Below are 241,423 nucleotides of genomic sequence, written 5' to 3' on the forward strand. Positions count from 1 at the left end.
GTTTAATCTATAAAAAATGCAAAAGATAAGACAGTTTGACAGGCAATTACCTTGCTGCTATTTTTCCACCAACAAGGTAATTCCCAAAGTGCTATAAGCATAAGCATCTCAACATGATGCGCAGTTTGTCCTTAAAAAATTTGAGGAAACTGGACAAGTGGAGGGAAAAAGAAGGAGGAGCAGCCCTAAAAGAAAACTATCTGTAGCTGATGAACAACATCTGAAAGTCACGAAGAGGAAAAAATCAGACACAGGACCTGACAGATGCATCTGAATGCTCTACTGATACACCTACTGTTCACTAAAGCCTCACCAGAAATGGTCTCAGTAGAAGGTTGGCTGTAAAGAAGCCATTATTATGGAAGGAAGCAGAGAGGAAAGGCTGAGGCATGCCACATTAGAGAAGAACTGGAAATCAGTGGCAACAGGTCAGATGGAGTGATGAGTCAAAATTTCTAATATTTGTTTCAAATATTTATCAGTATCTACAACAGAGATCAGCAGAGAGGTAAAACAATAAGCATCGAAAGCCATCTTTAAAAGGCAGTGGAGGCTTTGTCATGGTTTGGGGCTGCATTCCAACCAAAAGTACCATCTGATTTAGATTCACCGTGCAATACTATTGCATCTGATGGCAACACCGTCATTTTTCATCATGACAATGATCCCAAACACCCTCGGAATGGATACCTGGATAGAAAAACACACAATGGAACACTATTGTCTGTTCCTCGACACAAAGTTTGACCACCACAACCACAAGTTGACAATAGTGAGGTCATCATCTGGCCTCCTAAGAGCCCGGACCTCAACATTTTTGAAGCAGTGTGGGATCATCTTGAAAGACAACAGAACAAAGGCAGCCAACATCTAAAGAAGAGCTTTGAATGTCCTTCACCAGGTCTGGAGAACTATTCCTGAACACTACTTTAAGAAATTATAAGAAATCTGCCAAAGAGAGTTCAGGCAGTGCTGAAGAATAAAGGTGGTCAAACCAATTGTTGAAGAGCTTATTAGAATTGTACAGCAATGTTTTGCCTTGTATACTGTATTTCCATATGTGTTAGCATAGTTTTCAATAATTCACCTTCACCTATTTCCCATTTTCCCAGGTAAATATAAAAAATCAGACATGACTCAAGAGTGATGCATAGAACTGTATTTCAGCATGGAGTTTCATTACTTTCCTTCACAGCAGTCCTTCAGACAGATATCTCCCATGTTATTATGCTGGCTGAGTTGGCACAAGGATGAAGGTAACAGCTCAAAGCTTTTTAGTTGAGTGAGCTAATGTTTTGTTCCTGTCAAACGCTGTAAAGCAGCACCAGAACGGAGACTTCCATAATAGTGCTTTGTTATACAGCACTTACCAAATATACTTTCAGATCCCCACAGCAATACATTTACGACATATTGAGAATCTTCGCCAGCACAATATATCTTTTTTTTTCTTTTTTTTTTGCCTGTCCCATTTGGTTCTTTAGCCGTCAGAATTGTTGTCTGAAGACCAACAAGGATACCCAATGGATTTATTTTGCCAAATGGATCATCATGGCATTGCCGTATTGGTACATTTGATCGACCTTTGTTTTTATTATTTATTTTATTTTATTTTCAGTTGTTACAGACGGGACAAACATGAGTGAGGGATAGGAAAGGGAGAAAGAAAGAGGAAGGAAAAGAAAAACAGAAGGGGAGAGGGACAGTGAGAAAGGGAAAAAAAAATCTCCTGGATCACCTGTTGAGAGAAAAAGAATAGAAAACAAAGCAACATACTAAACACAACACCATCGCATTAATCTAGCTAAGTGTAAACAGCAGTAAATACTAAATATTGAATGTTGTTGTGCAGCACGCAGGACAGACAGCGCACAATGTGCTTTGAAGTAGCAGCCAAGAAAGGTGTGATTTAAGTCTACGAACAGTGAACACCCATGTGCACACCTGTGTGGATCAGCGCGCTTGTATTCAAATGGTTTCCCCATGTAATGGTCTGCAAGAGGATGTAGAGAGCCATAGCCCCGTCCCCCAGGGCATGAAGCAGGCATGAAGGAGATCCAGGCCCCAGACATCCAGAGGCCCCAGAGTGCGAGAGCCCAAGGAGGACCACTGGAGGGGCATCCGTGCCACCTTCATGGGAAGGGCTGAGGATCCCCAGACGAGGGGTCACCCAGTAGCCACCGAGCAGAAGCTAGAGGGGGCTGCACCGGCGTGCCCGCCGGCTCCACTGGCAGCCAGCTGTGCCAGAGTGAACCGAGCCGCAAGCCCAGAGGCTGGAGGCCCGAGGGCCAGCCGCGCCCCGGAAGAGGCCAGCACAATATATCAATGTCTGATCAATTTTGAGATTTGGGAGATTTCTGGCACAACTTCAACTACAAAGTTCTTGGAGTATCGACTAAAATCTAAAGAGGTGCGATCTCCAGTGGCAATTTTAACATGTATATAATACATTTCAGCTTGTGGGTTTCATAAAGCTCATTATAAGCTATTACAGAAAAAAATAGGTTAAATGTAGAGTAGAAAAAACTAAATGATTAATAATAGCTGTCTGATATACTGATCACAAATGAGACATTATTGGATAATAGACAGTCATGCTTCCCTGGCAATAGATGAATGAACTGGAGAAGTGCGACCTTTATGACAACCCCAATGAGGCCACAAGCTGAGGTCAGTCAAACAATAAACTTGTTCTATATACTTTTATACTTTTTGCTGAAGCTTTATTCTCTTTAATTTGGCCAATTGTTGATACTTTTCACCAAACCTTATTCTTCAAATCACCCAGGCACTCTTACCTCTATGAGGCCCAATGGTGATTTGAAAATCTGTCACTAAAACATTCATCCTGGTTGTTCCTTTGTTCGAATGGTCAAGAGCTATGACTTCTTCAAGAACTACTCTGAGATCTGTTATGTTTATTAATGTTTTTTAATCCACAGATTATCACCTGCAATTATCTGGAACAACAAGAGATAGTCCTCTGTGTGGGAGATTCACAATTCTCTTTGCTGGTTTTCATCTCAGTGTTTACAACTGATATCAGGACACACACTTTAAAAAGTTTGACTCAGATATAAAGCAATGTAAACATATTTAGTCTTAATAATAAGTCTTAATCTTGCACTTACATTGCTTATACATATACATTAGTGTCGAGCAGAGTTAAACAGTTTGTGCATGTAGATAGACTCTTTGTGACAGGAAACAATTGCACACACAAAACACACAAGCACATGCAGCAGAGCAGGATTAGCCCTGGCAGCATTTTGGTTGGAGCCTTATCTGAAGTAATGGTGGATGAGAGTCTTGATTCATTTTCCCCTCTCCTGTCACACTGAGGAGTTCTTTGCCTGAGGACAACACTTCTCGCATAATAACACCCTCAGTATCAAGAACACACTTGGGAGTCATCCTGCATGTTTAACACAAATATGCAGATTCTCACTAGTTATGATCTTATCATTTACAAATCCACATGCTTTATCATGTGTTTTCATCTTCAGCTTGCTCGTTGTTTTTGAAGCACATGCAATAATATATATATATATATATATATCTTACATAATGCAAACATGACAAGTACCATCGGCTCCTTGTAATGCTAACTGACAGATGAGAATAGAGCGCTTAGTTTTTTTCACCTTGAAAGGGCTCTCTTTTAATGTCATGTCATATTAGTTGATGTCACCTGGGACAGGGCGTTAATAATGGAGATGAATGGAACTGTCAGTGGAAGGGAACAGGTGTTTTATACTGACACGCAGGCACAGAGAGGAGAAGACAGTCGCGCTGAAGGAAAGGGATAAAGGCAACATGAACGGCTGCAGGCAAGTATACTGTATACACTTTAATTAGGCACTGGGAGAAAACAGATCATCTTGGGAAAGAGATACACGGCTACGTATTTACCAAGAGGAGTGTACCACTACACTCTCCTGCTGAATGTCAAAACCACAACTGAAGACCCTTCAGTTTGCTAGATGGAAATACAAAATTGGTTAAAAAAAAATCCACTAGAAACTAGCATTTTTTGGCATATTTTGGCAGCAATATTGGAAACAATTACAATGTACTTTAACCTACTTTGATGCTCCATTTTCTTTTTGCGGTAGTGGTCCAACAGGGCAAGCAGTGCTTGTCCAGTGAAATCCAAACCAGAAATTTCAATAAGGAGAAATTCATTGGAAAACATTGACTAGATTTATTGAAGTACAAAGCTTTTATCATATTATATTGATATAATTATATCCTATTTGGCAACTGGACTCTATGCTGAGGTAGCAGAGCAGAGCAGAGGAGGAAGCGGGAGAAGACCTGTGCAATCTAGATGCTTGTGGTAGTAGAAATGGAACAAGTGGAAGATTGATCTCTGATTGACGCAGTGGAGATGGGGAAGAGCTGTAGAAGAAGAATTGATTTTGACAGCATGGGAATAAGTGATTAAAATAATAGACTAAAACCCAAATAGCTTTGGATACAGGCAGGCAAGTGCATACAGATCTTTGTTGTTGAAAGTACGCACAAGTTTATCAATTTGAAAGTTCAAGCTTGTCAAGCTGAGAGGACAGCAGCTGTTTCTGGTTGTTGCACATGTGCATTGCAGATAAATCTCTCGTCTTTCACGGGAAATTTATGGAACAGTAGTGAACTAGACAAGCTACTGTTTGCTTTGCTTTCACTGCACTGAGATCAGTTGCTATTCTTTGCAATGTGTAGAAACAGAGCCAGTGTTAGCAAGTAAATGTGTTATCATCAAAGCCTGGAGGATAGAGATGGGACATCAAATGCAAATCCACTCTTCTGCAAAAGTCATCACATGCCATGGCTCTGGCTGTAACTTGAGCAAAAGCCACATAAACAGCTTGTCCTCGCTTGATTTTAAAGCAGTTTATAGATGAAAAGCTGCCCTTTTCCTTCTCCTTCTCCTCCTTTTGTGATAGCTATTATAGTTTTGCTTTTTTTAATTTCTATTTATTTTTATTTAATTTTACATTTTCAGTGCAGTTTAGTTTAAAGTCTAGGTTATACTCTGTTGTGAACACAGACACAGACAGATAGACCTCTGATAGTGGAATAGTCATTTTTATACTTCTTTGACATCCACTCGAGGTCTGCCGTCTGGGGACCAGGTCTAGTTGGTGCCCAAAAACAGGCAGGTGCACGAACATCCGCACGAACCATTATGCTAACCATCTGATAATGTAATTTTTATGTCACTGGGTCCTGAGTGGACCCTAGCAGACTCATAGACATGGAAAGCATAATCCCTGCTTAGTTCATTTTTATGATTCAAAAATGTATTACATGTAATAGTCATTAGTCATTAGTTTAGTTTTTCTCAAAGTAAACATTATCTTTTAAGTGAATTTATTCGCATTATCTAAGGTGAGGGTTTGGTATCTTTCCATGATTACTTTTCGATTTTTGGTTACTTTCCTAATCCAAACTCCAAATAAACTCTGTCAAACATTGTGAGCAGAAAAAGAGGAAATAAAAGTCAGACAGCTGGACAGAAAGGCAAAAAAAATAAATAAAAATAAAACTGACAAAAAATGATGACGGGCACATGGAGTGGCAGCAGCTGTTGAGATGTTGGATGTATCACTGACACCACACTGAGCTCAGATCAGAAGTGCAAAGTGAGAGGAATTTGGTGAGGAGAACGCGTGTGCGTGTATTTGTGTTCGGATGCGCCTGCTTGTGTCTATCAACGGCTGAGTGACTGAGTACAGCAACAGCTGTGACAGACCTCTCGAGCACAGCTTCACTGATATACGACACACATGAAGGCATGCACACACGACTTAGTCAGTCCTGTAGCAACAGCAAATCCAGGAGACGCTCTTCTAAAGCACAGTATTGGAGTTTGCATTCGTCTACTCTCTCTTTTTAAAAAAAAAAAAAAAAACCTCTTTTAAGGATTTTCTTCTAGACACTCTCTCTTTTGTTTTTGCTGAATCTAATCAAGGAGTTCTTCAAAAGAAGTGGTTGGAAATGGCTGTTTTGATGAGAACAAATCTCTTTTGATCATGACTGACACCAGAAATGTTGCAGAGTTCTTCTTCTTTCACTTTTCTCTACTTTGAAGGATATTCCTTCATTTCAGTCACAACAATGGTCTCCCAGAGCTTGACTCTTTAAGCGGATTGCTTTGTTTTGGGGGGATTTCAAGGCTGCAGAAATCCAGCACCTGGACTAAACTGATGTCCACAATTGGCTGTCGTTCCTATTGTGGTGTTTTTGTGGATGACTCACTCAGGTGTAATTTTCCAGTTTGCTAACGCTCGCCATGCTGGAGCACCCTCCATGTGTCCGGATTGACCCTGCCCCTTTCAGGCCTCAGCCAATCAGATGCAACATGGATAAGCCAGATATGCGTTTTGAGTTAGAGCGCCAAGCCTGTCAGAGTCTCAGACAAGGTGAGATACCTGTTTCTAGTCACGTTTCCAGTTCACGTACAGCACATGAACATTTTTAGAGCTGCACTCACACAACACATGAGGATTTGAAAATGTGTGTAGCTCAGTTTGATTGTATTAGTAGTTCTTTTTAAGTAAAGCAATTTTGTGAAAATGTACACTGAATATTTGTAGATATTACATCAACTGTTTTAAAAGTTTAGGCTTTCCAATCAAAGAATAGAGGTTTATTTTCTGGGCCGAGGTGTTAAAGGGATCAAATATTCTGCTAGTGGCTTGGTTACAGTTGGGGCACAGCCAGCCTGGGCACAGCACACGTCGCCTTGAGCAGATGAACCGAGCAACCTGTTGGCTGGAGGTCCCTGGGCCTTGAACCAAAGTATCTGGACAGAGAGGAGTGTGGACCAATTTAGACAAGGACAAACTCCAAGAGGCTTTAGTTTCTTTTCATTAAAAATTTAAAGGCATGTTATGGTGCATTGCCACAGTTTCAGTTATTGAAAAATATGCAATAACTAATAAATAGCAAAATAACAGCCGCAGCTATGCCTAGCAGAGACTGCCCATGCATCCTTTCACCACATCGCTTCTCACGTTTTCCCATCAGACCGAGTGTGCACAACCTTTTAAGCTGTCCTTACACTTTATGTACTTGTGTGCGAGTTGGCAGTTTACAGTAATGTTCCTCTTAATTCACAGGGCGGCCTAGAGGGATTGGGTTTCGAGTGGTTACAGCATGGTCGGAAATAGAAAACTTGTGGGGCGGAGGAGAGAGGGGAGACACAGAGGCAGACCACAGGTTGGGGGCAGACAAGACAATCTGAACTGCCCACTACATCATGTTTACCATATAGAAGACTCCTTAGGAAACAAGAAAAGACTGATGGATAAATACACACTGTAACTGACTGTCTCTCCACAACTTTGAAATAGAAAAGGTGGTCCACAAATCCATGCACATTCAATTTAATGTAGAAAGCACTCTGAGTGAACTGTTCACACAGAAGTGAACCAGATGTGATACATCGGCTAGTCATTATCACTGTCACACATGCAAAGCGGTCATATATGTGAAAATAATTGTATTATTGTTATACATATTTGACAACCTCCTGTACTTGTACCTCTGTGTCCTTAATGAGTGTTTTGGACACCTCATCATGCATCAATTAAGATGTGAATTGATGATCATTAAACAGGTTCTGTCAGGGAGGAGTTGGATCCAAGATGCAGGATTCAAAGGACAGAAAGTAAAAGCAGCTTTAATGCTGAGCCTGAACAAAGCACACAATATCAAAGACCAGAAACGAGGAAACCAAAGCTACAAATCATCTAAGAACCCACACTGGCAGGGAGGACACAGCCATGAGGAAGAATGTGACAAGGGTTAAGGATATACTGAGACAATATATATAAACACAGAGGATAATGAGGGAACAGCCAACAGCTGAAACTAATTACAGGTTACAAGACAGGGGAAATTGAGCTAAATACAAAGCAGAAGAGATGTGAGACCGCCAAAATAAAACAGGAAATAACAGTGCACGGGAACTGAAACACAGATAAGACAGAAGGGTAAACAACCACAGAGACAGACTGTCTTTACAAAAATGCATGGGGAGCACAGGAGGAGTATGATTACAGAAAAAACATAGAATACAAGCAAAGTAGAACCAAGAGAACAAAACTAAGAAGACGTGAAGATACAAATAGTAAAAAACAAAAGAATTACAGCTATAATGAGAACCAAAACCTGGAATAACCATCTCAAACTCAGTATATTCAATAAATAAGAATTCAAAAGTCCAAACACAGAAGATACCGGGTCAAAGACCTAGGATCATGACCACTTCTGAGTTTTTCCAAGGATACCCTAGTAAGCTGTACAGGAGATCAGCCTCACAAATTTCTGATAAACACTCAGTCTTATTGTTCTGGAAGAAGAGGTTTGTGACAGATGAAAATAAGTTGTAGCATATGAAAGGTCTTGTTTTACCTACATTTTGATACCAGGCTCGTCTTCTAGCAGTGATGCCTTCTGTGTAAAAACGTTTTTTTTTAATATGCTCACGTAACTGGCTTATGGAGTGGCTATGAAATGGAGAAATAACACTGGTGTTCATATTATGTTGCTCAAACAACTTTAAGTCATGAAGAAATCTCTTAGGCTCAGTGCAGTCTTTGCAATTTGTTGCTTCATTGCCTGTTCAGCTTGTGACAATTTTAGTTTCGGATAATGCAATTCAATTCACCAAAAAACAGTCGCCTGAATGCTTTGTATTGTAAGGTAAAGACCCTACAATAAAACAGAGAAAACCTCAACAGTCTAATAACCCCCTTTGACATAGATCCCATGTTTCATTTTACTCAATGAGCTCAATGGGCTCTTTTGCATGGTCAAATTGCACAAAGTGCTGTGTGCATAAACTGTTTATGACTAGGCTAAAGCGAGACTTCCTCTTATTCCAAACATAGATTCTTTCTCAATACATACAGTAGCATCACTTTGCAAATGTAAGTGTTTGTCAATGTGTGTGTTTATGTGTTGATGTGTGATTACACTATGCCACCATAAGTGGAGATTAAAATGTGCATTTGCACTGCAATGTATGTTTGCGTGCGTATGCAAATATTATGCATGCTTGTAATGAGTATCTGTGTTAGTGTTTGCTTAGTGTGGCTGCCCATGTTTCCCTGCAGGAGCCAGTTAAATCTTTCCTGCTGCCAAGGGGAGAAACTGCACCATCCATGTCAGCCAAGTCCTCATCACAGAAATCAAAGTGATATGAATGTTTTTGTAGGTCGCTCATAAGGACTATCTGTAGATTCTAATGGGCCACAGTAACACAGCATGGTCCCATTTTTTCCAACTCAGGGAAGAAAATGTAGGCCACACTCAAATTTCTGAAAACATTCAGCTTGTCCTTATTAAGTAAGACTTTTACAGGTATAAAGACAGAAGACATGAACCTGAAAACCTGAAAATGTATAAGGAAGACCGGAGATTTAAGAGATAGATGTGGAAGTTTCGATTCGGGTTTAGAAAAGACTTGAAATCTGATAATATCCAAATCTTGTTCATTACAGTACATACAGTGCAAAAATCTTGACTCGCCCCTCATTTCTTTATATATTGTTTCCAGTGAATTTCTTGTCATTTTGTCATTGTGCAAGTGGTCTTTAGTAATAGTTCTATAGGTTTTCTGAAAGTCTTTCAAAGTTTTTCTTTGAACATTGGCAGTGTGGGATCACTTTGACAGAGAATGGAACAAAGGCAGCCAACATCCAAAGACCTGTGAATGTCCTTCAAGAAGCCTGGAGAACTATTCATGAGGAATTCTTAAAGAAATGACAAGAAAGTTACCTAAGACATTGTTGAAGAACAAAGGTGGTTGTACAAAATATTGACTTTCTGGCTTGTTAAAATTGTACAAACTTTTGCCTTATGTGCCATATTTCCAGTTTGTACATGTTTTAAAAAAGTAGCTTAACCTAATTGAAATGAGGGGTAGATGTTTGCATAGTACTGTATTACAATTAGTGGTTTCAGTGTTTTCTGTGCAGCATTTCATCTATTTTAACCTATTAAGCCCCAACGCCCCGGATACGAGGGCAAAAGGCAGGAGATCGCATTTGGGGTTAGGCGTTGGGGCTTAAGAGGTTAACCTGATTTCAGTTCTCTAACAAACTGGGCAATAATATGTCTATTATTTATCATATGGAAGCAATTAACTCATACTCCTAAGGTTTTGAATGTAGTTTTCTGAAATTATGGGCCCTTTGTTAGTCATTGGTGCTACTTTCGGTCATTACACAAATGTACTGTTTATAAAGTGGGGGAAACCTGCAGTCAGGTGAGACTGAAGAAGTCACTTGGATGAGAAAGGAAAAGTTTCTTCCTCTATAAACACTATGACCAGATGAACCAACTTTCTGTGACCCCCACTATTATTTGGTTAAATGTCCCTTGGCAAGTTTCACTTCGGCCAGCTTCTTTTGGTTGCCACCAAAAAGCTTCTGGCTTGAGACTGTCTGGATATTTGACCATTCCTCGTGAAGAAATTGGTAGTTGAAGTTAGTGTAAATTGGATGGTCTCTTTGCATGGACCTGGCTTTTAAAGAATAGTGCACAAATTTTAATAGGTTTGAACTTGGGGATTTCGGAAACCTATTCCAGAAAATGGAATGGTCAGTCTAAATGTTAGCCTGCTTTATTCAATAATCTTTATGGTCAGACGGGTCACAGTTGAATGCCCCAACAGGATAAAGATCCCAAAGATTCAGCAAAACTGGTTTTGGAATAGCTGAAGGGTAACATTAAGCTTCTGAAACTGGCTTCTGAAAGCTCCACCCTTAAGTCTTTTGAAAATTTGTTGCCCATCATTCAAAAATAAATCTTAACCAGGAAACCAACCAATTTAAATGAACTAACTATTTTGTCAAGAAAAAGTGGTACGATGTCCAGCCCAAAGTTTATTGATGGCTACCATAGGGTTCTGGTTGAAGTGGTACATGCTGAGGGACATTTAACCAAATATTAATGGTGGTGCATGTACATTTGAGTCTATATGTATACTTTTGACCCCGTGTAGAGAAAATCCATAATAAATTCAAACTTTTTTTATACCCAATTCTTGTTTTTTAACATCGTGTCCATAGTCAGTTCCCCCCTGGAAAAAACAGTTCGAAGACAGCCCAAAATTATCACGACATTTAACCAAACTGTATTTCTGCATTAGTTTATTTCTTTTACTTGTCTAAAATTGACGAAGTGCTGATCAAGCATACCCACATGGGGTCTTAGCCCATGGTGGAGGAATACTCTGATGAGGAAAGATGAGCTACAGTTTCAATGTCACTGGGGTGATCAGCTTCAGCCCAGAAAGTACAGCAGTAAATTTTCACTTTATGGATATGTCCTTTCAAACTACTGATCAGACATTATGGCTCAGCACTGAGTACTGGATTTGTACTTACTGTAGAAGGTTAAATTTAAACATTTAATAGAACCTATTTAGGAAAATGAGAACAAAATGTGACCAGGCAAAAAACAAAAAGAAAGAATATTATAACACAACTATTCTGTTGTGCATTTCCTCACTTTGTCATAAGATTTTCCCCAAAAACTATCAAAAGCATATGCACGCGCTTCATTTGTGTTAAAAGAAACAAGCTAAACATAAATGTCTGGCTTTGCTACATGGGAACCAAAACCTGCAGCTGAGACCAAAAGTTATTTATTAATCCCACTCAATCACCACATCACATTGTCATATTGCCTGATCTGCTCTGAAAAGACCTGTGATTGTAGGTGAAGTTATTTCTTATTGGAAGTCACAACTTATAACACACTGTGCAACACCTCAGCCACACTTCTATGTGGCAACTGTGTGTACTAATACTGTGGATGCAGAAAGTCAGAGTGCGTGAAAAAGACCTTCACACTCAAAACGTTTCCAGGTACTGCATTTTACTGCAACTCACTGCTCAGATCAAAGTGCTGAGGTACAGAAAATCCTTTCCTGCCAGTCCATATTTTCATATCATCTTGAAGTTCAGCCCTCAAAATGTTTTGCAGATATAAATAAAGTTGTGTGAACAAATCAATAATTTATAAAATACAATCAAACAAGCATCAAGTTCAATCCAGGCGCTCTCAAAATGAGCAGTCTGCTGTCTTTTTTTTCTCACACTCTGTGGGATCTTGTAATGTCACGAATGTGCGACTGTGGGCTGCCATTTCATCAAAAACGTGAAACAGGAAACTGCCAGTACGTGTGTTCATGTGTGTGTCTGACTTCCCTTTGTAGTGTGTTACATAACCTTTGTGCATCCGATCATAAAAGATCACAATTTTTGTAGCAGCTAATAGTGTAGACAGAAAAGTCCTCATAGAGTAACTTGGATATATCACGGCAGCATAACTGCTTCAATCTACTGCTTTCATTTTGCTCGTGGGCATTTGCTTAGTAATGTCTCTACCTTTGTGGCGTTCGGTGGGTGAGAACTGAGATAAACATGCATACACACTCAGTCTGATGATGTTTTCCATTCATTCTGCCGCTACTGACTTGCATCTTGGTGTTCAGTTCTTCAGCTGAAGTTGCAGCAGAGAAGGAGCAGAGAGGAGCTCGTCAGCCAGGGGATCATGCCACGTAAGTTACAACAAAACACTTTTAAGAAATATTTTGATATGAACTGTAAATAAACTCTTACAATAACCTTGCTAGTAGATACAACCGGCACATCTAGTACTGCGCCAAAGTTTTGGGTCCCACCGTATGGTTTTTTATATTTTGCTGCCAAAGAGCCAGACTTTGTTGTATTTTTTTTATTTGTCCTTTTGAAAGCTCAAAGTTTTTCTTTGGACACTGGCTGCTTTTTCACAGATTTTCAGTCCATTCCCTGTATCTCGCCATTTTCAGTAGAATGCTTTTTGCTTGTTTGCTTGTTTGCTTGTTTGTTAAGCCACTAAACACTGACCAAGCACTTAACTTAATAGATAAACCAGAGTTGTGTCTACACATAAGGGGCAACTTATCAAAGAAGTCATTTTAACTTAAATAGACTGTTTGTTACTGGCAGACTATCACAAGAACATCTATTTTGTTCCCATTTTTTCAGTTGAATTTATCCAAAATGTCAAACGTAGCAAATTTTGATACAAATAAAACTGAATTTCACATCAAAAAAGGCAATTCTGAAAGAGTTATTTGTTAGTTATTTGTCATGACATATAACAGCATGATGTACAGAGTCTGAACAGTATCTGAATGTCATCTCCTAAGAAATAGGAAAAACTCCAGTAACACAGGACCTTTAAAATTTTCTGAAATTGTCATCAACACATACTGATGAGGTCAGGAGAGAAGTACAACCATGAGTATCTACAGCCGTCTGTACAACACTCTGTCATGGTTTGGGGATGCATTTTAGTGAGTGTTGTTGTGGATCTTGTCAAAATTGATGGAATTATGTACACAGAATTATGATTAGATTTTGACTGACCATGCAACACCATCTGGAATGATGAAAAAGATGAAAAAGATCCCAAACACACTACCAATGCAGTAAAAGGATAGAAAAAGAGACTTGCACAGCCAGATTGGGTAGCTGGACCACAAAGGTGCAAAAGTAAGAAGAGAAAACAATATACAACAAGGGTGGAAATATATATATAAGTGAAAAACACACAGTGGAACACTATCAGTCATGGATTGGCCTTCCCTGGACCTCAACATTATTGAAGCACTGTGGGGTCTTCTTGACAGAGATCAGCACAAACAGCAGAACCACCCAAAGCTTTGAAGTCTGGGGAACTATTCCTGAAGGCTACTTAAAGAAATGACAAGAAAGCTGCCTAAGAGAGATCAGAGTGAAGACTAAAGGTGGTCATACCAAATATTGACTTTCAAGCTTTTTAGAATTGTACAAACTCTATCTTACCTTATTGCCCACTTTATTTCCATGTATGTGTGCATGTTTCAGTAAACTGCTGCGCCTCTTTGCCATTTCCCTATTAAAATATAAAGACGTGATTCAAGACTTCTGCATGGTATTACACTCATTTATTCATTGGTCCATTAGATTCACTAAAGGTATGACATAACATTTAAGCGTGTAGCAGATATTATTTTATCTGAAAGGTCATTTATTAAATTTAAAAAAAAAAAAGGGATTTAAATTTTTGTTAAAAAATTAATTAATGGCAAATCACGAAAAATAAAGAAAATTATGTGTTTTTTGCTACAAAAGAAGGACTAGTTTTGTCTATAAGATGACGCAAAAGGAATCAGAATCAAATTATCTTTATTAAGTGGAGTCCCTGCGGTGTCAGGAGAAAAAGGTTTTAAAATAATTACAAAAGAATAGTATAAAAAAAGAGGAATAAAATAGTTTTTCAGTTATAATGAAAAGAATCTTATTGCACATAAACACTATTGCAAAGGATGTTACAGGCTGTCATCCATTGCACAGTATTCGTCAGGTTGTATTGGAAGTGATTACTTGTAATTCAAAGCCCTAACAACTATAGGGGAGAACTGCAATGTTCCAAAAAATAGTAATGTCAAAGTATCTTACTGTATATTTTACAGTTTTGTACTGTCTTTCTAGAATATCATTAAATTTACATAAGTAGACTGTGATTTTACATGTCCAAGGTAAAATAACATAACATCACTGTAAATATAATAAAACACAATTTACTTGTTTTTTAAATATATTTTTTTGTACATATGCATATTTAGATTGTAAAAATACATTCAGAAATGTATCATGATTTCACAAATATTTGTCTGTTATTTGAAAGATCGGACTGTTGAATTCAAATGTAATGCTATGGAAAAGTATAGCCCCGGCTCGGACACTCTCGGTATTGTGTCCGTGGTCAAGACTCTTCACCTAGTGGTGATGGCCAGAGGGGCTGATGGTGCGATATGGCAGCCTCGCCTCTGTCAGTCTGTCCCAGGGCATGCAATCCATTATTATTTAAACCAACTGTTAACTGTATATTTCTGTACATTTACGTATTATGATTCATATTGCCACATTCATTGACCTTGTTTATAGGTAATTTCATTGTTTGATCAAGTTAAAATGTTCCTAATTTAATGTCTAAAAGCACTTGGAAAAGGCAGAATCCCATGTAACATTAGCGCAACAAACTTTATTGTCATTACTGGAAATAACTGTATTTTTATGAGGAAGTTATTTTCTGTTATGTTACGGTAGTATTTTGGTGCCCCAGCTGCCGGAATATTACCGTTTTTTAAAGATGTTTTTTTTAACAGTGTGGCTATTGCTGATGGCAGCAGTTTGTAGAGATTATGAGCAGGGTGTGGGGAGTCTTTTATGATATTTCCTGCTTTCCTGAGACAATGAGAGCAGTGCAGTTCATCTAGAGGGGGTAAAAAACAGAAAGTGATCCCTTGGGCAATCTTTACAATCACACACAGAGGCGGTAGCATAGGATGCTCTCTATTGAGCAATGATAGAAGTCCCTGCACCACACTGTCAGTCGCTCCACTTTGTCCCTGTAGGCAGACTCATCCCCCCCATATGTTATAAAAAGCTTGTGCCATGTGTTGCAGTTTGCTTCTTTTTCAAATGCTTATGTTTGAGGATTGCATATAGGCTCATACAAAAAACATGAAAGCAGCACAAGAACCTTTAACATATAAGTCAAGTAACACGCAACATTGAACAGAGAAAGATGCATTTCATTAGTTGATGCAAGTTAGTAATGAAATGAAAACAGAAGCATCTGAGTGCAGTCTGCCGTGCCATTTTAGGTTTATTCTAAAGAGATTTAGATTGCAGTTAAAAGGTGTCATTGTCTCCTTTCAGTCTTTACAGTGAGCTACTCAAGATCATACTGCAGCTGCCATCATGCATATCCGTAGCTGCTTCTTATCAGATTGTGAGAGTTCCCCATCTGCCATCCAAGTTAGCTGCAACTTTTGGCTCGGTTTTTAAAAACAGGCACTTCTTTTCTGTTTGGTTTGTAGAGTCTTCATTATTCTGTTAAATGGACAATTTCCCTTTAATGCTACTTTAGGGAGCATAATATGTTGTTCAGCGCATGCATTAATGCAAGTATGTAATGCACAAAGTTCTGAATGCTTTACAAACTGGTACTATTAATGGTGTTTTTTTTATGCTCAGTGTGGCTAACTTTAGCTTTCCCCACATTTTATTTTCTTCAGAAAATGAGGCTCAGTCTTCCTCTGACAATGAGTCTCACAGTAGGTCTATAAGCAGTCTGACACAGGAAGTGTGAGACAGTGTGTTGTGTGTCTTATCTGCTAATGATTCTAATATTTACCTTCTCATTTGGTAGATGTTTAAACTGGGAGCCTGAAAACTATTCATATGGACTCTGTATGCAAGCGCTTTACTGCTGCTGAATGTATTCGCCATCACAAATATGCATTTACTATTTTCATTATTATATTATCCATTTCATTTATTGGCAGCACTTCGTCCGCACTACGCTCGTCGTGGTCATGTTAAGTGTGACCACAGGAGTCATCACAGTTCTTATCTGCTTCCACTTTCCTGCCGAATGTTTGAAAAAAAAAAACTGACATGGACATCAAAGATGAATGTTATGTGCATATGTTTTAATTCAGTTATCCCATGTCTCTCTTTGCTTCTTAACAAAAGGTGTGTAGCTTTGTTAGTTTTTTGCAGAAGTATTCAGGAACGTTGCAGTTGAGCCAGGGTATAGACCGATTAACCCTGCACAAAATCAACTAGTTCTTTGTTTGAGAAAGCACCTGAAAGTTAGTTTTGTCACGTAAAAGCTGTATTGCAGCGCTCTTGAACTCTGTGGTGTGCTTGCTGTTGTCATGTTCTAATTGACTAGATTTATGTGGTGCCTGGGAACAACCTTTAAGAGAAAAAGAAACTCATAAGTCAGCCATGTTTTGCAATAATGAGCATGCAAAACAGCATTGCATCTGCTTAATATGATGTGGTTACATATGTCATTTATTGTTCCTACATGTTAGTGACTTCATGACCGCAAGATGAGTATATATAGAGAGCCAGTACAACAGACCAGTCTTTCTCCCTGGACCATTCGGCCCAGTATGCACTGCACTTCGCTTTAAGCCTCTTTCTAACCTTAGTAAGGTAAAAACCATGCTACAGCCATGTTGTTCTTGTGGGGAAACTTGACACAGCACTCAGTGTGATACCTCACCTAGTTTGTAATTTTTACACTTCTCAGAAAAAACACTAAAAATAGTTTGTGAGTTCACACTAACCTACATGTGATCAGGCTGAGTTAAACAAAGGAGGCGGGGACCTTATTTATTTCTAAAGAATTGTTAACACAGTCAATATAATGAGCAAAAACACAAGAAAGAGACTGAAAGCATTAATTAGTAAACCTGCCCTAGTTGCACGGAATTGCAATATTTACTTTTGCAGATGCTCCTCCACTGATTATGAGCTCTGTAAATATCTGAGTATTGCATGTATACTTGGTGCAGTATTTGAAAATGTATCAAACTTTACACAGCTGACCTGCAGGACAGCTAAAGACATTAAAGAGGAAGTGCTAGACAGCAGGAGACTGAACAGTTGCTGTCAGAGGAAGTGATGTTGTTCAATGTTAAAATGTTTAAAGATTGTTGCTTAGCTCTAGCAGGGTGGTAAGGAACCACTCGTGCACATAATTTCTCTCTGACCCCATCTCAGCACTCTGTGTTTCCTCCTCGTCTTTTGCCCTTTGGTCTGTTGTTCCATTTTTCTTCCAGCTGCCTCCTCTCATTTGTCATCTCTCCCCATCTTCTCTACATCTGTTTCATGATTCTTCATCTTCCTTAAATCTATTTTATCCTCTTCACTTTCACTCACACTTTTAACCCCCCCTCCCCCCAACTGCTCATCCAGCCATCCTTCCCTCGATCCCATCACTCATTTTCAATGTAGCTGACTGACAGGCAGGTTTATACACCCTCAAGGTGGACACATAACCTCCTTGTGGATGGGTGAGAGGTCTAAGAGGGCTGATGTCTCCAGGGTGTGTGAGAGTGAGTGCATACCGGCAGTGTGACAGTGCTCAGTGACGTGAACTGAGGCTTAGGTACCAGCAGTTCTGCCCCAGGTTTGATAATGCAGCCATACTGTGTGTGTGTGAAGTACAGTACAGTAAGACATTTTTTTTGTTGTGCTAGCTTTGCCGCATGAGATTTGAAACTATATTGTGACTAGAAAATGACATACAGCCCTCATCGTAGACACTGACAACTCCATACTTGGTTTAAGACACAAGTGATGTAAACACATTGGGCTAAAGTTGAGTCTAAGACTTTGAGTGCAAATAACTCCAGTGTCCTCACATACATGTAGTATGGATATGGGGACACTATATAATAAATGTGCTGCCTGTATGGTGGCCCTGAGAGGTCAAACACACTGCAACTTAAAAAAAAACAACCCACCAGCAAATAGAAATATTTTACTGAGTGCATCTTTTTGTGAACCAGATAAGATGGCATGTAGTCCTACACAGTACTGTGATAGATTGAATTCTGGATAAATTGCAATCACTAGCAGTGAAGCTCCCCCAACACCATCGCCCACCAGTCCATGCTTGATGGTATCTACACATGAAAAGATCACAGACTGAATCATTAATCATACATTTTTGATCAAAGTCCAAATTTTCAAGTCAATGCAATACATGTGACTACTTGGTCATCCACAGTGGTGTTTTTCTTTGCAGCAATTTAAACACCAAGGCCTAAATTTACTGACAGTTAATGTGAGAGTCCGATTGCCAAGAACATGACCAAACTAGAGTAATGGTGTCAGTGTTGAGTCTAATAGTGTGGGGAAGAGGAAGTGATGTAAAGCATAGACTAGCAGCCTGAACATCCAGGAAAACAGGAAGATTAGTGGTTACAGATCTTCCTCATTGAGCTTTAACATAAGCTTTACTTGGCCAATTTGGAAATTTGACACCTGGACCATTGTATTTAAAGAGAAGGTAAAATAATAATTGTGCCACTTGGAGGAATTTTACAGACAGTTCCCAAAAACAAAGTCAGATTTTGGTTATTTTTGAAACACATTAGAGTTGGCTGGTTTTGCAGGTATATCTGGAAATCCGCTTGTTCTTAAAAGTTTCAAACATTTATTAGAATATTTAAACAAAATTCTTTGTCTGCTGCTAAATAATTTGGTTCTCACATGTAGAATATTTATTAGGTCAAGATTTAGATCCTCTTTTTTGTCTTAGACTGCTTAGAAGCAAAGCTATATTGTAATGGTTGAGCTGTTGCATTTAACTCAGTATCATGGTGTCATGATTACCTCGAAGGTTTCCATTACCACTAATCCCGAGGCTTTGCATAATCACAAACCTGCACAAGTCTTACTTAAGTCATCTTTGAATACTGAACAGTTTCCAGGAAATCCACTGCTGTAGAGAAGCTCATTGGGTCGAAGCAGTCAGACTTCATCCCTTTACATTTCTCCTTTGACTTTGTGATTTTTTTAAGCTTTTTACAGCAGCTGTTGTTGGGGACCAGTATCCCAGCCATCATTGTACTTTATGCACTACATTGAACTGGTATTCAAGAAAAAGCTTTGGCTGAGACCATCAATAGACTTGATATTGAACTAAAGAGGCAAAGATCCATGAAAAGCTCTTTTGCTAACCCCCCACCCCCACTAGCATCAATACACAAACCACCATGTTAACACCCTATCTCTTTTTGCCTGATTTTTTTTTTTCCTTTACTATGCTCTCTCTTTTTATCCTCTTAGCACTGAAAACTTCAGCTGCCTTCCATGAACAGAGAAGGAGTTTGGAACGGGCTCGGGTGAGTATGCCATCCTCAAATCAGTCACTGATGTCAAAACTGATGCAATTTAAGCTTTGAGAGGTTTTAAAACACGTATCATTACAGAAGCATTCTGATTTGTCTTTTCCTGCTTTAACGTAAGCCAAAAAAAGAGTTGGGATAAGACCATTGGCTCAGACAAATAGACTTAGACTTGTATAGAGCAATGCAAAACTATCCACCAAATCAGTGCTTGCCCCAAGGGCAACATCATCGGCAGTTGTGAGTGAGTACATGGGAAGATGGATGAGTAGGTTAAAGTAATTCTCCATTAGTAACTAGCTAAAATGATAAGATAAACACAGGCCCTTTAGTTAGCTTAGGAAAGCACGGTCTACATTGTTAAGAGAAGGGTTTATGTAACTACACCTAAAGAAGGAGAGGAACCACAATGTTTAACAGTGTACAATAAAGGATTTGTGAGTGCAAAACTGAGAGATTTTCCACTCCTTCTTCTTCTTGTCTCTTGGTCTCTCTCCAGACGGAAGACTATCTCAAGAGAAAGATCAGGAGTCGACCAGAGAAATCTGAACTGATCAGGATGCACATCTTGGAGGGTAAACACTACACAGAGCCACATACCTCTGGAACTTTGGTCAATCTAAGGAAAAAGACACATTAGATCCATGCACACTCGTAAAGAATTTCCATGCCCGGTTTGTGTGTCTATGCAGAGCCGTTCCTTCAGGTCAAGCAGCTGAAGAAAGCATGCCTCGCTGTTGATTTGAATGATAAGATTGCCCAGAGGCCAGGGCCCATGGAGCTGATCCATAAAAACATTCTACCCGTTCACTCCAGTATTAAACAAGCCTTCATAGGTAAGTGAGAACTATTTTTAGGCAACAGTTTCAGTATGAATAAACAGGACTCAACTTGCCCTTTACATCATGTTTTTGCAATTTCACCAAATTGTTTATTGGGTTGCTGCCATCTTCAGCTGGATCACCGTAGACCCCTCTCAGGATTACTTCTGCTGAGTGGAGGAAATTATTATCTTAAATGTTATAAGTGCAGAGTTATTTATGGTTGATTGCAATAAGCTGACCACAGAGAAAAAACCCACAAACAAAGCGTTGAGACCAGATATAATGATCTTAAGCAGATAGATGCAGTTATTGCAGACAACTTGTGTAAGCCTTTCAAGAGCTTATCCGTAAGTCTCTATTTTCCAGCCATCAATACACAAACACACAGTCTCGATATGTAGGGCTGTTGCACAATAACACATTAGTCATGCCAACTTTAGAAGGCCTTACTTTGCAAATTTTGTTTTATTATTTCTGCCCCCTCAACAATCAACAAGTGTACTATTGCTATATAATTTCCTGCACACAGCCTGTGTGGAGGAAGGAAGTGTGATATAGATTTTCATCAAAACACACCCACACTGTGAGGCTCCTGACAGAAGATCCCTCCTGGCCCCTTCCTCCACCTATCATGAATCTACTGATGCTTCCTCCCAGATCCCAGATGCTTCAGTTGTCCTCACCACATACTCACACAGGCACCCATACATGTCAACAAGAACCACCTAACATACAAATTTTTCACAAACAGCGCACTGACAGCCAAACACTTCAATTGATCAATTCTATGAGTTTGGAAAGGTTGGAGGGGGGTAATTGTAAATGATGCATGACCTCTGATTCCCATTTTAACAGACAAGAGACGAAGATACTGCTTACTTCTCTGTTCTCGGTTGGTTTTAAACAATCACAGTGCCTGTTAATAGAGAATCACTTGCTAATTGAAGAGGTGACATTTTAAAATAATGGGGACCTATTAAGCTTAATTCAATTGCATATTAATATTTTCAGAATAGATCACTAAAAAAATAATCCTTAGTTGTTTCACACTGGCCATTAATGAAGCTTCCTCCGTTCATCTATAGTCTGAAATGAGCGCTTTTATAGCTCTTTTACAGTAATTTTTTGAGGTAATTTAATAGAAAAAAAGAATGCTGTATTCATAAATATACATTGATTAGTGCGCAACTACATCTTCCAACAAATAGATGCATTGTCATAAACTTAGAATTAACCCATTAAAAATACACAGCAACGAACGCAAATTTTGATTTGTGTCTTTAGCTATGTTAGCAATATTTTATCATCTGAAAAGGGGTCCACTTTACCAAAGATGCAAAAATGTGAGTCAGAGCTGTAACACATGAAAAAGTCCATAAACATGCTTTTTTATTCTAATATTGTTGCAATTACTTATTGTCAGCAGATCAGATATACCACCCTTCCATCTCTGGACAGCTGACAATGAAGCAACTAAACAACACAGTTAGCTGGTTATATGCTAATGTTGTGTCAAGTAATGTGAGACTCGAGTGTTTTAACAGTCACATTTCCCCTCTGAGAAACAGTTTGATAACTTTCTCACATCATATGAGAGTTTTTGAGACCAACAATGTTAGATCCACTTCAACAAAAGTTTCACTTGTGCGGGCTAACAGCGGCAAAAATACTGGAGTCTATTTGCTTACTGACATAAAAGGATATCCTCAGCAAAAGAAGTGACTTTCACTTACTCATTGACTCGTGTTCAAGTCCTGTCACAAAGTTTTACAGTCTCCTCCAGAGTAAATAGACTCCAATATTTTTGCTATGGCTGTTATGGGGTCCGGTGTAAATGCAATGTTTTGATCTCTCTTGGCTATCTTGAACATGTTTGTCCTACAATGGCCACGGTAGCTAGGATTATGAACTTAAATTAGGAGAATTAAGAAAACAGAGTTCAGTTGACTGCAGTCTACTGACATATAGCAGTGAGATTTTACCCACCAAGGTCATTTTCTATATGTTTGGTTGCCCATTGTAGTCAAGAGATAATGATGACTTTTCACGTCCCGAGGCGTTCTATGGTGACCTTCCGCGTTCCTATGCTACACGGCGGATTGTGGATGAAATTGAATAGAGGGAAGCTCCCGTGTTAACATCTGTTCCAGCCCTGTATTCCAGCCCTAGGTGTTTTCAAAGCGATTTAAGTAAAATAAACGTACATGTGTAGATTTATTCCAAACAGTTCTCATGTTTCCTCATTTTTCAGAACTCGTAATATAGGGACCTGTTGGGTGGCCAAAAGCGTAATATACCGATGATTTGTCACCTAGCCTTAAATGTTACACTTTGGGAGTGAGAATGTGTTGTCTGCTCTCACTGGTATCATACAGCTCCAAGAATAAAAGAAACTTCCTGAAATAAGGATGAAGATCGTCTAAGTGGGATTTGTATATAGAACACTTTTTTTTTTCTTTGTACTGTGGGAGCAAGGAATCGGTGGGTCCAGCTGCTTGATTGATGTGTAGAGGAAGAAGGTTGAGATTTAATAACAGACTGTGTCAGTGGAATATCCATCTCTGTCACTGCTACACAATAAACACAATTACATTACCGCCACTTTTGGTAGGAGCACCAGGAACTAGCTAGATGAGGTTGACATATGAGCATACAAAGCATGATGCACTCCCACACCCACACACAGCACAGCTGTAAGCGAGTCATTACATTATTAAATCAGCCCCGTGTTGTCTTTTCATCATTACCTGCTGATGGTAAATTAATGGACAGCAGTGTGTTCTAAATAGCAGTGGGCTACTGCCCGTTAGCACCTCCTGTAATTTAATAACTCAGTTCTATTATTAAAAAAAATGGCTCTACAGCAGTCCTGGGGATCCTAGCGGGTACTTTTATTCCTTAAATCCCTGTGAAGACTCATAAGTCTGCATAATAATGAAATGATTATATGATATGGCGAATGGGAAAGCTGGCAGGCTTGGATTAAAGCTATGCTGTAAGATGTCTTAACCTTCCTGTGGCTGGCTAATAAGGAAACTTTGGGCATGTGGTTGACAATTTTCTTTTCAGTTTTTTACATTGCTGTATCAGATTTACTATTATATCACGCTCAGCTGCATTTATCTGTTGCATACGAAACATATTTTAAAGATATTTTAAAGAGAATATTATTAGTATAGCAGGCATAAACAGGGAAAGCCGTCACATAAACAGTTCAAATACTCATCGCATAAATTACACAGACGATCCTTCAGAATCCTCAGCACAACGTCATCCTTAGAGAGACGCCATCTGTTACATAAAAACTGTTATAAAAGCCTCGTTTGGCTGTGTGGGAAATGAACATAGATGAATGAAAAGCAAAATGCTTGACAAAAACCTGACTGATCACAGGTGCATCTAGGACTGGCTCTGGTGGACATGATATGACTACAGAAAAGTGTTTAAGTAGTTTAGACAGCTCTCTCGCTCTCTGTGTCAGTTGTTGACGGGACACTGGGGACGAGTGTCTTGTGTGCATTTTTGTAGGATATTGAACATTAACAAATGCAAGCCTCTGATGAGTCACCAATACTTGTGGAGGAGGCACAGGTGATAATTTGTCTGACTTTGGAGGTGCCCACAAGGTGTTAGAGTCACAAGCAGAAGTCCAGTGGCTCAGCTCCTGTTAATGCAAGTGATAGTGTTACACAGGCACACAGACTTGGGCAAGGACGTAAAATCACTGGGTAGTACATTTATTTTATGGTTTAATTTAACTAGATAATGTTTATTTCCTTCCCTCGTCTCCCCCACAATGCTTCTCCTCTCAGAGACGCAGTTTCAAAGAGCCTCGGGAGAGAACTCTTCATTTGATGAGGACACTAATGACAGTCTGTCTCCAGAGCAGTCCACGTCTGTCAGTGAGGAGGGTTGTTCGTTGGGCCTGGGACCTCTGCCCACTCCAAAGGAAACACAGACAGGCCATGGCATCCCGTCTCCTACACAGGTAGGATCACTGCAGAGAGTGGGACTAAGATGCTGTGCAGAATGTATGCAAGACTGTAAATCTACAGCTTTGTAGAGGCTGTGAATTAGTGCATTTGTCTGTGTATATGTGACGTGCATCAGATTTACCACTGGTGGTGGTGTAGCACAGTGTGGGAGAGTTTATAGTGGGTGCAGTTGTCACAGAGGGGATAACCGGGCTGTCGTGAGGCGAAAATAACAACATTTTGAGCACCCACTCACTCACACACTAGCAAGTTTAGCATTTCGCTACATCAACCATCTGATGCACGGAAAAGTACTGTTTTGTATCATTTAATTACTGAATAAAAAGCAGTGAAAACTACCTGGAGATTTATTCACTGAATAAATTAAAATCCAGTTCTTCCCTCATTGACGTGCATCAACAACAGTACTTCCAAACCAAGCTAAGAGGCTATAGTCGTGTTACATACTGCAGATTTTTGGTATTGATCCCATACCAAGTAAATACATGACCAATGTTGCTAATGCCAGTACCGATACAGATACTTCCAACTTACAAAGGCAGCTTACGTAGGGGAGAGCGGTGTGTAATGACTCACTGGATTGTAAATGTTCCTGCCTCTAAAGCACTTTGGATCTTCTGTTGTTTAAATGAGCTATAAATAATATACTTGTCACAGTCAACATATAGGGACAAATTGAGCATTTGTGAACATGGTGCGTTTTGTATGTAAACCTTTTCTGCTATGTAATTTTACATTTACCACAATCTTCGATGTTCACTACTTTAAAAAAAAAAATGAAGACCTTTTCAAATGGGATGATTCTTTTTGACGCCTTGCAGTTTAGCCATGAATGATCAGCCAGTGTTTCCATTCAACCAATCAGGTCCCACCTACAGCTCCTTCTCTCCTACCAACCTCTGGGTCACCCATTTCACTCAAGCTGACCAATGAGACAGGGGCGTCATCTCTCCTGAGGACAGGTGCCAACAAGGTAACATCTGTCAGTTCAGCTCTGTTAGTTGTTAGACACGCATACATTAGACTGGACCGCTTCAGTCCTGTCACAATGACGACTAAATTATGAGCTTTCGTAAATGATTATTTTAGCTTTTAGTGTTAATTGCTAAAATTATTATTGAGAGCTGTTCCGAACTGCAGATGATGAAGTGAACACGGTCTCCATAGATCACCTCTGGTGGCAACAGGAAATCTCGCATGTGTTGTGGGTTTCTCATTTTGCTTCCCTCATATTGTGGTTTTTAAGTTTCATTTTACTCTCATTAAAATTACTCATCTTTTTTTTTTTTTTTAGCCACAACCCAAACCAAACTGTGACCGCTCTGGCCTGAGACACAAGAAAACCAAGGACAAACCAAAGGTAGAAACTTTTCCTTCTCTGAGGAAACTATTCCAGTGCTGGCATTCCAAATAGCCAGTGTAGCTACAGCTAAGAGGAGGCAAATATTTGTCTGAAATGCTGTGCTGTAGTGCTGAAATAATGACTTGCTGTTAATCTGGGTGCTTTCCAGATAAAAAAGTTAAAGTACCATCAGTACATCCCTCCTGATCAGAAGGGAGATAAAGAGCCTCCTCCTCATCTGGATTCATCCTATGCCAAGATCCTCCAGCAGCAGCAGCTCTTCTTGCAGCTCCAGATCCTCAGTCAGCAGCAGCAGCGCTACCACACCATCCTCCCTGCACCAACTAAGTAAGTCCAGATGCATGCTCTTCTGTGGAGTGTGAAGGATTGCACGTTCAAAGGCTGGAAGGAACATGGGACATAAACATCTGTTTTCAGAACTCAAGAGCACCTGTTAAGATTTACTTTTGTGTCACTGTATTTTTGCCCAGCAGATCCCAGACAGCTCAGCAGCCATCTTCCTCCTCTAAGTCCATGCACACCTCCTCCTCCCCACCTCGACCTGCTGGTGCACCTTTAGACTTCTCTAAACATTTGGTCCACACCTGTCTAAGTTCTGTCCCGCTAGGTGGAACCAAACCAGTGTCTCTGCCTCCAAACCTCGATGAAATGAAGGTAAATTGCACAGCGACACGCACATCCCAGAGAAACCTTTCCTACCTTATGTGTCATTTTTATAATATGAGTAACATGCATGACTGCATACTAAGCATAGTATAGTGCAGTAAAGAATTAAAAGTCTAAATAAATATCTGTCTGTGCTATGACTTGTCAGAACCAAGCTAGGTTTATAGCAGGAACGGACGATTTATCAATAAAGGCTGGAGTTAAGCGATGTATTAAAAGTGTGTAGTAATGGTAGGGCTAAGTGGGTAGCTGTGGCCAGGTGGGAGCCACAGCAGCAATATGTTCAGGGAATCCAGAGATTTCTCTTGAAAAATATAGTGGCAGGGGGGCTGGAGGAGAGGCTGGAGCTGGAGGAGAGGTAGGGTTAAACAAGCAGATTTGCAGATTAATTCAAAAGGCTGGAATGAGACTAACTGGCTGTAGTAGCTGATTCTACAATCTGGAGTTGTAGTGGAGTTGAAGTTGAAGGTGATTGGTCCATTCAAATGGTACAACTCAAACCACTCCTGAACTGAGACTAATGTAAAGAGAAGAGGGAGGCTGGAGCAGCTGGCCTGACATTCGTACCCTTTAGATGGAGTAAATGGGAGATGTGATGTGATGCATGGCAAAAAAATCCTCAAGGTTTCTTTCATTCGATGGAGCCAACCAGCTCAGTGAAGTTAAACAATGAGACAGTGATGGATTACTTCTTCTTCTTGTTCTCGTTTTGATTTCCCTTTCAAATTTATCCTAATCTCTTTGCTTTCCCCGTCTCTCTTTCGTCTATCTCAATTCTTTTTTTAATGCTGTCTTTACATCAGGTTGCGGAACTGAAGTCCGAATTAAAGCTGCGTAACTTGCCCGTCTCCGGCACCAAAAACGACCTCATTGAGAGGCTGAGGACATATCAGGAATTAAGCCGAGGCAGTGACACTACCTCGTCTCCAACAGCAGGGTGTACCACAGGGCCAGGGGCTGAAGGAGCAGGAAAATCATCCAAGAGCGCTGCAATCATCATCACCAGTAACAATACACGCATAGAGGTGATCCTAGAAAGAGTATATAAACTTTCTGTTAACTGTCTAATACCAGTCTTTCTGGACATTTTTGTGTAGCTGAAGCGGGCAGCAGTGGGAGCCTAAATGCAGCAAAACCTCAACAGTTCATGACCTGCAATGGGAGCCTTGCCTCTTCAGCTGTCTCCTTCATTCCCTCACCGACTGCCATGAGTCCAGAAGACACCAGTTTTAACAGTGACCTCTTAGGGGAGCTGGTAATACCTTTTTGTTGCTATAATAAACCTTAGAGGACTTCAGAAATTTACTGAAGAAAGCCGTGCATTACACATATTTAAGCGTCACAGTGATAAATTCACTTCCTCTCAGAACTTCCTTGTTTGAAAAGTTCAAGATAAAAGCTAAAACACCACAAAGTGTTGATAATGAGACACTTATATTGCTAATGAAGTTGAAAAGCGGAAGATGATAGATTTTATTAAATTAAATAATATGGTAAAAAAAACAAAGTGAAACATTCCTCAGAGATTTTGGTCCACATTGACATGACAGCGTCACACAGTTTTTCTGGATGCACATCCATGATGTGAATCTCACGTTCCACCATAAAAAATGAATGAACATGAAGTACATTTGTATGACAAATTAAAGGAAAACCCAATTTACATGTCTTTGTGAGGTATTAAACCAGCAGTCCCCAAAAATGTTTGCGCCATGGATCAGTTTATATTTGACAATATTTTCACAGACCGGCCTTTAAGGTGTCGCAGATAAATACAACAAAATAAAACCAGTACCGGTACCGAAAAAAAAGATTTATTCATAACACACAGGAAAAGACCCAGGGAAACAGAGTTAATGATAAAAACGCTAAAAAAAAATAATGATAAAAACCCTGAAAACTAAAAATTTCACACCCAAGCCTCAACTCTCGCAGCCTGACGACTCACGGAACGGTTCCGGTCTGAGGCCCGGGGGTTGGGGACCGCTATGTTAAACCATGACATGTCACCAAAATTAGTTCAATTCTGCAAAAATCCTACTTCACATGATTCCTCTTATTTTCGTACTCATCAACTGTTCATCTGCCCCTCTGACACTATCAGCCTGGAAGAGTCCCCATGCATTAGGCAGAAATGTTTAATGACAGAATAAAGGTGATCGCTCAGATCCCACACTGTAACAGAGGCACTGGACCATTGGTATTCAAGTTTTTCCTTTAATTTGTCAGCTCCTTGTATATTGTAAGGTGAACCATTATATAATTAAAACTGCAGACACACAGTTTGCTTTACACTTATAGATTACCTATTTCTTCTCTCAATAGATGAGTTCACCTCTCAACCAATTGAGCCTCCAGCCATCTTCAGTTGCTCAGCTCTCCACAAACGTTAAAGAGGAGCCTCGATGCTCGACTCCCACTCCTTGTCAATACTCTTTAAAGTCTGCCTCTCTTCAAAGACGCTCCTCAGTATCTTCAGGTGTCCCAGCCACTACGAGCACAGCTCCTGTACTGAGTGTTGATAAAGACAGATTGCTGCAGGAGAAAGATAAGCAGATAGAGGCACTGACCAGGATGTTGTGGCAGAAACAGAGATTGGTGGAGGTGCTAAAAATGCAGCTGGAAAATGGAGACAGAGGAAAGGCTCCAGAGCCAATCAGTCCTCTCGGGGTAAAAGAAGAACCTCTCGATGAGCCCGATGTTGCCTTCTCAATGGACTTTGATCGATTTCCCTCGCAAAAATCACCTATTTCACAAGAGATGGATATTACCAAGGTAATTGTGAAACAGGAAGTAATCGAGGAAGAAGAAGTTAAACCTGAGAAAACTTTCCAATCCCCAATCACTCATGGATTGCCGCAGTCCTCAACCCAAACACAGGAGGAGCATCTGGCTCAACAACACATCATACAGAAAGTCCTGCTACAGCAGCAGCAGCACAACATCCAGAATCAGACGCTGGAGAATCAGCACGACCTGCAGAAACTTTGTCAGCAGAGAAAGAAAAAATCTCAAAACCAGCAAAAGCAGCTCCTGCTGCAGTCACAACAGCAGCATCAGCAGTCAAAGCACGTGCAACAGATGCAGCTGAAGCAACAGCTTCTGCTGAAGCAACAAAAGTCGCATATGTTGCCACAGCAAATGAAGACTAAACAACAGACTAAACAACTACAGCAAATTCAGATTCAGACCAAAATACAGCTGAAGCAGCAACAGGTGCCCAAACAGCAGATGAAGCAGCAGCAGCAGCCATCGAAGGTTAGGACTGGCTTTTATCTATAGTGTGTGGGGTTGGAGTTTTATTTAACTGCATTGCTTGTAAAGTTCTGCTCTTAAGAAGGATCCTGAACAATCAGCTCTGGTAAGAATTTAGAATAAAGAGAATAATTATAACAATCATATCTAGCAAGCACTGAATATGATGAATCAAAACGGAAGTTAATTTGTTGCCATGCTGGTATGCAGTGAAGTGTAGACTAGACTGTGTCGGTTCTTCCCATAAAAGTTCTCTTTTCTGTTGAACAGGTGCCTCAAGCATACCTGAAACAGCAGTCAGGCTCAAGTGCCTCTTTCTCACTTGACTCCACCCCAACCCTGGTCACTGACACCAACGGTAACCATTTTCTGATCGCGCTGACCAATCACCTTACTGGAAACAAAATAAAGGACCCTGCTGAGGGAAAAGCAACCAATCACATTACACTGCAGGTACGTGAACTTGCAATCTTGTTGCTTTTTGAGCTACAGAATTACAATTATAGTTAAATGTAAAGAATATCAAACAGTACTGCAATACCCAACATAATGTTTAAGAAGATTAATTTTACTAAGATTTACAATGATAGCATTAGTGTTACAATGTAGAAAGACTGACTCACAAAAGCTTTGTCAGTCATATTTACATAGATTAATTTATTATATAAATATATAATGCGATATAGTCTATACAGCATTAATGTTCGCCACACAGGCACTGATCTCTGCATTTCCTGCAAAAAAGTATCAAGCTCAACTCAGCAACTCAGGGCAAAGCTGTATTCAGATCCTACAGGTGGATGTTGCACTTAAGGCTGGCCTTTTGGTCGAAGCATCAGGAAGCCGAGTAGCTTTTCGGTTGGTGGTGTACAAAGGCAGACCAAAAACGGATAAGCAGATCATTGTTAATTGAGCTGGACTGCATTAAATTTGTTTCATTGCTTTGCTGTCCGTTCACTTCTTACATTGATAACTACCTCATTTGTTCCTATAGCGACTCCAGTCTACTCCAGCCAAACATCCAGGCCACAACCCTGTTAAGCTGACCAGAGCTGATAGTAAAGCTCAGCAAAGCATGCAAGTGAAGTTTGTGAAAAAGCACACTAAGGTGAGGATTAAAACAAGACATTTCTGATATGACTTTGTTGCCCAAACCTAGGTAGTGTATACAATGGGAGAAATGATTCTTTGATTCCCTGCTGAATTCATAAGTTTGCTTATGTACATAGAAATGGAAAGCGTCTAAATTTTATGGTAGTTTAATTTTAACAGAGAGACAGAATATCAACCAAAACTCTAGAAAAAACACATTACATAAAATTTTGAACTGAATTGCATGTCATTGAGAAAAATAAGTATTCGATCCCCTACAAATCAGCCAGAATTCTGGCTTCCACATATGTGCTATGTGCCCACGTGGAACAAAGATCGATCAATTGGTCAATCGATCGGTCAATCGATCGATCAATCAATCGATCAATCAATCAAAGATCTCAACTCGTTATGTGCATAAAACACACCTGTCCACAGCATCCCTTTATTCCATTCTAACCTTTTACAATTTGATTTATATAGAGCAAAATCACAACAACAGTTTCCACTTTATATTCCAAGCTAAAGGCCCTAAAATACTACAGAAAAAAAACAGAGGAAACTATGAACAATCATGAGAAGACAAAACTCCCTTTTAACAGGACAAAACCTCCAGCAGAACCAGGTTCAGGGAGGGGCAGGCATCTGCCACGATTGGTTGGGGTGAAGGGACACACTGTGGAAGAGAGCCAGAAATTAATAGTAACTAATAATTACATGCAGAGAGGTGTATAAACACATAGTGAGTCAAAAAGGTGACAGAAGAAGAAACACTCAGGTCATGATGGGAACCCCCCAGCAACCTAAACCTTCTGCAGCATGTCTAAGGGAGAATTCAGGGTCACCTGATCCAGCCCTAACTCTATGTTTTATCAAAACAGAAAGTGTTAGGCCTAATCTTTAAAAGTAGAGAGGCTATCTGTCTCTCTCCACCTCTCCACCACCATAGGCCAAGAGTTGTCAAACAATGTCAATCTGCACAAGGCTGGAATCGATTACAAGACTTGATGAGAAGGTAAGGATCTGTTGAGGCGCCATGGAAGAAATCTAAAACGACCATCAATCCCTCTTGGTCTGCCACTCCATGTAAGATCTTGCCTCATGGGGTGAGAATAATCATGAGAAAGGTGGTGGATCTGCCCAAATCTACACAGTCCTCCTGTGTAGATTTTGGCAGATCTACTGCTTGTTAATGGTCCAAAGGCAGTTGGGACCACAGTCACCAAGAACACCACTGGTCACATGCTACACTGTAATAGATTGAAATCTTGCAGCACCCAAAAGGATCCCCTGCTCAAGAAGCCACATGTACAGGCCCATCTTAAATTTGAAGGCTTGGGAAGAAGTGCTGTGGTCAAAAGAAACCAAAATCAAGCTATTTGGCATCAGTTTAACTCACCATATTTGGAGTAAGAGAAATGCTGAGTATGAACACCAATGCTACAGTCAAGCACGGAGGTGGAAACATTCTGCACTGGAGCTGTTTTTCTGCTGAGGGCACATGATGACTTCAATGAGGGGCCAATTGACAGGGCCATGTACAGTAAAATCTTGGATGACAATCTCCTTCCGTCAGCCAGTACACTGAAGGTGGATCATGAAAGGGTCTTCAAGCATGACAGTGACACAAAACACCGCCAAGGCAACAAAAGAGTGACCAAAGATGCACATTAAGGTCATGGAGTACCCTAGGCAGTCTTCGGACTTCAGTCTTATAGAAAATCTGTGGAGAGAGCTGAAGCTCTGAGTTGCCAAGAGCCATCGAAGAAACCAAAAGGATTTTAAGATTTCTTTAAAAATGGGGGGTCACCTGTGATGTGTGCAAACCTGGTGACCTTCTACAAGAAATACCTTACTGCTGAGCTAACCAACAACAGTTTCTCTACTTTGGGATCAAGTACTTATTTCGGTCATTAACATAAAAATCAATGTATATTTCTGGATTTTTGGTTTATATTCTGTCTCTCTCCATTAACACAAAACTACCATAAAAATTAGAGACTCTTCAACAGGGGGTCAACTATTTTTTACCCCACTGTAACTATATTGAAAAACTTAAAGTGTTACATTTCACAGCTCTTACAGTAGATCAGCATGATCAATATGCCACTATGAGTGGGTTTTAGCTCAGAGCATATTTCTTTCGTAGCAAAATTTTGTGATAAAAATTGTTGACTCTGAGGTATATAGATTATCTGTCATATCAAGGATCTCAAAAGGCACATCATCTTCAAGGCTTTAAGCAATTGTATTTTTAAATATCATTTATCTCTATTAGACTACAGTGAGAGGAGAAAAACCAAAATCCTTGGGATCTTTTTATTTGCTATCCATGAAGTTTCCGTATAAAAGATCTGAAGTAATTTTCTTAAATATTTGTACCATTTCTTTTTATATTTGATGAGTTATACAGTTTAATCTCAATGAAAACCACACACCCCCTGAGCCATCTCCAGTGCTGAAGTCTGTTAATGCGCCACAAAGAGATAGAGAAACATGAGAGTGCACTCTAGTGAGTGCAATCGCATCGAAAATTAATGATGTATGCTGTTTGAGACAATGACAGCGGTCCTTGATAAGTCTCTGACACTAGCCCGATGCTGATTATTATTGCTTTGCTAATTACTCCTACGACATCCTCCATTACGATGATTTACGGTGTTAATGGAGGAAGAACAAAGACTCTATTGCATTTTGGCTAATTGAGATGCACAGTATATCCTGCCGAGTGCAGGTGTGCTGGAGCGCGTGGTCACTGGGCCAAGGCCTGCCTCAAACACCTCAGGATTTAGTGGAACACTGTATCCTGATTAGCAATTTTTCCGTGTCTCGTTTTGCCTTCTGTGACACTTGATTTAGAACTTGTCTACATCTTATGAATAAATTTACTGGTAACTACATCAGTACTGCTGACTTTTATTACTTTTACGGTGCTTACAGTCCTTTCCAATTTTGTTCTTTAATTGAAAACACAGAATGGACTACTTCAAGTGTCTGTAGAAAAACCACACCAGGGCACAGCTCAGTGTTTGTCAGCACCACCCAGTCTACAGCCATTCTTCAGGGACCAAGAGCCTGCTCCCTCAGGAAAAACCACCCCTTCATCTCCTTCTCAGGGTGTAAGTAATCCAGCCTTGATGTGAATAATTTGTCATGGTGGGCCTGGAACAGGACTTGGAACTTTTTAGTTCTTCATTCATTTTCGCTCACTTCCACTTATCTCTACCAGGAGGTGTGCCTAAATCTGGACGACTTGTTTAGTCCTGTATCTCCGGCTTCTGTTCAGACAGCAGCCTCATCTCCCGATGATAAAGTATGATGATTAAAGTTAAACTATGTTTTTGATCATGGGCTTTCACATGAGGCATTTGTATCATATAGTAACACTATATGTAGTTTAAAACATAACATGTTGTTTCTCATCAGGACACAGATCATGAAGATGATTTCATTGACATCATCTTGCAGAGAGGAGGTAAGATCTCAAGATCTCTAGATCTCTAGATCTCTAGATCGATAGATAGATCATTTTCAACTCAATCTGGAGAGTAGCAGGGGCACTGAAAAAGCTCAAGAGGTCCAAAGTTGTCTTTTTTCCTCATTGGCTTTTTGTCATCACATTTTCATCACATCTTATTTAAATGTCCAGCAATTCCATTATGGAGTCATGGATTGGTAGTTATCAGCAAATAGCGTATATCAGCCAGTAATATTGGCCCGCTGATTGGTCAAGCTCTAAGCTATAATTAGTTACTCTGTAGGTTTCTGACTTAATCAGTGTTTTGATTTGTTGTCACTAATACCTGCTGGGTTCTGTGTGGGGGTCGTGCTGTTGGTTTCACTGCCTTAAGCCTTCCCTGGAGATTTGCTCCAGAACAGAGCAAGCCACTAAATATAAATTACTGCAGATGGAAATAGAGAGAGATGTAAATAATCTTCTTTTGCCCCTAATACTTGGTTTAGAGTTCTTTCTATTTTTGTTGTTTTAATGTTATCTTTGTGTTTCCTTTCAGAAACTTCCTGTAAGCCTCCACCAGACCTCTCTCTGAACCGCCTTAATCGAGACTCCTCTGCTTGTTCACTTCCTCCCTCGCCACTTCAGGTATTGCTGCCCCTGTCTCCCCCCTTTCCCCCAAGCTGTGGCACTCCACACCCTGACCCCTCTTTGCAGCCTGAGCTTCAAACTGTGGCCGACACCACAGGACAGAAACAACACCTTAGTCATGCTGAAAGTGGGCGCCTTGAGGACTTCCTCGAAAGCACCACTGGAAGGCCTCTTCTCGGGGTGGAGCCCGGAGGTCTACTTAGCTTGATTGATGACCTTCACAACCAAATGCTGTGCACTTCCAGCATTCTGAACCACCCCCTTTCTCCCATGGATACCTCAGACACGGCGTCATGGGAGCAAGGGCTAGACAGTATGGACTGGTTGAATCTTACCACAGAAAGAGATAGAGAAGAGGAAAGTCCATCACTGGCTCTCCAAACTCCACCTAGTGTCTTTTCCACAGACTTCCTGGATAGTTCTGACCTGCACATACATTCGGAATTCTCCCTATAGCCTAGAGCAACTGGAAAACTGATATCCTATGTAGATGGGTGCAGTTACTCATTATCCAGTCACTTATACATAAAAACATGCAACTGATTGCTGAGGTTTCAGTATTTGATTAGGGCACTTAGTCTCTATGTTCTCATACATTTGGAAATTGGATCTTCAAGAGCTTTGACCTTTGTTTATTTGTTTATATTTTGCTGCACTGATTTTGATGCTCTTATTAGGCAGGTCCTATATCTGTTAGTGCATCTTTAGCAAAGGTCTTGTTGACACTTTTGTGCTTTTAACTCCAACATAATCCCCAAAAATATAAATTACTCTTATCTTGTCTTACCATAGACACAGTGTTCAAGTAAAGAGGTATGAAAACTTACTTGATATTTGTCTAATGACAATGCAATCTCCTTGCTTGTAATTTAAATAGTAATCAATAACCAAAGTTAAAGGAGAAACTTTTAAGATCGATACCAATATTGGGTGAATTTAAAAATGAGATATTCTGATATATCGGCTGATATTTTTTCTCCTTTCAGGCACAGAAAACACAAACAGATTTCCTCGATAGTTGCTATGTGTAGTTATTTATTTACTTGTTTGTACATTGCCCAACTCTGCTTGGACTAGTTGGACATCAATGCAACACTGATGTTGCAAACACATTTACTGCCAAAAGGGAAGTTGCAAGCGCCCTTTGTTGGGCAAACTATGCAAATTCAAACCCACATAACATGGTCGAAGGGTGTTTCTCCCTTCTCTTCTTTACTTTCAAATTTTTCAGTCATCAGCCAATAAATGTAGATACCAATAGATCATCAAATATCTAATGCTGGCTAATAATAGTGGGATTTACAATGACTGTAGCTCCATGTTATGGAAATAACTTTGGATATTTTGCAGGCTACAGCCATGAAAGTGTTACTACTGTATTTAGTGCTAGTCAAACTTACACACATTATGTATGTGCTACTGCTCTGGAACTTTTCTCTGGATTTTTCAAGGATTCATTCCCATGAAAAATCAAACTGTTGATATTTTACAAGCATTTTCATGCTAATATTTTATAAGTGTTGCGGTACAGGATACATGTATCTCCAGAATTAAGTACAAAAATCATCCAAGCATAACATCAAAACTTAGGTACACATTTAGCTTATGCAAAATGTTTGGAACAATCATGACTTATTACATCAAAATCAACAGTGTTACAATAAAGGGAGTTTAAAGGCTGCATTTGGCTTAAGTCCCACAGTATAGTGGAGAAAAAAACAGTGACAGTGTTGGTATTAAATGTTGGTTTTAAAAACCTAGACTGCACAGCACTGTTTGCATTTGAATTTATAAAACTATGCAAAAAAAAAAAGAAAATAGAAAATTGATTGTGACAGGAGAGTTATGGAAGGAAACTACTGAAAATTGTTGATAGTTTCACTCACAGCCCAGCTTCTCCTAAAGAAATATTATATACATTATATTAGGGGTGGGCGATATAAACGATATACGATAGAAACGATATAAATTTGGCCAACGATAGAGATTTTAACTATACCGCTCTATTGCGATAGCGCTTGTTGATGATGTCATCAAGCTGCGCCTGTTTTGGTCGAAAGCATCGCAGCGGCTAAAACCATTATCATCTGCAAATTATGGCGGGCGACAGTCATAGCAAAAAGATGAAGCACTTTTGAAATATGGGGAAAGCCAAAAACTGCGCTTCCTCCACTTCCGTAACATTGATTCATTAATGTTGAATTCTCTCGCAGCTGTTCTATTCCCATGTTGTTGCAGTATATTAATAACTAACCTGGTATTGTGGATGAATAATCTCAGTTGTTCTCCTGACTGAAGTTTGGCCCGTGTATAGCATCCTGCTATGCGATTGCATTTGTCCTTAACCACCAGAATCCCTCACGTTAACGTTTATCGAGTGGGAAAAAAGTTGGCGTTCATCCTCCAGCTTCACTGTGCTAATGTTATGCTAACATAGCTGTGTCGCTAGCAATCACGTAGCACAACATTATATACCAGGTAGTCCAACTTCAGTAACCCTACAAACGCCACTGCTGTTTAGTTTTCTGTCTTCATTTATGTTGGAAGTGGTAGCAGAGCTGTACGTTTTAATTTGTTTCAAAAATCTCTCAGTCAGAACATGGTATGTCATGTTTAGGTGGAAACTAGCGAGCTAACTTCTTGTTAACTTCTAACTCCGTTAAATTTAATAAATTCTATTTTCATGGATGCCTGGATGTTAAACTTAATTGTTACACCTGCTAAAGCAGCAACGCTGATGATTTTATTAAAGATGAAAGAATTTAGGCCGTTTTTAACTCTCAGTGTTCGTTTGACTTTGGGACCTGAATAGGACGCAGTTTTGGACCCAGATTACTCTGCGAAGCTCCTGGCTACAGCAGCTGTAATGCTCTGACAATCCATCAAAACATTTTTTAACAGATTTCTGCACACCAAAATTCGTTCGAGGTCAGTAAGCACAACCAGAATTCATAATACATAAGGCACACTCGATTTTTGAGAAAATTAAAGGATTTTAAGTGTGCCTTATAGTGTGGAAAATACGTTATACAGAAGAAAAGAATATATCGCGATATATATCGTTACCACATGTGATTCAGATTATATCGCGATATGGCTTTTGGGCCATATCGCCCAGCCCTACATTATATAGAAGATTAACTGTATGCCAAAGACAAATCCCTGGTTTTGTCAGTTTTGAATGTATATGGAATGTGAAAACTGATATGTGAGCTGCTGGTTCTTGAAAATAATGAGGAAATAAACAATATAATAACAATGCCCCAATTTATTTGGCACTTTTTCAAAAGAAAATGTTGAACTGATCAGTGTTTTTGACAATATAAAGTGTGATGCCCAGTGTTTTACTGTTTTGTTTGGGTTTATTTTAGAGTTCCAAAATTATATAAATGTAAATACATGAAACATTATTTTAAAAAACTCTGAGCATTTTATATTTCTGTTTAATGTGTGAATCTGTTGGTATGATATGCTCACAGTGCTTCATGTTTATATACTGTTTGGTATTTATGGTATATTAGTGATCCCCAAAAGGATTGGAAATTGCCTGTATTCAGCCGCCTTTATGTTTGCTCTTGTTATAAATGATCAATGCACACGCGATGATGAAAGAGAATAAGATATGATATAAAAGGAGAAACTCTTGATGTCTGATTCACTTTTTTTTAATTCAATTATTCTTAAAGGATTTTTGCAGTTATTTTGTTTTTTACTTGTTTAGTTGTCCTGTACTGTATCAGTACTCCTACTGATATTGAGAGCTTTTAGTGCTGTCATTTCACATTTCAGACACTGAACACTTACCTTTTTAAAGCACATTTGTTTCTAATTTTCTTCTTGTGTAATTCAGGTTTCGTGGTGCTGTTTGATCACAAATTAATTTGTCTTGAGAATAACAACAACAACAAAACATTTGAAGGCAATGTAGACAACTATGACGATATCCATGAACACATACATTACCATGCACATGCAATATACACGTCATTACATTTTTCAGTGCGTTACTATTTATATTATACTACATGTGTAATGTTCTGGCTCCTATGAAAGAGCTGCTACTGCATTTTGAATTTGTTTTACACAATACTAATATTTTATAAGTGTTGTGGAAACTGTCATAAGACCATGTTTCCCCTGTGGAAAAAAAATATTTCAGGGACTCTGTTGTAGGTGGAAGAAATATTTATTGCATCTTAGTGCCAAAGAAAGGACAGTCCCAAAGGCTACTCTTTTCTTTTTTAACTATTCATATGTTGCTCTTTGTTTACTATTCTTTTCAGATGAAGAACTCGCTTCGTCTGTGCTTCGTTTCAGCTTGTCTAATCTTCAGGTTTCTACTATGGAAGGAGAGTAGAAAGTGGACAGTGGTCCTAAGGTCACACATACAGTCAGGTGATGGTGATGCAAAGACCCTTTAGACCAGCGGTCCCCAACCTTTTTGCACCACGGACTGGTTTATGTCTGACAATATTTTCACGGACCGGCCTTTAAGGTGTCGCAGATAAAAACAGCAAAATAAAACCACTACCAGTACAAAAAAGGAAGATTTATTCATAACACATGGAAAAAGACCCAGGGAAACTGAGTTAATGGGAAAAACGTTAAAAAGAAATAACGATAAAAACCGATAGAAACCCTGAAAACCATAAATTTCACACCCGAGCCTCAACTCTCGTGGCCCGGTACCAAACAATTCCCCGGGGACTTGGGGACCGCTGCTTTAGACCACACCATATGAGGTGTAGTGCTGGGATTGTTACGCAAAAAAAATATGTAATACACATTAATTACTCCCTGGAGAATGTAATATGTTACACTACTTATTACATTTCTTTTGCATTAGTTAGCAACATGTCCTGAAATACATTGTCAAGTTAACAATAAGAAGCTTTGGTTATAGTCCCACACACTGACACAAATCCCTATCCTAAAGAGGACACCAACAAAAACCATCTTTCTTTGGTGTTTGAATGCAAAAGCTACAACACAAAGAAAAGTTGGAAACCTGCCCAAAGACATTCACCACTATCACCACTGCACTCTTTTTGTGTACAGTGCTGTGTGACTATGTCTTATTAAATAAGCTTACTTATTATCAGTGTTGGGCAAGTTCCTTTGCAAAAGTAATTAATTGTAGTTACTAGTTACTTCTTCAAAAAAGTAACTGCGTTAGTAACTGAGTTTCAAGATTCTAAAAGTAATTAATTACTTGAAAAGTAACTATTGCGTTACTTTAAAAAAATTTTAACCCTCTGGGGTCCAGGGTATAATTGGCCATTTTTAACCACTTTTGATGTTTCCTCCACATTTCACCTTTAAAAACGATTTACTTTGCCTTGTTTGGTATCATCCTTTTCAGCACAACGTCACGTGTCTGAATTTACAGTTATGTTTTCATTTTTACATACTGTATTAACACAATAGATCTAAAATCAGACAAAAAACATAAAATCCGAGTAGAAAGTTATATTTTTTACTGTAATAACCACAAACATGTTTATTGAATCATATTTCATAATTTTAAATGCAAATATAAATTGTCAATTTTAAACTCCTATGCACAAGTTTTGCAAACAAAGTTATTTGCAGCCATTTACCTTTTACCCTTTTTTATAACCATTTCAAATTATTTACAGAACAATCAGGTGTTCTGCATTCAATAAGATGCCACAAATTATTTGCGCCACTCCAAAAAAGTAATTTCTGTCCACTATAAAGGAGAACATCACAGCCTGATACCTGCAGGTGTGACAGCAGCAGGTGTATCACTCCTCCTGTTTCTACCCGTAGTCAGCAGTCACCTCATTGTTCTGACACACAACACAAAACTATCCACAACACTACACACTAACTACACAAGACAACACATTAACTACACACTCTAAACACGCTAAATGTCACAAATCTCTCACATCTCAAAACTCCCTCTCCCTGTTTTTCTGCTGTCTTTCTCTCTCTCTCTTTCGCTGTCACTCCTAAAACTGCCCCCTCTTCCTAAACAACCAAATGTCATGCCGCCATATCATTTTTTGATTGGTTGACATGGTGCATTTTTCCACCAAAACGAACGGGCTGTTTTTTGTTTTGTTTTTTTATTTTTTGGTCATAAGCTGAAAGTGCTTGCTAGCGCTGTCCTTAGACAGTAAACGTAGCGAAACTATTCAGGAAAAACACACTTATATATTATTTATCATGACTCTTGTTTTACTTGGTCTATTTACACAATTTGTAGATTGTTTTGCCCCCTTAGCTCCAGGTGTTGTGCCAGAAAGGGGCGATCGTGGCTCAAGAGTTGGGAGTTCGCCTTGTAAGTTCGCCTTGTAATCAGAAGGTTGCCGGTTCGAGCCCCGGCTCGGACAGTCTCGGTCGTTGTGTCCTTGGGCAAGACACTTCACCTACCGCCTACTGGTGTTGGCCAGAAGGGCCGATGGCGCGATATGGCAGCCTCGCTTGTCAGTCTGCCCCAGGGCAGCTGTGGCTACAACTGTAGCTTGCCTCCACCAGTGTGTGAATGTGAGAGTGAATGGGTGGATGACTGGACGTGTAAAAGCGCTTTGGGGTCCCTAGGCGGGACTAATAAAAGCGCTATACAAATACAGGCCATTTACCATTTACCATTTTACCAAAGTGATCGTTTACCAGAAAGTGATTGCCGTCCGCGGGAGCGCGCGCAGCTGCTTAAAGCTGTAGCGCCCAGATTACTTACAGCTACTTCCATGCAACTGATATAAAATGCGGTAACCTGAACACAGCTTCAACCGTCTGTTTGTTGAAAAATAGTAACGCGACCGCACCGCATTTTCTTGTTAGCAACGATAGGAATCGTAATTAGTTAGATTAGTCGTTAATGACAAAAGTAATGCCGTTAGCAACGCCATTACTTGTAACGTCGTTATTCCCATCAGTGCTTATAATTAACTACGTACTTACTTAAACATGTCAGTCATGGTACTGATACTGGCCATTGTGGACCTAGCATGAGTCTATTTTTATATAACTTTAACAACGTGGAAATAATTTGTTATATGTGGATCTTGAAATTCATAAAATAATTAAATAATCATATTTGTACCCACTATAATACATATGCTATAATAATATTAATGTAAAAGTAGACATGTTACAGTACATTTAATAAACCTTGAACTGTTCTCTTGCACATACGGATTGACTTCTTAAGATAATCGCTACAGCACACTCACACACACTCAGCAGCAGAAGCTTTGATTCTACAAGCCAGAATAAAACAGTTTTTCAGTGAATTCATTCTTTGATTAGTTCCGGTTTGCTTGTTTGTTCCTTGATATTCGGATGTTAGCAAAGCCGATGATACTGAAGATAATTGCAGGCTTATCTTCACACCCACAAGCTTGCTGTTTATTTTCAAAGATGCATAGAATCTCAGAAATAGAAATTCATAGAGACCTACAGGAGAGCGAGGAATGTAATCCAGTGTTCATGCAAAGCAGTACACATATACACTAGTGTGTGTCTCCTCAATGCATTTCAGTACTTGAACAGGGGGTGAATTATATGTTGTCACATCACTGATAACACAGATCACATATGAAACGTAACATAGATGAATACACACAGACTCTCACCATGAGGGAGATGGAGGTTTATTTGAAAATGATAACATACTCTATAGTCTAATGCAGGGGAGCGGGCACTCCACAGTGGGGGTCCATTGCCTTTCACTCAAACCCATAACATGGTGGCTGGTCTCCACCTTCATCATTCGTCCTTTTTTCCTTCTTTTCATCCTAGAAAAAAAGTAAATATTACAGCTGGGTGTGCTCTTGAGGTAGTTGAGAAAAATGCTGAAAATTTAAAGCTCTGAAGCAATTATGCAAATTATCACTAGGTAGCTTAAACTATACATGCACTGGCAGTTTTTCACATTTGCGCCTCTTTATAGTATATCATTGTTAACTTTTTTAAAAATTCACTTAAGGAAAAGTGGAGATGTGGTTCAAGTTTTGATCTTGACTGACGTCAGTGCAATCAAGCAGCTTGGGTTGTCACACCAGACAACTTCTTAACTTCTGGAGATGTCCTTAAAGCTTCCATCCCGGCAAACTGCCCCATTATATCGCTTTCCCTGACTGCAGAGCTTCACCTTTGGCATATGAGCCACAGCAGGGGGTTTGATATTAGACAGTCTGAAGTGATTCTGCAGATGCTTTGATGCATCTCAGTATTACAGCAGGGGGTCCGCTTGTGATGTGGAAGTATGTTAGCATTTCCAAACACAGACAGCAACACATGCATCCACAAATATACACAATACCTACATTTACAACACGTGGACTTCCAAGTACACAATGGTTGTTTTATAACACTCCTACAGGAGCACAAACTTATATTTTGAGAAGATTCAGAGCAATGTATGATTACAACATTGTGGTGGTAACAAAGGTCTATACTTTGCTAGGAAACTGATACAGTGATAGTAGAGTCTGTTCCTTATCCTTCTTGAGCAACAGCTCTCCAGGTTTTCTAAAGGGGATTTTTTTGGACATTGGCTTCTTTTTCATCCATTTTTAGTTGTTTAATAGACACAATAGACACATTAGCTAATAACCTATTCAAAATTGTATTTTTAGGCACAGTATCTAGCAGCCTGTCGTACAAATGTATAATTTGCTCCTGTTTCATTAGCTGAATGATCCCCTCTGAACTTAACCAGACATTTCACATTTGCATTCTTCAGTCCATTAGACCCGTTGCCACTGATTTTCAGCCCAGTTCTTGTGTAATTAGGCACAACAGCCTTTTGTCCCTGTTTCTGTTCATTAACGATGGCTTTTTGACTGCCAACCTTCCACTGGATCCATTTCTCGTGAGGGTTCAGTGAACAGTTGGATCAACTGAGGTACAGATGCATCTTATGTCTGATTTTTTTCTTGTTCTTGGATGGTTTTCAGGCCTGACACTTCTTCTTTAACCTCTTCCTGTCCAGCTTCATCAATTTTATTTAGGACATGCTGCCCACCATGCTGAGGTATGGCAAGTTTTCCTCCAATAACTCTTTGGGAATCAGCCTGTTTGTGCGAAAATACAATTTTAAAGCAATTCACTAGCTGGGCCCATGTCCTCATTTTAGGTTTGACAGCATTTTAGAAGGTAAAGGTGAACGGCTTGGACATGAATTGAGCAGCGGTTTGGGGAAGGCCTTGAAGGGGACTGGCAGTGGCTCCCGGGCCTGGCAGATAAAAGTGAAGAAGTTAAAGAATTAAAACAGGAGGGAGGGGAGGGCACTTTATCTCTAATTAGAAACTTTAACACAGTACTACACTATGAGATACAGTTGAAGACTTCCTGAACCTTTCAGTCTTTGAAAATCAGGAAGGAGCACATAGAGACTACTTGATAACACAATAAATAGTTTTGGTTTATTCAGGAAGAAAATTCCTCAAAAAAAACAAACAAAAAACGTGGTGGAGATGAATATAGGGTTGAAGCCAACACAAAAGTGATGCAATTGGTTGTGTAGATGTCGGCCGCAAACATCGAACATGACAATCACTGGTAGCAAGTGAACATGAAGATTAAACAAGGCATATCAAACACTATTTCATCTGCAGACTGTTAACACCCACGGGCTCAAACTGGATCAGACTCAGTCCATCTCCATCCGATGAGTCGCTACTATTGGCTTAACAGTCTGTGTGTGTGACTCCAGTTTAAGAGAACAAAAGCACTGATGTGATGACCTTGTGACAAGCTGCTGTTGTTGTAGAGGACATTTGACAGTCCTTTGAAAGCTGAGGTTATTTCAGAGCCAACACCATGACTCCTCTGTGGTGGATGGAAGGGGTGAAATTAATTTAGGTTTAACAGATTGGGGTGAATATATGACAGATGACAAATAATATGCAAAATGTGGACCAGTCTGGAAACCATCAGTGATGACATGTTTAGTGACATACAAAGAGACACATTTATACTAAAGTGGCAGATTTCAGCTCCAGCTGCATGTGTAGATAAAAATGCTGACACGGGCTGTCAGATACACATGTGAATGGGTAAGACATGCCTGCAAGTACATGGACACACATATAAACACGCCAGCATTCACACACAGAAGTAATGCACTTCAGTTCAGTTTTATTTTTGTAGCTCCACCTTACATCAGCAGCCATCTTAAGGGCTTTACGTTGTTAAGACCATGCAACTTCAGAGTTTACTCCCTCTGTCTGATCTGTACCCCTAAAGTTTGGTTAAAGACTGATTGCTGAGTACCACGCCCTGTTTGGAGAGCATGTAATGCAAATACCTCCTCAGACATCTATATCAAGCAGTTAACAGATCTACGTGAGTGGACAGTGTGTAATTGCTTTGCAAATGGCCCCAATTAAGCCACTAAATGCATAAAACCATCAGCCTCACTGTGCTCTGCAAGAGTGCTTTTTGCGCGAGTTTACTCTTCAGGAGGTTATCCAGGCTATACAATCATTCCCTAATGGCAAAACAGTGGGACCTGATGGTTTTTGTCCAGAGTTCTATAAGACATTTTGCGACATTCTTGCACCACTTGTGCTTAGGATGCTGCGCAACTCAAAAGAAGAAGGAAAATTGCCTAAAACTTTATGTCAAGCCAATATTACTCTCATTTTGAAAAAGGGAAAAGATATGACTGACCCTACTAATTTTAGGCCGATAGCACATTACAATCCTGACCGTAAGATAGTTACAAAAATCCTGGCTACTAGATTGAACAAACACTTGGCATCCATTATTCATCCTGATCAGACGGGGTTTATCCCTGGTAGACTTTCCTTTTTTAATGTTAGGCGATAACTCAATATCATCTATTCTGACTATAAAAATTCTAAGGGAGCCTCTGTTTTGGCCTTGGATGCAAATAAAGCTTTTGACCAGGTCGAGCGGCCTTACATGTTTGAGTCACTGCGCAGATTTGGGTTTGGTGAATCTTTCATTTCTTGGGTGAAACTGATTTACACAGAACCAATGTGCTCTGTTTTGACAAATAACAACCAATCTGCCCCATTCCTTCTGCAGCGCTCGGTGCAGCAGGGCTGTCCACTATCCCCAGCACTCTTTGCCATTGTTTTGGAGCCTCTTGCTGTGGCTATAAGAGTACATCCAGATATCAAGGGGCTCCAGCCTGGAGGTGTTGAATCACTAATTAGCTTGTATGCTGATGATGTGATACTGTACTTGCAGGATGCTGAACAATCTGTTCCTCTGCTCCTCAGCCTGATTGCAGCTTTTGGTAAATTATCAGGATATACCATTAATTGGTCAAAGAGTGAGTTTATGCCTCTTTCCAACAACAGCTCGCCAGAATTTCTGCAGCAAGTTCCATTCAAAGTAGTTGAATCATCAAAGAATCATCTACACTATCTCGGCTTGATTATATCTAGAGATCCCAAATTAATATTTAAATTGAATTTCACTAAATATCTGTCAGGTCTAAAGCAAAGCATTGACTACTGGAAAACACTACCTCTGTCAATGATTGGACGCATTAATTCAATTAAGATGATTTCTCTTCCCAAGTTTTTATATCTATGTCAAAATCTCCCCACTTATCTTACAGCAGCCTTTTTCAAACATTTGGACTCATTCAGTCCTATATTTGGAATGGTAAAAGGGCTAGAATCTCTAAAGTGCATTTGAAGAAAACCAAGAGAGAAGGAGGGCTGGGTCTGCCAGTTTTTAAACATTACTACTGGGCTGTTAATATCAGAGCATTAGTGTTCTGGCAGCAGGACTCCCCAGATAACCAGGCATCGACGCACCCATTGTGGGTTAGACTGGAAGCTGAATCAGTGAACAATTCCTCTCTGTCGGCTATGTTATTTACCAAGTTTGGAAAATTAGACTCTTATAAATGTCTGGGTTTTGTATTAAAACAAACCATTAGAATCTTGAATCAGATTAGAAGATTTTTGGCATTGCTAGACACATCTGTACCTACGCCAATATGTTTTTATCATGATTTTATGCCTCCTTGGCAAGACAAGACTTATCATGACTGGAGAGACAAGGGTTTAGTGTCTATTAAAGATATGTATATTGATAATAAATTCTCGTCATTTGGTCAACTAAAACGGAAATATAATCTGCCGCATTTACACTTTTATAGATATTTGCAGGTCAGGCATTACATTCAAACTAAGTTTAAAGACTTTGCAACTTTACATTCGGAGCACGAGATCTATGAAATACACCAACCTGATTCCACACATCTTATCAAAAAAATTGTACAATTATTTGTCGACTCTATTATAGTGCATACCGTTGAGATTAGGCAGTCTTGGGAGAAAGAATCGGGGATGAGGGTGCCCGAATCTATGTGGAGTAAGTGTCTGTCCAAAATCCATTCCTGCTCTACAGTGGACATCAATTAATTCAATTTAAAATCCTCCACCGGTTACACTATTCTAAGGTCAGACTGCACAAGATTGATCCTTCTATCTCTCCAATGTGTGACAGGTGCAGACGGGCAGAAGGTACGTTGTTTCATGCCTTTTGGTCTTGTCCCTCATTAAGAGGCTTTTGGTACATTACTTTTTGACTGGTACTCCAAGGCATATATGAAACCTTTACAGCCTGAACCTGAACTTGTCATTTTTGGATGTTCTCTGACGTCAGAGCTACTCCCGGTTAAACTGCAGGGGCCACTGGAACTAGGATTGTTGCCAAGAGACTAATACTGAGGGAATGGAAGTCCCCCACCCCTCCTTCCTTTCAGTTGTGGGTAACAGACATGATGTCGATAATACAAATGGAAAGGTTCAGTAAATACTCAAAAGACTCTCCTGAATGTCTGGAACCCCTTTTTGGAACACTTTGCAAAAGCCAGATTGGGCTAAACTAGATTTGTAAACTTTCATCAACTTCAGCTTTTTGTCTATATGTGTATGTATGTGTATGTATATATATATGTAAATATATGTATGTGTGTGTATGAATGTGTGTATATATATATATATATTATAAAGTGCGAGTTTGTTTGAATTAACAGTTTTTTCTGTAACGCATCTGAGCCTGTTTGTGTCTCTTTTTGTTTTGGGTTTGTTTTTGTGTTATATTTTGAAAATTTTAAATAAAATTATCAAAAAAAAGAGTGCTTTTTGTGAGTATGTGTGTGCATGAAAAAGAGAGCGTGTGAGTGCAAAAGAGAAGAAGTGTACTTGGTGCCGTGTGAATGCAGGCCAGTGGGGAAGTGGAACAATTGTGCTTGGGCGCAAGAACAAGGCAGCCATGCCCAGTGTGAGTGAACCCTTAGAGGCAGAACCTCACCACTCTGCTATGATCCTGAAATGGATCTCTGATTTTTGGAAAGCAACAGTAGGGCTGGAGAACTCTTTTTAAACAAGAAAACATGTGAAAAAGATGTTCATAGAGGTTTATGGGTTTGTTTATGAACAGCTCTCGCCACAGCATTTTAGTCAGTTTGCAATTTTGTGTGGTTGACATGACGTGTTTGTGCTGATGTGCTGCATTAGGTTGTTTCTTAGGTGTCCACCACCTGTGATGCTATGCATTATTGCCAAACATCTCCACTTTGGTCTCGTCTGTCCAAAGGACATTGCTGCAGAAGTTTTATGCTTTGTTCAGATGCAACTTTGCAAACCTAAGCCATGCTGCTATATTCTTCATACAGGGAAGTGGCTTTTCTCTCAGGAACTTCTCCAAATGAGCTGAACTGTTCAGTCTTTTTCTAATTGTGCTGTTGTTAGCTTTAAAATTCACCATACTAACTGAGGCCTGTAGAGCCTGACATGTAGCTCCTGAGTTTTTTGCAGTTTCTCTGAACATTGCACAGTCTGACCTTGGGGTGAATTGGCTCGGATGTCCACTCCTGGGACGATGTCCACACACACCTGAATGCTCCAGGCTTGCTAACTGCCAAAACCTGCACTTTTTTAGAGACACTCACGCTCACTGATGACCAATTAATCAACTGCACTCCATAAGCAGCCCCTTGCTGCTAGTTACCCCTTAATTCCTGTGGAAGCAGCAAAGATGTATCTCATTTTTTTAGTGGAGTGCAGAGAATCCTGAGAAATCACTCTTTATCACATGACTGTACAAGCATACACATACGCTTGTATTTATTGCACTATTGTTTGAACTAAGGTGAAGGTTTAGAAAATGAGGTCTGGCAGTCGTGAGTTGTGTGGCCGCCATCAGATGAAAGTCACATTCAAGGGCAAACGCAGAAATGACTGATTCGATCTATTAGTGCTTAGCTTCTGCCCAGTGACTCGTGTTGCGTCTCACCTTAAAAAACCTGCAATGATACAACTATAAGAAATGAGAAGCTGAAATTAAATTCTGTTTATAACGAGTGGCCCTTATATTTAGGCTTCATTTAATACATTTGCTGATTAACTAAAACGGCACATCTCAGTATTGACACAAACTTGTGTGACAAAAGGATCATCGAAATCTACAAATGCATTAGGCAGCAAACTCCATTTAGTTTTTAATAACTTCACTGGTTCCTTTTTATAACATCAATCAATAATTTTACATAGTGAAGGGGTTCTCTCATAACGCTGAACTCAACTGGAGAATTTCACACCAACCTTCATCCCTGTCAGCTCTGTCGACACTTCATCATCATTTACATTTTAAAGTTTTTATGGCTCACAACTTTACTGATTAATTCTCTTCTCAAACTTTGCTCTAAAATAACATCATATGCACCTGTGTAGCACCAAACAACAGGCAGACACATTTAGAGACCAGCTGGTGAACACAGCGGAACATTTAGCAGCTAAAGAGCCAGATACAGATGCCTCAGGAGACCACAGCAGCTAAGTGAGTGTTTAGTTCGGTGGACAGACGCATCGCTGCTGATGTCACTCACTTGCCCAGCAAAAAGTTGAGAAGATATAACGAAAACAAAACTTTCCACCTTTTTTTACTTACCAACCAACTTTAAATGTCTTTTTAAAGGTCTGTGGACGTTTGGTGGTTAGAGGGGCTGCGTCTGCCTCATCTGTAAACTCTTGACTAACACATTCACCACATCAGCTTTGCAAGGTGACAGCACGCAAGTGCTGAATGTACTGTTTACTTCCCTGCAAGAGTAAGGGAAAAATCTATTTGCCAAAAGTTTTAACATGAAGTACAATATTTATGTATTTTTTTATAGGTTTTCTCCTTTTGGTGGGACTTATTCTAAGAAATCTGGTGAAGTTTAGTTTACAGAACTGCCTGCAAGCCCCCTATTAAAGGCTATGACATCACTTTAATAGACTCTCATGTACTAAAGTGCTTTTTTTTTTTAACACTGTGTATCTCAGTTGCCATCTTTGCCCCTTTGCCAAACTGTGAAAATGAGTGCTGCTGTTGGAAATAGTTGCAATCTCTATTTATATCTATAGAGACAACACCAGAACAGACAAAGGGAACAAAGAAAGTGCAGTTTCGAAAGGTGAGAGAAAGAGCGATATGGTGTGAGAGACTCCAGGAAGAGGTGAAGGGGGAGAGATAAGAAAAGGGTGTGTGTAAGGACTCAGACATGCATCTGTTGGAGTGTGTGCACTAGAACATTTCGGTCCCACCTGGACCAGAGGTGAGTGTTTGGCAGTGAAAAATAAAAAGATATGAGCTAGTGAGAGAGACGGAGGGAGAAGACAGAGAGCTCAGGAGCAGGAGGGTGGAGAACAGAAATAGCTCCGGCCCATTATCATCACCTCTACCTGTCTGGCTGTCACACCTTTAATTACTGCTGCCACATTGCTGCAAATAGCACTGAGTGAGGGAGGTGTGTGTGTGTGAATGTGTGCGTAGGTATATTTGCGTACATAATATCTATATGTAAAATATGGCTTCCGCCCTATTTTTGTGCTTTTACACGACATGTCAAGTCTCTATGTCTCAGTGCCTGCTTTGTTACTGCGTGTGCCTCTGTGTGTGTCTGCGCACACGACTGTTTGTGTGTACGCGTACGGCGATTATGCCTCTCCAGTTAACCACCTGACGAGACGCTGCCTGGTGACAGAAGCTTAATCTAATCTTTAATATGACAGCAGCATTTCTGCGAAGCTACCGGCGTCACTAAACTGTTGATCTTCAGTGTGTGCATGTCTGTTTAAACAGACTACAGTCACACACACACACACACACACACACACACACACACACACACACACACACACACACACACACACGCAAACATGCTCTTGAAAGCAGATATTTTTCAGAGAGATACAGTAAGTGTGACTTCATGTGTCGTCTTAAGCACACTGTAAGCAGCCGATGTAGGTCAGGCGTATTGCAAACTGTGTCTGTGACTGTTCTCTGACTTATGCTTGAAACCAAATTTTACCAGAGGGATTATACAGAGACAGGCCACCCACCAACCCACAAACACACACACACAAAACATGTGCATCATCATATGAACACATAAAGGGGCCTTTTAAATCTAGGTCAGCCAACTGGTGGAGACAGTACTGACCTTTACCACAAACAACACACATTACCTGGAAAAAACTACAGGTGAAGTAACAACACAGCAAACAATAAAGGAAGTCAAGTCTCACAATTATTTGAGACTTTCACTGTACTGTTAATTTGTCTGCCTAATAATATCTAAATCCTCACATGTTGCCAAAAAACGTCTGACCCATCAGGGCACGAACCTTTGGCGGTGTCCTGTGGGCTCTGGCACAGGGACATGGATCAGGCTTGTTTAGGCTCCTCCCACGGAGGCTCAATACGCTCTCTTGTGTGTATGTGTGTTTCTTTCTTTTTTTTAATATAATATTATGTTTTGGAGGAATGATGGAGTACATTGTCTAGTTTTAAAGCTGTTGCTTACCTCCACCTTTAACCCTGTGTTTCACATTCACTTATCTGTAGGAGAACCCTTTTATGTCTCTGTGTCCTTGCCATCAATCTCAAGGTCTGTCTCTGTGTGTAAACTGCAGAGGCAGCATCATATGGCCACTGACAGCTTCCATACTTTCCCCCTCTGCTCAATAAAACTGCTGAACCCTTGCCAGAGCCTGAGAGCAGAGAGAGAGAGAGCCTGGTAGCTCTGCATCCAGGGCTCCCATCTGTTTACAGCAGTGTGCAGTTTTTCTTGTCAGCGTCTCTGTCAGGTTTATATGTTTGCTCTCAAAAGCCTTCATGTCCTTCCTTCCTCTGGTTGTGGAGTGAGCGCCTTCAGACATAAGGTGTGCTGTGTACTGTATATGACTGGTGTTTGTATGTAGCTACTGTATGTAAGTATACATCTAGTCTATAGCATGTACGTTTGTGTTTATACTACACTTTAATGGAAGATAAATTTAAGCATTTGTTTTAATGTAATCATCTGATATGATAATGTGCAGTATGTAGCCTGTGCTCTCTGTCCTATGAACAGATGGCAGCTGAACTTTTTGCTGTCTTCTCAACAGCTACTCACAAACTTAACTCATCTCACTCATCATTTTCACTCATGTTGATTTGACAATGTCTGGCATCAATCCTCAAAAGCCCAAAATCTTGACTCAGATTTGTTCTACAGAGTTTATATTACTTTCATTATTTTTGCCGTGCCTATAACGAGTCACTTCCTCCACACATGTTACAGCCTGCAGTTGTTGAATCCCCATCGCTTTTTGTATTCGTTACTCACGCAGTTGAGTAATGAATTAGATTTGACACATAAACATACATTAAACGCCTTACTATTACAAACTGATGGGATTTTATACAGTTTAAAAAGCAATTATTAAAAAACCCAGTCCATGCTGCCTAAACAACCCCTGCAAAGCTCGATGATAATAACTCATTGTGATGGCTGCACTTACAGCCACACAGTGGTAATATCACCATATTAGTGTAGAGGCTTTTACATAACATTGCATTCACATTTGTCTTTAAGTATAGGAATTAATTTACAGGACAAATAACTGGTTCAGAATTAATTCACATATCCACGTAACACTGCATTCTAAAATAGGTGTGCACATTTTAGTTTACACTGTTATGTATGATTCATCTTTTGTTTTCTGAGTTACCTTAGTTGCAGCTGCTCCAGTCCCTTGATTGAGGAGTCAAGAGGTGGAAAAGGGGCGGAGCAAGCTTTAAAGGAAGACTGCAAATTGGTTCATTCCATAACTCTGGACCATGGGGGGGAATTGGAGTTCATTATGTTAGTTTTAGTTAGGTTTTGTGTGTTTTACCCCTTTGTATTTTTGTGGGCTGATCAGCCACTATTTAAGTTTCCTCTTTGTCTTGTTAAGTTTGGTCAGTTTGTTTGAGTTATCAGTAGTTTTGTCAACTTTGAGTAGAGTTCTGTTATTTTGACCTTTTTTATGGGCCCAAGATTTTGATTCTTTTTGCATGATTTAACCAATTGTGTTTTTGGGTTAAATAAAAAATCTTTTTTTGGGACTTTAACCTGTGCCTAAGTTTCTTTCGCTGCTCGGTCCATCACACTCATACATGATAAAGTGGCCAACTGTTTGAAGATCTTACCATCCAGCTAATATTGAGTGTTTGAGCAAGTAGGTCCTTGGTCAGAGAGGACTGCAAAGTCCTTTGCAGCGACGGAAGAAACTGTCAAAAGATAACTATTTGAGCTTCTCACTGTCAACCAGGTCTTTATGTTAGTGCATCTCGGCCCGAGGTATTCCATTGAAGTTTACCATATTATATTCAAAGAGCACTCAAGACACTATGGAAACCATTCTCTAATGTGAAGAGTCAAAAACTGAAATATCTGAGCAGAACTCCAGGAGTCATACTCATCAAACACAGAACAATGCTCATTATGTGGCTACAACCACAGATACAGCGAAGCATCACGAGAAAGAAAACTTTAGCCAAATTAATTAACTATTGGGGACCAGAGCAGCTAATTTCAAATAAAAACAATGATTTACAAATATGTTTGTAACAAAGACAATGATAAAAATTATATTGCAATTTCTACAAATGTACAAATAATGCAAAATCCAACTTGTGTGCTTTTCAGTTGTCTTTGATGTATCAATACTCGTAAAATATGTTACGTCATGTTTTTGATTCGCGGCCCGTCAAACATGCATTTATCACCAGTGCTGAGACAAACAGAGGGCCGAACGATCTCACCCTTTTATCTTTTTCAGAAGCAGTCTTTTCCTTCCACGCTATCTGTCATGTGAGTTGCAAGATGCACGACTGTGGTGCAGGTGTTGCCTGACCTACTTTAAGTGAATCACATGCACCCCCGCAATTAGAAAAAAAAAGATGAGAACAGCAGAAGAAAACAGGGGGAAATACTACCATCTTACTACAACGGGCAGTGCTGTGGATACTTACACTCTCGTGTGTTACCTAAACACCAGTCTGCAACTTTCTAATCACCTACTGTTTTTCCAAAGATCCCTTCCACTGTTGTAAGTATATATTTAATTGCTAAGAATCAGCTAATTACAAGCTGAGACTTTGCTGACCCAGCCAAATGTGTTTTTCCTGTTTTGTTTTTTTTAAATCCTTAATTGCTTTAAGACAATGATAAAATTCTGCAGAGAAGAAGCCATTCAGGTCGAAGCGATACACAAGCTTGTTGGCAGGATAAACGTGTTCTTGATTTCAGTCTATTATCTCCCTGTCCAGATTTCCACAGTGTGCACCATCTTAAATGAACACAGAAGCAAAACCACAGAATGATGGGAGTCTCTACTTTACCCCGGGCCCGCTCACGCTCTCTGAAAACCTTCTGGCATGATCAATGAGTCAGTTGCGCTCCCTTGTACTCTCAGTCAAGGATATTAGAAGGCGTTTGTGATATTCCCAAAGAGTAAAGATCAAGGCAGAGAGCTTATCCTCCTCCTGTTCTGCAAATTCACATTTCCCCTGACAACAGCTTAAAGGTGGAGTTTGAATCTTATTATTTTTCCTCTGATCTCTTCTTTCTCCTCATGTCCAAAGTTTTATGTCATAACCACCGAGTTTCTGGTTCTGGTTTTCTGTTGAGCTATTATAGTTTCTTGCATTTTCAGCTGCTTCTTTTATGCAGAAATATCAACTGTGCAAGTATTATATTGTTTAAATACTATGCGTGGCTTCACAGGTATTGGATTAACATTACAGTAGCATAAAAATGATTTGGGGAATTAGATATGCTGGTAATTTAGGGCAGCTGTGACATAAACCCTACCCTTGCTGGTGGTCTAATAAATTTGTTACACACTGCACATACAGATGTCTGTGTGTATTTGTCTGTGACTGATCATTTATCAGACCTCCTCACTGGGGAAGGAAAAGGTTAAATTGCAAGGAAGTGAGGTGAACACACGTGAATGACTGCAAATAGAAATGTGCTGATGTCGGCACTCCCACAAATATCCTCATTTCATGTCTTCCTCCATCTGAGGTCAAACTTACACTATGCATCAGACCCTCAGGCTCTTTGCTCATTCTCACAATCTCTCCTCTTTACTCGTATTCCTCACTCGTTCCTCAAATTTCAAACATCTCCTCAGTTTCCTCCGCCCCTTTCCTCTGTCTGATACTGAGTCCAGACTTAAACCTGTTTCCACACAGGAGGAGGTGCTGCTAAAAGATTAGATGCTGTGACTAACACAAATAGCAATCCCACAGAGCACGCCTCACTACACAACTTGCTCTAAGCTACAATTAACCTACCCGGTACCTATAACACTGTACAGTGAAATGGATAATTACAGAATTACTGGTCCATAGTTATTTATACACAGATATATACTGTGTACCAAACTCTAACCAGGAGGAATTTACTTAACCTACCTAAAAATAGCCAGAGATGCACCGCTGTCCATTTTGCACCATAAAGCTGCACTGATGTTCCAATATTTTATGCAATACTGGGTGAGGCATTTCTGACCTCACTCTTAAAACTGGTCTGCATGAATTAGCATTACTCTGATAATGTTGTTAGACCCATAATGGCCTGAAAAAACAAACAAGCAGAAAAGGATCAATATCAGAGCAGGAGAGGCAGAGCTTTTTTCTTTTCTTTTTATTCTCAACTCGTGGTCGTCATTTCCCGCACAACAGACAGTCCAGCCCAGTGTATGGATGTGTTAGTTTAGTGCTTATGTCACTTACTTCAACTGGAGCTAAAGAAGCTCTAGAACCCTTGAAACTCACTGCGTCCACCTAGAGTACAAGATAAAAACCACAGCGCTGTGATTTTTCCCTTTCTTTCATCCTGACGTGTTCATTCTTGCTGCACTTTGCTAAAACAGGACTTACATAAATTCAGTGCAAATCAAATTTCACCCTTATCTGAACACAACATGAACTCAATCTATACTTAACTTTGCCCATTTTTACCAAACGATCCAGACACCTCTCCATAATTATTTTAACACTTTATTCATGTCCTCCAATTATAACTTTCTTCTTTTATAATTTAAAAACCTTATCTTTGCAAATACCATTCTGGATATTGTTCTTCCTCCCGTCCCAGTCTCTACCGTCTCATGTGGCTTCTTTCACCCTCTCTACGCAACATCATTTTGCATTTTACTTATTCACAGATAACACCTGCCACTTCTAACACTGTAAACAAAAATACAATGAGGGGATTTTATGTATCTGTGAAATACAACAAATAAGGAAATGGGTATAAGCTGCGGTGATGAGAAAATGACATCTTGAGGATCCATCTTTCTAATTTGAGGTGAAATATGTGTGCGCGCACACATACAGACACATAGGAAAGCTTTGCATTTTATAAACCACTCATGGCTTTGCATAAAATGACACTGAATACTCTGTCAGCACATGAAAAACCCAAAGACACTGAAGGTATGTGTTCTTACACTGAATTCAAATGGCAATGCGGTTAGATATGCAAGTCTATAACTGGTCCATTTCTTATCTATGGTACAGGTGTAGCACATGAACACAGAGCATGATCAAATGTCCTCTTCCATGCAGACTCTTTGGCATGCAGCCCGTGCAGTACTTTTGTTGGAGATAAGACAGAAGGTGGTCTGGGATGAAAACAGCTGGTTTAATTAAGGAAGACGTGTTATTGAATCCAACCAAGCGGGGTCAGTGTTATGAAGGAGGGAGAATTAAAATGGAAATGTACTTTCACTAACAGGCACCACATCCTGAAATTAGACAGTGTTTCTTGAAAGACAATGGTGGATGGAACAAAAAATGGATCTAGGGTTGAGACTGTGGTTTGGGGAAGGCCTCAGTGAGGACTGGGCTGAACCGATCCTCAGAGGTGTGACAACTGAGAATTAAAGTAAAACAAATAGGCTGCGCTGCAGAAAGTCATATATACTCTCAGAGCCAGAGGGGAAGTGTGTGAGGTGAGGTGTGCTCCCGACCATGAAATTCTGATAAATTATCTTCAATTATTGGGAAAGAGAAATGAAAAAGAATGATCTAATTAGATAACGGTGAACAAATAAAGGTATACTCTGCCTCCAAAAACATCTCGTACACACATAAGCAGTCATTGATTTTTTTGTGCTGTTTTTCTTTAACGTTCTGCTGGTAAGTAATAAACCTATCCTTACACTAAGTCATAATGGGATCACAGCCCCACAGGGTATGACTGAAGACCTTAAGGCATATGACCTGTGTCAGGCCTCCTGGCTGGGGTCAAAAGTCCCAAGTATTCCCAGAGAGAAAACACAGTCCTTCGGTAGCTTTGGCACCAAGTAGAAGTGGATCCAGTCCCAAAAGGCATTCAGTTTTCCATGTACATCACCCCCATGCACCCTAATACAGTTTTGCTGCCTCAGGTGGTTGCTTATATTTCCCAGGTGATCACAAAAAATGTTTACAGCACTTGCCACTTTTCCATTACACCTCCTCCAGACTTCTGCAGGTCAGTCAGCTATAGGTTCACCTACTGAGTGGCTCATATGTTCACCTGCTTATTGGGCAAAGAGAACTGTTGCCATGGGTTACCAATTGCAGGTCCAGGGCAGAGCACCTCATTTCCTCTCAGAAGTAAACCCTGCTTTAGGGGACATAATAGCAGCAATAGCTATCGAGGGAGGAAATAAACAAGCTGCTTAAGAGGAGACAAAGAAGAGGTGATTTAAAAGTCACTCTGTGAAACTCAACAGTTTCTGAGGTTTGGACTAAATGATACAACTTAACAAATTTTGGGCCTGTCACTCAACCCCTGCTGCAGGGCTCAGGCACCAGCACAGCTCTCCCTAATCCTGACACACTGCGCTTTCCAGTGAACGCTCATAAAAGCATGCTAACTCTCTGAGCGGTGTTATTGTGTCTCATTTTAAACCTTTGACTAAATCACCGCATGCATTAAATAGAGGTAATATCTTTGCTGTAATTTTGGCTACATTTGCAGGTAAAGAGATTTCTGCAGGAGAGAGTTAGAAGCCACAGAAGGTCTGTGCAACTCTGCTCTCCATCACTCTCTGAATCTTCGCTGCTCGCTCACCCCATGAACACTGCAGGGAGAGAGAGAGAGCTGTTTTCCTGCACCAAGAGAGCAAGACATCATTGCAAATCAGTAGTCCTCTGTGCACAGATAATTCACTGCCTTTTGAAAAAGAAAAACGAATGCTAAAGAGAAAAGTGGCTAATTATAGCAATAATGAACAAAACTGAAGCACAATGATCACTTCTGTGAGTGGGAGGGATGTCAGATAAACAAGAGACAAAAACAAATATCCGAAGTCCGAAATTGAAAATCAGATAAATGAACAAACATCCAAGCAGTAGAATATTTAAGTATAGCTTTACTAAACAAGCTAAGATCTCTCATTGTGCTGTGATTAGAGGTTACCTTCAGCTTCCAGCAGCAGAAGCCTGCTGCAGCTTTTATGCATTTAGCGTATTAGGCATGATTGGCATCTCACATTGTGAGATACCTTCGCTCCAGCTGGTTAGTTTTCGTCACCCAATTTTGTCTGCTTTTTCACATTTTGGATTTGACAGCCTCGTCTGTCCTTTCTTTTTGGTTTACAGAGCACAGGAGGCATGGAGGGTTTGTAAATGAATTTTTGCCACCAAACCCGTCTAGGTGTGTGGTGACAATTCTGGAAGACATGAATATATGATAAATGGTAAATAGATTGGTAACCTACCCCTCACCCTAACCGATCGCGGCAGATGGATGCCCCTCCGTCAGCCTGGTTCTGCTGGAGGTTTCTTCCTGTTAAAAGGGACTTTTTCTTTCCCACTGTTTCCAAAGCGCCTGCTTGTTGGGGTTTTCTCTCCTATATAAAGCACCTTGGATTTGGCACTATATAAATACAATTGAATTGAATTGAATTAAATAGCACCTTTCTAGTCAGCTTCTACTGCAAGTCTCATTCATCCAGTCGCACACACATTCATGCAACATTTACACACACTCTCACACACTCCAATAGATGCATCTGGGCTTGTTTCTGGGCAGTTTCTGTCATTTGTGCTCCATGAAGAAGAGGAAGGAGTTTTAATATCTGGTTTGCCCCATTGTACAGCTGGGCTCTGTGAATAGTAGCTATCAAACTGAGGGAACAGCCCACAGTATTCATACAGTCAGCATGAATACTGTGGGCCATTTAGCTTGAATATTCCCTTTAAACTTTTAAGCAGTATATTTTAAACCCAAATTTGGTCTAAAATAAGCATTCTGTAGTTTCATAAAAGACAAGCAAAAGTAAGGCAATGGTGTCAAATGTACACAGGAAAATGGATCAGGTTTGGCTGATCATGTTTCATGGATCTTATTTATTTTTGCCTGATTTTCTTGCATATTCTATGCCAACAAAAAAAAGGGAATAACAATTTTTGATTTCCATCAACATTTAAAACATTTAACACTCACTTATTATTTATTTTGACAAGAATTTAGACTGGGCTTTCTTTAGCATAGCAATGGTATTTACCTCTTTAGCACATAAGGCAAAACAGGGACATCGGAAAGCCCCTCTCCAGTGCTGCATGGCTTGCCTGCGCAGAATTGATTTCCAATACATGCTTCAGCAGGCAGGGTGATTTGTGTCTGGCAGCATACTATTTAACTTGTGATCACAGTGTCAGGCCTGCCAGATAACTGCAGCAGAGCATGTAAATACAGAGGCTGCAGTGATGCTGGAAGTAAACAATGTTTTGGTATTTTCTGTAAAAATGCCGAGCCCCGTGTCACCACTTTCTTTGGGAATTCTTATAATATGAGGGTTATTCTCTAAATAACCATCTTCTATGATCATCAGCTGTCACAGAACGTGCTTTTCCAAGCAACAAACATTTTTTGCCTCAGAAGATTGTTCTCCACTCTTTCTGTTTCCTCTCTCATCTTCTTGTTATCCTGATATAACCGCAGCATCAAAATATTGCAAATAGTAGCTGGGAATATCCTGCTGTACAGCAAAGTAAGAAAGGAATGAGACAAAATTGGATAAATACAGATAACTTGATAACCAATATCAATCCATGATGATATTTTTCTCTTTTACAAACCCTCTCAGAAAGGAACTAATTGACCCACATATTGTCAGTAACCCACCGAACAATCACGCTGAAACCTGAAGCCACTCCAGAAGATTATGATAACATTGAGAAAAATGAAATTATAAGAAGAATAATGAAATACAGGCACAAGGAATTATTGTATGCCATCACTTGGAAGAGTTATCAGCGGGCGCTTTCTTTTTTTTTTAAAGAAAAAAAAAATTCAAAGAAAAGAAAAGAGATCAAGTCCTCGGGCCATGAAAGAAAAGGCTGAGTGTGGATTCCAACGGTTCCATAAAGGGAGAATACAACTTCAAGCATTAATGTGATGGAAAAAGCCGTAATATCTCTCTCTCTTTAAGCGAGACCAGTTGAATTGCCTGTCACACTGTAAAATGACAATTAAATATTCATGATGGCATAAAGAGCTTTAAACAAAATGGTACAAAAAGAGATCAAAGAGCCTTTTATCTTCATGCGGGAATAAAACACGTGTCATCTCAGCAACCAGCTTGCTGATTGTGCTTTTTTGTAAAAATATCATCTAGAACACAATCAGACGAGAACAGCGAGACCTGCACTAGGACTCTCTTTCTGATCCATTTGAATAAAATGTGTCCATTACCCGAGCCTTTAGCTTCTTGCATGCAGGAAATCTATCTATCTAAATGTTACTACGTAACATATTGAAAACACACACACACTTACAATGCTATAGACGATACAGATTTCCAGTTGGTGTTACCATTTGCCTCAGTTGCCAGTCCCATCTATACCAGTCATTTATGTATTGGAGAAGACAGAAGGAGCATGTCAGCATGGGTAGCGACACCTTGGCCTTATGTTTCCATTGTGGAGGTAAGCACAGACGACACGGGAGCTCCCAGTTCTCACTTCAGCTTTATTCTCCACCTCACATCAACTGAACACATAGCGCCACAAAACTCAGCAACACAGTTCCTCAACACTGGGTGTGAGTGGAGCCCTCTAGTGGTCCACCACACCATCACTATATATCTTTGGCCTTTAGTGAAACATATCTGTCCCGTGTCTTTAACTGATTTGTGGCGTTCAATATATCCAATACCCTACTGTTAATACTGGAGGTCACACATTTCAACTATCAAGCCAAACATTCTGTGTTTCAAGTGTCCATCACATGTTCACTGCTTCACTGCCGCAAGTCAAGCTTGTCTATGAGTGGTTGCAGACAAGCCAGCATCTTCCATGCAAAAAAAAAAAGAAAAAAAAAAGGTGACAGCAGCAACCAGCTAGCAACCAAAGCAATCACAAGGAGGTTTTTCGGTGCAGCACTGTATACCTCTCTATGAGCAATTTAGCAACTAGAAACTATCAGCAACATCCTGCAACCAGTGGCAACCTTTTTGCCTTTCTTGACTGGTGGTTGCCCGGTGGTTGCTAGGCTCTAGGTTTTTGTTACTGAGGCCTTATACAGCTCAAAAAATAAAGATAAAAACAATTCCATATTTGGAAAATCCTTTTGTTATAGCAATTTAAATGATGTTCACAGTCCAGTTTGCAGCCAATCACAGAGCCAGCCTTCCTGATCAGTTTATTCAATCAGGTTGTTTTCACTGCTAGTCTCAATGTGTTTTTCTTTTAAGCTTTTTAACTGATTTCATGTTTTTTTAATATAATAAATTAGGACTTATTGGCCTTTATCGTAACCAGGCTATGCCAGTGATGTTCCTATTTACCACACCTGAGTCTTCCTCGGCCCTGTCCCTGTAGGTTCATCTTTTGTTGATCATTCATTCTCAAAATGAAATAAATGTAGCCAGTCAAGTGAGCCTCTCAGTCTTGCTAAACTTCTCAAAGTACAGAAAACTTTGAAACTGAATTAAGCTCCCCAGGCAAATCCCAGGGCAGCAAATAAGGAACAGTCAAGAAACAGTGGAGACGTGATGAATACCTCACTGAAGGCAGGATTTTCTGGTCGAGTGCATTAAATCCGATCACTGGCAAACAGGTGCAGTCAAACCAAAAGCTTCTTCTAGGAATTTTCCTCATTGTCTCCTGCGTTATTTACTTGGGTTATTGTTTGTAATTTCCTCTTCTTACTCTGTACCAGTTGCAAAAGGTTTTTATTTTGCTGTTTTGTTTGTTTGTTTTATTTTGAGATTTTCTTTGCTGTACTGTTTTAAGTGTAATACTTTCCTCTAAGGACTTTTAGTAATACACAAAATTATTCACACAAACAAATATTTTTATAGTCACAAGCTATAATTTGAAATTCTTTCATTTTGGTTCCTAGACTTGAGTTTCACAAATGAAGAGCACAAAAATTCAAGAATATTAAAAATATATTATTTATATAATATTAAGTGCACCGTATTACATTTAATTACAAGTTTATATAAAAGCTCCTCTGTCTGAGCTCATTTGGTGTGATGCAAAAAGACAGTAAATAGGCTGCTTAGACTGGCTTACAGGTAATATCATCCTATTACCTAACCTTAAGTAACCTTAAGTGAGAGCTTTAACATATTAATTTCAATTACAAACTGCAGCAGCAGCAACATGCTCATCAGCTCTCACCACAGATAGGTGTGTACATTAAAATTAAAATTGGTAGCACTTTTTGCATGTGCTTCATGTCACGTAGTCAGTACTGAGACAAACATTTAAAGATATTTGACAGACACACACAGCAAAATGCAAATGACATGCAGCTGAATCAGTTTGCATCGACAAGCAATCAAACTGAACACGCTTCCACCTGTGCTTTCTCTGACACACACAAAAAGCTGACACAGCGTGTGCTGGGGGGAAGCCTGGTAATGGGGGCAGTGGGGTCGATAATAGAGCAACAAAAAAAACATGCATTAAAGCCGTTCGCATCAGTGTGACCCTATTGCATTAGAAAGCTGAGCTCACAGCTCAGCAATAGTATACAGAGGGTCAGGACATATCAGGACACACACAGTCAGTGAGACAGAAGAAGTTAGCGTGCTAGTAATTTGATTGTAATACACTAGCATGGCTATAGCGTGTGTCAATGCATGAGGTCAAGCACTTGGCAAAATGTACAATACAGTATAAAGCAGCCATAATCTATTTTTAAATGATAATGTATGACAACTTGACAGCAATATGTGCTGTGGGAGGTCAGCTGGTCTGACTACCCCTAGTACAGTTAGCAGCTAGCTAGGGAACAGAGCCATCTCCTGTATAATGCTTAAATGTTAGCAGAAAGAAAATTAAATTAATATTTCACTCATTCCTCTCTAAATCCTAAAAACAAGCAAATGTTTGCTAACATTGTTTGTCTTATGCTAATTTTATGCAAACAGCTTGTTCCCATAGACAGTATGGGAACAAGCAAAACACTCCAGGTTATAAAAACGAAGCCAGCGCAGAAGTGCCTTAAATTTGGATTCCATCTGACTGCCACCAGGGGGCGATAGCTGTGGTTGTAAAAATACTTCTCTCATTGCTGTAAACAGTTTTCCGAGGAGTCTTGGGCCCAGTCACTTATATTGAGTAATATTTATTAAAAAATGGAATTTGTTTTGTAAATCTTGGTCATACTGTTTCAAAATAGAGGATGTGGTGTGTGGTATGAAACACACACTCACTGGCTAAAACTTGAGACTGACAAGTTGTTAGCTAGTGAGTATGCAGTTTCACAGTCAGTTTCCTGCCTCTTCCTGTAAATCCGAGTTTTTTACAATCAACTTAGCAACTGCAGAAATACTCAGTTTGTGGCTTCAGAAAAACTTCTCAAACCAGTGGGTGACAAGGGTCTGTCTTCTATGGTTATATGTCTGTGTAGGTTCTCAGTTATCCACGTCATCATAGTAATCTAAGAAGCTTGAAAAGAAAAGCAACACACACAGAGATGAGTACCAGTACTCTTTGACTCCCACAACCCTCTGACACACAAACTTGGAGCAATCAGGATCCTGCAACACCGGGCAGAAAACATTCCCTCTAAGCCAGAAGCGAAAGAAAAGGAACACACATATGTAAAGAAAGCTCTTAAAACATGTGGTTATCCAAACTGGGCTTTCATCAAATCAGCAAAAATGCCTAGTAAAGAAGGTCAGACACCAACTAGGGAGTAACAGTAGGACAAACGGAAAAGCATTGTATTGCATCCCAGTGCACTTCAGACCCAGCCACACATTCTGACAAAAAACAGTTCATCCCAAAGGCAAAACTCCCAAACACAAGAGGAGTGAACAAAGTCATCTATGTTCACTGTGAACGACCATCTTTAAACAGAGACACCAACTGTCTGCCACCTACAATCCAGTTTTGAGGTCCCTTCCCAGACGCCTTAACGCCCACTCACATCTCGCATCAGTTGATCTCTATAAGTCACATGATAGAGTGAGGCAAGGTCTTGCACAAGTGCGTACACTAAATTGGATTATGATACACAGAAGATTGACCCACACCCTTTTTCACACCTTAGCTCATGTGATGAGGCAAATGATCAAAAATGGGTCAGCCATCTTCTTAAGGGACAACTCCCGCTATGGATTAAATACCTGGGAGTTTCCATGATTTGGATGAGAGGTGAGACGTCTTTCAGAAACTTAAAGAAGTCCAATTACTTTTTTTCCAAGCTCCTTATACTATGGCTGTTCCCCAACTGTTGCATTTGTATGTAATGTAATTGAGAATTCAAGGACAGTGAATGTTTATCATGGCCTCATAAAACGTCCTCAATCATATGATTATAAATTAACTATTAAAAATGACTCTTGATTATTTTAATAAGTAGTACTTTTTGAGGGTTTTAGTTATGAACTACAGTAGAATGTAAGAGAGAAGACAAGTCAGTGAATCACCACAGTCATCTGGATTGATCCCCATGTGACCGCAGAAGTCGAAACAAATTTCACAGCAATCCTAAAGGATCAAAGTGTTGGATTCAAACCGAGCGTCCCTGGAGCCATGCCTCCAGAAAAGCTAAAAGGATGTGAGATTGCAAGGAGGATGGATTGTGTTATATGTTAGAGAGATAAGAGAGTGTTAGAGAGAGGTGGGATGAAGAGAGAAAGAAGGGCGAGGTAAATTGCAGACGTTCTATATTTAGCAGAGGAGCTATTGTTTTCTGGCTACGGGGGCTGGGAAAGGCGGATGCCTTGCCAAACTGAGCTTTCTCACTAAACCTTTTTGCAGCGCACTGTTGCTCACATATAAATCCAACACATACAAACACCTACAACACATATACAAATGTCCCATACGCGCTGTGTAACAGCTCCACTCCAACAATTTTAGTCTCCAAAGGAAATGTCCACGGGCTCTGTCTCGTGGCTGGAACTCATTATTATGAACATTATTCAGATGCTGACCTTATCAGAGTGTGATTTATTGCTGACTCCAGTACAGTATTATTATCATCCCCTCCAATCTTACAGATTTGGTGGCCTGGCCTCTCTGCATCTCATCAAAATCTTCTAATGAGGATTCCATATTTCCATATTACTCCATATTACCCTTGCATGAAGATATGTTGTTTGTTTTTTATATAACTTTGTCAGGTATTTTCAGGACAAACAACTGTGGCTGGAACGATATAACCACTGATGGGTTTTTTTTCCAACCCTTGTGAAAAAGCCAGTAGTCTTGCTTCAGTCTACTGTAGCTCATATCAATCTACTCGATGCTACTGTGAGTATGTTTACCTTTAAATCAAGATTTGTAGTTGCCACTGGCAACTTCTGAGTGACTTCTGGGTGACGATTGATAGAATTAGGAATAAGGAATGCAGAAAAATACCATCAGATTTTGATCCACAATGCAATACCATCTGGAAAGCTTCAGATTGGCAACAGCTTCATTTTTTAGTATGAAAATGACCACAAATGCATTGCCAATGGATACATGGATAGAAAACCACACAATGGAACACTGTCAGTCATGGATTGGCCTCCCCAAGGCCCGGACGTCAACATTATTGAAGCAGCGTGGGATCATGTTGACAGAGAACAGAACAAAAGGCAGAAACATCCAATGAAGAGCTTTGAATGTCCTACAAGAAGCCTGGAGAACTATTCCTGAAGACTACTTTAAGAAATTAGCAAAGCTAGCCCAAGAAATTTCAGACTGTGTTGAAGAATAAAATGTTCCCATATTTTTCAGTAAATCACCTGGTTGCTACGTTCCTGGCAAAACTTAAAGAAACGAGGGGTGGATCAAAACCTTTGCACACCAACACATTTAAATATACAACATACTGTATAGTGGTTGTGCAAAAGTTGTATCATGATTCATACGTAGTGTCATTAACATTGATCAGCAGCTGCAGTAGTCAATGGCCTGGTGGCAGTGGTGTGAGACTTCACAGCAGTCAGAGGAATCAATGGTCAGCCACAGCCTGATGCTACACAACCAGGCAGAGCTGTAGCAAGTACTCAGTGTTATCACTGGAGGGCTTTTATGTAATAGTGTTGTGTCTTAAAGCAGCACGTCTGATTTTGTTGACGAACCAATTAATGCCAACGGAGTCTCATTAACTCTGCTGTATCTTTCCATTTGACAGAGCAACCGAAACCAGCTGCTTTGTTGACAAGCTAGACGAACGTATGAGAGAAAGCCTGCTGACATTTTACAAATGTATCGCAAATGAGAAAAATTAACAAAAGCCACCTGCTTTCGACTGTTTTTGACTCCCAAATCATCAGTGAGTTGCCAGACTTGAAAGCAACAATACCGCAACTTTATGCCTTGAGGCAGAAATGCATCCCTAACATCCTGCTTAGTTAGCTCACTTCACCATTTCCCTCTCATCTTGGAGCTGTCTACAACAAGACGGCATGTAGCCTGAGGCTGAGGTGAGCTGCATGTTGGGGAGCTGTTGCTTTGCTTTCCTCTTTTTTAATAACAATAATGATTTGAAGAGTGTTTGGAACAGGTGGCTCCTATAAATATACTTTTTCCATCTCTATCTTTTTGCTTAAATATTTTTTGGAAGCTATTTATACGGAAATAACATAAAGGGAAACATTCAAGTCAAAGGTTTCACGTATCATCTTATTTGTAATCAGTGCATGTTACAAAAAACAAAAGACTAAAGCTGGACAACACATCTTCTTTCTTTTTTCTATTGTCTTGGTTTCCGTGGTTACCTGAAGGCCACCAATCACATCTTGGCCTGGAGGGCAGAGGGTGCACTGCTTCCTCAGATTGAGTCAGGAAGAGAGATGACAGATTCAGCTCACTGACCCAAACATGGAAGATACTTCAGCTGCGGTTTGCTCTGCAGAGCCACCTGGCAAAACTAACGGCATTCCCATCAGGATCGTCTGTACTTTCTTAAATAACACAAACACTTCTTAAATATCAACCTCACATGTTAGCATTGCTACAGTCATGTTGGTATTTAGCCAGAGACAATAATCTTGAATAGGAAAAAAGAATTACATAATGGCAAAGATGGCAATAATCTGTCTATTCCCCAAAACAGTCAAAACCAGAAAGCAGATCTTGTCCACAGGAGCAGGTTGTGGTGGTTTTTCTCTCTTACTCTGCGAGGATCATTTTTGCTCATTTGTGACGATGAGAGCACTTGATTGTGTCGACTTTTGGGATTAAGCCATTGATAAAGCCATATTGTCATGTAAGCCACAGAGGGAAGATCTTTCTCCATCCAACCCTTCCAAATAAGCCACAATGTTCAGTCTTTTTCTAATTGTGCTGTCATGAACGTTAACATTTAACATGCTAACCGAGGCCTGTAGAGGCTACAGATTGCTGCTGATCACTCAATCAAGCGCATTTGATTGGAAATCCCCTGGCTGAGAGATTATAGAGAGAGGGACATGAGTTTTTTTTATCCATTTTAAATATTCGTATTGAAATATTTTTATGTGGGCAATCTTTTAAATATTGAATGCTATGTCATAAACAAGAGAGAGAAGAAGAAATTGATAGGTGATACAAAGCCTACAAAACTCCCACTCTACTACTTCTATGAGACATGCCTATCAGTGTGGAGAGCCCCATGATCCTCCTTCAGTTCAATGAATCACATAAAACGATATGACTGAATTGAGTCCTCAGCATCAGTGCATTCGACACTGGGGTTCTTAATCTTTTTTTTTTCCAGAAAAGCAAAGCAGTAACCATTTTCTGAACCAGCCAATTCATTGTGCACTGACCCATTCATCTATATCAACCTGGTTATGCTGGCTGTAAAGCAGTCAGCAGAAAGTACCAGAGTGAGAGCACGGGGAATGAGATAGCTTTTAAAAATCAATGAGGATGTCAAGCAATATTCTGTTTCTTCGTCTTTTTCATTCCGGGTTTAATCTCGAGACAGAAATACTTAGAAAAAACCTTTGCAGCCTTGTTGGTCCTTAGAATGTCCTTAGGGGGGATAATTTGGGTGGATGCACAAAGAAGAGACATAAAACAGGATCCGTTAATAGCACAAATGGGCAACACAGTTCAATTACAAAATGTCTCTATCAATATCTATATCAAATTTCTTTTTCTTAGGTGCAATAAAGACAAAGCGCGGGCAAAAATTACAGAGAAAACACAGACAGAAATTGAGGGAAAGAAGGGTGCTAGAAGCATTTAATTGCTAATTAATAGGATAATGTTTGGGTTGCAACAAACTGTGAAGTCTTGTGGGACCTCTACAGTGGCTCCTTATGGCACTGCCTTTAAACTGCCAGTGGAACACTAATTAATTCACATCCTGCTGCTAATTAATTTGGCAACACTAATTAAACTGAAAGGCACCTTCTTTTCACCCAGTCCTTCCTCATCCCATAGCGCCTCTGTTCTTTTCTGTTTTCTCATCTCCGTGCCTTAGCCTCCATTGATTCAAGAGCTCTTCCACCAAGCTGAAAGCTTGCTTTCCCCCACAGTGTCTTCACGGCTGACAGCTGATGCTATTATTGTGTTATATGCCCCCAGCTTAAAGTGAAACATCTTGCTATTTGTACCTTTAAATGCTTTCACCACCAGGGGAATTGTTAGCAGGATGTCAAATACAATCACTCTCTACGTCCCAACACCACACTCAGCTTATAGGATTCAGCCTCTTGTCTCCCACACTGACACTCAGCAGCAACGCATGTGGGGAATGGCTCTCACAATTATGCAATTATACAAGACTTGTTTTGCCCTAATGATGAGAAATGCTGCTAATTGCTATGCCAGAAACAAAGCTGTTTAACAGAAATGTCTTCTCACGTCTTGTGACTTTTATGGGAATGAAAACCTTTACTTTTTGAGCCTGTAATTATTTTGTTGGGCACCATCTCTGTAGTTAGCTGCAGCACACTGTGGTTCAACTGCAGACACCGAATGAAAGAAACCTCCTGACAACAGCAGTCTTCAGTTTTGCACAAGAAAACCTAGATGCACGGTTGCTGATTTGTGAGAGTGCTGACTGGTGAGTCAGAAGACAGATGTAAGGGGATCGTCTGTGTTTCTGTGTGTGTTCACATTTTGGCTTCATGACTGCTGCATAGTTTCTCTTAAAAAGGTACAGTCCGCTGTTTTTTGCTGTTATTTAATTTTTTAATTTTAGAGAGAACTTTGTACTCATAAATATAGATTGGTTTATGAGTAACTACATTTTCCAACAAACTGGTATTTCATAAACTTTTAATCCATTAAAAATACATAAGAGCAAGTATGGGTTTGTGGAAGCCATATGTTGCCCCCTTTTGAATAAGGTATCTGAGATGGCCATTGCCATTCTGCCCAATTGGGTTTATGTATGTGGCTAAAGACTGGACACATGCATAGTACATCTTATAAGTTATGTTATAAGATCACAGATGGCTCCTTCCAACGTTATATAACTATTGAACATTTCTACTTGGATATTTTCATCCTCTGTTTCTCATTATGTCTTTCTCCTCCTCCTCTTCAAAACTACACTCTCTCCTCCCTCATTTCTTGCTCATCCTCTTCCTCCTCACCCCAAGCATCAAGTCCTGAACTGAAGTCAGGGCTCTAACACATGGAAGCATGCACAAACATGTATATTCATATTGCCACAATTAGATATTGTCAGGAGATTAGACATGTGACCCTCCAGTGTTCCTCAGATAACCAGTTTGATTACATTATCACATTGTATGACAGTTCAGTGTGTCCAACATGATATCCACTTCAAAGAAAGTTATACTAACTTGTGCTAACAGCTGCTAATAGTGGCAAAAGCAGCAGCACTTACTAACATAGAAGTTCAGCATGTGTCAAAAACTCAGCTCAGTTGCATAGTCATTAAACAAAAGTGAACACAGTCAATGTGGGAGACAAGAAGTTACAGGGTAAGGAATGTACTGTACACACTGTAACTTGAATAGAAATGTACTGAATGCAAATTTGTACTGAATGCAAATTTGACTCATGTCCTATATTACACCCATCTATAGAAGTTCTCCCGGGCAAAACTTTTCTGTTTCAATATGAACTCAGACAAACTAAACCAAACTTGTCCATGTTTTAAAGATGTGCTTGTACATTTGGGTGGCTGGAACTCAAGAGGTAGAGCATGGCACCTAGGTTGGTGATTTGATCCCTCGCTGCTCCAGTCTGCATGCCAAATACCCTTCAGTAAGATACTAACCCCAAGTTGCTCTATGGTGCATCTATTGGAGTATGAATGTTGGACAGAAAGCACTTGCATTGAAAAGGATACAAAAAGGTGGTGGTTGTGTCAATTGGTGAAAGAGGCAAGTGGTTTAAAGCACTTTAAGTGCTCAGGTAGAGTAGAAAATAACTACAACTAGTTTACAACAACAAAAATATTTTAGAATAATGGGTTGAATGTACAGGGTGGGCCATTTATATGGATACACCGTAATAAAATGGGAATGGTTGGTGATATTAAAGTCCTGTTTGTGGAACATTAGTATATGTGAGGGGGCAAACTCCTCAAGATGGGTGGTGACCATGGTGGCCATTTAGAAGTCGGCCATCTTGGATACAACTTTTGTTTTTTCAATAGGAAGAGGGCCATGTGACACATCAAACTTATTGGTAATGTCACAAGAAAAACAATGGTGTGCTTGGTTTCAACGTAACTTTATTCTTTCATGAGTTATTTACAAGTTTCTGACCACTTATAAAATGTGTTCAATGTGCTGCCCATTGTGTTGGATTGTCAATGCAACCCTCTTCTCCCACTCTTCACACACTGATAGCAACACCGCAGGAGAAATGCCAGCACAGGCATCCAGTATCCGTAGTTTCAGGTGCTGCACATCTCGTATCGTCACACCATAGACAATTGCCTTCAGATGACCCCAAAAATAAAAGTCTAAGGGGGTCAGATTGGGAGCTTCAGTGCATAAAGAGGGAAACACATCATCATGTAGCAATTTCAAATATCCAGTGGCCTTGAGGTTTCCATTGATGAAGAATGGACCCACTATCGTTGTACCCCATATACCACACCAAACCATCACTTTTGTTGTTCCAACAGTCTTGGAGGGATCCATCCAATGTGGGTTAGTGTCAGACCAATAGCGGTGGTTTTGCTTGTTAACTTCACCATTTACATAAAAGTTTGCCTCATCACTGAACAAAATCTTCTGCGTGAACTGAGGGTCCTGTTCCAATTTTTGTTTTGCCCATTCATCCTCGTTGAGATGCTGCAGTAGCTGGAGTTTGTAAGGGTGCCATTTGTGAGTAGCTAATATCCGCCGAAGGGATGTTCGACTAATGCCACTCTCCAGTGACAAGGAGAATGCTCCGTTCTGTTGATGTTGGACCTGACCTCCGCCTTTGATACTGTGGACCATCATATTCTGCTAGATAGGCTGAGACACTGGGTGGGTATATCAGGGGCTGCTTTGGACTGGTTTGAATCCTATTTGCATGAATGATCCTTTTCTGTGGCTACCTCTAAGTACAGTTCCTCTTCTACTTTTCTTGCTTATGGTGTGCCACAAGGTTCAGTTTTGGGACCTTTATTGTTCTTACCGTATTTACTTCCTCTTCAACACTTATTGAGCACTTTTAAGGACATTTCGTATCACTGCTATGCAGATGATATTCAGTTATATATCTCCTTTAAGCCCCATGATGTTTCCAAGCTACAGATTTTGCATAAGTGCATAGACTCCATTAGATGTTGGATGGCTGGAAACTTTCTTCAACTAAATGAGGAGAAGACTGAAGTTCTTGTTTGTGCTCCTAAAAATGTTGTACCTAGTGTTATGGAAAACTTGGGTCCACTTGCTACATTTGCAAAACCGTCTATCAGGAGCCTTGGTGTTAGTATTGACTCAGCTCTGACTTTGGATGCCCATGTAAAATCTTTGGTTCACTCCTGTTTTTATCACTTGAGAAACATTGCTAAGCTGAGTCCCATTGTATCGTGCTCCGAATTAGAAATTGTTATTCATGCATTTGTTTCATCTCGTCTGGACTATTGTAACTCTTTGTTTACTTGTTTATGTAAAGCCTCTTTGGAGCGTCTGCAAGTCGTTCAGAACACTGCTGCAAAGCTTCTGACCAAGTCCTCCAAATTTTCCCATGTCACCCCCCTGCTGATTCAGCTGCACTGGCTCCCCGTTAAATTCAGAATCCAGTTTAAGGTTTTGACCTTGACTTTCAGGGCTCTGCATGGACAAGCACCAACATATATAAGTGAACTTTTACATCCATACATTCCCAGCAGGTCCCTGAGGTCATGTGACCAGGGCTTGCTTGCTGTCCAACACACGAGGCTGAAAACAAAAGGTTTTGGAACTGTGGCCCCCAGACTGTGGAACTCTCTCCCTTTGAGCCTGAGATCTGTGGACTCAGTGGTCGCTTTTAAAAAACAGCTAAAAACTCATCTTTTTAAACTTGCTTTTGGTTGATTTTTATTTTTAGGTTTTAGCTTCTGTGAAGCACTTTGTGATTTTTATCTTGAAAGGTGCTATATAAATAAAGTTTTACTTACTTACTTTACTTACTTACTTACATGCGACGAGTGCTACGCTGTGGGCTCTTGCTGAATGAAGCTAGGACAGCCACTGATGTTTCTCTATTAGTGACAGTTTTCTTGCGTCCACATTTTGGCAAATCCAACACTGAACCAGTTTCACTAAACTTAGCGAGCAGTTTGCTAACTGTAGCATGGGAGATGGGTGGTCTCGTAGCGTGTCTTGCATTGAAATCTGCTGCAATGACCCGGTTACTGCGTTCACCAGATATCAACACAATTTCGATCCACTCCTCATGTGTTAACCTCTTCAACATGTCAATGGCTGTGAACAAAGAGAAACTTGTAAATAACTTATAAAAGAATAAAGTTAGATTGAAACCAAGCACACCATTGTTTTTCTTGTGACATTACCAATAAGTTTGATGTGTCACATGGGCCTCTTCCTATTAGAAAAACAAAAGTTGTATCCAAGAAGACCGACTTCTAAATGGCTACTATGGTCACCACCCATCTTGAGGAGTTTGCCCCCTCACATATACTGCAAGCAGGGTCTGCAACTATGAGGTTAGTGAAGTGAAAATATGATTCAGGACAGGATGCAGGGAACACAGGAGGCTGAAAATCAGCGCAGTTCAACATCTGATGGGTCGTAGCATTCTGGAACAGGTCAGATGTTGGTTGGGAAGGCAGATTCTGGTCGTGTCCAAATTCATGGGCTGCATCCTCCTGAGGCTGCATTTGTAGACCGATTACGTCACAGCGACGCGCCAAAGGCTGTCCAAATTCGTAGACTCCTCTGAATGCAGCCGACAAATGCGTCCTCCTTTTCCCCGAATTTGAAGGATGGGTCAGGTGTGTCCTTCGTGGCCTACCATATCCCAGAATTCATAGCGCGGCCCAGCCAAACTCCAGTTTCCAACAATGGCGGCCGCTACTAAGTTTTAAAATTACTCTTACTAATCTTTCTGGGTCACAAAATAAACTTTTAACATATTTTCAGGCGAGAAAGTAGCTGTGTAAACATCAAATATCTGCTCGGTTTATCAAGATATCGCATATTTGCAAAAGTGCTTTGACGTTTTCGGAGACGTCTGCTACCCACCAACTCGATAGCTAGCCGGGAGCTCGAGGGTCACTGAAGCCGCCGAGAATGGCACAACTCCCGGCACATCATTTTCAGATCACTGCGGACTTTCGCTACTCGGGTTAAACGTAATATATAAGTCACTTAGACAACCTAAAAATGTTATTGTTGGGCTTTTTTCAGTGTTTTGTTTGTTCGTGAGTAAATCGGTTTGGCTGAGATTAAAGTTATTAGATTAGATTAGATAAAATAAAACTTTATTAATCCCCCGGGTGGGTTCCTCCTTGGTTTTTACACAGCTGACTAAACGTCAAACAGAAAACTGATTAAACAGAAGTGTGAGACGGTCGAGAATTTACGCCAGTGTCCTGTTATATTTTAGATAGCAAGGAGCAGACGGCTGAGTTTATTAAACTCCACCGAGACAGCGGTGACGCTAATCAGAAGGCTAGACCGTCCAATTTCCCCAGCCATTTACTTCCGGCCTACCCGACCTTCTGAGGACCACGTAGACCTCAGGAGGATGCAGCCCATGAATTTGGACACGACCTCTAAATACTTGGAGGTCAGCTAACTCAGCTACAAGATTACTAACTCTTGGAAGTAATTTGTTGAAATCATCCAGCTCAATGGCAAGCTTGGTCAACTCTTGGGTATGGGGGACAGCAAAATCAGTCACTCATGGCTTTGGTGAGCTAGAAAGTTCACTGGCAGATGAGGATGCTGATAGTTAGTCTCAGACTTTTGTCAGAAAACTGCAGAGAGTTACCTCTAAGTTACCTCAGTGGGTTACCTCTGATGACCCGTAATTGTCATAAATGAGCTTTGATGATAATTGTCACTTGACTTAAGGCACACGTGTCCAGCTTGTGCTCAGTGTCCTTAAATTTTTTTAAATTCCAGTAAAACAGGTCTCTACAGCAAGTTTCTTTTACAACTTTTTTCTTTTAGAATATCCAAAGTTTTGAATAATCAAGCTGTCCAGTTCAAACCTACTGAAATAGGTTTATTTCACACATAAAATCCAGAAAGCACTTATAGCCATGTCAGGTTTAATCTTTATATAAGACACCAGCAGAGTCTGTTCAGTACTGTAATTGGAATATTACAGTTTTCACAACGTATCCTCCCACCAAATGATCTTCCAGAAGACGAGTGCTGCGCTGTGCTTTAAATATCCATCCACTCACATCAATAACAATTACGATGATGATTATGATGATAAAGGATTGTGCTACAGTCCTCTCGGGCTATCGTGTGATTACATTAGCAATGACAAAGATAATGAAATTCATACACAATTGATTATATTTCCGATAAACCTTTATGGTGATGATGTCAAATTCAGATCATTATTCTGTATGAGAGAAAGTTTATGTGTGCTTTGGCTGACTGCGTCTCTGCATCAAGTGTCACTACAGATATAACAATGGCCCGCTAAGGACTAATAATGATTGTATAAGTTAAGGGCTCGCAGCATGCAAAACGAGCTCTTCGTTTGTGCATGCATCTGCTTATTTAATGCATTTTGAACTTCCTGTTAACGAAAGCTGGTGAAATATGACACATCCCATTCACAGCATTACACCAGCATCATACTGTACACTGTACAGACATGACATATGGTGGAAGCGTCTCTGTGTGAAGCTGTGTTTGGGTGTGAAAACTACCAGAAGTATGTGTGATAGGAATAATGAGAATTGCTATTTAAAGATGTCTCAAGTATAAAGTCAAGCAAATATTATTGTAAAGAAATACTATTTTTCATGTTCAGTTACATTCAGCCCTTTATGATGTGTCTGCACTGAGCCCGCTGGGAGATGTTAAGTCTGCATATAAAAAAAAGCATCTGCCTTTCTATCGCAGATGTGGCCTGGATAATTTTTCTCTGTCTTCATTTTCAAAACACTGCAATCCTTTGGGGAGGCCTCATTAGCAATCTCACAAAAAATATCCTCAAAAGTTAAATAAGTGTCATCTGTGTTAAACATTTCTTTCACACACTCAGTTCAGATGTTATGAGACAACAATTGTTCTTCATAATTTGGTCTCAGTTTCATACATGTCAGGGGTAGATTGAGATATAACCAGTCGGCTGCAATCATCCATTGTAATCAGTAATAAACACATCCCGAGCCAGATGATGCTGTTGTGTTACATGTCTTATCAGGCAATCGTGGCCCAAGAGTTGGGAGTTTGTCTTGTAATCGGAAGGTTGCCGGTTCGAGCCCCTGCTTGGACAGTCTTGGTCGTTGTGTCCTTGGGCAAGACACTTCACCCGTTGCCTACTGGTGGTGGTCAGAGGGCCTGGTAGTGCCGGCAGCCTCACCTCTGTCAGTGCTCCCCAGGGTGGCTGTGGCTACAATGTAGCTTGCCATCACCAGTGTGTGAATGGTTGGATGACTGGATATGTAAAGCACTTTGGGGTCCTTAGGGACTAGTAAAGTGCTATACAAATACAGGCCATTTACCTTTTATTAGGGTAGCAAATACTTCTTTGAAACATGCTTTTTACATTTAACATTTTGAATTTTAGCCTATGATCTTTAAACCTCACCTAGTTCCTTTAGAGCCTAATGACCCGTTCACTCTAGAGTAAAAGTAAAATAGGTGATTGCACTCAATTTATTATTTGTGATTGGCAAATGTTTGCAAGTAGTTACAGCAGCTATGTTGTCCAGAGATTGAGCGTTCAACACCTTCAACTCTGGGTGACCATGTTTGATTACGAAGCAATCGTACAGGTCACCTGGTGGGAGGCTACCTGTCTCTAAACATTTGGACTCAGTTTAATAATTCTCTGACAGATTGGTGAGGGTTTTCAAATAATCACTAACTTGCAAATGCAGACAGATTGCCAGGATGTTGCAATCTCTCAATGTGTCTCTTTGCAACTGGGGATTCAACTCAACTGGTTTTATTCTGGTTGTAATTCTATTTAAAAGTAAGATTGTTGAGCAACTATGATACAGTAAAATGTTAAATGGCCTGTATTTGTATAGCGCTTTACTTGGTCCCTAAAGACCCCAAAGCGCTTTACACATTCAGTCATCCACCCATTCACACAGTGGTGATGGCAAGCTATATTGTAGCCACAGCCACCCTGGGGCGCACTGACAGAGGCGAGGCTGCCAGACACTGGCGCCACCGGGCGCTCTGACCACCACCAGTAGGCAATGGGTGAAGTGTCACACAAAAGCCAAGACTGTCGGAGCCGGGGCTCGAACCGGCAACCTTCCAATTACAAGACGAACTGCCAACTCTTGAGCCACAATCGCCCACGTAATTCAATTATCATGCCTATAAGGGTTTGAGATAAAATAGTAGTTGTTGTTGCAGTTGCCTCAGAAGCCGTTCAATAAACAACACTTTTGAGATATGGGAGATGTTTACAGACACTGAAATGAAGAGGACTAACACTGAAGTCTGTTTATTCTTGATTGCGTCATTGCTTTGCTGTTTTGGTGCACATTGTTGGTCTGTGTCTTTGGCTGGCTTTTCCTGTGCTTCATAACAAACATCCTTTAAATTTTCTTCAGTTTTATTTATATAGCACCAAATCACAACGACAGCCACCCCAACGTGCTTTATACTGTCAGATAAAGATGCTACAGTATTAAAGAGAAAACCCCAGCAATGAGATGACCCCCTATGAGCAAGCACTAGGTAACGGTGGGAAGAAAGAACTTCCTTATAACAAGGAACCTTGCTGAGAACCATTCCAATGGACAGTCAGGCATCTGACTGTCCATTGATCGGGCTGGGGTGTGAAAGAAAGAAGGAAAAAGAAGCGCTTTGTCAACCTGTGCATCACTGGTGACCTTTTATTTTTATAAATCTGGGTTTATCTGTCTATTCTCTATCTGCAACAATAAACTGATTGACTAATACAACCTGATATGCTGTCACCCTACTACCAGATAAATGGACTTGTGCACTGCTAACATAAATGACTCCAACTCAGGGCTAAACTGAAGTGTCAGTAGTACAGCTGAAGCAAGCGTCTGTGGTGAAATTTGCAGCTGCAATCTCAGGAAAAATTCATGTGGGTCATTTTAAGTGTTTCACAGTTATTCAGCTTGTTTAAGGAATAACTGTAACGGTCAGTAAACCTATTCCAGCATATTTACAGGGAATTAAACTGAAATGTAATAATGATGCAATTTTTTCTCCCTTAGCTGCGATTCAGATATTCCTGTTCGCTACACATGAGGACATAATTTTGATTCAGATTTTTATGCTAGGTCGAGATAGTTCTTGCGATGAACCCATTACAGAACAGCTTTGAAACTTGAGTGGGATAATGAGGTCACTGCAGCAGGCTTTGATGACGACAGAGAAAACCTTTCTGTCGCTGTTTCTAGCTCTGAAGGCTAATGAGTTTGCAATATGAAACACCAAAAGAAGACTTCACCTTGTAGGACTTTAATCCACTTTGACACAAGCTGGTTTGACTGTAGCCTAACTGTTTTCAAAGCTTTCCATCTGTCGGGAAAATGTGTTGTCAACATCAGGGGTTTATCAGAACTATGGTTCCAAGAAAGCTCTGATGCACTCAATGTGCTGCCAGACTGTTGGTAAAAAAAATCCCACAAAAAAAAAATCTTTTTAAGGAAATGAATAAAACTCTTGGTTAAGTAGCTGTATTTGCTTCTCTTTATCATTTGAGAGCAATAAGAAGCAGACATGCTTCAACTCCTACTGCTAACTGACATCAGATGTATGCAAAATATGTTGCCTAGTACTGTTAATTACACATATATCGTGATTAAATCGGGTCTGTCTCATTGAATTATATATGTTGGACCTCTCTGAATGAATATTTGAATGGATACATTAAATTATTTGGGGGTAATTTTGAATATTCCAGTGTACAGCTCAACCATTAAGCATCCTCTGATCTAACCTCTCTTACGGAGAAGGGGAAAAAAGTAACTCAGGCATTGCCATGAGCCTACTTCACTCTAGTTTCCCTTTGAAGAAGTTTAAAGAAGAGGAAGCCCTGACTTTGATAGTGCTATCTCAGCATGAACATTTTAGATTAGATCAGGAAAAATATCCCCTCAGAGGCAATTTGTTTTCCAATATGCTACATATTTACACACTATATGGGATTTGGTCTGGTTTACCCTTCTTCATGAAAGCTTCCAGGTGCTCATGTGCTGTTTATGGCATGTATGTAACAGACTGCACAAGAGCGGGAATGCGTTTCTGGAAGTGTGGCGAGATGATAAATATAGAGTTGGATAAACAGCTCTGAGGAGAAGCGCTGTGAGATGCATGGTGATGTCATAAGCGGTTCTTTTAGTTTAGGAGCCTGGGTGATGAAAACATCAGCCCTAAACTAGGCTAATCCACTGAAAGCCACAAATTCACTCACATACAAAGCACAGACGTTCTCTAAAATCAAATGAGTGCCTGCACAGATCCTTTCAAATTCGTTAGAGAATTTTTTTTCACATGTGCTAATGCATGTGATTTACAGTCCTGACACTGCATAGCTTATCAAACATGCTAATTTAATGACTTTACACCTCCAGCCATGTGCGTGTGCGTGCACACATCACTAAGCTGCAATGAAAGTCTAGTGGATTTCACAAATCCGCTTTGTGTCACAAAAGTTTAACAGAAACAGAGAGCCGAGGAGCAGGGAGAGCAAGTCGGGGAGCGTCGGGGAGCGTCGACATTAGCTCCATCCAAAACGAAAAGATTCAAAATAAATGCGAGGGCGTTACGAAGACATGAAAAACGACCACAAAGAAATGCAAAATGACATGGGTGGATGTAGAAAGCACACACGCACACAAACCCTGGGGGTCTTTTATGAGATGCATAATGAAAACGAAGACACATAAAATGACAACGTGCACAAAATAAGAGACTAAATTATCTTGAAGAAAAGCACATTAAAACATTAACACATAGGTGGAAATCAATTTCACTCAAAGTCTAAAAACTCTGAACCTGATTAAGATGGATGGAAGTCTAATGAACTATTTAAAGTCTGTTGGGGGTCTTTTCTGACATTTGTGCATCAACTCTTCTTTATTTCAGCCTCTCCTGCCTTATTAGTTTCCTTAACGTCTTTGTTCATCTGTAGGTGACCTTATTATCTTTTTCACGCACACACACACACACACACACACACACACACACACACACATACAGATTCTTTCAACACCCCTCTTTACTCTAACCCCTTTCTGAGGCACAAGCGAAGACAGATCACATCTCTGACTGGGTGATTGAGTTACTGTGTTTGTCCCCATTGACACATACACAAACACACACAAACACACACACACACACACACAGGATGTGTGTGTGTGTGTGTGTGTGGATGGCTGTCCGGGGGATTCAGACTGCATTAGGAGGAAACAGAGGCAGACAGCTAATAATGACTTAGACCTCCTGTAGCGACGCAGCAGGATAATCCTCTCTGTACTGGCTGACTTTACAACTAGCTCTCGACCCTCGGTGCTCATGTTGGATGATTAGGAGTTCTCAGTTCGTTCATTATTGATCACTGAGCAGCCGTCCAGTCATCCATTATCAACTGGAAGAGTCCAACTCACGAGGCATTCTTGCTGTGAAGGGCCAGTGCACGCTCAATACTTATGCTTTCAATCATTACTTTTGTAGTTATTGCAGAAACAAGCAAATTTCAAGTTGCTGCTGCTCAGTCAAGAGTTAAGCTTGTATATTGCATCCGGTTTGAGTGAATGTAGAGTGGTGTTCAGTTATTAGCAGAACACCGGATCATTGATTATCAGCTATGACAGCCAAATTTAGTTAATGCTACCACAAATAGTCAGAAAGTGATCTTTTATTATGGAGTTCACCATAGTTCTCATAACTCCACGCTACTAGTTAACTGCATTGCAGCCAAGCATTCATGTTTTATTTGAGCTTGTTGTTGTCTCCATATTTGCCAGTAATATCTTTTGCCTTGTTCACTGTACATCCAGTGACTTTTAGGTTCAGAGGTCTTGATGCAGCTGTTTTGGTCTGTTAATGAATTAGAGTTTGAATGAAAGGGATTAAACACCACAAGTGTGAAAACACTGTAAGAGTAAGAAATCTTGTTAGGACGTTGAAACATAAAGCACTTATGCAAATATGTGATGTCTTGATGAATCGAGCAGGTATTTGAAGTTTACACAGCACCATTCTCGCATGAAAATAACTTAAAAGTTTATTCTGTGACCCAGAAAGAGTAATATTTCAAACTCTGCCACTCTGTGTCCCTCCGACACTGCCTCATTTGAGTTTTGGACGAAATGGATTCTGGGATATTGCATTTCGTCATTTCAAGCTGATTGGAGACCAAAACAGCCAATCAGATTTTTTTTGCATCTAAGTCTGTGATTCGCTGGTTTTGTGGCACAAATATAACGGTGTACAGAAAGAGTTGAGCGCGCACAGGCAGAAATGTTGAGAGCGCGAGCAACACATTGCGAGCAAGCGCAAATGCAAAAACTGAGCGAGAGGGGCTGCTGTTGTGTGTGTGTGGATAATAGCAAACACTGATATACATTTTTTGCACACAGCAATGAATTTTGTTCACTCAAATTTAGCTTTTCTTCGCTCAAAATAAATTTCTCCTCAAAATGCAACACTTGCACCTGCATTTTTTTTTTGTTACGTGCGCTCAATTTTTTTTTTACGTGCGCTCAGAATAGTGGCACAAAAATAACGCCATAAAAGACTGCCCCACTCCAGTCGAACTCCGTGTAGCTACTTGGCTCGTTGAAGCTACCCGGGTGTTAGCTGGTCTAAAAAGTTCCCTCCTCTCACTTTCCACCGTGCTGTGGGTAACACTGGGTGCAGTTAAGCCCGTCCCATCTCGATCAAGTGACGAGGACAACGATGTGACCGTTTCAGGAGATGATATAATATTTCTTAACACCCCGATAGCTTGCTGAAGAACTCAAGTTTCTTCTCCCCCCCACCGCCCCCCATGCTGTCAGACACTTGAAAGTGACCCGCACGTGCTTCTCAGCCAATCACAGCGTAGTACAGTACAGACACCCAGCCTTACGTTTCCACTATACTCTTTCATTCACATACATTATTCTCTTGCATACATATACTTTCTTCAGACATGTATGCATTCTCTTCTTACTTACATATATTATTTGTGAGATTAAATGCATATTGAATGCATGTAAAGAGAGCAAAATGCAGGAATGCATAAAAGAAAATGCATGTATGTTAGAGTGAAAATTTGTACATATGTACATTAAAATACATGTATAAGAGAGTACAATATTGCAATGTGTGTGTTAAATATGTGTAAACATGAGAATAAAAATATCTAAATATAAAAATTAAAATAAAACTATGTGAGAGTGAAAGAATGAATTTTGGCTTGTACGGCCCCTCATAGTCAGGCAGTCAGTGTCGATACCTCTATAGTTAGCATGTTGTTAGACAATGCTTTTATAGTTGTGGGATGATGTTTATACAAAACTTATAGTTTAATAGATGAAACATCTGTTTATTGCCATTTCTAAAAAAGTGCTGTTAACTAGAACCTTGTTGGCCCGAAGGATGAATGTGGTTTTTGCTGGAAGCCAGACAGGATGATGTTAATCTGCAAATCATACAAAAACTGAACTGCATCAAAAGGTAAATATACGGAAGAAGATAAGACTTAATGCATACATGAAACTGGGTCAGAGTGTATATTTTTCTGTGCTGGTTCAAAATGTTTTGCATTTCTCGAAAAAAAAATCATCAAATATAGCATATACTCTGTGTGCGTGTATGTGTGTGTGTGTGTGTGTGTGTGTGTGTGTGAGAAACTGAAACTGATCCACATTGTTACTGTGAGTTTAGCACAGGGCTCTCCTTACAGCGCAGACAGACAGGGCGAGCTCTCCACACAAACAGTGATCACAGTATGAAAAGGGCCACAGCTGGGAATTAGACCCAGCTGGTCCACGTAGGGGATTCTTCAACTAAAAAAAAAAGAAGAAAAAAAAAAACTTTCGGCTGCTCTCTTATTCACGAGGAGTCGCCACAGTGGGTAATTCCGTATATTTGATTTGGCAGATTTTTACATCGGATTCCCTTCCTGATGCAACCCCCAGAGGGATCTGAGACGTATTCTGCAAATAAAAATTTTATTCAAAGAGAACTGCAATGATGAGAGCAGAGAAAGACATTTAAACCTCCAGCGAGACAGTCTAAAATGTCTTATTTTTGATATTAAAAACTGTAAAACAAAACAAACAAACAAAAAAAAACAGTAGAAAACTAGCTGTAATAGTAAACTGAAGTAAACTGAGTTTGTTAGCTCAGGCCGAATAACTGCTTATGGTGGTTTCAATTTGTGTAACTTGGAGTATCTGTTTTTCCGTACATCCTCTCATGGCCTGGCCTGACTTGCTGTCATGTATCTCCATCCATTTACTCTGCCCTGAAATAATCCTTTGGGAGTGACAGTCAGTGACAGTGAGAGACTAAAGGAAGGATGCCTAGCTATAGCAAGCAAAAGAGGAGTGACACGGTGCCGGAAGAATGCTACATTACAAGGAAAAACAGAGTGGAACTGACAGGAGTGGCGTGGTGCTGCACATGCACTGGAATCTGAGAGACACGGGAGACAGTTTGATGAGAGGATAAGAAAGAAAGTGAGGTGAGAGATGGAGACAGACTCAGGAAAGGACAAAGTAAAAGTAAAGAGGAGACGTGGTTTGAAGTGGCAGCGGAGATGGCAGGTGACAGAGATGAAAACCGAGGTTAGCTTTGAGGAAACGCTTCTATCCTTCTTAAATTTGAAATGAAATTTTGCAAAGGGTGAAGAAAAGGGAAGGAAGAGAAAGTAAAGAACGGAAGTGAATGATGAGGAACGTAAGGGAGAAAAAGAGGAGGATGAAAAGATAGAGGCAAAGAGAAAAGTGAGAAGAGATGACATTTCTGCTGTCTTTGAAAATGATCCTTCTGATGGACTTAGGTTCATTTTATTTCACTATAGCAGCAGTTCCTGTTTATACAATGCAAACCGGAGCTACCAGTAACAAAAAAACTTTGAACCAGATGTTATGAATTCTTTCAAAAATATGTGACTTTCATGTCTAATTTTATTGACCACCAACAAACAAGCCGACAAACAAATGAGCATTCTGGAGCAATAATGAAAATATGTGCTCTGCTGATTAAAACCAAAAATAAAAGCAAATCAAGTGCTCCCTAAACCAGGACCTGCCACCAGAGATGGGCAGTAACGTGTTACGCGTTACTGTAATCTGATTACTTTTTTAAAGTAACCAGTAAAGTAAGGGATTACTATCGCAAAAACGGTAATTAGATTACCGTTACTTTCCTGTAGGAACTCTGCGTTACTGCATTACTAAAACTGTGATTTTCTGCAAGAATGTCTCATGCATTGACTGTAGAAAACATGGACGACGCGACAGCTCCCCAAGAATGAAGCCAAAATGTCTCTATCGCCCCCTGGTGTCTGGCTGCAGTATAGGTCATAAACCCCGCCTCCTCCATGTTAGCGGATGGGACTGGGGTCAGACTAAAATAAATTAATTCTCCTTAGATAATTTTTTTCCAAAGATTCTTTCTTTTGTTATCAATAGTTCTCATCATGCTGATTGATGTCCAAGGGGTCTCCTTTCCCATAAGTTTGATTCTAATTCCTACCGCGGTGATGTTAAATTGGGGTGAAACGTCATCATAACAGCTTTGACCTACAGCTGCAGTCACGGAGAAACTTGCGTATCTCTGTTCGCGAATAGCAGATAGAGCGTAGGCTCTGAGAGGAGGAACAGCGTTTACGCTACGAAAACACGACCGAGTGTTTTAACCTGACAGCCTGAGGTGTTCTTCGGTAAACTGGACTACCCGACAGAAGGACCCGAGGCCCTGCTGCACTTTTTCGGTAAGTTAAACGTGTTTGTAAGCTAATCCGTAACTACCGTCCTTAGCTAGCTCCTGAGACCTAGCTAGCTAAAATGAGCACTCGGCTGTCAGGGTTCGTTTAGCTGTGCAGGGGAATGAATTTACTAAAGAAATCAAGAGAAATGCCCCGGGCTGCTCAGTCACTAATTACTGTTACTGTACTTTTATTACAAGTATTATACTGTAAAAGCAACAGGCTGCACCCTGCTTCAGCTCTTGTGCAGAGCTGAATATTAAATATGTGCAAACAACAGCATGTTTTCAGTCTCTTGCCACATCGGGAAAGAGAGTAACAATTTTTTTTAAAAGCTTGTACTCCAGTAACTCCTCATTAATCAGGAACTATGGATTAAAATACTGTAGTGTACTGTAATACTGAAAAAAATGTAAGAGAAGAACTTCAGATCTTGAGTGTGTGAGGACAGAAGAATCAGCTTTATTTCAATATTGAGGGATAAAATTTATATCTGAGTTTGATGGTTCTGTTGTCTTTGTGATTACAGGAGCTGCCCTCAGATTCAGACCTCAGCACCACCCAGTGACAGCAGACAGATCATCCAACATGTTCACATGTTAACTGCAAAATGGACTGATGAAAACAGTACAAAGGTTAAAATACCACACGTGCTGTAGTGAAAGCTGCAGCTGTTTTATTGATAAAGTTAAAGACAAAAAAACAAAATGATTAATCACTCATGTAACTGTGTCACTATATATCAGCATTAACAGGACCTCAGTTTGGTGTTTCATAAAGCTGCCGATCTCAGACCTGCACAGCTTCCGTTTTAAACACTTGATGCATGAAGAGCATATGAGATTTTCTCTAACATAATTAAATAAAACTTGATGAAGGTCAAAGGTCGTCACTTGTATGTTGAACTACAAACTTGTCATCTGGAATTTTGTCACAGTTTTTTTTACACATAGTGTGTTATTTACCATAAAGTGATTCAGAGTTATTCATACCAGAGTAACCAGAGAGGATCACATATTTTTAAATATATAACTTTCTACAGGACTGAATATAATATCTTTATGTAAAAGTCCAGAGCCTCTGGGGAGTATCTGATTATTTATTACATTACACAAACCAAAGGTCTCATCACAGTGTTGATGAAATGCTGGGTTTATCCATCTCCTGGGGCGGGCCTATGGAGGAGTGCTGAAGATTTCCCGGTGAGGGAGCTGCTGGTGAAGATCATGAGTCCTGCTTGATCAATGCAATGAGCTTTAGTCCTCCTGGTGTTTCTTAAATGATGCCTCTTACAGTGGGTCAACAGAACTTCTGGCACAGGACAGCTGTGATGAAAGAAAGGGAAGAAGTTTCTCCAAACCTCTGGACCCAGGAAACCCAGCTTGGTCCTGATGGTCTCCCTCACTAGTTTCTCTCCAGGGTGAATGTAGCTGTTGATATAATATGGACTCTATTATTAAATGAAAATAACAAATTAGACTACACTACTGAAACGTTCTGCTGATGTTTTTAAAGTCTCCATGTTACCAGGCTCTGAAGATTCAAACAGTTTTAGATCCATTACACTCACAGTCTTGTGTTAAAATCTCAAAGGACAGCATTATATTTTTGATATTAACAGTAACTCTGGGCCTCTGTAGAGTGTGCAGCTGATCTCATCGCTGTCTTAAAATGAATAAAAAAAAAACATAAGTGTTGAAGACTATTAGAGTAGCAGGTGTGTAGCATCGCTAACTAGCTAGCAACAAGCCTCCAACACAGTGCATACGCTAGCGGCTAATCTAACTAACGAATTAACAACAGAGTGATTTTAGAACTATAAGATGATAAGCTGTGTGTCTTTTTTATAACAGTGACATGGTTGTATTTACCTTAATTAAACGAGTCGTCAGTCACGGTAAACCAGCAAAAAAGCTCGAGCAGCCGGGCTACATAAAAAGTGTAGGGGGGCTGTTTGCCGTCACGTCCAGCGGGTGTGTGGGCGGGAGCGTTACACGGTCGCTCCACCTCAAGTCACTACTGCGCAGACTCTGGCTCCAAATTTGCAAGATGGCAGCCTCCACAAGCGGGATATTTTGGCTTTATTTTTGCACAATGGAAGGAGGCGGGGTCGCGTTGTCCATGTTTTCTACAGTCAATGGTCTCATGACAGTGACGTAAGCGAATGCGACGTTCCTGACAACAGCTGTGTGCAGATCAACAATGGATAATATATCGAGCGTGCAGCGTTTAAAGCGTGGAAGTACTGACCTTATTTTGAGCTTGATTCCATAAAAAGTGACAAAAACATTAGTGTCCGTTGTGCGTGGGAAGAAAACTTATTTTTACAGCGAAAAAAAAAAACCCCAAACAAGCACCGAGTGCGCAACGACATAATGGGAAATTCACAGAGAAACTGCCGTATCCTTCCACTGACCGCTGCGGCACACCTGCACCAGGACAAACCTCCGCCTACCCCACTCCTGCTTTACAGGTGAAAATAGAGCAACAGGACCGCTAGTCTTTGACTTTATTTATTTTCTGCTGTGTTTTACTTGCAGCTATTTGAAAGACTGAGTGTAAACACAAAAAATATTTTATTTTATGTGCTGGAATGTGCAGAAAATAAGTTTAAATGTTAAACTAATTTCTTCAAGTCAGAGAATGTTGCATATAATTTAATTTTTACTTGATGCATAAAGTTAAAAGATTAAAACTGTTAAAACAAGTTTTAAAAAAGAGACCTTTCCATTTGATTACATTTTGTATGATGGATTATGCAGAAAAGGTAGAATTGGGCTGAAAGATCTATTGCTTTATTACCTATTCAAGTTGTAAATCGTGTTTTTAAAAAGTAACTAAGTAATTAATTACCTTTGAAAATAAGTAATCAGTAAAGTAACGGGATTACTTTTTAGGGGAAATAATCAGTATTTAGTTACTGATGACTTTTTTCAAGTAACTTGACCAACACTGCCTGCCACATGCCTGCATGTTCCGGTCACAGCTCTTCTCTACACTGTGCAGCCTTAAGTTTCCTGGAATTTTCTGGATAAGTAACACTATGCAAAAAGGCAGACATGCAACAAAAATCAAACGCCTGACACAACAGAAGGTGAAGCGCTTGTCGCTCGAAGCGGATCATCATCTGTTGTCTGCAAATACTTTGGATTTAGCACAAATGAGGTTCACTAAGAAGAAATCATCTGCAAAGAGTGCTGCATGTGTGCTGCAGTGACATCGACTCAGACGCCCATGAAAGCGAGCCTGTACAGCATGTCAGCGTATTCATCCAGCTCACAAAGACGCACCGACAGCTGTTGATTATTTTGCTTCCAGTTTCAATCACATCCATCGTGCAGACACACTGAAATGAGTGAAAGACTTTATATTATTTGTCTGCAAAGACTATTTTACAAATTTTGCAAAGAGCATTTTAAGGAATTTAAGATACAAAGTAAAGGTGACAGAAGACTGAAGACGCTGCATTCTTTTTGGTAGCACTTTATATTATGTCACACTTTTAAGCATTAGTAAGGTACTAGTAAATGTGGAGGGCGTGGTCTGCAGCGCGGCTGCGGGGGAGGTGGACGCACCTGAACGGCATCCACAATCACACCTCGCTGGCTTAAAGCAAGAATGAAGGTCTTGTGTTGTTGCTGATGTGTGCGCGGCTGGCGACTCTGTACAACTGGCTTGGGATTGAAAGTGTTCGCTCTGAGCTTGTGGGTGTTGCACTATCAACCAGTTAGTCCCACTCTCTCTTAACTCCTTCCAATTAAGAAAAACCAACACAATCACTGGGCAACCTTTGTTTCCACTAATCACAAGGACATTGCCATCCTGTTTCTACTCTAGTGTAACTGAACTAAGTAGCTTATTTGTACGATTGGAAACAATCAGGCTGCAAATTTTCCTAAGGTCTGACAGGTTTGCATTAAGCTAACTGTCTCCAATCAAAAGCTGATTTCCATGTTTTACACAAACTGCCCTGATTACTGTTCGCTGTGAAACAGTGCAAACAAAAAGAGCTGTTGGTTGGAAGGGAAAGAGAGGTTTCAAGCAGTGAGCAATGAGTGAGTTTGCATGAATGAATAAGGTTAAGTGATTAAATGAAAATTGCTGTTATTTGACTAAATCACTGTGCTTACTTTCACAGAATAAAACATCGTGCTACATTAAAAGAATGGAACTTTTTTAATCAGCACGGTGAACTTAGTTTACATACACTGCTAGATCTAATTAATGCTAAGGAGATTTTTAGTTCACAGACCTGAACTGATGGTCTGTCCACTTAACACACATCTGTATGGTAGTTGATAATTAAACCCAAAAGTCCATGCGGTTACAAAAAATTGGCATCTTCAGCAGAGATGTGTTCAAGTTGTTCAATCAACACATTCATGCTGTTGACTTTCGTGCCATGTAACTTTCTGTAAATCAAATGTCTTTTGTAGAGCACTTAATTCTGAAAAACAGTTCTTGTCCTGTAGCAAATGTGTGCGCTGGCATTCTCAGTATCTGACACAAAGGTCCTTAAATGTTACTGTAAGGCTGTCCTTGTTAAGGGAGAAAATAATACATGCGTATGCATCCTAGGTAACGTCACCAAAGAGCAAAACTATGCGATGCAGAAATGGGAGTCTGCGTGTTGTCAGACCATAGCCATGCAGAAAAGGAGAGAGAAAGTGAAGTGATTTAAGATCTCCCATTCAATCTGTTCTCTGCCCTCCATCGTTCCCCTGGGGCCATCTTTGTACCTCTTCATCCATTTTCATCCCTCTTTGCCTCCTGATCTGTTCTTCAGCCAACACGCTGTGCACCTATGTCTCACTGCCTTTCTGACCACTGAAAAGCAGCATCTTGCCTATCTGAAAGCAGACCAAGCTTTCAATCACATTGACTTTTAATTTTTTTTCTTTCCTTTTAATTAATGACCTTCTTTAAATGAGAGAAAATATGCTGAGGACACTGCCAGACAGGAGGACGGAGGAGGAGGATTAGCTGATTTGTGCCACGTAGCGGTGGTGTGAAGTCACCGGAGCGTGCGTGTCGGCATGAATGTTTTCGTGTACCTTTGAAGTATGCACATGTGTGTTTCTTTGACATAACTCCTGACGCGCTTTGCCAGAGATTTTAAGCGAATTTAGGCCGAGAGGGTTGGACAGAGTACACACAGCAAGAGAACATGAGCCTTGGGCTTACAGGGGCAAAAAAAAGAGAAAAAAAACAAAAGATAGTGTGACTCAAACACAAGAGTCTGTAGTGAATGTGTGAGAGAGGGGAAAAGAAAATGGATGATAAGAAGATAAACAAAGATAAAATAGAGAGGGGGTGAGAAGGAAATTATAGGAAAGCTTTAAAGCTTTTATGCAAAAATGATGATGCTTGGCCCCTTCAAAGCCAGACCCAAAGGCACTACTTCTTTTACTTCTTTAAAAATCTGGCTCACATTCCGCATTAAATCTGTAAGTATTCAAAATTCATAATCATCTGCTTCGCCATCTCTCTTCGGTTCATCCTGGAAATTTTCTTGGAGACTGTCCATCCCTGTTCCTCTCCTGCCTTTCCTGTTTCTTTCTCTCCACGCCCAATGTCACCTTCCCTTGAGATGGTTTTCCTCCTACCTGTCTGCTCCCTTCCTATGTATATCTTTCGTTCCCTCCCTCACTCCTACTATCCCTCTGTCAGTTCCTATTCCACTAGCTTTCTCCGTGTTTCTTAATCCCCCTCCCTTTCCTATGATAATTCCTCTTCTCTTTCCCTCCCCCTGCTCTATTCTGTCAAGCCACCCTCTTTCTTTGGCAGCCGCTGTCCTCTTCTCTCCTCCCCTCTTTTCTCTCTCTTCCTGCCTCCTCCTTCTCCTTCCTCTCTGTTTATCTAAGTCTTGTTTCCTCTTCCTTCCTTCCTTCCTTCCTTTCTTCCTTACTTCTCTTGCTCACTTCAACCACCGCTCGCTCTTTCCCTAAATCAGCCCTAATAGACTGCAGTGCCACGCATGGTCCAAACATGCTCACACAAAGACGAACTGTGCAGAGGTATTAGCGCAGTAATTACGCTGAGGCACAAACACGCGCACATTGCAGATGAACACACCAGCATTCCTGCACATTACAACCTGCTGCTCAGTCAGCATCAATTCTTCCTATATGTTGAACTGTGGCATTTTGGAAAAAGGAAAACAGCACAGAGGAGGGAGAACCATGGAAAAATGGGCAAAGAGAGTGGATAAAGCATAGGAACAATGGAAGAATGAGAACCGGACATAGATAAAAGAAACTGAAAAGGTTAGAAAGACAAAAGGCAAACGGAGATGAAAAAGGACAGAAATAGAGGTAACCTGAAACAAAAGGGACAAAGAGTGAGTGTTGACGAGGCCGAGACAAAAACACAGGAAAAACCAGGAGGAGGGAAAAAGAGAGAGGGAGAGAGTGTCAGTGACACATAATGAGGGAGGGAGGAGGAGAGTGAAAGGGAGAGTCAGCAAGCGGGAGTTGTGTTCATTTGCGCACAAAAGATATGAGTGAGTATGGATGTGTGTGTGTGCATGTGTGTGTGTATGAGAGAGAGAGAGAGAGAGAGAGAAAGATGCTGAGAAGGAGGGGAGGAGTGAGCGAAAGAGGGAGGAGTGACTTGGGAGAGGGAGGAGTGAGAGAGAGAGTGCGCGGGATATTGTCATCCGGTCCTGCCAGAGCAGCAGCAGCAGCAGCATTGCGAGCATCACCAGTGGACGGGATACACGCGCTGCAAGCAGAGTGAGGCAACGAGGAAATGATGGAATACACGCTGATGAGGAAGCAGCAGCAACAAGAACAACAACAACAACGGGGAAACATGGAATAAAAAGAGCATTTATAGCGTCTCCTTTGCTCTTCACTTCTGTTTGGAGCATCCCACAAGCAGATCACCAGTGAAAACACATACATATGATATATATATAAAATTCCTATACATATATATCAAATTATGCCTGTTTTCAAAGAAGCTGCAGCCGGACAAAGGACTTAATTGACAGCAAAATGCATGAAAATTGGGGGATAATGTGCAACATTTGCTTAAAAACTGTTGCATATTAATGCTTTAAGCTTTTTTTGTAATTCATTCTTTTTTTTTTTTGTTCTCAGTGGGGAAAAAAGACAAATTAAAAAAATATATATATACATTGATGCTAACGGAAAAATTGAAAAACCTGCCAACTGAATAGTTGAACCAGCAAGAGCGAAGCTCTTCTGCTGCACGCAGCTCTATATTTCCAAAAGGGGGCTTCTTTTGAAAACAGGATATTTTTCTGATCTGCCCTCGGTGCCACTCTGCTGTTTGGCTGTCGCATCTCCACTTGTCTTTGTCATCCAGCTGGGCTGCGGGAATATTTATTCCAGCAAGGCTCGTGCAAGTGCGCTGGCTGAAAGTGCAAAGGGCAGTCCACGGGCTCTCTGACCTCACAGTGATATTTCCTCAGCAACAACAAACAGCCCTACTTAGAGGCTGTGGGGAAACAGTAAGGTAAGTTGTGGAAGAGACAGAAAGAGGGAAAACGATAAAATAGAGAAGATAGAGAGAGATCAGAGCGTAAAGAAAGAAAAGAAAAGACTGAGCCAAACACAGGAGCAGACACAGCCATTAAAGAACAAACCACTCCACTCCTGGTCAAGTATTTCCGACAGGTTTATCTTTCTCACGGCTTCTCCAGAGTCTCGGCTGCAGCAGCACCAAGACATTAAGATCACAACATCAGCCCTCCCCTTTCTCCCACCCCCCCTCTCTCTCATCTCTCCTCGCCTAAGCACTTGAAGGGCAGGACTGAGCGGGCTGATAGACAGAGTACCCAGCTGGTGTCCTGGGTCTGTTAGAGACCCTGGGATCCACGGAGAGGAGGGGTTTCAGTGGAGCACACACAGAGCAGCAGCAACAGGAGCCCGGTGCCCGCAGAGCACGAAAAACCACTGGACTCTTGTGGGTCGCTTAAAAGAGACTGACACTGACAGTGTGCTATCACCAGGGGGATTGGAGCTGTATGTGTTCACAAAGTGAATGTGAGATTACGTGTACCCGAAAACACGCCTCAGGTGCAAGAGGGACGCTTTTGGACTGTAATCACCACAGGATTTTAGCTTGACGAGAGCCTGGAGTACTTTCCCCCAAAAAACAGAACAGCTGTTGTTACCTGTTGGCTCTGACTGGAAATAGAAAGGAACTATTCAATACTGTCTTTAGTCATAAAAGCTGAATATTTAACATCACAAAAACTTCAGTGGATGAAAGACTGGAGCTGCACTTCTAGGAGAGGAAGTAAACACCCACCAAAGTGGACTCAGGTGACAGCAAAAAGATGCCCACTACAAAAATAAAAAAGCTTTCTGTGAGCGCTGACGGTGAGAGTAAGAGGATGATGGATGCAAGTTAAATCTCAAGAGGGAGTAGTGGGTGACGAAGACAACTTAAGTGAAAAACTATTGATCAGAGGTTTTTTTTATTCCCTTTTCTTTCTTTTTAATGATATCGCAACTGATTTGGCTCCATTGCTGAGCATTAGAGTTTTTTTCCCACACCGGAATATGAGTCCATCTTTGGAGTGAAAAGTTTTCCACGTGGGAACCCATGACTGCCTGCAGGTTTCAGAGATATCTGCCTTTACAGCTAGCAACATCAGGACCCCAGACTTCCCACTTTTTGCGGATTATTCGTTCACTCTGCGGGGGAGCTTACTGTCAGAAATGCCAGAGGCGAGTTCATCCGTAGGTAACGCGGCCTCCTAAACTGGATTCCCTCCAAGCCACCAGCTTTGGATTTGTCTACAACCGCCTCTGCTGTCTGCTGATGACATATGGCTTTGTAAAAGGTGACAGAAAATTTAGAATGCGCTTTGACACACACACCTACACACATTTAACTGCCGAGGACTATCATGTGTCTCTGCATGTGAGTTTCCGCTCACAAGGGCCCATGTTTACTTTAGCTAGGAGCATGTTAAAATGGGAGATTCTTTTTCCTCACTTGTTCTGCTCCCACGGTGACAGTTTAGTTAAATCGGAATTTTAATAACTAGTTAATGAATGCTTTTTTTTTTAATGCTTCTTCAGATTATCACTCTGGGAAAAAACTCTTGATCTCTCCTCTTCAGCTTCCTGCTTCACTGATACTGTATCTCATTAAGTTGCACTGCTTGCACAGCAAAAAGATTCATTTATTTGCTGTAACTAAAAGCTCTGGGCAAGGAGGATATTTAACTCTATTTCTTTTATTTCTAACACCTAGGTGCTTCCAGTTGGAACTGTCATTAACTCTTACACATCAGGACTAACATCACAAGATACTGGAGTAAGACCAAGATGGCTGCCATCATTCATCCACTCTTGGTGAACTTATCTTTAGCCGTCCTCCTGGGTTTGATCTCTCTGGGAGGTCTGAACTTTCAGCCGTCAGGTCAGGCTTTGGCGCAGTTCTCTTCCAACAACCAGACAACAGAACCATCTACGTCACCAGAAGCAGCGCTAATAACCCCGACACCAGAAACAGAGGAGCAAGCAGGTCCGACTGGGGATAACCGCTGTTGGGGTTACTATGATGTGATGGGCCAGTGGGACCCACCTTTTAACTGTAACGCAGGTATCTACCTGTTCTGTTGCGGTTCCTGCTTCTACCGCTTCTGCTGCCAGTTCAAAATCCACAGTTTGGATCAGACATCCTGTTCAAATTATGACACACCTGTGTGGGCAAACACAGGACGACCGGCGGCACCTGTTACAGAAGCCCAGGAAGAACCGGACCGGGATCGGACCCACATGATTGTGTATATTATCTGTGGAGTGGTGGCCATCATGGTGCTGGTGGGGATTTTCACCAAACTTGGGCTGGAGAAGAGTCAAGGAGGGCAGACCGACATGACCAACTCTAGGTAGGTACTGAGAAAAGTAAAACAATGAATGAAGTGATATGCAATAGATGAATGATACTGGGCATCGACTAAAGAGTTAAGTGAAAATATTTTTGAGGAAATTAAGTTTTTTGCCAAATGAGAGATAAATGTCTTTAAAGTTGCTAAAGCTAGCAGCCAGTTAACAAAGCTGCTTTTCTGGGTAGTATTCTCTATGTGAAGCTAAGCTAACCTTCTATTGGCCACACCTACATATTCATACAATAAGTTGGTTCTGATTTTAGCAGACTATAGGGCTAGCATGCAACTCCAACAGAACCAAAGTAGCAGTGCAACCAAATTTTATTAGACTCATTTTGGTAATTTCCAGCTCTACATTTTATCCACTAAATCTACTAGCATATCTTTGCATGACTGGGTATTTGTGCAACTCCCTACCTAGTATCCTCTCTCTCTTTTAGACAACACTCCCTTTAAGACAGCTTTTTCCTGATTGGTTGCTTCTTGCAAACAAAGATTTTGATGATGGGTGGGGTTCCTGTGCTCTCAGCCAGAGAGAAATGTCAAACTATGGAGTTGTATCACAGAAAAAGTTTATTTTCTGTGAGAATAACCCTGCTCATTTGCAAACATGTCTTTGAAACTCATTTCAATTCACAGCCATAACATCCCATCTCCGTGTTCAAGTCATTCTCTGAATGTTCAAGTATTTATTCTCAACATATGTGAAATGGGAAAACACATGGCTGAGAAGGTCACCAGTTCGGTAATGAATAAAGTGAGTGAATCACAGTGAGGTGATAATGGGTGTGAAGTTTGCAACCACGAGGGAGCAATGGATATGGTGATAGGGTGGGAAAGAGTGAAAGACCACAGGATGGAGGTCAGGCAGCAGGATGGAGATTCCAAAGGACAGATGATTTTGGAGGAAATGACAGTGAGGTTGCGTTGTGTTTTCTCTGCATCAGTGTAGCTGTTTCACATTGATGGGTGATTGATTGCTGTGACACAACTATGACTGTGGCAATGTGTGGCCTCCAGAGAGCAATGAGAAGAGAGAGGGTTGGGTTTTTTTTTGGAAGGGTGGAATATTGAGCGGATCTGACTGGAATGCAGCCAGTGGCTAATTCTAGTGCATAGAACGGGTGGGGGTGTGGGTGGGTGTAGTGCGTGGATGTGTGGGTGTGTGAGAGAGAGGGAATAAGATAGAGAGAGAGAGGGAGTGCTTGGTTTGACCGGATAGCCTGTTGGGTGTTAAGAGTAAGAGCTTCTTTAAAATCCTGTCATCGCCGCATTTCCTCTCAACCTCCCCAAAGCATGATGAAGAGGAGAAGAGGAGGAGGAGAAGGAAGAAGCAGTAGACATCAGCACTTGTTAATGTTAAACTGCACCATGCCACCAACAACACAATGAAAGATGGCATCGCTTGGCACATTTTATTCCCCGAATCAAACAACTGCGTGAATTTGAATTCTTTAGTCCAAGGATTATTTGAGAAATCCTTCAGAAATCTGGTTGACTGTCTTCACCACATTCAGGTCATAATGTGAAAATAAATGTTCAGAAATGTTGCCTTTAATCGGCAGAATAGAAGTGACATAGGTTGATCGCATGGTATTTAACTGTCCATCCTATAATAAAGCAAACAACTTCATGGTAATAGTGCAAATTTTTCATGTAATGCAAAATTTATTTTAAAAAAAATGAAGTCAATTTTCTAAGTCCAAGCAAATATCACCCCAGATTAAAATACTTAATATTCATTTTCAGCATTTTTATTAAAAAACAAATAAAACCACTTACTCCCTCCAAAATCAGAGAAGTGCCAATTAGATTGTTCATTATTGTAGGCTCATTATAAAATAAAATATCTCATTTTGTTAGTTTAGGGTTTTGTTTTCTATGTTATGCCAGGAGATGGAAACATACTCATTATAAAAGTAATTTAACTGTTTTAAAGTATTTCTACTTTTCGTCACATTTTTGCCAGACATAAATCAACGCAGCAGATAAACATCATCCACTGCTTTCTGTTAGGCTGATACCAGTAAACAAAGCTAATATCAGCCAAGACCAGTACTGCATACAGTATATACGTATTGTCATATAGACAACCAACAGAAGATTTTTAGATACTACAGCAACATCACATTATCTCCTCTAATGCTTCAGTCCCTTTAAGAGTAAACATAGGATAACCTCCTTGCCAGTAATTGCTGTGAATTGTTTTGCACTCGCCAACCCATTTGGAGTAGTTATGGTGACCAACTGTACATTTGCAAAGGCAAAGCCATTGCCCAGGTTGTCTAGTCTGACCAATCACGTTTTGACTTGGAGTGACTGGAATCACTCTCACACCGATTGCCAACATGGTGCAATAAATCTGAGTCAGTCTGTGTGGATGAGCTCAATGTGTTTCTATGCGGTCCCCAACCCCCAGGCCATCAACCGGTACCGGTCTGTGAGTTGTTTGATACCAAGTTATGAGAGTTGAGGCTCGGCTGTGAAATTTGGGGGTGGGGGTTTTATCGGTTTTTATCGTTAATTCGGTTTCCTTGGGTCTTTTCCCTTGTGTTATGAATAAATCTTGTCTTATTTCTGATTAATGTGAATTTATGTTTATGTGGATGGCCACAGATTTGCAACAGAAAGCAACAGATCTGTAGTTTTTGCATATTTATCACAGTTAATAGCTGTATCATAGCAAATACTGATACTGTTGATACTGTCAGGCTATCAGGTTGTTTCTATGATGAGATATATCGTTTTCATGTCATATCTTCTTCTTTTATCAGATATTTTATATGACATATTGTATTTATTTATCTTAGAGACAATACTGTATACCTTTTTCTTAAATATATTTTTTATGTCATAATATACATTTTCCGAACCGAATAATAATTATCCAATATTTTGCCTGTGTACTTCAACTTATCATCCTTATATTGAAATAGAAAGGTTCAGGAAAACAAAATTTAATCAAGTATCCTATTAAGCTATTGTAGTGAGACAGTGTGCACAGTACTGAAGAAGATCTAAATGTAACTGTAATAAACTTTGTTGTTTTTTTGTTATGATGTTTGCTGTAGGCCCATGTTACTTGCATCTTTGCATTTTGGAATGGGGGCTTGTTGTTTGGTTGTAACTTTATGCTCAGAATGTAAAACTTTCAAGGGTTGTAAATGATCATAGAGACAACTGAAAAAGACAGGAAAAGATATTCTTGTGTTTAAATGTCACATGAGTCTGACAGTCAGCGAGGAGGTAAAATTTCCATAATAGCGACACATGGTGAACATTTGATTTGCTTTCTTTAACAGATTCAATAGTTTTAAAGTTTCACACTATTGTAAAAACAAATCTGTCTTCATGCGTTTTTTGAAGCACCTGTTCATTCACCTTGAACATGCTTGCCTTTAATGGAAGTACAAAATGAATGCAGACGTCATGGATTCAAGCAAAGGTCTCCAAGCAAGCTTGTTATTAACTCAAAGGATGGGAAAAAGGTCAGAGACAGAGTGATGACCACTGCAGGAGAGGGACAAAACCAGGAGTGAGAAGATATCCAGAGGGAACAGAGGGATGATATTAAGTCACACCGGGGACTCGCTCATTTTACTATCCCATTGTTAAACACAGCTGTTTACCTCATATCTGCCAAAGTATGTGTGTGAGTGTGTGTTGGTATAAGAGAAAGAGGAGAACCCGAGATATGATACATGAACTAACCACTTCACTGGTGTGACCAAAGACCAGTAATGAAAGGACAGTCTGTAGTAGCATTATTATGGGGTGGATGGAAGGATGAGAGGAACAAGCCATGAGAAAGGAAGCTTTTCCAATGAGTGAATGATTAATCCAGAGGGATTCCAAGACATTTTCACTCACAATGTGCCACAGAGAAACACCATATTTTAACACACAGGTACTTCTTTAATTGTTATTAAAGCCATCTATGTCCACTGTGAGCGACCATCTTTGAACAGAGGCGGTGGTTTACGACACCAACTCTCTGCCATCTATAATCCAGTTTTGAGATCCCTTCCCAGACGCCTTAACGCCCACTCACACCCTGGGCCATCTGACCTCAGGAATTCGCATGATAAGGTGGGGCCAGGTTTCACAATGAACTCACCCGAAACTCTGGCTGATTGGGACCCACACCCAGTTCCACACCTTGGCTCAGGCGATTAGAGGATCATCAGGGGGTCCTTTTGTCCCTCTGTGGGGGGACACTCCCACCAGGTTTATATCTGGGACTCTCCACCATTTGACCTTAGAACTGAAGAAGCCTCTCGGATGAGAGGTGAAACGTCTTCAAGTAACTTAAAGAAGTCCAGACGCTTTTCTTTGCAAGCTCCTTTGACTACGATGACCTGGATGACTGAGAACCTTCACAGACATACTTCTTTAATATTGACGTCCAGCGTGAGGTGGCATCTCCTACAATTTCACAAACCTACCATTCTTTTTCAGTTCTATAATTTCTATCACTGTTTGCTTTTCTGACATTAACTTGTTTACCATGACACTCTTTGGTTAGCGCTCCCTTATTGATGACACCAGCAGACCACTTTCCCCTGCGGTCAGATGTTAAGGGACTCCTATCGAACCCTATTGGAAAATGACACTGAAAGGGAACTCACTGTGTTACAATGTAAAGGCAACAGATCCTGACCAGGGTTCAGTATGTGATAGTTTGGGAGTGTGAACAGGCTATGAGTCCTGCTGACAGTAGTAGCCACTATAGTATACCTTGCTAGCATCATGTTGGACTGTCATTTGCCTTTTAAGCTAATGACGTATTCAACAAGGCGCTGGAAACATTCCTCAGAGATTTCAGCCTGTGTTGACATGATCCCATCACACGGTTGCTGCAGGTTTGTTAGCTGCACATCAATGTCAATCTCCCGTTCCACCACAAGGTGCTCTAATGGAGTGTGCTGAGGCCATTTGAGTACAGTGAACTCAGGTTCAAGAAACCAGTTTAAAAATTATTGGAGCTTTATGACATGACGTTATCCTGCAGGAAGCAGCCATAAGAAGATGGGTACACTGTGGTCATAAAAAGGATGGACATATTCAGCAAAAATGTTTAGGCAGACTGCGGCATTAAACCGCTGCCACAAGGCAGTGCCAGATTCTGACCTTATCATCTGAATGTTGAGACCATACAACATTTTTCCAATCTTCTATTGTCCAATTGTTGACCATTCTGTTGCTCGTCTGTTAGCACAAAGCTCTCTGGCTTCTGACCTTGGGCATCAGCAAGGTGTTTCTGCCTGATAAACTAGAACTACTTACTGGGCCATTCTCTGTAAACCCTAGAGATGGTCATGCAGGAAAATCCCAGTAGATCAGCAGTTTCTGAAATACTCAGCCCAGTCCATTTGGCATCAACAACAATGTCACATTTAAAGGCACTTAAATCACGTCTCTTCCACATTCTTACACTCAATTTAAACTTCAGGTTGTGTCGAACATGTCTACAAGCCTAAATGCATGTAGAGATAGTTATTGGCTGATTAGATATCTGCATTAATTGCACTTGAACACTTGTACCCAATGAAGTAGCCAGTGAGTGTAGTGTCTGTTTTGTCTGTAAAAAACACTTTTCTGCCAGGAAAGGCTGCGCCTCTGTGAAACTGTTTATCACATCGATTGCATGTCCATCAACAACTGAAAATTCATATTCAGCCTGCATACATTTGACCGAGAGACACCTTCACCTGGTTGCGGGCGACAAATCTATGCGTGTATGTGAGTTTGGGTGCATGTGTGTGTGCAGTCAACGAATAAATCCAGCCACAAAGCTGTTAAGGTGGTAATGCGCTGAAACCCTGGGTCAAGCAATCACAACAGCCAGTGGTGCAATGATAGAGCAGAAGACACACATGTGCACCTGGGCATGCACACGCACACACACAAACCTCTCATTGAGACACTACAGTGAGCCCTCTCCCCCTCCTCTTTTGCATAGCTTCTCGCCTCCCCAGTGGTTCTTGGTATTTTTGTTTTGCCCTCAGTCTGTCTGTGTCTGCACCTGTTGTGTGGGAACTGCTGCAAAGCAAAATTAAAAATGAATTGTATCTTTTGATACGTGATTCATCTGAGGGAATTAAAATACCACAAGCTCAGCTTGTGATTTTGTGGACTGCAGCAGCACTGAAGGCGCTGGAGGAAAATAAGTAGCTGTAGATAAGGGCCATTCATGGACCTGTACAAGATCACATTACCAAAAAAAAAAAAAAAAAAAACGCCTAAAGATATGTCTCCAAATAATCTATGCAGAAAGCACATTGGCTAACATGCTGATAGTGCCAAAAATTAGAAGGCACTTGTATTGGCAATGCCTTGTTGTAAGCCCACCTCGCACACTATAGTCAGTTTATTTGTACAGCATTAATCAAAACACAGTGGCGCATTAAGCAATTATCATAAAACAATACTTAACAAGCAACAGCATTAATAATCCGAGTGCATGTTGTGAATTAATGGCAGAGTTAGCAGGATAAGCACAGCATGAAAACAGGTCAAATAAAGTGCATTCAAACTCATAGACTCTCTCAACAATTAATACTGTTTCACATATTTTTTTTTATACATATCAAGTTTGCTGGGACATTTATACTGGCACCACTGTTTCTGCCAATTGATACAACCTCACTGGTCTAGTAGTACAATTTTTCTTTTACTTTTAAATTAAGATTTACTGAAACATGCTCCTGCTTCCTGTTCGGTAGCTTTTCTGCCAGTGCTGATTGGATGCAACGAAAAACCATTTTTAACATTTCTGTGCCAATTTCGGTGAATGCTGGAAACAAACCAAAATAGAACTATTCTTATAACCTTTCTATAAAGTCCAAGTTGTAGTTGCATTAAGTAAGTGGGCTCTGGTCTGAATATCATTTAATGTTAATTTTAGCGAATATTAGAAATAAAATGAATCAATTGGTGTCTCATGTCATATGGTTATAAAGTTACAGGCACAAGAGTACGTGAAGTGCACACATGACATTTGTAAGGATGATAGATGTACATACACACACACACACACACAGGGCACAATGCACCACTTATCGGAAATTGTTCCACTGGAGGGTTGCGTGTTCAAGGTTACAGGTGATTGAATGACACACTGGGGATCTAAACAACCGTTTCCGTCGGCCATTCTCCTCCTTTACAGTATTGTGTTTCATCAACAGTGCTTTCAATTTCAGTTATTGTTCAGGCACAGTGCCACTTTTTATCATTGCCTGACAGGTGTTTAGAGCCACTGGATAAATATGTGCACACAGCTCCAATTTGTTTTTCTGCTTTTCCTGAAATAGTTAAAGCAATAACCTGATGAAACGACACTTAGTGGGTTGTGGAGTGCAATTAGTGTAATTGGTTTGTTTCTTAGACTGTAGGGTGATGATGAGACGTAAATTTGTTAAAATAACAAGATATATATTTTATTTATCCCAAACTTAGGGCACTACAGTGTTACAGCAGCCAAAACATGAACTTTCATGGAAAAAAGCTCAAAAAGGTTAAAAAAAAAAAAAGAGAGAGAGAGAGAGAGATTAATGAATACAAACCTAAATATAATATAATAAGGGGATCTTAAATCTCAAATTAATGCAGTTTTTGTTGTATGAGATGGTGAAGCTTGTGTGTATCTGTCCTTGTCAAAGCACTGCTGTCTTCATCCCCTCACCAACAGCCAGTCATAGCAGATGGCTGCTCTTCTATTGTAGGGTGACTGTTGTTGGCGCCATAGACGTAAAACTGAATTGAACTGAATACTGGAGAAAGTGATCAGCTGCACATCCAGTAATTAGAATAGGGGGTAGTCAGGTGGATAAGCCACTAATCATGGCTACAGTCAGTTTGATGATTGCTGCATCAGCTGATGGAGGAATCCAAACCATGTGTTTACTCAAAGATGTGTCCTGTGTGGAGAAACTAGTTGCATGCATTGCTCAGGTTTAATTTTGGCTTCAAATCCTGAAGGTTCCTTCTGGGACAAGTTTTAGTTCTGCCCATAGATTTTCAATTGGATTCAGTTCAGGTGATTGGCTGGGTCACTCTAGCAGCTTCTTTTTCTTTCTCTGAAACCACTTGAGAGTTTCCTTGGCTGTGTTTGGGATTATTGTCTTGCTGAAATGTCTTCCCTGGTTTCATCTTCGTCATCCTGGTACATGGGAGCAGATATTTATCAAGAAAGTCTGGGTACATTTTTCCATTAATCCGTCATTCAATTAGATGAAGCGCGCCAATGCTGTATGTTTAAAAACAGCCCCGCACCATGATGTTCCTGCCTCCAAACTTCACTAGGTTTGGGGTTATATGTGCCATTTGAACTCCAAACATGGTGTGTATTCTGGCATCCAAAGAGTTCAATCTTGGTCTAATCTGGCAGACTATATTCTCACAGTATTTCCTAGGTTTGTCTAAATGTTGTTCAGCAAACTTTAAACACACTTTTTTAAGATTTTTACTTACTGATTCCACCTGGTCGATTTATAGTGAAATAATGTTCTTTCCACTTCTGGGTTATGACCCCAACAGTGCCATAATCCAGAACCTGCAGTAGTTTTAAATTCTTCTCTAATCAATGCCATCAGTATGTTTCACAACAACACAGTTTCGAATGTCTTGGTTTTAACCATCATGAGCGGTTTCTTGTGTGACACCTTGGTAATAAGACACGTTTTTATAGGCCATCAGTTGGGACTGAACCAGCTAATAGGCACCTCCCTTTCTTCATGTGTTCAATACTGTTTCCCTGTGTGATTTCTCATTATTGTACATGAATTTATTTATGGGCATCTATAGCTTGATTTCTTTGGATGTGTGGATTGGATGTGTTGTTACCGAGAGCTGGTGAGAATGTCATGTCAATAGCACCTTTAGAAATATACTTATTTAGAAAATTGGTGACGTGTTCAATACTAATTTTACTCACTGTATGTCTGGAATAACACCACTTTTCAATCACAACCGCTGCATTCCCTCCATATTTCTTTTTAGATTAACATCCCTGTCTTTCCAAAAGGTCCTGAAGCTATGTAAGGTCACACTGTGGTCTGAGAAGTGTGAATGTGACAATGTCTCGCCACGATGCTCTATGACACTTCATGAAGCTCCATGATAAAGTCATTATCAATAAAACAACCACAATGGAAGCTGCTGCAACAGGCAGAACAACACCAGGAAAAAACAACCTGATAACAAAATAATGTGTAAAGTAGTTACCATGAAGATGTTTAGTGACGAAACCTGACAAACAAAGGGAATGCCTTAAAACCAGGTCCTTCCAATTGACGTGTCTGTAACTCATCACTGATGTAAAGCATGCAGCAGTGCTAATATCGCCTTTGTTGTCAGTGCTGTTGTTATTCTCACCTTTCATTAGCATAAGCGTGTTTTGGCTTCTATCTCGAAAACGCAGCAAGGCTCAGTTAGCTCATTAAATGCACGTCTCCCTCAAAGCTTAATCTGAAAATAAATTCTTTGATGCTGTTGCGGTATGAAAAATAGACTTTGCCTTTCCCAAAGAGCACAGCTAACTCAAACCAGCAAGGAATTATTGTTTATCCGTTTTATCGGCTTCTTTAAGGAGATGCTTACGGTTGTGAATATTTTCTACCTCAGTCTTGTTTGTGCCATCAAAGTCCATTACTGACTTCACTTTATGTTTCTGTTCCTGACTTTGCCACTAAATCCACAGTTTAAAACACATAACAATGCCAAAGTTATCACCAGCAGCTCAACTCTAAAAGCGGTGAGAATATGCAAACATAAAAAGCACTAAAGCACACATTTTGCTTTTAGCTGACTCTGACTTTTATGTGCCAGCCTTAAAATTTTCTTTCATGTGTTTCAGTTATTGAAATGCTGCTCTGGAGGATATCAGGTCCATGTGTTTTATCCACAAACTAGACTGACACATTCAGTTTTCTGGATATCACTTCTTTATGTGCTTATATTTCCATAAACATATGTATGAATATCTTTTACTTGTAATAGATAACTGTTTTGTTTTAATCATTGCTACTCTTGGTTGATGCATCCTTCTGGAAATGCTTATCAATACTTTGCATTTCTGCTTATACGGTGTGAATTTTTTACCTATTAGAGGCGGCTGTATCAGTTGCGTTGTGATTGTAACTCCACACCACACCTCAGTGCAGCAGTGAGACAGACTGCTGCAGAGCCCTGAAGTTCTTAAGCTCAACTGTTGCTGCAGTGGCTGTGAACCACATCAGCCGATCGCCAGACTTTCTCCGAATCTTAAACGTCCCCCTGCCTTTCTCTTTCACTATTTCTAATTTCCTGTTTGTCTTCCCATTTTTTTTCCTGTATTTCCTCCCTCTGCTTGGTTCCCCTCTCACGTTTCATGCACAACATCAACACTCTTTGTGCCAAAAACTGGGCAGTAAAATGTGCATGATAATTGATATACAGTACTGGTGTGTACATTATGCACACTGTTAAAATACACTGTTAAAATACTAAAATACACTGTTAAAATACTGGAAACTGTTGTTAAGAAACGTATTTAATTGATTAGCACCAAAATATGTGAGATAATAAGATGATATGCAAAATCTGTACATCTTCAAAGCTATAATTTCCACATTTTACTTTAGGTTGATCTTCATGCATCTTAAGTTTCAAGATGATACAATCTTTGTATACTAATTTCTGTTGCAGTTATTTATGCCCTTTCTCCCTGGGTGTCGAGTTTTAGATTGTGTACAGACTGCTCTTTCTGATTGGTCAAGGTTTCTGGTAGATTAAAACAAAAACGCTTTATCTATGTATGTTTCAGCAAACACCTATATCAAAAAACATCGATCCTACAGACTTATTTTCATTTAAATACGCGCACCAACATTACGGGAGTTTACAGCACGTTTACCATAAAGAGCTAAAGCACCACAGTTCACTGTCTGTTCAAAGAGAAACCACAATACAGATAAATGGAGTGTGATCGCTTCATAATGAGAGGTTTATTTTTGAGCCTAGCTGTGGGCTGTTAACAACAATCTGTGTCACTTTTGACTTTGCAATTTGGCGGCTCTGTAGGAGGTTTGTGAAGGCACAATTGCAAGTGGATATACTTACGTCTATATTTTCTCTGAAAGTACTTCAGTTAAACTCCGCTGACTGTGTGAGTCGCATTGTGTGTCTCTGAGCTTCTTTGTGACTGTATATTTGTGTGGGTATAAGTCTGTGTACAGTCTACATGGAGTTGGGAACATGCCGTCCAGCATGGGCTCTATTTTCACTCCAGTGATCCTAGTAATGGTCTTGTCCCACTGTAGACTGACGCTGGCTACAAGTCAACCTGACAGAATATCAACTGCTTACATGTAGCTGTTTGCTGAAGCGCACACAATAGAAAGCATTATCACTGCACCCTGTGCTCTATCTATCTATCTATCTATCTGGGTTTATAGAATATTTACGAACTAACTACGGCATTTACAAGCATATTGCAACATGTATTTTTCAACGAAATAAATATGTGTGTTATCCGCAGTCTCATATTTCCCTCTTCGGCTGCTTCAAACAAATGTAACAGTACAAACAGCTTAATTAAAAGCTCCTTCCACTTGGCCAGCTATGATATTTAACTTCAACACTTAAGGTTTCAAATAGTCGAAAATTGCAAAAGCCCAAATGCTGTCAATTTAAAATAATAAATAAGTATTTGTCTTTGCTTCGATTATGCACTTTTTTCAGCTTTCTGCAGGGCAAATCTCCATAAAGGGAAGGAAGCAACTCTGTTACATCGACTGAACTCAGCAGCAGACCCTTTCAAACTCTAATAGTTCTACAGCATCTTGGACCTCAGTTTTAAATACTAGCTGCACAATAACTGGCAATGCCCTTCATAACTGTAGGATGTCACAAAACACAGCCCAGGCATTTACCTGCAATTTAACAAATTGAAGGAAGAGGCTTCACAGCCTGAATGCAGTTAATTTCTTTTTTATTTAGTTAATGGTAGTTTCAACTGAAACAGCTGTTCATGGTGGTTTAATGAAAAGTTGGAAAGGAAGGCATCTGGATCCTTTGTGATAAATACTGCTACTAAACCACATATGGTGATATTTAGGTCACTTTAGCTAACAGAAAAAAAAACAGCCATTCATTTCTAAATGGTTAAAGGACAAAATCTGTATCATCCAGTTATCTTTCTTCATGGGAGCTCTGTATTCGCAACTAGCTCACTACTGTGAAGATAGCCAGCTGTAAACAGATCAAATTTGAGTTGAAAATTTAAGCTCATCAAATGTTTACCAGTTGATGAGGCCCGCATAGATGATTAATTAGCATATTATAATGTCCTTGTTATAGGGCTGTGCAATATGACCAAAATCTCATATCCTGATATATATCGTCGTTATCAGATGATATATCCCGATATATCATCTGATAACAATATAAATCACAAAAATGTAACATTTTCTGTAAATTCTGTGAATCTCGGGCAGCTCGACTTGCGTGAAGTGTTTCCAGCTGGGCGTCGTGTAGCTGGAGTCGAGTGTTTTAACCAATGCATGAAACGATCCATTTTTTAGACATAAGTTGTAACGGCCGCTGTTTTCTTTGTGAGTATTTATTACACGGCGTGCTGCGGGGAAAAGCCTGTTCTAACGTTTGAGTCTAAGGTTTATTTTTTAGCACCTGACGGGCCTTTTTTGCTTCCCATCCGTAAACACTGCATACTCTTTCACGTGATTCAGTTTATTTTGAAAAGCCTCAACAGGATCTTGAGCTTTATTGTGAACGGTTTATGTGGAAAATAAACAAGCGGACACGCGATGGTTTTACCGTTGTTGCTGCTAACGACAACGCATAAAAACAGGCGCTTGTCCGTCTGTAGTGTGGTTATATTAAATATAAGAGAAAGAGAGAACTTTAAGAAATGAATATAGCCACTACAGTGACCATCAAAACGATGAAAAAAATATTGCCGTAAACAGTTTATCTTGCAACACCATGAAACAAACGATAGCATAAAATGAAACAATAGACGTTTTTATATCGTCATCCGATATATATCGTTATATCGAACAGCCCTACCTTGTTACTACCTTATGCTACACAATTATTTCATTCAAGGTGTTGTACTCTAATACAAACTTTAATTTTCTTTACTTTTCCGTTATAAATTGTGAGATCCCAGCCACTATTTGGTGTTTGGGATGTTCCAAGTGTTTTTCCCGTTCTTTTATCCATCTTTCGATTTCTTCCATGGCCCTTGTCCTTCTCAGTAGTCACCTTTCAGCTCTTATCTTACAGCCACTATCAAGCTTACACATCACAGAGGATAAAATAATCGAGAAGGACCTGTTCTCTGTGAAATTTATCGTTTCCCCTTCATCATTCTCCCACATAAACTTCCCACTGTTCCATTTCTATCTGTCCGTTTGCTTTATAGTCCCAAAAATACCTTCCTTCAAATCTTTGTGCAGTTTCAACATTGTGCAGGAACAGAGATGAAATAAAGAGGAAGATGAGTGGCACGGAGGGGAACCACAAAAGGAGGAATGGGATAACACAGCAGGGAGGAATTCACTTCTTTGCTTTGCTATCTACATTCATCCCCTTCTTGTTCAGCTTCCATTTGCTTTTCTTTTGTGTGCTCGTCTCATTCCATTGTCCTCTCTTCGTCTCAATCTTTATCCTTTTCACTTTTGACTTTCTTTCTTCCGCTCATTCCCATTTATTCTTATTGCAAATAAAGACACCAATGCAATCATCATCTACTAGTGATTCTCTTAGCATTGTAGCAGGATCAAAAGACACAAATTAGTCCCATCTAACTGGCACGCCTCGCTTTAGAGAGCAGTATTATATTGCTGCCATCTGTATTATACATGTGTTTTTTACACAAGTTAATGAATGTGCTTTATCGTAACCGTGTTTGTTTCTTGTCAGCAGTAGCAAACACTTACATACTCACCCATTCCTAACCTTTATAACGTTGTTATATATTTAATGCAGACAAAGTGAGCATGCAAATCGATTAATTTCCCCACAGCATGAGTTATGCAAGTGCACCTGCCTGCACAACAACACACAAATATATTGTTAGAGACCATAGAGTCAAGCACCTATATATGTTCTGACCAATCTATCCAGTAGTTTCTCACATTTTTGACTGAAAAGCTGGGTTGTCCATCTTCCTCCCACAGAAGCTCAAATTCAGAGAAAGAGAGAGAGAGTGCGAGAAAGGGGGAGGGAAAAGAGGAAAGTTCCTACATTTTTCCAGTGCGGCAGTTTTCCTGGTATTTACTGCAGCTCAAGAAAACATGGTGTAACTATCAGTAAGATATGAATAAATCTGTGTAATATCCGCTTCAGACTGCTTCATTGCTGTAATCAGAAACAAAACACTGCGGCTGCCTAAATCACGGAGAACTGACCTAGAATGCAGAAATGAATGAACTGAAAGTGCTGACTGAGACTGTGTCTCACAGAAAATAATGACACGCCTCAGTCTGATTTTTAAAGTACATTTTGTGCGAGATGCCAAATGCGGGTGCACTTTTGATTGTCATTATGAGTTTGTGCAAAGCTAGATGGTTGGATATCTTTATAAAAAAAGGACAGCATCATCTTTAACCTCCTAAGACCTGGCATCAACATATGTGGACATCACATTGCTTTTGCTCTACAGGAGCTTGATATCCACCTACCAGAACATTATACTGCCACTGTTCTATCAAAATTTAAAACGAATGTCCTCATTTGTGGATCTCATTTTTCTCAGAAACAGAAATCTGGTAAAAAAAACAAAAAAGAAAAAGAAAAACAGGTAATTCTTTGTTTTTACATCCTTCAGGTCCAAATTAGCCCAAATAACAAAGAGAAATTGTAAATCTATTCCATGAAAGAGTTCAGATCTTAGGAGGTTGAAAAGAGAAAAATGTTAATCAAAATACTCTAAGAAAGAAGTCTCTTCGCCTGGAAGCCATGTTGGCAACAGAGCTTTGCAGTTATTCCAACAGTTAAGGAGAGAGCCATTAGATTAATTGGTCACGCAAAGACAATGTAGAACCACCAGATATGATTGTGATGTCTCTTTCTTAAAATATCTTTTAAAAAACATCACCAAAACATTTAAATGTTGTGAAAACCTTAGAGATGATACAAAATTGAAAGAAAGGAAACTAAACAGGGAACTGCAGGTGACCTGTCTGCCCCCTGAGATCCTCTGCGGCTCTTACAATATATCAGAATATTTTCAGCTCCCCCGAAACAGGAAGCCTTGTTAGTGCTGATCCTAAAGGAAAGCTCTTCCTGCTTTGTCTATTAATAAAGCCTAAACCTTGCCACAGCAACACCTGCGCCCCGATATTCTTACTTTAAAAAGGAGTGCTTAGGGGGTTGAGATCAGCTCGACTCTGCTCAGGCTGAGGGAGAGTAAAATGTATGAATACAAAATGAGCTACATACATAAATACATATCATACAGAATAATCAGTGCATTAATCAGACACTTAATCACTTCTACGTCAAGCAAAGGTTATGAATCTGTTCAATTACTGTTAAGCAGCTTAATAAGAATTCAGCTAGAGGTTACTGGTGTGTTAAATAGCCATTCAGTGATGCAATGGAACTAAAAGAGATACAGTGTGAGATCAGAATCATGTGAGAGCTGTTCAGGCTGGTTTTTCTTCCTACGGCGTGTTATTTTTCTGTGCTTTACTCTGTATATCAGAGGCGCAACATGCCGTATGATCGATGAGTCCGCAGAGTTTCGGGGCTTACAGTCGATACCACTCCTATATCATTTCTGTCTTTGGCTCCACTCCCTTTAACCTCTCCCTTCTTCCTCACACCCATTCACACTCATAAGGAAACAGCAGCGATCTACAGTAGCACAGACAGCACAGAGCTGTGTTTACCATTTGCACACTTGCCGTCTCCAAATAGAAGTTTCCTGTTTTACTAAAGGCAGCACTTTGTTCCTAAAAAAAAGGAAAGAAAGAAAGCAGACTGGAAGAATACAAGCTGTCTTCCAGGGAATTGATGCCTTTGCAAACTAGCAAACATGTATCTGATTAGCACACACACTCAACCTTACTTTCTCGCTCTCTCTGCCTCTCTAACAAACACACACGCGCACAAACACACAAGTATGCTCAGCCTTTAAAAATGCCTTGAAAACGAATTTGTTTTTAAAAAAAGCCCAGATATAACATCTACCCCCGCCTCTTATTGTTTGTCACGCCCCACTTCTGTCACACATGCATACACAAACGCACCAAAGCACAAATCCCAAGAAAACACTGGTTCAGTTTATGCTGAATTTTCATACAAAAATTAAAAAATGTACAAAAGTCTTCCACCAGACTTCAGCCAGCTTTTTTTTTTACAAGACGTCAAAAACACCTTAGAAACAAACAAGTGTGAGAAAGCGTCGCTGCCCTGCCCTGACCGGGGCTGCATGTTTTTTGCACTCAGGAACAATAACATTGTGTCTGCGCTATAATGAAAATCAATCAGGACCGTGCCCTGCAGTTACAGCACATGACGACACTGTCATAATCCGCAAGAGCCCCTGTGAGCAGGAGCTGCCGTGTCTCTTGCTCCGGCTAATGAGCCAAGTATTAAATTCAGTATGTTACCTGGCTATTTGGAAGTCTCCCATCATCTCTGGAGACATGCCCAGTTCTCTAAAACGCTGTCATCTCTCCCTCAGTTTTTACTTCTATTTTGGTAGGCTAATGATAGCCAAGCTTGCAAAAAGCACAAGTGTGATAAATTTATCCCTTAAGCGAACGACTACCTCGAAAAGTATCGCATAAAAATTGCTGTTGACTTAATATGACTGTTCTGCAGATGTGAAAAAGCATACAATCGCACAGTCATATTTGGCAGCGGTGAAACGATTGATATACGTGTTCTAATTATACTGATGTTGTATCAACATTTCAATGTCAGCATGACGCAACACTGGTGCTGCCGGCCAAGGGAAACCTGGCACTGTGGGTAGAGCTGGGAGTGGAGTACAGTGGGAGACACAGAGAGTGAGAGAGAAAGTGCATATTGGCATTTAAATAGACAAGGGAAGAATGAGAGAGGAAAAGAGATTATGATGTCTTGCCCTTGAGCTGGAGTGAAAACAATATAATACTCCCCATGGGCAACAGTGAAATAACACAAAGTCAATGGAAAATGACAGGGGAACTGAGAATTGTCGTCCCTACACGACAGCCCTGATGGTCAAAATATAATTCACCTTATCCATCCGCTGAACTCGTTCTCCAGTCATCTCTTTTTCCATTCATCACCTTCTTCCACGTTTTATGCTTCTTCGTTCCCTCCTTTCCTCCCCGCCTCCTCTGTTATCTTTCTCATAAACTGTCTGGCCCTCTCAGGTGTCTGAGCCTGTATTACTTGCTAAAATGTCAACATTGAACTCGCACGATGATCGGTAATCTTTAAATCTACAGCTGCAGCTGTGCCTCCGAGTCAGTGGCCATCCCGTGTCCGTGTGTTTTAACACGTTTTCGTCTTAGACGCCTGAATAAAGAGGATTTTTCACAGACTTTACTTAAAAATACGCAGATCAACACATTCTAAAGTCAAATACATAACTAAATGCACTTAATACACAAACATTTAGCCTTGAGTTTAGCCACAGGAGCACAGACTGTAAAGTCATCCATCTGTTCAGGACTCTCAGTTGTGGTGGCCTGTTGACAACTTAATTATGAGTTTCTTCCTTAACCCTAAGCCTTGTTCTTACCCATAGACTGACAACATCGCACATCCACAAGAATCAGAATTGAAACATTAATGAGTCGCTGCACTCTCTCATGTCAAATTTATCCATACTCAGAAAACCTAAGTAGTTGTTAGGTGAAACAAGTATGCAGGCAAAAGTGCAGGTGATTCAGACTAAGCAGGCTGAGTTTAAATGTTTAAATTAATGGCATTAATTTAATGTAACTAAGGGCAATATTTGCATTTACACCCTTTCAACGTTATATTAAGTACACCTTGCTAAGTACTGTGGAGGACCCCCTTAATGCTTGTGATGGAAATTTTAGTCCATATTTATACGACAGCATCACACACTGGCTGCAGATTTTTATGGATGCACATCCATGATGTGACTGTCTCTGTACCATAGCTGCTCTATTGGACTGAGCTCTAGTGACTGTGGAGGCCATTAAAGTACAGAGAAGTCACCGTCATGTTCAAGAAGCCAGCTTAAGATGATCTGAGATTTGTGACGTGCTGCTGGAAGCACCCACCTGAAGATGTCTACACTGTGGTCATAAAGGGAGCGACATGGTCAGAAACAATACTCGGTTAGACTAATGTGTGGAAGTAATGCATGATTACTTAGTGTTAAAGGCCTCTCTGCATTTAACCCATTCACTCAGTGAAGCAGTGGGCAGCCATTGGGCGCCCGGGGAGCAATGTGTGTGGACAGTACCTTGCTCAGGGGTACCTCAGGGTAGCTGTTCAGGGGAATCAAACCCCCGACCTTCCGATCATGGGGCCACCACTCTACCTACTGAGCTATCCCTGCCCCTAAGGTCCCTAAAGTTCTGTCTGTTCAGAGATGTTCTTCTGCAAATACCTCGGTTGGTTACTGCTGCCTCTCTCTCAGCTCAAAGAAGTCAGACCATTCTCATCCTCTGAAATCAACAAGTCATTGTCAGTTAAAGAACTGCTGCAGACCACTACAGATGGTCGTGTGTGCTGATCCCAGCAGATTAGCAATTCCTAAAATACCCAGGTGAGCCTGTCTGGCACTAACAACCATGTTAAAGACAGTTAAATTACCTCTCTTCTCCATTCTGACACACATTTTGAACTTCAGCATCTCACAAGATGCTGATACCTAAATGTATTGCATTCCTGCCATATGGTTGGCCAATTAGACGTTTGCGTTAACAAGCAACTGAACAGGCTTACCTAACAAAGTGGCAGTTAAAAGTGTATATTGCAGCTGTATATAGCTAACTAAAATTGGAGCCCGCTGAGTAGAAAAAACACTTTTACCAGATCATTAACAAGCATTACTGGGCGCAGGCTCTCTGGCAGGCTCTGCTGAGGGCTGGAAACACAGATTTGAAATGCTTTCTCTGTTCCAGGTTCTGGTAACATCCAAAAACGCTGGAGGACAGAATGAGGTGCATACGCCTAAAAAGCATGTCTGGGACATACTCAGGCTGCTGTGTGTTAAGCCATTTGAAAGGAATTGGCAAGCAGAGAGGAAAATATTTGTCCAGATAGGGGATGCTATTTCTAATAATAAGAAGAATTTTTTTAATGAAATTTTCTACATGATGGATCCAAAAATACTAAAATTGGCACAACTGTGTGTTTGAGAAATAATTAACAGTTTGCTCTCCATTTTATTTTCCATTTACTATGAGTAAAATAAAGCCCAACAGTGCGTCACAACTATTATATCACTCTACTGTGATGGGAATCTTGGCAGGCGCTACACAAAATCCACAAAGGTATGATATCTACGAAAAAAGCCCTTAATGTTATGACTGTCTTCTGGGTTTTGCAGAAACTAATGTGTGAAAAGCACTCTTGAGTGCAACTGCAATTCTCCAGCAAACAAAGACACTTCATCCAGCCTGCTTTGTCTTCAGGGAACAAATAAATACAGCTAAAGAAAGCTGCTAGACCCATAACCAATAAACCCTCCCCTCATTCCCAGTATTTAGCTTCACTGTTAAAACATACAGGGTCTTTATTATCTTGGTGGAAGTGGAGCACGAAGGCGAAGAAATACAGTTACATAACCCAGGACAGCCGACAGGGTGTAAGAGAGTGAGAGACTTTGGGGAAAACACAAACAGGAGGGTTTATAAGGAATAGAGAGATCAGCCACAGAGCAATGAGATCAGTGGGAGGAGAATGTAGGAACTGATTTACTGATTAGTAGAAGTGGCAGAGACCATTTTGGTAAGGATCTGATATCTAGTAAATACAGGGCTGGTGTTACCGATATCCAGGGTAGTACTTGCGTATTTATTTTTCGGACACCTTTTTTATTTCACACAAATACCTGTACTTTCTACAACTTCCATTTTCAAAACAGGCTCGTTCAAACATCAAACTTAATTTGAGCCTAAACAGTGAAAAATGAAAGTCAGTCCTAATGCTGAATCACCAGAGTTATCAAGGTTTTCTAAGTAGCAGGTCAAACACACAAATGGTTTGTGTGCAGTCTGCAACACACTGTGTCTGCTAGCTAAAGGTCCAGCTGCAAAAAAGAGAGCTAACCTCACACTGAGATAGAGAAAGATAAGACAGGAGAGGAAGAAAAGAGGTTATATTGAAAGATAAGGACTGCTCAGTGGCATTTGGTGAAGTGCGTGTATGAAATTTGCCCAAAAAAACATTGATTTGCCAAATTGTGTCTTTTGTTATACTGTAACTATCAAACATGGCCTGTCCAGCCTTTTTTTGACAAGAGGCACGGTACATCCTGCACAGCTTGTTAGTCAACAAAATGCAAGTGGACGCAGGGTGCATGTTGCTCAGGAAGATGAGCGAGTCATCTACTAATCGGAAAGCAAGATACTGAATCCCAAACTGCACCATCAGGGTGTGAGTGTGAGTGTGTGCATGATAGAGCTTAAAGGGACAGAATAAATTGTTATGAATGGACAAATGAGGTTGTAGTAAAAAGTCCTTTGAGGTCTCTGTTAGAGTACAAAAATATTGGCAGCAGCAAATGCTACCCCTCAGCCTCCTAGTAGATCCACTTATGGCATTAATCAAAATCCTAGATCAACCTGGTTCTCAAGTTGTTGCAGTCAGGACACTTGACCTCTGACCTTGACCTTGAGGTCACTGATTCTGGCATCAGTCCACTAGTCATCCAACATGCTACAAGTTAAATAAGAAGCTTTTTGAAATCATAAATGATTATAAATCATAAATCATAAAAAAATCATAAAATCGTCAATAAAAATGAACAGGCCACCTGAAGTGACTCTTTCTACACCCCCCTCTTTCAGAGCTTTTTCTCCTCTGCTCACCTTTTTTGCACATCTTCCGTTCACTCCCTCGGTTACTCCGTGTTTGTCAGTGGGAAATGTGTTGAGACATTGACATTCCACTTACGTTCCCACTCCTCTTCACTTTGGGACAAATGAATGCGATAAATCTTAAGAGAGAGGAGGAGTGATATGTGTGCTGCATATGTAAAAAAAGGTATTAGAAAGCTTTGTTTTACTTCCCGTAGGAAACAAAAATGAAAAACTGGAACCTTCATTGGGTCAAAGGATGCATACATATCCTCTCAGTGTTCTCTCTGTTGAGACTCTAAATACAAGACTGGGTTAAATTATCTTGAATCAATGTTTTTTCTTCGATATTTGCTGTTAGTTTTAAGTGTTTGAGTCGTGGATTAAAAAAAAGGTGCCCAGTCACTTGCCTTGCTCGCTGCATGTAAAAACTGATATTTGACTTGAACATTGTTAATGGGAAATGTCTGAAATGACTCACTGAATGCAACTGTCACCTCTCTGCCTCCCTGACTTGCCTTTTCCTCTTCCATCTCCAAGATACTTTCAAAAGGCACGTCCACCCTGTTGACAAACCTCCAATGCTTCTAAGAGCTTGAAGATGAAAAGAGCAGGCCAGCCAGCAAGATGCACGACACTCAAAACATTATAAATTGTCAGTGCAAGAAAAAAAAACAAACACAACAAATGTCCAAAGCCATAATTACTCAGGGATTTGCAATTTTAAAACACATTTAACCACAGTATGTTGGTGCATTGCTATAAACATTTTTCTACACCTCTAGCTCAGTGGAGACATCCACTACATCGGGTACGCCCCCTCACCTGCCTGCTAACATCAAAAAATCTAATCAGCTGATCACAGCAACACAATGCAATTAGATGTGTAGACATGGCAGGGAGGAAAGGGGATTATAGTGACTTGGAAAGTTTAATGACTACTGGAATTTTCCCACACAGCCATCTCTGTGCTTTACAAAAATGGTCAGAAAAAGAGAGAGAGAGAGAGATAAGATAAAACTTTATTAATCCCTCGGGTAGGTTCCTCTGGGAAATTTGTTTTTCCAAAAAGCACAGCACCGACAGAAGTTACAGAGTTAAAAGAATATTATATATATATATATATATATATATATATATATATATATATATATACACACATATATAAATACAAAGACATATATAGATAAAATATACAAAGGGGATAAATAGAATAAATAGGAATAAAAATAAAAATAAAAATAAAAAATACAAGTGAAGAAACTATGCAGGGAGAGGCAGCTCTTTCAGTTAAGATACCTGGTTGTTATCCTGTCAGAGGACAGGAATGGCCAGTCAATAACTCAAATAACCAACCAAGGTATGCAGAAGAGCATTGAGGGACTGACCTTAACTGAGGCAAGTGATGGCTGCAGCTCTTTACATGTTGTTTTGGGTTTTCTTGTGCCCTTCTTCATGAGTTGTCATTGCACTCTTGGTGTCATTTTAGTATGTTCTTTAGGACGCCAATCCTGGGAAGGTGCACTAATGCTCCACGTTTTCTCCATTTCTGTATTAAAGTACTGAAAATTTTGGTTTTAAACAGATACCAAGTAAATACAGGACCGACAACAAAATCGATACCAACACTTGTAACGTCTTGATGCATTCTCAATCATCCAGGAAAATAAATCTCCAAAAGTTGATTCTGTTCATCTGGACGTAGCCCACTGAAAGAACAATGGGCTGTGAGGTCAGTTCCTTAATCATAATTATGCAAAAATGGACCTCACAGCCCATTGTTCTTTCAGTGGGCTGGTTTCAGTCATTATGCAAATGTACTGTTTATAAGATTGGGGAAACCTGCAGTCAGCTGAGACTGAAGAAGTCACTTGGATGAGTGACGAAACGTTTCTCCCAGAAAACGCTACGTCCAGATGAACAGAATCAACTTTTGGAGACAACACTTGTAACCTGTCAAGGCTCTCGTCCTTATAAATGGGGAGACCAATGGGTCATGACTTATGAGATGAATCATCATTCATTGTGTACAATAAATCTGTGATTTTTATTTTCCAACATAACTACTTACACAACAAAATAAACTTCCAGCTTTTGATGTTTTTTTTCTTGGATACTGACCGTAAATGTGCCTGCGTCTTTAAAGGACTTTAAAGCTCAACTTCGGTTATGGGCTATAAATATGTGATAGACATGGCAGTCAATGCAAAAAGGGTCAGATGTTTTTCATAGTGCATGTTTGAGGTATATTTTTTCATTATAAAACATTAATAATTTAACATAATTCAGCGAGCTACATACTAAACTTGGAGCTTAGAAACAAAGTACCTATTGCGCTACTATCAATCCTATACCAATACCAGCATTGGTATCGATACTATCAGTATTTAGATTGTCCTCCAATGATCTTTTAGGACCAGGTAGGCTTGCAGAGTTTTTTTCCCTAATAAAACAAATCATCATTTATACTTTAAAATTTGTTTTTCACAGCACTGCAGTTGCTGGCTGATGTCATGGTTGGAAAAATTCACATTATGTTAATAAGTGTCCTCATAAAGGCGTTTCTCTGTCTATCAAATCTATCTTCCTTCACTCATCTCTACTTCTGTATAAGAGATAAGCATTTCAGACAGTTAGCTCATGCTAAAAGCTTCAGCCATTAAGGGGATTTATATCCGTCCTTTGCTCTGCCAGCTATAGGAACTTTACTACTACTCCTAATCAATCCATTTCCCCTGCATATACGGCATGTAGGCTGTTTTGAGAGAAGAGCAACCATTAATGGGGTGAGCACAGCACAATCCCACATACACCCAGAAATGCTGACTTGACTCACTACAATATAAATTGTTTAATTAAATAAATGATTTCTTTTAATGAACACAATGATTAAATAAATGGAAATTGTTCCAAAGACTGAACAAAGGATCTGAAAGATTTTTGTAATATGAACAAAGACAGAGGAGATTAAAAGGAGAGGAAAAAAGATTAATAAATGAGTTGTGATGGTGTGTGAAGCTGTAAAACAGACAAACAAGCTCCAGGACACTCACTCAGAACACAAGAATATGTAACATCAGCGCACTATATGAAGTCTGCTTATAGCGACACAGCTGTACAACGGTACTACAAGAGCACTTCTTTCAATTTAGTGTTTCAGGGGCAGTAACCTCAAATTTCTCAAGAGTAATTCATAAAGCAGATTCTAAAGGTGCCACTAGAAGTAGGCTGGAAATTGTGCGTCCCTGTATTATTGTGTGTATGTGTGTTTATCTGTGCATCATCAAATAAACGCAGGGAGCGAGAGGTGGTTAGGTCAGAGTTTGAGTCTGAGAAGACGCTGCATGCGTGTGCGCTTATATGCTCGTGTCTGTGTGTGCATCTGTGTGTTTGTATAAGTGAATCAGAGGGCAGTTTGTCATGTTGCTGCTCCAGAGCCTTGATCCGAGCTGACAGGTGAAGCTAAGCGCAGAGAGAGAGAGAGAGGCAGCAGGAAAGTCCAACAAGCAAATAAATGGAGAATTGGACAGAGAGTGTGGGAGATGAGGAAAGAGGGATGACAATAAAGTAAGTGTGAGAAACAGAGGGATAGTCATCAGGGTTAGAGAGCCAGAAAAAAACGAAGAAGTGGGAGATGGAGAGTGAACTGGGGCAGAAGAGAAAACTTGGAAGGAAAAGGCTGGAACTGAGATTAACTGGTGAAAGAGATTGGTTAATTGGCATTTCATCAAAAGAAAGAGCTGGGCGAGTTAATTTTTCATCCCCTCGCTCCATTAATCTGGCTCCCTACCTCTCCTTTTGAATGTTTTCCTTCTTTCCTCTCCTCTATTGTAAATGTAGGAGCAGATTCATTAAATGGTAAGCGTTAATGTGATTTTTAATCAGCATTTCTTTATATGAAAAAGAAAATGAGACACTCATAAATAAGTCCAGAGGAGCTTTGACCATGCAATGCAGGTTACAAAATGTTTTAAGGTTAGAAAAATGTTTGTTTTTTTTTAAACCAGGAGAAGTGAGGTAGAGTGGTCTTCCAGGTTATCTTCCATAGTATGAGAGAGGGGAGAATTGGTAAATAAGGTGTAAGGGCAGAAGCAGCTTTAGTGAAATGGAGCACCTCAATGAAATTGTGAGACAAAGACGGGTTGGGTACAGAGGTACGCAGAGAAAGCAAGAAAGGGAGATGTGTGTGGATGGAATTAAAAGCAGTCAAGCTGGACAGGTTGATAGATTAGACTCATTGATGTGACCCACCCTGCAGGACGGCACTCAGTCATGTGAAGGGAAAAGTCAAGATCATACTCACAGACATGTTTGTGTCTATGCGTGTATGTGTGTGTGAGTGAGTGAGTGTTTGATTAATGACGAATTAGGGGCAAGTACTGGCTGTGAGAGCTGCTAATCCATTAGTATATTATACAACACTGTCAGAGTGCCCTTGCACTGTTTGTAGGTGTGTCCGTAAACCCTGTGACAAACTACAAAGTGCGCATAGCCTTGCCACGCATGTGTTTGTGCGTGCGCACAAGGCTGAACTTTGAGTTGTGAAGGAAATATCTGTGCACGTGTGAATGCGCTATGAGCAAAACATAGGTTGACTGCTGACTCCTGTTTCTGTTGTGCCGCTCTGCGAAGCTTTTTGTTGATTTCTGGTGTATTACAGCGCATTGCATCAAATATATTGAACAGCATCAAACAGAGCACGGAGTTTGTTTTTCAGTGTGTGAGCAACCCGGCTGCAGTCATCAGACGAGGTTAATTTAGTCTTTGGGGACTGAAGACAACAAACCAGGAGAAGGTGGTTCATGTAGGTGTTACAACAAGATTACTAGGGAGATATCTGGTACACAGTTCAGGTTTTCCAGGGTGTGTAAAGCTTAGTCCATAAGCAATAAGAGTACGAGTCCAATAAACAGATGCTAGTTCGTGGAAACTAAAAGACTAGTAAAATATTAGAAGTTGATTGCTGAGGTTTTCCCTATATTATTGTGCTTTAAGGTTGACTGCTGTTGCAATTTGCCGTTATATACTGTAAATAAATTAAAGCTGGCAGCCGGCAGCAACATCTGCAACAGACTGTATAGAAGTCTTACACAATAAACTGAGTGGCAGGCAGTGTTCATGTGCTTCTACATGTAGAAAGAGTACATTTCGGGTCCAAGAAGACAAATCAATCTATTAAATTTTATGATTACTTCACAAACTACCATGTGACTGTGCTGTCCTTGGCAGCAGCATTGTATTTATCATTAGCTGAGAGATTTCTTAATTATTGTTAATTGAAAAAGCATTTCTGAGAGGGTACGAATCTGGAACAAGCATCTGTGCATCTGGATCCAAGCATCAAGCATGTCGATTAGATCAGAGTGTGCTGCGTGCATGTCCATTGACAGCTCGCACTGCTGGCTAACCAGCTGCATCCCCTCACCCACAAATAGCGCCCATCTGGGAGGCGCGGCGCTGCTGCATCTCATTGCTCATGCAAAGTGCGTTCACAACGAGCAGAGTTAAGATTTGCCATTCATCCATCCGTCCTGTTGTGTTCTTTGAATTGTGCGTATCTCACCTTCATGAGCAGAGCACACAGCGCTCTGGGCAAACTGGCCATGCCAGTGCCATGTGTCCGTGCCTGAGGTTGCAATCCAAGGTCACTTAACTCCTCGGTTCACACGCATTTACTACAGCTTGTCACTGTGGACAGACGAGGGAGTGCTGTGGTGTTTCTAATTTGTCAGTGCTGCCTTAGCCGTGTCATATTCACAGTACATACCATGAACAGATGGGGCACTGCATTCATAGAATGGATAAAGGAAGACTTTATCCAATTTTAAAGGGTGGGTAGTAAACTCAAATGGCAGTTTTGCACAACTGCAAGTTGAATGTGCAGTTAAATTCAACCCTTACAATCGTATTAAAACCTCTTCATATGAGATATATAACTGAACCACGCATGCAAATCTAAATATTATATAAGAGATTAAAAAAACCAGTAATGAATGCATATGTTAGAAGCTCCTGCAGTGTGTGGTTCAAGATGTTTAGACAGAAATGTGGCAGAAAAGATCAATACCATCCAGTCTATGTCCACACAAAGATGGCCGGCGCCGAGTCGATAGCACGCTAAGTACCTGCGTATCGTCGGAAATATTAAGGCTTCACAGGACGATAGGTGTTCTGCTGACAAACTGCTGTGTGTGGAGGTGTATTCATGCGTGGGTTATGTGTGCGTCACACTGATGAATGTTTGAGAACAAATCCCTTGAGGAGAGTGAATCTTTGTGTGTGCATGCGTGTGTGCGTACGTGTGTGTGCATGCGTGTGTGCGTTTTGTTGTTTCTAAAATAAAGATGGCCCAAAATAATGAGTGCAGGCAGTGACTCAGAGGCTGACATATGGTATTTCTCTGTGACATCATCTTTAGCAACACCACAGCCTCAGCATTGAGATGCTGCCAGCAACTGGTTCATGCAGCTTGAAGCAAGAGGGCTTGGATTTGATTCCTTTTTCAGTTTTTGTACTTAGTTTCTTTTTATTGCCTTATCAAAGCACTTTAGCACATTCAAATTTAATTGTCAATAATCATATGTAGCTACCAGGAATATCTATATATATATGATGAACTGTATTTAAAGGCACCTCACATGAGAACTTCAAATTGTTGTTCTCAAGTTCAAATTGTTGTTAATCAAAAACAAACTCTACTGTTTGTGGGTCACCACTCAGATTAAGAGGATAAATTACCAGCTCTATCAGATAAAGCTACTTGCTTCAGTTTAAAATTCAAACATTTCATTCAGCTCCTCCAACATTTCCTTGGTTACCACAGTTAGTGCCCTGCAGTTACCGCAGTTACTCGTTCCACCACAGGGATGACCCCAGCAGAGCACTTTTGCACTCTGGCTCATCACATCTGCTTCAAGCATTCAGGGACTCGTACTGAACTCTATCAGCTGGACCCACAAGTTGACAAATGATACTAATAATCTGAAGCTGACAGATTCTGACCAACACACACCATCTGGTGTTAGAGTGTTAGGGGTTCTGTCTGCGGTAACAGCATCAGCTTTGCCATTTCTTCCTGAAATGTAACAGTCTGAAGCTATATCTGACTATAAGACAGGCCTGAGCTTACTTAACTAGATGTGAAGCTCATGTTGATTAAGTAAGATGCGAGTTTACGTTTTTGAGTTATTTCATTCAGCTCATTTCTTTTCCTCTCGCTTTAGCTCTTCATTCAGAAAGTTTTCAGTTTATTCTCAAGTTTGTGTGTGCGTCTCCGCACTGTGGCCCCCAATAACCTAAATTCCTGATTAAATAGATGTTTTTATTCAAAATATGATACTCATTAAAAAAAAAATCTAAGTGGACCAATGACCAGTGTGTGGTCGTCCAAATCTACACACGCGCTCATGTAAGCGGATGAGCGCGCGCATGAATGCAAACAGGCCCTGGCACAGCAGGCACTCAGCCATGCCAAGGGACATTATTTGGCAGCTGTCAGCTCTAATAGGAATATAGCAGGGTGGGAGACAGATCCAGGCTCTGTACCAAGCCTACAACGGCGCACTATCTGGCAGCAACGGCATGTTTGTGTGTCTGCTGTGCGCGTGTATATCTGCTGTGCGCCTGTATACGTGCATGCATGCGTGGCTGTTTATGTGTCAAAGGTACTGGGTTATCAAACACCCCTGTGATAGGATACATGCTACCACTTATCCCACTGCAGTGGCCTTTATGTGGGGGATCTTGTCCTCCTGCGCGTGTGTGTGTGTGTGTGTGTGCGTGTGCGCGCGTGTGTGTGTGTGTGTGTGCGTGTGTGTGTGCGCGTGTGTGTGTGTGTGTGTGTGTGTGTGTGTGTGTGTGTGTGTGTGTGTGTGTGTGTGCGCGTGTGTGTGCGCGTGCGTGTGTGTGTGTGTATGTGTTGTCTTCCTCTGACAGCATTAGTGGGATGAAGTGCTGTGAAAAACTGATGAAAAGAGACTTCAAGTGTTGACTCTGTCATTTCATAATGCTCCAAGACAAAGAGAAGGAAGGGTAGATGAAGAGGCAGATAAATTCATGCAGCGCGCGCGCACACACACACACACAGAGCTAGGTTTGAACTCCAGTAAATCTAAATTTCTGCCTCCTCCTGTTAGTTTCAAAGGTATCATTTTGCATTTTTTGCTTTAAACAGCCGGTTCAAAGGCAACACTTTAGAAACAATAACTCTGAACTTTATTTACATAACAATCAGCTGCTTTAAAAAAAACCTACCACTACAGCAAATGTGAAGGAGTGTGGAAATCATGTGTACTGTAATCAATTTGCTTGTGAAGTTATTTTTCCCCGGACATAAAAAAAACAAGCAAAAAATACACAAGCACATTATGTAATATTCATCATGAAGCTGGGAAATGATTGAGAAGTGGTTTGTTTTGTTTAATTTGAGGTCTTAATTAATAATGACTTGGGGTCATAAACCTGAGTAAACTCTCTTTTGTTCCGTTTTTAAATCTGTTTTCTGCCCCCCTGAAAGATTCAGGGTTTTTTTTTTTTTTTGTGAAATCATTGCTAACTACACACTTCCACTCGTACAATTCCCGCCTACTGTAACCTCGCTAAATTACCACCCTTGGGAATTAAGGGATGAGTCACATTTCTATGTGGCATCAATTAACTCCCCCTAGGCACAACTGTAGGTAGGAGACTGGCAGCTGCGCGCGCGTGTGTGTTTGTGTCTATCTGCATGTGCGCGAGTGGACACAAATCAGTGTTTGTGTAGGTTAGTCAAATGGCACAACTGTAGGTGGCAAGCGCCATCACACACAATTATACAGCATACAGTCGTTAGAAACAGCAGGGCTTCAGCTCCATGCTCTGTTTCATGCTAGGTTACTGGCCCCTGGAATCATCCACGGGGAGGGGGGGGCCTTGTAATATAAACTAACCTGCTGTGACAGTGAAGAGTGATTCAGCCACAAAATGCTGTGGTAAAGACCCAGGGGAGTAAATGCGTGCGTGTGTGTGGAACAATACTGAATGTCTTATTACATGACCGCGGGGTATTTTTCTCACTTTATTTTTAGCATCAAACGCTCTTTGACAATTGAAAACAATAGTGCGGATTTAGTTATACAACAAGGACTGGGCCACGGCAGGGTTGTGAAAAACAACTGTACAGATGCAGTGAATTAGTTTCACAGTGTTTGACTCTATGGCCCTGTTTCATATGCAATTTGACCATGAAAAAACAAAATTGGCCTTCTTCCTCTCGGTGGAGGAAAAACTGTGTTTTCCTGGAAGCGAGAGCCGTGCCGTTTTGCTGAAATTGCCTACAGAAAGAGTGCGTCTTGAATATTTCTTTTCTTTAAAGGTGGCAAATTGCACTCCATCGCAAACCACTTGTTAAGCTGATGCTACAAATGCCCACGTGCGTGCAGCTGAGTGATTGAGACAAGCAAGTCAGTTGTGGCTTGATCATTTTGGACTTTCTGTCATGACACAACAGCGAAAGAATAATTGCTTACAAGAGCTTATAAAGATAGCCTTTAGCCGCTCTGCTGCTTCATAACTGTACAAAAGTCTTGAGCTGCACATTGTTTCTTCATATTTTGTTGGAAAAATGGGAAAGAGATGCAGCAATTTATTAAAATATGTACACAGCAAATCCAGCATGTCCAAATTAACAGTGTCGGATTTCATTTCAACACTATTAAAGTGTCTATATGGGTCCACACCAGAGAGTGTTAATTTAACTCTTTTTGGAGAGTTGGTACGTTAACTCTGATTTAGTGTTAAACACCAAATCTGTCTGGAGTTGATAATTTAACACTTGGTGTTAAGAGTTTATATATTAACTCTCAAAGAGTATTTTAGTTTAACTACGTAAGAGTTATCTTCTAATTAATTTTAAAAAGCGGGAATTTTCCTGTTCTGAACTTTCTGAAATTTCTTTTGGAAATAAACATTTACTAAAAAGACGCAATGGTTTTTGAAAAACATTTATTCTGAACTGTGCACCACAATTTCAAAAATTTTCTGAAAGATGTAACAGTGTACATGTTCTCACTTTCATTAGAATTTTGTTTCAAGTTTCAAGTTTTATTTGTCATATGCAAGTTAGCACAGGGTCAACATTGCAATGAAATGTGTTTGACGAGCAGCAGTCACTCAGCAGCATGATACAGTACAGAAAATATAATAAAATATAATAAAATAAAATATAAAAATAGTAAGGAGCTAAATATTAGAGAGACATGGTAAAAGAGAAAAGATGACTAAATATATATGTATCTATAAATATAAATATATGTACACTAGTGATTAAATAAGAAAATCTTGAAAAGAAATATGACGGGAGGGCAGATGGGATATTGCACAGGAATGAGCAGCAGAAAATTACAGTATTGCACTTTAAATATAAATATCAATGACAATAAAGTGAAGTGACCAGTGCAGATTAAACAGAGTACTTGTGAAGCTGCAGAGTAGCTTCTGAGTGCTGTGTTGTGTGTGTTTAAGTGTTGTGGGTTGAGGTGTCGTACGGCTTGGTGGTAAAAACTGTTTTTAAGTCTTGTAGTCCGAGCAGACAGACTCCTGTAACGTCTGCCAGATGGTAACAAGGAGAACAGCTGATGTGCTGGGTGTTTATCAAAAGGTCTGACATAGATGAGCTGGTAAATGCAAATAACAGCATTCTCATCACTTATTTCTTCAATACAATATGCATGTCCTCCATTCATCACTTTGTGGAACTTCAACGCACTTCTGCTCTCCCCCATGTTCCATCTTCACAAGCATATCCTATGTCAGTGGTTCCCAAACTTTTTTTGCTGGGCCCCCCTTGTTTTACAAGAAAAATGTTCGCGCCCCCCCCTCGCGCGCGCGCACGCACGCACGCACGCACGCACGCACGAAGATCAGGGCTCGCAAAATCGCTAGCCCGACGTCCCGGGGCTAGCGATTTTTCCAGTCGGGCTACCAAAATCTAACTCAACCCTGCCCGTCGGGCTATCATAGGAAGGAAAATATATGTCTATGCTTTTACATTCTTTCGCCAATGTAGCTGAGTAATTATGTCATTGGCATCGATGAGTCACTGTCAATATGTGACATATTGAAATCACGTTTGAATTTGCGCTTGCTTTTTGCTTTCACTTTCATTTTGCGATCGCGCGAACGGTGTGTAGAGAGCAGCAGCACTGATTGGTGAGTGACGATTATTTGCGCACCAATTCCTCTGACATCGTCTTATCACTCATTAGCTTACTATTCAAACGCGACAAGTGAAATCTCTCGCAGCAAGCTTAAACATATGAGAGGTTGAGTGCGCAAAGAATCGCTGACCGTTATGTAAGTACGTGTGTAAAAGCAGCAGGATTTACGCTGGTATTTTAGTTCTGCTCAGCCAAATAAGACAGGTCAGGGTGAAGAAGGGACAGCCAAAGAAAAGCCTACCACAAAACGGAAAAGTTATTACAAATCAGACTATGAGGCAAAAAGAAAGCGCAGCTTTTTTGGTTTCATGGACAAAAGAATTTCTGTGGCTGGAATATGACAAGCTAAATAACAATGTTCTGCCAGGTGTGTTGTGAGTTTCATTTGATTTCTGAGTCGATAAGCGCCTTTGTTACTGGGACCAGTAATTTTAAGAAAGACCCCATCAATATTATACTTTAATGTATAATATTGTAACGGAAACAAAACATTAAAAAATTGCTTTCTTTTTTATTCGGGCTACTTAAATTTATTTTGGGCTACCAAAAACAGAAGAATGCCTGCCCGAAGGGCTACCAGAGATTTTGAAATTTTGCGAGCCTTGAAGATGTCCTCCAACCACACACACCCATATTTTGCTCCATTGAGGTTTATTTCACACCTCAAACATTTAGTAAACAATTAAGCAAATACAAGTAATCTGCAATAAATTACAGGTAGTAATAAAATAAACTACTAAGTCTTTTACGCTGCGTCCACACCTACACGGGTATTTTTGAAAACGCAGCTGTTTCGTCCACACGTAAACGGCGTTTGGAATCACCGAGAACGGAGATTTTTTAAAACTCCTTTTTTGCATTTACGTGTGGACGAGGAATACAGAGTTCGTCACGCAACGTCAAAGGTATGTGCCTTTTTTCAGTCACGCTGTGTGCACGTTATTGTTTACATGAGATGAATTGCAGAATGGCAGATAGAGACAAAATACTGTTAATCTGACTGTCTGCAGGTTTACACGCAGTTACTGTCCCTCCATTTAGAAAGGCAGAGGCGTCACGGTGTGATTATTTTACATGTAGTTGTTTTTTTTTTCCTGTGTAATAATATTCAACATTGCTATCAATACATTTTTCAAAAAATCCCTCTGCAAAATGGGTTCAAAAACACAAACAACTGTTGGATACTGTTTGTCCATGATTTAAACAGCCCAGCGCTGCTCCCAACGAAGGGAAAACCAATCCTGCAGGGAGACCTACCTCGGCACTTGTGCAGGTGAAGCCAAAGGGAAGATTTGCTTCATCATATTTTCTAGTCTTTGGCTTAGAATGAAGTTGGTTTGGAAACATATTCAGCTATGCTTCATCTCCTGCTTTGCGTTTGTGTGGGCGCCCCGTGCTAGCAGTGTCCAAGCGTTGTTTTTTTTTTTTTTTCCTTTTCATGCCGCGCCCCCCCTGCAATGGCTCTGCGCCCCCCCAGGGGGCGGGCCCCACACTTTGGGAACGTCTGTCCTATGTGGAGATTGAATAACAATTAACACACTAATTAATGGCACAAATAATCCGGTAATCAATTGCAGCACAGTAAAAAAAAAGGAATCCTTTTTGAACCATTGCTTAAGTAAAGTATTTTCCGAAAAGACAAGGACACAGACAACAGGTAATACTGAACTAAATGTAAAACCTCAACCTTTTTCATTTTTACCTAAACCGTGTGCACAAAACTCTGGAGGGATCTAAATGCTAACGTAGAACCCAGTCAGGACGTCTGCTACTGCTGTTTGCTCGTTTTTTTTATGGGAGATCGTTTTCAGGCTTCAAGTAGCACCATTATACCAACATTTCACATTCTACACATTGTTTTAGGTGTATTTGACCAAAGGTTTGACTGAAAATTCACATGCAAGCTTTTTTTCAAGGCTGTGGTATTTGCCCACAAACAATACCTTTCAGCTAGCTAAAACAGAATATTGTGCTATCACCGAGCAACATGGCTAATGCCTTTCACACAGCTTTGTCTCAACTCCAAAGAGCCACAGACGTAAAAGCTAATAATAATAATTGAAAACATCTTTGAAAAAATGACTTACCAAGCATGGCAAACAACTCAAATATGTAGAGCAAAATGTTCTGAAACGGCTTCACTTCAGCTTCAATTGGAGCCGTGCTGGGGGCGGAGTCTGTGAATTTACTCTATTGGTGTCATAGCCCCTGTAGGAGTTCAGAGTTAAGAGGTCAAGAGTTAATGTTTCCATTGTAACACCTCCATATTTGACATAGAAACACTCATTTTTAACACTCGATTTTAACTACTATCATTTTACACCTCAGAGTTACATTAAAAGAATGTGACTCTACTTAGAGTAAAATTAACTCTACTTTTGCAAGAAGGCTACTAACATCAAAACATTTAACACGTTTGAATTTGCTGTGTACACATGCACACAAAATAGTGTTCAGGAATAGTTCACCAGGCTTCTTAAAGGTAATTCAAAGCTCTTCTTTGGATGCTGGCTGCCTTTTATTCTGTTCTCTCTCTAGATGATCCCACACTGCTTTAATGCGTCATGATAAGGCTGATTACAGACCCAGTGAGCAGACCTGAACAGCAGACAGTTTTTGAAAGTTTACTAAAAAAAACAACAAGAGCAGCAATGAGAGGGCACCGGAGAAACCACAGTTTTACAGATTTACATAAGGTGAATCTGTCAAACAGGAAACAGGGAGAAAACAGGCGATCAGAGGGAATCAGGCACAATGTGGTCAGTGTAATGATAGTCACCTCTCCTAAGAGAAATGTGTGGGGAGAAAGGTCTGGGTGGCCCAGTGTGAGAGTGGGCAGGCCGGGACACAGAGAGGGAATACTGGTCAACTAGCAGAAGCAAGGAGAGACAAAGCTACTTTCAGAAAAGTTCTGGAAGTAATTGAGTACACCTTAAGGATGATGACGATCTGACAGGGGACCACTGCAACGTCTCCAGAATGAGAAACGGGTGCAAAGGTGTTACTCCAGGATAGCCCTGCCCACAGGTGGACTCAGCAGAAGGACTCATCCTTTCCACCTGAGACTACAAAAAACAAAACGCAAGACCACCAGTCGCACCACGACACATTAATGTTGAGTTCTGGGCTCTGGGGAGGTCAATCCATGACTGCTCCTCTGTGTGTTTTTCTATCCAGGTATATTTTTCTTCTGGATTAGAAGTGTATTTGGGATCATTGATCATAATGCTGAAAAATTAAGCCAGTGCCATTAAGATGCTTTCCAGATAGTGTTGTATGGTGGATCAATATCTGATGGTACTTTTCTGCATTCATAATGTTGTTGACAAGATCTCCAACACCACTGGCTGAAACACAGCCTCAAACCAAACACAGAGCTTCCACTGTGTTTTACTGGTCGCTATAGACACTCAGTGCTGACCTCCTCGGTTAAGATTTGACCTAAAAATTTAAATTTAAAAAAATCAAATAGAATAGTTGAGTAGATAGTAGATAGTTTGTTGGGTTTTTTTAGAACTGACACTTCTTTTTTGCCCTCCACTTGTCCAGTTTCCTTAATTTTTTAAGTGCACACTGAACACCACGCTGAGATGTGGCACACTTTTCAGTTAATATTTCTTAAAGAGTCACCGTGTTGATGCAAAAATGCTATTTTATTTCCATCAAACTGTGTTATCTTTGGTGTTTTTATAGACTACAAAAATGGGAACAAGTACCAAAAATTCCATTTAAAATTGGTCTATTTGTAGGCAGGCACACAATTGTAGACATGACACTAGTTAATGCCTTGAATTGGTCCCTTTTTTATGCTTTAATGATTCAAAGCATTCCTCTGAAATGAGTCAGGTACAAGGACTGCGCAGAAAACGAGTGAAAAAGCAGCCAAGGTTCAAAGAAAACCTTTGAACTGACAGAACTTCAGAGATCAAGGAGCACTATCGCTCACTTTTAAAAAGTGCCAATAAAGTCTGGCATTATATAAAGAAATTAGCAGTGCTCAGGATGTTTCACAGTATTATTAAACACACTGATATTTTAAACTCATTTTAACACAAATCACATTTTATATTAAATCCAAATGTTTCTAACTCAACACATCCTGTGGGTTTGTTTATCTTCATGTTTTGAGGATTTTAAGGTTTTTTTTTTTACAGTTGAAGACCGACTGCAGGAGCGAATAGAGTAAAGGCAAGGCTGAGGGACAGTTAATCTCAAAATATTAAAAAATCTGGAGGATAAGAGGAGTTCCATCAACAGTAGTTTAATGCCATTTCAGGTAAAAAGCAAAGTGGAACACCTTTCATAGCTGTTTCCTGATGAAATTACAGCTGTGAAAATGAATATCGCAGGGACATGAAAATTAATTCTCTCTGCCAGTGAGGTAAAATAAGGCTACTATTTGAGAGTGGGTTTTTTTGTGGAAACTTCACCCACACACCCATATGCTGCTTTAATTTAATAACTGAATATTGTGACACATCAACAGAGTTGACCTAATAAAAATATACATGTTTTTATAAACTGGTGTGGCTTTCAGTGCAAACCTCTTATCAGCCTGTCAGTGTGTCTCGCACCAAGATGTGATTGGGTTTAGCTTTCAGTAAAACAACGATCTCTTTCTATAAGAAATTACTCACATCACACACTCCTTGGTGTTGTGAGGTCTCCTTGATTCTAAAGAACAATACCCTATAAAAATCACAGTACACATTATTCTATATATTTTTTTAAAGGCAGCTTTGTCAGTCTCCTCTGCTTCCATGTGTGTAAAATTAAAGAGGAAAAACATTGTCAAACACACTGACTAATCAAGCGCCACATGTTTCACCCTTGAGAGGGTTCACGCTGCGTGAATATCAGCGCAATTTCCAGAGACTAATCCTTTTCCCTGCAAACGTCTGAATGATCACTAATTGCGCACGACTGAAAGGATTCTACGACGGTAGATGGCTGACTCCATTTGAAGCAATTACCGCACATATTATAATGCTTGACTGGAAAACACACTCGTGCTTGGTTGGTGGGCTCATAAGGGCTTTTAATTTGTCCCTGTTATCAGTCTCAACAGATCCACGCCTGCTAGCTTTTTAAAGTTGATTATGTTTTATCAAATATAATTTCGGGAGATATCCGGAGCAGCTTTTGTGTTTTCTTACTCTGCGGTGTTCAGGAAGTCCTGTTAGGGAACAAACTGGGCATGTGGTGCTTTGAGCCTATCAGACTGCCTGGAGATGTTTCTTTGGAGTTTTCCAGAAGTTCTTCCAAACCTCACTGGAATAATCTGTATTATCTGTAGCAGATATTTTTGTGCATTCTGCTATTTTTTAAATAGCATGTGCATGAACTTTTATTTATTATTCAGGTTATATAACATCATGTGTTGCAGCGGAAGTCCATTTGGAGTGTATATTTGATAGCATAAAGTTCTGTATGGCTGTGTATGTAAGAGTAGAAGAGCACTATATAAACACAAATCCATTTACCAACGTCCTCCAGAAGGACTCACAGCTCTAGAAAATGAATGAATGAAGGAGTTTAAAGCTCACATTTCACAGAGAATATTGGTTAACCTCCAAAATGCTCACTTTGGAAAAATAACCCTAATTGTTCTTATTCAATTACAAACTTAGGCAGGCACAGGATATAGTGTGTACTTAATGTGTGTCATGTGTGAAGGCCTACCCACATGCATATACCCAACTCTTACCGCTCTTCGCCTTATCACAAAAGGGCCAGATTTCCCTCAGCATACAGACTGGGGGGATGCTCTTCTGATTGGAGGTTTACATGGTATCTGAATTTTTTTTCCACAATTTAAGCATTTTTCCTCTACATTTTAGCCGTGCTGCTGTGACGTACCTCATACAGCAATGTAGAGATAGTCAGAAGCAGGAATTAAACGTATGCCTTTAATGCAAAGTCCGATGAGTGTTTGAGCCCTTCTGAATATGCAGCTCCGATGTCCTCGCATCACTCAGTCTCATTTCAAGAGTGCTAATATCGCCAGTTGGAATAGTTTGTGACAGGTTCCTCGGGGAGGGGAAGAGAAGCAAGGGAAGAAGGGCTGAGGATGCTAAAGGGAAAGAAAAGGCTGGAAAAGAAAGTGGGCCAAAGGGTGAGAGACTGAGAGACGGAGCAGACACAACGGTGAGAGAGTGCAAGACAGGCAGAATCAGGAGAAGGAAGGCAGAGACGATGGGTTGAGGAAGTGATACAGGGAGAGATAAAAGGCTCATAGCAATGAAAATAAAGATGTGGGAGAGATAACGGGTGTGTGTGTGTTGGGGCGAGGGGGGGGGGGGGGCAAAGTCAGACCCAGAAAGTTGGGGAGATAAAACAGAATTAGAAGAGAAGCGAAAGAAAGAGAGGATGTTTCCAGGGAGATAGGGGGTGCAGTGAACAACAAGTGCTCAACAATAGCCCTCATAAGCATTCTGCAGGGGGCTGAAGAAAATCAAGAGACAGTGTGAGTGGGGGTGGAGGGATGAAAGAGGAAGACAAATGGAGTAATGGATTGGAAGTGGACACATATTAATGAGAAAATGTATTAGCTAGCAAGCGGAAAATCAAAGGGCAATTGAGATGCATGTGTGGATACATTATGTGGCACACACCATCCAGTCTGTGGGTACTGCTTAGGCTTCCATGTCCCTTTAAGCCATCAGTTACACAATATCCCTGTGGGAATCTCATTCTTGTTCTTTAACTTCAAACTTTGTGTTTTTAGCCATGCTTGTTTCAACCAAATAATGCTAGAGATAAGGGTGTAAGCTAATAGTCATGATAAATGATGACAATTTAAGTAATAATTTCTAATAAAACTGCTGAGTTGCTCATTTTTTTCCTTTGTTGACAGTAAGCTCAGCCTAATCACATTCAGCCCAGAGAGCATGTGTCATACGTGAAATTCCACTAAGTTGAATTTAAAAAAAAAAGAAGAAAGAAACAAAGAAAGAAAAAGAAAAACAGAAAAGAAACAAAAAGTTATTCAGCTAGAAAATTATCCAGGGGAGGTTTGCTGAGCTGGGTGCTTTACAGCAGCACCTCCCTTCATATTCACACCTGGGAGTAGCTGTCGTAGGCAGCCATCTTTAAACAACACAAAAAAAAAGCCAAAATGTAAAAATTGACAGCTCTCACCTCTCTGTTCTAAGCTCCTCCCACCAAACAAGATTTGAGATGCTGTTCAAGGCTCAAGGACTCCATCTAACCTGTTAAGCCACCACAATATACTGCTTTAAATGCTTTTCTGGCATATCTGTCATATCTGTCATAGTCTCATCTGGTCTGGTCCTGAGAGTCCTGTGATTGGCTAAAGTCTGCGAAACATCAAAGGTAAAGAGCAAGTTTTTAGGGTGATTTGCATATTAAAAGCTAATGAATAGATTTCAATTTAGATCACATTTCTGTGAAGTTAGTATTTTTGTTTGATTGAAATAGATTTTGCTTAAGATAAATAAACAGAAAAGTGAAGAATGTATTTCCTCAAGGGAAAGATGTAGGACTATCAGTTTTATAGATGTTCACTGCATGGCAGAATCAACATTACTGGTGACTGCTGACTCACTCCGACAGACCACAAACTTCCAAAAGAAAAAACAAAACTACTGATCCACAAATTTTATCAGTACAGTTACAACATAATGTCAAGTGTCAGATAATAATAAGCTACAGTATAGCTAATTTTATGCCAAGTCTCATAAAGGATTCAGGATCAAAGTCAGGATGTTTAAACAAACAGAATAAAACTGACCAGAGTTTCACAAAGTCTGGCAAAGAAGTTGGGTTGAATTAAAAAAATCAGTAAAACATTCAACCAAAATAAATGTGAAAGGAAAAACAGGATACAAATTCTAAAGGAATAACTAAACTCTGTCACTTGTTATTGAAGACTTTTGCTATTACTTCTATACTTTGAAATTCTCTTTTGAGTACATAAGCGTGTTCTCTCTGTCAAGTGCCCAAGAGCACTCATAACAGCTGAGTGGAGCTGAGTTGTGAATGCTCCATGTTTACTCTCTCAGTCCTCAGTTCCCCTCTCTCTGATAGCAGCAAAGACTTTGAAGGAACGTTAGCACTGATAATGCTAGCGAGCTAACAGCAGATTTTCTTCAGGCATTGCAGGCAAAGCAACACACTTTATGTGCTGTAGCATTAATTAGGTTTTCGTGTAAATGAATTTACATTCACAACACGCTGCAAGTGTTCCTAAAATGCAGTAGCTAGCACCACAATCACAGCCAACATTGCAAATGTTGCTGGTAAGTGCACAGTTTGCTAAGAACAACCAGTGACAGTAGGGTTGCCAAGTTTTTAGCTATCAAATAAAGGACACTGCGGCGTGCCAGAAGCACAATGCACAACCAGCTGGGCATAATACAAATATGTACTGTGTGTTCATATTTTTATAATAAAAATGCAGTAAAATGTTGGTATTCAGTTAAATCAATACCTCATTTAAAACAATCAATATGGCATTTCCTTTGAAAAATAAGCAAAAAAGAAAAAAATGTTTAAATCAAATACTGTAAATGGGGGATTCAGGTACCCTGGTTATTATGCTACGCAGACCAAACGGCACCATATTTTCACAAATGACGTATTATTTCACACATCTGGTGCACATGATGGGTGTCACTGTGGGCTGTGACACAAGTACTCGTCCAGGTAACGGTCAATATAAAAGGAATATTTAAGTTAGAGTAAGGGACGAACCAAATTTACTCATTAGATGAGGACATCCTGGCTAAAACAGGACAGTTGTCAACCCCAAGCGACAGTAATGTTTAAATTCAAATAGGCAGGTAAGTAACTAGTGTAGGCTACTAGTTATAAGACTGATATACTGCATATACATGAACAGTGAATAAAGAAATAAGACACAGGTCACATTAATGATGGTGGACCAGGTAAACAAAAAAAGCAGGAAAAATGCATAAACACATAGTCATCACTCCATGTAAATGATAAATGGAGAATAGCCTCCTTCTAATATAGTGTTAAAAGCATTTTATACAACAGGTCGGTTCACCAGACACTTTCCACCTGACCATCTGAGATTTGCCTGAGAATAATTTGTTTATATTGAAGCTTTTATATCTCATTTGAATTGATTTTAAAGAACATTACGTGTACTGTATATGTAAAACTGCTTTACATAATATTTTACAGGCCTCCAAATCTGCTACCAGAGATCAAACAAGTATTTCAGGGACTTTAAGCATCCACCAATCTGTGTCAACTGCTCAATTCAGATTCATAGAACTAAGTAAGTTTTCTGGATAATGGAATTTCAAAATCTCCACAAAAATGATTCATGAAAAAAATAATGACAGACATTAAAATTTTGCATAATTCCTATTAAGAAGTGCATCTTTCCATGTGACTGTCACATAAGAGTTTCCTTTTTTAATTAATAGAATTTAAATTTGATGAATTGAGTTTGAATGACTCGCAAAGACACACAAAGCTGGGTGCGTTCATTGCCTCTTGCGCGTGTATTGTGTTTGATTGCACTATATTGTGCTGATGTTAATGTTTTCATGCTCACTGCTCTCATGACCACAGGCAACCATTTCACAGCAGGCTAATAAAAAGACAATTGCTTTAATGCATTTTGGCTGTGTGAAGGTTTCAACAGTGAGATTAACAGTGAGGAAATATTTATGGGTCTTTTGAAAGCAGCTCTGAGGTCACAGCTGATTTGTTGACTATGTCACAGTAATTTACTTGTCAAAAACGACACGTTGATGGCGCGCTTTCTCCTGTCATGTACACAAAACAGAAAGTTTGTAAGAACCAATCATAGACTCCTAAGTCAGCAGTGGCATAGTGTATAATTCAGTGAGTGTTTCTTTTTCTTCGGCCTTATTAAAAGCAAATAGTGGATTTTAGCAATTACGGTTTGCAGTTTTGAAACCAACATTTTCCATCTTCTCTGCCATTGCTTCTCCAAAAATTTTTGCTTAGCTCTTTCAGCCTGTTTGTTCCATGTGACTTATTCTGGACTAAAACTGTAAAACCCTCATTCTTGCAGACATTACATCACGTAAGGTCCATTAATTTAGGTTAAAGTTACAAGTGGGATATTTAGAATCTGGTTAGGCCTAGCATTTTTAATGAATTAAATGTATGCACACCACTGAGAACAGTCTTCACATATAATATACTGCATAAACCCTATAACCCTATAAACAGTAGTATACACAAAGCCCTGCCTTTTTTCCAAATCAGCTGTGGATTTCCACAATTTTTACATACAGCACATCCTGAAGCAAGTAAGGAAGTACCCCAACAATGTATTACACCCACATGGCCATTATCCAGTGTCTTTAAAACATTTAAAGTAGAGTAACGTCATACTGTGCATCAGATGTAACACTCAGCCCAAGTCTCTGTTTGCAGCTGAAGTTCTGCGTGCTCCCAAAGAGTTAAATCTGCAGGCCTTTTCCTGCCCGTGTTCCAGTTTTCAAGCGGCATCAGAACTTGTTCAAAGGCATCAAACAGTAAAAGACAGCAAGAGGGGAAGCTGTCTTATTTCTTATAAATGATTGACGCTCCCAGCTGGCAAACAACCAGAGACTCATCCTTTTTATCTTCACTTCCACTGTCTTGAATTGAATTCAGAGCATTTTGTGTTTTATTGATGTAAATAATCTTTATCCGCAGGTAAAGCTGTTGAGATAAAGTTGTTTTGCTAAAAAAAAAAAAAAAGGCAGTTCATATTATATGCACATCCATGTTTTGCTTTGTTTTTTCCAATTTTTATTATCTTTCTGACAGTCCCAGCTAAGCAATCTTTCAAACATTCTCCCTCTGGTCCTCTTTGTTTCAGCGCTCTCTCTCTCTCCTTCTTCTATCTTTGCCTCATATCACACTTTTCTCCTCTCTTCTTCCCTTTTTGTGGATGTGCGTGAGTGCACTTGTGAAAGCTCGTTAGGCAATTTGTTTGTCTACTGTCTCAGATTGTGTGCAGGATGCTCAAAGTGTGTAAATGTTGTTTTTTCTTCTTCCCTCCAGGACTTTGACAGAGCTTCTGAAGCAACCCGGGGAGGGCGGAGCAGTGGATGGTACTGGTGTTCATCATCCTATAGGCACAAACGGCATCTCTGCCAGAGCACTGCGCTCCAACAACGGCAAGTTTTGTTTTTTGGCATGTATGAGTTACCATACAAGCAAACTGAGCTGACAGAACATGGCTGATAACATGATAACATGGCGCTACCGAACTCTTAGTGCTAGCTAAAATTTTCACCAATTCAATTTTTAACTATTTAGCTGCAATTTCTAGATTTACTTTGTTTTAAAGATTTGTACACACTTTAAGTTACTATTGATTTAGTGTTACGATTTCATTACCAGATGGAGACCCCAAAGAATTAACTACTAAAACTACTAAAAAAAAACTACTAAACACAAAAACTACTAAAAGTTTTTTTTTTCACTTACAATAGTGGATGCAAATAATAACTATGGCCATAGTTTTAAATAATGAGATGAGAATTTCTGTAATTGCTAAAGTCTGGAAGCTAAGATAAAAATTGTGGCTTCAGACTTTAGTTTTTGCTAAATTTGGCTCTGCACGTTTGTTGGGGCCCGGGGCAAAAATCCCTCCCACCGTCATCACTACTTTGTTATAAATTATCTGACACCAGAAACAATAAAAGTTGATAGGCAACACATTATAATAGAAATGGCAGATACCTTAGTTTTTTTGGTAATGATACCTAAACCACACTGACTGGTTATGAAGTGTTAATACTGCTTGCCAGCAAGTGTAGCTAGCTAGCTACAGTAACACGTGGATTGCCGGTATCGTGTCACTGACTCCTGGATGAGCATGCTCAGTTAGGTCATACTCCAGCTAGCAGAGCTGAACACACTTCCTGCTCGGCTAGCTAACTTAACTAATGCTAAATGCCAGAATAATTTACATTAAATAATGTGATTCTAGTGGAAGTTGCATTATTACATCCTGTCTTTCTCCCATTGTTAAGACTAGACTCGCAGCATTTAGTTATTTAGCATTAATTTAATCATTATTATCTGCTCCACTCACTATTTGGGCTAGGTTAGGCTAGGCTAGGTTGCTTTATTTGTACTGTAGGTAGATTTTTTTCTACAGCAAGTAAGGTTATTTCATCCTCACATGCACATTTCAAAACAAACACAGACAATGAACAAAAGATAAACATGATGTAACATACTGAAGAAATAAATAGCAAATAATAACAGAGAACCCACACAGCATCATGTATAGCAAAACTGATTTCTTTTCTCCTCTTTTACCTTTTTCTACTTTTTTTTCTCTCCCTGAAGTATAACTCTTTCATCATTGTCATTAGGTTTGTTTAAACTGAACTATGCTTGCCACTTGCAAACAGAGTGAGTGGAGTCAGGCAAAGTTCCCTTAGTGAGGTCAGGTCTCTCCTACTGTCATTGTAAACTTTGCACATTGCCTTTGCTGAAGTTTGAAGTTTGTCAGCCCTCAGGGTCTCCCGTATTGACCTGGGGCCCCAAGTTGTTTGTCTGGTGGCAAGCAGTGCTTCTGGCTCTGCATAATGTCAAAAAGCCCAGAAATCTTCAGGGAAGCTTAGTCCTTCTCTGACTGCTGTTCAACAGCAAGGGTCAGCCAATCAGGTAGCAGAAACTGTTGTTGATAAACTAAATCAGGATTATTCTGAACCATGAACAGTGCAAAGCTGCTAACTACAACTAATACAGAGGTGGAAATGAGCATAGTATGTTTGCACTTCTTTTTCAATTATGCAATCGTGTGCACAAAATAATAAAAACTTTATGGAGGACTTATGTTGTGTCCAGATCCATACAGTATATCTAGATCAATCAGATTTTTTATTCAAATGTTATCCTTTATTTTAGCTAATCATTGTTATTCAAGTATATTGCCTAACAAGTTCCCTCTAAATTACAAGTATGTCCAGGGGAATCAGAAACAAGGGGCTGGATCAACTGGAAGCATTTGAACAAAGGTTAACACTGACTGTGGCACTCATCATCCTCAAACACACAACAAGCTCAGGAGACACTGAAGTTCATCCTTTAAGCACAAAGTTCATGGAAGCATAAGTATACAGATACGCACCCACGTTTATATTTCTGTGCTGCTCTTAATTTCAAACTAGTGAACAAGAAAAGACACTTTACTCTTATACTCGCACTCTCAGCTGGTGCGTGTCCATCACACACATAAACACATACATGTCTTTCATGGGCGGGGACGTGCAGGGACAGACAGGTCATATTTAATTAAGATTTAATTAGCTGTTCCAGCTCCAGACCCACAGAGGGAAAACTGTGTGACCCATCTGTCTGCCTTCTTCTCTAGACACTTGGATGACACACAAACACACACACACAAAACCACACAGTATACATGCTTAATATAACCCTCTGCTTCTTCAGTGGGTTGAGACCTAAATTAGTGGACATATTTCCTGAGGGCTCATTTGTGACAAGACTGATGGCGTGTTTAAAGGACAAAGGTCCCTGTTGGCTCACAGTTCTGCTCTCACAGTCGAACACAAAGAGAAAAATTTGCCTTTTTGTCCAGTAGTATTTATATGCAGGTTGGCTCTCTATCGTGTAGTTTTGCACCAGAGGCAGATGTGAAGCCATATGATGATAATAAACACAACTCACTAATGATGGCTCCTTCATTGGATGTAAAAGCGTCTATAGGATGTCCCAGATGTTCCTCTCTGCTCTAGTTCCCATCAATTATTTGCATTTCAGAGTAAAAGTCTGTTTGTTTCTCTCACAAACCATAGAGGCAATATTCATCCACACAGCTACAAAGGGGAATTAGTGGGACTTCTCCCTTTACTTTCATCTTCCCACCACAGATGTAAACAAGTTTCAGCCATCTTTTTCACCACATACTGTGCTTATTAACTCTCAGCTTTATTCTGTCATCATCGCCTCCTTCTGTAATTGTACTCTAACACAACGAGAGACAAGCAAATGAACAAACACAAATACAGGAAAGCACTGGATCACCTTGAGAACACCTACTGGTTTTGTAGACTCTAATATTTATATTTTAATCTAAATGAGATCCGAATTTAAAAAGTGGACATCATGCTGTCTTAAACCAGTGATCAAGACTATAAAGGCATCAAGACAGCATCTACTAAGATCATAAATCCTGTAAGCAGTAGGCAGTAGGACTTCACTCTACAGTGGGATTTCTTTTAGTAGCAAGACAGTTTGCCCCTTTTTGCTATTTTTAAAACAATCCAGGTTTATAAGGTACTTCTGTACTGATATCAATCTTCTTTATGTAACCTGTGAGATAAATACAACCATACAACCAACTAAATGACCTAAAGACAGAGTGCGGGTGTGAGCATAAACCAACTTTAAACCACACGACAGAAGGGATGTCAAACATCTACACGGGCATTTTGACATTAGCCCGCTCATATTAGCCACACTTTTAATATTTCATGTGTGCAACATCACGCACAGCACCACATGTTTTAGCAGCATTTAAAACATCATTTGATTATCAAGGAATAACAAATACACATACAATATGTACAGCACCAGTGTTTAACTTCGCGTATTGCACTGGTCTCGGTTTTAACTGTTTTCTGAGTGTTTTTGCTAACTGGTAACAAAGCACACACTTTCAAATCAACCCAGAGTGGTTGACTCTTAAGGGAGTGAGAAATCATGTAGGAAAAAGGACAAACCAGGGAATCAGAGTTTAAATTAGACAGCAAGCTAACAAGGGGAAGGGAAAGAGAGGTGTGAAATAAGCACAGACATGTGGAGACGTGGTGTATATCATCTAGAATGGGGTACAATAAAATAAAGCCTTCCTGATCCTGCTGGGTCAGCTGTCACATAATCACCTCTTAATTAAACACTTTTAATCCTCCCGGCCACTTAGACAGGGACAGCGACAAAGACAGAGAGAGAGGAGGGGGCATGAAGGAGACAGAGAGAAACTGGGACCGGATGCTTAACAGAGGTGTGAAAATTCATAAGAAATTACTGAAAGTTTGAGTAAAAGAGCTTTCATGTATAATAAAGCTATTTTGTTTCATGGTTTGAATTTTGTGGAACATTAATAGAGCTTTTCATTCCAATATTATTCAATCTGCTCCTTTTCACTGTTATAAAGAGCCAATCACCACTCACACAAACAGAGTTTATTTGTAATCAAATCTAATCAAATTCATTAGAATGTCATCTGTATCCAGCCATTGAAGCATTTTAGCAATGACAGCAGTCTGTAATGTTGATTCATTGAGTGGGTCTTTCACTTTGCACCAGAGTGAAATAACTTGACAGCTTTTTTGTCCCCTGTGGGCTCCACTATAACCTTTTTGTGACCTTTGCTGTAGTGCGTTTACTACACTCACATATCAACTTGCACAACTAACAAAATCCTGTGTCGACATTTATATCTGCATGGAACTGCAGATTTTGAACTTTGACAGAAATTTAAACTTGACACAATAAATAAATAAATAAATAAACTACTGTGAAAAAAGTCTCAAACCACCCAAAATTCTTTATATTTTGCTTCCAAGGAGTCAGACTTTCTTGTGATTTCTCCAGGCTCTCTGAACTTCTTTTGCAGGCTTTCGTCACGATCCTGGGCCATTTGACCCAGTGTTTTGAGTTTTAATATATTTTGATGTTTATGGTTTATGTTTAGGCTCATTAGGTTCTCTAAGTTCATTTCTATTATGCCGAGGTTGCCGTTATTTTTCATTCATTGTTTCTTAGATTCCCCTTGTGTCTTGACCCTTTGTGTTTAAGTCTCCCTCGCCCTTCGTGTGTTGTCATGTCTGCCTCTCATTATGTTTCCTGTTTTATTTTGAAGAGGTCTGCTGTCCCATGTTCATTGTGTTTAGTTTCGCTTCCCCTGTTATGTAATTATGTTCATTTCAGTCTGCTGTTTCCCCATGTGTTTCCACTTTCCCTTATCACCTCCTGTGTGTATTTAGTCTGTGTGTTTTCATTCATTCCTTCATCTGTTGTTTCACACCATGTTTCCAGGTCTCTTGTATTCATGTCAAGGTTTGTTCACGTTTACGTTCACTTTCATCTTCATGTCAGGGTTCTTCATGTTGTATTTTAGTTCACCCAGTTTAGGTTAATATTTAGTTTTGCATGAGTGTGCGTTGCCCTTTGTTTGTACCTTTTTACCAGCCTTATTAAACGGCTCGCCTTCTGTTAATTCGAGGTACGTTCCACGTTCTGCGTCTGCGTTTAGGTCCATTATTCACACTCCACACAGTCCGCTTCCACACACTGTGACAGTTTTCTTTGGACACTGGTTACGTTTTCAATAATGAGAGATTATTTTTGTTTTAATTTGTTAAACCAGTCAACACTGACCTACGAATCATACAGTTATAAAAAAGACACTTAAATCAAGACATGAACCAATATCATATCTACATATAACAGACAACTTAGAAAAAACAAACAATTTAGAAATGTTTCTTTACACGCTGTGTTTAATAGCAGCTTATTATAATAATTTGTAATTAGAATAATGTAAAATAATACAACGTGCCCCCATTTCTTTCACTCTTGACATGGTTTGCATCGTGTCTTAAACAAATTGAGGAAAACGAAAAAAGGAAAAAATCCCCCAAAGACCTGACGCTGATCCGGAGAGATGCATCTGGACCTCAACTGGATCCATCTGCTGTTCGGTGAAGCTTCAGCACTGATGTATTGTGACTGTACTTTCAGAGTGCACCTGAATACAATGCTAATGCAGCTAAATCATGTTTTCTCCTCTACGCTTCCTCATTTTCAAAACAGTATAGTTTTAATACCATATAAGTCATGAAGTAAGACATAAAAGTGTCAAGATGTAAAGTGAAAGGCTGCTATATTTGAAAGGAAAGAGGAAGGGGAGGGGGAGAGGAGTGTCACGGTCTGTTTTCAACGATTGAATGAGTGAAAGTGCAGAGTAAAGAGTTCCTGTGGGGTTACCGATGACAGCTGATATTGCGGAGGGAAAAGAACAAGAAACTGCTGTCACTTCTTTAATTTATTATAGCAACACTGTGCTATAAAAAAAAACACAGTATTGTAACATGTATTATAGCATTCAGCAATAAAAAGTCAGGATTATGGTGCAGTATAGAAGCTTAGTTTGCCAGTAATAGACCACAGTTGTTCTGCATCGACGCTTCAGTTTTCAATAAGACTGCATCTGAGAAAGAGTTCTTCACATTAATGTTAATAAAACTATCTGAAAACTGCGGCGATGTGCTATAAATAACAATGGGTACTTAATAGTAATGGTCCACTGTTAATGTCTAAAGATTCTCCTCACCACAGTTTCAGTAATGAATAAAATATAACAAAGTCTACGCCCTGTCTCAAAGCATCATCGTAGGCGTTTAATGGTAATATCCTGAGCTGCCTCCCAAACCAAATGAGACTAAACATGTGAAACTGATTTAAATTAGAAAAAAAAACAAATGACGTGAAAATTTATTTCTCTTCCTTTCTACCTTTTTGCTTTTTCTCCAACATAATCCCAGTGAAGCACCTACAGCACGTAGCTCCACTTAAAATTGCCTGAACTTTCAAATATCATTGAAGTCACCTTGCTACAGTTAAAAAAAACATGCTTGGATTGTGATATCTCACAAAACAATCTCAGGGTCTGATATAATCAGAGCCTATGGTGGGGGGCTCAGAAGCGACTGTTATCATGATTTACAATGCAAGTGGAGCAAAGGGAGTTTGTTTACCAAACCCATTTAATATTAACGTACTGAACACAAAACAGAGCTGTGCAGGTTTATGAAAATAGGGTTTACAACATTTAGACATGCTCTGCAAGCTGTTTGCACAGATCACACCAATTACAGTCAGCAGAAGGGAAACTTAGCTCTTAATAATCTTAATCTAAATGTTACCGGCCTTTTCAATTGATATTATTTTTCCAGTAATATGTAGCATCTCTTTCCACTCCTGCAAGCAACACAGTCACCTGTTGTGTGTGTGTGTGTATTTAGCTCGAAAAGCATCATTACTTCCTCCATTCAGAAAGGGTGTTACATTAGTGTTAGCATGTGTAGTTTTTGAATGTATTGCATGAGATTAAGAGAGGTCTAAATTAGTGTTAGCATCACCGTGACAGAAGAAGAAAGGAGGATGAACACTAAATGAAAGTGAGAGGTTGGAAGATTTTGACAATGAGAGGTGTGTGTGTGTGTGTGTGTGTGTGTGTGTGTGTGTGTGTGTGTGTGTGTGTGTGTGTGTGTGTGTGTGTGTGTGTGTTTGTTTGATAATGAGAAACAAAGCCTTGGAGTGGAGAAACTAACAGCTCTGTGGAAAATAAGGAAGTATCCAGTGTACAGTTGGGGCAGAACAAGAGAGAGCAGAGGCTAAAAAGAATAAGACAGTGAGAGGTAAAGGTAAAGAAAGGTAGAGGAAGGAAGGATGAACACAGTGGTACATAGAGAGAACAGATAGAAGAGACAACATGCTGCTAGCTGCGAGGGGGACAGCTGGTCAGCTGCTGTTCTGCTCTGTTCTGGTGTGGAGAGCTGCCCTGAGGACAGTCACCCTATTCTGCACACACACGCGCACACACACACACACACACACACACACACACACACACAGGGCATGCACAGGCAAAGCACATACATGGCTTTGCACGTCATTACAAACGTGTGTACAGTCTGTACCAACTGAGCATATACCGATGTACCCGCTGTGGTATGAACTTTTATGGAAATTGTTGGTTGGAAATTCATTGTTCATTGGAAATTTTCTTTGTATTCACTGTAGAGATGATGAGCTGACTTGGAGGGAAGACGGTGGTTAACAAATTGGGAAAAGAAAGCGAAGAAATAATGAGTGAAGTGTTGAAGAAATGAGGGAGAGGACAAAAAAGTGGGGAAAGTAAAATGAAAACATAAGGTGCGTGTAAGTGAGCCAGCGAGTGATTATATAAGAGTGAGAACCAGAGTGGAGAGGGTATCAGGCGATGGAATGTGAATAAGAAAGTGTGGCAGGGGAGGAGGAGTGAAACAGGAGCAGATGGCAGGGAAGAAAAGGAGGGAAGGAAGATGGAAAGCTGGGAATGTGCGTACACTCCCTGATCACTTATAGCTGCTGTCAGCCATGCAAATGTTGCCTAACTGTAACAGTGACTGCAGCACAAAGAAGTAGAGATGCTTCTTTTTTTCTTTCTTTTGTTCATCAAATTGCAATCAGCTGAATTCAGCACCACTTAAAACAGCATGAAGCAGGAACCAGTCAGCTTCAATCTAAAGCATTTAAACATATTATACATTTAGACTTTAATTTACAGCATGTCTAAGAATTTTAGAGTGGAGTTTATTGTATTTTGCATGTACTATATTTTCTGGCTTTAACAACAGAACTTATCCATGAGAAGTAAAAGACTGGCCCATAATAGCAACAGATACTGTTTTAAGCACTCGTTTTAGCCCCCATATTTCTTCCAATAATTGCATGACTGACATAAAATTTGAGTCAGCAAATGTCAGCCTAAGAAGGCGAACATCATTTCTGCTTAGAATTGCATTTTCAGAAACCTACCCATACAAATGGATTGTTGCGCCATTATAATAGAAACATGATTTGTTACAGCTACAGCACTGTACAAGGTCTTTAGCAAGGTCTTTTCTTTCTATTTTGCTAGGAAAAATAGAAAATGGGTCCACTGATTTCCTAAAACATGCAAACATATATAGACTTATATAAGGCTAAACAAAGTTTGCACAGTTCTAATGTGCTTGAAAGTCAATATTTGGTATGACCACCTTTATTCTTCTACACAGTCTGAACTGTCTTACGCAGCTTTCTTGTTGTTTCTTTAAGTGGTCCTCAGGTGAGTGTAACAGGACACAAATCATTCAGAGAGTTCAACTTTTATCTAATCATAATATTTTCCCAGAAGTCTTGGAGATCATCAAGATGTTTTTTGGCAAATGTGAAACGAGCCTTTGTTTTGTTTTGTAAATATAAGGAAATGAGGGGCGACTCGAGACTTTTGCACAATATTGTACATATCTGTAATGTTACACCTGCTTTACAATAATTATGTCCTACAATTTCAGACTTTGGATGACTGATGAATCTGTGCAAACACACAAAAAAAGCCACATATGTCTGTGCTCTACTTAATATTCCAACACGCTTTCAAAACACATTAAATAATCATGCTTTGTTCCGTCTCAGTAATTCAAATGCACACATGTGATTCTTTATTCAGAAGTTCTCACAGGTAACCTTGTAACAAAAAAACTCCCTGTGCTATAAAAGGGGAAATATCTAAGCTCTTCTTCTCCACTGGAGGTCTCTTCTGACATGGGTAAGGTTTTGCATTTGTGGGGCATAATTTGCATGTCAGTAGCCTTCAAGAGAGGCCCCGAAAAAAAAGGGAGGGGGAGGCATAGATAGGGAAATAAAAACATTAGAGGGAAAGAGAGGCGGAAAAGAGGAAGAGAAGAAGAGTGAGAGAAAACTGAGAGAAACAAATGGAGCAGGAAGAGAAGGATTGTGCTTTTGATGCTGAGGGAGAGAGTGGAGGAGGGAGAGATGGGATCAGCCTGACATTGAAATCAAAATAAGGAAATGGTTATCACTGCAGCCTGCAGGACGGGTGCTAAGTGAAAACATCCTATAGAGGCAGGGGGATTGTGTGTGTGTGTTAGCATCTGTGTGGGTGTTTGTTTACTTGTGTGTGCCCTTGATTTCTGTGGATCGTCACTACAGTGCCACATGGGGACGGTGCCAATTATAACCGCGCCGAGCGTCAGCAACACACCACCAGAGACGGAACGAACGAGAGGGGGGGGGGGGTTAAACACAGCAAAACTGAATTAAGGCTATATTAAGAAGTACGTGCGTCTGTATGAGTCAATATTCATACAATCACAGAAACGCGCACTCGTGCATGAGTGTATTGTACACCGTGTAGATCAGGTGGAGTTTTCTTTTAAATTAATTTGAAATATAACTCCTGTCAGGCGTTGTGTTCAAACACCTGACAGGATGTGCACATAAACCACAAAGTTCCTTGCTGACCTTTTGATGACTGCTGTAACCTTTGACCAGCCTTCAAGTTCGGACCTCATGCAACCAGATTTAATCCTGAAGAGTAACACATTTTATGAGATCTGGTCGTCGTCGTTCCAACACAGTGAATTTGTTTAGATTCGCAGACCCCGAAGATGGCGCCGCGCTCCCACAATGCATTGCGGCGTGACGTCAACTCCAAAGCCCTATATGTCTAATCAGGCTTGGCAGCAATAATAGAGGAACAGAAACGGCAACCCACTAAATATTGCTGAGGCCTGTGCACAACAAGTTAAAAGGATCTAGTGTAAATTTGCATTCATCTGCCACTTCATTAGGTTACCTGGAGAGCTCCTCATTAATGCAAATATCTAAATAGTCACATAGCAACAAGGTGGACATTGTCAAAATAATCCGATAAAGTTTAAAGTGAGTGTCAGAATGGAGAAGAAAGGTGATTTTAAACATGGCATGGTTGTTGGGCCGGTCTGAGTATTTCTGAAACTGCTCACCCTCTTGCATTTTCACACACTACCACCTCTACTGAAAATATACCGTGAGAATCAGTGTTCTTTGTGAAAATGTGTTATTAATGTCAAAGATCAGAGAAAAATGACTAATCATAAGGTCAGATTGCTTTGAGCTGATAGGAAGAGAAGGGTCACTCAAATAACCCCTCGCTACAACCAAGGTATGCAGAAGAGCATCTCTGAATGCACAACACAAGCAAATGGATCTTCGTCAGCTAAGAACAGATAACATAGGCTACAATTTGCATAAAAGTAATAGTACAATCAATACAAGGTTGAATAAATTTTACCTGGTCTGATGAGCCTTAAAAATCTGAATTTGGCATAAAAAACAGCATAAAAACATGGATCCATCATGCCTTCCACAGTTCAGGCTGGTGGTGGTGCAAGAATAATGTGGGCACCTTAGCACCACCTGAGCATTTCTTAAGCGCCTATCATGTGATTGCTGATGGCCGTGTCCATACCTTTATGACAACAGTGTACCCATCTATTCAATTCAATTCAATTTTATTTATATAGCGCCAAATCACAACAAATGTCGCCTCAAGGCGCTTCATAGATACAGAGAAAAGCCCAACAATCATATGACCCCCTATGAGCAAGCACTTTGGCGACAGTGGGAAGGAAAAACTCCCTTTTAACAGGAAGAAACCTCCGGCAGAACCAGGCTCAGGGAGGGGCGGCCATCTGCTGCGACCGGTTGGGGTGAGAGAAGGAAGACAGGATAAAAGACATGCTGTGGAAGAGAGACAGAGATTAATAACAGATATGATTCAATACAGAGAGGTCTATTAACACATAGTGAGTGAGAAAGGTGACTGGAAAGGAAAAACTCAATGCATCATGGGAATCCCCCGGCAGCCTACATCTATTGCAGCATAACTAAGGGAGGATTCAGGGTCACCTGGTCCAGCCCTAACTATATGCTTTAGCAAAAAGGAAAGTTTTAAGCCTAATCTTAAAAGTAGAGATAGTGTCTGTCTCCCGAATCCAAACTGGAAGCTGGTTCCACAGAAGAGGGGCCTGAAAACTGAAGGCTCTCCCTCCCATTCTACTTTTAAATACTCTAGGAACAACAAGTAGGCCTGCAGAGTGGGAGCGAAGTGCTCTAATAGGGTAATATGGTACTACAAGGTCATTAAGATAAGATGGGGCCTGATTATTTAAGACCTTGTATGTGAGGAGCAGGATTTTGAATTCAATTCTGGATTTAACAGGAAGCCAATGAAGGGAAGCCAAAACAGGAGAAATATGCTCTCTCTTTCTAGTCCCTGTCAGTACTCTTGCTGCAGCATTTTGGATTAACTGAAGGCTTTTCAGTGAGTTTTTTGGACATCCTGATAATAATGAATTGCAGTAGTCCAGCCTGGAAGTAATAAATGCATGAACTAGTTTTTCAGCATCACTCTGAGACAGGATATTTCTAATTTTAGAGACGTTGCGCAAATGGAAGAACGCAGTCTTACATATTTGTTTAATATGTGCGTTGAAGGACATATCCTGGTCAAAAATGACTCCAAGGTTCCTCACAGTGTTACTGGAGGCCAAGGTAATGCCATCCAGAGTAAGAATCTGGTTAGATACCATATTTCTAAGCTTTTCAGCGCCGAGTACAATGACCTCAGTTTTATCTGAGTTAAGAAGCAGAAAGTTAGTGGCCATCCAAGTCTTTATGTCTTTAAGACATTCCTGCAGTTTAACTAATTGGTGTGTGTTATCTGGCTTCATGGACAGATAGAGCTGGGTGTCATCTGCATAGCAGTGAAAATGTATGCTATGTCTTCTAATGATGCTGCCTAGGGGAAGCATGTATAATGTAAACAGAATTGGTCCTAGCACTGAACCCTGTGGAACTCCATAATTAACCTCAGTGTGTGAAGAGGACTCTCCATTTACATGCACAAATTGGAGTCTATTAGATAGATATGATACAAACCACTGCAGTGCAATACCTGTAATACCTACAGCATGTTCTAATCGCTCTAACAGGATATTATGGTCAACAGTATCGAACGCTGCACTAAGGTCAAGAAGGACAAGCACAGAGATGAGTCCACTGTCAGAGGCCATAAGAAGATCATTTGTAACCTTCACTAAAGCTGTTTCTGTGCTGTGATGAACTCTGAAACCTGACTGAAACTCTTCAAATAAACCATTCCTCTGCAGATGATCTGTTAGCTGTTTGACAACTACTCTTTCAAGGATTTTTGATATGAAAGGAAGGTTGGAGATTGGCCTATAATTAGCTAAGACTGCTGGGTCTAGAGATGGCTTTTTGAGTAAAGGTTTAACTGCAGCCACCTTGAAGGCCTGTGGTACATAGCCGATTATTAGAGATAGGTTGATCATATATAAGATCGAAGAATTAATCAATGGCAGGACTTCTTTGAGCAGTTTTGTAGGAATGGGGTCTAAAAGACACGTTGATGGTTTGGAGGAAGTAATTATTGAAGTTAACTCAGAAAGATCGATTGGAGAAAAAGAGTCTAACTTAACATCAATGGAACTAAGAGTAGCTGTAGATAATATTACATCTGTGGGATGATTATTGGTAATTTTTTCTCTAATGATAAAAATTTTATTTGTGAAGAAGTTCATGAAGTCATCACTAGTTAACGTTAAAGGGATGGTTGGCTCAAAAGAGCTCTGACTTTTTGTCAGCCTGGCTACAGTGCTGAAGAGAAACCTGGGGTTGTTCTTATTTTCTTCAATCAGTGATGAGTAGTAAGCTGTTCTGGCTTTGCGGAGGGCTTTCTTATAAAGCAACAAACTATTTCTCCAGGCTAAATGATGATCCTCTAAATTTGTGACACGCCATTTCCTCTCCAGATTACAAGTCATCTGCTTTAGGGTACGTGTTTGAGAATTATACCACGGGGTCAGGTACTTCTGATTAGAGACCTTAGTTTTCACCGGAGCTACAGTATCCAGAGTCGTACGTAGTGAGGAGGTGAAATTATTAACAAGATAATCGACCTCTGTTGGGGTAGCGTTCAGATAGCTGCTCTGCTCTGTGTTGGTACAGGGCATTGACGATGATAACAGTGGCTGGATTATATTCTTAAACTTAGTTACAGCGCTTTCAGAAAGACATCTACTTTGATAAAGTCCACTCTCCACTGCTGCGTAATCAATTATTGTAAATGTAAATGTTATCAAGAAATGATCAGACAGGAGAGGGTTTTCAGGAAACACTGTTAAATGTTCAGTTTCTATGCCATATGTTAAAACAAGATCTAGAGTGTGATTAAAGTGGTGGGTGGGTTCTTTTACATTTTGAGAGAAACCAATTGAGTCTAACAACAGATTAAATGCCATGTTGAGGCTGTCATTTTTAGCATCAACATGGATGTTAAAATCACCCACAATAATTATTTTATCTGAGCTCAGAACTAAATTAGATATAAAGTCTGAGAAATCAGACAGAAACTCTGTGTAAGGCCCAGGTGGACGATAGATGATAACAAGTAAGACTGGTTTCTGAGTTTCACAGCTGGGGTGGACAATGTTAAGCATCAGGCTTTCAAATGAATTAAAAGTCTGTCTTGGTCTTTCATTAATTAATAGACTGGTGTGAAAAATTGCTGCCAAACCGCCCCCTCGACCTGTGCTTCGAGATTTCTGGTAGTTAGAATGACTCGGGGGTGTTGATTCATTTAAACTAACATAATCATCCTGCTGCAACCAGGTTTCTGTAAGGCAGAGTAAATCAATTTGTTGATCAATTATTAAGTCATGTACTAACAGAGACTTGGAGGAGAGAGACCTAATATTTAATAATCCACATTTCACTTTTTTACTCTTTGGTTCAGATGTGGATACTGTATTGTTCTTTCTTTGTAAATGTTTAAGTTGTTTGTTGCTGGTTTTTAGTTTGTTTTTTGTCTTTTTGGAAGCAGACACAGTCTCTATGGAGATGGGTTTTTGGGGGGGTAGCAGGAGGAGAGAAGCTGCAGAGAGGCGTGTAAGACTGCAACTCTGCTTCCTGGTCCCAACTCTGGATAGTCATGTTTTGAGGGGTTTAATAAATTTGTCGATATTTCTAGAAATGAGAGCTGCTCCATCCAAAGTGGGATGGATGCCATCTCTCCTAACAAGACCAGGTTTCCTCCAGAAGGTTTGCCAATTATCTATGAAGCCCACATCATTTCTGGGACACCACTCAGACAGCCAGCAATTTAAGGAGAACATGCGGCTAAACATGTCACTCCTGGTCTGATTGGGGAGGGGACCAGAGAAAACTACAGAGTCCGACATTGTTTTGGCAAAGTTATCATCTACTCATGGTTGCTTAAAATAGAACGTGTGGATGTCTAGAAGTTCAAATCACCGCTGGGATGTGGTGAGAATATGACATTTTGGATCAACTATATGATGCTGCCATGTTGCTATAATGGACCAAATCTCTGAGGAATGTTTTCAGCACCTTGTTGAATCGATGCTGTGAAGAACTGGGTCACTTGTGTGGAGTGTGCACTGTGTTGCATCAGGTTCAAGTCAAAATCTGAACTAAAAAATTCCTTACATCCTCAGCTGTGCAGTTTATGAATAAGTAACTTGATAAATAATGTGATAAAATTATGAATATCACGTTTTAAAAGTGAAAGGAATCAAATATTAAAATGAATTTTTGATTCCAAAACCTGCAGCAGGAACACAGCACAAGCCTTTTGCTGTATTATCCATGTCAAACCTGTTTATTCCTATATCTGTATATGAATGTGCTATTTTCTTTAGTCATCTTCATTCTCCCAGTTTTGCTTTCGCTCCTTCTTACAGCTTATTCATTCTTCTCAGTTTTTCTTTCTTTCTCTCGACCTTCATACGGTCGAGAGAAAGAAAGCAATGATCTATTATTGTCTGCAGAGAAAGAGGGTTAGGGAATGTGATTCTGCATTTCCCTTATACAGAAACTTCGAACGCCTCATTTTCTCTCCCCTCGGGCCAAAATATCTTTATCTTCCCCTCGAGCTGAAATTATACCGATGCTGACAAAACTGCCCGTAATGAAGTACTTGAAAAGAAAAATCCCAGTTATATTTTCAGGTTGCAGGTGGTTTCATGAATTTATTGAATATATTGACTTGAATGTCTTTTACACTGACTTTCACTGTTTTGTGAAGAAGAACTTTCCCTTCTTGGCTGTTTCAAAAGTGTTACTTATCAGTCTCTGACTTACTTTGTTAAAAGGTGCACAGCAGAATTAAGATATCCTCCCTGATTTCTGGGCAAATCAGGTGTAAATCAGGCTAATAATGCAATAGTGCTTCAGTCGCTCTGCTCTTCCACTGCAGTATCATTTTATCTATCTCAGTATTTCCAGTTCCCTCTCATTAGTTGCCAATCTTCTCTGATCTCCCGCCTTCTTTGTGCTCGCAGTCCCACTTCCCTCAAGGCCTCTCTTTCCTTTTTGGTATTTTCCGTCACTTCTCTGTCCCCTTCGCCTTTATCTCATTCCTCTCCCTGCTTCGCTCCTTTGCTCTCTAAATCATAGCCTCGGTGTCTGCAGACTGAGCTGTGTTATCCGTCATTTTCTCACTGAATTCTAAAGTCACCCAGAAATGATCACAGAGCTTCAATAAATAGATCTGATATCCCCTCTGGGGATTTCAGATGTTCTGGAGTTGAGTTGCATGGAGTTGAAAGCAAATTTGTTGGGGGGGGGGGGGGGGGGGGGGGGGGGGGTGTAGGGGGTTACAGGGCCAGAACCTGAAGGTAACAGTAGCAAAACACTGGGATAAAGCAGAAGAAAAGCCATGAGTTTGTAGGAAACATGTAGTATTTTTGGTTTATCTCATTTAAAAGGATTTTTTTTTAAAGTGGTAAAGTGTAAAATTAATATATCTAATAAAATGAACTCATATAACAAACATATGAACAGGTTCAGTAGCCTTATTCTATCCATTCTAGTTCTGTGTTGATCTGTCCGCTGACACTGCTGAAAGTCAACCAACTCACAGAGGAGAAATATCCAGAATAAGCTTATTAACAAGCCAGGGTAGCAGCAGATTACAGCTTTAGCGAACGGCCAAAACAATGACACAAAACTGACAAACAAAGTCACGCAGTCGGATAGACAGAAACCCGACCGGAGGGTCAGTGGTCTGAAGGGAGAAATGAATACTGTGTGGTGGAATTCAAATCTAAAGTTAAAGTTTTATAACTATAAATAACAACAAAATGTATCCTACATTTATTTCTTCATTCTGTATTTCTAGTTGCTACTAACACATTTTGTAACTTTTTATGGCGTCCTGTTTTAATCTTCTGCACAGGTTAGGTTTTACGTTGCCCACAAGATAATTAACAGTAATTCAGTATATGCATCTCTAATGACTTCTGATGTGCAAAGCCACCATATAATGGGGAGAACTCAGCTAATGAAGTTTTAGTTTCAACTCAAAATTTCTATCCAACAACGAATTCATCAACGAACAACAAATTTTCTTTACTGGTTATCCAACATAGGGTTGAAGGGAGGGTGGAGCCTATCCCAATCCCTATTGCCAATATATGGTGCGTTTGTGCAGCCACAGTCTTTACACACAGATGAATTTGAGTGAGTTATCTAGATTAACACAAAGGCATTCCCGAAATGTTCAGCCTGTTCATGCTGCTGAAAAACTGTTATACTTGTTGCACTGAAAAATATGTGCTTTAGATGTGGTTTATATGCTAAATTGATTATTTAGCTCATCATGGTAGCTGCTACGCGGTGTAATGGTGGCCAAAATATATCATGCCTTTAAAACATATAAATGATATGATACTGTCAACATGATGACATCATAATCTCTGATATTAGTATGATCCTTAAGGGGCCTTGCATCTATCTGTGTGCCAAGTTTTGGTACTTAGCACTCAGTGGTCTAGGAGACGTTCTCGAACAAAGGAACAAACACACAGACGGGTTTTGTGTATTATTGTAAGGTGTTTCCCACAAAACTTTCACATAGGTGGTGTTTTGAACTACATACATGCAAAGATTTGCAGACTAACACAGTGGAGATGTTATCGGGCATGTTGACTGTTTTCACTATCTTAGGTTAGCATGTTAGTATGATAGCATTAGCGAATTAACACTGTTGTGTGCTCGCTGACCAGGTGACTTTAACTTTGGACTTCTGACAACCAAAGTTGGGTTAAGTGAATAAGGCCCAAGTCACACAGGATTAGAGACCAGTCTGCAGCCAATGGCAACCACGTGGTTGTGAGGAAGAAATGGGTATTCAATAATCAGTTGAATATTCATGACATTTAAGTCAAGTTGGCATCTTCCATCGAAACTATGGGCAACCATAACAACTTTTTAGCAACCAAAATAATCATAAAGAAGTTTTTTGTGCAGTGTCCTCTTTGGACATGTTTTGAAACACTTGGTAACCAGTTGGGTAATACACATGTATCCCTAGCAACCACTGGTTGCATCACGTCGAGTATGAAAGACAACTCTTCAGCATGACATCACATGTGAAACCTCATATGATGATTAAGGATGCTGTGAAAAAGCTAGAACAAAATTTAAAGGTTCACAGGAGCCGTTATTCATTAAGACATTTTACACATTACCAACATGTTACCCTCAGAAAAGAACAAGTTCACTCCTTGATATTTAACCATACAGGAAACCAAAAAGTGCTTATGATGTCCAAACAGCCACATTTGAAGCTGGAGTAAAATTCAGCTGCCACAAAAAGAGCAGAGACACAATATCATTTAAATCGAATGATAAAAAAAATTTCAGTATTTGCTGACATACATACTGTAAGTGTTGTTGTACTGAAATTCTATTACACTCAGTTGTTTATGTAAAAAAAAAAGAAAAAGAAAAAGAGTAGTTACGCAATGAATGAAAAAAAAAGATCCCGGGTTATTTTCCCACCTTAGTTGTGTGGAAATGGGTGGAAATTACAGGTTATCATTTTCAAAAATAAAGAGAAATTGCTTTGTGTTGAGTGGTGGTTTTAGAGGCTTTTCAACCCTGAAGCAGAGGTCCGTACAGCTTTATAGTGGCACAAAAGAAAACATCTGTAGGATGCATGCTCTCAGATGCCATCAGTGTCTGTACAAAACTTCATGTTAATGTAACGTGAGTGGTTTTCTGTGTTCTCTGCTTTGAGTACGGTGTTCAGGCCTCTGTAGCTGCTGCAGAGGACATGTGAATTTAGAAATGTATATAGCACAGGTGGGGGGGGTAATGTATCTTTAGACACATCTCTATTTTCCCATGTGTGTGAAGAGTGAAGATGCTTGTTTGTGTGAGTGTGTGCAGCTGTGTGGACTGCTCCAGTGTTGTGCAGTGGACTTTTTTTTTTCCATCTCTGTCATTTGAAGGACACAAGAGTCCACTCTTAGCCACCACACACCGAGCAGTCATAACAGCCCCCTACCACACGCAGACACAGCAAGGCCAAGCATCGTGGGTAGCATGGACAGACGTTCTTATAAATTGGAGCTCAATGGAGACAAATGACAACACCTTGCCAGTGTGTGCTGTCTTAATGTGCAGTTTATCGTGCATGAGTGTGTGTTGAGTATCAGAAATGTCAAGAGAGGCTTAGGGAGGCTTTGTTATGTCTGTCACCACCTGCCTCGAGCCATCCCTGGGGTTAACCATTATGAATTGAAACATTTTTACACATTTGACCTTAGAAGAAGCGCAGCAGTGTGAGTTAGCAGCGCTGCATGTGATGACTTGTGGTTGTGTTGTCCGTATTTGTCTCCCTAATACATGACCAACATTTTTCAGTTTTCAGTGGATGTAAAATCGTCTTTCTGGTTTAAGTGAAACAAAGCAATCCTCATGACATCATTTTTGGAAGGCTATTAAATATCAGTAAACCTTACCATTGAAGAAATTGTGAGAATTGTAACGTCTTTGTGTTTCCAGGTTTTATTTGCTCAGTGAGCGTGCATGCAAAGACACCTACTGTAGCTCTACTTTGTAAGCAAGAAGTGGCTGTTTTCTATGTGTTAAGTGCAGTGAGGAGTAAGGCAGATCAAAGAGGGATGCATGCATTTCATGGATGCAAAGAGCTTGTGAATGTGTGTGCATGTGAGTATTTGTGCGTGTGTCTGTTGGATACTGATATGAGCCTCTGCTGAGCCCCTGAGTGAGGTGCAGTGTGTGGCTATACATTAAATAGCCAGGATTAGCCGTGACTGCTGCAGGCTCACTGATAGCATTACTGTTATGAAGCGACTGGAAGGAATCGGACTCCATTTTGGCTCTGTTATTCTGTCATAATGAGGCATAACCCCTGTCAAAGAGGACTCAGTGGCTTCCTGGTTAATGCATTAGGGCCAAGTGCAGCTCTGGAGCTGGCTACCAGAATAGGAGACGACACACACTGAAAATATTCCAGCAAAAAGAAAAGAAAAATTACAGGAAGCAAATATATATTCTATTGATGGTCCTTGTAATTGGAAAATAATTTTAGTAATTTCCAAGTGTACCTGGCTGTTAAATTAAACTAAAATACAATATATACACACTAAAAAAAGCAGGCTAAATATTGAATTTGGACACTGGTGCACAATCAAACTTAAGACAAAATACAGTGTCTGTCCACACCTCCGCAGTGAGACACAGAACTACTTCTTCTGTTAAGTGGAAAACCAATACAAATTAGTTACAGTTCATTAACACGAGCAGTTATGCTCAACATCCTCCTTATGCAAACTTTGTCTCTCTTGCATTGGGCACAGGAAGTGTAGCATCACCTGCTACTTTTTCTGGAAGACTTTACTGAAAGGTTCAGATTTGGAAGATTGACCATCTTTATTTGTTTTTTGTTCTTTTTATTGGACATGACAACAATTGTGCAACGAGGGCAGCACTGAGGACTTACACGGGCCGCTTTGGAAATAAAATATGTTTAAACAGTTGAATATTAATCACAAATTATGAACAGTCTTCTCAGCTGTTTATGATCACTTCATATGTTAATATTTTTAAGCCTTCCTGATTATATTAGCACGGTGGCACGGTGGTTAGCACTGTTGCCGCACAGCAAGAAGGTCCCTCCGGGTACTCCGTCTTCCTCCCACCATCCAAAGACATGCAGCTTGTGGGGATAGGTTAATTGGATAATCCAAATTGCCACTAGGTGTGAATGTGCGAGTGAATGTGAGTGAGAATGGTTGTCTGTCTCTGTGTGTTGGCCCTGCGACAGACTGGCGACCTGTCCAGGGTGTACCCCGCCTCTCGCCCTATGACAGCTGGGATAGGTTCCAGCGCCCCCCGCGACCCTGAAAAGGATAAGCAGAAGCGAATGGATGGATGGATGGATGATTATATTACAATTTTAAAAATCTATGTAGAGAAGATTAAACATGAAACTGAAAAGTATAGTTTCTCCTCCTTAATTCCTTGAAAAACTGCACAACATTATTATTAAGGGCCCAATGTGCAGCAAGACTAAGATTTTTCTAGGTTGGATGTTGAAACACACAATTTCATAAATTATACAGAGTACACAGGATACTATGATGACAAAGATATGTTGGTTTCATCACTTGGTTCCATATCTATCTATGGATGTTCCCACAACCAAATGTATTTATTATTTAACAATGGAGGGCACCAAAAGTAGAAAAGCAAAAGTTACAAAAAGTTGTTTATTCTCTAGAGCAGGGATATCTTCATACAGTATATACGCTATCAGGTCTCGGGTTTAACATATCAGGAGAGAATTTAGAAAATAAAATATTTAGCTTTAAAATTAGGCAAATACAATCTCACATGAATGACAAAACATGTCATTATTTCTTTAACAAAGTCAAAATGCAGAAGTCGTGTGAAAAGCTAATTACAGCTCGTGATTCGGTAGCTTGTAGAACCACCTTTAGCAGCATTAACTTCTTTAATGCAGCTCACATCGTTCAGGGACACTCTTCTTTACAACTATGCTTCAGTTCGTCGAGGTTTGTTTCTTAAGTTCCCACTGCAGCATTTCATTCAGGCTGAGGTCTGGACTGCCACTGCACCACCTTGATTCTTTTCTTTTTCAGTCATTCTGGTGGAGATTTGCTGCTCCTGTTGCATGACCTAATTTGGGCCAAGCTTTAGCTGTCAGACAGATGGCCTCACACCTGACTTTAGAATATTTTAGTATACAGAGGAGCTCATGGTCAACTTAATGACTGCCAAGTCCCCAGGTACTGCTGCAAACTTCCACCACTGTGCTCGAGTTGTGGATGTATACTATGATGAGCTAATATTTTTTCGTTTTTTTAAAACATGGTGATGTGCATTATTGTCGCAGGACATGCAGCTTCTCTGAGCATTGCACAAAATTGCAGATTCCCTGCTACTAGGAAGATAAATTCCGAGTTAAATGGTAAATGGACTGATTCTTATATAGCGCTTTTCTACTCTACCTGAGCACCTAAAACAACATGCCCAATTCACACAAGCACTTTTTTTTATAGATGTAAGTGCTTTGAACTTAACATTCACACTCCGATTGATGTATCATAGAGCAACTGTGGGTTAGTATCTTGCTCGAAGATATCTGACATGCAGACTGGAGCAGTCAAGGTTCAAACCACCAACCTGCTGATTAGTAGATAACATGCTCTACCACCTGAGCTGCTCCACAGAGTAGAGGTCAAAATGCAAAACACAGATAGCATCACTGATTCCAGTTCAAACAAACTAACACACACACACACCCGACAGTCACTAGAAATGGTGTTGTAGGTGAGCTAGCTACCACCAGATGCTCTAAGGTGTTTGTGGAACAGTGTGAGTATATTACTTTATTCCTGCTGGCCCTGATAATGCTTTAATTATCTTAAATATAAGAACACTGGTAGGGTCACCAATAAGAAGGTTGGTGAATCGATGTGTGGCTCCTTCTGTCCAGATGTTGAAGCACCCGTGGGCAAGATACTGATGCATCCATCAGTGTGTGTGTGTGAATGTTAGCTTTTATTAATCTATATGCAAACAGGTAAAAGACACTTGCAGTACACAGCGCTCCCTCGGTATAACGCGGTTCACCTTTCACAGACTCGCTGTTTCGCGGATTTCTTTGTGTGCAATTTTGCATGTCTTTTTTTTCTACAGTGCATTGTGTTCTGCGTCCTGATTGGCTGTAGACCATTGTCAATCAATCTCGTGCCGTGTCTCCTTGTCATATTTACATAAATCTTCGATCGCTAGCAGTGTGACTCTGAAGTGCAGTACCATATGTTTGTAAGTTTTCTCCCCAACAGACACAACAATGTTGATGAAACGCTTTGCACCGTCAAAGGCAACCGCGCGTGCCTTCGGTTTCATTCTATAATACTGGACTTATTTTTCCACGAAGGTTTGAACTTTGAAAGTGTTTAAACGAGAGAGAAAAGTGTGAACACGTTCATGCCTGTCTGAGAAAAGTGTATAAAGTGTGTAGTGAGAGGTTTTACAGCCTTAAAACATCTATAATTACTGTAAAAAATAAAGTCAAAGGAGCTTGCAAAGAAAAGCGTCTGGACTTCTTTAAGTTACTTGAAGACGTTTCACCTCTCATCCGAGAAGCTTCTTCAGTTCTAAGATCAAATGGTGGAGAGTCCCAGATTTAAACCTAGTGGGAGTTTCCCCCCCACAGAGGGACAAAAGGACCCCCTGATGATCCTCTAATTGCCTGAGCCAAGGTGTGAAACTGGGTGTGGGTCCCAATCAGCCAGGGTTTCGGGTGAGCTCTTTGTGAAACCTGGCCCCACCTTATCATGCGAATTCCTGAGTTCAGATGGCCCAGGATGTGAGTGGGCGTTCACATGATAAAGCAACTTAAAGAAGTCCAGATGCTTTTCTTTGCAAGCTCCTTTGACTACAATGACCTGGATGACTGAGAACCTTCACAGATGTAAAAAATAAAGTTGGCTACTTCGCGGATTTCACCTATCGCAGGTTATTTTTAGAATGTAACTCCCGCGATAAACGAGGGAACACTGTAAAATGTTTTCTGGGCTCAACTTGCATAGAAAGGCATAATTTAAGTACCAGATGATTAACTTTCACCCGCCATTCATTCAGAGTGACAGAGGGGCCACAGCATTTGGCTGAACTAATCTTTCAGATGCAATCCCACCCTTTCATATTACACAGAAACATATTAAAAATGTAAAAGCATTACAGTACATAAACAGAATTACACCTTTTGTTTTGTAGGGTTTTCTACCAGTGCATTCAGGGTTTTTACCCTGAAGCACATGTGCAAACTGTTAAACACCAAGCATACTCATTACGATTATGATTCTGATAAGATGGTGACTATAGACACATCTACTCGTGTGCCATACAGCCAGTTAATTTCCTTTGTTCCACATCTCTCAGAAAATCTCTACATGCATTCCTGTCATGTTCGCTGCCAACAAGAGTAATTTTTTCCTAGTCAACCAGCAATTTTGTACAAGCTCGAAATGTTGATTACAAGCTCAAAGATAAGATCAGACGAAAGGACAACCTTGTATCTTGATTCAGCACCACCATACATCATTTGGCTTAGTGCTGTAGCTATATCGCATTTTGACGGAAAATAAATTGTTACAGCAAGATTAAAGGTGTCATGTTTTTTTCACAGGACACGACTGATTCATAAGTAGAAGTACGCAAACAAAACCAATAAGAAGTAACACGGGGGGTGTTTCACCGATAACAATGTGTCCTGTCTGTGAAGGTTGCTCCCACTGTGAGCTTAAATTGCCGTAGTTATCACTAAAGAAACAGTGGCTGATCTGAACTCTACATGGTGGCTTTGTGTCTGCATGTGTGTGTGTCTGTTTGTGTGCATTAGTGTGTATGTGTGCCTGTGTGTTTAAGCTAAGCCAAACAATGCTGTAACATAGCTGATTGAAATCAGTCTCACACCCGAAACCCAGAGCTCTTGGAAGCATGGGAGCCCTTGGACCACACACACACACACACACACACACACACACACACACACACACACACACACACAGAGAGAGAACAAGAGTGAGGAATCACAATCAGAAAAACACACTTTAAGGGCCTAAAGACACACAAACCCCTCTTTACACACGTGAGTCCATCACATGAAAATGACAGCACACATTAATGACACATACTCTTTCTCTCACACACACAGGCTCACGCACACACACACACAGTGCCACATCCCATCAAGTCATTTCAGAGAGCGTGTTTAACCTAATCACACTCAACCATGCGTGATCCTCAGAGGGAGAGTCAGGTCTGTTATGACAGCCGATGTGCTGTGTGACAGCCACAGGGTTTAGCGAGCACCGACCAGCAGCCTGTCTTCAATACACACACTGGCACAGTGGCTTTACATACACATGGCAAAGGCCTGTGCAGGATGACAGCAGAGGCGGACATGTGGACGGACAAAGAAGAAAGCTGAACAGACAGGACTGCAAGGCAACACTGAGTGACTAATTGTACGCTTCATTTCAATATCACTAACCTGCGAGCAGACAGACATCAGGGCAGCAGCTCTTACGTCTGATCAGATTTGTCCCGTGGAACTTCACAGGGGCTTCAGTGGATTCTGAGTGTTTACCTGTGGGGGAGATAATGGGAATGAGACAGGAGCGTGCATGTCTTACATTGTAGTCTATCTGATGTGCTATTTCCTGATGATTTCAATCATGAAAACAAGTCCTGAGATGAACAATATAAAAAATAGAAACAATAGATAAATACCCGGAGATTCTGCTGTAGATGAGAGCGAAGCAAATACAGAATGTGTCCAGGCCACTTTTAGATCAATCAGCTGCATTATTAACGACAGCCTGTGATGTGACTGACGATTGATGTCAGAGGGCCACACAACCTCCACTCAAAGCCAAATGACACCCGTTTCAAAAATATAAAGAAACCCATTCATACCACTGACGTATGACTGTGGTGTAAGTTATGTCCCCGTCACATCATGAGCTTGTTTGTATGGGCCTCTGGTCTGTCACAGTGCATAACAATCATCCCGCTGACGGTTCAATAGAAGCACTTTAATGCTGGACCGAATATGTTTAATGCAACAGCTGGTTCACCTTGTTAGGAACCTTGTTAAGGTCAAACGTACGGTCACTGCGTGGGACATTCTGTTACTCTGTTACACTCTGTATTTAAACATTTAGCCATTAAAACAACAGCTGGGTGTCATCTGGACATCTACTACACTTAAACTTTAGAATAAAGTTTAACCCTGTCATGCCAAGTGCTTCATATTTGATACTTGATTTTTTTTGTGATCACTACATCATCAGTGATTTTTTTCTCTTTTTTTCCTGAAAAACCTGATGTGTGTTCAGACTAATGCGGCGCTACTGCGAGCAATAAATGTCAGAAGTAGAAAAATGACACAAATTAAAGCTCAGAAATGTACATTTATATTTAATAAAATTTTCTCCTAAATTTTCTCAGCAGGTTCAACAAACACTCTATTTTTTAAAAAAAAAATAGAATTTTCTGCCAATTATTTCATGGATCAGGCGTTAGAGGGTTAACAAGGTTTAAACCAGACGTCTAAGAAAACTGCTCTTTGGCTCTTTGTTAAACTTACAGAAAATCTATGTTTTGCCAGGATGATTTTTTTCCTCGAGCATGCAGCTGCTGCTCATCCTTTTTTTATTACGTTTGTGTAACGTCGGTAATATTGATTGATTAAACTAGCATTAAGTTATTTTTTGGTCACTTGAGAGCAGCAGAGACATGAACAAAACACCTACACATGATTGTCTTCTGAGATGATACAGCGATGCAGCAGCACAAGCATTCATTCGAGGCGAACGCGTCACAACATTCATTAATTTTCTATTTTCTTAGTTATTTTTTGTTTGTTTATTTATGAGCACAGTTTTTGAAGCCTGTTTCCTTTCTACTGCTGCGCTGTGCTGTTGTTTTTGTTTGGGGTTTTTTTTTTTCCAGGGAGTCCTCTCTGTCTCTATAAAGCCGTATTGACTAGTTGGGTTCAGTAGTGTCACAGATACTACAATAGTTACATCAATCACTGGACTGAACCTTCGCAGTACACATGCGTGTCTGTGTATAACAAGCAAGGTGAGACTGTCATATAACAAAGTGAAGCCATACAGCACTGCCAGTATACTGCTGTGTAAATGACAGATATCATTTATCTCCCAGCAGCCGACGGCGAGATGTTCGCTCTCTCGCGTTCTCTCTTCCCTGTCACAAACACAGACTCGTAAACACTCATATTTTCACATCCTTATTAAAATTAAATCTCTCTCTTAATGGATATGCTAATTAACTACCATTAACTTAAAGCAACATTCTCATCCCAACACAATCACCATATGTCAGAGTACACTGCTGCAATCCCAGCGTGCCAGTTACAGATCTGCAGCACAAGGACAAATCACTACATCGCTTATTTTATGCCCCAAACAGAAAAGTGTTCTACATCTGGGTGCAATTTTGATAATTAGCTATTAAAAAGTCATCCTTGTGTTCACACCTGGAAATTATATGCAGATGATACCTGCTACCCTGTGTTTGCTGTTTTTGCTTGAATCCAGATGACAGTACGGTAAAACTAAAGCTGTTGAGATAAGATTGTTACTTTATTGCTGCAGCCATTACTGATCAGCCATCTGCTCCAAAACAAAGATATAGTTGTCCTTCTACTAGCACCACGCTGTCACTGTCATTGTAATTCCTGTTATCAATCATCAGGTCTGTTTTGTTGGCTCTAGTCAAAGAAATTTCTTAGCAGTGTTTAAACACTCACGGTATTTGGTGCCACGGTTACCCATGGCACCAAAATAATTTTGTCCATTCACGAAACTAGTGCAGCCACTTCAAAGATTAGGTGATGCACTTCTACAGTCCGTTTCTAGAAAAATGTGGCATTCTGACTGTGTGTGCAGCCTTTAAACTGTATTGGACTGAGATGGACACGAAAGACTCTGTGACATTAAGTATTATGTGTTACTGTAACACTTTACTGTAATCGCGTTGATTTTTTTTTCTGTAATGCAATACAATAAGATCAATCATAGAGTCACAGAGTAATCATGTATAGAGAAATGGATATGGGTAGTGCAGGTTTTTCTGCCCACTTGCACTACTACTAGCTTAACTTTGATCAGGTATGAACAGTACTTTAATTTTTATTGCACAAGAACAGGAACATGACAGCAAAATGCAAAGAGTGATCATGCCAGGAACATCTATATATAATTTGACAGGCATAAAATTGTATTTTTGCACCAACAAGCTAATTCAAAAACAGCTGTTTTTAACAACAAATTTAGCCTTGGTGTGCAGTGTGTGCTGAAAAAATTTGAGGAAAATGGAAAAGTGGAGGACAAAAGAAGGATCTGCCTTTCAGATGAACAATATCTGAAAGACATCTTTAAGATAGGTCTTTGATGGCTTTTTTCCCCTAACACTCGACTTTAGAGATGTATCTGGCCTCTAACTAGTATCAGTGGAAGGGTGGCTGTCACGAAGCAATTATTTAAGGAGAGTAACAAGGAGCAAAGGCTGAGGGATGCTAAATTACACACGAACTTCACTGAAAATCAGTGGCAACAGGTCTGATGGAGTGTACAGAGAAGGTCAGAAGAGAGGTACAACAGTGAGTGTCTACAGTGGAGGCTCTGTATACCATGTCCATCTGTCACCTATCAAACCAGCATTTTGCTAGCATTTGCATTAACACATCCAGTAGAGATGGAAGTACTCTTTCAAAGTCTTAAAACATGACTTACTCTGTTCTATTAGCATGTCATATATTTTCTGAATATATATTATATTAAGTTAAATAGTAAACCATTCATAACCAGTGAAATTACTGCATGTCTCACAGTTCAATCCAAACTGGTGTGTTGTGGTTGTTGTTGTTGTTGTTCATCCATTGCTGATCTCACTTGAATTTTGTTTACTTGTTTTGGTCTCTTTCTGTATGCATAGACATGCAAATATGGTAAGATTTTAGAATATCGACTTACTACATTGCCAAATATTTATATCTGCACTCTTTTTAACAGCATTGCTTTTGTCATCGGCTGTCAAAAATTTTTTGTTCACATAAGCTTGGCCTTTCCATGGACACAAAATCAATTTTTAGAAGTGCTTCACTCCGGCAAAGAAATTACCACTTCCCCAATATCGAGAGTATTTTGGAGCTTTTTCTCCCCTTTTTGTAAAATAGAAGCGAACAATCTGCACTAACCCAATGCAGTCACACAGAAGAAAACCGCAGTGGATATTTAATGTGCACTGAGGCGCTCCTGCTTGGGAGTGTGTGCCGGGAAAGAGTGGGAAGCAAAAAGAAAAAGACAATAAATAAATCACAGAAGAGCAGATGACAAGATAGCAAGAGAAGGCACAGTGTGGGGTTGAGAAGGTTGTTAAAAGTGACAGAAAGATAACACAGATATAGACAGAAAGAACAATGACAGCGAGGAATAGTGAGAGAATGAGATAATCGGACAGGCAGAGAAAGCAGAAAGAAACGGTTCCCTGGTGACACCTCACAATTGATCTTAGCTTGTTGCTCTGAGAGAGAGGCTTCTCTGACATCAGGCTGAGCACTGACACAGCCATCAGAGTGCATTATGGGGGATCAGACAGAGGCCAGCGTTGGCCGCTGTGAATGAGCTGATGCTTGAGGGGGGGCAGAGAAAGTGGGGAAAAGAGAGGCGGAGAGAAAAGAGGTGCGAAAGCGAGGAGGAGACAACGCTCTGTGCTAAACAGGATTTCCAATCACAGTCTGTCATTTGCTTGGCATCTCAGTCGTTACCATCTTAAAGCAGAGAGATGGAAGGGAAGAAGGGTGAGGTAAAAAAACAACAACATGGAAGCAGCGAGTAAAGGAGTGGTCACAAGGAACCTGAAAATAAAAAAACATATGGAAGAGAGCGTGTAAAATAGCAACATGGTGTGTATCTGTGGGTGCAGATGACATGAGTGTGTGCATCTGTGTGTGACAGTTGGAGGCAATAGGGTGACAATGAGGTGAGAAACATGATGGGGCTCAGGGAGTGAGACTTAAAAGAGGAGAGATGGATAAGGCTGCAGTTACGAGGAAACAAGTGTTTATATGTGGCAGTAAAACTACTTTAGACCTGTCCATTTCTGCTTTCATTTATTTGATTCTGTCCGTCCCTCCAACTGCTGTGTGAAATGTCACTGGACAGCTCACACGCACTGGTTGCAGAGTGAGAGAAATGTCAAGCATTGTAAAAGCCGCTGACTTGTGTGACTACATGAGAGTGCGCTATATAAAGTGTCAGGATGCAAGTCGTGCTCAAGCAATGTTGCATGTAGCATGTGGGCAAAATGATAAAATCATACGGCATTAATGTCATCTTTAATTTTCCTGTCTCGTTGGTTATCTTGGACAAGTGGTTAGTGGTGGTTAGGAGCCATGGAGGAGAAAGTATGGTTCTAGTAACATTAGATAATATCTTTAATATCTATGAATCCAGTCAAAAACACTAAGCTTAGTGCAGCTATGTGGCCCTCTGTGAGTGTGTTTTATAATGTACCCTGAGGTGGTACACTTCACCCAGCCCGTCTCCATCAATAACAGGCTGAATCACATGTTACAAATGTCAAACTCCTGACCTTGGCATATGAAGTCACGATTCTTCCTTATAGAGTCTGTTTTTTGTTTTTTAAAAACATATGTTTCATGTTAAATTTAAAATGGAAAAATATGCACAGAAAAGGAACTTGGAAATAGTCCAACATCTAATGTTAGACCAGTGGAGAAAGTCCATGAAGGTACAGTTGGAAACATACAGTGTGGAAAACTTGACCTCTGCTTGTTCCAGTGGTGCTGATCTCTGACCACAGTTTGTGCATCTCGCAGGAGTGGCTGGAGAATAAAAATGAGCAAAATGCTAGTAAAGTTACTGCAGTTACAGTCGATGCGTTAGAAACTCTTGGTTCGAAGGTGTCCGCGTGGATCGACATGGAAGCTGTAAGTTAGATGACCATTTTATGTTATGTACGCACTGCATCTATTGAGTGAGTGGGACACAGCCGTCATTATTGCTATAAATTACACCAGTTCTTTTTTTTCTGTGATGAGAACCATAATGTCTGCTGTAAAGAGGTTTACTTTATCCCTTTAAATAAATTGGATAGGCAGCACGGTGGCACGGTGGTTAGCACTGTTGCCGCACAGCAAGAAGGTCCTGACTTCAATCCCACCATCAGGCTTTCTGTGTGGAGTTTGCATGTTCTCCCCGTGTTTGCGTGGGTTCCCTGCGGGTACTCCGGCTTCCTCCCACTGTCCAAAGACATACAGCTTGTGGGGATAGGTTAATTGATTAATCCAAATTGCTCATAGGTGTGAATGTGAGCGCAAATGGTTGTCTGTCTCTGTGTGTTAACCCTGCGACAGACTGGCGACCTGTCAAGGGTGTATGCCGCCTCTCGCCCTATGACAGCTGGGATAGGCTCCAGCACCCCCAGCTACCCTGAAAAGGATAGGCGAATGGATGGATGAATTGGATATGACATTGATGAAAGGCAGTAAAATTACATTACATTAGTAAGTGTTTAATAGTGTAGCTTAAAGGCTCTGCACACCCTTATGTGGGTGTGATTGTCTGATTTGCCCTCTAACCCAAACTGAACTGACCTCTGCACGAGATTTTTAGGAAACCCCTTTCAGTATAAACAAGTACTAAGAGGTCTAATTAGATGCATCTGTAATTTTAACTGGTGTAAAGACAGGATAAGGTTAATTACTAATTAAGAGAGCTGGCATTTACTCACCTTTAGATATAACCTGACAGGATGACAGGTCACAGGGAGAATCTTTTTATAGTAGACATTTTAGCACATCATCTGAAGTGTTCATTAACTTTTTTTCAGAAAGTGTTTTAAAAATCCTCTAATGCCAGGGCCATTCACACTACCTATTTTGCTAACAGTAAGTGTTTGCCTGCTGTAATTCTGAAGTCTACGCTAAAGTATTTTGACAGGATTCAGCTTGTGTTGTTGTAGCTTGCTAAAACATAGCTAATATTCTCACAGCTAACTAGGCTGTAGGTGCTAAAATAATCATGTGGCATAGCAAGCTAATGTTTAAGCTAGGTTTAATAATTTCAGTAGTTTAAATAGTTTCCATCCTTAGTTGCTATTTTAGTGCTAACTGATTTTACCTGTAGCAATTTCTCATGTGATGTCATGGACACATTACCATATTGGACATTCGAAGTGAAAAATGCATATTCCCTATCTAGTTTGCCATGGGTTTGCATATATATTGTTGGAAATCATTTGCAAAGATTGTCACGCCATAAACCTTGTTTTTATTGCTTTAGCTGCTAGCAGATTGCTACGGTCACCCCTAAATTTGCATGGAAGACGCCAACTTGTCTGCAAACACATTACAAAGTGGCAGTGAAACTGAAAAAGTGCAACACAAACCAGAGAATGTTTGTCTCAGCACTGCAATCAACACATTTCAACAGCTGCAACTTATACTGTGAAGGCAAACTGTCTGTGTTAGCAGTTTGCGTTGCACTTTTCCATTTTCCTACTCCTCTGAGAGTAGCTGGCGAGTGTTCAGAAACATGTCCATGTGTCCCATGCCAACTATGGGTGCTTGTGGCAATCTGCTAGCAACCGAGCAATTGCAATTAGATTTTTTTTTGCCAAACTGCAGGTGAATACAAATTTTGCTTTAGCAAACAGTGACTGTCCTTGGCTTTTCTAGCCTTGTTTGTCTGAGGCAATTGATTTAGCAATTGATTTCAAAGCAGCTGCTATCAGCCACTCACCAACCAATCTGGGAATAGACTGGGAATACCCTTTTCTTTCCCTTTGGTGCCAGAAGGTGTATAGGCCTGTGTGACTGGAAATATTGACCACACTGTGACCTAAGCAGAGAGAATATGCCCTCTCTCAAAGTCCTTCTAGAAACAAGTCTTGCTAAATGGAATCCAAGTCATTTATCCCTGTCTACTAACGTATAATGTTATAATGGAAAAGATTTTTCTGATGTATCAAAATGTCTTTGGTGAAAAAGTCCTTTTTCCATTTTTTCCTAATTTGGGGGAGTGGGCGAACACTTGACAAACTGTAACTGGCAATCTCGATTTCAATTTTGCATTTGCAAGATCAGCACGACCTGCCAAATTGACCCTCTTGGATTCAAACCGTCAATCACATTTGAAAAAGTATTTCAATTAAACACTGGAATCATAAAAGGATTGAAGCGTTCCTTGAATATGACCATGGTTTCATAGAAAAGAATAGCCCGATCTTTTTAACAATTGCAAAGTCATTCATAAAAGTGAGAGCAAATCTTCTCAACACTTTGTATTATTTTTAGTATGGTGGCCCACATTTCACGCTACCTAAAGGATGACAGCACATGGACAGAGGGGATGTGTAATTATTCAGAGCCAGACCCTTTAAGTCCCTTTTATACCCTCTCTCTTTCTCTTTCCTTATCTCTGCCTCGGTCTCCTTCTCCCCTCTCTTAGGGGGACAGAAAAAGGATCCAGCTGCCAAAGTATGACAGAATCCACAAATCACTGCCTTGGGGGCAAAAAAGGGGGGAGAGTAGAAATAGATAGAGTGGAGGAGGAGGAATATGCAGGATGAGGAACTGGCGGCCAACATTGGCAGATTAGTAAATAACAGGATTAAAATTACTGATTTTAAATGTGATCATTTTCGAAACATTTTAAGGATATGTAATACATGGGTTGATTTTCATCTTTATAACATGATACGAGGACTTAAAGACAATGTGGCAATGTTGAAAACATGAGAAGAACACGACAGACTGCTTCACTGCGAGACAAGACAGCATCTGGATGCAGTGATGTCGTTTCCTGTTCTTTTGTCACCCTCATGTCATCCGTTCCACATTCGAAGCCATCTGCTCCCACTGTTTCTCTTTATGTGGTGCTACTCTCTCTTTATCTTTCTATCTCTTTGCTGTCACACCTCTATCCCAGGATAAATCGCAGTCTTTCTCTCTTTCTTTCCCTCAGGCCTCTCTATACTTCCCATTGTATAGCCTAAATCCCAACTCTAGCCAATTAACAGACTGTGCAGAACACACTAATAACCTTCTACATCCATCCCCAACATAACAACACCAACTCCCTCCCAGGTGGCCTTTGCTGCACCAACCCATTGCACCGTGTTAACTGGGTGTTGGTCAGAGCATACCAAGACAGAGACACAAATAGGGAGGTTGGGAGACGGAGGTGTTGGTGGTAATACTGGGATGGAGGGGGACCTGAAGGTCAAACACAGGCATGCACACATGTGCACTCAGACTCACCCAAATGTACAGAGTCTGTCTGCGGGTGCGTCTGTGGAGCATCAATCACTGTTAGACATGGTGGGTGAGCACACTGGCAAGAGATTCATGCTTTAGGAAACACAGAGTAGCTGATCCAACAAGACAAAGGGAGAGAGGAAGGAGTGGCTTAGTGTGTGTGTGCCTCTGTGTGAATGTAGGACCATATAAATGTGTGTGTACATATATAGCTTCTGCATGTTGTGCATTCGTATGCAGTCCTCACAGGCAATCAGCGTGACCAAGCGGGAAGCATGTTTGTTTGCCTTGCTTCTAAAGCAGTCTGTATGGCCGACGAGTAAAAGAGGAGCTCAGGCATGTTTCAAACATTTTCTCGCCGTCTGCCTCCTCAGCCACATGCCGAACATTTGTTATGTCAGTTATTTTAACATAATGTGACATATTACATCAAAAATCTAGTGTCTGTATATGTATAATATCTATATATGTCTGAGTGGACAAAACAACAATATATTATTGAATTTAGTTTAATATCGCTGAGGCAAAAAAACACGTGTTCAAGTTTGGAGAAATCTCTGGAAACTGGCCTGAGCACTACAAATACCCATTTTGAAGTATTGGTGTCGCATTAAAAACGACATCTCAAATTAACACGACTTCATTCAAACAAACTAAAAAGCACACCGTGTGATGCTGTCAACCAGCGATTAAATAATGAGTGAGGCTAATTAAATGATTGCTTTGTTCAAATTATGAAAGAAGGCTCGTTATCACTGCAGACACTTTTAAAGAAATGGTCTGACCTTAGGAGAAATGTGTCTCATTGGTTTCTGTCTAAAAGTTAGTTGGGGAATGGATGCTGCTTTCATGTCCTGCTTGTTGAAAATAGCAAGAAGGATTCTCCTACCAGCAGCACTAAAGCCTGGTTATCTCTTGGTTAAGAGAAATGTCTTTCTGAACTAGTCACAATAGTGGAACCAGTAGTGTAGTTACACCAACAGTCATATAGAGGAAAGACAGAGAGTAGGCTATCAGAGTAGCTGTTTAGCTAGTTAGCCAGGTCTTTGAGCTAGCCTGTAGCCTGTGTGGTGGTAACAGGGAGCTCTGCTCAGCCAACTCCTGGCAAAAAAATGTGCTTTTTATTATTATTAGCTGGCACGATGGTGTGCTGGTTACTGGTACTGGAAGAGAAGATGAACAGATGCTTTAAGTATGTTTGGAAATGCTTTGAGCACCACAGATAAAATCCCTTTTACCTGTTTTAGTTATTATTAATCTCTGGCTCTCTTACACAGTGTCTCTTTTGCCCTGTCTCCCTCCCCTAAGTTCAGTCATGGCAAATGATCGCCTCTCCCTGAGCCTAGTTCCTGTTCTGGGGGGTGTTTTCTGTTAAAAGGATGTTTTTCCTTCCCACTGTTACCAAGTGCTTGCTCATAGAGGGTCGTCTGATTGTTGGGATTTTCTCTGGATTTATTCATTGTCTTTACATTACAATACAAACAACCTCGAGACGACTGTTGTTGCGATTTGGCGTGATATAAAAAAAAATTTAACTAAAATTGAATTTACTGTTTTGTAACAGAGGAGAGATCACTGTGTCTCCAAGTCCACACCCAAGTCTACTAAGATGCCACTCTGTGATATTTAGACTGAAGCAGTCTGTGGCTATATCAAGATTTAAATGAACAGGTGTCACTAACATGGTTAGCATAGATCTGATGTTAAGTTTCTTTTACTGCTGCGTTTACATTACACAGGATAAGTGTCACCTTGAGAGTTAAAACGAAAAGAAAAACCTCATGTTTGAGGTTTTTGGATCTGTGCTAGAGTCATTATTCACCCTTACTTCCATCAGTCCACGTCCCCATCCGAGGATACAAGCTGCCCGGGGAAGATACATATTAGCGCCTATCCACAAAATATATAGGGATTACAGAAGCTTCATCACTCCTTACTAGCTGTCAAATACATGCGTTATACGTTATATGCTTGCAGAAACTGCTGCTTCAGGTGTCCTGCCTTCCTAAGAGTAAATAAAAGTGAAACGTGTATCAGAATCAGGGTAAATGCTGGTTGCGTGGCTTCCCTTTAATGGCTGCCTGTGTGGAAGATTTAAGAAGAGATTCGTGTGATTTAGCAGTGAAGAGAGAAGAGCGTATGCAGAGATGAAAAATGCGCAGCATTTTCCACCCTTTTGTTACTGACTTGGGTGTAATTTTAAGAGGCTGGATGAGTATTTTTTCCCCACTAAAGGTTTGCATTTAATATTCTTAAACAGTCACTCCTTGCCGAGTGTTGTAATGGGAGCTGTTTAGTGAAGGACGACGCTGGCTGCTGAGTTTTTATGGTGCTGCATGAAGTCAGTGAGCTGAGTGATTTCAGCGCTGCTGCTGCTGCTGCTGCTGCTGCTGCTGCCTGGAGAATATGGATGAGATCATTCCTACTCCTGCACACACACAGACAGTACACACGAGACCCGGCCGCACAAACAAATGGTCTCAGACGCACCTGTATATATAAATGTGTCCATATACACACCCAGAGAGAAAAGGGCTTGGGTTTGACACAAATGCAAATGCACAATCAAGCACAAGCACACACAAGGGAATTAACATGATGAAGTATGTGGCTGAGTGGTTAGAGAGAGTAGCAAGGCATATCGCCTCTACAATCACATTACAGGCCTGCCACAATTAGTCAGGAAGCACCAGCACTCCACGGAGCCGAGGGGAGGCAGAGCCAGCAGGACGAGACACATCCTCACATATATGCCCACACGCTCTTTGACAAGCAACTGAAGCAGCTAACCAGTTATCAGAATGGATGGAATAGTCGTTTGTTTGTCAATAACTGATCAATCAGCTGGTAAGTCTCCATTTTTCTCAAAGACATTTTTTTTTTCTGCCGAATGAAATCGCCCATGGAGGTGTTCCCAAAATGACACAGGAGTGTTCCCACTTTCAAAGAGCAAAACGAATCTGTGTTCGGGCACAGGAGATGAGCAGAGGAGGCACAAACACAATTACACTGTTGCATAGTGACTAAAGTCTAAACCTAGTTTGATGTTTACTTTAGTTTTCGTTTGCAATTTGCTTAAGATTAGGGAAAACAACTACATGTTTGGTAGGTGTTTGGATTGGCTTTTATCACGTTGAACACACGTTTTCTACATTACAAAGCTGCTATCGTCAGTCCGATCGGGGTCACGTGATTTTTAACCACAGGAAAGAACAACAGCTTGTGCTTGGGAGCACAGTTTTGCTTTTCTTTCCTCTGATTTTATCATCAATTTCCATTAAATCGCAGAATATTTTGGCTTTATTGCTGTCAGACTCACATTCATTCTAAATCGAAATATCTTAGACGTGCAAATTAGAAAATGTCTGGTTGTTAATTTCCATGTCAGTGTAAGTGTGTATTTTTGCAATGTGTGCCGGAGCATGACTGGGTCATGGAGTCATTCGGGTGTGTGTGGCTGCGCGTTCTCGAATCTTTACGTGTATGAACGTATTTGATGGCCGTCCAGTAAACGAGCAGCAGAACAAACAGGAGCTCACTCAGCTCTCTGTAACAGGCTCACCCACAGACACGCTGAGAGAAAAGCACACATGGACACACGCGTTTGTGTATCTCTGTCATCAACCATTATATATCAAATTAGATCAAACGAGAGATTGTGCCCATTTCAGTAGCCAAAGTTATCAAAGTGACAGAGAGAACTGAGCTCTTGTGTAATAATGGCCTTGCAGCATGGACAACAATCTACTGTATACACACAAACTCTTACAGGCACACATGTATAAATATAAGTGCAGTGCATGCTCTTTCATCAAACCTGCGTGTGACTCTCACGTCAGTCTTTAGCTCTTAACCCACCTTTGAAGTCAGCTAATGTATGAATTTTCCCGCTGCTTTCTTTTATGTTCTTGTTGTTGTTATTTTTAACTTTTTCTTTTATTTAAGCTGAGCAGCAAACTTATTAAACATCATATCACTTTCTTTTACTCCCTCCATGCTCTCGCTCTCTCTCAGCGCCCCCTCTTTTCCTGTGTATCTCTTTATTGCCTTCCTTTGGCTGGATCAAAGGTCTGTTCGGTAATATTTCATAGAGAGACTAATATGCATAGCCCATGCCCTTTCTTCCTGTCTGGATGCATACATAAATAATGAAGTCCGCGTGTGATGCGCAGGACCTTTCAATGAGTCTTCTCACTGACCTTGATAGTTGCTCATTATGCTAAATAACCAAGAAAAGAAAAGCATTCTTTAAATCGACCCTGATGATCTCATAAGTATTTAAAATGAGCCTACTGTGGTCACTAATGATGCTTCTTTTTCTTTTATCAATCTCACAAACCTCAACTTTGCATTTTAAATCCAGACTGGTCACGCATGTCTGTAATAACAATAACAAGTTCCAGCCTGCAGCTAGCAAACCAAACCATTAAAATCACTCATAGATGCGCTTCCCCCACGGTGAATAAAACCTGTAAAAAAAAAACATTCAATTTATAGACTATATGTCCTAATTAATTTTCTTCCTCCCCTCTTTTTATTGCTACAACATTAGCTGTAGCAATTAAGTTGAAATGCACTAAATCTCTCATATCCACGCTGGCATTGGTTGTGATTTATATTGCTGGACAAAATATGACAGAACAGTAAATTACAAAGCAGATCCTTTTTAACAATTTACCAATTAAGTCAAAATTACCATTGGCGCTCTTGTTACTTGTGTTTCTGGAAAATTATGCGTTCAGAGAAACTGTCCTCTGTGTTATTACTCTGTAAGTGCAGATGCAGGATACTCTAATAAAGCGGTGTGAAACGTAAGGTCTGGGGGCCAGAATTGGCCTGGCAAAGACTCCAATCTGGCCCACTGGACAGATGCATTGTGGGTTTACAATTTTTTTAAAAAAAGGATATTTTTCTGTAAATTCACACATTTATTTCTTACTCTTTAAATCATGCTGACACTTTTCTTTCATTTTCTACAGCAGCATTTCTTTATCATGTAGAAAACTAAGAAATACTGTTGGCCATCTTTTTCTTTTTTTAAATGTGTAGTTAAACTTCTTTATGCTGAAAGAAAGGGACTGGACTGGGTGCATTTTACATGCTGGCGGTTATGTGCCCCAGCATGTACAGTGAGTTTGACATACCTTCTCTAATAAAACTCTGACTGTTGAAGATGCTTTCAGGTTCTCTTATGGTAGGAAGGTTAAATCAAATACTATGTATATATGATAGAGTTGATTTTTATATTATTTTAATCAAAAAGAAACACAAAAAACCAATTCACACTAGACCTGCAAGCAGGTATGCAAGGATTCAGCCCCAAGGTGCAACTGAACTACAAACTCAGGTCAATGAGGAGGACGCCAGTGCTAAATAGGACATAAAAACAGCTGAAAGTAACACATCTGAGGTGAAGAGGAGAGAAACCCAGGTGGTCTTATAAGGATCCTCCCCGAGGAGCACTGTACATGGAAGCAGTAAGGGGGAAAAACAAGTAACAGGAAAGCACAAAAAGAAAGGAAAGCATTGCAATCTGTATGCCTTTTTTTTGGTTTATGGCAACCTCATGAAGTGTAGCTGCAATGTGGCAATCGTGCAACTTTATTGACAGTAGATTGAAAGATGCTAAACTAGAAGAACAGCATGTGTAACAATAATGAGTCTTTCAATACTTCAGAGATTCCTGAGTTTAAAGTGAAGCCGTTGGCATGTTTGGGAGTTTGTTTGGGAGCATGCAGCAGTGAGCTTGCATGACTTTAACATCTTTGTCCTGCGCGGAATTGCTGATAATGAAGTGATAGGAAGTTAGAATATGAGTTTCTAAAGGTTTATAAAGTCTTGATTTTGTATTTACAGTTAAATAGATGATTTTCCCCAGCCGCCACTTTGTCCTCCACACTAGTTAGTGTAGTATGTACACTTCATGTACCATTGCAGTGGTAATAAGTATTATCTTTGACCTGTACTGGCCCCTTCAGTAGTTTAATCTTGATATTATTGAGTTGAACCTTTTATTTTTCCAATTTCCTGTTGGTAGCTGACAGCAGCAGTGCAGCAGTGTGGTCCTTTGCTGCTACTGCACATCTTCTTTAAGGTTCAACGTGTGCATTCAGAGATGACCTTCAGCATACCTTGGTTGCAACAAGTGGCTATTAAAGTTACTGTTGAATTCCTATCAGGTCAAAGCAATCTACAATTACCCCAAAAGCAAAAAAGCATTTTTGCACAGTAAAGTGCTGCTCAGCGGATATTTTCTCTTTTTTGGACCATTCTCTGTAGCCCTGTGGTTATGTGGGAAATTCCCAGCAGTTTTAAAATACTGAGGCCAGCCAGTCTGGCAACAGCTGCCATGCTACATTCAAGCTCTTTGGGGCACTATTAAAATGCTAAAAAGTTGCCTATAAAGACTTACAGTCAGCCTCACTTTCGAGACAAAGACGACCTGATTTTGGGAGCCATACTAAAAGTACGCCTTTAAGTTGAAAGGAGTGAGCTAGGTTGTTGATTATTTGTCTTTCATTAATCAACATAAAGTCAGAAAGGATGCTGAACGACCTCTGTCCTGCAATATATTTTTCATAAAAGACTAAAACCGGGAAATTATCTCTGTGTATGAGACCCACATTGTGAGCCCTGTTGCATAACAAGGGTTTGTCTACCTCTCCTAATTTCTGCCGAAGAAGCTGCAGGTGATTATGCAACACACTTATACTGGCGCACACACATAAATCACATTTTATAAACGCAGACATAAGATGAGAGAATAAGGCTGCAACATCAGTAAATTTCTGTGGGTAGGCGACTTAGCTTTAGATAACAGTTCAGTACAATTACCTCTTCTGAATAATTGAATCTTCTGAAGTTAAGAAGTGGTGACAAGGGGGTTTGCTTTGTTGTCCCTTGAAGAACAATTAGAGAGAGAGAGAGAGAGAAGGCGTGAGGGAGAGCAAGAATGAGTCATGGTGACTTTGGGCGTGAAGGGGCTGGGGGGAGTAGTCGGACTTCAGACGCTTGAGTTGAAGCGCTTCTTTGTAGATAATGAATAAAAAATAACGGAATAAAGAGATTCACTCACACTGTTTGTTTCACTGTTACATAACGCACAAATGCAACCGAAAAAAATAAGGACAAGAAATACACATACCCCCTCTTGCATGCATACAAGCACTAATTATCATGCCCAGAAACCGTCACAGCAACTGCAAAGAAAAGCAAAGTATAAATGCTTTAATAAAAGGCTTTTAATTAATATTCAGCTGTTTTACCCTTTGTTGCTGCACAACTTTTAATGTTTTGCTTGACAGGTTAGCCAGCCAGACTGAATTAATAACATTTACATAAAATGAAAATCTGGCCTGTTTTCATGAGTAAATGAAGGGAAACGGGAAATGAAAGGGTGTGTTTGGAGGAGGGGGTAAATTAAAACAAGATGAGAAGTTTGACTTCAGTTAAATCGGAGTCTTTCCCCCTGTGCTGCTCTTTCCAGCCAAAACTCTCCAACAAAGTCCAAGCAGTGATGGGTCAGATTAAGTCTTGCTCTGTATGGATAATGATGCTGTCCATGGTGCTGAAAAGACAAATCCCGATCTCAGTGGGATATTTAATGGCTCTGTCCAGCTGAAAAACAGTCTGGGAGAGAGGCTGCAAACCAAGAGGGACGTTCGCAGCCCTCGTCTGTTCTCTTTCCTGTATCCTGTTTGCCATCTGTTCATCTTTCCTTTCCTCTCCCTGTCAATCGTTCCCATTTACCTTCCACCAGCTTTTTTCATTCCTGCTATCTTTTTAATTGCTTTTTTCTGTACATGTAGAGCTTTATAAGTTAATAATAGAATTATTTAAGTGGATTCTGAATTTGACTGGAAGCCAATGAAGGAAAGTATCGGTGATCTGACCTCTTTGTCCAAGTATTCAGCTAACTGAAAGTTAATCAATGGAAGTGAATCTCAAACCTACCAGTCAAACTGTGACTGCGTATTTACTGTTGTTTTGGTTGCCATGATTTGTTTTTTGATTCATGCATTTTTCATACATTCAGCCATTTCTTATATAATTTCTGCTATACTGCTGTTTGGAAAGCAGTGTTGCTGTGAGTATGTCTGGAAGTGGATGGTTGCAGCACCAGCTGACATGAGGAAGACTTTTCTGGGCTCAGCTTTTAGTTTGGAGTGCTTTTGAATAAAGGCTGACTGGGAGCTGGATTAAATGTGATTAAAAACTTGAAATGCTCTATCCTGTTAATTATCAGTTTTATTTGCCGGTCAAGGTGCTTTATATTGTAAGATAGACCCTACAATAATACATACAGAGAAAAATCCGACAATCACATGCCCCTTCTATGAGCAAGTACTTTGGCAACAGTGGGAAGGAAAAACTCCCTTTTAACAGGAAGAAACCTCCGGCAGAACCAGGCTCAGGGAGAGGTGGCCATCTGCTGCGACTGGTTGGGGTGAGAGAAGGAAGACAGGATAAAAGACATGTGCAGAGAGGTCTAGTAACACATACTGAGGCTGGATGACACTATCAAATCTTTTAGGAGGCATTTAAATTGGAATTAAATGTGTTATAGTTAGCACGTTTGAGATATTATATATAATATCTATATATATATATCTATATATATATCTATATAGATATAGATATATATATCTATATATATATATATAGATATATATATCTATATATATATCTATATATATATATAGATATATATATCTATATATATATATCTATATATATATATAGATATAGATATATATATATATATATATATATATATATATATATATATATATATATATATATATATATATATATATATCTATATATATATATATATACAGTGGGGCAAAAAAGTATTTAGTCAGCCACCGATTGTGCAAGTTCCCCCACTTAAAATGATGACTGAGGTCAGTAATTTGCACCAGAGGTACACTTCAACTGTGAGAGACAGAATGTGAAAAAAAAATCCATGAATTCACATGGTAGGATTTGTAAAGAATTTATTCGTAAATCAGGGTGGAAAATAAGTATTTGGTCACCTCAAACAAGGAAAATCCCTGGCTCTCACAGACCTGTAACGTCTTCTGTAAGAAGCTTTTCTGTCCCCCACTCGTTACCTGTATGAATGGCACCTGTTTGACCTCATCATCTGTATAAAAGACGCCTGTCCACAGCCTCAACCAGTCAGACTCCAAACTCCGCCATGGCCAAGACCAAAGAGCTTTCGAAGGACACCAGGAAAAGAATTGTAGACCTGCACCAGACTGGGAAGAGTGAATCTACAATAGGCAAGCAGCTTGGTGTGAAAAAATCAACTGTGGGAGCAATCATCAGAAAATGGAAGACATACAAGACCACTGATAATCTCCCTCGATCTGGGGCTCCACGCAAGATCTCATCCCGTGGGGTCAAAATGATCATGAGAACGGTGAGCAAAGATCCCAGAACCACACGGGGGGACCTGGTGAATGACCTGCAGAGAGCTGGGACCAAAGTAACAAAGGTCACCATCAGTAACACACTACAACGGCAGGGAATCAAATCCCGCAGTGCCAGACGTGTTCCGCTGCTGAAGCCAGTGCATGTCCAGGCCCGTCTGAAGTTTGCCAGAGAGCACATGGATGATACAGCAGAGGATTGGGAGAATGTCATGTGGTCAGATGAAACCAAAGTAGAACTTTTTGGTATAAACTCAACTCGTCGTGTTTGGAGGAAGAAGAATACTGAGTTGCATCCCAAGAACACCATACCTACTGTGAAGCATGGGGGTGGAAACATCATGCTATGGGGCTGTTTTTCTGCCAAGGGGACAGGACGACTGATCCGTGTTAAGGACAGAATGAATGGAGCCAAGTATCGTGAGATTTTGAGCCAAAACCTCCTTCCATCAGTGAGAACTTTGAAGATGAAACGAGGCTGGGTCTTCCAACATGACAATGATCCAAAACACACCGCCCGGGCAACAAAGGAGTGGCTCCGTAAGAAGCATTTGAAAGTCCTGGAGTGGCCTAGCCAGTCTCCAGACCTCAACCCCATAGAAAATCTGTGGCGGGAGTTGAAAGTCCGTGTTGCTCGGCGACAGCCCCAAAACATCACTGCTCTTGAGAAGATCTGCATGGAGGAATGGGCCAAAATACCAGCTACTGTGTGTGCAAACCTGGTAAAGACCTATAGTAAACGTTTGACCTCTGTTATTGCCAATAAAGGTTATGTTACAAAGTATTGAGTTGTATTTTTGTTATTGACCAAATACTTATTTTCCACCCTGATTTACGAATAAATTCTTTACAAATCCTACCATGTGAATTCATGGATTTTTTTTTCACATTCTGTCTCTCACAGTTGAAGTGTACCTCTGGTGCAAATTACTGACCTCTGTCATCATTTTAAGTGGGGGAACTTGCACAATCGGTGGCTGACTAAATACTTTTTTGCCCCACTGTATATATATATATATATCTATATCTAATATATATATATATATATATATATATATATATATATATATATATATATATATATAGTGTTATAGTGTTCCCACTCGTGCGGTCAGCGTTAATCTGAAATGACGTTAATGCCACAACACGGCAAATCTCCGTTAACGAGCTACCACGGATCGCCCCGTGCTTGGGGCTGGACGGCCAACACCTTAACGAGCTAACTGCGCTAATGCACTAGTTCCCACCAATGTAATTGAGCATTGCGTGGCACATCCGACACTCGTTTTACTTTTGTCCATTACCTGCTTACCTTCAGGGTCATACGTCACATGAAAACCAAAATAGTTCCAAACGCCAGATCTGAATGTGGGGGGGGTGGGGGTTCAATTTGCCATGTCGCAAGGAGAGCTTAACTTCTGTCTCGCTAATTTGCCCTGCGCTCAGTGAATCTGCGTTCGACTACTCCGCCTAGGCTGCACTGTCGAGCGCAGATCCACTGAGCGCTCAACACAGACAGCACCGTCAGAAGGAAAGTTGATAAAATAAATTAAAAATTTTGTATTGTTCGATACGTATGCGTACCGAACCAAAAGCACTGTATCGAACGGTTAAATATCGATACGAGTATTGGTGCACCCCTGATAGATAGATAGATAGATAGATAGATCGAAGTACTTCTGACATCTGCAGCTGTTACAGTAGTGATGTTTTAATGAACCTTACATGATTGAAGACTGCATTTCAAGTCTTGTTTAAGTGATGTGACATCATCGTTTGTCAACACACATTAGATAATCTTTACCTCACCTCTAATTTACCTCCATTTCTTTCATCCTTTCTTCTTTCACTTTGCTTTCACTTTGCTCTATTTATTATTTGGACTACTCTGTAGTCAACATGCTTTCCACAGCTAATTCTATTTATTTAGATAAACCGCTCTGTCCATGCATGAGCATGTCAGTGTGTGTGTGTGTGTGTGTGTGTTATGCATAGATGTGTTCACTGCATTATGTAAAGCAATGAGCAGCAACGTTCAGCACATTCATTGTCTGTGCTAAAGGCAGAAAATAATGGTGTTATCCTGGGATAAGCCCTCATTTATCCTGCAAATAGAGTGTGAGGGGTAGAAAAGGGGGGTTGGGGGGTTGGCGTGCGGAGCAGTTTTTAAAGAGACTTCAACATTGATATTAGTGTGCTGAAATGACTCCATTTACTCTATTTAACACAGAGGAACAAGAATAAGAGTACAAAAAAATTAAGAGAAAAGCAGTGATTTGCTGGGCAAATCGGGTACTTCTAGTCATTCATCAGTCTCTCTTGATGTTCCTCTTAGTATTAAGAGAGTTTAGAAGTATGGCCACTGGACAGTCAGCAGGTCAGTGAGGCAAAAATTATTTCATCATTGAATATTCACTGAAGTGTTTTGCTCATAATGGTAGTACTCATCAGTACAACAGTATCGCCGTAGATTATATGCTGTTAAAGAAAAGAGTGAAATGTAGAGAAACACTGAGCACCCACTTCACTAAAATTCACGGCAGAGAAAAAGAGGCAGGAAAATCAAAAAGAAAACATGAAGGTAGATGAGTCTTTCTCACATATTGGTTTCACTGCTTCGTTCCATCGCAACAGATGTTCTACCGTCACAACAAAAGAGTTAGGCAAGACAGGGTTGCGGAGAAAACAAGGTGTATGAGGAAGGAAGGAGGAAGGATAGGTGGGAAGAGGCAGGTGCAGAAGTAGAAAGAGGCGCTTGAAAAGAAATATAACAGAGGAAAAGTGACAGAAAAAGATTTTTAAAAAGATAAAAGCGTCAGAGAATCAGAGGAAGAAAGAGAGGACACGCAGAAAGCTTTGCTAAGCAACAACTCAAAGTAATGCTTGTGTGTATTTTTTCCAACACACTGAGACAGGAAGAGATATTAATGAAGGAGGCCCATATGCTGCACACATGGTACCCACTCAAAGCTTTAACATGTAAACAGCATCCAGTTATCTAACCCATTCTTGCCTAGAGTTACTGAAGAAGACTGTAAGTACCATGAAATGTCTTTTCTGCCATTTGCAGTATATGTTAAAGGTTACCTGGTGCAATCAAATATCTTAAATGTGAATATGACGCCATGGGAGGCAAATGGTTAGCTTAGCATAGCAATAAAATAACCAGCTACCAGTCCAGCACATAACCCACATTACCCACTGATAAAACAACAAATTATAGTTTCTACATATTTTTGTACTGATTAAACAGTACAAAAATATGTACTGTTTAATCAGATTAGCTTAACCCTTTAAAGCCAGTTGGAGCAGGCAGGCTCCATTTTGCCTAACTATTTTTAAATCGCGGTAGCACTGCAACCACGTAAGCTAGCGCAATAATTTTTTTTGCATATGAAACCGGAGGAGTTGTACTTACATCTTATGCCATCAGCTTGTCCTAGGTCACGGTTTCCTTCCACATATAGCTTTGCAAAAACTGCATATAAAGCGCTTGCAGCAACAAAAAATATTCCAGAAACATGCTTTGCTGATCCGATCAGCTGTTTGTAACAGTGTTGCCAACTCCTCAGTAAGGAAAATCGCTATTGGTTGTCCTAAAAGTCGCTAGAAGTCGCTAAATGACGTCATCACATAATTTGCATAATTGGTCATGCTAATGTAATTGTAACCTATGCTTCTGGAGAGAGAAATAACATCGTGGACGAGACATAAAGTGAGCAAAAAACGTCCTAAATGCATTTAGAATTTATTTAGAACTACAAATTAAATTTCTTTTAGCAATTATTGTTTTTTGTAATGTCTCATTTAATGTCTCATGAGCTTATACTGGTGTTTTTAAAAGTTATGTTTGACTTTATGACTTTCTATGTCGTTTCTGGGATGCTTAGGACTCATATTGCACTTCTGGAAATAGTTTATTTTGATGCATATGCTGCTTTTTTGCAAATTTGCACTATAATATTTATTTTCGTTTTTCCTGCAGTGTATAAAAATTGGTGTATTTCAAAAATAAAACTATGAAGACACTCAAAATAAATTTCCTGTGGTGGGAAACTATTTTGTGCAACTTTTTTGTATTTACAGTTTTGAGGGATAAGCCTCTTAAATTTCTCTAAATGTCTTGCAATTAATGTAATTACTATGCACTTAATGCAGAAATATTTTTAAAATTTGGGCTATAATGGTTGTATTGATGTATAGCAACTTAAAATGCTCCCAAAAATGGCACTACAGCATGTAAAAATATAATATAAGCTCTGGCGGACATGCTTCTATGTTAGGTCTTAAAGGGTTAAAACAACCCTTCAGACGAAAGCAGACAAAAATAACTGATGTTTTCGATGTGTGTGACAGTCTGTGTTTGGAAGGATTTGTGGCTTGAGAGAGACCTCGCTCAAAAAAGGGGAAAAAATGAGAAAACTTCTGTCTAATTGCAGCAGGAGCACAAGAAGGACAGTGCACATAATTATACAGTCAAACAGTTAAACCCATACAGCGGGCTGAGTCACTCACTGGAACAAAAATCTATATAAATGAGGACTTCACAGATGCAAAAGAAGGAAAAGAAAGGAGCTGATAGCTGCGGCGGCGAGGGGGAAATTTCATATGTTCAAACTGATTACAACAACAAAAAACTCATAGACTTATAATGACCAATCTACAATCTACAAAAGTTTGCTGTAAAATATGATCTAGCGATGACCACTTCTCATTACACTGAACATCATCCACATGAACTGGAAAATCACACTGATAACAGCTTTTTCCTCAGCACCACTACCTGTCACACCGATGAGCGGTTTAACAGTATTACAGCTAGACATGAAGAAGTTATAGATGGTGTTAATAAATGGAAAAAGAAAACATCAAGTGACTGTAATGACACAGATGTAAAACTTGTAAAGGCAATTTCCAAACCACTAACTCAAAACTTCAACTTACCACACCAAACTGGACAATTTCCTGACAGCATGAAAACAGCAAAACTCAAAACTGGTGACAAAATGCCACCTCACAAATTACAGGACTTGGTCTCTGCTTACACTCATAGAATTTATTTATATAGCGCACAACAACAGCTGCCTAAAGGCGCTTTATATTAAAAGGTTAAGACCCTACAATAATACAGAGAAACCCCAACCATCACTCAGCCCTGTGTGAGTAAACTTGTTGGTGACAGTGAGAAGGAAAAACTCCCTTTTTAACAGGAAGAACCAGTGAGGGGCAGCCATCGCCGCAAATGGTTGAGGTGAAGGAAGGGTGACAGGACAAAAGACATAGAACAAAGTACTAACGCCAAAAAGAAATTTAAAAAAATTGCAGTTGGGATATTCCTTTGAACTAAAAAGATAAATCAAAAAATAAATCAAACACCATGAAAACATTCTGCAAATGTGCAAATCAAAACTGATCTTAGCAGAGTGAAGCCAGCAGCATCTTGTCTGCCATGCTAAACGTCCATGAGTTTCCCATCAAACACCAGAGGTTTATGCGGTCATTAACAAGACACCCCCCAATGTAATCGAGACACACTAGATTTCAGTGGAATCAAAGTAAAGTGTGCACTGTTGTCCTGTGCCAACAGCTGTCTTTCATGACCACAAGGTGGCAGTAATGCTTGCAAACAGCCTTAATGAAAGGAGAGGAATCGCATTCACTTTAGTTTTAATTGGTGTTTATTTTCAGATTCCATTAAGCAACTGCTAATCACTGCTCACCTTCTTTGTCCTGACAGAAGCCCACTGATCCAAGTGGCCTGCAGTATGTGAGGCCACATATATGATTTTGTACCTTCTGCTCTAATAAACTAATATGCACATCAGCATACATACAAACCAGTCCCTTGAACAGCTGGTGCGTTACATGTGCTGTACACAAAGTATAAGAGACAAAGCTTTAAGCCTCCTCTGCACTGTCCTACCTCTGAATCCTCTTTTTTGTCTTTGCTTTCCTTCTCTCACATAAAATGAAACAACCACAAACACATCCAGAGAGCTCTGCTGTTCCACAGATGATCTTATATCACCCTGCACATCACTCAAACTGCGCCCTGCTAGTGCTCTGCACTGTGAAACATCAGACAGTAAATTTAACATAAATATATTTATAAACATTGTATTTTCAAGTTATGGTATAAAGGCTGAAGTTGAGACAGCGGCTTCTGTTTCATGACGAGTCTTTGCCATTAAACAACACCGAGCTGTCCTCGTCTCTCTCCATCCCACTCTGCTGTTCTTACATTTATTCCCCTTTCTTCCTCCCTCCCTCTCTCGCTCTCTGTCTCTCATTAGCTGTGTGTGTGTGTGTGCGTGTGTGTGTGACAGTAGTCATTTCAGAGTAAGACTGGCTGAAGCCCTTGCAGCAGTCAACCTCTTTGATGTTGAGCCCTGCTGAATTAGGCCATCACCCAGCGGTGCTCTCCTGCCTGCCTGCCTGGCTGCACACACACACTCTAGTCACAAACACAAACAAGGTATGCTTCAAAGTACACACATACAAATCAAAACAAATACACGCTGGAGGGAAGCGTGCACATGCCAAACAGACATTATTTGCTATAGCTGCTCACAAAGGTATTGGACACACACACACACACAGGTCCACATACATTTCATCACTCTCACAGTTTTCGCCTCTACACACTGTGAATTCACTGTGAATTCATGTATGGTAAAGTCCTCATTTTCTCATCTGCTTCCATTTAATAAACATAAATTTGAATTCTTATCAGCACTTTTCCTCCGAGGCCTCCATACTACAGTACATCAAAAACCGCGCGCAGCCTCGTGAACACACATGCAGAGGAAATGTGGGACATTCAGAGAGAATTTATTCACGAATACAAACTGCAGGAAATAATTTGTTCCTTTTCAATCTCTCTCACACTTCTTTTTGCGGCGGTATGAATCGTATCGCGACGGCTGAGGGGTAACATTTCGTAAATCATTAATGAAAACAGACTAGAGACCTGATATTTCATAAATGTGAAAATGAAAGGATAGCAGAAATACTTTTGTTTGAAAAAAGGTGAATAAAGAGGGATGATGCAAACACAGGACACTTACAGAAGCAGACAGGTTACAGAGAGAGAGGGGAAAAAACCCTCAAAAGCAACTCAGTTTAAAAGTGTGTCAAGTGGAACCCAGGAACTGGATAGAGCAAGTGATGTCCAAAAAATATTTTAAAAATACAGTAACTGAGAAAAAACAAGAAATATGCCCTAGGGCCAAGAACACAAACAAACACCAAGAGAAAGGGAGAACATGGGGGTTGCAGATGAATAGTCAAAAAAAAGAAAATCCTCCTGTGACTTCTCCTAAAAACTCTCTCTTTACCTCAGTGGAAAAACATAAACTTAAAGAAACATGTGAAGGAGGATCTGTAAGGAGTTACGTGCTCAGAGAACCGAGCTGAACTACATGTTGACAGCATGTTTGATCAAATCAAACAGCGGATGAAATCAATTCAATCAACATGCTGTGCATATTACAGGATAGAAATTAAAAAAAAAAAAAACGACTGAAAAAAAATACGAACCGTGTAATTTTTCTTAAAAGTAAAGCAAAATAGGACAAAAGAGACCATAGTGACCAGTTGGCGATCGCCTGGTAACCACCAATTATTGGAAAAAATAACGGGTATTTGCTGACCGGTTATCGAGCAGTCGTGGGATTTTTTACTCTGAAGGTGTCGCAGTTTGTTAGTGGGTGTTAGCGTACAACTACTCACAACAAGGATTTGGGAGCAACAACCTCTGCGAATGGTTTCACCAAGTTAACAACTCAGGAAATACATATTTTTCCCTCACAACGCGAGAAATCTCTTTGGGCAGCAAGTTATGCAACTGAGGGTGGAAACTATATCAAAATGATAGCAGCTAGCTAAAACATTAGCTTTTGCTATGTCACATGAGTATTTTAGCACCTAAAGTCTAGTTAGCCACTAGAACATCTGCTATATTTTAGCATGCTACAACAACAGCTATGACCAAGTGTCCAAAGTATGTGGTACAGCCTGTCTGTGGGCTACTCTTGTTTGTGCTGTCGTTTGTGTATCGGCCATGAAAAGTGTGCACTGCAGCCACTGACTGTACTTTTCATGCTGCCTGTCACTCCCTCCCCTTTTTGCCAGCCAATCAGCATTACCCACAAACTTACCCACAGCTGAGCTAGCTGCCATTAGGTTGTTTGAGGGCTGCACAATAGCATGAACAGACACAACAAGAGTAGCATAAAACAAGCATTAGATACTTTTCTTTGTTTGTTTGTTTTTCTGTCTTTTTTAATGTGCTGCTTCCTGTGTGCTATGTAAATGTCAAAAACCTTGATTTCCAAGTCTGTGTTTTAAATAATTAGTGATTGTCAGACTGAAAATGATGTTCACCCTTCTGCGACTGCCCCCTCATATTTTTTCTTCTTGTTCAATTAACCAGTTTAACTCCTGCTTTTAGTAAGGTAATAATCATCTGTGACTGATGCAAAATTAATTAACAATTATTCTAAAGGCCAACAATGAAGCAATGCTAAAAATGAGGACACAGCTAATCCAAAGTGAGTTAAGCTACAATGTTAGATTCGCTTTAATCATTTTAATAGGGCTAATAATGTTTATTTATAGACCACTTCTCTAAACCCTTTTATTACAAGCAGATTTTTACTATAGCAGTGTGGCTTTGGGTTTTAACATGACATAAAACTGAAGGTGTAATAGAAAAGGTGTGGCACTGTGGACAATATGGACCCGGCTTTTACAGCCTTTAAAAGGCTCTGCTGCTTTCTGTTTTGCTCACTATTACTTATTACTTATCTTCACTGTTTCTTTTGGTGAAAAATGTGCAAGAGAGAAAAAAAAGAAAGGAAACAAATCCACTGCATTGCACGGATGCAGATACACTGATTTCTATGGCTTTTGTTGCTCCACGCTTGCTTGATGTTTAGTTGTTGCTAAACTCTGTATATGGTTAATAATCTAATGGTTAAGCAATGGCAATGCTCCTGAAGTGCTTTTTGAAATGTCATTTGTAATGTGTGACATGTTGTCTGGACTACTGCAATTCATTATTATCAGGATGTCCAAAAAACTCACTGAAAAGCCTTCAGTTAATCCAAAATGCTGCAGCAAGAGTACTGACAGGGACTAGAAAGAGAGAGCATATTTCTCCTGTTTTGGCTTCCCTTCATTGGCTTCCTGTTAAATCCAGAATTGAATTCAAAATCCTGCTCCTCACATACAAGGTCTTAAATAATCAGGCCCCATCTTATCTTAATGACCTTGTAGTACCATATCACCCTATTAGAGAACTTCGCTCCCACTCTGCAGGCCTACTTGTTGTTCCTAGAGTATTTAAAAGTAGAATGGGAGGGAGAGCCTTCAGTTTTCAGGCCCCTCTTCTGTGGAACCAGCTTCCAGTTTGGATTCGGGAGACAGACACTATCTCTACTTTTAAGATTAGGCTTAAAACTTTCCTTTTTGCTAAAGCATATAGTTAGGGCTGGACCAGGTGACCCTGAATCCTCCCTTAGTTATGCTGCAATAGATGTAGGCTGCCGGGGGATTCCCATGATGCATTGAGTTTTTCCTTTCCAGTCACCTTTCTCACTCACTATGTGTTAATAGACCTCTCTGTATTGAATCATGTCTGTTATTAACCTCTGTCTCTCTTCCACAGCATGTCTTTTATCCTGTCTTCCTTCTCTCACCCCAACCGGTCGCAGCAGATGGCCGCCCCTCCCTGAGCCTGGTTCTGCTGGAGGTTTCTTCCTGTTAAAAGGGAGTTTTTCCTTCCCACTGTCGCCAAAGTGCTTGCTCATAGGGGGTCATATGATTGTTGGGCTTTTCTCTGTATCTATGAAGCGCCTTGAGGCGACATTTGTTGTGATTTGGCGCTATATAAATAAAATTGAATTGAAATTGAATTGAATTGAATTGTTTTTGTGCCCTTCCTTATCACTGAAGGGCAAATGGTTTTTTACTCCAGTCAGGTCAGCAGCTATTCACTATCTCTAAGGACGAACATGTTCATAAATCTCGCTCTAAATATAAACATATGCATCAAAAACTATTTGAGAATAATAACACTAACGCTAAGCTAAACTTGTCTAACCCATATCCTGCATTTCGCCCTCTGTCCTGTGCCTCAGCATATTACCATGTCTGTCATAACGCTGCTGAAGGAGGATGCTAAAAACTCACTGAGCAGAAAAAGGACAAAAGTAGTGTTTGCGCACTGTTACATGTTATGCTGGAGTAAAACAACAAAATCTTTCAAAAAGTAAACCTCTTTGTCTCACTCTCTAACTCTCTTTCTGGTGGCCGGGAACAGCCCTGTGGCCAAACTGGAGAGTGGCCAGGGATCTTTCCATCAATTAGCTGTGTCTGCCTTCAACTCCCTGTCTTTCTGTCTGACCCTCTCATTATTTCCACTGTTGTTGGTTCACAAAAGGAGTGCTTGAGAACAAGGGATCCAAATGTAGGGCACTTAAAGAGCAGGAGCAATTGCTTTGAATGTTGTGCAATCGCTCACAATTCCTGCATAAATTAAATAACTAAAGCAATTTTAAGTGTAGGTGGGTTTTTGTTTATTGGTTGATTGACGGATGTGCTCCTTTTAACTCTAGGTAGGCGAGTGAGTGATGAGAGAGGCGGCATACGTGGTTCACACAAGATATTTTACATACACACACAGCTATACAACGCATACACACGACTGGGCTTCCCTGCACTCTGTGCTACACAGCGTGTCATTACTGCATATCAATTACAAGGGGAAGTGAAGATCTATTTCTAATTCAATCAGTCAGCGCTGGTGTCACATCCCTCGCTCTCTGGTTTCTCTCCCTGCGTCTCCCGCGCTCTCCGCCTCGCTCTCCTGTTTCCCCCTCGCTTGATTCCCATCGATGCGTTTCAGCTATTGTGGGGCTGGTGGATCCAGGAGTCAGGTGTGTGTGTGTGTGTGTGTGTGTGTGTGTGTGTGTGTGTGTGTGTGTGTGTGTGTGTGTGTGTGTGTGTGTGCGTCATCCTCTTCAGGAAACAGTTTTAGCTAAGTTTTGTACTTCTGGAAAGATGACACTTTCAGAGAAGGGAGGTAATCCTGGCCTGACCTTGTTTCTCCAGAAGGCTTGCAGAGTCTTTGAGAGGCTGTGTTGTTATTGTCAAAGATGAGTGCAGTTGCTTTTATGTTGTTTTGAAAAATGGATTCCATTGATTCCAATGATTAATTGCAGAAACAGGTACCTTTGGTGACTAGAGTTGGGATTCTGTCACTCATTTTAATCTAAGATTATTTTTTAATAACAAAAAATGTCATTTTAAAAACCCAGGATAACTCGTGAACAGGAAGAATTAATGACAAAGACCCGATAAAGAATGAATAGTCACAGAGTGAACACTGGAGAGATCACACAAGGTACAGGTGGATTCAATCAGACACTAACACGGGAAGTAAAATCACCAAAAACCACATGAGAAACTAACCTTCAAGTCAATTTTCTACCTTTAAATTCAGACTTATTCAGGTTATTGCACGTTGCCCTAAAATCATCAGAAACATGATATCGAACCAATATTTACCCTGGATGGCATTAGCTTGACCTCCAGTAAAACTGTGAGAAATAACCAGAATATGTCCCTCAACGTGCACATATCATGGACTACATTCTGTCATCTGTGTAGTGTCACTTAAATCACAAATAGACTCTCAGAGTGATGCCAAATTACTAGTTTGAGCCTTTCTTACTTACAGGCTGAAGTATTGTAATTTCTTGTTATCAGCCATTTCTAAAAGCTCCCTGAGAAGTTAATCTAAAATGCTGCAGCAAGAGTAGAAGAGGGACCCGGGAGATCATATTTCTCTCATCTTAGCTTCTCTTTAGTGGCTTCCTGCTAAATCCAGAATTGAATTTAAAAATCCATCTCATATATGAGGTCTTGAATAATCAGGTGCCAACATATCTTAAAGACCTAATAGTATCATATTACCCTAACAGAGCACTCCGATTGGTGGTTTAATTGTGGTTCGTCCTGTGGAACCAGCTCCCCCAGGTTAATTTGGGGGATAGAAACCATGTCTAGTTTTAAGATTAGAATCAAGACGTTTTATTTTTTTTAAATGCTTATAGTTAGAGCAGGATCAGGTGATACTAAACCATGTCTTAATTATGCTGCTGATCGTTTCTCCTCCACTTCCCTATTTGCACTCCCATAATGCAAAGAGGGGGTAAGACGAATGAGACGAATGGTTTATACTACAGTGGCCTAGAGATTAAAACACGTGATTTCAGTGGAAGTGAATGAGACACTTCTGGCCATGAAGGTGTCAGGAGGGAGTATCTGTTATCAGATTATGCTAATATTTGACATGTCCAAGACTCAGCGATGCCCCATCCCCCGACTATTTATAATATGGGAAATAATTTTTTCTTTTTTGTTTTGTTTTTTTAAATAATTTATAATTAAACTTGCATTTAAAGAGTTAAAATCCTGAATGTTTTGATCATTTTATAAGGGCTCAAGCTGATTAAGTGAAAAAAGGCAGATTTTGTGTGTGTACATTTTGGTCCACCAAGGTGTCGAAAGGGTAAAAATTTGAAGCGGGCATAAGGGTTAAATAAAAATATACATGACCATTCAATCGTCATAATAAAATACCAAAACTAAATAAGATGGAGGTTGTGGTTGGGTGATGAGTGCCTCAACTGAGTAGCTGTCAAGTTACAGTTGAATGCTTAGCTGTACGCCTGCAGGACTGTGAGCGGGCATTTTCAGTTAGCCGATAGCGATGCAGCTGTGAATGTGCAAGTTCATCCGACTTTAAGCGCTGTAAACAAATCTGTCAACTTTTCTGCAAGGTGTGTTTGTGTAATTCAGCTTGAGTTTTGAGTGCTCAATTTCCTCGTCAGCTGTCCTTGTTTTCACTCAAACAGAGGCCTATGGTAAGTGGTGTTTTCTCGTGTCCTTGTTGACCTGCAGATGTAAAAATAACAAAAAATTAAATTAAATAAAAAACAGCTTTTTGAATATATTTGTTATTTTGAGCAGGAAATGGACATTTTGCAATGTGGCCTGAAAGAAGTGCACAAATCACGCCCGCAGCTAATTAGTTCTTGTATTCCCGACTAAAGAGTTAAAGAGCTTTTGCATCACTTTCTGGAAATGGAAACATAAAAAAACATTTAAAAATCATCTCCATCCATTCATAAAAAAAAAAAATGTCAGCCAAATAAGGTTATAGAGTTATAGAGAGGAGAGCTGCTTTTCTCTCTTTGTATGGTTTAATGCTCTTATTCCTCCTGAGAATATTCTCCCAATTAGCATTTTCTTTGATCAACTTTTAGATATTTGTTTGATATTTGCTTCTCTCTCTGTCTTTCATAGATCACAACCATTTAAACAATGCAGCTTTATCTCCTCTGGGTCCAGCCATGGCTTTGTCTCACCCTCACAACAACCTGGGAATTGGCTTCAACAAATATGCCTCACTCAAGGCTGTGGGTGAGTAACACAACCTGACTACATGCATACATGTTTACAGCTGTATGTTTGCATGCTTGCTCATGGATGCGGCTGCTGGTGTGCACATAACAAGTCACTTGCAGAACACAGACTTACTGTACAAAGGTCAGCGAAGCCAAATGTGTACGGTAGTAGAAAATGATGGGTTTTTTGTATCTGTCTGACTCTTATCCAGACATTCTGAGTTATGAATCATGTTTGAGTGCTGTGGTAGAGTCTAGAGTTATCTTGTTACACCAGATTACAGCAGCTGTGATGTAAATATTATGAACATATGAGCCCACCACCATGATTTAAATAATCACCCATTCTCAGATATTGTTCTACCAGTTTGATATTACAAGGATTTAATGTTGGAAAAATACTGCAGGCACTTACACAAGAGAAGAAAATTGCCTAAAAAAAATGAAAAAAATTACCACAATATCCTCACCACCATGATGCATAAATCAGAGCTGCAACAGAAATTGAAGAAGCTACTTTCTTCTATTGAGTTTTTGAGGAAAACAATGTTAGCAAGGCTTTTTCATGCACCGTAGCACCATCCAGCTTAAACTTTCATTTTGGTCTCTGCAGCTAAATATTAGACACATTATACCGAGAAGCTGTCACTGGCGAGCAGGAGATTAGACGCAAGGTGTACAGATGCGCACACAAGGCTGATAGCAAAGCTTGGGTTGGTTTGCGCTGTCATCAATAATACACACATAACACACATAACTTGTCCAAATATACAGCAAAAACCAGTGGAAAACCCATCAATATGCATGCTGGATTTACAGAGACAAAACATAAAAGTCGGTTAAATTAAAGAAGACAGCAAACGCACTGTGTGCAATGGGTGAGTTCAACCAGTATATTACTGGCAGGTCCTTCCTGGAAATACTGATCATAACTCAGCAGTGTGAGACTGGTAAAACCAGTAATGATGATGCACTTGTACTTTTACTTGTAGTGGAATGGTAACTCAGCTGGTTCACATTGTAAAACCAAAGTTGTAACATACGCGTGCACACACGACAGAGACTGGCTGAGTGACAGTAGAGTCTGGCCAACAGCAGGGTGAAGAATCTAGTTCACGCCTCAAGCTTGCCCTGTGAAAATACATGAATAAACCAACATATCGCACACTCGTACACACGCAGGATGTTGTTCATCCAAATGCAAATGCACACTTGAGGGAGGGAAGTGTAAACGTGTAGATGCGAACAGGGACACGCACACAAACGCGCACACACGCGCACACACGCGCACACACGCACCTTCTTCATGTGATCACTTCAGACAGATAAGGACACTGTGACGAAGATGAGGAACAGCAGCTTGGCACATGTGCATGCATTATTTATTGACATGTAAACGCAGATGTTAGTGCAGTAGTTAATGTGTGGATTAAAGTAACTAAACAATGTGGCAACGGATTGACTGGTATCATTATGCAACTTTTCAGTGTTTAGGAAATCAAAATAAACAAATTAAATGATTTTGCCATCACTGGCTGCAGATTTGAACTGATTATTAAGTATAAAACATTTGGAATAATGCTATGGTGTAGGACTTCAGGCTTCTGCAGGAGCAAACCTCATTCCCCCCTCACACTGCTGATTCTAGATTGGATCAGCTGGTGGGATGATCTACTGTGATTGGTTGTTGTGTTGTTTAGCTGCATACACTGGGAGTGATTTGAATTGACGTAATAGCAAAAATTGTAGAAAGTGGTATTTGGGGACTTTAAGTGGGCGGGACCTGCAAAACACTCTTAAGTGAGTGACTGAAGAGACTACCAATCAGAATGAAGAATACCATTAATTGAAGTATGACCATCTAGTAAATATATTAGAGGGTCACCTAGGCAACTGAAGCCCTGCAAGTGACCAACTGTTAGCTTTGAAGTCATGTGTGACTTCTAGTGTGTGTGCGATTTTAGGCATTATGGCAGCCACACTGCTCTGTTGTTAGCCATATCTGGCTACTCATTTACCTAATCCCCAGTAAAAGCAAACTAGAAACGCAGACCTTTCATGAAGTATGAGTTCATACTTGGGGAGAATCAAAAGTCCAAAGTTAGGCTACCTGTTAGCAACAAATTGGCAGACTGATAAAACATTAAACCAACAACTAAGCCAAGTTAACAACTGGAGCTTTTAGCATCATCACTTGCCGAACAGAAGGCAATCAAACCGTTTGGACTTGATCTAATCTAGCTCCAGTCCAACCTTGGAAACTTACACAACTAATGTTCAAACTGAAGTCTGAACATTTGTTGAGTAAAGGTAATTCTGTCTTGGGTAACACTACAAGGTTGTCGAAAATGTGAATAATACATAGTGGCTGTAGTCTGCCTAAGTCATACATATGCATATACACAGACAGTAGTTGTCTATAATAATGTGCCTGTTGGCAAGGCTAAAATAAGACTCCTCACTCCAAACTCTCATATATAATTCACAAAACTAGGCCTGTTGTTAAATAATAGTACATTTATTGGTCAGTTCACTCAACAGCACTTTCAGGAGCTAAAATGTTGCTTTGAACATGAGAGAAATATTTACTTAATACTTTACTTAATATTACAAGATTTCTAATTGCAGCCATCAAAACATGTAAGGGATTCCTTGCAGCAGAGCCCACGTGGTGCTGACTACTGTTTTCAAGAATGAAGAAAAAGTTGATAGTTTATATTAAACACATAGAATTAGGACACTAAGCTCGCAAAAACTGAGGCCAGCAAAATGTGGTGTGACTGTGGAAAATGACTGAAGAGAAAAAGAGCAAGAATGAGACAATCTCATCTCATTATTCTGCTCAGTGACTGGGAGACAAAGGCCGACTGCAGCAGCAGCAATCCCCTATCCGCAATGAGCGTCAGCCACATTTCCCTGAAAAATACTTCAAAGTATCACATCCTTCACAGACGGAGGTGCAATAACCTCCTCTCTCACTCGATGTCTAGGTATTGAGTTAAGACTGTTTGATGACCCATAGGCTCTTCTCTGTTTTGTAACTGCTTTATTTCTGTCTCTGTCTCTCTCACAGACACACACACACACAGTTTTAGAGTGCTCTGCATTTTGTCATCAGCGATGCTGATCATCCACGCTCTTTAACTATGTACCTAAAAGCTTACACAACACCAGAACAACCTACGACCTCTGACAATGCCCTCTATATCTTCTCCAAAAGCCCTGTGAGCACATCTGCTTTAAAAATAAATCTGTTTCTGTGACAACATTCATGTGAGATATGAAAACTGTGTGTGTGAAAGACTTGCATATGTTATAATGCTCTCATCATCACATTGTGTCAGAGCAATTTGCAATTTCGAGCAATTTGTTTCTTTTCAATTCATTCCTCCACACTGGATGTGGAGCATAATTTGGGAATGAATAATTTGACAAATATGGAAATATGATTTTTTGTCTTCTTGCCAACAATCTAATGAGATTCACGTCTTTCAGACATTTCAGCAGATTGTGTTTTATTCGGACAAAGCCAGGCTAGCTGTTTCCTCCTTATTTCATTCTTCACACAATCCTATCAGCTTGTGCTGTTTCACTTTCAGAAGCTTGTTCTCTTAGAGTTCTCTATTTCTTTTCATTTCTTTAAGTAGTCTTCAGGAATAGTTCTCCAGACTTCTTGAAGGACATTCAAAGCTCTTCTTTGGATTTTGGCTCCTTTTTATTCTGTTCTCTTCAAAATGATCCCTCACTGCTTCAATGATGTTGAGGTCCGGGCTCTGGGGAGGCCAATCCATGACTGACAGTGTAACATTGTGTGTTTTTCTATCCAGGTATGCTTTTACTGCATTGGCAGTGTGTTTGGGATCATTGCTGAAAAGTTAAGCCTACGCCAATCAGAAGCTTTCCAGATGGTATTGCATAGTGGATCAAAATCTGCTTTTCTGTGTTTACACGTTCTGTCGCCCCAACATGACTGCCTGAGATGCAGCCCCAAACCACGACAGAGCCTCCCCCGTGTTTTATTTATGGCTCTAGACACTCGCTGCCTCTTTCCTGACCTCCTCTGTATGTACTAACAAAGATTTAAACCAAAGATTTCAAATTTAGATTCGTCACCCCGTCAGACCTGTTACCACTGATCTTCTGACCACTGACAGTTCGAGTGTAATTTGGCATACCTCAGCTTTTCTCTGTTTTCCTTCCTTAAGGATCGCTTCTTGACAGCCTCACATCCACTGAGATCATTTTTGATGAGGCTACAGTGAACAGTAAACTCCATCTCTCAGGTCTGGTGTCAGGTCTTTGCTCATTTTTTTCCTATTTCCTAAGCACATGAGTTTTAAATCCATCTGCTGTAGATACTTTTTTTAAGACTTGCAACTATTTATTTTGTCCTCCACTGGTCCAAATTTCTCAGTTGTTTTAAGGACACACTGCCACCAGGCCAAGATCTGCTAAGTTTTGCCCATAGCTGTGTGGGTATCATCTTATTGATATATAGATACTTATTTATGCCTGTCAAACTGTTATCTTTGGTGTTTTTCATAGATACAACCAAAGAAATGGGAACTATAGCCTGTTGCTGCTAGTGACAAAGTGGCTTGAGATACAAGCTCGACAGTGCACAGTGCTATGCAGTAAATGTACTCAGACCAATCATCTTTTCACACATGCTTATCACTTCTCTTACTGTGCAATAAACAAGCCAGTGGGTCCAGAAATCCTTCCTGTGTGGGCAAAGTCATAGCTAGGACACCCAACAATTTGGACGGGACAGCTGACCATCAGCCAGGTGAAACAGCATGTATCTGAACTAAGCTTTGAAATCTTTATTAACACACTAGGACTTCCTGCAGCAGGTAAAACCTCACTTCTGCTTTTTAAAATTTATCCTGCAAAGCAAGACACAAAAGGTGATGTTAAAAAAAAAAGGGAAAAAATTTAGATTTTAAAATTTGTGTGTAAGAGTGAAACATGTCAAAGAGGTCAGGAAACTCTATGACGTCAAACTGTTGCCAGGTGTGGCAGCAGGACTGAGGATCAAGCAGCTCTGATAACTTAATTAAAGTACTGGAGGAAGTAAGGGTGGACTGGCAGGGAGAGCACGGGACAAAGATGCTAAAGGTGAGAGAGGGAGAACGTGATTGGACAGACACCAGATGAACATGTAGAGGAGACGCTCAGAATCGAGTGTGAAGGCAAGGATTTTTTATAAACAATTACAAACCTATGTGTGACTGACAGAGTTAAATCCAAGTCAGTGACCAGTGAGCGTCAGGTTTACAGCAAGAAAAAAAAACACAAGACAGAAGGTGGAGGGATTTTCTCAAAGAGGCTGTGAAGGACTGTTTGCCAAACCCCTCGGTCTCCAAACTGCGGGCCAAGACTGCCTGAAGTTTTTAATTACATTTTAACAATCCTGCAGTATTAAAGGGGAGTACAGACAAAATGCTGTCAATCTGAATTTTGTTTTGATATCCAAGTTACAACACTTGTATAAACTGGAATGAATTTATTATTCAGTGAATGCAGAATTAGGGTGGAAACAGGAAAATCTGCTTTCTGAGAAGAACAGCATAAGATTACAATTTGGATTTTTTTTTCTCTTGGTGGTTGTTGAAATTTTCAGTATATGCGTCAGGACACATAATGTAAATAATAATGAAAAAAAGGTTTTGTGAATTTTTAGACACATGAACTGGAGGGATCTCAAAGTCTGGCTTTGAAGATGAATCAGCTCCTCTGGTTTAGCTTTTTTTTTTTTTTTACATTTTGCACTTCATGATGCAATTTCTCTACAGGCAGCAATTAGTGAACAACCTGTAGAGACTGATGAGGAAAAGCATAGCAATCTAGTTTTAACATTTTCTTCGGCAATTTTCTATAAAGGGGAAACCTTCTGATTCAAAACAAATGGAACGTCTGAGCTATGATGTTCTGCAGGGGGGATTTTCTTTATTGTAGCTTATTCAGTTTTACCACCTCAGCTCTGCTGGACTTTCCTGGTGTTAAATAATTAAAAGCTGAATACTCTTAAGGAAAGTATTGCTTAAAATCTACAGAACACTGCTTTGGAGAGCCAGGACTGAAATATAACTTACATGGTGAAAAGGGACAAGCATGACATTTCCATTTGATGTCATGTTATTAAAATATATATATATATATATATATATATATATATATATATATATATATATATATATATATATATATAAATATGAGATTTTGAATAGTTAATTTAATGCAAGGCAACTCTTCAAACCATGAAGCAGATTGGCTAGAGCAGCAGAAGTCCGCAGGCTCTACTGTCCATAAGCAAAGAATAGGAAACTGAGACTACAGAATTTTTGTTCTTGCTGTAACACTTAGATGGGCAGAAACATGAAACCACAAATCCATCCAGCCATCTGTCAACAGTTCAACAGTTCAGGGTGGTGGTGGTTTAATGGTGAAGGGGGATATTTTCTTGGTACGCTTTGGGCCTCTTAATACTAACTGAACTTGTGTAAATGCCACAGACTACCTGAGCTTTGTTGCTGACCGTGTCCATGCCTTTATGTTGACAGTGTAGCCATCTTCTTCCAGCAGGATAGCACACCATGTCACAAAGTTCAAATAATCTCAAACTGTTTTCTTGATCATGACACTGAGTTTTCTGTACTCAAATGGCCTCCACAGTCACCAGATCTCACTCCAATAATGCATCTTTGGGATGTGTTGGGAATGAAGATTAACATCGTGGATGTGCAGCCAACAAATCTCCAGGGAAATGTCACCCCAAAATGAAACTGTGGCATTTATCAGTACACTTGTATTATTATTTATCCAGGTAGATTAATTTGTTGTGAGTTGCCTAATTTTGCAGTTACCTACCATATCTGCCCTTTTTCTGTGTAACTGATCTAAATGGCACTTGCTTTGTAGTGCTTGGAGCGTTTACTCCACAGGTAAGCTTATAAACTTATCAGCATTGTAATATGATATCACAACCCTCACAAGCCTTGTGGTGAGAAGTTTCATCTAGAAACTGTCATGTCTCTTTTACCCTACAACACTTGCCAGCCACACCACACAAAATAATTATCTGAATAATCCATCTGACTTTGACAAGGGGTTTGTGCTACAGGTAGCAAAACACCCCCATCCTAATAATAATAATAATAATAATACATTTTATTTGAAAGCACCTTTCAAAACACTCAAGGTCGCTGTACACTTAAAAGCAACATAAAAGCAAGAAGTTTACAGAATCATAAAAGCGTAAGACATAAACAAATAAAATAGGAGAGTGGAAAGGTTATGTGGGATAAGCTATTTTGAACAAGTGGGTTTTGAGTTTGGACTTAAAGAGAGAGAAGGAAGAGATGTTTCTTAAATCAGGAGGTAGGGAATTCCAGAGTCGTGGAGCAGAGCAGCTGAAAGCCCGGCTCCCCATGGTTGCAAGACGGGGGAAAGGGACGGAGAGTGAAAGGGAAGAAGAAGATCTGAGACAACGAGATGGGGCGGTGATCTTAACCAGGTCAGAGAGATATGGAGGAGATCCTAAACCTCACCCTATGTAAAAATGATCACAATAACATTTCTAGGTTTAGGTTTTAGATAAGTTTGGTTGGTTTGTTGGTTGGTTGATTGTGTTATGGGGTCATCTCTACTGGATAAAGACAGGGCTGCAGAGTTGTTTTTTATGTATATTAAAAAAAAAAAAAAAATTGTTTTTAGTAACAACAAGCAAACACAATTGAGTTCTATTACATCAGAGAGAAGACATCACTAAAGCTTGTATATCCAAAAACTAGGCAAAGTTCTCTATATTCATGAATAGAAACACAAGCTAGAGGACAACTAGATATATCTGACGTTAGGGTGAAATATCCCTTTATTTTGGCATATGTGCTTAGTGGGGTTCTTTTAAAATGAGCTTTAAAATTATGAATTGCATAGTGGAAATATGCGTGTGTGTCTAGAAATAACTGGATCTTGGATCTTTCCTTCCCACAATGTCAATATGTTAATAAGCCCTTTATGAAGCAGAAATAACTGTGTAAACATAATGAAACGACATTGAAATAGACCACACAAAATGCAACACAATGTCAAACTGAAATCATTTGGAGGCTCCAATTTATGCAGTTATAATGCAGTGGCCCAGATTGGGCCCGTGGGCATCACTTAAAGCTGCCACTGGATAGAGAGCAAAAGCTTATGTTGTTGAAGAGTGTGGAATAAATGAAACAGAGAACGGGAAACAAGAGGATGAGAAAGAGAGAGAGCAGATGGAGAGTGTGTGGAACGGACAAGATGGTGGGTAATACTGCCACAGACGACCCTGCTGTCAGGTGCTTCTTCTGGCAACATGTGTGGAAACACTCAAATGGACAGTAACAGCAGTTGTTGTGAGAAGCAAGGGTGTGTTTAATTCATTGTGTCCCAGTATTTTCCCCTTTGTGTGCAACATTTGTTTTATACCAAGGGCAGGGATACTGTGATTATAATCAAGAATCAAGAAATTGAGTATTCATGGAGGCGTGTCATTTTTAAAATCTACAATCAAGAGACGCCCTCGTGAATGTAAATACAGAAGGTTTATAACTGGTTACATTCAAACAGGAAGGCAAGGTTAGACTTTGCCAAAAAAACAAACCATCTAAAAGAGCCTGCATAGTCCTGGAATAATTCTCTTTGGACAGGTGAAACCAAAATGAATGATGAGTAGGGAAAAGTCTGGATAAGGAGAGAAACGGCTAATTATCCAATCACATCATCTGTCTAGCATGGTGGAGGTAGTGTTATGGCATGGGTATGTATGGCTGCCAGTGGAACCGCGTCACCAGCGTTTATTGAAGATATGACTGCTGATAGAAGCACCAGAGGTTTCGTCAAAGGGCGTGGCCGTGGCACCAGAGTAAATTTTGGTCATTTTGGTTAATTTTTTTTACTTGTTCTTATTACCACATACATGGTCCGATCTGGACCACACGTCTCTTTAACTGCAATATTTGACAACGGCCACAGTGCCACCTAGTGGGAACAGGAAATGTCATGTTTTACACTTTGAGATGCTGTTTCAAGGTGGATGGTCACAACAACCTCAAATTTGTCCAGGAAAGCCATAATCAATCATTCGCCATGAAGCAGGAAACTGTTATAATTCAAAGACAAATTGTTCATACTCTCACTTCACAGACATGATCAGAGTCTGGACCTGAACAAGTTAACATGCTTAGTCAGCAATAGTTAGAATGCCACCTAGTGGAAGGAGGTAATTTTCAGTTGGATATAATCATCATCCAATCTAGATGAAACTTTAATAGGTTGTTCCACACATCACATACATCAGTGTGACATACGGTTAACTGGGATACTCAATTCCCAAATAGTGGGTATAGGAGATGTTCAGCGAGGCTGGACCGCACCAGAGAAAAGGGGCCCTCTCGTGGCTGCTTGCAGCTTTAATTAAATATGAAATTGAATACAGACAAACCAAACAGGTCCAACAAATTATTGAGCTAAGTCTGTGAATCCACACATACAGTTCACACTTGTGCATATTTGCAGACAGAGACACAAAAATGCAGACTAATCCTCATTTGTATCGTGCCAAAGTTAAATAAAAGCAGAAATCGTCTGCTAATCATTTGTTATAAATAGCCCCCAGTGCCTGTCCTTTACTTATTTCTTGTTCCTGAAGTATTTTCTGTTCCTCTACAGAATTAACAGACTCAAAATGGCTGTAGTGCTGTTGGAATACTTGATGGTGCACTGAGAAATGCTAGAACCTGCTTAAATCCTTGAGCCAGCATGGAGAATTTTTCTGAGGGAGTAGATAATTTCCTGTAACTCTGTCTCCGTTGCCAACAGCTGCTGTTGAAGTACCCTAGAGTTACACAATGGACGCACAAAAGGGTTCAATAAGCAATTACAGCACTGTGATAGTGCTGGACAGCTTCCTGACATGTGTGAATGTGAGACTCACCCTCTAGGTGTTTTTCTGGAAAGGCAAACATAAGGAAATGGTTTTAGTCATCTTGGCTAGAATATATTATTGAAATTGACAGATTTAGCTATGGAGCAGAAAAGTGGCCCTTGGCTAAACTTTTCATACAGTAAATAAATCAATACATTTGGGGTCTGCAGCCACAAACGCCCACACACAGCCATCCACTGTCAAATTCAACAGTATAACGAGAAAAACAGATGCACAAGACTAACTTGATACAACAGGGGCTGAAAGCATGATGTTACGTCACGAGGAAAAGAAATGTACATTTAAGAGAGGCTGATTTAGAGCAATGAAGTCAGAAAAGGTGAAGGGGCAAGAAAAAATAATAAAAATCATACAGCAGAATATTTAACAAATGTTTTTTCTCTCCAGGAAAAGGGACCGATAAAATAGGGCCAAGCAAACAAGGTTGTAAGTGTCTTTAGGGCAGAGCATGTATGAGGGAAGTGGTGGTGGTGGTGTTGGGGGCGGTGGTGATGACCAAACAGCAGAGTCGAGTTCCACTCAGAGAGCTCACACTAATCTGACTCGACATGCTGAACCCGGTCTATTTTTATTCCTTACAAATCACTCCTTTTGCTCGAGACTCGCTCATGCCACTTTTTCCCCATAGTTTGTTGCTTGTATTTTTATTTGTCTCTTCTGCCTTACATCTATGGTCAGCGGGCACACAGATCAAAGAGCAAATAGCAATGATACAAATGCTCACAAATTCTCTCTTTTTATTGGCTTACCTGTTAATTTATCTGGAATTTGGTGACTGAAAATAAAAAGATATTCTCTGACATTACAAACCATATAGCTTCTTTAAAAAAAATTGCAAAAAATGAATAAATATTTGAATGCTCAAAGTATAAAAAAATATGGGGTGGGTGGTGGTCTGGTGGTGGTGGGGGTCCACATTCATATATCAAACCAAAAACAGTCTATATTTGACAATTAAAATCCAAAGATGTATAAAGTTCATTGTTAGGACCAACTTTGAGTCATCTATATCCACACATGAATAATCACTATATTTACTGGAAAATTATATGTTGTTACATGGGCACAGTTACATAGTGATGATCCCCTTGCAAAGAGTCTGAAGAGAAACTTGATGACAATCAGGGTTAATTTGATCATTTCCATATGTCCATGTCCAATTTTGCACATAGTGAAGTGACTGTAATAAAGCGCCTTGTAAAGTTTAGATCAGTAATGAATGTATCGGTCTTTGATTTACTGTTGTTGCCGTTACTGATCAATTGGACAGCCTGATACAAATGTTTAGGATAGTACAGCACTATCCGGTCTTTAAGTCTAACATCTTTAGCCACGTCTGGGCCCAAACTCCGCTGCAGGTCTCAAAGTCAAACAATCACTGCGGCATCACTGAGAGAAGAACTGTCTAAATTCTTTCATCTGTAATAAAATGTGGCTTGTCTACCAGGTGTAACAATTAAATTTAACATCCAGGCATCCAGGGAGTTAGAAGTTAGCAGGAAATTAGCTCGCTAGTTTCCACCTAACTGACTGAGGGATTTCAGAAAAATAATTAAGACATACAGCTCTGCTATCACACTTCTGACACAAATGAAGATAGAAAACTAAACAGCAGTGTCGTTTTGTAGGATTACTGAAATTTGGCTAGCAGGTATATAATGACATGCTATGTGATCGCTAGCAACACAGCTATGTTAGCATAACATAAACACAGTGAAGCTGGAGGACAAACGCTAACTTTTTCCACTCGATAAAAGTTGGGGGTTCCCGATGGTTAGGGACAAATGCAATCGCATGGCAGGATGCTGTAAACGGACCGAACTTCAGTCAGGAGAACAACTGAGATAATCCATCCACAATACGAGGTTAGCCATTAATATACTGCTGGCATGGGCTGGGCTGTAGTTACATCATAAGGTTTTAAAACTGAGCTTTAAAATGAATAGCAGTAATAGAAACCAAGAGAGGCCGACAGTGATGACTGTTTTAGGGGCTTGTTGAGATTAAATAGAACAAGATACAAACCATTAAAACATGTTCAAAACACAACAGCCTTATTAAACGCAGAGTTGGTTGGGCCCGGAAGCAAGATCATGTCATCACTTAAAGACCGGATAGAACTGATTATGGTAATATTGTAATTATATAATATCAAAATATAACCACCTCTTTGTCTTGTTCTGTCCTTTTCATCTAGACACAACTCCAAGAGACTACTACAAGAGCTACCCAATGGTAGACTACACCCACCGCCAGTCTCCTCCCACCTTCCAGCCTATCAACTTCCACCCCAAGGACAAGCCCTTCCTCCCACCACCAGATGTCCATGCACCTTTAGCCATTACCATCAACGCCTCCCAGATCCCCAAACCTAAGATCTCCAAGACCAACACTCACCCACTCACCTCCAGCTCAGCCTTCAAAGCATGGGACCCAAGTAAGAGCCACATTCAGCACCCGGCAGCCACCCACATGGGCCTTGGCGGGCAACAGCATCACCCTATCCAACAGCAGCAGCACCAGACACTGCACCAACAGAACAGCAGGCGCCAGGCCTACTCCAACAAGAGGCAGTTCAGCATTGAAACGCTGCCCGAGCTCTTCTCGCAGCCGCTGGGCTACGGCCATTCGCCGCATATGCACCCCAAGCACAAGGGACTGGCCACTAACAGCAAAACAGAGGTCACTGTGTGAACATGGGGCAGGATTGATGAACAGACAGAAGACAAAAATGGAGCAGTTGAGGGGAAATGTTCTAATATCTTTTATATCCTCAGTTATAATGGTGTGCTGGAGCAAGCAAATATCGTATCTGGAATTTTTTTAACTCTGCATTTTCCTTGTCATTGTTACCAAGAATAACAATAATGTGAGTGATATTTGTGAACTTTTACGACCACTAGAGCAAAACAGATAAGTTGCAGATAAGCTGTGAAGGTGGTGGATTAGTGGATTATTTGCTTTGACTCTTTGAACCCAGCAGCGTCTCTAAATAATTGAGTGGCAGTTGGCACAGCTCTCTCCTCCATCTCCTCTCAAGCCCCTTGTACCTCGGTGACATTTTGCTCAGGTGCCGAGTGCCCTTCCACTATGTACAAATGTTCAAATTCAACTCATACACACTTTACCCCTCAAACTGGCCCAGACTCTGACACTGACAGGAGAGGAGGGTAGAGGAGTGTGTCCCCCAAGACTCTAGCTTCCCATCAGTAGACACAATGCCATTGTGTTGTCACCACTCATTGCCCTCCAGCCCTCCAAAGAATGAGATATCAGCCTCACAATTCATACTAGAGTGGAGGGCAGGATAGTGTGGGAGGGTTTCATCTCATTCCAGGCGCAAGTGAGATGAGAAAGATAAGAAAAAATGAGGCATGCATACACATGCACATACTACACACTTGTCAAAAATTATACAAGGTTCCCAGCAGTGTCAAGAGACCACAGAAAACCCCACCTCCATCCGAAAAAATGGGCAAATGAACAGGCCGGCCCTTTAGTTATTTGTGGCACCATGTTGAACAGCAAATTTCAGTCACAGTCTCTTGTGACGTGGTGGATATTTTTACCTCTACATGAAGCCGAGGATGTGTTACAATACCTAGAAAAGGGGCAAAGGGATCATCCCGAAATGTCATTGCAAAGGCAATGAATTCTTTCCATTTCACAAATGCATCACAGAAAAGTCAGCTAATCCTGCACATTAGTACAGACATGGATTTTCTCTGACCCCAGAAATCTGCTTTGTTATTTTTGGTGCCATACATTTGCAAAGATACATTTTCATAATTAGACACTAATGATTAACATAATTCTGGATGTAGGAAGAGAGTGATGTGATGCATTCAGGAACCTTTTCCCTGCTGTTTGATGCATGGAGATATTTCTGCAAAACTAACATAATCTGAAAGGCTGAAACCAACTGTACATGGTACACTGCAGTTTACTTCACTTCCTGTTAACTAAGTGCGCAAACACTATAAGTTAATAACTGCTTCCACGTGCATACACAGCAACGTAAATCAGTGGATTTCTGGGAGATAACGCTTCAAAAAGGTGAATACTGACATAAAAAATTAGCCAGGTCTCAATTTATACCAAGGGCTAAAAGTAGAAATTAATACCCATTGATAATCATACGTGGTAACGTAAACAACCCGTCAATGCTCATTCTACATTTTAATAAATAAATTATATCTTTTCATCTTAGAAAAAATCCCTTTTTGTTTCAATTTGGTTAGCTGTCTCTCTATGTTTGGTGAACACAGGAGTTCTGCACCAGCTTATTGTTAATTTATCTTATTTATAGGTTGTGTCTGCTTAGCTAGCTTGCTAGCCACGAATAATAGCATTTAAAAAACATAATACATTAAACAAAACAAATGTTAGTTATCAGCTTTATCATGAGTGTAGCTAGCCATCAACTCTTATTTTCACTTTTAGTTAATCTTAGAAAAACCTTTTTGAAGATTTTCACCAAATTCTTGCAACAATGTCAGCTAGCATAAATTTGGCATGACCCTTACAGGCACAATAGCTAAACACAAGGAAATAATGGAAATTTGCCCATGTTAAAAGTTCCAACCATAAAAGGCACCTTTTGTATCTTTACCTAATTGCTATTCCAGAGGAGTAACTAGAAATACTGTTTTTTTAAAGTAGAATTTCTTGAGTAGTTTGCCAAATAGCAGTTTTTTGATAGCTTAAGTATAAAAAAAACGCAATAATGCTTTCAGCCTTCAGAATCCCTTACCGTCGCATCACTTATTTCCAATTCCTCCTCCTCAATATAGACCAATCCAACAGCCAGTCTGACTCACTGATTGAATTCACCTTCATTTGTTATCACTGGGACACCAGCTATTCCGCAGTGCATATGCCTGGCTCATGCTACAGCGCATCCGGCAGGTGGTGGAACCTCATCAAACAGCACCGCTTAACAGAGTCGCACATTATTTGGCACTTTTTCTCTCTTTCCCTCCCTTTCTGTCTCTCCATCTATCTCTCTTCTTTCACTCTGTATCTCACTTGCTTTCTCTTACTTGTAGTGTCCTAGCAGACTTTCTTCTACTGCCCGACCTCCCTTTGTGCATCCATATCCAGAAAGGGTTGAGCAGTGGGTACAAAGCACTCTCCCTGATGTTTGGTACCCACTGCTCCAAGCTGTTGTAAACGTGATAGCCTCACTGGGTCTTCATAGTGTGTTTGAGCATGTACAAGGAGAAAACTATAATTAATGACAGAGCCAGTCAAAGCACGGCAGGCTCCAGATTCATCCTCACTACACCACACCGCACAAGCGCTCACACAAAAACGATTACATTCATACGCACATGCACAAGCTAGCATCCACAAACACAAGCTGTGGCATCAATGACCAAATGCGTTGCAATATATTATTCATATCTGGAGATTTGCTGATGCCAAGCTTAAAGAAGTAAAGTGGATTTTATGTAATACAGATTTAAATTTTTGAGAAGATTTTGTTTGTTTGTTTTACTTGCCAGCAGAAATGTCAGTCAGCCAAATTCCCCAATTTGCATCTCAATTTTATTGGAGCTGTGAATGTACACAAGCAAATAAAATGAGCAGCAGGGTAAAACTTTAACGAGCGAGAATCAAGTAGCAGTATAATGCTCGCTTGTAATGCTGCAATGGCTTCTCCACTTTACCTCTCCAAGATGTGAAAAACCTGTTAGGCAAGCTGTTGGACTGGTGGTAGGGGATGGCATGCTTTTGTAATAGGGGATCAGCAGAGAATGGGGATCATGAATACAAAAGCATCAATGGGATATGCATGCTGTGAATATACATCAAACACATCTGTGCTTATGCTTTCGCCAGCACTGCACAGTATTCAGTGCACCACAGTGCCGCAGCTTCTCTTGCGTGGCTTCACCATCTCTTTGACTTTTATTTTCTCGAGGTGCCACATTTTTTAGTGGGTCACTTCATATGAAAAGCTTTCTGGCCTCTAAAATCCCTACCAAACCGTTCTGTGGGCTCTCTCCCTAATCAGTCGGAATGCATAAGAGGTTGAGAATAAATAAGGAATGACAGCGAGTAAACAAGCAATATGCATCAGTGAAGCAATAAGCGCTAAACCTCCCTCGCCCTAATCTATCTCTCTCTTTCTGTTTGCCTATTTGGAGCCCTCCTCGGAGTTTAAGGATGGGTGCTAATAAGGCCACGAGTGTCAAAAACGACGCAGAGCTGAGTGAAAGAATGAGCTGTGCAGAGGGCTTGAGACAAAAAATGAAAGCGATGAGATGAGAAAAGAGAAACGTGGCTGTACGAACACAGCCGATATCGCGATGGTTGTTTTTCATTCTGACTTGTCTGGGTGGTCTAAAAACATTAATTCTGGGTCTTATCTCTGTGCATTCAAGCAACCAGCTATCAAAAACGCTTTGTGACTGTAGCTGGGAGTCGAAGATGGTGTTTACTCTGATTTGCACAACAACAAAATCAGGAACTGGACTTTGTACTCACTGGCTGACCTCAGAGGGCGTGAAGCTTGTGCTACCCAACAACATGGAGGTTGAACAGAATGCCAACACAGGCTCCAGAATTTGCAATTAAGGAGCAGAGTTAGTCCTTCAGGACAAGCAAAGCCTGAGGACAGGCTACCAGCAAAGTGAAAGAGACTGGCAACTTGAAAGCTTTGCTCGGATTTTGTTAGCTGTCATGTCTCGCGGACATTGGCTGACAGCGAGCGCTGTGAACGGCTGCTTCTTGAATTGTTCATTTTGTGAGACCCGCATCACAGCTGCAATCTTGCTGATGTACTGGAAAACAATGGCACCTTTCAGTGTTAATTTCCCGATGGACAGCGAATGGACAGTGAAGGATGTGTTTTTACATCAACGATGGATGAACCTTAATGACTCCCTTCAAGCAAATGACATACATGTACCAACATCCACACACACCTGAAACAAGACACAAGAGCCACAGAGGTATAACGCTACTTATATCCTAAACACAAAGTCTCCAACTTTGTGATATGAAACAGGACCAAAAGCCTTGAATCAGGAGAAACTGAGTACACCTAACTGATGCTTAAACATCCAAAACGGTGAGAATGCTGGGACTGCTTTGGATCATCAGCTTAGAGTGAATTTACTCAATCTCTCCTGATTACGACAGACTGTGGCATTGCTCGCTCGAGTCAGAGCTAACTGACTGTTGTTTGTAAAACTTCCTCTCTATAAAAGAATCATCAAGTATTCTACAGCAGGTTATCTGAATGCAACCTGGTAGACATACTTGGGCTCCACGATCCCGAGCAATATATAGATTATGTTGTATGGTTCGATTGTTTCTTTGTTTTCTGTCCGTTTTTGTACGGTGTTTTTCAATGATTGACCAACGGAAAAATTTTGAAGAGCTTCCAGATTTCATGGCCGCACCCCTTGCCCCCGCCCCTCGCAATCACCTAGCACATGCCATACAATGTAACGTCAAGCAGATGAATTACATTATATGCCATGTGTTTGAAGCTTGTACGGTATACATGCACTCATATATTTAATGTTAAATGATATTGCATTGTATCCAAGTGCTTTGCCAACGCATTCGCTGAAAGTGAAAGGAAGACTCGGCGGTTTCTTGTACAGCTTTTGCATCTGCAAAAAAAAAAAAGAAAAAGACAAAAAAAAAAAAGTAATGCGTCGTCTCATAATAATTTGTAATAGGCAGCAATAGGCTGCCTTGGATTGCTATGTAATACTTGTGTTTATATGTATCCTATACCATTTGTCTGCTGTGAAATTCGTTGACTACTCAGCTTACATAAGGGCTTTTTATAGATATATAAAAGCAGACTGGGCAATCTGACGTCACTCTCTGTAACTTAAGACAAATTTCTCCAGATTTTTTGTTTTTATGTTTGTTTTTTTAGGGATGAAGGGATATGAACAGAATTTTCACGCATACAAAATGCTATATAATAAAGTTTTGACTGCCAAACTACAATGTCTATAGGCACTCATACTGCATTGGCCCATGTGTCTTGTTTGAATAAATCTTTCAAGAAATATAGCATTTGTTAATCGTACCTGTGTCTGCTGGCTGTTTCTTTCTAAGAATGATGTTGCTTTAGCAAACGGTTTATCTCACACCTTTTAGCACCATTATTTGCCTAAATGATACAACAGGCATGGTAAACAGACAGTTAATTCTAAAGTTTTACCTATTGGGATGAAATAAAAATCATCTGGTCCTTAAAAAAGTACAACCTCTAATGAATTATAGACTTTCTAATACTTGGAAATGCCCATTTAACCTTTCCCAGATTGATGGGTAGTAGACTGCCTCACTAGGATCATTGCTAATTTCTTCCCTCCTTGGCATAAAGCTCAATGCTTCCGCAAACTGCCAAAACTTCTGCTTTTATAGACATGCTCACACTTGCTGATGATCAATTAATCAAGTGCACTTCACTAGAAGCATCTGGCTGCTACTTAGCCTCTACATTCCTATGGAAGTAGTGAGGATATTCTTGGTTCGTTACACACTGATTCTACATCTTGATGACACAGTGTAATATGTTTTGTATTTACCTAATTTAGATGATTTCTTTTCTGTCCTTATACATAAAACTGAAAGAGCATGTAGTTTTCTTTTTTTAACTTTGACATGTGGAGTATATACTACAATATAAAAAACTCAGCAGCAATTTAGCTTAACTTTGCATGAAGACAGGAAAAAGTCTGCCTTTGCACAAAAGTTAGAAAATCCAATATCTACCACTGACCCTTAAGCATGTTTATTAGCAGTTATAGCATGTTTGTTTACTTGTACACACTTGTATGTTTGTAACATATAAAATCCTAATTTTTTACATTTCTTTTGGTACTGCAAATGATTGCACAGATAAAGAGTCCATGAAAGATACTGCGATGCCATCAAATAGTTGGTAGATTCCCATATTGTATCCTTGAGTTCGACATTTTGGCTGTCAGCACCTTGGGTTTTTGAAACCTGATGTATGAGGGGTGGATCCACTGCATATTCATCAGGCAGACACTGCTGACTCATCAGTATCAAAGCAGTCACACAAATTAAGTATACTTTAGTAAGTAATTTTACCGAAATTTTGACCACAATTTATGAAATTAAGTAAGTAAATTAAGCAATTAACTAAGAACACAGATTTATTAGGAATGTGTTTACTTATTTCACAGTGAGCAACACTGTTTTTTTTCTCATCAGCAAGAATGAAGATTGAAGATACGTCCACATTTTTCACAACCAGAGTCTACATCCATCTTTTGTTTGGTCAGAATAGAGCAGCAGCTTTCAAAAACTAATGTCCTAGTCTAACAGTATCTAAGGTAGCCCAGGCACAACAATCCATAAGGACACAGAATGTGCCAAAAATCAAAAACTAGCCACAGTAGCTTAAAACAGTAGCCTATCCCAGCTGTCTTAGGGCAAGAGACAGGGTACACCCTGGACAGGTCGCCAATCTGTCGCAGGGCTATGCCATTAGACAGTTCCTGCAGTTTTGTAATTAAAATGGAACTTGCTTCTAGTACCTGTCAATTGACAGGATGAAGCATTTCACTAACGTCACACCTCAAACAGATCAGTAGCTGTGACCTTACTCCCCAGTTTAAGCTGGACAAGATAGATTGATTGATTTGTAATCTTGGAATTCTTGACAGAATCAGTACACTCATCAGGCAGCTCAAACTGACCAGCACCAGACTCTTGGTGTATAGCTTACTGTAACCATCCATCCATTTTCTTAACCACTTGTCCAATTCAAATATCAGGGTGGGCTAGAAGCTATCCCATCATAGGGCAAGAGACGGGCTACATCCTTGACTTGCTGCCAGCCTCCAGTCTATTGCAACTGCTGCAGCTAATCTATCGGAAAACTGAACAAGGTCATAGTTGGTGCAGGTGTCAGAAAACATCCTGGGATTTGCAAAAACTAAGTCACTTAAAGGAGAAAGGAGGGAAATGTGTTCAAGAGCAGGGTAAATTATAGCACTTCATCACCAGCGTAACCCTTATAAGCACTGAGTGTCATAAACTGATGATGAAAATAAGTACAGGATTACACAAGAATTAAGGTTTCCCCCTAAATTTCCTGCTTAATTAGTTTTGACAACAACACTCATGGCAGCTCTAGCAAGGAAACTGCCAAGAGATCTGCTTCAAGCTTTCATATGACCCAGTTTAGAGTTCCCAAGCATGAATCCCTGCAGAATATTCTCTCAGGTTTATTGGTAAATGACACACATTCAAACCTCCAAATACAGAAAGTCAGAAAATCTAACAAAAACACATACCAGCAGGACAGAATGAAAAAAAAGAGTAAAAAATCTTTACCCCATCCTTTCACATATCTGTATTTTCTGCCTCTCTTCTCTGCTTTCTTGTCTCACACAACCTAAAGTCTGGGTCTCCCAAAGAAGCGTGTTGCCATTTAATTTGTTCTGACATTGTTTGGGATCTGACTATGTTTGCCGTGGGTTATAACCGAGCTGGCAGTGCTGTGTTTTAAGTGTGCAACGTCCTCTGACTGCATGTGAAGCCGTTTGCGTTGTCTCGTCTCTTTAAAAGATCAATTCTTTTTGAGAGCAAATCTTGATTTTTAATACAAACTACTCACTTAGGCCATGATCTTCAATTACTAAAAGCTAAGTATGGCTGTATGGGAAAAGCAAAAGGTGACAAGCAGCTATTCAAGGTTGCGCCAGTGCTTTGGCTCACCTGGAGGTAATATCAATGTCTTTACCACATCAGGTCCTATTTCAGTTAGAGCAACCCGGATAGGATGACCTGTCACAGGGTTTAACACAAAAACAAACAGAACAAAAGAGACTTGCTGTCAAAACAGGAAAGCAATGCTGTTTTTGAGAAGAAGACAACAAAAAAACACATCTGTCACAGCAGGGGCGTCATGCAAACAGTTACAAACTAAGTTTTGCTCATAAAAGAGTTGTAGAAATATCCCAGGCAGGGCAAAAAAGGGGCATTACTAAATTAAGGGTTTATCTTTTCTTTAATTTATGGATTTAAATAAGGCTGACTACTGAGGAGTAGTGAACCCTTTGTTTTTAAACTACTGCTCTGTGATTGTTTTGAATCTTTAAATCGAGCAACACCCTGTTAAACATACAGTGTTTTCATTAAATGTGGAAGACGCCAACAAATTTAGAGCGTGAAGGTGTTTAATGCAAGTGAGGTGTACAGAAAATAATCCATATATGCAAAAATAATCCAAGTCTGCACTTTGATCAACGATTCAAGATATTTTATTGTCATTATGCAGTCGCATTACGAAATTCTGTGCAGTAGTTCTCAACTTAAAATATCAACTAAACACAATTAAAAAAATATACACAATAATGGTAAACGGCCTGTATTTGTATAGCGCTTTGCTAGTCCCTAAGGACCCCAAAGCGCTTTACACATCCAGTCATCCACCCATTCACACACTGGTGATGGCAAGCTACATTGTAGCCACAGCCACCCTGGGGCGCACTGACAGAGGCGAGGCTGCCGGACACTGGCACCACCGGGCCCTCTGACCACCACCAGTATGCAACGGGTGAAGTGTCTTGCCCAAGGACACGACGACCAAGACTGTCCAAGCCGGGGCTCAAACCGGCAACCTCCCAACTCTTGAGCCACGATCACCCAATAAGGAAATCGATTAAAAAGGTCGTATCGCATTAAGCATTGTAGAGTGAAGCTCTCAGCATACGCTGAGTCCACTCCTGGAAGAGGACATCCCACAATCCCCTGTGCTGTGACCGGCATATTTAAGCCTCCTTTGGGAACGAGCCTTTGCTGGGCCTTCTTTACCAAGTGAGATTAGCTGTGATATGCCTGCCCAAGAACTTAATGTTCAGCTTTTGCCGCTTCACTGCTAGTTTATCTACTATTACACCAAAGGACTACTGTATTAAAGGCAGAGTTAAAGTCAACAAATATCTTCCTAACATATGTGTTAGGAAGCTGCAGGTGAGACAGGGCTATGTGAAGACCTGTCCTTAAAGTGTTTAAGAATGATCCTCTCAAAGCACTTCATAATGTTCAGGGTCAGTGCAACAGACAGAGACTGTGGCACGCTGAAGGAACAGCTCTAAAATGTTCAGAAAACTCCTGCCGGTTGGTCGGCACATGACTTAAGAGCCAGAGCTAGCACAACATTTCTCTGATCCTGCAGCCTTTTTGGTGTTGATTTTCCTCTCTGTAGAGCAGGGGCACCTCCAGAATTTTTTCATAAGGGTGGCACTATGAGGGCCACAAAAAATATTGGGGTGGTACTCCAGTAACATTTTCAGTTTTATTAAGCTGTTGTGAAATATAGGTTACTTAAAAAATATGGGGGGAAAAAGAGAGAGAGAAAAAATATCTACTTTACGTAGTTAATTTTCTGCTATTACAGTCGATATCATTGAAAATAGGAACATATGAAAACCTAATAAATTTTAAACAGGAAGACATAACAAGATAATGTTTGAGCTCATTGTCGGGTGTCTTCCTGTCTCTTGCGCTCATGTTTATTAAAATTATTACCAACACAGGACATTCGTGTCAGGGAGGGGCCACTGAGAGGGACAGCAAATTTTGGCGGCTGGCCAGTGCCCCCCCTGGCCACCCCTTGGTGGTGCCCCTGCTGTAGAGGTCACCTGGTGAAACTCCAGGGCAAGAGGCCGCTGCTACTCCTCAAGCTGTGTGGATCGACTCGCTGGTGACAGATGTGTCGAAGCATGCAAAGAAATGGCTTAACTGTTTGTCACACTTATAGTCACTTGTTGTTATTATTCATTGAGCTTTTGTTGTCAGTGTTCCTGAATGTGCTGTTTGTATTTGTGTTTAAATGAATAATTCAGTAGGAATAACTGATGAGAGGAAAGATAAAATTAGGAAAAGAGAAAATATTTATTTAACTAATGACCACTGAAGATGGTTTTCCCTAGACAAGACAGTGTGTGTGTGTGTGTGTGTGTGTGTGTGTGTGTGAAAGAGAGAGAGAGAGAGAGAGAACGCCACTGATGAAGGCTCTAACAGGAAAGGTCAAAACCCTGTGTTCTTCACGTCTGCCACCCACCTACTACTACTGAGCCACTGGACCAAAGGTAATAAACAGGTCAACACAAATACACTGAAAAGTTTTGTTTTCACTGTTACTTATTGAATTTTGGTTTGAGTGTTTGTAAGTATTACACATTTTGGTGTACAGAGCCGATACTCTTTGTTTATTTTTAGATTAGGCAATGTCTTGAAATCAGAATGACACAAAACTGTTACTCTGACAGTTTCACATGGTTCGACTGTTTGGTGGGCAGCATAAAGAAGCAGGGGAGGACAAGCCAGTCATGGTAACAGACAATCACGGTAATCAACACATCACTGTGTCGTCATTTAATGCAATGGCATTAAATACAGTACTTCATATGGGGTTATTAAATCATCACTTGTAAGAAACATCACATGTAAACCTTATGTCCCTTGTAATAGATTTTTCACATCAAAGCAATTGCTTTGTATCACTAATAAAAACTAATGCTATAATATCCATACAATATAGGATCTACTTTCTGGGCATAGCATGCCAGGAAAATGAATGTCATGCCAGAGGAACAGCTCAAAAGGCGACGAGGGAGTAAGACAAGGAGAGAAAGGTCGCTTACTGTAGCTGCCTGGTTGTGGAACTAGTGCCTTAAGCGCAGAGCTTTGACCTTTAACAGTGGATCAATCACTTACAGTATGGTACATTATTTCAAAGAATATCACTTTAATTATTCCATGTTTTATTTGCTTTACCTTTTTATGTTTGGGGGAGAAAATGTATTATTATGTCTTATAATATGAGTGAAAAGGTTTTTATTCCTATTAGAGTGTCCTGGATTACTCTCTGAGGCCTATACTCTAAGACTTCCGTAACTCAGAAATGGCAAACCAGATTTAGTTGAAAAAGTAAATGTTGGTTACATAATTATATTAATTCCAATGATGGTGTTTTTTCTAATTGCTAATAGTTGGGGGTATTAGCAAGTAAGAACAAAATTATCTTTTCTGATTGTCTGGGGTTAGAGTTTGGTTAAGGGCTGAGGCTGACACTAATGATGACTTACAGTTCAGGGGGTGCTGATATATTCTAGCATACCTGTGTTTATGTGACCACCATTTATATATGTCCAAATTGCATTGATGGAATATGGTGGCGATTAATTCTTATGATGTTATAGCCATGTCAAAATTGAGCAACTGTATAAGCTGCCTTTATTTATTTGTTGTGCCTTAGAGACATTATGACTTTACACATTTTCAGTAGCCTGCATGCATTCTATCAGATATCGATCAAAACATTAGACACACGCTGCAGCTCTGTCACAGTCAGCAGGCACGTTAGGGAGGATTCAACCTTTCATGGTAGGCTGCCTGATGCTTCTGCGAGGAATGGTTTTACCGTGTCCGTCACAGTGACAACAACCAATCACTCACAGGACAAGCTAACCGAATTTCAATTAGCAATTTGCATGAACTGTCTGTTAGCTATGGTCAAATAAAACAGAATGATTCTGCACTCCAATAACCAATTTTTTCTTCATTTTGAAGAACAAAATCGCCATGAATACATAACGTGCACCAGATTATAAGGAGCATTAAGCGAAACAAAACAGTCAGATAAGTCAAACTTTACTCAACTCATTCTTCTTGCTTCCTCCACTTCCGTACCATTGATTCATTAATGCTGAATTTTCTCATAGCTGCTCTATTCCCATGTTGTTGCAGTATATTAATGACTAAACTCGTATTGTGGATGGATTATCTCAGTTGTTCTCCTGACTGAAGTTTGGTCCGTTTACATCATCCTGCCATGTGATTACATTTGTCCCTAACCATCGGGAACCCTCACGTTAACTTTTATCGAGTGGAAAAAAGTTAGCACTCATCCTCCAGCTTCACTGTGTTTATGTTATGCTAACATAGCTGTGTTGCTAGCGATCACGTAGCACATCATACCAGCTAGCCCAACTTCAGCAACCCTACAAAAGTCACTGCTGTTTAGTTTTCTGTCTTCATTTATGTTGGAAGTGAAAGCAGAGCTGCATGTTTTTAATTTTTCAGAAATCTCTCAGTCAGAACATGGCATATCATGTTTAGGTGGAAACTAGCAAGCTAACTTAAATTTAGTAAATTCTGTTTTCATGGATGCCTGAATGTTAAACTTAATTGTTACACCTGGTGAAGCAGCAACACTGATCATTTTATTAAAGATGAAAAAATTTAGACAGTTTTTAAACTCTCAGTGATGCCGCAGTGTCCGTTTAACTTTGGGACCTGAAGCGGATGGTGTTTTGGACCCAGATTACTCCGTGAGCCATAACACTCCGACAATCCATCAAGCGGTGGGACTTCGTAGCTTACCAACGTCGTAGTAAAACATTTTTTGACAGCTTTTTTTGCACCGTGTACCACATAAAATCAGTTCGAGGTCAGTAAACACAACCAGAATTCATACATAAGGCGCACCGGATTATAAGGCGCACTGTCGATTGTTGAGAAAAAGGATTTTAAGTGTGCCCTATAGTGTGGAAAATACGGTATTTTCACAACTTGGTTTGACCGCTCTGTGAATCGCTACGTTATTGTAGTGGAGGGGTTTGTGTGTCCCGGGGATCCCAGGGGCTATGTTGTCGGGGGACATCCACCCCCTGGTAGGGTCTCCCATGGAAAATTGGTACCTGGGTGAGGGACCCAGGGACCTTGGGTGGGGAAGGAGCCAGAGCTAGTGCGTGAGATTGAGAGGTACAATAGAACAAAAAACATAATTACAGATTCAACAGCACTTCTTCCTATAGTTACTTGGATTCAGTCCTCACTATATTTAACTGAAAAACTGTAACTAATTGCTTCTACAGTAGGTTATGTCCTTACATCCTCAAATCCAGTTAAGAATGTCTGATTCAATTTATTTTCAACCCAAAGCACCCACTGAACATCTTTTAAATTAATAACTTAATTAATTTTGACAGTGATAATACGATCGCACATTTATCCTGGGAAAAAAGGACATAATGTAGATTAAACCTTTCATTATTTTCGACCTGAAGAAATGTGTTACAGTACATAAAGAGGATTAAAGTGACTTTGAGAAAAACACGATCATGACGACATATGGTGGGCAATACTCTAACAAGATTTTGTATTCATAATGTTGCCCCGTGTGCATACAAACATTCAGCTAATGTGGTCCTTTATGTTCAAGGCCAAAATAAATGGAGGAAAATCAGCATATCAAAATCAATTGCTGCACCAAGTAACCCAGCCGAGAGGTACAGCAGGATGTAGATAAGTTACTGAGGGACAGCTAGTCTTATAAAATAAATGAAGTTTTAACAAAGCACTCTCCACAGAAATAAATGACTTCCTCCTCCTGCTATTCCAAAAGGCTTAAAAAATTTAGTCGTAATTTATTTACATTAAGTGCTGTTAACCCTTGTGTGGTGTTTGGGTGCAATGAACTCTTTGGTTAGTAAGCAAAAATGGCTGGTTTGTTCAGATACACAAACCAAGCATACCTAATAAGCTACATTCCAATAAAGATAAATATTTGGTGCACTTGGGAAAAAGTCAAGTGTTTGATGAGGGCATTTCTTCTGTGCAGCCCTCAGTCTTGGCGTGTGAAACTGGAACCCAGTCCTCAAAACTGACACTCCCTGTTTAAATCTTCATTTGTCACATCATTTTTTTAATGTTTGTCCCTGTATGTATATAATCACGTAAACTCAATCCCCCTTTGACTGATTTTATGTGACTATAATGTTTTTTTCCCTTACAAATATAACAAATCAAACACATTTGACTTTTATCTATACATGTGAAAAAATGAAATCAGAGACACCACATCTGTGAATATGACAACACAATAATAACTCTATACAACTGCAATCACAAATAATAATTCACATACAATATAGGCACTCAGTGGATGTCTGTCATCGATATTGCTACTAAATAAAGATAAACATTAGAAACATTAAAAACACCACTGTCACATGGCCAAGTTAAACTCAGGGCTTTGAATTAGTCTTAGAAATTGAAAACAGCTGTCCAGAGATAAAATATAGTGTGTGTGTGTGTGTGTGTGTGTGTGTGTGTGTGTGTGTGTGTGTGTGTGTGTGTGTGTGTGAGTGTGTGAGTGTGTGAGCTGGCAGGGCAGTGGGCATCATCTCCAGCTGTCATAGGTGTCACAGTTCATTTGTGTGTCTCAAGGGTTTGGACCAAATCCATCACAGAGAGCAAAAAGCCAAATGCCACAAACCATGTCCACAATCTTTCTCTCTCTCTCTCTCTCTCGCCTCTCCTGCTCTTTCTTTCGGCCTCTCTTGCCCCTGGCAGTCATCCTGGGGCTCAGTACCAGTGTATAAATGTTCTTATTCAGGTCAGAGGATGCTGGAATATTACATTACCATTACTTATTCAGCCGCACTGCTAATGCTAATGCAGGGACTCTGCACTCTAGCAGCAAAAGCGAAACTGTGCAGCAACCCTTTTTCCACAGCAGACGTTCAGAGCGGTCACAGTCGGTAAAAGTACGGGTGTTACAAATATTCTGCTCAATTCAAGTGTCCCATGTAAGCCACAGTGAGGCAGCATGCACAGTGTAAGGACAGCAAAACAGAAGCTATCGTTAATTTTATCGTTGAAAGCTTTGCTTTTCCTGGTGTGACGTGTCAGTTTGTTTTCTGTGAAAAAGGACACTTATTTTAAGTTTAGTTACAGAGGTTGTTGGCCACGTTTGTGAAGAAAGGTGCATTGCACTTGCTACCGGGTGCTCCAAAAGCAAAGATTGCTAGCTCAACAGCAAGCAACCATAAGTATCTCAGTAACATGGTTAACAGCTTTTCAAGCTGAACGAGTAAGTACTGTTAGGCTATATTATTTATACATCTCTCAGCTTATTGTTTTTACCTTTACACTCCAGAGCAGCACTGCTTTGGCTGTTAATCTTGCTACTGTCATCGATTAGCAGGCAATAAGCAAAATGTTAGCAACAACATGATGATTATCTTTGAACATTTGGAGACCAAAGTTTCCAGGACATACATTTGTCATATATTTACCAGAGACATGGCTGAAAAACAATGCAAATATTCTTAAGACCCAGCAAAAATATGTTGTGTTAACCTTGCATTTTGTCAACAAACTATTAGTTTGTGCTGGTTAGCTGCTGTAGCGCGTTCACACTGATTGATTTTATTTAGGAAAGCCAATGTAGCATTCATATTTTTACATTTATGGGTAAACGTAAAATAAAGGAATGCCTAAGAGCACATCAGCAGGGATACAGTAACAGTTTAAGAATTGATAGTCAAATAAAAAAGAAACTGAAATAGAAAATATAAAGGCACGTTTAGTGCAGTATGTCCAGCCAAAATAGTCTTCCCATTGCAATATGGAGGCGGCACATGGCATTTTACCAGCTCACCTTTGTGCATCCCAGCAGAGAATGGATTTTAACCAGCACCTGAAAGAACCTGATAAGACAGGAACTGTCACTCACCACAGCTGATAATGACTGGACAGAAAACCAAATGAATGAAGGAGGAGAAAAAAACATCAAAAGGGCAGAGGAGGTGGAGAGAAGGGTGGGAGGAGGAAGTAGAATGGGTGGAAATACTCCCTCTCTGGAGAAATATTGTTAAAAAAGAGAATGATCTCAGGAATGAAACTGCGTCAGATAATAGCAGGAGACGAAAGGAAGGACAAAAGAAATGTGAGAGAAAAGGGAGATGACATTTCCAGCTCTGTAGAGGGGGGAAAGGCAAAGAGGCATGCAGAACTAACAGAATGTAACATTAGAAAGGCAGACATGAGAAGAACCAGAGGAAAGATTTAAGTCTGGTGCTGCAGGAGAGAGACAGACAGCAGGAGTGTGTAGGTTAATCCAGCTAATGCTGTGGTTTAGTGGGGAGTACGCAGCTGGAAATAGGGCCATGGAGATCTGAGGAAGTGCTGAGCCTGGTGATTCAGTAGGCTAAGTGAGAGCCAAAAGCATGTGGGTTTTAGTGCCTTTCATTTCCAATCAGTGGGCAGTCAACAAAGCTGTTTCATAACACCTTCAGACCCATACTACTTATTTCATTTTTTTACTCCCACTATTCTGTTTTATCATTAGGAGCATAATTATGATAATTTTGCCTTTTTTGTTTTGACTGCTCGTCACTGTTTTGTAAGACCCAGTGAAACAAAGTTTAGGTTTGAATGAATGCATATTGGCAACTGCTTTATCAAAGCAAATGTATGCAGTGCGGGGCCCTATAATCACATGAGCAGCAGTGCGATACTGTATGTCATCATCTGTCAATTCATGTGCACAAACAAAAAGAAAGACACTCAGGGCAGAAACGTTGGCATTTCACACATACATACACACATTTCCAGCTCTTTTATTCATGCAATATGCACTCATTAGCATATCATTTTCCCTCTTTCTGGCCCAAACATACATTTCTTTTTCCTTCTTTTTCTTAAGTCAATCCATTTTTTTCTTGTAAAAGCCCACACACAGCCCAATCAGTCACACACACACACACACAAGCATCTGCAGCTCTGCAGGCCTGTCCAGTAAGTGCTCCGTCAATCTGGTGTGTCTGCAACCAGCTGTCAACACACAGTCTGGAGGGTAACAAGCTGACAAAATAAGTTCAAGTGTGCGTGGGTGTTGCATGGATTTGTAATATTACTGCAAAACAATACAGAATAAAATATGGCAGTTATTCAGTGCATGTGTTAAACAATACAATAATGGAAATACCTAATGGAGACCTATACCGGAAAAAGAAAGAGGAGGCATTTATGTATTTAAAATTACTTTGAAATTTCCCTGTAAGTGGACTGTTAATTATTGACTAGCTATTTTATAATTACTATAATTAAGTATAGTAAGACCAGATCAGACAATATTGAAATGGGTTGAGATTGCTAATTTTGCTTTGGACTAATTAAAAAACAATAAGATATTTCTGATTTTTGAGCAGACGTAATGGCACAGCATTTTAGTGAGAAACGAAACCTAAAAAGACAAATTAGTACAGCTTCAGCTTTACTGAATCATTGTTATAAGGTTGTTTTTTTGTTTTAAATCTCCTATTAATGGTTTTGAATAACATAAGAATGTCTGTTTGATAGTACTTAAGGAAGGGAAGGAGGGAGAAAATGTTGATGTATGCTAAATGACACGAGAACCGAAGTGAAAATCAGTGGCAACAGATAAATCCAAATGTAAAATTTTTAAACAAATTAATGTCGATTTAGGTTCAAATCATCATCAGCATGTACGGGAGAGGTCAGGAGAGAGGTACAAGAGTAAGTTTCTACAGCCATCTATGAAGACGGAGGCTTCGGAGGCGGAGAACAAAACAAAATGTAATTACAAATATATGGAATATGTAGCTCTGGTTAATCTGCTGTATTTACACTGATGTAAATATTATCAAGGAAATCTTTTGTGATTACACATTACACCAGTATTAAAGTTTCACAGTACATCATGGTTAAAAAATATATATATATTAAAAAATCTCTTCTTTTTATTCTTTTAGTCCTCAAATCTAATCAGAATAGGCATTTTTTGTTTGGAAATTATTTTGCCATGTCTTGGCGATCAGGTAACACGGGGGAAATTCAGATTTTTTAGAAAAATCTTTTTAGCCTTTCTCTAAACTATAAGCTTTGCTTCTGTATTAGGAATAAGGTTTCCAGCTATAATGACTGAGACCTCGGGGCGTTGAGTGTCATTATACGTGATAATAAAAATGGTAAAATTCTGTAATATCATGTGTAAAATCAAATACTAAGACTGTTACTTTACCATAAAAATTGTATACCTATAAAAAAAAACTTTTATTACAGATTATAAAGAGAGGACCTTTGATAGTCAAGAGCGCAGCTGGTTGAAAAAGTATAAAAATCTAATGCACTGTTATGTGTGTATCTGAATCCATATAAAGGACACGAATAAAGCTTGACAGATATACACAAAACTTCAAAATCTGCACTAAAAAAAGGCAGGACAGTAAATGAGATGAATAGTGCTAGAAAAGGGAAAGTTAGCAAAAAAAAAGATCAGGTGAAAGATGGAAAGTGAGGGATCAGAGGTCTCTTAGATAGATGTCCCCCATCAATCTGCTCCATCCACTGCTTCATAAACTCAATTAAACTGCAGGCCTCCTGAGGTGGAACGATCTCTTACTCCATCTATCTATCTAAATCTCACTCTCCAGCCATTGCTCCGCTCTAACGGGGAAATCTACCGTGCTTTGCCACTAATTCGCTGCCCTATCCCTCTTCAATGCCACACCATGCTTAAATTGTCAGAGGGACTATAAGATAAGGGATTAAAAACATCACTAGATCATCTGTTTGATACTAATTATCAAATATTGGATCCTGTTTGTGCAGCAGTTCAGTTCTGATGTATGACCGTTTCATGTCTTTAATTGTCACATTAAGGAGTTTATATTAAGGAAGCTGGATTTTTATTTCCGCTATGAAAGGTCAGATTAAATTTGTATTCTGGAGCTGATTAAAAGCAATATAAAAGAAAAATAGAGACAAGCTCTCATGACGACTGCATAAAAGGTTTAAAAAAGAAGAAGAAGCTAGAATCTATACATGTCCTTTAAAGGAGAAATGATAGGAGATGGAGAGGTGGGCAAAGGCAGCACATAAAACCTGATGGATTGATAGAGTCGAGACTTACTGCACAAAATTAATTAAACTTAAGGAAATTCATGGCGATTGGACACATCCATAATTGCTCTGGCTGGATCAGCGCATGAGCCAGCAATGGTGGAGGCTTTATCACAGATACAGTGTAAGAGGGTTGGTGTGTGTTTTTGTGTGTCTCTCTGATGGATGCTCTTTTAAATCAGCTCTCCAAAGTGCCTTATTTCCAGTCAGTCAGTAAACCACCAGGGAACAGCCCACTCTCTGTGACCTGATTATCAGCTGGAGGGGTTCTTCCCATATGTTACCGGTTATTCTTCCAGTAAGTGGCTTTTTTGCTAGCCACTCTTACTTCACACTCGTATTGTGTGACTTCCTGCTGACTAGCTGGGAGTTCTGTCCTAGCATCCTTGAAGTTGCTGGTAAATCTCCAGCTTCTGACTTCTACTTAACCTTCATGACTTGCTTTGAGGCAGCGTGGCTTTAGGGATGTGAGTCTGGTCCCAGAGGATGAATCCTATTCATTTCTGATTCTTCTAGTATCCGCATTATGTCCACTTTTTTTCCTCTAGATGAAGCTGCCCGGACAGAATTTTATTTTGCCGTATGTACCCAACTACCTGCCATGCCTCATTATATGCCGGTGTGCATAAGTACAGCATCAGCCACAAAAACAGTTGTATCCTCATGTATTCTCTTATTTCTTGCCTCGGTACAAAACGTACAGCATAAAAATGTATTTGATACATCTCATTTACTTTACTGCTAATCCTTAAGTAAAGAAAAAATAAGGGAAAGGCCGGAAAAGTTCATTATGACATCACCGCCTGACTGCAGAGGTTCTTATTACTAATGTTAGCAAAAACTGGAAACTGGAAACAGAAAGAATCTCTCAGATTTAATCTGAAGATTTAATCTAAATGTCTTACTTCCTTAGATTTAATTTAAAGAGAGACCCGATGCTCTTACTCTTGTCTAACCGACAGAGCAATTCAATACATTCAACAACAAGTAAAGACAATGCAATCATAATTGAATCCTGCCAATCTCCGCAGTCTCTTTAGTCTCCTGGTGAACTGATATACCACCACTACAGCTCCTCAGTATTGCAGGAGCAGTGACTTTTCCACTCAATTGCCACCATTTATCAGCCTCATCTGAAGCTTTTATGTTCCTTCTCCACAACAGCTAACCTGTCTCCTATAGTGATTAGTTAAAACTGCTCTTTTTAAAGACTAAAGTGCAAATTACAATTGACTGAATAAATACATTTAAAAAAAACAAGTAAGTTTACAAGTCAGGGGTCAAAAACACCCACAGTTTTTCTTTTCTCTCACTAATGATTTGCTGAGACCACCAGTTTCAGCATATCAAGGTTGTAATTAAATGAAGTGAAAATAAGTGTGCACATATAATGTTAATTATCTCTTTAACTACCAATGAAATGTACAATATCATACATTTACCTTGTTTTCCTTTGATCTTAAAAGGTATTTAATGAATACAGCGATTAAATGTGTTCTTCACATTTGTCCAAAATGTGTAAGTTATAGAAAAACAAATAAAAGTATTAAAAATAATCATGATCATAAATAAGTGTTTTTGCTTCATGTCATCATTTAATGTCACATTTTCTTATTTGTACTTTAAAGATAATTAAAATTCAACTTATACAAATCAATATTTCCATAAATACTAATTCTATCACTGTTTATTACTTACATTTGTGTTAACACAAAAAAACGTAATGTATACACTTAAAAAACATATTTTTCAATATTCTTCACAATATTAGTTATTTCCATTTATGTTCAATAAAGAAAACAAAGAAAAATAAACACAATCAACTTTGTGCAAGTTAATAAAAAACATATGTTATCAAAGCCAAAAAGCCCAAAAGTGTGGAAAAATGTCTCATTTTAACAGCTAAAGATACTGATCAAGACAAAAACACAGTTGTAAGAGTTTGTAATTGTGACATCAAGTGGCCAAAAACCTCAACTGGAATAAGTTTAACTTCATATTTTGTCTTGGAGTATGTCTCTTTCGTGGTCTTGTGTTTGTATAACGCAGAGGTTTGGTTTCTGCTTTGATTTTATCGTTTTACCTTATTGTGTTTCTAGTTCTGTCAGTGTTTCGAGTCACTCAGTTTAAGATTAGAGGTATGAAATCACAGACGGCTGTCATCACTCCTGGAACATTCACTTTCTTTCTGCACTTCATACATTACAATAACTTGTGAATTGGAATTGATTATGAGCCAGATGAACATTCAGGCGCTCAACCTGACTCTGTGCCTAAGTTCTTGCATTAGACTTCATGACCATTGTTCACCAAACAATGGTCTAAAGCAGCAACTACAACCCACTGCAACAAGTTTCAAAAGCCAACAGGGAAGTCACAAAAGCTAAGGGTCATCCATATTGGCTCAAATAGTCGAGGAAAAAGGTCTGCTTGGTAAATAGAAAGGCCAATGTATGTGGAGGTGGACTCAGCAGGTTCCTAAACCATCCCATGCATTTGTAGTGGTTTTATTTTTAACAGTTAGCAAGTGTCATGAAATCAATATCCTTAGTATCCTTATTTTCCTATTATATTGTTTTATGTACTTTAATAAAGGCTTGTAGAGCAAGGCCACTTTTAACTCACAAACTAAGTGCTCAGCCAGACTGAAAAACAGGAAGTTTTAGTGCACAGCCATATTAATAGATAAGACACTGAAATTAGGAACTTGCCATATAAGCAATGTTTGAGACTGTGTGATGTGTAAAGTACCAAAATAAAACCTATATGAGGCACAGTTTATGATTCTAATGTTAGAGAGCTCTTGCAACTGGCGTTTGAGCTGTGCAGAGGTCTCTCTCTTCCGGAAGATGAATGAATAAAAGAAATATCAATATTTTAACACACTATGAGTCGGTTTTCTCTGTTCTGTCATGGGGACAAAAGAATCGGGGTTTAATACAAGTAAGTTAACTATAACTTGGTATTTAGCAGTACAAATACCACACTCAAAGCATTATTGAAAAGACATTTCCTAGAATGACATTACAATTGCTTTCACATCTACTCTTCCCTACTACACCAGCACAAGCACGCAATAAAAACGTCTGCATGAACATCAGAAATCAGTAACTTCAGTAAAGAAGCAAAAGAAATCAACTAATCAAGAGTTCTGAACACCGGGCTGAGAGACTGTAGGCTCATAATAAACCATCTGTCACGTTTCTTCCACACATTTTTCATTCAGAGCGCTATCTGTTTTTAATGGTACGTCAGATTAGATTTACATTTAGATTTACAAAGTGCCGTTGCTCTGATTTCCCATGCAGGTCCCACCTTTTAATCAGCCACACCTGACAATACATTTGGCACCTGTGAACAGCTGAATTCATTTATTACACTCAGCGTTGCCATTAGTCGGCCTGCCGCTCCCTCTGTGACACAATGAACAACCCAATCCAATTCACCAGACTTTAAATCAATTCAGGCCAACTGTCTTTGTGATTGCTAAATGGGAAACAATATTGCCAAGGCTTTCAAGCAGATAATTATCATTGTTTTAGAAAATAAATGAATGCCATCCCCTCTCATAGTTGTGGATTGGGGCTCAGAACACTTTAATACTTGATGCTTTAGAAAATGGATGGATGAATGGATGGAACATGCCATTATATAAGTCGAAGTCGGGCCAATACTATTGGAGCAGTAATCTAAAACACGGAGAGCTAGCAGTGAGTGGAGTGAAGGTAACGAATGTAGCCATCAAATGTAGTCATCATCTTATCAGCTGGTAAATCCTGCAATACGTTTGAGTTTTTTCCAACTTTCTCTCTTCGTCTCCATCTTTCCTGACTTCTCCGCCTCTTCTGGAGCGCATGAGTGCAGGAGTGTGGGGGCGGCTACGTGTACAGGCTGAGAGAGTGAGTGTCTGCTGTTTTGGGGTCAGATTGAGAAGAGCCGGCTGCTGCGTTTGGCTGAGTTCAGTTCCAATTAAAACAGCAGCATTTGACAGCAGCAGAATACAAAGTCAGAGATACTGCAGCTCACTGCCAGTCGTATTAACCCTGCCATCAGATTCTCTGTTTGTTTGTTTTTCTTCTCCACCCTCTGTCCCTGTAGGAAGATCGGTCTTTCATGATCTTGGCTTTGGCGAGGTGGGGGGGAGAGAACGCCACAATGCAGCAGCAACGAGGAAATGACTAACGCGACTAAAGCGTGAACATTGTTAGAAACGTTTAAAGCAGGGAGCCACCCTGATTAAGGCTTTGGGAAGAATAGCAAAATGACAAAGAAATGTGAAGATGTGCGGGGCGATGACAGAGCCATGCAGCATGCGGGAAGCCTTGCATAAATAAAGACAGCCAAACATAGCATGAAGACTTGAATCTGTGCAACACTGGCTGTGTTTTTTACATATGCATCTGCCCCCTCAAGTCTGTTTGTATGTGCGTCTCTCTTAAATTCTGTTTGTGTGTCCCCCCCTCTTCTTGTTCTCTTGAGTCAGCTCCCTTTTTGCCTCTCTCTCTCACTCCCTGTGTGTGGCTCTGTATCTTTTGCTTGCTGGGCTGACACTTAGTTGCTCAGGGCTACTTGTTACAGCTCATAAGGAAAGTCAACTGTACAGCACAGGCGCGCTCTCTGTGGCTCCCTGGCTCTTTGCTCACATTTGAGAAAACATCACACATCTCCATGGAGTCGGTTTAAAGTTTCATACATTCTGGGTAACCACACCACAGTTTCAATTACCTTGCTCAGCTGTCTAAAGTGATGGCTTTCAAATCCCTTTCCTTAACCAGTGATTCTGCAGTCATGGATCGGTAATTTAGAGATGCTTCATTTTTACCAGTGCATAGTGCAGTGTGGTCTTCGACGCTTCTACAGGGATAATGCTCGGGATTCTAACCTTGCAAAATGTTCTCTGTAGCTTCATCTAAAAGTGGCAGATATCTTAACCGTAACAAAACATTGGAGATATTCCTGAACAATCATATTTTGGTGATGAAACAGTTTGAGAGGAATAATTAATGGAGGATTCAATAAAAGCATATGTAATTTGGTCTGCATTGTTCATATAATGATATTCCTAATATGATTTGTGAGGAAATTTTGAGTAATTACCTGATTTGCACTCGTCTTTCATTGATAGTTTATGTGAGAAAAAATGCTTTTTAGGCCATCGTACATCTTGAGATGAATGCAGTCAGCAGCCACTGCCCTTAAATCACTTCAAAGCCCAGTTTTATTCCTTGGGGCTTTGTTGTCATGCAAGAATGAGAAGCTAAAGATGCCAAACAGAGTAAGCAAAAGGTGGTTAGAACAGGGTCAGTTGTCTGACTGAAAATATCTTTTGGCTTCATAACAAAACTTTTCTCTTGTCAGTTGAAAAGTGTCATAACGTTGTCAGTGTGGAAATGCATTCGTCTTGACTAAAGGAGAATGCCTTCAAAAAGATCAAAGTGGTTGCGAGATCATCATCACTCATTCATGACTGCTGGAAGCCTGTCTGAGACTTTTTCAAATGATATACTTTGGATTAACGCCTGTGCGGTTTCCTGTGGTAAGACGATTGTGGCTTGTAGCACAAGAAGATACATATGAGACTCCAACTTTTCTAACCATATTGTTTTGGAGTTTATACTCAAGAAATCTAGGATTCAGAAGAATGTCGACTATCCATTGGGAACAGATGTTCTCAAAAGTTGTTTTTTTAATATTACAACTTGTCTTTACACTATTTTGGGAACATACTTTGCCTCCAACAGCCAGGACTTCTCCTGCTTCTCACTTTTGCTTTTTTGTGCATTCTTTTTTTTTCTTGTCATAAGGACATTTCTTTATTATGAATTGTTTTCAGGTGATCTTTTTAATGTTCTTGTGATCAGTCTCTACTGCTTTTTAGAATTAGTTGCCTACCACTGCAACCCATGTGGCACCCATTTTTGCTCATTTGCTCATTGTCTTCTTTGCTTTTTCAATTTTTCTTCCATATTGTTTAACCTTTGAACTCAACACCAGGACTCGCTACTGTAATTTTTTCTCAAAGGTCAGAAAACGCAGTTTGCTTGAGTAGTCAAATGCTGCACTTATAATCCAGCAGTTCTTCTTTCAGTTCTCTGTTGACCCGGTGAAACGAATTCTGTCAGGATGTTGTTGCGTGTCATGCCCTCATCTCTCCAATGGACAGGCTCCAAAATGCTCCACTGCCCACCTGCCCATGCAAATGATTACCTTTGGTCCTAACTCGACCTGCCTGTAACAGAAATTGTGTGTTACCTCTGAGTGAGAGCGTGTTCAATGGCTATAACACTTCAGTTAGCAATGATGTTATTGTCTTTGTCGGGTTGACACTTTCTCTGTGTGTATGTGTGTACTCGTACACTCTACTAGACTTGTAGTGAAGACCACCTAAACCAAGACCAAGACAATACCAAGACCAGAGGGTATCGAGACCAAGACAAGACCAAGTTGAGACAAAAAAGTCTTTAAACTGCAGGGTGTCAGGTATATTTATGTGTTTTTGCTTTCGCACAGCCCTCCTCACCGCTGTCTACTGTCTCACTCACTTACTGAGAGGACAGACGCACGCTCCACTTGACTTTTGCGTCTCTCACCCTCTCTGTTTTTCCACATAATGATGTTATCCTATATCCTCGCATGTGATTGGCCACAATATGGAGGGATTGGAGCATAGCTGAGCCACTGTGTGAGAGCTGAGCAGCGAAAGAAATTAAGTGAGGAGCCGGCTCTCGCTCAATGGGCATCGACTCTTCTGATTCACCACAAAGCACTCTGTAAGCACGGCTCTTAGAGCTGATGCTTTTGAAATGAATGAAAGATTTATTGGGCTGTGTTTAGAGTTTTGTTCAAAAAAGAATGACTTCATATAGGAAAAAAATAAATATCACATATGCAGGACACCTTAAACTAGTTGTTTTAATTAAGCAGCAAGGCAGAACAAAATCAGGGCTGGATCAAGACACGAGGACTAAACCCCAACTCAACCAGACCCAGAACTGATCCGGAATTAAAACAGGACTACAACAGTTCAAAAGCAGGACTTCTTAGGACTTAACCAAGACAGAACCAGAATCAAAACTAGATGATAGTAGCACTAAAAATCATCATAGACCTGCACTACACTTATTTTTTGATTCTAAAAGTCCACTATTTAGATTCTGAAAGGTTTATATAATTATTTAGCCTTGTTGTGCAAACAAGCCTGCATAACTTAATAAATATAGAATTTGAAAAGTAACAAATGCTATCTAAAAAGATATGCTAGGTACTAGATACATGTTCTGATGAGTTTTGGCAAACAACCATTTGACTAACATGTCTGTCTCATCTGCTCTTGTTCCATCTCTGTTCTGTCCTCATTCTCCATCTCCCTCTCTCTCTCTCTCTGTTCCTCTCTCTCTCTCTCTGTTCCTCTCTCTCTCTCTCTCTGTTCCTCTCTCCCTCTCTCTCCCTCTCTATCCCTCTCTGTTCCTCTCTCTCCCTCTTTGGGTTGACAATCAAGCCAAACACCAACATCATCAAATATACAGTTGAAGCCAGATATTTACGTACTCTTTAGATAAAAACACTTTTTTAATTGTAACTTTAAATCAGACTAAATGTTTATTTTTTTAGATTGATAAATAATAAGTAATGGAAGAACTGACTGCGTTACAGTCAGTGCGGGACCAGCGGCTTCGCTCATGCGCGATTCATTTGCAGTTTGGACGCACAGGTGTGAACGTCTGCTGCCGTGATAGCAGCTGGGGGAGGACTATCCTCCGCCTGGGAGTGCTTTGGCACGGGTGAGGTGCCCACGGCAGCACCGCTGCTTGTTGAGAGTAAGAGCGATACCCGCTTTCACGTCAAAAAGTCGTCATAAATAAGTCTCCAATAATACCAGAAAAATACCAGATTTTAGTCGCTTTTTAGAAAAAAAGTTGCTAAGGGGGTCTGAAAACTTGCTAAATATAGCAACAAAGTCGCTAAGTTGGCAACACTGCATATGCTAAGTGCTGTGCTCAGTCGCCTAGTGCCTGAGCTCGGATCATACAGTTTTTGTTTTATACAGTTGTCAGCAGTGTTGGTCAAGTTACTTGAAAAAAGTAATCAGTAACTAATTACTGATTACTTTCCCAAAAAAGTAATCCCGTTACTTTACTGATTACTTATTTTCAAAAGTAATTAATTACTTAGTTACTTAGTTACTTTTTAAAACACGATTTACAACCTGAATAGGTAATAAAGCAATAGATCTTTCAGCCCAATTCTACTTTTTCTGCATAATCCATCATACAAAATGTAATCAAATGGAAAAGTCCCTTTTTAAAACTTGTTTTATTAGTTTTAATACTTTAACTTTATGCATCAAGCAAAAAAATATTATATGTAACATTCTCTGACTGGAAGAAATTTATTTAACATTTAAACCTATTTTCTGCACATTCCAGCACATAAATTTTTTTTTTTGTGTGTGTTTACACTCACTCTTTCAAATAGATGCAAGTAAAACACAGCAGAAAATAAATAAAGTCCTTTGGTCTAGCGGTCCTTTTGTTCTATTTTCACCTGTAAAGCAGGAGCAGGATGGCGGAGGTTTACCCTGGTGCAGGTGTGCCGCAGCGGTCAGTGGAAGAATCCGCGAGTTTCTCTGTGAATTTCCCATTACGTCGTAGCGCACTCGTGCTTGCTTGGAAGTTTAGGGGTGTTTTTTCGCTGTAAAAAGTTTTCTTCCCACGCACAACGGACACTAATGTTTTTGTCACTTTTTATGGAATCAAACTTAAAGTAAGGTCAGTACTTCCACGCTTTAAACGCTGCACGCTCATACTCTCTCCCGCACTCGATATATTATCCATTGTTGATCTGCACACAGCTGTTGTCACTAACGTCACACTTGCTTATGTCACTGTCATGAGACATTCTCGCAAAAAAAATCACGGTTTTAGTAACGCAGTAACGCAGCGTTCCTACGGGAAAGTAACGGTAATCTAATTACCGTTTTTGCAATAGTAATCCCTTACTTTACTCGTTACTTGAAAAAAGTAATCAGATTACAGTAACGCGTTACAAGAAACGCGTTACTGCCCATCTCTGGTTGTCAGTAAGGCATCTAACTATGAAACAAATTACACTCCAAAAGACCCCGAGCTTCTAAAAAAAATGACCCTGGCTTAAGCCCAGTAAGCCTGAATCCAGGACCTTCTTGCTATGAGGCAACAGCACTAACCACCACGCCACCAATCCAGGCTGAATGAAAGTAGGAAAGCTATGATTTCTGAACATTTTTGTCCTTGACAGGTTAAACCACAATAAATACCAATAGCATACATTTGGTGTGTGTGTAGTTGTATGCGTCTTGACTTCAGTGATTTTCTTACAGTTTAAAATCTCATGGGATCTTTTGAGTTTCATGAGTCCAGCAGCTAACCACTCTTACTAGATTGTATCACGTTATCTCAACAAGAACAAATTAAGTTGTTGAATTTCTTACAGATCCTACATGATTTAATTACGTTCACCATAGAAACATGAAATTATTTTATTCAAATTACAAGTTAGACTTTTGTAAATGAAACAACCACCCAATGTCCTTTTTCGGTGTACCGAAAAAAAGTAGAGATGGCTGCTCGATTTGACTGAGATGGAAGCCTTCCTCAAACCACGATCCAAAGCGCGCGAGATGAAATCACATGCAGTGTCGCGAGATTTAAGATTGCTATATTATTGACTTACTTCACTCGAACATGAACAATTTAATATACCCTCTCTGCATATCATGTAGGTTCTACACTATATAGTTAAACTTAACTTTAAAGCATGAGGCAATTGTGTTAAATACACACAAGATCGTTACATGAATCCAAGAGATGACCAATCCCTTTTTTTCAGTGTACAGAATAAAGTACCTTAAGGAGACTTGTTGTGATTTGGCTCTAGTCCATTCTTTAATGGCTGTTTTCTCTTTTTTGGACCATTCGACTCTAGAGATGGTTGTGTGGGAAAATTACATCTAGTCAGTCCATGATGTGATTGGCTGATTAGATATTTGCATTAACAGTTGTAATTACACCATGTCAACTCACCCTCAGTTTCTGACATCTGCAAAGTTCTGATTGAGAGGTTAAGACGGTCATGGTCCTGGGTCCTTTTGACCCAGCGTTTTGTGTTTTCCATTAGTGTGATTGTTGGTTCTGTTCTTCCTCTGTTTAGTGTTTACTCTGTTCTGCTCATGTATTCCTGTGTTTAGTCCGCGTTTCTTAGTCTGTGTCCTTGCATGTGTAAGTTCCTGTTTTATTGTGAAAGTCTGTGTCTTATGTCAGTGTGTTCTGTTTACGTTTCCCCTGCCTCATCAGCTGTGATGTCTTCCAGGTGTGTTCCCCTCCTGTTTCCCATCCCCTGATTCCTGCCGTGTGTATTTATGGGCTGTATCCCAATTCAGGGTCTGCAGCCTTAAAGTACGCAGCCTCAACGAACCTCAAGGGCCGCGTACTTAAAGACCGCTAAGGCCGGAAGTGCGAGGCTTGTGAAATGGGACGGTCTAGCCTCCGTCGCCCTGCCCAGGTTGCCTAGCAACCATGATACTAACAGCTGGAAACGTTTCATACAGCTTTGTTTGACAGAAATGAAGGAGAAAATCTTTTGTTTGTTTGTTTGTTTGTTTCTACATGAGCTTTGATCATTCTCTGTAAGATTAAGCTCAGCTATTGAACGGCGTATATTTTAAAGTAAAGGCTTTAAAACCAAGTTAGTACAAACGTCACTAATGTCACATAACTTTGCCGACATGTGGCCAACAGGAATGTTTTAATGTTCTTCGTTATTAAACATTTGCACATAAATAAGTGACATAATATTCAGTGCTTACTTAAAGTTTACTCTTTGGGCGCCCCTCATCCGCCATTTTTTTCGGCAAAATCATCCACACCCACCGCAGCGCTATGCGTTCTGGGATATGTTGGGCCACGAAGTCTACACCGCTACGACTTTAAAATTCAGGGAAATGAAGGACGCATTTGAGGGCCGCATTTCGAGCAGCCTTCGAATTGGGACAGCCTTCGTCGCGTCGCGGTGACGTAATCGGCCTTAAAATGCGGCCTTTAAGGCTGCAGACCCTGAATTGGGATACAGCCATAGTGTGTGTTACCTCGTCCTCGTTGCTGGTTCGTCTGTGTTGTTCCCCTCGGTCTTCCTGCGTCTCTCCGTCCGTCTCTCTGTGTATTTCGCCGTACCTTCCTGCATCTTCGTTTCTGGTTTGTTTTGTTAGTTTTACCCAGTTTAGGTTTTCCAGTTTCATGTTCACCCACCATTGCTGTTTGTACCCACTCCTGTAAATAAATACTCACCTGCACCAGAGCTGCCGCCTTTTGGGTCCTTTCTACAAACTCCACACGTCTGCCACACCGGACGTGACAAAGACTTTGTAGGTCAAGGTGTCCACTGTACCAACAAGTGTGCCAACACAGACAGGAAAAAGTTGAAACACTGACAAGGTATATTTATTTTCATTTATTGATGTAGTAGACTAACACTGATTATAAAACATGACTGAGGCCACATTAGATCCAGCAGTGTTTGATCTATCAACGTTATGAATGCAGTTTCAACACAGTTAGATGTGCAGATTTCAAATAACGTAGGCGTTCAGCATGAGCAGATACTCTGAGCTGAGGCATTAGGGTTGGCTCTGTATGTTCCCATTTGGGTTCATGATATGAATGATGCTACGGGTCATCAAGAGCAGTGAAGTCCCAGAATCAACCCCTCGAGAGTTAATTAGAAGACCACTGGGTTGTGTCATGTTGTGATGTGGATGAAAAATCCTCTCAGCTAAATGTAATGGAGGGAAAACTTGTGATATCATCTTTTAATGTTTTACAGCAATAACATAGTGACTCCCATTCATATATATATATATATATATATATACATGCATACACACAAACAGTTGGTACAAAGTTTGTTTGAAAAGTTTCCATTACCCGTAGCCGTTTCTGTCTTTGATTGTTTTGACAGTTCGGCATGACAGTGATATCTTTTGTTACTGAGGCTGCAACTCACACTACCATTTACAGAAGAAAGAAGAGCAGCGAAAAAGTGTCAGCGTGGATGGTTTTTATTTGCTACTTTTCTGCTTTTTTTAGTTGGTGATAACAAGCACAATTACATATCTGAAGTTGCAGCGTATATGAAAAAAGTGCCTTTGTATTCTTCATAGAGGATCTGAAATGTAAATGCGCTCTATCACTGACAGCGACAGACAGTCTATCTTTCATTCTGTTTCCAGCCTCGGTGCTGAGGTGTATTATGTGAGCTGTCAGATTCTGTGACCTCATTTTGGAATTAAAGCTTTATTGCCTCCAAAATATCTTTACAATCGTCACACACCGGCGAATCGACTCTGACGCAGCGATGCATAATTTATTCCTTAAAAGTGCGTGCTAATCCGTACGCCCGTGTTGGCACCTTCCATAAAGTGTGGTAATTACAGGTTGGGGACTTCTACGCATTTGTAGGCAGTATTTATGTAGCGGATGCTGCAGGACAAAAGGAAACACAGTGTGCAATTTTTCATCCTTATTCTATTTTCAGTGACAATTTTTCCAACCCTTCTTAAGGTTTTTTCATATGCGGGGTTGCAGAGATTGTCCTCAAGAGGACTCCTACCCTACTGAACAGCTCATCATGTCTCCAAAATCTTGTAAATTCTGTCTTTTTGACTCTGGGATGTTCTTCCTGTCAGAGATTCACTTGTCTTCAGCTGTTTTTCAAACCTCAGGGCTCAGGGAACATTTTCTACAGCTCCTTCACTGTATTTCATATATTTTTACCAGTCATTACAGGATGACTCATCAAACTCTCTACATGTTTTTGTGGTAATCCACCAGTCCACAGCTAACTGTGGAGAAACCATGTATATGAAACCATGCTACTTAATGTCCTGCATTAGTTACTGGTTCTTATTTGCACATTAGCTTTCCCTGTGTGGTATGATTCAGTTCAACTTTGCATGTTTTTGGTAGTAATGGCAGCAATTTTCTCTATATTCCTTCTGCTGCAGACACTACCCCCTCAGTGTAGGTGGGAATCTTAGCTGATCGTCACTGCAGCACTGTTTGAAAATGTCGTGACATAAACACAATCCAGACAGGAAAAATGAAGGTCATTGAACAGGTGGTGTTCCTGATTCGGGGTCTATGGCTGTTTATCACAGTAAACAAACAAGAAAGGGTAAAGGCAGGAAAACACAAACACTTGAGTTTGATTTCCCATATCACATATCCCACACATTTAACAGCAGTCCACTTCTGAATGACGATTCTTTTTGTCCTGCCGATGGTCTGCAGCTGCACCTAAAAGCTGAACTATAGTGGTGCCAAAAAACATGAACAAAAATGAGGGAGGAAGCAAGCCAGCAAGTAGATATAAGGCAAAAATATGTAAGCTACAATGCTACAAATGTGATTATTTTATAGCAAAGTTGCTGTCAAATTTCTCCTTTTTTGCCTTCTCTGGCCCAACCTAACATCATGTTTTACCAGGACTACTTCTACATTCAGAGTGCTGCTTCTTCTTCTCCCAACATCTTCACAGCTGACTCTCCAGTGTGCATTCATCCGATGCATTCAAGTTGAGGGTACATGTGTCACATCTTTTCACGGGGTCTAAAATTTGTACTGACATCCCTAGTTACAGGTTGCATGAGTGCAAAGAGATCTTTCTCAGCCTCTCTGACTGCGTCCACATCAGTGAGCACAAGGCATGAATGCTGTTGATGTGTCAGGTTATGGCGTTGCTTTAGAATGTAAGTAAGAAAGTCGGCCGACTTAAATGAATAAATACTGTGCTCTTCCAAATTTAAAGCACGCATGTATAGAACTGTTGTACTGTGCTCTCTTAAAAGAACAGGTTGGCATTTTTGGAGACCTTTTCCCCTTTTTGCCAAGAATTAGACAATAATGTTCAAATTACATTTAGGTCTATGGGAAAAGTGTTTTCAATTTCAGGCTCCAGCTGTAATACAAACATTACCCTGCCGGGTTGTTCTGTCCTTTAAATCTGCCTCCAAAAGCATTCAGTGGCCCTTATCAAAGTAGAGATTTTACAAATCCCGAGGACACATCGCATCTTATAATGATGCCATAAAAACACAACCCTGTTCTAATGTAACGATGACTATAGCAGCTGCAACGTCTGTGCCCAGAACATTACATGTGGGAGCTACTGCTCTGAGCTGGTGCCATCAAGTGGAAAAGGAGAGTAATGAAAAATGATCTGCTGCTCTAATCCTACAAAGTTACTCTGTGGATTAAAGCACATTATTACTGGGTCGACATGGCTGATACTGTCTTGTTATTTTTAATTTTTTTTAATCTCTATTTAACTACATAAAACAAGTCGTTATGTATTGTTGGTTAATTACAAGGCAAGTCTCAGATACTGTTATGCTTTCTTTTTTGAACTGCATTGGAAGTTACACTGTATATTTTCAAAATAAATTTTCTTTTCTTTTCAAAATAAAATTAGCTACGTACTGTATTTAAGTATAGACTGCACATAAAAAACTGAC

The 241,423-nt window shown here is 40.1% G+C and overlaps 2 protein-coding genes across 3 annotated transcripts; both read left to right on the plus strand.

Annotated features, from left to right (window-relative positions):
- Window positions 1-5,787: 5,787 nt before the first annotated feature.
- Window positions 5,788-38,697, plus strand: LOC102795390 (myocardin-related transcription factor A-like). 2 transcript variants are annotated; one of them, XM_035910830.2, is made up of 19 exons: window positions 5,788-6,422; window positions 12,512-12,577; window positions 19,707-19,762; window positions 20,265-20,340; window positions 20,458-20,601; window positions 24,402-24,577; window positions 25,450-25,557; window positions 25,879-25,944; window positions 26,096-26,274; window positions 26,418-26,601; window positions 27,417-27,618; window positions 27,711-27,868; window positions 28,939-29,871; window positions 30,139-30,321; window positions 30,863-30,976; window positions 33,936-34,079; window positions 34,190-34,273; window positions 34,387-34,435; window positions 34,974-38,697. In XM_035910830.2, exons 1-19 carry the CDS (start codon window positions 6,293-6,295, stop codon window positions 35,519-35,521), a joined length of 3,600 nt encoding a protein of 1,199 aa, XP_035766723.1. In that variant the 5' UTR covers window positions 5,788-6,292; the 3' UTR covers window positions 35,522-38,697. The 2 variants fall into 2 exon arrangements, with proteins under 2 accessions (XP_035766723.1, XP_087695788.1); XM_087839662.1 differs by having other exon boundaries at window positions 26,421-26,601.
- A 53,319-nt stretch (window positions 38,698-92,016) lies between these two features.
- Window positions 92,017-212,796, plus strand: LOC102795685 (protein shisa-8). Its single transcript, XM_006798016.3, has 5 exons — window positions 92,017-94,139; window positions 94,556-95,195; window positions 138,415-138,530; window positions 195,061-195,177; window positions 207,344-212,796. Exons 2-5 carry the CDS (start codon window positions 94,630-94,632, stop codon window positions 207,838-207,840), a joined length of 1,296 nt encoding a protein of 431 aa, XP_006798079.1. The 5' UTR covers window positions 92,017-94,139; window positions 94,556-94,629; the 3' UTR covers window positions 207,841-212,796.
- Window positions 212,797-241,423: the final 28,627 nt, after the last annotated feature.

The sequence above is a fragment of the Neolamprologus brichardi genome, chromosome 4 (assembly GCF_056152115.1).
Source record: "Neolamprologus brichardi isolate AB-2024 chromosome 4, ASM5615211v1, whole genome shotgun sequence".
NCBI classification, from domain to species: Eukaryota; Metazoa; Chordata; class Actinopteri; order Cichliformes; family Cichlidae; genus Neolamprologus; species Neolamprologus brichardi.

Bases quoted from the DNA above. Each gene is read 5' to 3' on its own strand.
- LOC102795390 (XM_035910830.2), top strand. From the start codon at position 6,293: ATGCTGGAGCACCCTCCATGTGTCCGGATTGACCCTGCCCCTTTCAGG. The intron at 20,341-20,457 runs GTAAACACTACA...GTGTCTATGCAG, and splicing joins CAGGATGCACATCTTGGAGG to AGCCGTTCCTTCAGGTCAAG. The intron at 34,274-34,386 runs GTATGATGATTA...GTTTCTCATCAG, and splicing joins CCTCATCTCCCGATGATAAA to GACACAGATCATGAAGATGA.
- LOC102795685 (XM_006798016.3), top strand. From the start codon at position 94,630: ATGGCTGCCATCATTCATCCACTCTTGGTGAACTTATCTTTAGCCGTC. The intron at 95,196-138,414 runs GTAGGTACTGAG...TCTTCCCTCCAG, and splicing joins ACCGACATGACCAACTCTAG to GACTTTGACAGAGCTTCTGA. The intron at 138,531-195,060 runs GCAAGTTTTGTT...TGTCTTTCATAG, and splicing joins AGCACTGCGCTCCAACAACG to ATCACAACCATTTAAACAAT.